The sequence below is a fragment of the Mesoplodon bidens genome (assembly GCF_964165515.1).
Source record: "Mesoplodon bidens genome assembly, chromosome: 1".
Classification (NCBI taxonomy): Eukaryota; Metazoa; Chordata; class Mammalia; order Artiodactyla; family Ziphiidae; genus Mesoplodon; species Mesoplodon bidens.
Window position 1 is genome coordinate 121,582,329 of NC_138176.1, and position 288,358 is coordinate 121,870,686.

A 288,358-nucleotide genomic window follows, 5' to 3' on the forward strand; every position below is an offset into this window, starting at 1 on the left:
AGAAATTCATGGAAATTCTAGAACTGAAAAATATAGTATTTGAAATAGCATTTCACTAGCTGGCTTAACATCATAATGTAAATGACAGAGAAAGAGGTGATTGGTAAATAGAAATTATTCTATCTGAAAATGAGAAAAAATTAGGGAAAAAAGGAACAGAGCTGTAAGGACCAGCAGGACAAATGCTGCTGGTCTAATGGTCTAATAGATGTGTATTTGTAGTTCCAGAAGGAGAAGAAAGAGAGAGTGGATTAGAGAATGAGTTGATATGTAATGCTGGAACACATCCTTGTATGTTAAACTAAACCCCCAGAACACAAACCATATGTGGAAATTGCATACAAACACTGCATTGAGGGCATCACATACAGAAGCATTCAAGGTAAATACAATCAGTGAAATGGATGCAACTAGAGATTACTGAATCAAATGTGTCAACATCACAAATGGTCAAATGAGCATTACAAATAAATGGGGGAAAATACAGTTTATCTAGTAGGTGTTGTGGGGGAAACTATCTCACTCTAATTCTCAATCTCTTTATTTGCTGTTCTTTTTTATTTATACATAAATTTTAGGCAAAATCAATCACTGATTCATTACAGAGTTGCTTCCCTGAATTCCTTTACATATATATCACCCCTTTCCACTATCACCCTTGGCAAATGAGAGTAACTTTTCAAAACTTTCATCCAACTCATGTGGTAAATTAAGGAAAAAATTTGAGGATCCAGCAGAGATTGGGGCAAATTTAAGACAGAAGGCATGCCTGCCTCTCTGCTTCTGAAGCATCCTCAGAATAGAGAGCTAGGTCTAGAAAGGATTCAGACACCAGTTATCTAATTGCACTCCAAAATATTCCCAAGTGGACCTCCAAACCAAAGGTGCCCTGAAAGCCAAGATCTACACTGGGAAGTTTGAGCTCATTTTTCTTCCTTTCTGATGCACTCTCTTGGTCTCCCAGGCCATTGCCTGGGTAAAATAAGCTCTTAGAGAGTCTTCCATTTTAATGAGGCCTCTTACCAAATGGAGCAAAAGCTGTACTAGGTTGGCAAGCTTAGGAAATGCCTAAAAGTAAAGGCAGGTACCAGTCTTATTTCATAACCTTCCTCTCTTTCCATGATACTTCCCTCCCTTTGGCCTACATATGTTTTCCTATAACAAGTGTACTAAGATTGTTTCTCAACTGCTCAAGGTCCTCTTACTGTGTTAGCCTTTTCACGTTCTCTCTGACACAGCTTAATATGTTTTACTTTTCTCCTCAATCTCTCTCCAAATTACAGCTCATTTCTCCTCTTGCAGCCACTCTGGGCCCTGCTAGTTACTGGCTAACGAAAGAGAATAAAGGCAGGAATGGCTGATTAGTAATGGCAGAATGTGAAAGCCCTCCCAGATGTTTACATTGTAGCTAAGGCCTTCAGAGTCTAATCCAAATGAATGAATAATGAGCATATTCCCCAACCTCTGCAAGAGTTCAGAGAGGAACGGATTTGCCTTGGATAGGAGAGAGCTTCAAGGGCCGAAGTTCAAGGCTCTTACCACCATTTCAAAAGCAGCTTATCTGCTTTCGTGTTGGGGTTATGAATAAGATTTAAGAGAGCAAACAGCATTCTACTGTTTAAATTTTAAAAAGAACAAACATAAAGAAAACCATTGGGCTTCCCTGGTGGCACAGTGGTTGAGAGTCCACCTGCCGATGCAGGGGACACGGGTTCGTGCCCCAGTCTGGGAAGATCCCACATGCCGCGGAGCGGCTGGGCCCGTGAGCCATGGCCACTGAGCCTGCACGTCTGGAGCCTGTGCTCCGCAACGGGAGAGGCCACAACAGTGAGAAGCCCATGTACCGCAAAAAAAAAAGAAAAGAAAAAAAAAGAAAACCATTGAGGTAGAGGCTATGGATAGGAACTTCCTGACTATCCCTATAGAATCTCTGTAGATGTGAGCCCCACCAGCACCTCATTCTATGTTAGAAGGTCTGCATTCCCAGGCTGCCCCAGAATCAGCAATGGGGGGAGAAGCACTACTTTACACACTGGTCTCAATATTTCTATTTTTGCAGGTCACTACTGCACAGCTTTTAAATGCCCTTGTAAATGTAAAGCATACACACACACACACACACACACACAGACCAAATAATCATCTCTATAGCCAGTGTTGATCATTAACATTGTTCCTCAGAAGTATTATAGAATTGTCATTATGACAGAATGGGTTTTTCTTCTTTATCATTTAAAAACATCTCCATCTGCTTACCTGTTTCAAACCCCTATGGTGAACCAAGAAAACCTTGCAAAGTTTTATAGACACAGGTTGGACTCCCTAAGCAAAGAACACTGCTGGATGCTTTTATATGTAATGAGAACTCCCAAAATCCACAGTCTTAGAGCAATCTAGGTATCTAAATTACTGATGCATTAAATTCATTCAGGTAATAGAGTAGTAAATAATGCAAACTTTAACACAAACATCATTGGCCAGTTTATGGTTTTTATAAATTGAAATATATCTTCATAATCAAATTCCTTTGATTTTCCTTTGTACTGTTTCAACTTTATACATATAAATTAAGACCTAAAGCGTATAGGTAATAAACACTTAATGCAGAATGCTTGTCCTTAGAAGAAATGTTTGTCATTATATACCCAGCTCCTGTGTTAAGAACAGTAGCCAGAAATATTGTTTTCACTTCCTCAAATGTTGAAGTCAGAGCAGTCTGTGCATATAAGTAATGCTTAGTCTAGTTCAGCCGAAATATAGAAAAAACAAAGTAGAAAAGGAAGGAAGCAAGGAAGGGAGGATGGAAAGGAGAGAAGAAAAAGATTACCCACATTGAATTCCAGTTCTAATCAGCATTTTGGTTTACATTATTTTAAAATCCCCCACTGAGGGGTTTAGCTGAGGATAATTGCAATATTTGAGTCACTAAATCAATTTAAGTCACATTAATGACCTGTAAACTTTATAACTGTTAGTTTTAGCATTTGTGTAGCATTCCTGATTTCAGTGAACACATTTGTAATCATGAGAACCACTGCCTTGATGCAGAGGCAAAGGGAGCTAGAGATCAGCAGTGGTCACACTACATTATTATCCAATTGTGCTTAATGGAGAGTACATAGTGAATGGGAATGATAAGAATTCTTGTTTCAGCCTAAATCAATGTTTTGCTTTGCTTAAAAAGTTACTGTAGGGCTTCCCTGGTGGCGCAGTGGTTAAGAGTCTGCCTGCCGATGCAGGGGACACGGGTTCGTGCCCCATTCTGGGAAGATCCCACATGCCACGGAGCGGCTGGGCCCGTGAGCCACGGCTGCTGAGCCTGCACATCCGGAGCCTGTGCTCCGCAATGGGAGAGGCCACATCAGTGAGAGGCCTGCGTATTGCAAAAAAAAAAAAAAAGTTACTGTAATATTGAGTAAGTGTTCTCCTTTAGAAGGAATTATGGAATATAATTATAATCTACTAAGTCAGTGAAGAGAAATCAGCTTGAAACAATTACATAACAATGTTCTTAACTTTTGTTTAATGCTTAGAGATTTTTTCAGTAATAAAAAGTATGTTTAACTTTAATAGTTAATAAACTGTCATGATTTCTTCTGCCCCTCAAATTCTTCTTTCCCTTTTTTCCTTTTCTCAATTAGCGGCATGACCCCCTATCAATACATAAATAGTCTCTGGAGGCATTGACTATAATTAGTTCATAAATGTATGAATGAAAAAATATAAAAATTATGAGTAACAATAACTATATACATCCATAGGCCATGCTCTGCATTAAGTACCATGCTCTGCATTAAGTACCAAGGATTCCTCCATGAATAAGATGTGGCAACTCCCTGGTGGAGCTGAGAGTTTAGAACCCCACTAAAGACATTCCTATTTCTACCAGTGTTCTCATTAGAGCAAGAGGATGGCAGCTCTTAATTCCTCATATAGCTATTCTGAAAGGATATTTCCCAGGTCCAGCAAACAACTAAATCAGTCTGTGGTCTCTAGTCTCCAGTAAACTGGCCACTGAATTCTGTAGCTTGGAAAGGATGGCTGCCATGTTAATAGTGGCCAGGTCACTTTCCAGGTGTCTTGCTCTTTATCAACGTCTTAAATCTTAGCCATCCAAAGTGATACTTAGAAAGAACAAGGGATATTCCTTTAATTTTCCCAATTTTATGACCATTGGAAAAAAGTCAAAGATGGGGTTTGGCTGCAGTCAACTTTTGAAAATACATTTTGGTTTGAAGTATAGAAATATGCCGTACTTCCAGACATAGCTGAGGAAGAGGTAGAGTTTATGATAAGATGCTTTAGAATTATGGCCAGGTCAAGGACCCAAGAAGTCTCCACACAAAAACTATTAGAACTAATAAATGAATTCAGCAAGGTAGCAGGATACAATTTTAATATAGAGAAATCTGCTAGATTTCTATATGCTTATAATGAAATATAGAAAGAGAAAAGTAAAAAAAAAAAAAACACAAAAAAAACCTGGGAGTAACTTAACCAAAGAGGTGAAAGATCTATATGCTGAAAACTCTAAAACATTAATAAAGGAAATTGAAGATGGATCCCCCAAAATGGAAAGTTATCCCATGCTCTTGGATTGGAATAAATAATACTGTTAAAATGGCCATACTACCCAAAGCAATCTACAGATTTAATGCAATCCCTATCAAAATACCCATGACATTTTTCACAGAACTAGAACAAATAAATCCCCAAAATTATATGGAACTAAACATGTTTAAAAAAACTTTTTTAAATAAAATTTTCATACACCCCCCCAAAAAAAATTATATGGAACCACAAAGACCCAGAATTGCCAAAGCAATCCTGAGTAAAAAGAACAATGCTGGAGGTACAACCCTCCCAGACTTCAGACTATACTAGAAAGCAACAGTAATCAAAACAGCATGGTACTGGTACAAAAAGAGACACAGAGATCTATGGAACAGAATAGAGATCCCAGAAATAAACCCATGCACCTACAGCCAATTAATCTTCAAAATGAGGCAAGATTACACAATGGAGAAGAGATAGTCTCTTCAACAAATGGTGCTGGGAAAGCTGGACAGCTACATGTAAACCAATGAAATTAGAACATCTGCTCACTGTATACAAAAATAAACTCAAAATGGTTTAAAGATCTAGATGTGAGACATGACACCATAAAACTCCTAGAACATAGGCAAAACGTTCTGACATAAATTATGGAAGTATTTTCTTAGATCAGTATCCCAAGGCAAAAGAAATAAATGCAAAAATAAACAAATGGAACCTAATCAAACTTAAAAGCTTTTGCACAGCAAAAGAAGTAATCAATAAAATGAAAAGACAACCTATGGAATGGGAGAAAATATTCGCAAAAGATAGGACCAACAAGGGGTTAATATCCAAATTATGTAAATAGCTCATACAGCTCAAAATCAAAAAACAAACAACCCAGTCAAAACATGAGCAGAAGACCTGAATATACATTTTTCCAAAGAAGACATGTAGTAGCTAACAGGCGCATGAAAAGATGCTCATTATTGCTAATAATTAGAGAAATGCAAATCAAAACCACAATGAGGTATCACCTCACACCAGTCAGAATGGCCATTATCAAAAATCTACAAATAATAAATGCTAGAGAGGATGGGGAGAAAAGGGAAGCCTCATACACTGTTGATGGGAATGTAAATTGGTGCAACCACTATGGAAAATAGTATGGAGTTTCCTTAGAAAACTAAAAATAGAACTACGATCTGATCCAGCAATCCTACTCCTGGTATATATATCCAGAAAATGAAAGCTCTAATTCAAAAAGATACTTGCACCCCAATGTTCACAGCAGCACTATTTACAACAGCTAAGACATGGAAGAAACCCAAGTGCCCATCAACAGATGATTGCCTTAAGAAGCTGTTTTTCCTAGAGGGGTGGGATAGGGAGGGAGATGCAAGAGGGAAGAGATATGGGGACATATGTATATGTATAACTGATTCACTTTGTTATAAAGCAGAAACTGACACACCATTGTAAAGCAATTACACTCTAATAAAGATGTTAAGAAATTAAAAATTAATTAATTAATTTTAAAAACTTAATCTCAAAAAAAAGAAAAAAAAGCTGTGTTTTATATATACACTGGAATATTACTAAGCCATAAAACAGAATGAAATATTGCCATTTGCAGCAACATGGATAGACCTAGAGAATACTATACTATATGGTATCATCTAGATGTGCAATCTAAAAAATAATACAAATAAATCTATATATAAAACAGGAACAGACTCACAGACATAGAAAACAAACTTATGGTTACCAAAGGAGGAGAGGACAAATTAGGAATATTGTACTAACAGATACAAACTACCATACATAAAATAGATAAGCAACAAGATTTACCGTATAACACAGGGAATTATACTCAATACCCTGTAATAACCTATAATGGAATATAATCTGTAAAACAAACAAACAAATCACCATTCTGTACACCTGAAACAAACACAATATTGTAAATCAACTATAGTTCAATTTACAAAAAAGAGTGATGGCCACATAGAATAAGCAATGGCCCCAAGTATGACACAAACCCGATTGGACCCAGATATAGAGGCAGGTTCAGTTCCTGCTCTCTTCTGTAATTCCCCATCTTTTCTCTCCTACTCCAGTAAAAGTACTGCATGCAAGTGAAGGTAATGGCATTTATAGAGATGCCACAGGATCTCTTTAGTTTATAGCTAAAAGAAAATCCTGTCCGTTTCAGTACAATAAATTCTTCTCATTAGCAGATTGTTTGTGATATATTTCACAGGACACATCAGAGTGTGGTGGCACCAAGGTTTAAAACTCTTTGAGTCATACTGCCCAGTGGACATCTGGGTCATCAGTGGCTTTAGGCTGTGTTCAACTTGTAGTAAGCAGCCTGGGTGCCTCATGCAGAAAGCTCTCATTAGAAATGCACCCTAAAGCATATAGCTCTGGTGACCAGAGGGGAGTGTGCTGCTGGGTCAGATAGGACGTCTCCTACAAAAGGCCAATTCCCCAAGTTGGGAAATGTAACCAACCTACCAAATGAATAGAAATAAATATAGCAAATAAGGCAAAATGAGGAGACAGAGGAATATGTTCCAAAGAAAGGAACAAGATAAATCCCCAGAAGAAGAACTAAGTAAAAAAGAGGCAAGCAATCTACCTGATAAAGAGTTCAAGGTAATGATCCTAAAGACGTTCAAAGAACTTGGGAGAAGATTGGATGAACAGAGTGAGAAGTTAGAAGTATCTAACAGAGAGTTACAGAATACAAAGAAGAGCCAGACAGAGATGCAGAATACAATAACTGAAATTAAAAAAAAATATGTTAGAAGGGATGAACAGTAGATTACATGATACAGAGGAGCTAGGGAGTATAGTCAGTATTGATTGTGTAGAGGTTTTCCCATATGGTTTTACATTCAACAGATAATTCTTTGACCCTCCCATTTGACTTTATCTAAATAAACAATTTCCTTTATGAGAAAAAAAAAATGTCTGGAAGGCGATGGGGGCAAGCACCCTGTTAGGAACATGTTACTCTTTTACAGCATGAGTGCTAATAAACTCTTCTCTTCCCTCTTCATGGTTTGAAGCTGTGTTTTCCCTAAGTGATCTCCTCTACTAAATTTACAATTTTTGCTCTTTGTATGCACCAACACACAAATACCCCGGTTCACAATATGTACATCCTCAGCAATAATATCCGTGAATCAAGGTTTGATATGCCTGCTGTATACTTTCTACTACATGCTAACATGTATTCTTATTAAAATCTAAAATGCCCATTGGTGCACCTCCCTAAAACATTTCATCCATCTTACCCCAGAAACGTAAGGATCATTCCTAGAAAAGCAGCTTTAGTGCAATATGGTATCTGTTCCAGTCGAGAAAATGGCATTATAAAAATTTTTGTGATATTTTTTAAATGCAGGTATAATTGATTTTTTTTAACACATGGAAAAACAATCTGTAAAGTGCTAATATGACTCAGTTTGAGTGTCCCAAGAGACTATGGAAAAGCAGCATTTGTCAGATACTTTGCTCAAACTATGATGTCAGGAACATTTTGTCTGAAAAAACTGGCCTTAAGAATTCTCACAATGTATTCACAATAAGTAAACAATCATTAACTTGTGACAACTTTCTTATGAATTTATTATAAGAGAAGCCTGTCATTTCTTATAATCTATTAACACTATGCTAAGTAATATTTTCAAGTAAATTCTTTGGGGGGCGGGGCTCTCTCTCAAGAAGGAGGATCTTCTCCTACTTCCTCAATCCCAACAAACCCACATGTGGAGATGTAGCACATAGTGCACTATCACATGTCCAGCATCATGCTTGCTTTTAGGAAGAGGGCTTCATGGGAGATGCGGTCTTTGGTCTCTCAAGCAACCTTTTAGTCTAGCTGATGAGATGAAGGCTAACATATGTCAGACAAGAGAGAGACAGAAATAGAAGATAGTCTATAACCACGGGCTAAATCATGAGTCAGTGTCAATCAGCACTAAAGGAAAGGGAGATAAAAGGGACCAGAATCCTTCAGAAAGACTTCATGGAACAAATGGAACTCAGGCTGACCCTACGATTGGTCAGAGTCAGAGAAACAAAAAGAAGGAAAGGCACGCCAGAAAAGATAAAACATGAACAAGGATACAGATGCCAGTGGGAGTGAGCTGGTGTTTCCCATCCCCACAAGGGGCAACGCAGAGACTGGACTAATTGTTGCTGGGACTGCCACCAGCCCTGTGTTTGTTAAAATTCATCATTGCCTAGATAAAAGCAAAAGAGAGTTAGCTTTCACCAAATAAAAACTTCCAGAAAAACTGAATGCATTCCCTTAGGGTAAAACAAAGCGTGGAGAATTTCAACTCCAAATGCAGAATTTTTCCGAGTTGGAGATAATAGGGGAAACAGAATTGGGAGCCAGTCTGTAGCCCTAGGAAGGGGCTTGCCACTAAGTGCAGCAGCTACACATTTTTCCTTTTCTTTGTATTAAGCTACATCTGCACTCACATTTATTTCCTTGGGGATGAGGATCTGTTTCTCATTAGAACCCCCTACTTTATCTTCCTTTTTGGTACCGTTTCTCAATTATTAAATTTTATGCCAATTAATCTTATTAATAAAAGACCTCAGATTCAAATAACATCTTTTTCTTGGGTTTGGGATAGTTCAAGCCGACTAAGACTAGAGTGAAATCAATTGCTCCCATGGGTATTACTGAAGAAATCAGGAAAGGGTGTTGTTGCCTGGGAACCCAGTTCATGTTACAGAGACCCTGAGACTGTGATTTTCCAAAGACTTTTTTCAGATGGGCCTTTGTCCTTCAATCTCTGTTGCTGATGAATTGGCTTGCTACAGAATTTTTAACCTCACAGCCAGATGCCCTGTTCACAAGATACCAAACATCTGGTTGAGAGGAGAAAATATCAACCCCAAATGGACATTTCCAAACAGTCAGGTAAAGTTTAGATACGTGTAGAGAAAACATGTGGGATTTTGGGACCATGTTTATTCAAATGACAATCTTCACTGGTAAATTTGAATGGCCCTAGGAAAATGTGTATTCCTATTATTTGTCTATAATTTATCATTACTTTAGAATTACTACCTGAAGAATGGGAGTTTAGTCTTCAAATTAATGTTAACATTGTACCACAATCCAAATTTTAAAAAGCTTTTCTCGAGCAGGTTACCTAATTAGACTTCTCCCCGCTGAGTGCAAGAGCTACTCTGATATCATTCATACATAAATAGTTCCTCATCCTGGGGGCATAGCCTATGAACAGGCTTCACTGCCCAAGCATATACATAGGGGATACTATATTAACGCTTTCAATTCTGCTAACGTTGGCAGACATCTTGATATCGACCTGAGACACACCCTCTCTCTCCATTAAAAACAGATGCACCCCGACCACTTCAACTTCAAAATAAAAGTGCAGAATCCCTCAGTGAGCTTGTGCAAGTAATATAGTTCAAGGGGAAAAGCTATATTTATGAAGACTTTGGACTAAATTGAGCATAGGCTTCTGGACTCAAACCAAGAAGTAAGGCAAAGGAAATAAGGAAAACAGGCCCATTTATTATCACTACGTTTTAGAAAATACCCAACACTCTTTGCTTCAAGATATAAGAACACATTCGATGATTGATCTTGTTTCACGATGCTGGCAAGCAGCGGGTCCAGTATCCCGATAGGGATCTCAGCAATAGTCTAGGGAACTGTTTTCCTCTTTGGGAAGCCATAAATCTTGCGACTGTTTATCATGACCTAACAGGACCTCCGTCTGAAGGAATGACAGGAGCATGGTGACTCGAATCTCTGACAGCAGCCTGGGCTGGCTGGTAACGTGTGTTTACACAGAGCTGTCCCAGAGCTGTGGCATGCAACGAGTGTCATGGCCCTGCCGTCCTTGGGCAGCCTAATTGCCTCTGGCTACCTGATACAGTAGGGAAGGGGCCCCTTGCCAGGCCGGGGAAACCCAGAAGGAGGAAGGGAAGAGCTTCTAAGACGAAGTCTGAAACCAAAGGAATGCAAACAAGAATTCAACCGATTTCCAATGCTTATCACCCATAAACTAGACAAAATCACAATGCTTGTAGATTCTATTCCGGGAAGATCTTAAAGAAATAAGATGACAACAGGAGGTAGCTATGCTGACAATGACTAACAGATTAAAATAAAAACTGCACACGGCCTGGGATGCGGGCTGCGCGAGAAACTGTGAGGAATCAGACCAGAAGAGCTTTCTCCTCGGATGAAGAGCACCTAGCAGACAGGAAGAGAGAAGGGGCTGGGAGGTGGATGAAAGCTTCCGGAACAAACCATAAAAGTGTGTAACTGGGCCTGCCAACGGCGGCATTAAGAAAAGTAGCTGGAAAATCAATATGGAAAGGAAAAAAATTTTTTAAAGAAGTCTTGAGAAAAATGAAAAACAGCCTCATTAAAACATTTGGAAGTGATTATAAAAACCACCTTGAAATAATCAGTGTTAAACACAGCTTCAGAAAAATGTACTGAGATTTAACTCAATTAACTCTTCCTGTCCTACACCTATGTCAGTTTTCACAGACACAACATTATGCTAAGTATAACCTCCTTCCCACTGTACCAGTTTTAAATAGGAACCATTAATGCAAAGGGGAAGTGACTCAAAACTGGGAGAGATATGAATTAAAGAATCCATGCAAATGAACTCTGATTTTTTCTTTAAATCTTGGTTTAGAAACCAAAAGAGAACCCCAAACAACTCCATCATGTTTTTACATAAAGGGAGCTGCTTAAAATAAATGTTTGTAATGAGCTGATGAAGAAAGCATTATTGGATCAGTCTCCTCTGATTTATTTGTTAAATGACCCCATTTCCTTGGCCAGAAAACAGATCACAATGGCAGTGAGGCTTGAGAAAACCAGCAACAGGACATGTGGACTTTCTGGCCCTTCCTCTAGCTCCACAGTCCCCTGACCAGGGGTCACTAATGCCCCAGGTCAGACTTCAGGGAGCCCTTGAACCTCAGGAATCCTGGACTAAATTCTGTATGTGTTTACTTATACACCTTTTTTCCTGGGCAAAAGGTCTGTTAACCTTTCATCAGCATCTCAAAAGGAGTTTGTGACTCAAAGGTTAAGATAAAGTTCTACAATGAATAAGTGACTGCTTTCACAATGTGACACAGGAGGGCAGTTAGCCCAAGGACCACAACCTAAAAATTCTGCTACCTCTTCCATTAATGCTAAAGAGTACAAAATTAGAATTTTATTCCTGTTAGCTTACTACTGTCTTATTAAAATAAAAATCATATACATACACACATACATATACATATATGCATACTCATGTATGTATACAATGTGTGTGGGTAACATTATATATATGTAATATGTACATAATATAGTATTATGTATTATATATATATATATATATATATATATATATATATATATATATGATTTCAAGCATGCCTAGCACCAGGATCTTGGTTCTTAATACCATTCTCCAATAAAAGGAATCAGGGCTCTTTGTAGAAATAGCTGATTCTAGGACTGGTGCATGATAAGCCTAGAGCATTTCGTAGTACCAGGAAATAAAGAAGTGCTTAAATAAATACACAAATGTTGGAAGTATGTCAAACTGAAAAGAGCCAGCTGAAAGAGCTCCCAATGACCAAAGCTGGAACAATCTGAGCAAAAAAATAAAATAGTATTGGGCTATAACTCAAAGTATAAAATAAATATCCATGAATCCATACTGACATAAATCAGTGATTGAATAATTAATTAATTAATTAATTAGGGAGAAGAGACAAATCTCCCATGCAGAACTCCCATCGTCAAAAGGGGGAGCATAATTCCCCACTCCTTAAGTGTGAGCTGTGCATTAGTGACTTTTTTTCCCTAAAAAGTACAGTATGAAAAGAGGAATAAAAAGAGGAACTTTCCAGTAGAGTTCCAGTAGAGAAATCTGACAAACACTTCCTCAGCCAGGTGATTAAGGTCAGTTTCAAAACAGTGATAAATCTTGTATATATTACATACCCTTGATATGATGTAAAGAAAATGGCATTTTGCCTCTGTGGTCTTCCTCCCCAAAACCTATAACCCCAGTCTAATCATGAGACAATAACAGACAAATTCCGATAGAGGGGTAGTCTACAAAATGCTTTACCCAATACTTATAACTGTCAAGGGCATCAATAACAAGGAAAGTATGATGATGTCACAGCCAAGAGGAGCCTAAGGAGACATAACTACTAAATGTAATGTGGTAGCCTGGATGGGGTCCTGGGACAGAAAAAAGTATATTAGGTAAAAACAAAAGAAGTAAAGTGTGGATTTGTTTTCAGGTGAACTAGAAGGATAAACACCAATATTATGAAACAGGTTGGGGAGGAGAGAGTTGGACACAGAAATGGAGAAAGAGGAGAATGAGCCTGTGTGGTATTTTAAAGGAATTCTAGCTAAATCTGAAATGCTTTATTTCTTTAAAATAATACTAGGCCCACATGTGATGTGTGATGTGAGGTAGGTATACTACTATTGCCATACTATTCTTTCCATTTTTCTGTAAGTTTGAAATTTATCAGGAAAAATAAGTAAACTTTTTTTGTCAAAAGCAGGAAGCAGGTAACCGTTTGAGTTGTGAGCTGTCATCTTTGTAGTATGGTTTTCAAACTGAGATCTGCAGTCCTATATTTTTCAGCATTGCCTCAAGAACCACAGCAAAGGTATAGAAAGCTGAGTGTACAGAACTCTAGAAAACCACCTATGCTTCAAACAGAGCTATGTGCTCCTATCTGTTTTATAAAATGAGGTGACTCTGTAATAAGTTAGGGTGTTTCCCTTAGAATGGGCACTACTGGTTTTGACAGCATCCCTCAATTTTAGCAGGACGTGTGACCACCTGGAATACAAGTCACATTTCCCATGTTCCCTTGCAGATAGGTGAGGTCTTTGGGCCATCTAAGTTCTAGACAGGGGGATGTAAAGAAAGTAACCTTAAAAGGAGAGTCATTATCTTTCTTTCCTTTTGCCTTCCCTCTTGGCTGGAACATGAATTTGATGATTACAGCTTCCAGGTTTCGTGAACACCTCGGTCTACAAGTTGTCTTTGGGAAAGTAGGAACCACGTGATAGAGCAACAAGCTAGAACATGAGAAAGAAAGAAATTTGTGTCTGGTTCATGCCATTATTTGGTGTTATTTTTTTTGTTCCTTGCAACCTAATCTAATTCTAACACCTCTAAAGAAATATCACTTATTTGGATGCACCAAATGAGATAGACTTTGGGACCAAGAGAGGACTTTCTCCAGTATCATGGGCTAGGATGCTGATGTTATAAGAGAAGCTGGTTCAGGACGTGAGCTGTTTCTAGGATAGGAAAACCTTCATCCACCAGCTCCCCAGACACTGGGGGAGGGTCAGCCTTGGGAAAATGGCAATTTCTTGGTAAAGCTGTAAGAACAGGAGCATGGGTGAGCATAGCTCTGCCTAACACTGCGTGAGAGGGGTTTCCGTTTACTCCTCACATCCAGAGCCCACCACCAGCCAAAGATGTTGGTGTGTGTATGTAGGTGTCTGCCCTGCTTCCTGCAGTGGACACACACTGCTCCCATCTCCAGCAGTGACATCTCGCGGCAACGACAGCAATAACAGCAGCGGAGATCTTAGCGCCTGGTAAACACGTTACACTATTTTGGATTTTTTCCCATTTTCCATGTTATGTCATGGACTGAATACACACTTCTACTGTTCTTGGGCTTGTAATGGGAAGGAGGGTCCAAGCAGGAAAGAAAGACATTTCTATGAGAGCAAGACAGAGCTAGGAATAACTTAATTTGAATATTAAAAGGGAGATGACCTTGTTTTGAACTCCTGGATGGTGAAATGGGACATATCGGTTACATGGGCAAGATTTCATTTAACATAAGGTTTTGCTGCTAAAGTGAGTTTGAAGAGTCACTGCCTTATTGTGAATGAAAGCTGAGGATTTTATAGTACACTGCTGAAAACCCGACTTCAAGTTAGACACACAGGGTTTGAATCCCAGCTCTCCACTTTTATGTTCGTGGACAACTCATTTGATTTTTCTAAATCTCTACTTTCTTCTCCAGACAAAGAGGATAACTGCATCTAGCTGTCCTAGTTATGTGTCAGGATGACATGTGCACAATGGGTACCTGTGTGTAAAAGAGTGAAGACGAATTAGCGATCAAATGACTAAAAGTGATTGGCTATGAGTCATGGGTAGAATACAGATTCCTCAGAGGGACTTCCCTGGTGGTCCAGTGGCTAGGACTCTGTAATTCCAATGCAGGGGGCCCGGGTTCAGTCTTTGGTCAGGGAACTGGATCCCATATGCCAGAACTAAGAGTTCACATGCTGCAACTAAAAGATCCCGCATGCCACAGCTGGGACCCGACGCAGCTAAATAAATATTAAAAAAAAAAAAAAAGATTTCCCCAGAGTTATCCACATCTTAATCCCAGGAACCTGTGAATATTTCACCTTATGTGGCGAACGGGACTTTATAGATGTATTAAATTAACCTTGAGAAGGAAAGATTATCTTGGATTATCTAGGTGGGCTCACTCTAATCACAAGGATCTTTATAGGAGTGCCAGAGTCAGAAATTTGAAGACATCCCATTGCTGGCTTTGAAGATGGAAGAAGGGGTCACAAGCCAAGGAATACAGGTGACCTCAGGTAGCAAGAAAAGGCAAGGAAATGGATTCTCCCCTGGAGCCTCCAGAAGGAAATCAGCCCTGACAATACTTTGATTTTAGGATTTCTGACCTCCAGAACTCTAAGAAAATGCATTCTTTTTGTTTTAACCCACTATGTGTGTGGTCGTTTGTTATGGCAGCAACAAGAAACTATTATAGTAGTTACATATGAGGTAGCATTTTATGGGAATATTTTGTCAGTTTTCTCCTAATTTTAAAGGAAACACATTCCTATTTTATGAGACAGGAAACTCGAATGAGATTACCAGCTCACTACTAGTACTGAGGAGACTGCATGGATTATGGATCCAGGCAGGTTCAAGACCATAACTAGACACGAATTATTTTGTGAAGCCATCTCCCAGAAGAACATTCCTCATGCCCTTGAAAGAGAAACTCAGACTTCCTGAAGACAAAGGTGTATCTCTGGATACACAAAGCTTTAGCCCAGTCTGTGTCCAAGGAATAGTGTACCAAGCTTCACACCTATTCAATTGTTGGCAAATGACTTTCATCTTGAGTCTCAATTCAAATATTTTTGCTGCCACCCTTGGAGAATTATGTTGAAGAAGATCTTGAGGGAGCCTAATTTCAGTGGGAAAGTGCCCTGAGTCCCAGGGATGAACAACACGGGTACCTGTGTGGAAAGGGAGTCAGGAGGTCCAGTACCTGCCATGTATTTAGCATTCTTGTTCCAGACGCAGACAATCATTTGCATGGAAATGCAAGTATCTTGTAAAGTCAGATGAATACAAGAAAGAAACCAGAAAATTGGCCACGTAGAGCAGACATTTCCCAAAGAGGAAATTCAGGTAAAAATGAAGATTCTGGCAACAGAAGCTCAAACATGGATTTTAACCACTCATTTACACAGATTCTAAAAGGAAGTATGTAAATATATATTTGTGTGTATGTTATCGAAATGAACATGGCTGATAGCTAAATGAATATACATAGTTGAATGCCACCTATAAATATGCAAATCCATAAACCATGTTGATTAACTTCATATCAACTCTCACCCACCTCTATCTTAGAAATTCCTTGATGGTCACCATTTTGGGGCACATAAGAGGGGAAGGACTAGGAAACCTCGAAAAGAGGATACAGTTTATCACAATTTTTCTCAAGTTCATTTTAACTATCAAGCTCACATGCGACTTCCCATGGGATTAAAAGTTAAGGCGTGGAACAAGACAAATTACCAAGAACAAAAATGGGGTTCGGTTCTCTTCTTCCGATATTGCTCCTCTGTGGCTGTCCCTGCAGAGTGTAATACATGAACGCAATTATGAGGTAGAGCAAGAAACAAGGTGATTCGGGAATCTCGTGAAAACTGCAAGTTTAATTGCACTTCTAGTTCAAACCCACTTTGTGATCTGCACCAGAACGAACTAAGACAGTTTAGAAACATTCTATACTGCTTTATATATCTTTGATGAGCTGGTGAGACCAAACTACAGAATCTCTGCAGTTATCATTCAAGTTGTTCCTCTGCCCCAGGTGTCTCCAGTTTCCATTTGCCTGCAATGTCATACCCACCCTTACGAAGAAAAACAGAAAGCCTAAGGAACCCTCAGATATCATCAGTCAGATTCATCTCTTCTTCCATATTCATGGAGTTCTTTAGAATCACACCTATCACTAGAGATTAAATATATATACTATATATTATTTACATATACATTATATATACACATATGTGTGTGTGTCTATATCTATATCTATATCTATATCTATATCTCCCTCAGGAGACTTAGAAACTCTTAGAAGTCTTTCTATACACCCAGTAAGATTTAGCGCTTAGCACATAGTATACACTCATATCCCTGAAGATGTGTTCAGCCACAGTAATAGAAGCAATCCCCCCAAAATAGCTTAGACAAATTAGGAGCTCTATGTTCTTTACTGAATGAGAAGCCTGGAGGCAAGGAATCCACGGCTGGTGTGACGTCTCACAATGTCACTTGGAACCGAGGCTCGATCCAGCTCTCCACGCTGCCATACTTAGGACGTAATATTCACAGAACTACCTTGTGAATTCAACATGGATGTCCTACATCCAGCACTGCATCCACATCTCAGAAAAGGAGACGGATGAAAGCAAAGAGCATGTGCCATTTGGGTCAGCCTCTTCCTTAACTTTAGTGAGCTTTATGGGAGCCCAGTCCTGTGGTTTATCTTTCTATCTCATTGGATAGGATTATGTCACATGGCTGGCTACCTCTGGTACAAGAGAAACTGGTAAATGTAATTTCTCAAAGCCATGTACATTGCCAATCCAAGTGAAACTGGAGATCATTTAGTTATTTAAAAAAGTGGTGGGGGGAGTGGGCAAATAGATGACCTACGTGACTAGCAGTGTTGCCGTTTCTAGAATGTTATTCAGTAGTTATATATGAACTTAGCCAATCATTCTACCTGCTCTGTTTTAATTAGTATGTGGTTTGAGGACAGTGTTAGCATAGTCCAAAAAAAAAAAAAAAGCTATATATAACACATATTTCCTTACACATAATCATTGAATTATTTCTTTCCCACAGCCTTCATCACTAGAGTCAAATGCCAAGAATTCTTTTTTTTTAATCTGAGAATTATCTCAAAGAAAACAAGAGAGAATTATTCACTGCTGTATGAGTCAACTCTTAATAGATTTGTTTAAACCATGATAAAGAGTTTAAAGATCAGAAATCCTCAATATAGGAGAATTAAGTGGTTAAATAAAAACAGGCTACAAACTGTAATTATTCTCCAAATCACTCTTTTGTCATTTAATTAAATGTGCCCTCAATCACAATTCTCTTCTCTTCAACAGCACTATAAGCTCTCCTGAGGACCCCAACCAAACTCTGTGGTTTGAGTACCAAGAGTACCTTGCACTCAGTTGGTGTTTAAGGATTGCTCGTTGAGGATTCTGGAAAGTATTTCCCAAAATTACTGTTCTAAGCACTGAAAAAATAGGCTGTTAACACACATTAAACTGAAAAGCATTCAGATTTTTGTAAGGGACTAAAGCCCAATGGGAAACCATATAAATGAGGTTAATCTTAGCTGAGAGAAGTACTGCTATCAGGATCCAAAAAAAATGATCAGTCTATATCATTTTATCAATTCTTCCCATGCTTCAAAGATGCTAACAGTGCTGTCTATGGGTGTTTTTTTTGTTTTTTGTTTGTTTGTTTGTTTTTTGCGGTACGCGGGCCTCTCACTGTTGTGGCCTCTCCCATTGCAGAGCACAGGCTCCGGACGCGCAGGCTCAGCGGCCATGGCTCACGGGCCCAGCCGCTCCGCGGCATGTGGGATCTTCCCAGACCGGGGCATGAACCCGTGTCCCCTGCACTCGCAGGCGGACTCTCAACCACTGCGCCACCAGGGAAGCCCCGCTGTCTATGTTTTAAAGGAGCTTGCTAGAACACAAAGGGACTTAAGCAATAACCTAATCCAAACCATTTGTTTACAGATGAAGAAACTAAGACTTGGAGAAATCAAGGGGCTTGAAGCCATTTAGCTCTTCAGTAGAACAGGTCTCCTGGCTTCTGGGGCTCTTGGTAAAATCAGTGCAGTGAACTGAATATTCCATCTCCACTCAAATGTTTGCTTTGTTCCACATGGCCTAATTGTTTTACGTCAACATGTTTCATCCACAAGTGAGAAATGCCTTTCATAAATGCAGCAGTGAGGTATGTAGAACCATCTGCCTTTGCTAACCCTTGTCAGTGCCACTCCCCCAGCTTTGAGGAAGCACACTTCTGGGCTCAGTTACCATAATAAAGGAGCCAGATCTACCTACAGAGGGTGATGCCACTAATAATGATGCCACTATAATGTGTGGCAATGGCTAAGATCACTCAAAAGGGCAGAGGCACGTGCTGTAAACACCAAAATTAAATTCAAAGAAAGAGACTCAAGGGCAGTGACAACTACTTGACACATAAGTGCTCCTAAGAGGAAACTAGGAGACATAATGGCATGAAAAGAAAGGAAATACCTTTTCTAACTCAGCCAGTACCACTGTGACCCTTGGCATGACAAACTCTGTGTCTGAGCTGTAGTCTCAACATCTTTGAAATGGAGTTGAACAATGCATGTGGCTCTAAGGTCCCAACCAGGTCTAACTTTAAAGACCATAAGAGGTAAGAGCTCCCTTTTACTGCCAAAGGGCTCACTCTATTAACATTTCTTTCTTTATGGGTAAACATGTAAAAAGGCTTATAATCAAGTCACTTTCCTCTTGATGGGCTTTTTAATGTGTTTTCTTACTTTCCAAGAAAAGTGCTGTATTTTACCAAATCTTACAGTTGTAATTCCAAACATGAGCCATGACTGTCTAGGTCCATTTGGCCTATTGGACTACTCCCTAAGGTATCGTAAAAAAAAATCCTTGGTTCTTATTCTCATCTGTTCTTTCATCCAACATTTTTTTCTCCTCCAGCATTTTGTTTGCTACAGCCAAGCCAGTTGGGCAGAAACTGATTCACAAACCCTCTCATCTGTGAGGCATTGAGGTTTCTGACCCACATACCAAAAACATGGGATTCTGGGTTGTGTTGGAATGAAAACAAGGTAATTCCCCAAGCCTGTTTAAACTGCTGAAATGATACCGCCATTGCAAAAACCAAATATTTAAATTCTAAAATATTGAGAGATAATAGAGTCATTATTATTAAAGTGAAAATTTTAAGCCTCCTCTTCTTTTGTTTGTTGATTCATTCTTTCTAGTCCATCACTCAGCCTGTGAATCAGACCTCCCAGAATAACCTGATTGGGGCAAATTCAACATATTTTAGTTTCATTTTCTCCAATTCAAACACAACTTGCACAATGAGGTGAGTGACTAACAATTCAAAGGAGCAAACCATTAAATTAAAATTCCTAACTTGATTGTTTGAATCACACTGAGCTAAATTTACATCCTCCATAACACTGTGGGAATTCACTCTGTGGGAGATTTTTCTAGCTACACTTTTCTAAGCAAACCTTTTGTTTTCTTTTTTAAGGGTGAATTACTTGTCTCTGTACCTTTAACGATAAGAAGAAAGAAATAAAACTGGGCTCTAGGAGAAAACAATGAGGCAATAATTTTGAAATTAAAATACAGCACATGATATATCAATATAATTGTCTTGCGTATGTGAAGATAACTCTGCTTTGATGGTGTTATTTCCCGAGCGCGCAAAACCTAATAAAATCCAGAGGGCTGAAGTGATGAGAAATTCAGCATTAGAGATTATGAAAAACACACGTTAAAATAGCCAAACAAAATTACTGAAAAACAATTTTAGTGGCAAGTTATTTATCTAGGTAATGTAGGAAGATTTATAGAGATCTCCCAACATTAAAATAAATTAGTTACTTAAAACACTGAACTTCTTTGACAAAGGAAAATGTGTTTATATAACTATCTGTTTGACCTTGAGCAAGTCAGTCAACATATCTGTGCCTCAGGTTTCTTCATTCTTTATTATTCATCCAAAAGGAAACTTTTTCTAAAATTTCTATAATTATATTTTTGTGTGACAAGTTTTTTTCCTTCTCCTTTATTTATCTAATTTCTTCAAAATGAAGTCATTAACTATAAAATAGAAAAGAAAGGTTTGGTAGTGACCAGCTCACTAGCTGATGTTAGAAATACCGAATTGCAACAGAATCAACCATGGAAGCATCTAGAAGGATGCTTCAAAGCCTCCCAGCAAGCAAGCATCTAAGGAACAAAACCCTTATGATGCTAGCCTTCACTACACAAATAACAGTTTGACCACATATAGGCTTGATTTGACCTTAAGCATGTCATGTAACTGTTCTGTGTCTGTTTCCTTTTCTTCAGCTCTAAAAATGGAGATATGTAATAACAGACTCTGTTGCAGAATTGCTGAGAGACTTATATGAGATAATGCTTACATAAAGCCAACTGCCTGCCATACAATAAAAGCTCAAGAAATATTTCCCATTGTTACCATCATCATCATAATTATTACAGATAAGCTATCACCTATGATCACCATTTGGGGAATAAATTTGAATGAACAGAATATTCACTTCAACATAAACATTATAATTTAACATTAGTAAGAGACATTTGATAGGAGAAGTTCTTCAGTTCTTTCCTTATAAACAGTAAAATGGTCACCCAAATCAGAACTAATTGTCTTATAAGAAAGCAATGCACCTTGATTGCATAGTCATAAAAAGGGAATTTGCAAGCTATGGCTCTGTTATGAAGAAAAAGATGAAGGAGAAGGAGGAAGAATTTTCTTTCCACCTCTTGGCATCTGTCCCTAGGTTTTGAATTATTTTCCCAGCAAGTTAGTTCCTTCTATGCATAAACCCCAAAATCACACTTTATAAAAACTCCAAAGGTTTTTTTAAAAGATTTTTTTTACAATTTTTATAACTTCTCTTTCCACTCACCCTCATACACACATACTAGGTTTTACCAGCTCACCTTGGAGTCAGGAAGGTATGGTTCTTCTTGCTGCTTCTGTCAGATGTTGATGTGTTAGACCAAAGAATTCCCCTAGCCTCAATATGCACTGCTAATGCCTAACCCCAAATTATTTTAGTAGATCAGATTTGTTTACCTGACATTAATAAGAGAGATAGTTCAGAGGTGGTTCTAAGTATTAAATAAAATAACAAATTTTTGGCAGACAGTTCAGGCAAGGAAAGTGCTCAGGGTGGAGGGGAGAGAAGAAACCTAGCAAGATGGAGGTTTGTAGGCCATGGCAGCAGAAGGAAGAACGGCCAACAAGAACAGCTGAGAGACTTTTAATGGACCACAGATGCCGTATGTCCATATAAAGACATTTATCATGCAAAAATGCAAATGTAAAATGCTCCCTGCTCATGTACTGGCTCCATTCTGCACCCACACCCAATTTTTGTCCAAATCTTTTACATACTGCATTTTGTGTCATTAGTCCTCTGATGAGAAACCAAAGTGGAATCTAGTGTAGGGGGTGACAAATCAGTAAGAAAAAACTCAGATTTTTTTTAATCAATGGAAGAAAATGATCAGAGTCAGAGAAACCTAGGCCCCCAACACCAAGAACTTTTGGAGAAGTTAAGAAGGGTTCTTGAGTTTCACCCCCATACATGGAATGAGAAGTGCATTTTAGGTGGCAAGTACTTACTCAGAATGCTTAAGTGCTCAATATCAGCTAATATCAATATTAGTGATGGTTTTCTTTGCTTTGATTTCAGGTGATTTTAGTAATAATGACAACCATGAAGTCAGTCATAGACTAAGCATGTCACATGCCACTTCCTAAAAGTTGCTGACCTTTTTCATATTCCAAGCGTGAAAGAATGAGACAATGCTCTGGTTATTTGCTCTAATATCTGCACTCTATCTTTTCCCCTCATACCACTTACTAAAATTTGTAACCATATATTTAATTTCATAGCCTAATTGATTGTTTTCCTTTAATATGGTTAGATTTTGTAGAATAAATATGCCAAACATCACATATTGCCACATACACAGTAACAAACCTGTTTGTACTACTCAATTTTCCTCTTTGCCAGATACAGAAAGACACCATTTACCCACAATTGAATTAATCTACAGCTTTCTTTACCTTGTCATTTCTCCTGACTATACTCTGGTCACCTCAGGTAGATTCCAAAAATGGTCTAGTCCTAGAAAAGACAATCACAGGCTTGTACCCAAAAGGGAAACTTCAGCAAATGCTGATAGAGTGGCATGAGACAACTATATTTGATGAAGGGATAAAGGAAAGATTTCATAGTCATAAATCTGCATCAACCTCTAAGTAACTGAGTTGGTTTCTGAGTTTTAGGCTTCTTTACTTGCAAGCAACAGAAACCAACTCTGGCTAACTCAGTCACACGCTAAAAAGAAAATGGGACAGGGAAATTGTAATTTGCTGGAAGTTACATAAACTTTATGTAACTTTATGAAGTTACATATACTACTAACTTTCATAAATAAAATTGAAAGTTCAGAGCAATGTCTTTGTACTGTTTGATCTAGAGGCTTACATGTTATCATTAGTGTCTGGTTTCTCTCCACCTTCTTGTTCTGCTCTGTTCCATGGTGGTTTCGATATCTGCTCCAAATAGTGACAAGAAGATTACCAGGAACCTTATCTATAGGGCTACATCAACTCAGGTTCAGTTCTAATAGAAAAGAGAACATGAATCTCAAAAGCCCTAGAAAGGACTTTGATTGAACTTGATTGACTTGCTTTTGTCCTAACTTGACGAATCACCATGACTAAGAACAATGAACTATGCTATTATATTAAGCTTAAGGCACAGTGCACATGAAGGCCAAAACTTAGCCTGAGAATGGAGAGGAGGTTGTTCCCTAAAGAGTTAAGAATCTGATACCTGGAAAATAGTGCCTAATAATAACAACAATAATAATAAAGTTAACATTTTAATGGTCTATCTTATTGGTCCAAAGTAATTCCTATGTGCCAAGAATTATTCTATATACTTTATGTATATTAACCCATTTAATCTTCACATTACAGTGTATACGACTATGTCTTATATCACAGATGAAGACGTTTGGCTCATAGCAGTTAAAAGTAACTTGCCCAGAAATAACCAGATAGTACATGACAGATTTGAGATTTAAATGAAGGCAACGTGAAGCCAGAGTGTCTTCATAACGATTCTAATACACCAACTGTGCTATGTCTAGGTGGAAAAAAAAGTCAGTTATAATTGTAAATTTTCATAGATTCTAGCTATGTACTTCTGCTCATTGATTTACCCCCAGTCACTAAGGATAATATTTGGCATTAAGAAGCATTTGTTAAATAAACATGTTAATAAGTGAGCAAAAGAATGAATGAATGGTATATGAATCCTGTTGCAATATATCTGAGCAGACTCTAAACTTCAACTAAATAATAAACTCTTGAGGACAGTCATGTCTTATGAGCTTTCTGTGTCCTATCCAAAGGTAAGCACAAGTGTTAAAGACATAAGAAGTTCTTAAAAATAATAATTTCTAATTATTGAAAGCCTACTTTGCATAGTATATTCTACAGATTAATTAAGTCTTTACAATAGGTGTCCCATTTTACAGATGATAAAAACTGATGCTAAAAAAGTGTTAAGCCATTCTCAAGGTCATATAGCTAGTAATGAAAGAGCTGGTATTAAAACTCTTGTCTGTCCTACCATCATTGATGTTTTTCACAAAGTCATTCTCCAGTATACTTCTTCCTGAAGAGCTCCAACTTACAAGAGGTCATCTAGACAACCAAGCATTTCTGTATTTACAAGCTCTCATGTAGGTGGAGCTGTCTGTGCATGTATGAAAGTCCAAAAAATTCATATTCAATATTTAAATTTAAAAAGAAAATTTCTGGAACCATACGCTGGTGGGAGGAAGGTGTGTTTTCTTTCATTATAGTGATAGAAAAAGAAAAGAGGAATTTTTAAACAGAGAAGAAATAGTCAAACTAATGTGATACTGTGTTGGGAAGGTGAACAAAAGGCTTTGTCAAGTGAGGAGATTCAAAGACAAGCACCCTTTATTGAGAGTGATTTTGACCTGCCTTAAGTCTCCTAAATTCAAATCTGGAATCTGCCAAGGGTACTCAAATGTATTCAGCCAGTCAACTGCAATAAAGACAATGAATGGGTTCCAGAACTTTCTGTTACTTAACTCATTGTGAAACATTTTAGGGTTTTGTTTCTGTATTAGATTACTTGTCAGCTGAATCAAAAGTTCAGAACTAACAGTAAGGAATAAATCAGTAGAGAATGAATGCCTTTCTCCTCAGAAACTCCAATAATATAAAATTACTAGAGCTAGCTAAGTTGGAATATACTGAATATACTGTATATATTTATACATTACAGATGGTGTGGAATGCTGCCAGTGATACCTTGGGGATAACTTAAACTCTGGCTTTCCTAGGGGCAGAGAGATAAAATAGCCAAAATAGAATCCCTTCAAACTTGAATCAAAGAGACGGAATGAAAATGTAAACTCATTAAAAAACTCGAAGGACTTATCTACCCTAATACAAACCAAGGGAATAACTCAATACCTTTGGAAAAAAAATATTGTTTCTTATCAAATAATCAGAGTAAAAGGTCTTTGGAAAAATAAATAGGCCCACAATGCCACCATACAGATGAAAAATCTGAAACTGTGTGTTCAAAGGCAAAGTGGAAAGGAGAAGAGATGAATCAATTTTTTGTATAATTCACATAAACTATTCTCCATTTTAAAGGGGCTGGAGGCCCAGAATTAACCAGATTGGCAATGTTGATTTAACTCACAGAGCAATTTAGAATTTTATTTTTATTAGAACCAAAAGGAGACTTTAAAAATCTAGTCCAACCAATTCATTGTATAGCTCACACGAACCAGGTTCAAAGGGATTAAACTGCCTGCCCAAGGTCACACCACTAGTCTAACTGTAGAAGAAGAAGAAATATCTAGGATGATTAACTCCTAGTCAACTGTTTTTTTCCAACACACTATACTTGACTTGATTTCTGTGTCTTGATTTCTGTGTCTATTATATTTTCTCTGGGCAGCTATATTTATAAAGATATATCTAAATATAAGCAGAAAACAGAATTTTAGGAAGTTGAATTTAGTTGCAAAAGAAAATGCTAAATCTGAATTTCCCTAAAATGTATTAAGGCAATATTTTATCATCATTTTCATCAAGATATCTATTGGACATCTGTGACGCTCATGGCATACTTAAATATTTTACCTTGTTTTCATTCAGGAGTAACTTGGAACTAATGTTTCCTTAATATTAATCTTACTTATCTATATAATAATATAACAAATTAATTAATTTAATAGGGCAAAAAATTCCCGAAGTGTATGAATATATATATATATGTGTGTGTATATATATATATGTGTGTGTGTGTATATATATATATCCTCTTTGCTGAGATCATGTTTTTCCTGACTTTTCCATTTATGACCTCATTGTTATTACAGGGTTTCTTGACATGTTTGGAGTGTAATCATTATACATGTTTAATTTCACAAAGATTATGCTCCGGTAAGAAATGTATTTTATTCTTCCTTTCATTGGTATAAAGCTTAAATATTCTTTTCATAAGTCTGACTCCTTGTCATCAGATAATCTATTTTAAATGAATTTTCCTTCTCTTGGTTCCAAAATGCAAATTGAGGCAGGCACTCATGAAAGATTATTCCCTTGTTTTTAGACTGCCTTTTTCAAAGAAGATGTAGATTTGTCTTGCCACCCATAAGGGCCTTTGAGAACACTAGGTCACTTGTCCCATTAATATTCTGACTAAATGCTGATACTCTAGTTAAGGGAAAGTATCCTATGGTTTGAAATAGAAAGGATAGTCTTCATTTCCTGCTCTAATTTGTAGTTACATGTTCTCTCTGGACAGTGTTGTGTATCACAGAACCCCTGTGACTGGGTCAACAGCTTCATCCAGAAGCTGGACACCCTGGGCACAACTGTTACTAGTGAAAGGTAAAGGGATTAAAGTTCAGATGCATCTTCAGTGTCAATGTGAAAAGTCCAGTTGATCCCCTAAGATGGCCAGGGTTAATCTTTTAATATTATCTTGATATATTCTACTGCCTTTAATGGTATCACATTTTGTTTTTTAGGGCTAAAAATTCCTTTCCTCCTAATGAGTCAAGAGACCAGAATTAATAAAACTTGGAGTTACACAAATAACAACAATCTCCAAGGAACTGCCATCCCCAGAATCTGACTCTATTCTGGGTTTCTCCAAATAACAGCTCATTAGATCACAAAATACTTTTCACTTGTAAGGGTTCATCTCTCTAAGAAGGTTAATGGAAAGTGGATAGATGGATCCAAGCTGTTTCCAGCATGCCAAATGCATCTTTTTGTGTGAATTTAAATGATCTCCAGCATTTCCTCAGATACAGAGCCACACAACTGCATCCTTAAAAGTAACTCTAAAAGCTATCATTTAAATGTTCTAATTTAGGCACTTCCACATTCGTGACGGCCTACAAGGATATGGGACTTCTGGACATGCTGAGTCTCATATGGGACATACAGTCTTCTCCCTACATTTATGCCTTTACTGAACAGTTAGGGTGCTAGTGGGGTCTTCAGTGGAGCAATCAATGGAATAATCACTGTTTGGCCAAAAACTTGAGTAAAATAAGAGAAGCAGGTATTTGTTAACTTCATTCATTCATTCAAATATTGATCTGTGCCTGGCCTTTTAAAGTTTCTGATCAGATAAGAACACATGAGGGGAAAAAACCATTATATTCAAAGAACTTCACTGGCTCTTCTTGTCAAACTCTCAAATCACTGGTTTGTAACCTCTTAGAGGGGAAGGGTCGCAGACTTCTCAGTGAAATTGTTGAAGCTATGAACCTTCAAAAAAATAAAAACCTAAGTTCAGGCAAACACAAATTCTTTACATGCTACTTCAAAGGTTTCAGGTGTTCCTAAAATTTCCCTAAGGACACATGCCTAAGAACCACTGCTCTAGACCAAAATCCTCCTAATTAATTAGCTTCTGACACTTCATGCCCAGTCAGTGCCATACTTCTCCCATCCTCAGCATTCACTTTAACACCGTACACACCAGTGATGTAAAATTGTGGGATGAAAACTCTAATTTGAGTAACACAGATACACACCAGAATATTTGCTAAATTCGCTACAAGTTCATTGCTCTATTCCTGGACAAAATACACACTCTCAAAAACCATAACCAGGGTATATGCCCAGTAGTGGGATTGCTGGGTCATATGGTAGTTCTATTTGTAGTTTTTTAAGGAACCTCCATACTGTTCTCCATAGTGGCTGTACCAATTCACATTCCCACCAGCAGTGCAAGAGCATTCCCTTTTCTCCACACCCTCTCCAGCATTTATTGTTTCTAGATTTTTTGATGATGGCCATTCTGACTGGTGTGAGAAAACCATAATTCAAAAAGAGTCATGTACCAAAATGTTCATTGCAGCTCTATTTACAATAGCCCGGAGATGGAAACAACCTAAGTGTCCATCATCAGATGAATGGATAAAGAAGATGTGGCACATATATACAATGGAATATTACTCAGCCATAAAAAGAAACGAAACTGAGCTATTTGTAATGAGGTGGATAGACCTAGAGTCTGTCATACAGAATAAAGTAAGTCAGAAAGAGAAAGACAAATACCGTATGCTAACACATATATATGGAATTTAAGAAAAAAACAAACGTCATGAAGAACTTAGGGGTAAAACAGGAATAAAGACACAGACCTACTTGAGAATGGACTTGAGGATATGGGGAGGGGGAAGGGTAAGCTGGGACAAAGCGAGAGAGAGGCATGGACATATATACACTACCAAACGTAAGGTAGATAGCTAGTGGGAAGCAGCCGCATAGCACAGGGAGATCAGCTCGGTGCTTTGTGACCGCCTGGAGGGGTGGGATAGGGAGGGTGGGAGGGAGGGAGACGCAAGAGGGAAGGGATATGGGAACAGATGTATACGTATAACTGATTCACTTTGTTATAAAGCAGAAACTAATACACCATTGTGAAGCAATTATACTCCAATAAAGTTGTTAAAAAAAAAAAAACCCCACAACCATTCAATAGAAAGAGTAGATGAGCAGTTTCTCTCTTCATACAGGTTAAACACAAATGTCTAGGTGCCCAAGTAATTTTAAAGGTCTTTAAGAGTCATTTTAAAGACAAAGTTACAATTTCAATGACAAATAGTACAATTTTTCTCCAAGAAAGTAAGAAAGGAAAAACATCAACATAAGGATAAGTTGATAAAATCAGTGAGTTCTAGATATTTTGCCTAAGACAGCAGATTGTATCCTATTTGAAACCTTTGTTTTCACTCATTTCCCCGATCCAAGCCAGTGGTACAGCTTCTACCCTCATGGCTATGGCCTCAGCCCAGACTACACTCTATGACCCGGAAGTATGGAAAGGATCCGTGGCTGGCAGGTCACTGTTTCTACAGCAGATCAACATCACCTTGCCCCAATCTATGGAGTCGTGGCACAACTTTTCTCTGTCAGATCTCAGCATACTGATCTCGCTGAGCTCTACGCTCATGACCTCTAAATCTGGGGAAGGGCATTTGGGGGATCCAGGAATAACAGATGGAGGCAGATTCTGCACGTGAATGATAGCTCTCACCATGCAACGTCTTCATGTCGAACGATTTCAAAGAAAGAGAAGCATTTTCCTCTAACATTAAATGTTCCTATATAAAAATCAATTGGCTTTGACATTTCAATATCCACTAAGTAAATCAAATCTAATATAGGAAGATAAACATCTTGGTGAACATTAAGGCATCAGTGAATCATATATCTGATGGAATTAAGGAATTGTGGTTTTTTTATTGTTTATTTTTTAGGTGTGGTAATGATGATTTTTTTTTTTAAAGGAGTACTTACCATTTACAAACATATACTGAAATACTCATGGATGAAATGATGTCTTGGATTTGTTTCAAGTAACCTAGAAAGCAAGGGAATGCTGAACTATGGATGAAACTAGATGGGTCAAAAGTTGATAAACTATGAGATTCTACTTGGGGGTTTATTGTACTATTCTCTAGATTTTTTTTACAAAAAAGAAACCACCCAAATGAATAATATGTGGTATATCCATACAGTGGAATGTTATTTGGCCGTAAAAACAGTTACGTACCAATACATGTACAACATGGATGAAGCATGAAAATATTAGGCTAAGTGGAAGAAGCCAGGACAAAGGACTACATGTTGCATGATTCCGTTTGTACAAAATGTCCAAAATAGGCAAATCTCCAGAAACAGAAAGTGGATTAGTGGTTGCCTAAAGCTGCGGAGGATGTGGAGATTTGGGAGTGATGGCTAAGGAGAGCAGGATTTCTTTAGGGGGTAATAAAAATATTCTAAAATTGATTGCGGTGATGGATGCACAACTCTACGGATAGACGAAAAGCTATTAAATTGTACACTTAATAAAGGAGACGTGGGGAACAATTTAGAAAATCTGAATATCAATTATGTGTAAAGAAGTAGCATTAATTTTGTTAGAGGGGATAATGGCATGATAGATATGTAAAAAAAGTCTTATTTGTTTATAATAGCATACTGAAATATATAAGGATAAAACATTATGTTGTCTTGGATTTGCTTTAAATCACCCCTCCCCCCAAATAAGTGAAGTAATATGGCAAAACCTACATAGTTGTTATATCAAAGCAATAGGTATATTGGATTCATTATTTTGCAGAAAAAAAGTAGAGAAAAAAGAAATTAATGGGATATGGGGAAAGTAGATATTTTGTACCAGAATGATTATTCCCATATGAACCTTGCTGTTTTCCACAGAATACTAGTTCCGTGTTAATGGTTACTGAAAATGGTATTATATGGTCAAATAAGCTTGAGAAACACTGTTAAGAAAGACTGTAAAACTTTTTAGCATCCTTACTATGTAAAGGTACAAGGTGAGTCTCCAAAACTGAGGATATACTATGTATCCCAAAAGTATTTTTCCGTGTACATGCTATTTACTAGATAATAAAAATGGCGAGGGGGCAAGATCATTCTGTAAAATATAGCCTATCACTGTTGATAACTGACCTGTCTTTTTGCAAGCATCCTGATCTCACACTACTACTAGTCCTTCAATCCAGAGGCAGGAAACTAATAACAGACTAGCTCAATTTTTTCAAATTTCTCAAACTTCCATTTATTTGAAAATTTGTTTGTATGGCCCGGAACAAGCTATAGTTCAGACCAGCGGTGCCCGGTCTGAATCATATATTGCATATTGCAGAACTTTAACCCCACCCAATTCCTAAAGTTCTCACTCCATGTGTTCAGTAGGAGGACTTGTGATGTTGGAGTACGTGGTTTTGGTTGACCAAGCCAGGGATCCAGGCTTCACAACTCCTGTGCTCCAAGCCACTCCAGTCCTTCAGAGTATAAAGCACATCCATGGCACAAACAGGTGGACAAATTCAACATCCATAACCCCCCAGAAATGATATCACGCTAGAAACTATGCTGTCAATCATGGGGTGAGGACCTTGAAGTACTATTCTATGAACCACACTTTTGCCTTCAGCTTCCCTGATCTTTTGGTGACCCCCTTAGCATTCAAGGCTTTTTTGAAGCAGCACAGAACTTGAATTGGAAATGAGTTGTCACAGTTCTAGATGCTGCAGTTCACTCAGCTGTAATAAAATACACCTAAAAGATACTGAATCTTAGGTACATTAAAATTTGCTTCAAGGTGATTCCAAGAACGGATATAAATAATTCAACTTTCACATTAAAACCGAGAATCAACTAAACTGATCCTTCATGGGAAATAACTGTTGAGGCCCTCTAGACACACCATTGTGTTACAGGGTTAAAAGTGCCAGGTCTAAAATCAGATGGCATTCAAAGCTCAACTTCACCATATGTTACCTACAGGACCTGGAACACCTTAATTAACCTTCTGAATCCTCAATGACCCTCCTGAAAAAGGGACTCTAATAGTACCTACTTCTAAAGCTTTTGTGAGGAGTAAATGAAATGATAGGGAATGGATAATAGTATGAAGTGTTTAGTACATTGTTTGCACATGGTATATCTCCATGTTAGCTGTCACTGTTGGGTTTTATATAGATTCCCACATTTATATTATTCAAAAATTAGTGTTCTACTAAACACACTTGAGGATAACATTTATTTAAATAAAATCAACTTCTGTCCTCAGGGTCAAGCACAGTACCCCTTATATGGTAGGTGCTCAAAAGTTTATTACTGAAGATGATAATGAATGAATAAAACAGTCTTCTAAGCCTATAGAAAAGTCTTGTAGGAGTTTTTGAGCTGGTGGCAGACAGGAAGTCTCTTCTCATCCCACTGAGGATTCGAAGTGCATCCCTCTAAACAGAATTTGAACACATTTATCTAAATAAAGGTTAGTATGGGGAATTCCCTGGCAGTGCAGTGGTTAGGACTTGGCACTTTCACTACCCTGGGCCTGGGGTCGATCCCTGGTCAGGGAACTAAGATCCTGCAAGCCTCGCGGTGCCACGGCCAGAAAAAAAAGGGGGGGGGGGTAGTATGTTACTGAAAAGAACATCATGACCAAATTCCATACTATACTGGCATCAGAATTTCTTTGAATCTGATTATTTTATTAAGCCACATTCCAATGAGCCCAGAGTGTCTTAAGGGGAAAATAATTACTCAATTACTAGTAGTTGGCAGATATCCCATTAAAAAAAAAAAGACTTTAAACTTGCCTTTGCATTCCTCATTTCAATACCAGTTAAATCAAAAGTGGATTGTGATTAAAACGGAGGCATTTTATGCACTAGCATTTACAGTATCCATTTTCTAAATTACATTCTGTTTGGTCCTGTTTAACAGAAGGTTTAGTTGTTCTTGGTTTTTCCTTTCCACATGAATTACATTTTAAACCTTTCTTTTTCCAGTGAGAAAAGTATTAAAGTTCTACACATGCCCCTAAATGACATATGATCTATGGATGACTTCACTTCTCCTCATTTACAGACTTTACATTCGGAAACTACTTAAATAAATGGAAAAGACTGCTTAAAAACTGACCTCTTTGCTTAAAATGTTCAAAGAACACAGAAGTTGAAGAAGTACAAGTTTGTTTCAAATTCAGAAGCACACAAATAATGATTTGATTTAAAAGTTATGTATTTCAAGAAAAGTCACAATAAAACAGCTTTAATTTGAAGTCATTCTTAGGATTTTGTAACATCTTTCTGGGTTGGACTTAGACTATAGTGTATAAATAAGAGAAATGGTTTTTTTAATAAGTTCAAAAATATTTTAGTGGTCAACCATGTAGTATTCAAGCTTGCAGTGGCCTGGGGGAATGAGATCCATGGTTTCTTCCTAGATTTGCCAAATACTGGCTGTATTACTAGCATTGGTCACAAAGTCTCCCAAGGGTTCAGTTTCCTCGTCTCTAACACAGGGGATTAGACTAAATGACCTCTGAAGTCCCCTTCAGTGCTATAAACCTGTGTTGGAACCAAATAGATTATGGGAAAATTAAATCACTGTGATCTGAAAGGAATGTGAAAGAAGTTTTGATAGTAAAATACTCTGAAATACCCAAACCTTATTGGATGAGAATTAGGCTATAATGCAAACAACATCTGGATGTGATTGTTAAAAATCAAATGCAAAAGGGGAATCCAAATTATGTTAGATGTTACACTGGCTAACATCAGAACCTTGGGAAAAGAAACAAAAGAAAAAACAAGACAGAAACAGCCCATAAGAAGAGTGGTTACCATAAACTAGGGTATATTCAAAATAGGGGAAATGACATTGAAGTCAAGGAAACTGACAAAGCCAGGAAGGTACAATACTCCAGCAATATAACCCTTCATGTTGGGCCTAATTGACTTCATAATGTTTTATCCTGAATATAATACAAATTTATATCTCCATGAAAGTCTAAATGATAGGCATCACCCAGACAAGAGTTCTGTCTTAAAAATGTTAAATTAGATTTACTGCAATTGTCAGCCTGTTAAGCATTTTTATCTACCCTTTCCAGTAAAAACAGTTTTAGGGGTTATGGCTACTAAATGTTCCCAAATTAGATGGGAACATATTCAGTGATGGGGTTTAAATATTTGCTAAAATTTTCTTTGTTCTAAATTGACAAAAATTGAAAACCTCCCTGGGGATTTTTTTTTTTATCCATGCATCACTCAAAGTTCCCCAACAGCAGAATCTTTTGAGGCATACAGCAAGTCAGAACCTCAGGGCTGTGGAAAACAAAGGTAATGATAAAAATAGTGAAAACAACTACTACTCCTACCATTTACTGGGAACCTAATATATAAGCCCACCATATACCAAGATCTATTAGGCAGGTGTTATCTCTGTATAGAGCCGAAGAAACTTAACTGAAGTTCAAAGATGTTAAGTAACTTACCTAAACTCATGGCCCTGGTAAGTAGCAGGGCTAGAACTTTAACCCAAGTTGACCAGTCCATGCTCACTCCACTATGCTGTGTGGGCACTGACAGAGGCAGACAGGACATGAAGTCATATACGCATGTAAAATGTATGTGTTTGTGTGTGTGTGTGTGTGTGTGTGTGCGCACGCCCATGGGCACAGGCCTGTTTCTCTGCAATGAGAGGCCACTGCTTGAATCAACTTCTTGTAAAGTCCCATGACCCCCAAAGAATTAATTACTCCAGTAGTGAATCCAGCAGCAGATCCTGGCTGGATACTTCACTTGGGGAAAAAAACAAAAAAGAACTACATTAGAAGTTCCCGTCTAAATTACTTCATATATGTTACCATCTGCAAACTTCATATGTGCACAGTACTTGAAAATGTACACAGCTCTTTCCTCATCCTCAGAGCCTTTCTAGAATCTCCGTTTTTTCACAGGAGGAAACAGGCTCAGAGCAAATACGTATCTCATGTAAGAGCTCTGCACAAGTGAAGGCTGAACTCCCTCCCAGTCCACACTTCAGATCTGGTCCTCTTCTTCTGAGCGTGACATCCCGGTGGTGTGCCATCGGGCAAGGCATGCAGGCTCTCAAAGCCTCTGCTCTCTCCCTTGATGGGGTCTCCCAAGTTCCCTTTAACTCTAACTTTCTGAATTACTGAGGTCCCTGCCAAATGCTCTAGAAAATATTACAGAATCCAAGCAAGAATTTCCCAACCCTTTCTGCTGCCCACCAAGGAAAGAAAGAACTTGAGTTTCCATTGAAATAATATTTTAATGTGTGGGTTTTAAAAAAATACAAGTAAACTCAATCCCTTTCTCCCTGATTAGAAACAGAGTGATTCTAAAGTAATTGCAAACTACTGTCCCCACCCCAAAAAATACGATTTCCCTTTCCAGGCCACTAAAGGATCCAACTATTCAAGAAAACACTCTTGTTCCAACAATTGTCCACCAAAACGGAATTGCAATATTGGCAGATGCCTAATTTATGAATCTGCTTAGTCTCACATTTCTCTGACCCTTTCCAAAGTATTTGTTATATATCTATGTATCCTTCAGGCCCTGTTCAATTTCCAAAAATAGTCAAATATTTCACTACAAAGCTTAAACATGCCAAATATACACAAATCTTATCACAGTTGCTAGCCCAAAAAGAGGGGGAGGGAGGCAATGGGGAGGAATGGAGGGAAGCATACAGAATATATACTGTAAGATTACGGTGTCTTCCTAAGTCTTCTGGAGGGAGAGAATGAGAAAAAGAAAGAGAAAGGAAGAGACAGAGGGAAAATTATTTTGGATAACCTGGAATAGCTGGAGATCACAGCTAACAAGGAAGTAAAGCAGGCAAATGATTCCGTTGGAAAGATCTCCTTGGAGTTATTCTATTGCCTTTCCTCCACCTATCCTATGGTGCAGCGTGGTGGTACATGCCTTGGGGAATATGTTCAGGTTTGTGGCCCTACAAAAGCTATGACCATCTGCCTACTTTCCTATTTGTTCTATAGCCAAATTAAACAATTAAATCTCTACACCCTACTTGTCCCTTGCACATTCCAATAAATCAAACTCCTCCAAAAGCCATTCCAGATTTCCATCTTGGGAAGACAGAGATCAGCTCTTAAGTTGCCTGTGTCAGGGCTCCCTTGCTTCTCAGCATGTGAGAAACATGAGGCATAACGTCTACCAATGACCACTGAACATTTTCAATGGGAGGATTTTGACTCTCAGATTCATGCCTTTTACAGGCTCTTAATTGACTCTCTTTAAGTGAAAAGCAAAGCAGACTAATTTAAATCTTAAACAAATTCTAATTATTATCTCTTAACAGCAGGATTCTCCCTTTAGGCTCTCCCTTGAGGTGATACCTCTAATCTAAGTCATGGTCCCTGCTTCAGCCCCTCACTCAAATACGTCATTCATTTTCCTATATAAACTTCCCTAGATGCTGTCTCATGTTTCTGGGCTGTTTATAAAAACAGATAAAGGAAATGACTCCTCACTTTGTTCTTTTACCCATATGGCATAGATGTATCTAAGAATGGAAGTCACAGGTCCCATGGGCAGAGAACAGAGGAAGGGAGAGAGAGTGATTTATGATGGTCAAAGTGTGGGATTGTGCGGGAAGATAAGAGAATAAAGCAATCTCTTGCATGAGCCTTGTTCTCAAGGATGATTAAAAATAAACAGCTAATCTTTTCTTCTGCTTGAGTGAAAGACTTGTACTGACACGTGGGTGGAGGGGGCGGCCATTTCTTCCCATAAGCACCCCTGAAATCAAATTAGTCAAAATAAATGTTCATTGAATATTTACTGTGTACAAGACTATTATTAATTTCACCTTCTGGACTTGAACTAGTTCAGATTTACCTAATGTTTACCTAATTTGTATCTCTCTTCTTATCACTCCTGGATCTTCTAACCTAGAATCTTGCTCAGCTCCTATTTTTCCACTTAATTCTGTGATAATGTAAGATTAAACATTTGCCATAAGTCATCAAAGCTGTTTCCCCCCATATGTTCATTGGGTAGTTACCGCAGCACATATTTACCAAGCTACACACCATGGTTCCCTGCACACCCCTTTTAACTAGCAAGCTGACCTACTGTGTGAGTCCAGAGTTCTGTGCAAGCCTCAAGGGACATGGGACTCATCTGCTCAAAAGTTTTCTCTCAATGCCCAGGCCTCCACAACTTTAATAACTGTCAACTTCTTAATGGTGAGCCTGGGTCTTGAATTTCACTTCTGTTCTTCACAAGCACAAGGATATTAATAAACCAGCAACCCAGTAGATGTATATTAAATAGACTTGATTCATTCCTCTTCTAGATGTTTTTCTTTCTCAGAAGCTGAGTTCATTTTCTCCCTTTTTTAGCTGGTATATAAAATTGACTTTCGTCTAGCTTCATGGCTGGTATTATCTGAGATTTGTCCAACAAGAATAGCCCAGCTTCACAAGAGAAAGGATAAATCCCTCGGGTTGCGTGTGTGAGTGATATTATTATTAGATAAAACTAAACATATATAATAAACAAGCAAACAATCAAGAATAAACAACAGTTCTGTGGTGGACTTGGCAAAGAAAACACATTTAAATGGCAGGCAGTGGAGCTGCAGGATGGAGAATGAAAAGAGCCAGCCACCTCCCTCTGAGCCTAATGTGAGCAGAGAGTCACGGTGAGGGTTAAATGAGATAATAAGTGTAAAGTGTTTGCAAGGATGCCTAATCCACAGCAAGTGCTCAGTCAAGGTTAGTATTACTATTGGATTTTGTGTGCTCACTGTGTGTCTGGCACTATGGGAGATGCTGGGGTGGACTGGGAATCAGGCCTCATGGAGTTCACAGTGTAATGAGCAAAATAAACATGGAACAAAATGTATGTAAATGAAAAATTTCAAAATCGGACAGGTCACGTGACAGGATCAACAGAATGTGGAGAGAAAAAAGAATGTGCAGGTGCTCCTTTCCATAGAGCGGCAAAAGAAGGTCTGAGGAGGAGGCATTTACACTGGTTTGCGGACCTTAGCTAGGAAAGTGCCTTCCCCACGACCTCTTGTGTTCCTTCTCCAAGAAAAGAAAAATGCTGTCTTCCCCTCTCCTTTAATTATACCATCCAAGTTACACATGAGCTCTATTTCCTTAGTTACAATTCCATATAAACCAAGCACAGTCCTCAGTTATCCCTGTATTTTTTTCTAACTAGTGATTAAGTACTATGGTTTTTGGCATCAGACAGATCTGGGTTAATATCCCACTTAGGAGCTGTGTGCCTTTGGCCATTTTCTTCATCTGTAAAAATGTGGAAAATAAAATCGCCTACTTCACAAAGATGGAGTTAGATAAGTGAAATAATTTACGTAATGCCATTATCACAGTTACTGATATAGAGCAAGTGCTCAATAGGGAGTATTTATAATAAAAATTAGACATTTTTGATTATTCAGAAACTTTAAGTGAGTTTATTATTGAACAACCTTGGTGATACCGCCTTTTGTGTTATTCCTGATTATACTTATTTCACCTTCATCAATCCAAGCTCCTTCAAAAAAAAAAGAAAGAAAGAAAGCTCGAAACTCATATGCATATATATTCCTCAAGTTGCTTAACTAGGAACCTAATTTGTGGACACCTTGAGGAGCTACATAGGTCTCAATTGTTTGTTTTCTTTATGTGGCTGTCAATCTCCCCAGTATCACCAAGTAGTTGCTGATCACTAGAAAAATCCATGCCATTGTCCACATAAATGCTAACCGTTTCCAAAAACAAAGATTGAAAAAAGCAAGGAAAAGGGATCATTCTCTCTGCCAACTCTTTTCATGGGAGGACAGCTCAACTTCTTCCAGTCTCGTTAGGATGACAACATACTACTTCTTCTACATCTTTTCTTAAAAAACATGGATAACTATTTGCATAAGAAAGTGGCAGTTCTCACTGTGAGGCATTTGGATTCAAAGCCAACATCCACTCTTGCCATATTTCCTCACAGTGTGCCTGAGGGTCTTCACTCCGCTTTTACAGTGCATATAGATTCACCCTCCAACAGTTCCAGACTGTTCTACAATGACTATAATGAACAATATGAACTGTTGACAATACTGTCCTGTGCTATTTTAATACTTAGAATCCTACTTTGCTGCATCCACTCACCAAGCCCATGTATACACGTAGGGAGTGTGTATCATTACCTGACCCCAAACAATTTAAACAGTACCCTTAACAACAAGAGTTGTTTAGCCCTCTGAACTTACCAAGGCTTTTGGGTGTCTACTTGTTTATTTAGCTTCTCAGTTCTGTGGAATATGGTAGCTGTCACAGTCCCACTTCACAGTTGGAGAGAGACCAAATTCTAGAGAGTTTACAGAATTTCTGAAAGCCACTATCGATAATATTTATTATTTGCACCTCGCTCATTAACAAGCCATCTGAAAGAATTTAGACTAGAAAGGTCTCCTCATTTTGATGAAATATAAAGCAAGTATTTTCAAGAAATGTTCAGTTGGAATATGTGCATGCAAACCAAAAAATAAAAGCTTATAGCACAACAGTTTAGTCTGCAGAACCACTGATTTTTGTCTGGTGTGGACACCCCTTTAGATTAAAATAGGGAGGAAAAGAAGCTTCGATCACAGGTGTGACCTTCTCCCAGGTGAGTTATATTCTCCAAGGACCAAATCTGTTTCCCTTCTGAAAATTCCCACCCCTGGAGCCCAGTGGGCTGTCCACGTTTCTGATCACAGGAACAACTAGGTGAGACAGTGTGAACACTTCAAAGCAAACTCATAACTTCTGGAAGTCTCTTCTAAGTATGTGCCCTTTTCCCTCTTGGCAGTAAGAAGGGGCAGAACTTTTTAAATACACCAGAAGAGAGAAAATAAAGTTTTTGTTCACAGAAGTCTTCCCTTAAAAATAGTAACTTGTAGTTCTTTTACATCTCCATGAAGGAGAGGATATTTAAAAAAATACAATAGAACAGCAAACCACAGCCTGCCATCTGTTTTTTGTAAATAAAGTTTTGTTGGAACCCAACCATGCCCACTGATTTATGGTTCATCTATGACTTTCATGCTGTAATGGCAGAGACTGTATGGCCCACAAAGCCTAAAATATTTACTATCTGGCCTTTTACAGAAAAGGTTTGCTGACCTCTGGTATATAATGTGGTCCCAAAGTTTGAGGCAGAACAACATCCTGGTTTAAAGCACAGGCTCTGAAGTCAATATTCTGTGTTTAAAGCCTGGTTCTGCTGTTGAGTAACTGAAACCTTGTGCAAAATAATTTAACTTCTCTGGGCCTCAATGTCCTCATCTGTAAAACAGGAAGATTAATAGCATCGACCTCAGAGAAGTGTGGAAAAGATTAATTGAGATAATACATCTAAAAGGTTTTGAATATTGTCTGGCATAAAACATCATTATTAGTATCACATTAGGAACAGCTGTATAAACTGAACTCAAACAGAAAAGCTTCAGCTGAGTTTCAAATGGCACTTAAACATGCTTGTAATAATTTCTAAGATTCATTGCTCTGTTATACAAAGGGGATCCTCAGCTTATTTCCAGTGACAAGCAATAGGCTGACATAAATGACAGCTTAAGAACACAGCCATTTTATATCCTTCCCTCACTCTATCCCCAAACCATTGCTTTTGATTTCAATAGCTTGTGTCTACATATGTCATATGTTAGTCAGTACCCAGACGTTCAGACTTTAAATTATTTGATCTTCAGACTTGTTATTCTTCATGTTTTTCTTCCTCATCTCATCGCCCTTATGTTTTTTTTCCTCATCTCATCTCCCTTGGATGTCTTCTACTCCCAGCACTCACTCCTTAATACTGATTTCACAGCACCCACAAATTCTAGAGGCTATGGAGGATGCTGGAGAAGGGAACCCTCACACTTCCACTTAAGCCAACAATACTCGAAAGATAATATGCTAAAATCCTAGTGAGATTATTTAAAATGCAGGACCAACCCCTACAGAGTCTTCTTTCACAGGACTGGGATGATTCTAGAAAACTGCTTTCATAGGAAACAAAACAGCTGATTCTTACATAGGATCATATTTTGAAATACACTGGCCTGCTCCTCCTCTTTCCTCTTCTTCATCGAGAGAGCAGCTTTTTGAAGTCAGTATATGCATCACCATGTCCTCTTTCTCTCTGAAAAACTGGCTTATGTGTTTGAGGGGTTGGAAAGGGTGGAAGTGGGGTTAATATTTTATGGGCCTACATTGGTCCCAAATGGATAGCATGAATGGACTTACCCAAAGAAAACAGATTTTTATGTCTGCGTGTAGGAACAGTATAGATTTTCTGAGATGCATAATGATGTGTGCCCTGTTCCAGAGGGTAAAATTAAGCTCATAAGGCTTTTCAGCTGTATTTGATACTTTGGAACATGAGGGTCCTTATAGATCAATTTAAACTATCTGGTTGAACTATCTGCTTTAGAAATTAGAGGACTTTTTTCTGACTTAGCCAGTTTCGATTTGTAACTCCAAGTTTGGGAAAACCATCTCAAGTTAAAGGCTGGTTTTTAAAATCATTCTGTTTACCAGTACCCCTCCCCTCTCCCCCTTCTCAGCAATGGAATGAATTACTAGTAATATGCTGAGGGCATACAGCTCTGCCAAGATTTACTTCCTGTTTCTACTTGGGCTGGTTTAGTATTATTTTCCAATGTTCTGAAATTGCATGTCAGAATTTATTTGAAAACATGATGATTTGGAAATGGATATCTTGCTAATTGGAGCATCTGCCTCTAGCTACAGCTCTTTTCTTCTCTTTGTAACATCCAGATTTATAATGATCATCTCACCTTTGCAGGTATTGCAGTATTTAGAAACAATGCTCAACCCCGTTCTGTCTCTGGAATAACAAAGTCATCTTGGGTTATGCTATTATTCTACTACCTAAGAATTATCTCTATGCTTCCTTCCCTATCGGGTTGGTTTGTTGCCAAAATGATGATTTATGTTTCCTTGCTTCTAGACTGTATTATGCAATGCTTTCATATACAGACTGATTAGACTCTGCACAGAAAGAAAGGAACACAGTTGAGTTAATCAAGTACGTTACACATCATTCCCTGTTTCCTTAGGCTTCCTCGTGGCTTCCCTTCCTGAGGTGGGATATGGAATCCACACCACCAATGTCAAAACCCTGACAACTCCATTGATGTCTTTTAAACTTACAGAGCTTCTGTTTCTAGAATTAAAATACACCTTCTATCTGGCATAGCAAAAGAGCCGCTGATATTTTGATAATTGGAAATTTTAACCAAACAGCTGTACAAACCACAAATGATTTTGTTTCTACTCTTAGCTTTTATTCAGATGTCATTTAAGTTTCTGCATGATGTGTGCATACAACATTATCCATATAGAGTTGGGCTCTTTGGATTGCGTGAAATAAAGGAAATATGGTCCTGCAGAAGGAAGGGGCTTCTCACATAGTCTAACGTTTCTCCCCATGCAGCCAACCCTTCTCTAGCATCCCTGAACAACAGCCATTCAGTGTCCCCTTGGTCACCTTCAATGATGAGGGGTTCAGTACTGGAAACATAACTGATCCTACTGTTGAATATTTCTAGTTGCTGATTCCTTCTTCCTTTTCAATAGGCTTCCAAGCTTCCTGTGTGGTACTCTCCACCCTGTAACCTAGTTTTCTTTTTCGGGGGAATTCACATGTTGAAACTTTAATCCCCAATGTGATGCTATGTGGAGGTGGGGTCTTTGGGAGGTAATTAGGTCATGAGGGTGGAGCCTTCATGATGAAATTAGTGCCCTTATAAGAAGAGACAGGGACAATCTTGCTTCCTTTCTCTCTACCAGATGAGGATACAAGGAGGTGGTCTTCCGTGAACCAGGAAGAGGGCCTTCACCAAGAACCCCACCATGCTTGCACTCTGGTCTCTGAATCCCAGATTCCAGAATTGTGAGAAATAAATGGCTGTTGTTTAAGCCACACAGTCTCTGGTATTTGTTACAGCAGCCCAAACCAAGACAGCACTCATGAAGCATTTGATATGGCAACCATTCAAATAAAAAGACAGATATCAAATTTCTCTTAAGCTCTTTCTCCAACTAAGTTTCTTTTGCTATCCTTCACATCCATAGTTTTCAAATATTTCACCTTTGTGTTGAAATTTTTAGCAATTACTTCTCTTTGTCAGTTTCTCTTTCTGCCACTAAGCAGCCCATGTAATTCTAGTAATATTACTTAATCATTTCCTAACTTGTGTTGTAACAAACATGCATACCTTCCTACTCAAAAATGCTAGATTCTAATAAATCCACAGAAGAAACCCACTGCAGAAAAATACTTATCAAACAAAGCACTCTGTACAACTCTATGGGAGAAAAAATTAAACATATATATTTACTTCCTAAAAGAATGAACGTACTATAATTTTTTAAAGTTTGAAAAGATAGAATCCAAATGATAATAATTATTCTGGCATGAAAATATTATAGATACGTTTTGTTGCTTTTGCTTATTTGAAACTTCTGATTTTTTTCTACAATGAGCCAGCATTATTTAGGCAACTCTTTTTAAGACAGTCATAAGAAAGACCCTATATTCTTAAAACAATTTATCAGTTAATAATTATGGCATAGACAACTTCCAAGTGTTTAAACTCTGGGCATTTAAAACCTGGAAATTACATTTCAAAACTATTTAGTGTAAAACAATTACAGTTTTATAATTGATGCAGAATCGTGAGAAATTATCCATGATCCGAAAGTAAAGCCATGGATTCTGAACAAAGAATTCATTGGAAACATTTGAGCAAAAGCACTGCCTCTGGGTACATTGTTTTAAATCCATTTCTTTGAGAACCTTAATGTGGAAGATACACATACAGTGATGTTAGCCTACGGTAACACACAACAGAAAATGTATTGTTAAACTTGGAATACTTATAAGCATCTTTAGACAAAACTGCCCAAAGTAGCTGCCTAAATTGAGACATCTGGAAAAATGAAGGCATTATGTGTTGACCTACGATAATTTGCTATGATGCTGGTGATTTTCTATTCATTTTCTTCAGTACTTTTCAAAAGACTATTGTATTTAAAAACCAAATTGCTGGCACCATGCAATTTGAAAAAAAAAAAAAAACCATCAAGTACACAAATTACTGAAGAAAAATGCTGCCTGTAGTTGCAAGCCAAGTTAGATCCACAGAAAATGTCATATCAAAATCCTGCAAGGTCATCCTTTAAACATTTGTGGATGAATTTACTACCTTATTACCCAGACCATCCCCACATTACAAAGCAAAGCTGCCTGTGTAATGAAAGCTTATGCAAACATTGATTTCTTGTGGTTAACTTCCAAACGTCTTCAGATTATTCTTGTGCACTTTGAGAGTTTATCTCTTCCCCCAGCAGCAGACAAGCAAGTTAATATAGAATGCTTGTGTGTCCATTTCTGTTGATACAATGCCGAGACTATCAGTCACTATTAATTCCAAGAGAGTAGGGGCAGGGCAGAGGCCAGGCAAAGCGGAATCCCAATGAAACGGGAAAAAGGATAAGCACTGTTGGATCTCTTTTTGACGAATAGTTCAGTGGGACACCACTGATCCTTTAAAATCTGTGTTTGCACTACCTTCAATTACTTGCTAAAAGGAGCACAGATTGGCTCGTACGTGTCATTGTTTGTATAGCACAGAAACATGAATTAAATCTGTCAGTCTTTTGATCTGCATGCCAAGTCAACAGTGTAGTCATTGTAAGTACTTATCAAACAAAACCCAAAAAACTCCTATATTCTGCCATGAAGAAGAGAGGAAACAATTTTTGCCCTTTTGCCTAATTTTATCACTCTTCCTGTTACATTCCTTTTAAAAGTGACATTTATTTGTCAGTTAAAAAAAAAAACCCTCTTGTCAGATACAGTCTTAATTATAGATTTTGAGGTCTGTGAAGGGTTGTGTTACCTCTTTCCATTCTGTACATAACCACACGAGTAATAGAGAGAGAAAGGTAAATAGGAACACAAGGAAAATACTGTTTTGCACTGGCCTTGGTAGGATGCTGTGCAATTTCTTCCCTTAGAATTTTTTATAACATCAAATACTGTGGTAGCAGGCAGAATATAAAACAATCTTTTAGGAGGAAAATGGAGGGGATACTAAGTTCCATGCAAGCTGAAGTTCAACATTAAAAAAAAAATCATCTACTGGAAAAAATTAAGCTGGTATTCTCCATTTTGTTTAATCACCATATATATATATATATATATTCTTATTATGTAAAATGCTTCAAGAAAAAGGAAGTTTCTCTCCAAATCATGTCTTTGAAAACTCAAAATTTGAAGACAAAGATTAGAAGCTCCCTAATTTTTTACTTAGCTTGTATTATGGTAATATTAATAGAAAGGAAAATGAGCAAAAAATTTATATTTCAGTAGCCACAAATAATTAGGAGATGGATATCAACAGTTGAACAATCTCTAAACCTCATTAACTGTTCCTTAGACAACTAATAAATAGAGGATTCATGTCATCCAGCCATTTGTTGTAGAAAGGGATGAGGAAAGCTACAAGGAAGACAAGAAAGGGTAGACCAAAGGATCTCAATAATAATTTATATAATCAAACACTGAATACAAAATAGGTACTTTATGATTGAAAATCATTTTGAATTCCTAACTAATCCTTATCCCCACAAAACAACTTGGAGGTAAACCAATCAGTGTTCAGTGTAGAACGTTTAGTCATTTATCTCTGGAGCTTTGGGGTTACCAACTTTAATGAAAGCTACATTTATTTTATTGGATGAGCTTGAAAGAACTCCTCTATCTGACCAACAATTAATATTCAAACCAATGATGTGTTGAAAAATCACTATGACCATAATTGGAAGTCGCTGAAAGTTACCTCTTTTAGACTGAGCTGAGAACAAAGATGCTACTGAATGTGTTGTCTTGGGTCTTTTTGTCTGGCTGACCTTACTGTAGATGAAAAATCGGTGACAGCTGTAGCTGTGCATGACACAGAGATCGCTCTCAGTATTCTGTGTAACACACACACTTCAGCTCTCTTTGCTTTGTTTCCAGAGGCGTTTTATTCTCAAGTTTCAAAGCTGAGAGGCAAAAAAAGCGCCAATTGGAAGTCAAAAACAAAAGAGCGAGGAGATATACTTTAATAGATTCATCTGCATTGCTTTATTAGCAATCTGTGATTCAGATTTTTTTCTCCATTACTTGAATGAAGTACATCTGAGTCACACAGAGATGTAGTCTCTGAATAGCAAATTGTCATAGAAGGGTGAATAATTTGGGGGCCCCTCATTTCCAACAAAGTTTCCAAGTAGCCACGGAAGAATTGCAGATTTTGTTTGGACTGGTTCTACTGCCAGCTTCCAGGGTTTAATTATCTATTTAAACCAAATATTTCATCCCTCAAAAGTAGGGCAGAAATGTGTGTGCGTGTGTGTGTGTAGTTGTTTCCTTTCACAAATAGTTCTGGCCAGAACTTAAAGCAATGTGAATCTGAAAAATAGTCTTTTGTGCTTTTGTCAATCAGCAATGCCTCAGTTTGAACTTACTTGCTAAACATCATGTATCTGATTTCCCTCATATAAAAACAGTAAGTATTAAAAACATTCAATCTGACAGATTTGGGCAATGTAAAATTTCAGGGTTCATAATGTATGGACAGTTTTTTTACTGAATTAATACCAATGCGTTAAAGGTGTACTTTTACAAAATGTACTAGTCAGCAGAAAATCAGGGAACTTTGAGTTTGAAAATAAAGGTGATCCTATATTCTCTGCCTCGATGGAAGGCCTACCATGTAACAGAACCTTCTATATAAGTAACACAGAAAACCTGGCCATTAATTAAGATAGCAGCTGCCATATTTGTGAGACTGTTCTCTAAGCTTCTCCGTCAGCATTACAGTGGTTGATTTAGTAACCAGTCAAGATTCTGGGGAATCTTGCTGCAACATCCCATACTCAAATTTTAGATAGATGGAGGCCCTATAGCTAAGTAGTTATAAATTTAGAATCTGGAGCCAGACCTACCTGAGTTAAAGTTCCAATTCTGTCACTTACTAGCTGTGTGGCCTTAGGCAAATGACTTTATTCTCTGAACCTGTGTACTCAACCATTAGAAGTGGAAAATAAAAGAGCTTTCCAAGTTTGTACAAGAGAGCTTTTGAGCTTGCTGGAAGGATTAAGAGAGAGAATTCTTATAAAGCACTGGCAGGTAGTGTGTACTCAGCAGAGGGCAATATTGCATTAAAGGTTGTCAGGTGACACCATGGGGAATGTGGTTCATTGACTGATCACAGATTAGTCCTTCACACACACTGAGTGAAACTTCCAGGAGTTCCTAGAAGAAGAAACACAAGCAAGAGGAGGGAGGCAGAGAGAAGAGCCAGGAAGGAAGGAAGTGAAGGTGGAAGAGAACACTCCACTAATCAACTAATGTGATGTTGACTCTGAACCTTTCCACCAAAGTGATAAATTGAAGCTTCGGCTTTTGAATTCTAAACTGTGAAAAGAAGCTATAAAAGTCTCCAGGACATTTTCCCACTTGCCACTCCAGAGATCCTGAGGAAGACTACCAGAATTCTCGTTGTTTTAGAAACACAAAACAGTAATGAGGGAACCACAGCTGGGCAAAGCCTTGGCTCCACAAGGACTATACACAGTGTAGGATGGTGCAAGAGGCAACTTGGAGACCGGCTCTGTCCTTGAATGTCACTCATGCCAGCAGGACTTGGCAGCCTCAAGAACACATTACACATGCACACACACACATTCACACATACAGGCACAAATGCCATTCTGATTTCAGAAATGATTCCAGCACAACCATTTAATTACCTAATAGACCGTTAAGACGTAAAGCCAAGAATTTGACCCCAAACTAGCACTTAGTACACAAACACTTTAATTATCAGTAGTCACCCCAGAAACCCTTTACGCTATAACACCTAACATCTCACCAAATGGCTTCTCAGAAAAAATATTATAATTGTAACTAAATATCAGTAAATGTCAAACCAGTAAGTAACACCTAGTTGTTGAAGCCAAAAAATGATTTCTCTGTCCCTTGCCACAACCAAACTGTTGGCAGTTCTGTTTTCTCTGCTGCAAAATAGATCCCACATCTGGCCCTGTTTCATCATCTCTAATTCCTACCATCCTAGTCCAAGCACCACTATGTCTCACCTTGTGTCCCCGTAGCTTCTCTTGTCCCTGGAGAATCCTGACTTTACACAGAAGTCAAAGAAATTGTTTTAAATGTGAATCAGAACGCTTCATCCCACACTTAATTTCCTCCAGGCTCTTCCCATAGGGAAGACACGTTGCCCTGCTGTTGAGCTTTCCAAGGTCACATCTTAATCATCTCTCCCAGCCTTTGGTTCCTCCAACGGAACTCCTCTTCCACTTTGGGTCCTTTGCACATGCTGTCCTCTGTGCCTGGAACACTTGACTCCAAACCTTCCCAGGGCTATTTCCTTGCCATTATCTAGGTGCCATTTAATTTTTTTATTATTTTTTTAAGTACTTATTAATTTATCTATTTGGTTGTGCTGGGTCTTAGTTGCAGTAGGTGGGCTCCTTAGTTGTGGCCCACCAGCTCCTTAGTTGTGGCACGTGGGCTTAGTTGTGGCAGGCGGGCTCCTTAGTTGTGGCATGCTAAATCTTAGTTGTGGCATGCATGTGGGATCTAGTTCCCTGACCAGGGATCGAACCCGGGCCCCCTGCATTGGGAGCATGGAATCTTAACCACTGCACCACAGGGAAGTCCCTAGGTGTCATTTTAAATGACACTTCCTCACAGCATTCTTTGTTGACCACTCAGGGAAAGGGTCACCCTTCTCAAGTCAATATCACCTAGAAGAACACTGTTTGGCACATATTTTTTTGAATAAGCGTGTGTTGAGTGCTTACTCTGGACAAGTACAATGGTAAGCTCTTTGTATAGATTATCTTATTGGAGGTGGGTACAACTAGTATCTCCACTTTCACAGAAGGAGCATGAGACTGAGATCAGTTAAGTAACTTGCCCAATCAGACAGCAGGTAGATGATGGTACCTGTATTTTAAAAAGTCAAATCTATTGAGACATACTTTATTTATAGTAAAATGTCCCCCTTTTAAGTGTAGAGAGTGAGTTTTGACAAATGCATGTACCTTGTAACCAGCCCCACAATTAAGACAGAGCATTGCCATCACCTCCAAGGTTCCCCTGTGCCTTTTCCAAGCTAACCCCCAACTAAGCCTGGCCCCCAGCAATCAATGATCTGCTTTCTGTCGTGATAGATTAGATACAACCTGCACTCCCTGTGACATCTATATTTAAACCCTCATTAAAAGCCATACTTGGCTCCTTTTTTGGCCCTAAAGCCATTTCTGAAATTAACATCTTCTTTGATGCATGACCAGGTGACATTCAGTAATTTAGATCAAATTACTATGTATTCCAAAAATTTTATAACAAAAGCTAATTGTGCAAACATGAATATAGATGAGGAACAATGACTATAAATAAATGAATAGCCATCATTTTATAAGGTAAAAAAATACTCAAAGACTCACAAACTAGGTTTTGTCTATTACTTTGGTGACTATAAATTAGTTTCTCACATACCAAGTCTTAGTTTCCTGAGGTACATGTAAAAATAGAGATAATTATACCCACATTGCATTCACAGTGAAAAGATTATGAGAGCATGGAATTAACACAAAGCACAAGTTGCCTGCACCTAGTAGGGCACTGACGACCACAGCGCTCATTACTATTTCTATTCCAGAAGCTAGGCCACACTGTCTTAAATTCTTAGTAGTGTTTGTCTTTTCAAAGTGTCACAGTTGCCTTTTGAGACCCAGGCATCTCTGTGAAATAGGTAGAGGAAGAAAAGTATTACTCAGATTGTTCAGATGGAGAAACCAAAGCAAAGAACAGTCAAAGTGACTTGCACAGGCTGCAAATAGTGCTGTTGGCAGAGTCAGGTCAAGAACCCAGGTTTTTCCAAAGACTCTCAGAGTAATTCACGTGCATTATTCATTGCCATTATAGTTTTGCTAAGCTGGTAGGAGGAAGCTGCCTTCGTTGCATTCGGTAAGTGAGGAATGAAAGCATGAGTGTGCTAAGTGACTTACACAAATTGTAAACGTTAAATAATGACAGAGCAGGGACAAAAACTTCAGCCTGCGGATTTGCCATTTTCTTAGTTCTGAGCTTGCCTATCCCACCAACTTTAAAAGTGGAGCTTTACAAAAACGAATTACCACTAGTCAGCACATGCAAGAAAAATGGAGAATAAAGAGACAGAAGGGAAATGGAAAAAAAAAAACTCTGAAGAAATTTGATGGAATAAAGATAAACACTGAAAATGGTTAGAAGTTGTGAATATGGTCCATATGTTCCTTTGGAGCCAGAAATTACCCAGACAAATAGGTGGGAATATATGCCTGCTAGACAGACAATGTACCAGAAATACCCATTTAGGGATATAGTAATCACTGTGTTATCAAGAAATGTGTCTTTGGGATCATGGAGAATATGCTATTTCCAGTCATGCCTCTGAAATTTCATAATTCTTGGTCTGTGGCTGCATAAAATGATTTATTGGCTTGAACCAGAGCAGAAGAGACAGACTTGCAATGAAGAAAAAACTTTACTCCCTTTTAGCCAGCTTCTTGCAAAAGAATGTTGTGATAGTTAGTGAAGAAGCACTTTCTAAAATGCGATTATCTGTTTTGGGTATGGAACAATTCTTAATACTTCAATGTTTTAAAGCCGTAGTTTCCAGCAGTGTTTAAAAATTAATAGGGTAAGATATTCCAGAATTCTTGTGCCCCTTTTCCGAACACACAGAGTGGGGAGGAGGGATTTGCTGATGTAAGTCATGAGCAATGTAAGCCTTACCTCTTGAATACTTGCTGGCACGGAATAAACTTCACTCCTTACATGCTAACCTACTTTTCTTACCCTTTCAGATAGAGCAGAGTGAAGGCTATACCTTCACCTTTTTGACAGAGATACAGAACTCCGTTCTTTTAGAGATACTTTCTGAGTATTTTAAAGGCGATCTTATTTCCAGGAGAGCTTAATGAATACCACAGGTGTTCATATGTCAAGAACACTTTAAGAACAGTCCTGCCTAGAGGTAGAATGACAAATCTTAGTGGGAGGTGTTTGAATTATGCTGGAATTCAGAACATGCATTGACACACTGTAATATTTTACTTCAGTTCAATCCCATGCCCAACTCTAAGTAATAAAAAGAGCAAAACAGTACTCCATGTTTCAGATGTGTGGAATGTATGTGTGTATGTGGTTAGGATTGGAGAGAGAATGTCTTCACCACTTATTGGAGCAACCTCTCAGTGTTGGAGCTCCACAGTTCAATTTTAACAATTGATCTAAGAGAGAATAAATAGCTGGGAAAAGATAGACACTCAGCAAAACTTAGAAATCAGCAAGAGTTATCATCAATGGCTTTTTAGGGGACCACAGCCACCCTTCTTCTCCAATGTGTGACTGTGATTCTCTGGATGCTCAGTTTCCCCATCCTAAGCATCACACCCTGCCACCGCACCCGCCACCACACCCGGCACCACACCCACACAGTGTTGTGTTCCACCCAAGAGCCATATGCCTGAACTTTCCTGAGCTCTTGTCAAAATACTGAACTAGACCCTTTCCCCTTCAAGGCAAAATGACATGTGACTGCAAATGCATCTATTGTGACTTGCATAGTGTCTTTTCAGATGTGATTTCGTGCCAATCATTAAAAATAGTGTTCACATACAAACCTGAATTTTGCGGTTTTCTAGAAGAACTGAAAGATCTAAAAATACTGGGCTCACCATCCTGCAACACAACAGTCTCCAAAGCAGCTGCCCCCCTTTTAAGAGGGTGGGCACACTGCCTTTCCCCAAGCTCCCGGGGGTACCCTCCACTTTTTTTTTAACTATTTACTGTGTATGGGGGTTCAGGGAAACAGAGTGGGTTGTTTCCCATCCAGAAGCACAGAGGGATCTGAGAGGCCTTGCGGAGGGACCTCTGTGACCAGAAGATGTGTCATTATTGGCTGTACACATATAGGTACAGCTAAATCCATGCAGATTCAGGGAAATCCTTTTTTCATTATTTTACCTTAGAGCAAAAACTAAACGAGCAAAAGGAAGGAATTCGAGACCAAAACTACCCACAGCCCCATCAACTAAACAAATCGGTGTTGTCTTTGAATGTGTGACCTGATGACCTTGTCCATGGGCACATTCACTGATTCCGTATTTTCGGTAATGTTATAGAATGAACTGTGTTACTACCCATGTTCCCTTCACGTTACTCTAGGAATGACTTTATGTTCTGCCCTTTTTTTTTTTTCCTCTCCCTCCAGTACCCAAGATACCTATACAAACACATAACATCTTTAAACGTAGATATAAGAGCATTTTGTTAGGGAAAATTGGGATTATGCTATGAACATTTCTCTGCAATGTGCTTCTCTCATTTAGCAATATACCATAGATATAGGGAAGATTTATGCCGCTTAAAAACCTGTGACAGTTTCAGAGCGTCCTAGGTAGCCTTTTGCCTCTACATAGAAATTCTGTCTCCACCTAAAGGGCCTCTCCTAGTGATACACAGGTTCCCTCTCAGAGAACACACCCCCAGGACTAGGATGCACCTCAAGCATGTCTCACTGGGAAAGCCATATTATCAAAAGCCTGAGCACTGGCATCAGACACACCTAAATTTGAATCTGTTCTCTGCCACTTACTGGCTCTGTCACCTTGGGCACAGTGCTGACCATATATTGCTAGTTAAGGCACAGCAGAACAAGAGCCACTCAAATGTGATACAAGTCCACCTCCAAGTAACTTACCCAAGATTTAGCCATAAGAAAATCTGAAGATAATCTATTTTAACCCTAGCATATATGTGAATATTGTGTGATGTTTTATTTTACTTTGAATTATATCTAAGAAGGGATGCCATAATCTTTTTGTTTAGTTGTTCTTCAGATCTTAATGTCTCATGTATGAGTGTGTGTGTTATTATCTTTCTGAAATAAAGCTGTTCGCATTTGGGCTCACAGAGGTAACATGAAGCTTGCAGGAGACAAATTTATGGAAAGTTTTCAGTTCCATTCAGGCACACGATAGGTGTTGGAACAGTTTTCCCTCATGCAGCCTCTATTCCTTTCCATTCTTCCCATTTTCCCTATCCCAGCCCTCAGGGTCTGCCCCCTGACAGCCTCGCTGCATTAACTTTCCTAATCTCCCTCTTTCCTTCCTCCTCATCTCCCTTTTGTTCTCAGTCATTTTCTGCCTTTTTCGTTACCTTATATTCACTGCCAGTTGGAAAGCTCCGTGAAGGCAGGAACTGAGTCACTCCATCCCCAACACCTAACTTCTACTCACTAACTGAAATACAGCAAAGCGGACGGTGAGCAAAGAGAGAGACCTTCCAAGTGTAAATGCTGAAGGTGGCTGCCATCTTCAGCTGTCGCTGCTCTGGTTCCCACTCCCCTCTTTTTTCACCTTGGCTACCTCTGGCTATTTTCTCTTTTAGTCTATTTTTTTTTAGCTCAGGGGTTGGAGTCCAAGTGTTAAATGCCCCATGAGCACATTTCTTCTAGTGATTTGGAAGAGTAGATGTCCTCAAGTGTCTCTTAAGGTGACCGAGGGGCCTGGCTGTGGCAATGGGGCAGGAACCCGCCCGCTGGGCTCTGAAGTGTGTGGAGAAAACAAAGGGTGTTGCAACTTTTGTTTCTGTCCTAGCTCTTCCAAGAGCTATCATCTGGGGCTTTTCCCAGTTACCAGTTGTACCATCTGGCATTTTGGTTTTTGGTTTTTTTTTAAGGGGCCAATGTATATTCTCTACGCAGTGTTTAAAAGAATATATGGCCTTAAACACTCCATAGGGCATCTCTATAACTTTGTGGTTGCTCAAAATAAAATTAGGTAGCTATGCAACGATAAAAGGGATTTTAATATATAAAAAGACTCATTTTATAATTTTCCTCCTAAATAGTAACAACCGGTGAGCTCTAGCCTCTTTTATCTGAAGTTCTGGCTGTCTTCGTTTATTCCATGACACAGGGCCCAAGACCTACATTATTGCATTAAGTTCGCAAAGCTCTCAAGATGCCCTTGAGTAAGATTCATCATCTTGTCCTACATTCTCCACACGCTCCACTAAAAGCCTAGTGGCAGACTGAAGGGATTGTCAGAAAGCATAAAAGGCAAAATAAAAATTTTATGCTCTTTTAGGCAAGTGAAGATTTGCCCTCTAGCAATTTCTGATATTAATTCATTAATCCTCACAACCTATCTAGAGGATAGATTTCGGGAATGAACAGCCTTGTCACCTCAATCGCCTTCAAAACTTGCACCAAACAGAGCGCTGGCTATTTTCCTGGGGGTCTGAGCTTCACCTCAGAACCCAGGAAGAACTGGGACTCGGACAGACAGGATTCAGAAGAATCTCTACAACTCCCTTCTTGTCCCATCACCAGGGCTAGCAGCTGCACAGGACACCGTGCTTGGTTTAATGCACTGCTGTTGCCATCTTGATTGGTTTTTTTTTTTCAAATGAATATTGATCAAGAAGCCCTGCATTTTCATTCTGCACTGGGTCCCACCAACTATATAGCCAGTCTAGCCTGTCACACATGCTAGGAGAAAAGACATCAGTAGTATAACATTTAGGCCAGGACATGTTTCCTTCATCTCCATACTGATGCCCATAATGAAGGAGTAAAGTCCACATTCTCTGTTTCCCCATCAGTACTCTAGTTTTGCTGTGCTTGGTCAAAATTAAATTGGACTATGTGCTTAGAATTTTATCTAAAACTTAAGACTAGATATTTTCCTTCTCAATTGTATTTATGCCACATTTACTTTAGGCTTTCTCGATTTGAAATCCTGTTTAATTTACTTTATAGTGTTTTAAATTATTGCCATATAATACCATACCTTCTTTGCATGTGGCATCTCAACAATGTGTAATTTCTAATAGTCAGCATGAAATCATAACTTAGAGAAACATTGCTGAGCTAATTACAGGGACTATCAAAATACATCCACATCTTTTCTGGGCCACAGTCCATATCTGAATCATAATAAGTGTGAAAATATATATGAATCATTACAAGTTTTCCACATAGTTTTGCTCAGTGTTAGGACCAATCGTGTTTTTTCAGTGATTTGAGTCGACATGCTGGATCATCTCCAGTGAGAATGCTGATTTTAGAAAACAGCTTATTAGAGATTATAAAAATCAAAAGACAGAATTAAACAGCCCTGAAAATGCAAAATGTAAGGAACATTCTTCATGGAACGATTGGAATACACCCATCAACACAATATTATTTTGAAAAACATTTCACTGAAGTTAGAAAGGCAAGAAATGGAAGGAAAGTAGCCAGGCACTTTATTTTGTGTATCTTAATGAATACACAAGTTTTAAAAAATCCTACTTAGAAGCCTAAAAATTAGATAGTAAGGAAGTAATTTATGACAAAATAAAGGAGAATTATTTTAATAAGTATTCACCTAATATTACCTTTATGACATTGGAATTGAGCTGCTACATCAGCAGAATTCTAAGACTGATTTTTCATTACTTTACACAAGATTCATTGTACCTACTATGTGCAGGGCATTGGAAGAATCCATTCATGCTCCAAATTTCTTACTCCTTCACATGTTCTTAGGCCTTAATGACTGAGCTCCTAGAAATATATTTTGAAGAATAATGAACCCAGTTCTTTCAAATCTTTAAAGCTATGCCTCTATGAAATTAGATATTAAATTTTGAAATTCAAGGAAGTAGGGTTTAGTTTTTGTATTCTTATAAAAATGGTGTATATATATGCTTGAATCTAAAAATGAGCTCTAGATATAACTGATTCACTTTGCTGTATACCTGAAAATAACACAATATTACAAATCAACTATATGTCAATTAAAAATTTTTTTAATAAAAAAATAAGAATGAGCTTTAGGGAGTCCATGAACCCCCAAAATTATACATGAAATTTTGGATGGAGGACCATTTTTCTGGTGTGAGCATTTGTAGTTTTCATCTGATTCTCAAGGAATTCATGATTCCAAGCCCTAACAGACTTCACACAGTACTGTCGTCTTCTAAGCTACTCAGTCACTATCCTGAGACCTTGGTGCACTTAAAAACCATGAAGTTCAAAATAAGTCAAATGCCTTATTCTGAAAGTTCTCTGAGATTATCTGGTTGTAGCATTTTGTTGTACTTGGCATCGTTTGGTTCTATGATTATTTTTCCTATGAGTGAGCTGTACATTCTCCATGAGGATGCAAATGACTTTGGAGCCATAATTATTTTTAGTCTACTGCAGCTTAGATACATGTTGTATCCTCAGACATTCCTGCAGTGTGATCCACAGTGTTTAGAGGATGTCAGAATTGAGAGCATAAAATTCCTTGATACAGAAAAGAACTTAAAGCGAATTTTTTCTATAGAAGAAATTCAGTTACATTTCAATACAAAATAATGCAAATTATTTGCCTTTGGCTTCAAAGTTTCAAACACTACCCTCCAGAGATTCTGCAATGTGCTATATTTAATATAATTAACATAGACCTCCTGTCCAACCAGCGATAGTAAACTCTTCCATAGGTCACTGCTTTGGGATGAGATTGAGAAAATTTGAATAGAAATAAGTGTAATTCTTTAAATATCTCCATGCTGACGTGCTTATATCCGTAACTATTATTTATCTGTACAAAAGCAAAGAATTTTATGAAATCTAAAGAACTGTGGTTACATCTAACAGTCTATCTCAAACTTGGGACATACCACTAGCTTGGGGAGATGTAGTAAACATGTTGGCCTTCTTCCCATTATCCATTGTCTTTTACTCTTAGTAACTGGACTCTAATTTCCTTTCGAATATCCTCCTCTCCTCAGCCCAGCAACGTTTTCTGATGAGAAGCTGACTCATCCCCAACACCAGACATGCTGCTGGCTGGCTAAAACCACTCAGCATGTCCAATCTCTGACATAATAACCAGAGCCCAGCAAGTGTCAATGAAACACAAGATCTTTGCTGAGAATTTCTGAAGAATTAAGTTTCCACCCTCTTCTTTGAGAACTACCAGGGATATCTCTCTTTTATTGCTTAAGGTGAATTAGGAAGCTTTCGGTTCCCCAAAGAGGAGCCTTTCTTGGTTGAAGCAGACACTTTCGCAGGCAGAGAGGATAGTCAGAAAGAAAACGGAATCTTTGATACCACTGTTTAATTTCTGAATCAAACGTCACTTGAACTCTAACCTACTTTTGACTCACTAGCAAGTCAGTAAGATACCTTTTGAGTTGTTTTTTCCTCCATGATACAGATGAGGTCATGAAGTCTATAAATCTAGAAAGCTACAAACAAGCAACATAGTTGAACAGGTTCACAAATTTTGTCTCTAAATACTATTGGTATCACTTTTTCAATAATATAGAGTAAGAAATATTTTTAGAGGTAGTAATATAGCCTCAGATATCTTTCCTAGATTCAACTGACCAATAAGCATTTATTGAATGATAAATAATGGGATCAATATTTATTGACACCTCAATATGTTCAATAAATAAACAAAAGCTGTTTTTCTTATGAGGAAACAGGCTTAGGTTAAGGTACTTGTCAAATGTCACCAAGTCAGTGGCAGAGTCAGGACTTGAACACATGTCTGCCAGACAGCAAAGCTCATGCTCTGAATCCATCATGTATCCAAACTTCAGTAGCCTTCAGTAATTAACAGAATTACTGCTTACAAGTATTGGGTGGGCCAAAAAGTGCCTTAGGTTTAAGTAAAAATAAAAGACACATTTTTCATTTTCACCAAGAACTTTATTGAACAATATATTCACCCTTTTGTTCCACTACCTTCTGCCATTTTTCAGGCAACTTCATAATTCCATCTTCCCAAAACTTTTTATCTTTTTGAGCAAAAAACTGTTCCAAGTGCCTTTTACAGTCTTCCAGGGAACTGAAATTTTTTCCACTAAGAGAATTTTGTAAAGACTGAAATAAATAGAAATCCGAAGGTGCAATGTCTGGTGAATACGGAAGATAAATCAGAACTTCCCAGCTAAGCTGTAACAGTTTTTGCCTCATCATCAAAGAAAAATGCGGTCTTACGTTATCCTGATGGAAGATTATACATTTTCTGTTGACTAATTCTGGACACTTCATCGAGTGCTGCTCTCAGTTGGTCTAATTGGGAGAAGTACTTTTTGGAATTACTTGTTTGGTTTTCTGGAAGGAGCTCATAATAGAGAACTCCCTTCCAATCCCACCATATACACACCACCACCTTCTTTGGACGAAGACTGGCCTTTGGTGTGGTTGGTGGTGGTTCATTTCGCTTGCCCCATGATCTCTTCCATTCCACATTATTGTACAGTATCCACTTTTCATCACCTGTCACAATTTGTTTTAAAAACGGAACGTTTTTCATTACATTTCAGTAGAGAATCGCATGCGGAGATACGGTCAAGAAGATTTTTTTCGCTTAACTTACACGGAACCCAAACATCAAAGCATTTAACATAACCAAGCTGGTGCAAATGATTTTCAGCGCTTGATTTGGATATTGTAAGTATGTCAGCTACCTCCTTTGTGGTATAACGTTGATTGTTCTCAATTATTGTTTCGATTTGATCGCTATCAACTTCAACTGGTTTACCCAACCGTGGAGCATCGTCCAGTGAGAAATCTCCAGCACGAAACTACACAAACCACTTTTGACACATTCAGTCACAGCACCTTCTCCGTACACTGCACAAATCTTTTATTGTGTTTCAGTTGCGTTTTTACCTTTCTTGAAATAAACCATAATATGCCGAAACGTTGCTTTCTTTCTTTCATCTCCAATATTAAAATGGCTACACAAAAATTCACCAATTTTGATGTTTTTTTTTGTTTTTTGGTTTTTTTGCGGTATGTGGGCCTCTCACTGTTGTGGCCTCTCCCGTTGCGGAGCACAGGCTCTGGACACGCAGGCTCAGCAGCCATGGCTCACGGGCCCAGCCGCTCCACGGCATGTGGGATCTTCCCGGACCGGGGCACAAACCCGTGTCCCCTGCATTGGCAGGCGGACTCTCAACCACTGCACCACCAGGGAAGCCCTTGATGTCTTTTTTTAAATGCACACTGATATGACAGCTGTCACGTACAATCTATTAAAATTGTTTCGAATGAAGTTAAAGACACCTAAGTGCTACTAGAGCCATCTTACAGAAAAAAACAAATGAAACTTTTGACCCACCCAATAGTTTGCATCCCTATTAGAAATATATGCCTCACTCACAAGAAAAAAAAAAATCAAAGAATCAAATGATACCATAGCACAATAATGGACCTGTAGAATCTCAGAGAATTTTCAGAATCCCATACCCTGAAACAAGTGGCGACGTGGTTCCAAGAAGAGATGTGGCCTAGTTGTAAGAAGCTGAGTAATTCAATTACCTCTGGGTTTGTTTCCTCAACTTGCAAATAGCCTGGTAAACTGAAAAATTCTTAAATTCCCTTCCAGCTCGTAAAATCTGGTAAGCCTCATCAGAGGAAGATTTCAGAGAAACTGCATTTTTAGTCTTTAAGTATGGAAGTAAACTCATCTATTCTGAGTTATAATTAAGTAGATATTCCTCATATAACTTCATTATAAGGATTTTGAACCATGGTTAAACAATTTCAATCCCCAGAAAATTAGTCCATGTTATAATAGAATCAAGAAAAATAAGATGGGCTTCCATGTATATAACACTGTTTGGTCTAGCTCTGATTTTTCTTATCCACTGCTGGCTCATTCTGTTAGATTACATTATGTAGATCTTTAAAATATGTTACTTATAACACTGGGCATTTTCCTGCCAATAACTTCATGATTTTGAGTTTCCAATAGGAAAATCAGGAAGAAGATGAGTATTCTATGTTAAGTCTCATTATTTTTGTCTTAATACACTGTTTTCCAAATTGGCTCAAGAGCTCTAGGTCAAATTCAGATGTTAAATGGAAATTCTACCCTGATTGACTGCTTTCAAAGGATCAGAGTTGGATAAATATGTCACAGTGTCCCTTTGATGATGATGTTTTGGATGAAACGCTAATATCAAGTCACTAAATTAAGACCTGGTCTAAGGTTTTCAATAAAAATACTCCATCTTCCTCAGACACCTACCAGTGTGCATGAAACCAGCAAACCTGTCTACATCTTCCACCCCCAGAGCTGTAGCCCCCTCCTCCATCAACTCTCAAAATTACTAATGGATGGGTATTACACAGAAGCTCTTTAGAGGAACACAGGCTTTCAGAAGGTAAAAAAAAAAAAATCAGGAATATTTTGCAGCATTACACAGAATGACCCAAACTGACAAATTGACATATAGTATATCAATAAAATATTGCCATAGAGCAATAAATAAGCACAGGAAGTCAGTGGATGACTAGAAGCCACATGAACAATTTCCAGTCTCTTGGGTCCTATCTAGTGCACAGAAGAAGTCATTTATTAAATGAACCTCCAGCCATGTAAAACCTGATATGTAGCTTTGAAGAGTAAGTTACATCCTGGGAAAGTTAGGCTAATTGAACCCATTTATGGCTCTATTTTGATCCATTTAATGAACTTTGTAGAATTTTAAAATGATGCAAGACCTGTGAGACCTCTCTAGTAATTTATAAATTTGGTGTAATTCCTCACTAACTTTGCCCCACAGAGTACCACATAACACAGATATTTATTGAAATAGTCCATGGTAAAAATTGGGTTGACATGAAGAGCATTCAAATATTAAAATAACATTCAAGAGACCCAGAATTCTGCACTGAATGTAGCACTGCATAGTCACTATTAGTTCATTAAATAGCAAGTGCCAGTTAATTATTTACATAGCCACTGATAGATCACCTAAAGGCCCGAAAGAATTAAGGCAATTGCCTCATTTACACTAAGGTCAGACTGGAACTATGAGAACGTGGTCCTCCAGCATTCATTCATTGAGAGAGCCACTTGTCACTACTTCTAAAAGAACCAGCTACGTTAGTCCTTATTTCCTCCCACTTTCCAGGAACATATTTACTGAAGAAAGCGCATATTAACATTTTTGCATTGGCTTGCGCCACTCTCCCACAAGAATTTTCTTTCCTAGACAGATTGTTCATCTCTGTCTACCAAACATATTTCACCTTTTCCCATCACTAACCATATTTATGTAGTATTTCCTCACCTGGAGCTGTATCTCCTCAACCTTCCCACATTCGACCCACCCTTTACACCCAGCTCTGGTCTTGTCATCACCTCCCCTCCTAACCAAGGGCCCTCCCTTTCATTCTGTTACCTTTCTATGTGTGTGGTCCTCTCCACAACTAGTTCGTAAGCAGCTTGGGGAAAGAAACCACTCGTTGCCTCTCTTGGCATCCCCACAGTATGTAAGACTATTTCTTACAACCTGTGCTCACAATATAGATCCTGGGAGGCTGACTTTGAGGGACAGCATCTTCTTTTTCTGATTAACACTCGATGTGCAATTGGTCCCAGATTTGCTGGACACGCCGCTCTGTATTCTGCCACACCACTTGCTGCTTTTCAAATTATATAGGGAGTTGGGAGATGACATCAAGTAGATGCCTTTTAAAAGAAGTTTGGCTATGAAGGAAAGAATCAAACTAAGTCAACTGCTTAAAGAGGTGCTTAGATCAAGGAAAGTATTATGTTTTATGGACAGGATTTGGAGGGGACTTTAGAGTGTTTCCAGATTGCAGAAAAGAGGATGGTGGGGCAAGAGAGACCGAAGTGACACCTAATGGAGCAAAGTCTAGGAAACAGTGAGAGACGATGAGATCAAGGGCAAGAGTTTTATGTCCTTTCTTAAGGATACACATTTGTGTGCTGGAAAAAAAAGAAAGGTGGGGCACAGCTAAGTTTTCAAAAACAGCCATTTAGGTGGATGCCCATTTGAAACTTCATGTGTGATGTGAACACGGTCAATAGCCAGCATCATAGCTGGATCCTTAGCATGTGCAGAGTTCTCATCATCTACCAGGCACTGTACCAAAGCACTCACGTAGATCATCCCGTTCAATTACCACCCTGGCACCTTAGCATGATAACACCATGAAGATATTAAATGCAGCATAAACAACTTCTACTAGGAAAGCTTATCCAAAGGGTCATCTTTTTTAACTGAATTGTAACAGGAATGTCTTGGTGCCACTTATAGGAATTGAAGGGAGGTGTTCAAAACACGTCTGCCTCCAGAATACTCCCTCTGACAAAGTTCCCACGAGGCAGTTACTGGAGTAACTGGCAGTACTTTTCTGGAGTTGTAATAAAGCAAATGATTCAGTCAGCTGATTCTTTCCACTGTGTGATTAACGGAGGCACAGAACATTACACAGATCACCAAATTGCGGCGTGATTAGAGCGAAGCCCGGAAGCCTTAGCTTGAGAGCCTAGAGGACCGTATATATACCACTGTCCCGAGAAAAACCAGCCTCGCCAGTAAAAATACTTCATTAGAACAGAGTCTAGAAACAGGGTTGTTTTTTTTATTGTTGCTGTTTTGTTTTATTTACTATTTTTCCTTTATTGCACAGGTAAACCAAGCATCATTTTAAGTCTTTTTTTTTTAAAACAAGGTATACATTACTCAGGTAACCCTTTTATATTTTTAAACAATATTATTGAGAAATACTTGTCACAAAGATATCAGGTACCTGGATATCTGTCACTGATGAGTCTCAGTCATATTAAGTATTTATGTTCTGAGATCATAAATTAAAAAAAAATCCTAATCATTGGGTTAATATACAGACATGCAGCAAAGCAGAAAGGGTTAACAATAATAATAATCGTAGCACCAACAATAATAAAAGCTATGGAATATTTCATAATATACAGAAAGAAGTAGAAACAAATTAAATGAAATTTTAAAAGACAGCCTAAAACCAAGAAAGTGTGTCTAAGAAGCAAGGCATCTCATCAAGATCACCTTACTCAGAACATCACTATCCATTCAAACTGCCCTATATTATCCCAAAATGCCAGAGTTTCAAAAAACAAACCCTAAACTCAAGAGGTTAGTCTCACCTCACACCTCAGACACAACTTCACTTATCAGTGCACAGGGAGTCTTAAAACAAAATCTAAAGAGAGAGGGACTTCCCTGGTGGCTCACTGGTTAAGAATCCGCCTGCCAATGCAGGGGACACGGGTTCGAGCCCTGGTCTGGGAAGATCCCACATGCATCGGAGCAACTAAGCCCGTGCACCACAACTACTGAGCCCGCACTCCTGGAGCCCGCGCACCACAACGAGAAGCCACCGCAGTGAGAAGCCGGTGCACTGCAACAAAGAGTGGCCCCTGCTCGCTGCAACTACAGAAAGCCTGCACCCAGCAGCAAAGATCCAACGCAGCCAAAAAAAAAAAAAAAAACAAAAAAAAAACTAATGTAAACAGAGACTGAGACATTAAAACACAGAGAATGAAATGAGTCCTGACAATAACTATAGCATTCCAAAATCCAAAAGAAACAAAGCGAAATTGTGATGAAACTGACTATATATATATATATATATATATATATTTGCTTTAACTCGTACAGTAGAAAGATTATATTACAGCCAGATTTTATTATTCTATTGAATTCGCATAGATTGAGGTATTCTATCTACCTTGTATCAATAAATAACATTAAATGAAGTAGGACTGATTCACAGTTGGCATAATTTTTTTCTGTATTACTATCAATACTTTCCATGGACATTGCTGTCTGATACCAACACACACACCACAATCATAACGGTAAACTAAATGACTGCATACTCGGAATAGGTGGCTGTTAGAAAATACTCAGACTAATTGATAATGACATCATGCTGGTATGCTCATTACAATGTAAATGAGGCTTCCAGACTCATTTATGGCTCTTTTATTCAAAGTTTAGTACTTATTACTTTTTTTCATGCTTTAGAAGTTTCTTCTTATGGCTGTGGGATTACTTATTCCTGCTGATTTTGCCCCTTGGAATTGGACCAAGAGTACCAATTTTTAACTGTATTTTAAAACAGATGCTTACCAGCAATGAAACAGAATTGAAATGTCTAATGGAAACCACATTACTAAAAGAAAACAAGCAAAGAGAAAAACTGATTAACAGATTTACCCAGGCAGCCATTTGGCTTTTTTAAAAATTTGAATTACTCTTTGCATCAAAATAGAAGAATAGTTTCCATGCTTTTGTCTGAGTATGTGTGAAGAGAAACCACCCAAATGAACACTTTTCTTTAATGATGTATGTTGAAAGGTGGCTTAAAATCCATCTCAAACAAGTCTGTAAACTTAAGTGACTTCTCGGGGTCATATGAAAGATCTAGGAATAAGATGCAGAACTCTGAACTTCCCCTGAAGTGTTTGTAAAACTTAGCCAGATTTAGCAAAACCTGGAAAGAAAACAATGCTTGATATAATGCCCAACTTTTCTTTGGCTCCTATTAGAGATAATTCACAGCAAGACCACATGGTTTCCTAATGTCTCAACTCCTTTTTCTAAAAGCTCATGTTTCTAGAGCCTCCATTATTCTCCATTCTTTCTCACTAGAAAGTATAGAGGAAAATTAAAGAAATAGAGTTGGGGCCCTGATGAAGATGTAGAAAAAATTTTTTTTCTTTAAATTACAGAAAGCTGATCAATCACAATATATGGTAGTAAATTTTTAAGTGCAAGAAGGCTTACTTTTGCTGAGTTTTACCCATAAGAACATTCCTCTATGTTTAAAGTAATTGCACGTTACACATATAAATCATAGCATGTAATTCACTGCCTAGATATTGTTTACCGATTACACTGTTCCTGATGAAGGTGGGAGAAGACTTCATGTGTTTTCAATTTCAAAGAGCTGAATAGGTTTTTTTTTTTTTAATTAATAGACCATCTACCAACAACTAATATAATGAAGGAGGAGAAACCACTTTACTACCACAAGTAATTTACTGAGATGTAAAATCGGGATCAGGAATGCTGGAAACATTAAGAGAAGCAGGCTGTGATGATCTCACCAACTGATATCACTGTAGGCATTTTTCAGTGTACTAGTAATTTGGCAGAGGGATGGTCTGACAGTAGCTCTACATGTTGCTTAGCTGAGAGCGTCCCGTGTAGCATAATACATCACGGAACTGAAAGCATTCAGCTTTGTTTTACAATTCACAATTCAGCCCAGGTGGGCCACTATTACACAATAACTGTGCAGCTGTTAGTATCATTGCCTAAATTGCCCTTCCTTTTAAAAATTTACAGTATAATCTGCTCACCCAATAGATACGAACGTCCAAAAACTCAGCTCTTATTTACCATTTACTCCCTATAAAGGTCCAAAATAACTAACAAATCATTCTCAAAGGAATTCCAATTATGCTGCTTGTTCCCTTAAAGAGTATAAAGGAGTAAAATGTCAGCATTGTAAGAAATACAGTACTCACAACACCTGCTAACAATACATACTGTATAAAGCACTTAGGCTGTAATGTGTTTCTGGAAATCATTTCAGAAATGTACAAACATAATTTTTGGCCTATCTTCCCACCATTGTAAAGACTCTGCCATATGCTACAATTTTTATCTGAATTGCACGATTCTCTGTTCCTGACGTTAACAGGGAGGGAGGGTCCTACAGACACATAGGTTATGTCAGATACATAGATTTTTGTCAGTTAATGCTCATAAAAATTAATAGCTTCTGCTGAAACTTTCTGATCCCAATGAAACTGTTCATTTATTTAACTGATCATGTTTGTCTCCATCCAGGAGCTGTTGAGCACATCCAAAGAACTTTCTTCAGTCTGACAAAATGATAAGTAGAACATGTGTTTACTCATTTGTTTTTAAGGCTTTTAAAACATTTTTTTGGATGTTCTAAGTGCCTTCAGAGAGGACAATAAATTAAACAAATTAGTGAGTGAGAACTGAAAGGTCAGACTCAAGTGCAGCCTATGACTTGTTAATAGATAGTAGCTAAAATAACACAGACTACTATTCTGTATATTATACAGGTGAGACTGACTACAAGCTAAAGAAGCTGTTACAGAACCAAAACCTGGGTCCGCTCACCTGCGTGCAGTAAAGTCAATCTACTGACCCCAGGTTGTGGTGAAGGAAAGTGCAGCGTTTATTGCAGGGCCCCAGACTAGGAGTCCAGGACAGCTAATGCTCAAAAAACCCGAACTCCTGATGGGGTTTCAGCAAAGCATTTTTAAAGGCAAGTTGAGGGAGGAGAGTCCGAGAGTATGTGATCAGCTCATGCACAATTCTCTGATTGGTTGATAGTGAGGTAACAGGGTGTTGTCACAAGGGTTAACAATATCAATCCTTAGATTCTAGTAGGTCTGGGGGTTATGGTCATCAAGTAGTTAATTCCTTCCATTTGGTGGGGGTTTTAGCATCTGTAAAACAACTCAGGAAAGGTACAGCAGGTACAACAAGTCTACAAACAATAAATGCTGGAGGAGGTGTGGAGATAAGGGAACCCTCCTACACTGTTGGTGGGAACGTAAATTGGTGCAATCACTGTGGAGAACAGTATGGAGATTTCTCAAAAAACTAAAAATAGAACTACCAGATGACCCAGCAGTATGCATCCAAAAAAAACAAAATCATTAATTTGAAAAGATACATGCACCTATATTCACAGCAGCATTATTTACAATAGCCAAGATATGGAAGCAATCTAAGTGTCCATTAAAAGATGAATGGATAAAGATGTGGTGTGTATATATATCTATATCTATATCTATATATATAGATATATATACATACAATGGAATATTAGCCATAAAAAAGAATGAAATTTTGCCATTTGCAGTAACATAGATGGACTTGGAGGGCATTATGCTAGGTGAAATGTCAGACAGAGAAAGACAAATACTATATGATATCACTTATATGTAGAATCTAAAAAATACAACAAACTAGTGAATATAACAAAAAAGAAGCAGACTCACAGATAGAGAACAAACTAGTGGTTACGAGTGCGGGAGAGGGGGGGAGGTACAACCAACGCTCCGGCAGTCAGAGATGCAGCCGTGTGACCATGCTTTATCTAAAAGGGAGAACCCCAACTAATGCCCATCGGAGATGAAGCCAAAATGACTGTCCAAAAGGGAAAATCCCAACCAATGCTCTGCCGTAGGCGAGGGCAATGCAATAAGGAAGGATACCGTGGTGTCATCGCACGCGAGACCCCATTACTCACCAAAGATGTCTCAAGCGGCCGATGTGAGTGCCTTGTTTTCTTCACCACAGAAGCTCTGTGGGCCAAGGATGCCAGTGTGGCAGCAAGAGCTGGGGACCATCCCTGAGGAAAAGATGCTTAGGTAGCTGCTGGACAGGTCCTGGGAGCCACCACGAGTCAGGGTCAATGTGCCAAGGGGAGACATCCACTCGGGACCGTCCGTAGCCCACTTTGGGCACCAAAATTATTACCAAACCAAACTTGGGTCCGCTCGCCTGTGAGCAGTAAAACCAATCTACTGGCCCCGGGTTGTAGTGAAGCAAAGTGCAGCGTTCCTTGCAGGACTAAGAGTCCGGCACAGCTAATGCTCGAAAAGCCGGAACTCGTCCGGCAAGTCACTTTTAAAGGCAAGGTGGGGGAGGAACGTCCCAGGGTATGTGATCAGCTCGTGCACAACTCTCTGATTGGTTGATGGAGAGGTAACAGGGCGGAGTCACAGGTGTTAACATTACCAGTCCTCGGATCCCAGTAGGTCTGGGGCTGTGGTGCTCGTGAACATTAAGTAGTTAATTCCCTCCATTTGGTAGGGGTTTTAGTACCTGTAATACAACTCAGGAGATGTGCATCAGATACTATTATCTAGGTACTTCAGAAAGGAGCTAAAGCAGAGGATATGGGGGAGGGGTCTACCCCAGGGAAGTCCCATAAGGTCCTGCTCAGTTACAAAGACTTCAGCCAATATATTCTCTCTTAACTAGTCTTTTTGGCAATTTTTGTGGGATTTATCAGAAGGGGAACATGTTTCTCATGAAATTTCTGCAATATCATGTTTAAAATCAGTTCAGAAACAGATTTACTCAGGCTTGCGCCTTATATGCATCTTCCTTTATTGCTCACACTGGCCAGGTGGGCTCAATATCTGTTTTCTTACTGAAGTAATGTTTCCCTCTGATATAAGTATTTCTACTCTGAAGTATTTTACTAAAAAGCCTATGAACATACCTGACACAGTTTGTGGCTATAATCTCAATGAGTGGTTTCTCAGTTTGTGTTATTAAAAAGTTATCTGATCCTGATTCTGTTGTTTTCTGCTTCTCCAAAACAACTTTTCTTCATTAATTATTTATTTTATATATATGAAATGTGCTCACTGCCCAAGGACTTCTGGGCTTGTGCATAAAACTTAAACTAATTCAGCAGCTAAAATCCCTCAAACTAAAATGAAATTACCAAGTTAATGGAGCAGTGTAATCAACCCAGAGTTAATAAATATGGTGTGGCCTTAATAGATGCCGTAAGAAGAAATGTCAATACATATTGACAATTTGCCATGTGAAAGCATGACATTTATTATGTTTATATTCACGTTGTCACACATTTATTATTTTTATGGTCCAGCTCTACTGAGTGCATTGGAAGCATAGTATTGGGCCTTATGGAAATAAAAGAAATAAACAATTTTCCACTTTCCAAAAGTATGTTATCTAGGATTTAAAAAAATAGCACACATTTAAAGTTCACCAGAGGGGTTAGTCCATCAAAATACACACACTCCCACTAACATACAGTGTGAAAATGTGCCTTTAAAGCTGATACAAAAACAGGAGTCTGGAAGAGAGGTTTTTAGTTATAAACATACTAGATGGTGGTTTTTTGCACCTCTTTGGGTCGTTCATTCTTCAGTGGGGAAAATATTTAAACTGGTGGGAATCTGTTTTTTGCATGGAAGCACATAATCCTTTGGAGCAGACATGGCTGGCTCTTAACTTCTCCTAAAATCTGCTTATCAACATCTGCTTGCACAGCACGTTCTGTATTTCAGATTCTGAGTTCAAGAATGAAAGTGCTCCCCAAACTGATTGCAGAGTATATGGACCCTTTAACTTAAATATGCTTTACCAAATTCTGCCTAATCCCTAAACTAAATGAAGAAAGAGATGCAAGGACCTCACACAACCAGCCACGTCGTCTTTTGGATCTCATTTTTCATAAGCTTCTTGTTTATATATTCAGAGAAACAGTGATAAACTGCCAGAAACAGAGACGTGGCTTTTACTTGGGTAAAAAAATTAAAAATCACATTATTGATTATTTTCATTAACAACACTGAAATGCTTTGAGCTTTCTGTAACAAAAATTTTTGGTGACTAAGCCAATGTTTTAGAAACAGGATTTGGGCAGTGGAAACAAAATATTTTTCGAGGGAAGATATGAGAAATCCTCCATGAAGAATCACAGTAAGTAGCTCCAGGAGCTTTGGGTACAATGGTTTGTGGGTAATTGAACTTCAAAAAAAAAATTTTTTTTTAAACTTTTGTTGATAGTTGTTGAAATGGAGTGATAGATACATGGAGGTTCATTATACTGTTCTCTGTACTGTTGTGTAAGGTTGAAATTTTCCATTAAAATGTAAAAAATCATGCTGCCTGTTTATTATGGAGAATTTGCAAAGTACAAATAAGCAAAAAAAAGACAAATCACACAAAGACACCACATATTTTAGTGAACATTCCTCCAGTTCTTTTACTAAATATGTATGTAATACATACTATATATATTATACCTATATATTAGTATATGTATACAGACAGATACATAAATGAGTATCATGCTGTGTATATCTTTGTGCTGTGCTTTCTTTTTATTAATCATGAGCAATTTCTCAAACATGATACTTCATAACCATATAGAGTTTCATTTTACGGATCTAACAATTTATCTTTGCCCCATTATTTGACATTATTTTATTTCTCTCCCCAACCCCACGATTATAAACAATGTTATACCCAAAATTACAGATGAGTTTTTCAGATATTTATGATTACGTCCATAGGACACATTTCTAAAAATGTAATTTCCAGGTCAAGGAGTATGCGAATCTTTAGATTTTGATGCATATTGTCATATGAACTTCCAGAAAGTCTATTAATTCACAGGTCCACAAGAAGTACCTGAGAATTTGTGAATTTTGATTGGCAAGAGATACTATGATTGTTTTAACTTGCATTTCTTTTATCTTTATTGAGGTTGAACCTTTTTCATGTGTTTCTTTTTTTTTTTTTTTTTTTTTTTTTTTCTTTTTGCGGTATGCGGGCCTCTCACTGTTGTGGCCTCTCCCGTTGCGGAGCACAGGCTCCGGATGCGCAGGCCCAGCGGCCATGGCTCACGGGCCCAGCCGCTCCGCGGCATATGGGATCCTCCCAGACCGGGGCACGAACCCGTATCCCCTGCATCGGCAGGCGGACTCTCAACCACTGCGCCACCAGGGAGGCCCCTCATGTGTTTCTTTTCATTAATGTTTCTTCTTTTAAGATGTGCCAGTACACACCCTTGTTTATTTTTCTAGCTGGGGCATTTTTGTTTTTCTTATTACCTCAATCCATTTCAATAATTCCACTAACTCAATACAAATTTTGGGTTAGTATTTTTTCTCAATCTTTCCACATGAAGACATGGCTTCCATATAAATGAAGCTATTTTCAACATATTAATCAACCACTGAAGATAATTTTCTCTAGTGGCTAAAGTAATACTCATGGAAATAAATATTATGAATGCCCACCTCTCATATTCCTCGCAGAAAACAACTTACATTCTGTCTACATAAGAAGGTGAACTTCAGGTGTAAGTCACCAAGTGAGTTGAGGGGTAAGGGGTAAAATTTGGAGACCTGTAGTCACAGCAGTGGCAATGTCAAACTCAAGTGAATTGTCCCTTTACCACCAACACCTCAGCAATCACCTCCTTCCAAGTTCAGTCACCTCAAGTCAACGAGTGAGTAATGAAACCATGAAGGTTTTTATGCTACTCTGTTTCCTTGATGTCACGATTATATAGATTAAAATAAATGAGAAAACACATTATTTTGTTTATTGGACTATTCATATTTAAAAGTGGAGCAGTATTTCCTACTTTCATTTAGGGCAACTATGGGCACAGTCTAACGTTATTTCCTAATTCCCTAGGTAATTTTCATTATAGAAACTACTTCCATGTTTATATCAATAGATTTCAACCTATACCCCCTCCTATTGAATTTTTAAAAATTAAGCTTCAATAGGTAAATAGATGAAAGTATTATATTATTTATATAAATGTATGGTATATAGTCTATTTTAACATGCATTTATTATAACTATAAACATATTTACTTAGTATAACATATTTGTTTCTAACTATAAAAACTAACATAATGAGACTATTCCAGCCATGTCAGTCTCAATATTGAATTTATTCCAATATTCTGACTTGGCTTCATAATATTAATTTAAAAACTTGACCTACATTAAGTAATTGCAGATGGTAGATTAAAATAAAGAAAAAGCTTCCCTGTAGTCTCCCCTGTAGTAATTCAGAGCTCAAAATAAAAGTAATTATATATATATCTCAATTATAAGTCAGGCAACAAAGCATCTGAACCTAACCAATGGTGCTAGGATTACCATTCATATAACATTATATAAACATGTTATTGGTTCTTTTTTTCAATGAGTTGTCAATGATTCCACTATGATAAGAACACACAATCAGCAGACATTCCCGATCCTACCTTGTGCTACACGAGCTGTTTTACAATTTTATGTTGAACAGGGCTGCTAACACCTGAATTTTCTTAATCATACAAAATTTAAACATTCCTAGACAATGAAACATTTGTACAATGTTCAAATATATGCACAGAAGTGGAAAAATTTTGCACATGTGCCAAAAGTACCTAACCCATAGTTTAATAGGTTGAGACCCTCCAATATGTCAACATGTGAATTATTATATATTTGAGTACATGGTTTTAAACTGAGTTTTAAAGATATGGCTAATAATAGATGCTTTGAAAAACTAATGTCAAATCAAATGTCACTGCAACCTCCAAATACAGTTAGGAAACCACTGCTTTGAGACACAGTACAGGATGCACAACGTGGCCCTTGATCAGATAGTCCTGAATTTAAATTCCATAGCCTCCAATAAATAGCTATGTTACACGGGGTAAATAATTAACTTCTTTAAGCTTCGGTGACTATATCTGTTAGGAAATTTAAATAAGAAATGCACAGAAAGCAGTTAGCCAGAATGCTAGTTATGATAATGGTGATGATAAGCTTGCTCAATTGTCATCTCTTTCCAAGGCCTAGCCTGACCATTCTACTTGAAATTTCAATATGTACAGATTCTCCCAACCCCACACTTCTGATCCCCCTTCAAGCTGCTCTGTTTTTCCCCATAGTACTTATCACTTTTTAATAAACTATTAACCATCAACCAGTAGGATATGATTTCCAGTTAAAGAAACATCACATATAATATCAGGCTCTTTGCAGATCTTAAGTTCTCAAATTTGCAAGACAAAAAGCCTTCCAATATACTAATTAGTGGGTTCTTATGTCTTGAAATGGAATCTAGGTTTAGTACCTCATTAAAATGGAGTTTTTGAGCAGACAGAGAGTTTTTGTCTTTTTGTTTTTTCTGTTTAGTCTTCTTGATATCCTGTAACTTGAAAACTGTGATATAAAATTAATAATACATAAATACTGTGATATAAAGTCAATACACCTTATATTACATAAGGGAATAAGAGAGGAAAGAAAACACACACACACAAACACACACAAACACATTCATAACAAAGTAAGTAGAAAAAACTCATGACAATTATAATCTTTGTTTCTGTAACTCATCAGTGGTGGTAGTATTTATAACTACCTTCTTCCACTACCTGTTACATATTCTTTTTGCCTTCAGCAAGCACTTCAGCTGGTCATGGTTTCTTTTCTGGTGGGGTGACCTAAACCTTCATTCCAGAAGGGTCTGGGCCATTAGTAGTCCTGCCTGGATTGGGTTTTGGTGGTTTTCTATTGACCTTAATCACAGGGCCTGGTAATACTAACAGAGGCCCTAAGGGGTCTCCTATATACAAGATATACTCTTCTTTACCTCTGTTGTGGAGTAGTAGCCTAATTTCCCCTTGGTAGTCAGGGCCAATCACCCCAGCCAACACTGTAAGTCCCATCTTCGCCTGTTGATTCAGAAGTATGGGGTTCAAAGTGGCTCGGTGGCTGTCTTAACATCCAGTTCAATGGAATCATTGTTGTGTCTCCTCGTAGAAGCATTCCTCCCTCTGGAACTAAGACCTCTAGGCTAACAGAGCATAAGGACATGGGAACAGGAAGCAAAATTTTGCCAGTGGGTCATTAAGGTAGTCATAGTTTTGCCACTCCCATTTCCACTCCTTGGTTCCTGGACCCATGAATCCTGACTGTGGGAGAAACAATACCATATACTGGATGCTGATTCAGAGCATGTACAACCATCTGGATAACCTTGCCCCAGGCCTGCAAAGTAACTGAGTCTTCAAAAGGCCATTCCACTGTTCCATCAAGCCAGCTACTTCAGGATGATAGGGGGAATATGGTAAGGCCAGTGAATTCCATGAGCGTGGGCCCAGTGCTGCACTTCTTTTGCTGTGTAGTAAGTCCCTCCATCAAAAGCAATGCTATGTGGAATACCATGACAGTGGATTCTGATGATTAAATGAGATAATGAATGTTATTTTCCTTCCCTAGAATCATAAACACGCATATACATCAGAAATGTTTAGTAACAGTAATACTGTGTGTTTGCCAAAGTGATCATTTCAGCCTATGAATGCTTTGGGAAATTATATTGTACTAGAATTTTCAGAGATGAAGTTTCCTTAGAGATTACCTAATGGCTTTCAAACTTTTTAAAGCTCAAAATCCTAAATTCACAAGAAAGCTATTATGTAAAACAGGTAAAATTAGACTTGCTATATTTAAAAGTAGAGTGGGGCGGGATGCAGCACAGAGAAGGGGGCAATACTTGCTCAGCCAAGGCCCTTCCCAGAACCCCCAGGATAAATTTTCTCAAAAATATATTCAAAGTGCAATGGAGCCCCCTGCCATTAATTAAATGGCACCCAGTCACTTTTAGGCAGTCTTAGGAGGAAAAAAAAATCAGTGAAACTGTTTTGATCATACATATTTCACAAATGTAAAACATAGGATAAATTTTGAGTTTCACAAAAATTGTTTATGACTAACTCAAATCATGTGTTTAAAGATTCTGCTTGCACTTCAGGAATTTGCATCCGTTTGCCTGGATGAACGTTCTGGAAACGGTGCAGTTTTTTTCAGTGGAAGCATTTTCACTTAAGGTGTGTATCGTTGCTTAGGTTTGTTAACTTGTTTTTTGCATTAAACTACTAGTCCACAAATATGGATCAAGGACTCAAAAGTAGTTCCCTGAGGTGTAAAAGGAGTGGTAAAAATACTAACGTAAATGCTACAATAAAGAACAATTTTTAAATGAAAACAATTAATGTGCAAATTATAAATCTACACACCCAGGGAGAAGTGAATCTGTGAATGACATGCGTTCTCACAAGCATGCTCCCCTGCCAGGTGTGTCCCTCCCGGTTTCCAGGTGAATTCCCCAACACCACAGGGCACAGGGGAGGTTTTACTGGGAAAGGTCAAACCTTGAAGGCCAGGATCAACAAGAAGAGAAGAGGAAGGCACTGCTCCTCCCCCACACTCCCTCATCATCCATGGAGAGGGATGGCCGGGCCCAGGTTATCTGTCATTTTGTCTTTTTTAGAGGGCAAGTTTTAAAGAAGTCTTGTCAAGACTGGGACAGACAGCTGCCCAGGACATGGATAGCACAGGACCCATGGGGAGTTCTAATCCCCGCTGTTGGCTGCGAGTCCTGAGGCAAACCATCAGTTCCTCCACATGCAGAATGGATGGCAGTGAGATACAGTCTTACCTGGGTAATTGTTCAAGGTCACTTACAGACAGTACTGCTCATTGCACAACTAAGTAGAGGACAGCAATGGTGTTGATCAAGCCAGGCTTAGTCTTCCACACTAAATGTTTTGGAGTTAATTTTTGCTGATGTCAGCCAAGGTACCAACAGGAAACAGATGGCACAAAGGTGGGAACTGAGGGAATTTTGGTAATGGAGCTATGTATAAACACGTGGGCAGACAACAGGGAAACCAACAAGGGATGGGGAAGCAGCCTGGGGCTCCGCAGCAGGGGGCAGCCATTACTACCCTTAGGCCTGAAGAGGAGATGGCGGGGCTGAGGGACCAGAAGCAGCCATCAAGTCCTTTGGTGTAGGAACCCGGCCACTCCCAACTTGTAATCCTGCAGGAAGGAAACAGGGAGAATAAATGACCCTGACCTCACTTTCCTACCATTAAGCTGATGGTGTTCCCACTGGCCAAACCCAATCACAAGTCTGAGGGTGAGGAACTTGGCAAATCCAGCTGATGGGTCAGCCTTCCAGGGTACAAGGTCAAGTGGAGAAGGCAGGAAGTGGACATTAGGGACAAACAGAGAATGTCCACACACCAAGGAAGACAGGACCCAGGGGCAGCCCTTGAGAGGAGAGCTTTAGGAGAGCAAAGGAGGTAAGAGACCAATTGCAGGGCATGGAGTGGTTAAGGAGAGGTGATGAGTAAGAGACCCTTTCTCTTTTTTTTAAAGATTATCAGGAAGAAAAGGAACAAGTTACAAAACTGACTTAAAGAGGGCTCTGGGTTAGGAAAAGAGAGTATTTTCTGATTTGGGAAAAAGACAGAATTTTCATCTGAAGGGCCTAAGGATCCACTGTAAAGGGAATAACTGGAGAAAGAAAGAATAACAGATATGCCCACCATGGGAGAGTACAGAGTTTTGAAGACAGGACACAGTATTACATGAACAAGGTCAAAATCATACCAACTGTTAATAGAAAATCATTACACTCCCCTCCCCCCCACCAATAATAGTCAGTCATAGAATGCATTCTACTGCAGTAGGTTTACTATGCCGTCTCCTAAAAGTGCTTTATTAAGGTGAGACTTTTAAATGTTCTCAAATATGACTTGAACAGATTAAGGCACTTGATTGAAATGAGAAGACCAGATGTGAGAATTATGTAAAGGTTAAGAAAATGAAATATATTTCAAATTTGATTAGCAATTGCAATACTTTCTTGGCTAAAAATTAAATATGTAACCAAGAGTGAAGGCGATTATTCACAAATTAAAATGCTTCTTATAGTTTTTCTTTCTACATCTAACAAATGTATCTGAAGGCTTGAATACAGAGTGTTATCTAAATTCCACCTCCACAATTTTTTTTTTTTTTTTCTTTTTTTGCGGTATGCGGGCCTCTCACTGCTGTGGCCTCTCCCGCTGCGGAGCACAGGCTCCGGATGCGCAGGCCCAGCGGCCATGGCTCACGGGCCCAGCCGCTCCGCGGCATATGGGATCCTCCCAGACCGGGGCACGAACCCGTATCCCCTGCATCGGCAGGCGGACCCTCAACCACTGCGCCACCAGGGAGGCCCCACCTCCACAATTTTATGGTCTCTCAGTACTATTTCAAATTGGAATTTTTCCAGCCTGATCCTCTTAGACTATCACGGGTGTCACCTAATAGATTGAAGACCTCAGGAATCACAGTGTTAGAACTACTACTATGTCATTAATCTCATTAGTGACATTATTTCATTTATTGTTAAAGAACTTCACTTATACTTAAAATGAGCCAGTAACACATAAATCATGAGTGGAGTAGAAACGTTTCCCTACCCTAAGAAGACAGCTGAAATCTCACCATCGGTTTTCATTGTCTTATGTTTCCACACCAGACCATCAGTACCCATTATAAAATTATCTAGCCCTTTCCTGAATGTTTCTCTGGTATGGTTTATTTTAAACATCCAATACCTCAATTGGTAAAATTATGAAAATATCCCTCTTCAAGAAAATCTGATTCCATTTGTAAAATCTGCTACTTATAGGTTTATAGGTGTGTAGATTGAAGTACTTTCATTAGAACAAGGGCCAATCCAATTGAGCAAATAATAGTATCAAGCTACCCCATATTTCACTGTGATGTGCTAAAAGTCAGAGGTCTTTTAAAAGAAAATAATTGTAAACTACCAGACCCATATGTTTCCTTTTCTCTGCTAGCCTTAAAACAATAAACTAAGATAACGAATGGAATTTTCAGGCTTCAGTGAGAAGCCTTTATCTTCAAAAGAGACTTGAGAAGGAAGACTTAACTGACCTTTCCATGTAAGAAAGCATATCACCTACTGAGAAGTATCTTTCTTGTTGGCACCTCCGTACAAAAGAAGTGAGAAGCTAAAATCAGCTTCAACTTGTGCAAATTAAAAGTAACCTTCAGGCTAATGGGTTTTCAACACCACTCCTTACTGGGCAAAAAAATTGTGCCCCGTAAAATTAAATTACCTCCTCAAAACTGACTTCTCCAATAAATTATGATATTAAATACAGTAAAATTGAAATTCCTACAAAACAATTCCCCCCTCCCTGGGGTAACCCTCCTGTCACTGTTAGAACTGATTCCATCTTTAATGGAGTCCTCCATCTAGCTCCGGGGTCCAAAACCAAAAAGGGGTGAAGAAAACATAAAAACTGTCAAAGAAATGGCAGAACTATTAAAAGCCAGGAAAATAAATCAGACATTTGAGAAAACGAGAATTACAGTTTAGAGAAATAAATGCTTTAGCAATGTACCAAAGGCTAAATTTAAAGAATGTGAAGGGTTCTTACTTAGCAGAAGATGACCCGTTGTTTTCCATTTCTTTGAAGTAGCGATCAGAAGGAAAAAATCAAATAATTAAGCATTGTAATGAGTTTGTAAGGTGGTAGCACTTAAGTATTAACTCTGGCAATCACTAAAAATTGACTATATTTTCACTAACTGAGGAAGTCTAACATAGTCCTTTTTAAACAGTGTTAGAAATCATAAACTCATTGTTGAGTGAATATTCTGTACTAAGAGCTAAACCAGTTTCTTTAGGCATGAAAATATCAAGGAAAGGAGGACTCCACAGTCCACTTAAAAGACTAATCAGGGCTTCCCTGGTGGTGCAGCGGTTGAGAGTCCGCCTGCCGATGCAGGGGACACGGGTTCGGGCCCCGGTCCGGGAGGATCCCACATGTCATGGAGCAGCTGGGCCCGTGAGCCATGGCCGCTGGGCCTGCGCGTCCGGAGCCTGTGCTCCGCAACGGGAGAGGCCACAACAGTGAGAGGCCTGCGTACCGCAAAAAAAAAAAAAAAAAAAAAAAAAAAAAAGACTAATCAAACATATACAAAAGTAGAGACAATTCATAAACACCAGTTAGTACAAATTGTGTGCAAAATCTTAACAGTAAGACAAGATAAGGCACAATTATCATGAGGTTATATAAAGCTAAAGTGTTCAATTCGGTTTGAAAGGCAGTGGGCAAATGTAAGAAGAAGTCTATAATGGAAATATTATTTTGGCAGGTGTTGTACAGGATGGACTAAAGTCAAGAGAAACGTACACATTAATACTAATCCTAATAATATCTGACTACAGGTACCAGATACTATTCTAAACATTCCCATATATTAACATGTTAAATCCTCACAGTAATGCAATGAGCCCGACACTGTCATTATCTCATTTTACAGATGGCGAAAGTGAAGCATTTAAATAATGTCTGATTTTTTGCAGTAAGCTTCCTGCATAGCAACTCCCACACAGGTTAATATAAGCAAAGCACATTTCATTATCAAAGCAGGTACTATCATCCAGAGAAGACTACTGATACTATTACTAAATATATTGTTTTTCAATGTTTTTATTATGGAAAAATTCAAATATATATAAAGTAGAAATAATAGTATAATGACCACACCCCCTCCATGTACCCAATCTTGATTCTTCCACTATACCTCCACTCATTATCCATCTACCCCTCATGATTTTGCAGTAAATCGCTGGCATTTTACCATTTCATCATCACTAAATCTTTCAGCATGTTGTCTCTAGAAGATAAAGACGGTTTTTCCTTGTAAACATGACAATAACCTCCTAACCTCCTAACACTTAAAAATGACAATTCCTTAATATCAAATATCAATCAAGGGTCAATTCCAATCATATATCTCACTTTAATACTTATTGAGAACTTGCTATGTGTTCGCAGTGGTCACTTCCACGTACACTAGTTCGTTTAAATTGCTTTTTTTTTTTTTCTTTTTTTTCGCTCTTACTAACAGGAACGTCTGTCTCTACTCGGTGATTCAAGGCACCGCCGCGGGCCTTCCCGGCAGAGCGCCCCGCAGCGGCCGGGCCCGGATCTCCCGCTCCCACCGCCACCGGGTCCCAGCCCTCTCCCAGCTGGGGACGCGGCTCCGGACCGGAAGCCGCTGTGCGTGGTGCTCACTTCCCCAGCCCAGCGACCCCGGCCCCGCCCCGGTTGCCCCGGCGACGAGGGGCCGCCGTGCGGCGGCTGGATCATGGCGGCGTCTGTGGGGACGACTCCCGGGGGGACGACCCCCGCGGGGATGACTCCGGCGGGAACCACGCCCGAGTCGGAGGTACGCCGTCCCTGCCCGGTACCCGCGACCCCCGAGCGCCCGCCCCCTGCCCGCGGCCGAGGCTGGTGCTGGGGAGGCGCCTCCCGCTGGGGGTTGGGTGCGCGGACCCGAGTGGCGGAGGGTTTTGGAGCGGGTCCCGGGCGGCGCGGGCTCCGGGGGAGTGAGAGGGGGTCCCGGAGCCACCGCCCCGCGCTCCCCGAGCCCTGCCGCTCGACGCGCCTCGTGCTCTCGAGTGTAAACTAGAAATCCTTCCGTTGGACGGTTCCTTCGTTGCCCCAAAGGCCTCACAAGGACGCGCTTTCCCCCGGATTCTCAGCACTTGAAAGGGAATTCTGGCAATCTTAAATGGGCCCGACTCTTTTGGAAATTACTACTAATTCACTTCAGATGATCACAGTTCCTGTTGCTCAAAAGCTGTCGTGGAATAATTACTCTTCATTGGTAGTGGATAGATTAATATTTGAAGACAAGTGTTTCCCTTATTATTTTGCTGTTTCTCTAAATAATAAATACATAATAGGAGATGGGACAAAGGAGGAACGCCTGGAAAAATCGACCTTCCAGTTATGGCTTAGTTGCTCATCAGCCCCTTGTTTTTAGGAAAAGTATTTAACGTCCTAGGGCCTCCAGTGGTTTCCTGTGTAAAATAAAGATTTTTCCTCAGGCCCCTCCGAACACCAGTTCTCAGTAATAAATGGGTTCTAGGTAACTTGAGTTACTCACAAGCTTTGTATCCTGAGATTTTAATTAAGAATATATGCCAGATATTACTAAAAATGTTTAAATCTTCACATACTTGAGTCAATCATGTTGTCCTAAGAAGTTTTTTCTTGTTTTTTTAAGACTCTGAAGGTGAATAATGTTATAATTAACATTGCTAGGCTCAACTTACTTATTTGTGTAAATAACATTTTTTTTTTGTACAGAAGATAAGTATAGCTGCAGTTGTTTTGTTTGTTTGTTTTGTTTTTTTAGCTGCAGTTTTATAAATGAGGAAACGCAGAGCCAGTGAATTCAGTGCCTTGCCCAGAGATGTGCAGGTCATTCCCAAGCCATTCTTCCCAATACTGTGTGCAGACCACTAAAGTTTGCGGATTCTCCTATGAGCCTTTTGAAATTAGCATACATTAAAAATACATTTTAATGTGATAAACTGGTTACTAACCCAGTTACTCCCTTGTGATCTCTAATGTAAGTAATATAGTTTCAAAAGTGGCATAGGAAATTCCCCAATTAAATCGTGTTATTTAAATATATACAAAAACTTATGAGAATGTACAGTTGTCAGTGTACACCCACATATATAGTTTCCCATGTAGATAATGTCCTTTGTAAGAAAGACTGATAATTTGAGGTTAATGAGCCTGTACTTCAAAAAAAAAATACCCCATAATTTTTTTTTTTAAAGATGCGATGAAGTGCCATGTTCCAGGAAAAAAATAATCACTTTTTATAATGGACGAGTCAAACGGATACATATAGACGTTAGGTGATTATCTGCCATCTTAGCCCTGTCAGTGGGCACTTTTGTAAACTTCTTGGAGAAGCAGGTATTCCCCATGACAATCAATAGTCTTTTAGTTAGTAACAAACCGAACAAATCAAGTTGGAATTTGGACTCACTTAACTGTGCTCATTTACTAAGATTAACACACTGCATGGTCAAAACTCCATTTTCCATTCTAATGAAAGCAGAGTTCCTATAATTCATGGAGTAGACAGTTGATCCTTAGTGTTACATCATTCATTAGAATAAGTCCTTCATGCCACTCATTTGTACCCACTGTGGGTTTCAGGGGTTAGATAGAAAAGACAGCAAAAATCTCTCTCGGTGTGTCTGTTCCCAAGGCTACATCTTTTCAGTTAGGTACTGAAAGGTTCTTCTCAGGTCAGATTCTTTCCTGAGTTGATCCCCCAAGACCTAGTCCCTTATAGTATTATTTCTTAATAATTCTTTATCCAAATTGACTTAGTCAGTGCACCATCCAGTCATCTGAGCCAAGCAGTAGTGAAATATTTCTTTTCTTGCCAAGTCTGTTGGAAATAAAGCATAAGCTTCCAATAGTCTGAGGTTTCCCATTTGTTGTTTGTTCTCAGTACCTAAAATAAAAACAGCAAATTATCCCAGTCGTATAGTAGGCACTCAGTAAAAATATAGCTTAACTAATTGAAATTATAGAGGGTCTGAGGTATGCCAGGAATGTAGTTATAGCTCAAAATCTGCTCTATAAGATACCTTGAACAAGCAGACATGAGGTGCAGGTCCAGGAAAATATTTCTTATGTAATATTGCTTAAACTTTTTTTTGCCAACTTTCTGAATTCAACAATCCAGTTTCTTTAGTAACATGGGAGTAAATGCCTCCTTCTAAAAGGTAAGACTAAGCATTTGGGAGATATCTATTTAAATGCACAAGACCAGAGAAATGACGACAGTCTGAAAATAAGTATTTCCTACATATAGATCTGTAACTGAAAGGAGTTTATAAATGCTCCTAAGTTAATTTATAAGTGAGTTTGTAAATGAATACTTAGAATTCAATCATCAGTCTTTTATCAATAGTTTGCTCATAAGCTGACTTTCTTAATATCTTCAAAAATACTATTTGGGACATGTAATCATTTAAGTATTATATGTAAAAGGACTATACTTCAACTCATATCAGAGACCTAAAAGAAAATGTAAATGATTATTTCCCAGTTGCTTCTTTTGAATAATTTCCCTTAGTGTTAACAAATCCCCTAACAGATGACATTTATTCAATGCCTTTGGGACTTTCTCAGGACAAGGGGACACTTACATAATCCTGAGTGAAAAGATGATATCACTTGTGGTAAAAGCCTCAGTGTGTTTGGGGGAGGCCATAGACAATTCTCTCGACGTTAGGCGGTCCCTATGGACCATGAAAATAGCCCCTGCCCCGTCATTGGCAGGTTAGAGAGAAACACTTGGGGCTCAGCTTGGGCACCAAGATGACCAGTTTCCTGCAGTTGCAATGTCATTCATGAGGTATTTATTGAAGCCATTTACAGCACATGGTGTAGATCAACCTGTGCAGGGCTATGAGGAGGATGCCAAAAAGTTGCTCAAAATATTGTTGAAAAAACAGTGCTAATATTCCTTAAAATGTGAATATACAGTAGCATTATTTATCAGACACTTAGAACCTCTGGAAATATTGGCCTTGGGCGTGGAGGTATTGACAAACATTTGGGCTTGTCTTTCATCTTACCATTAGTCTTTGGGTTTCCTATCTTATTCTTATTTCCTGCTTCTCCCCACTCCATCCTCCCTTTCAGGTTGCACAAATCATCTTCAATTTTTTTCTAATATTTAAAGTTTTATTTTACTAAAGTTAGGTCTTTAACACAGCTAAAATTAATTTTTGATGGATGTACTGTATATTTGAAACGAGGATCTAATTTTGTTTTCTTCTAGACATGAACCATCAATTATGCCAGTTTCATTTACTATAAATAAGCCATACTCTCTTCCCATGGAGAATGGACTGACTGCCGCTCTCACATTACATATGTACATGAATGGGCACAAGAATGGCTGAAGAGTCAGTGGAATAGAATAGAGAATCCAACATTTATATATGTATATGTATAAATTTATACATGTAGGTATATTTTTGAATTTCCATTCTCTATTTTTTTACACTGACTAGTTTGTCCATTCTTGTGTTACTGCCAAACTATTTTATATTTAACTTTAATGTCTGATTTGGAAAGGTCCCTCTCACTATTTTTCTTTTTCAAAATGTATGTATTCTTCCATAAGAATTTGAAAAAATGATTTTGATAGTTACAAAATGATACAGAATGATACAGTTGAGATTTGAGATTGTCATTGCATTATACTTGTAAGTGGGAAGGATTTAATTTTTAAAATTTTATTTATTTTATTTTTGGCTGCATTGGGTCTTTGTTGCGGTGCGCGGGCTTCTTATTGCGGTGGCTTCTCTTGTTGCGGAGCACCGGCTCTAGGCGCACGGGCTTCAGTAGTTGTGGCTCGCGGGCTCTAGAGCGCAGGCTCAGTAGTTGTGGCGCACAGGCTTAGTTGCTTCGTGGCATGTGGGATCTTCCCGGACCAGGGCTCGAACTCGTGTCCCTTGCATTGGCAGGTGGATTCCTAACCACTGCACCACCAGGGAAGCATAATATTTTTTAATTTGAAGGTTTCTAATCTCTTATCAAATCTTGTTATTAAACTTTGATAAAGTTTATAATTTCTTTAGGTACTATACCTTATTATATTTTTAATCAAGTTTTAATCAAGTTTAATCAATTTTAATGCCATTTACATTTATAATTAGTTTCTAATACAGAGGAGAGCAGTTAGCCTTTGTATGTTTATGTTATATGTAACCATCTTACAAGTTTCTTATTAGCTCAAACCATGTTAGTACAATGTCATGTTTGTTAGGTGCTCAGCCATGTAATCTTCAAGTAAAGATTTTTTAATTTCCTCATTTCTAATATTTAAGCTACATATTTCATTTTCTTATTATATTATTAGACCCTCTATAGTGAGTTTAATTACAATAATGTTACTAGCCAGGATCCCTTTTTAGTTCCTGGTTTTCATAAGAATACATCAGTGTTCCTTCATTCAATATGATGTTTTGGCATATAATCTTTTTTATGTTTAGCTATTCTTTTTTTTAAATATTATTTTTATTTTTTGGCTGCGTCGGGTCTTAGTTGTGGACACGGATCTTTTGTTGTGGCACGTGGGCTTCTCTCTGGCTGTGGCATGCAGGCTTAGTTGCCCTGTGGCATGTGGGATCTTAGTTCCCCAACTAGAGATTGAACCAGCATCCCCTGCATTGTAAAGAGGATTCTTTTTTTTTTTTTTTGGTGGTACGCGGGCCTCTCACTGTTGTGGCCTCTCCTGTTGCGGAGCACAGGCTCCAGACTCGCAGGCTCAGCGACCATGGCTCACAGGCCCAGCGGCATATGGGATCTTCCCAGACCAGGGCACGAACCCATGTCCCCTGCATCGGCAGGCGGACTCTCAACCACTGTGCCACCAGGGAAGCCCTAAAGAGGATTCTTAACCACTGGACCACCAGAAAGTCCCTAGCTTTTCTTTTTTTAATTCATATTTTACTGAGAGTTTTGCTGCTGAATTCTTACAAATGCCTGTTTATTATTTATTTTTATAATCATATTATTTTATCATTTAATTTGACTTAAGTATATGAGACTTGTTAATGATAATCTGTCCTTGCATTTCTGAAATTAACCTTATTTGGTCATAATGATAGCTTATTATTCTTTTAGTACAATGCTGGATTCAGTGTTCTAAGATATTATTTTAACTAGAATTTTTGCCTCTGAATTCATTAATGATTTTGACTTATAATTTCCTTTCTGTGCTAATTCAGGTTTTTGTGTATAGCCTGTGCTGGCTTCTAAAAAATGAATTATCTACGGTCTATAATTACTAGACTAACAGAATTTATGTGTTCTTGATTGTTCAGTAGAACTTTAAGTGTAAACTATCTGGACATGGTGACCTTTTAAAAAGTAGACTTCCAGTTTAGCTCATGTTTGGTCAGGTCCGTTTCTTCCCTTACCCTTGGTCAAATTTGAGAACGTATATATTCCTAGGAAATCACCCATTTCCTTGTAATTTTCGAATGTATTTCTATTTAATGTGGCATGTATTTATTTTTTCTTTAATTGCATTTGCCCAAGATTTGCCTATTTTATTCATTATTTTAAAGAACTAGCTCTTGCTTTTATTTATCCTTCTTTCATCTACTTTTTGTCTTAAATTGGCTCCTTATGTTGTCCAGGACTGTAGTGAGGTGAGTGAGGGGTGCCAAAAAATTCAGTAGTCAAGAGAAACTATATTTTAATGCAATATTTTAAAAACCAAAATTAATGCAAAAAACCCATAATGGATCTAAATTTTAAATAAAGACAGCATCACTATTACTGATTTTTCCTTTTTGCCTCAGGCTCCAACATGGCTCGACACAGCGCTGCTTCTTAGTTCAGGCTTTATTTTCAGGCTTGAAGAAAGCCTTTCAAAGTGTGGAAATTATAGACCATTCTCTGTTCTCTAAGACTGTGAAACACCTCTTAGGCATCTTTGGTGAACTGTGCTATCTTTCTTTAGTGGACATTTATTAAGAGTCTTGTAAGACATACCACTGATGGATACAAAGGTGACCCCAAAAGCTTAAATTCTAGAGGAAAGACATGTACAAATGTGGAGAGTTTAGGTGACATTAGAGAAAAAAATTCAGAGAAAAAGTTATCTGACAATATCAGGCTTACAATTTTAATGCTTCTGGAATAACAGCTAAAATCCAGCAGGTGGTGGAATAAAATGAGTTACAGTGCAGTTTAGCTTACGTACTTTCCTAGTCAGAGATGTAATTTTACAGAGAAAGTGATAATTACATATTTACATTTTTATTAACCTATTCATGAATTTTCCATTGTATCTTTAATTTTCACAAATCAGAACATATGTATCAAAAGATTAAAGATTTTTAACCACCTTATATCCTTTCTAGGTACATGGCAGTATATAAACAAACAAAAGAAAAGCTCTCGTTTAAAATAGGTCCAGGAATTCAATTTAAGACAAAAGAAAACAAAAAACCAGAGGCAAACCCTCCTACAAGATGATTATCTTAAGCTATCAAGTTTTAATAAAAAATGAGGCACTAATATTAGGCACCTTAGCTAGAATTATTATTGTACAAAAGATTAAGATTATTGTATTCTCTTTCAGTGCTTGTGTGACCTATTTTCTCCTGTTCAGAAAATTTTCAAATCTAATACAATTGATCTGAATGTCTATATAATGTACCTTTCATATATATCTTTATTCATTATGAATAATGATAGCAATCTTGTATGTAGTAAAGCATATCAGAATGATTTTTTAACATGAATCCAAATTTAGGTTCAAATGCCTTGCTGTAAGTCACAGAATTCATCAATATTCAAACCATCATGAGATCTCCAAATCCAGGTCCTGCTTTTTATCATGCTCCATCATCTAACAGTGTCATCACAGGATGGAGATAAATTCAAACAGTTGATAAACAACCTATGTTGACCTAACTAGGACCTGCAGAATTCTAAAAAGAAGTAAAAGATTGAATGACTGTCCCTGAGGAATTTACAATCTAATGGGATTAACAGTAGTAATAATTATACTTTACTGCTAATAATAAAAAAAAATACATGTAACTAACAAATATTTAAACAAATATATAGCCATACATTATGGACTAAAATACTATTCTGTCTAAAAACTGAGTGCATTTAATTCGATTTACAAGTGTCTGAGTGCCTACTAGGTGCGAGGTATTATATTAGATACTAAAATATTTTTTCTCACTAAATTTATAATCTAATAGTGTGACCTACTTTAGGTTAATTTGCTAACTCTAAGATTATGAAAAGATAGCTAATAAAATAGCATATTTTATTTCTAAGTTGGATTTTTAAAAATAAAAATATAATATACTAATATTAAATTACAAACGTTAAACTGATTTTCATTACCAATGAGTATTAGCTTTGGGATTTTTCTGTTCTTGAAATAAGGCAGGTTTGGGATGTGATCTTGTTTACTATAGCAAAATGTTTCCTACTCTTACTTATTGGAGCTTATTCACATGGAAAATTAAATAACTGTTGAATTAAAAACATTTGTGCCATCTCTCCCCCAAATCTCACAATCCTTTTTAAAATTTATTTTTTTAAAAATTTTGTTGAAGTATAGTTGATTTACAATGTTGTGTTAATTTCTTCTGTACAGCAAAGTGACTCAGTTATACATATATATATTCTTTTTCATATTCTTTTCCATTATGGTTTGTCACAAGATATTGAATATAGTTCCCTGTGCTATACAATAGGACCTTGCTGTTTATCCATCCTGTGTATAATAGTTTGCCTCTACTAATCCCAAACTCCCAGTTCTTTTCTCCCTACCCCTCTTCCCCCTTGGCAACCACAAGTCTGTTCTATATATCTGTGAGTCTCTTTTTGTTTCATAGATATGTTGATTTGTGTCATTTTAGATTCCACATATAAGTGTTATCATATGGTATTTGTCTTTCTCTTTCTGACTTCACTTAGTATGATAATCCTTAGGTCTATCCATGTTGCTACAAATGGTATTATTTCATTCTTTTTTATGGCTGAGTAATAGTCCATCAGACACACACACACACACACACACACACACACACACACACACACCCCACACATCTTCTTTATCCATTCATCTGTCAATGAACATTAGGTTGTTTCCATGTCTTGGCTATTGTGAATAGTGCTGCTGTGAACATAGGGGGGCATGTATCTTTTTGAATTATATTTCTTTCTGAGTATATGCCCAGGAGTGGGGTTGCTGGGTCATATGGCAACTCTGTTTTTAGTTTTTTGAGGACCCTCCATACTGTTTTCCATAGTGGCTGCACCAATTTACATTCCCACCAATAGTAGAGGAGGGTTCCCTTTTCTCCACACCCTCTCCAGCATTTGTTATTTGTAGACTTTTAATGATGGCCATTCTGGCTGGCATAAATCTCACAATCCTTTATTTTCATGGAGCTACTGGTGTCTTATCTCTTTTTCAGTCTTCTTTTCCATCCCCCATTCACAGCTCTTCTCTTTATGCTCTAGCTTTGGGCAGTTTCATCCATTCTTATACTTGTAGTGACTCCTAAACCAACATCTGTAAACTTGACCTTTCTTGACTCTAGCGTTTCTAATTAACCTCTAAACATTTCTTCTATGTATATTCCACCTAAAATTCAACCACTGAAACCAAATTCATCATCTTGCCTTCTTAAAACTAGCATCATCTTCCAAAACTCTTATTTCTGTTGGTGTGATAAGAGTGTCACATATGCTTTTACAGATTGTACTGTGAACAAAAGGACTCAGCTGAGGGTTGAGCAGGAGCTGAAACTATACTCTGTTCACAAGTGGTGCACTTGGGTGCAGGACTGCATCAGCCTTAAGCCTTTTAGTACTTCCTCCACCCAGAGAGGTTGCCTTTGTCTAGTTCACACAAAGGTGGCATATGTGCTGTTGGAGGCCCTATCAACACCTTTTTCTTCTAGTCACCTATTTCAGAAACTCAGACTCTCCATTCATTCTTCCCTCTTTTAGTCCCCCAAATGTAATATGTTGTATTTATCCCTTTCTGTTCTGCACACTGCTGGGAGCCCAGTGCAGCCCAATGCCTCATTCCTGAACTATTCTAACAACCTTTTCATTTAACTCTTCCTTTTTGTCCTTCACCCTGCTACAGAGTACCCTTCATTAAAGCATAGTTTTGTCATTTCATTGCTCAAAAACTTAATGGTCCCTTATTGCCTGTAAAGAACAAACTCTTCAGCCTGTCATTCTTCAACCAGCCATGGTCTAAAATATGTATTGTGCCTTGTGCAGTATCTTGTGTATTGTGATCACTCAGTAAATCTTTATTAAATTATTTAAGATCTCCTGTGATATTTTTCCAATGCCCACCTTCCACTTAGGTCCAGCTAGTCCCCTGTGTGTGCCCTAGGCACCACTGTGAACTACTTTATATTTACAGAACCGGTACCCAACTGTCCTGTCTTTATCAGCTTGGTGTTGCTGAGTCGTTCACCTGGGACATTATCCATGCTCAGTCTCGCAAAGGCTATTTCTCTCTGTAGACTTTCCTTGTCGTGTTGCTGTCCTTGTCCCTTCCTTCCTTTAGACTGAACGACATCTTTATTATGGCTCACTTATTCTGTTTTCTTGTTTTAAAGTCACTTTTAGTTTGTTCCTTCCACAAGATGTTAAGCTTCTTGAGGGTAACAAGTCTTTCTTACTTGTCTTTGCCTCCTCTTGTGCCCGAAGTTCAATGAGGAATATATAGATATTCAAAAATGTTTGTTAATTGAAAACCATCACCTCACCCAGTTTTAAATAGGTTGACTAACCATTCAGCTTTTCAGAAGAGAGGTACCATTACTTAAAGACGGAAAGGAAAAGAGATTATCTAGGAGACTGTTGTTTTTAAATTTTTTCCTGATAGCAGTGAGACAAAAGTAAGAAAAGATTTTGATATCATTTGGATTAATATGTGAAACGTGATTGAAATAACTTATTCCACTTTTTTTTTTTGGTAGAAAGATACTGAATTCCAGGAGCATGAAAAGATTCTGTGTCCAGATTTTCTTTCAGTTGCCCAGATCACCGAAATGCTAGCAGAGGATGTAGATGGAGTTCAACAGTAAGTACTTCAATATTACAACCAAATATGGAACAGTTCTAGTTCTGCATCTATACATGGTCATGATATGTTATTACACATTTTAAACTTTTTTCCAAGATATTTGTTATTATATTTTGCACAGATATATATATCCAGACTGGAACACAAAAATTCTCAAACAACTGACTTTTTCCACTGCTCAGCAGTCTTCTTTGTGGGAGAAATGGATTTCAACCAACTTGCTAATCTTAACAGAGAATAGGGATTTATTGTTAAAAGCAGCCATTAGTATATGCCATCTTCTTTTCTCTTTCATTTGTAAAACTGTCAGTATGCACAAGAACCTTTAGGTCTTCTTTCTTATCATGACAAGAGTAAGATGTATTTTCTGTAATATTAATAGTGAATACATTTTATAATTTTGGAAATCCTGAATATTAGCCATCCACCTGTGATTTTTATTGGATATGAAGCTATGCTAAGTATTCTAATCCCATACATTTTGCTTAAATATGTGAATATAACTGAATTTATAGGCATCAGTTCTAATATACGTACATCCTGTTCTTAAGGCCATTGATTTCTACAGTAGATCATTTTCTTAGAACTCTAATATATACTCAGATACATCCACCACACAAATTCTGAAAAGGTGTTTTTAGTAATCATTCATTTTAAAAATTATCTCACTCTAATAATGGAAGCCTGATCGGTTATAATGTGTGGAGTGTGGGGACGATGTGATGATGTTCTGGACTGTAATGTTCCAGGGTAAGATTTCTGTAGGCCAGTCGTCTGGATGTTAGCAGGGCATTGTCGACCATAATGGGCAAATGGAAAATAACTTTGTCAGTGGTTATCATTTGCAAATCTTACAAATATTTTGGAATAGAGGTGATTTACTGCTGAGAAGGAAATATGACAGATGTACTTGCTGGAAGAGAGATTTGAGAAGGGAAGGCATATTAAGAGCAGGCAAATGGCACTGACAGGCCTTTTCCTGAAATGCTCTTCACCTCCACTGCATTCAAATCCTGCTAGAAATCCTGGTGATCTGTGATTTGGTCATACTACTTACTATCTGCATTTTTAGAAGTATTACTCAATTAAAAATTTCACAGGTTTAAGAATTTCATGGTGATGTTACCATATTTATAGAAATGAATGGTCATTGGGAATTCTTATTTTTTAGTGTCAGAATTGATTAGAAAAATGCATTTATTGTATTAATATCACTGATTAAGCTTCAAGTAACTATTATCTTCAATTTCTAGGTAACCCCAAATGTTGTTGGTCATTGAAATGCAAAAAATAGGTATTTAAAACTAGGCAGGGAGCTTCCCTGGTGGCGCAGTGTTTGAGAGTCTGCCTGCAATGCAGGGGACACGGGTTCGTGCCCCGGTCTGGGAAGATCCCACATGCTGTGGAGCAGCTGGGCCCGTGAGCCATGGCCGCTGAGCCTGCGTGTCCGGAGCCTGTGCTCCGCAACAGGAGAGGCCACAACAGTGAGAGGCCTGCATACGGCAAAACAAAAACAAAAACAAAAAAAACTAGGCAGATGGTAGATTAATACGATGTAAATGACATATATTTAATATAGTTTATAATTTATTTGTATTGAATAATAAATACAAGATGTTATATTAAATGCAGTTAATATTAAATAAAATTTATTGCAAACAAGTGCTTTTTAGACTTGTGTATTTCTCATCACATCTTAAGTTGTACTGTGTATGACCATCTTTTGTGACAATCTTTTTCTCTTTTTCAATTACTGGCTCTCTTTTTTGTTAAATATCTAAATTCTGAAAGTATTTTTAATCTCTAAGAGGTGAGGTCTAGAAGAATGTAAATGATACAGAGGGTGATACAGAAGTTAGCTGTATAGAAACAACCAGGTTTAACAGCAGGTTGACTTAAAAGGTCATTCTTTTAGGATGTGCCTATGACCATCTCATTAATAGAATTCACCTGAAGTAATCTCAAATTTTAGGGCATCAATTTTGGATAAATGATACCAGTTTTATGTCAGGAGCCATTTCTTTGAAAAGTAATTTTCTTGAGGTTTTTTACATGATTTTTGTAACAGTAATCCTGAATTATTTGTAGCCAGTCATTAATTTTCCATTTAAAATAGCATTATTATAAATGGGGATTATACACCTTTCAAAATGACAGAAATATAATTGAGGTATCCCGTCACCAAGTGGCAAAAGTATGCCAAAATCATACAGTCTACGAAGTTATAAACCTAGTAAAATAAATTATGGGACATTAGCACATTTCCCTACCTTTAAAAATTTTGTTGCATAAAAGCAACCAACCAAATGAAACATTAAAGTATCATTAAAATATATTTCTGGAATACACTTCAAGGAAAGTTAAATGTCTGGGTACATTTCTCATCACTTCCTAACTACTATCTATGATTTATGTTTTAATGTAACCCTGATTTTATTTACAGATCCACCCAAATCCCTTTTGAAAAAAGGATAGGGACTAAATTGAAAATAACTATTTAAACACAGAAGTAAGGTGGAGAGATCTTTTAATAACCTTTCTATAATTGGTTTCCATGAGCTGTTCAGCTCTTGCCTTAAGGCTTATTTCTGCATGTCATCGTATTTAAAAAATAAAAGGCACTCCAATTTCAAGAGCAGGCAAGAATAATGTAATATTTTTACTGAAATTCTTGGTGAGACAAAGTAGGTAGTTACATCACCTATCACTATAGCAAAACTTCCTAAATCACTATTGAGCATCTTTTTCTCGTTCCTTACATTCTCTCATGCTACATCTGTGGCCATCTCTCCCCTCTCCCCTGTTCCATCTCCCTTTATTCCCAGAGGAAAAGCTTACAAATTTACCAGTAAAATGCATGGAAACTTTGCATTCAAACCACAGCAGTGTCTTGCTCCTAACGCCTCCCTGCTTAGTTTCCTTTGGAGTGAAATAACTGAATGAAGGATAGAAATGTTAAATATTTAGCCTGCAGTTCAAGTTGAAGGTTAAGATTCAAATGGTACTATGGAAAGTGATGGAGGGGACATTAGGGAAAGAGAGCGAAGGTGGAGGAAACTTAAAGAGACTTCACCATATTATTCTTAGGCAATTGTCTATTAATGTATAGTTAAAACATTGAAAAAATAAAAATGTAAAGTAAAGAATACATTCCACTATTCAGGTCAGATATTTAATTAAAACAATAACATGCAGATGAAGAATACACTTAGAAGGAAGACTAACTTCTGGAAACAGAAGAAAATGTTCGGCAAAAGCTGATGATTAAAGAGGGTGTTGATTTCATAAAACAGATAAAAGAGATTATAAAATACATAAATTAAGAAGCTTTTAGCACTAAGGCAAGAAACTAAGGTAAAGAGTAAATCCAATATAGGACTTATCTTGCTGAAAATCAAGGCAGTAATGGAAAACAAATTTAAGAAAACATTCAAAATGCATATTAAAGCGATTGGAAGATGCTAGAATATACATCTAACTTAGTGTATCAGAAAAAAATACTTTAAACTTCATAAAAGTTTGATAGAAGATAAAATAAGAAAAGTTGCTGTTCAAAACTATGTATCAAATATACTTTTATTGTAAACTGCCCCCAAAAAGCTTTGATTTAAATATTTTAATAGAATAAAACTTCATGTATAACCTCATCTCTGGGATAAAGAAAGTCATCTAGAGAGGAAAATTATCAGGCAGGCCTCAGACTTTTCCTTAGCAACATTAGGTAGCAGAAATCAGTAGAGTGAAAAATAGGTAAATTTAGGGAGTCAAAAGAATATAATTCAGAATAAAATACTAATGGGGTTGTTTTAGTTAATCCATGTATTAGGTGAGGTAGTATTTTATTTTCTATGTGGATAGTCAATGCTGCCAGCATCATTTTTGAAGAATTCATACTTCCCTCACTGATTTGAAATACTACCTCTGTCATATACCAATTCCCATATATATTGTGTCTGTTTCTGGGCTTTCTGTTCCATTGGCCTATTTGTTGATTCCATTAAAATACCACAAGTTTTTATTACTATAGACATTTTCTTACTGACTTTTACTTAAGACTAAATGGTATTATACATTAAACATTGGAGAATAAATCTTGCTGACTGATATCCAGTGCAAATGGAAGATGCCTGGCTAGTGAGGTAACCTTCTTCCCCAGATTGCCTTCCCATTCATTTCTGCATCTACCATTTGATTTGTGTGCTTGACAAAATGTATCAGTTGGGATGCTTTTAATTGCATGTAACATAAAAAACTGATCATACTGACCTAAAAATAAAGTATACACACATTTACACACACACACACGTATATGTAAAATATCACATAACGGGACATTCAGAGATAAATTGACTCCAGGGTTGGTTGACTCAAGTCCTCAATAGTATCAAGAAGTAAGGCTTAGTCTTAGGACTGATTTTTCTTATGGTTATAAAATAACTGCCAGTAGCAGCCAAAGCTACTTACTTAACTCTTCTGATTTTTGTTCCACAGAAGAAAATGAACCTTACCATTAGTTATGAATTAACTAGAACAATTTAAGAGAGTGTTCACTGTAGATCAATAATTATTATGGAGAATACCATATACTGAAAGGCATTATACGGCATTATGAGAAGGGAGATGAGAATCATGACTGGCTGAAAAGACTCAGATTTCACTTTGGGTGTTGGGGTCTATGCAGATACTACTGTAAATGAAATGTATGTTAGAGAGTGAGTTAAACGCAACATCAGCTTTATTTGTTTCCAGACTTGTTTAATCTTGCTGTATTCATTATTCTGATTGTGTAATGTATTTCAGTATTGTAAATAATGACTCTTTTTTTGTAAATGGCAGTATAAAGTTGTCACACACACAAACACACACAGGCATTCCCCCAGAAATCACATATAAGCATCTAGGAAATACCAATTCCATTTCTACTAACAAGGAGATGCTGAAAGCACAGACCACAAAATGTGAGGATGCCCACCAGAAACACTGTAGATCAAGCAGAAGTGCAGGAGAAATTACAAAGAGGATGTACATAGTGGAAGATCTGAGAATAAGCTTAAAAATATACTTATTCTCCCAGGTGAGGAGAAAACCCTGAAGTGCCATTTCAAGAACCCTTGTTTGCAATAGCAAGACCAGAATACACAGGCTTAGAGCAGATACTTTCCATGTTTACAAGAAAAAGATTGTTTATGTGATAGTGAAGAGAACCTATTCTACTTTTTCCCTTTTTCCCACTAACTGAAAAAAGAATAAAAACTAGAGTAATTGACATAAAATTATATCATATAGAAAACATCTTGTAATATGGCCAGGTTTGAGCGTTAAGCAAGGAGTTTACATACAAAGACACTGCAAGAAAAAAATTGAAGAATAGAAAAAAGAAATGGCAGGCAAAGAAAATACACCAGAAGAATATGGCCATGAACAAACAAACGAAAAATGATCAAATATTTACCATGAGTTAAGAACACTTATGAAGCAATCACAAGAGCATAAGACAGATACAGAAATTCAAGGTAGAGATAAGAAAAGGTGATGAAACATTTTTTAAAGAAGTAGAAAAGGAGAGATCTCACAGAGGTGAAATTTAAAAGCAGCCCAAGGGAGAATTAACACTGCTGAAAACACAAGGGGCATAGAAGACAGTAACAAGAAAAGCATATAAAATGAAAAGGAAATTGACTTAAAATTTTTTTGAAGTTCAAAGAGAAAATTACAGTTATAGAAAAAAATGAGTAAAATATACATAATTGGAATTCTTTAAAAAAGAAAGAATGAATACTTAACAATCTAGTTCCAGAACATTGTCAGAAATAAAAGAAACTTGATTGTATACATGGAAGAAGACATTGAATTTGAGGGAAAAGGAAAACATGAAAAGTTACTATACTTCAAAGATAAAATGAAGAAAGAGGGGAGGAGAAAGAGATTTAGAAGAAGTAGAGAAAGAAGACCAATAAGAGTTTGCACGCATGCTCGCTCTCTCGCTCTCTCTCTTTCTCTTTTGAATGCCATTTTTGTCTTAGGCTTTTGATATAACCATGGATATTTTCAGATTATGAGCATTATAGAATTTTCATTCAAGAAAAATACCTGTTTTCAAAACTTAGAAAAGGGACTGTTCATTATTTAATCAATTTTAATATCTGGATTTTTCTTTTTGTTACAGGAAACTGGAAAAGTTTTTGAATTTCAGAAATCTTCAAACCTGTTTAAAGGAAGCCAGTCTACTAGATTATTATGTATCTGGATTTTTATGGGCAAGAGGAATGGACTTTTCTATTATTCAATATTCAAAATTTATGACTTTACTGGATATGTTACTTCATAATCTTAGAAGTAAGTACATTATTTTTTTCTTTTTTTAAGAAAAGAAAATTTAGTCCACTGTCTAAATTAATCTTCTTTTGTCTAAATGAATGTTCTGCAAAAGTTCCTAATTTTATTGTTTTTTAGCAAAAATATAGTTCATATCTTCATTAAGTTATAAAGCTTCAAATAATACTTTACAAGGCTAAAGTTCTCATAGTAATTAATTTGCCAGATATATTACTTTCATTTTGAAATCTTATTAGTGCCATCCATCCCCAAAATGTCAAGTAGCTCAGATTTATCTAGATATTTTTTCATTTTTTGAGCTGTTTTCATCTCATCTTACCTGTAATTATTATTGGGATATCTCAGGATTACTGTTAAGAGGAGGTACTTTGGTCAATATCAAAACCCCATGAAATAGACATTATTCACATACACTTATATTTTGTGACTTTTTTCTTACATAAAATTGAAATGAGTTACTACAGGAAATTTGGAAATTCTTCCTTGGAGCAATTTTAAATGTGATGACTTCTGTTTGAGAATAAACAGAATTGCTACTTGGAAGGAGGAAAAGAAAGAAATCTATTGTTTATTTATTGCCAAGTCTGCGCTAGGCAGTATGTTTGGTTCTAATCTTTAACATACATTATGGAATGCAGAGCAACTCCTGCAGGGGAGGTATCATAATCAATATTTCAGAGTTGAGCAAGCAGTCCAGAGAACAAAGTTGCATAGCTGGGAAGTGGAAGAACTAGAACTTCAATCTTAGAGTATATAATCAAAAGACCTTGAGCACAATAAACGTAAAGGTGTTTCTGACTCAGTTGAAAGACATGCTTGTGTCTATGAGAGGGAGCTTCCTTCCTTCCTCCCTCCCTCCTTCCTTCCCTCCCTTCCTCCTTTCCTCCCTTCCTCCCTTCCTCCCTTCCTTCCTTCCTTTCTTCCTTCCTCCTTCCTTCCTTTCTGTCTCTTCTTTTCTTTTTTGGTTGTTTGCTTGTTTTTAGTTTCTTTTTTTTTAATTTGGACAGGTAGAAGACCTTGTCATCCCTAGAGAATTGTCACCATAATCCTAGTAAAATTTATGCATGGCTTTTGGTCACAAAAAGCTTATTCTGTTCTATATATCAATTTCTAACTATACGGATGCAGGGAAAATATTAAGTGAGTTAGCAAAATTAGTAGAGAAGCCACTTCTGCCCCACATGTTCTTCCTGCTCCTCATCACCCTTAACAAGGGAAGAATTGGTAGTTCTTGTATGTGAGGAGAAGAAATCATTATTTTCCTTCTCTACAAATAGGAGAATTTCATCTTTGCTTTTACTTAGGTATGGGTGCCATGTTAAACATAAATAACTGTACCAACAGAAGAAAAATATAATTATAATTGATAATGAAAAAAATGTATGATATTAACTGACTGATTTCAAATTATCCTGCACATAATAACATAGTATAAAACTAACACAAAAACTGAAGTCTCAGGTAGTTAGTCCTGAGAATTCAGTCTTTTCCAGTATTACAATTAAAAATACATATTTTATTAAGACACCTGATAAATAATATAACATTGTTTCAGTTTCAGTTGTTGAACTACAACCTTGCAAAAAAGAATTCTTAGTAAATCATCAAAAAGACAGACTTTGGCTGTTTTTTTCCTCATACACAAATATTTGTAGAATCTTTGAGTACTACATGTCTTGAAACATATTCTTTTAACACTGTTGCCGAAATTACTGGGCAAAGAACAATGTCAATATCAACCTGCATGGAAAATAATAATATTATTATTACCAACAATAAGATGAAGTAGATATGGAGATTATATGGCTTCAAAATAGCTATTATAAAAGAACTTAAATGAAAAGTTATGCACATTGTTGAAACATGTTAAAATATGAAGAATCATGAAAGAAATGGAAGGTATAAAGAAGAAACATTAAAATTTTAGAACCAAATTATACAGTGACCAGAATTAAAATCTCGCTGGATGGAATCAATAGCGGAATGGAGAAATCAGTGAACTTGAAGATAGAACAATAGAAATTATCCAATCTGCACAATACAGAGAAAAAAAGACTGGCAAGCTAATGAACAAAACCTCAGGGACCTGTGGGACAATGGAAGTTCTAATATACATACCATCAGAGTCCCAAAAGGAGAAAGACTACAGTGCTAAACAAACATTTGAAGAAACAATGGATGAAAACTTCCCAAATTTAGCAAAAGACATAAGCCTATAAATTCACGATGCTGACTAGGCCACAAACAGGGTAAACCAAAAGAAAAACAACATCAACTAACTGGATCTAATTGACATTCAGAGAACAGTACACCCCAAAACAACAGAATAGTCATTCTTTTCAAGGGTGTATGGAACATTCACCAAGGTAGACTGTATCCTGGGTCATAAAACAACCTTAAATGTAAAGTAACTGACGTACTTCACTCTGTATGACAGACTCTACGTCCCTCCACCTAACTACAAATAACTCAATTTCGGTTCTTTTTATGGCTGAGTAATACTCCATTGTATATATGTGCCACATCTTCTTTATCCATTCATCTGTTGATGGACACTTAAGTTGCTTCCATGTCCTGGCTATTGTAAATAGAGCTGCAATGAACGTTTTGGCACATGACTCTTTTTCAATTATGGTTTTCTCAGGGTATATGACCAGTAGTGGGATTGCTGGGTCATATGGAGGTTCTATTTTTAGTTTTTTAAGGAATCTCCATACTGTTCTCCATAGTGGCTGTATCAGTTTACATTCCCACCAACAGTGCAAGAGGGTTCCCTTTTCTCCACACCCTCTCCAGCATTTATTGTTTGTAGATTTTTTGATGAGGGCCATTCTGACTGGCACGAGGTGATACATCATTGTAGTTTTGATTTGCATTTCTCTAATGATTAATGATGTTGAGCATTCGTTCATGTGTTTGTTGACAATCTGTATATCTTCTTTGGAGAAATGTCTGTTTAGGTCTTCAGCCCATTTTTGTATTGGGTTGTTTGTTTTTTTGATATTGAGCTGCATGAGCTGCTTCTAAATTTTGGAGATTAATCCTTTGTCAGTTGCTTCATTTGCAAATATTTTCTCCCATTCTGAGGGTTGTCTTTTGGTCTTGTTTATGGTTTCCTTTGCTGTGCAAAAGCTTTGAAGTTTCATTAGGTCCCATTTGTTTATTTTTGGTTTTATTTCCATTTCTCTAGGAGGTGGGTCAAAAAGGATCTTGCTGTGATTAAAGTGTTCTGTCTATGTTTTCCTCTAAGAGTTTTATAGTTTCTGGCCTTACATTTAGGTCTTTAATCCATTTTGAGTTTACTTTTGTGTATGGTGTTAGGGAGTGTTCTGATTTCATTCTTTTACATGTAGCTGTCCAGTTTTCCCAGCACCACTTATTGAAGAGGCTGTCTTTTCTCCACTGTATATTCTTGCCTCCTTTATCAAAGATAATGTGACCATATGTGCGGTTTATCTCTGGGCTTTCTATCCTGTTTCACTGATCTGTATTTCTGTTTTTGTTCCAGTACCATACTGTCTTGATTACTGTAGTTCTGTAGTATAGTCTGAAGTCAGGGAGCCTGATTCCTCCAGCTCCGTTTTTCTTTCTCAAGATTGCTTTGGCTATTTGGGGTCTTTTGTGTTTCCATACAAACTGTGAAATTTTTTGTTCTAGTTCTGTGAAAAAATGCTAGTGGTAGTTTGATAGGGATTGCATTGAATCTGTAGATTGCTTTGGGTAGTATAGTCATTTTCACAATGTTGATTCTTCCAATCCAAGAACATGGTATATCTCTCCATCTATTTGTATCATCTTTAATTTCTTTCATCAGTGTCTTATAATTTTCTGCATACAGGTCTTTTGTCTCCTTAGGTAGGAGTGAAGTAAGTCAGAAAGAGAAAAACAAATACCGTATGCTAACACATATATATATGGAATCTTATTTAAAAACAATGGTCATGAAGAACCTAGGGGCAAGACGGGAATAATGACACAGACCTACTAGAGAATGAACTTGAGGATACGGGAAGAGGGAAGGGTAAGCTGGGACAAAGTGAGAGAGTGGCATGGACATATATACACTACCAAACGTAAGGTAGATAGCTAGTGGGAAGCAGCCGCATAGCACAGAGATCAGCTCAGTGCTTTGTGACCACCTAGAGGGGTGGGATAGGGAGGGTGGGAGGGAGGGAGATGCAAGATGAAAGAGATATGGGAACATATGTATATGTATAACTGATTCACTTTGTTATAAAGCAGAAACTAACACACCATTGTAAAGCAATTATACTCCAATAAAGATGTTTAAAAATAAATAAGTAAATAAAATAAAGTAATTGAAATTATACAGATATATTTTCTGACTGTAATGGAATGAAACAAGAAATTAATGATAGAAATATGTCAGGAAAATCTCTGAACACTTGGATATTAAACAGCACAGTTCTTAACAGTCCGTGAGTCAAAGAGAAAGTCTCAACAGATATTAGAAAAGATGTTTAAGTAAATGATAATAAAACATGAAAATTTGTGTGATGCAATTGAGCCGATGATAAGAGGGAAGTTTCTATCAGTAAATGCTTATATTAGAAAAGAATACAGTCTAAAATGAATAAGCTTAAACTTTAGGAAGCCAGAAAAAAAGAACATGGATCAAGCAGAAAAGAAAGAAATAACAAACAGAAATCAATGAAATTGAAAATGGAAAACCAATGGAGAAAAATCAATGAAACAAAAATCAGGATCTGTGAAAAGATCAATAAAATTGATAAACATGAAGCAAAACTAAGAAAAAAGAAGGAACAGGTTATCATTATCAGATATAAAAAAGGGATATCATTAAAGATCCTGCAGACATTAACAGAATATTAAGAGAATGCTAATTATATACATACATTAGAAAACAAAAAGGAACTGACTAATTCTCAAAAACCACAAACTAACAAAACTCACCCAAGATGAAATAGGCAACCTGATATTCCCATAATGATTTAAGAAATTGAGTTCGTTACTAAAAACTTTTGGAAAAACTTCTTCAGTCCCAGATGTTTTCACTGGAAAATTCTATTAAACATTTAATGAAGAAATACCACCAATTATATATAACCTCTTCCAGAAATAGTGGAGGAAAGAACTCTTCCTAACTCATTTTATGAGGCTAAAATTATCTTCATACCAAAACCTGACAAAGAGAAAGAGAGAAGGAGAGGTGAGGGGAGAGGGAGAAGAAAGAGAAGGAGAAGAAAAAGTAGAGGAAAGGTGGGGGAGTAGGGATAGGAGAAGGAGAAGAAATTACAGAGCAGTATCCCTAATGAACATAAAAAACATTCCCAACAAAATGTCATCAAAATGAATCAGGCAATTTATAAAAAGAATAATATGCATGACCATTTGGGCTTTATCCCAGAAATTCAATGCTGGTTCAGTATTGAAAACCTGATCAATGTAAATAGTTGAAAGAAGAAAAAAACACATGATCATGTAAATACATGCAGAGAAAGCATTTGACTAAATACAACATCCATTCATTATGTTTTTAAAGTCAGAAAATTAAGAAAAGAAGTGATATTTGTCAACCTCATAAAAGACATCTACAAAAAAGCCACCAACATGCTTAGTGGTAGAAAGACCAGATTCTTTCCCCATAAGATTAGGGTCAAGGTAAGAATGTCTTCTCTCACCACTCCTATTCAACATAAGAATAAGAGTCTTAGCAATAAGTGCAGTATGGTGAGAAAAAGAAATAAAACACATGCAGATTGGAAAGGAAGTAATCAAGCAGTCCCTGTTCCTATATATATATATATATATATATATACACAAAATTATACAGAATCAAAACAATTCCTAGAACTAATGAGTTTAGCAAGGTTGCAGGAATAAGGTCAAAACAGACAACTCAGTTGTATTTCACTATGCTAGCAATGTACATTGGTTACCAAAATTTTAACAGATAATATCATTTACAATAACTCAAAAAATAATAGAAGTACTTGAGTATAAATCTAACAAAGTGTATGCAATCTATATGCTAAAATGATGATAAAAGAAATAAAACCTAAACAAATGAAAAAACATACTGTGTCCTTGGATTAGAAGTCTCCACATGGTAAAGATGTCTTCTAGGGCTTCCCTGGTGGCGCAGTGGTTGAGAGTCCGCCTGCCGATGCAGGGGACACGGGTTCGTGCCCCGGTCCTGGAAGATCCCACATGCCACAGAGCGGCTGGGCCCGTGAGCCATGTCTGTTGAGCCTGCGCGTCCAGAGCCTGTGCTCCGCAACGGGAGAGGCCACAACAGTGAGAGGCCCGCATACCGCAAAAAAAAAAAAAAAAAAAAGTATCTTCTAAATTGATCTGTAGATTTAATGCAGTATCAATCCAAATCCCAGCAGGAGTTTTTCTAGACATACTTGTTGATTTTTTAAAATTTATATGGAAAGGCTAAGGACCTAAAACAGCTAAAATTATTTTGAAAAATAAGAGTAAAGCTGCATCCGTCTTACCACTCAATTTAAGAATTACTATAAAGTTACAGTAATGAAGTCCGTGTGGAATTAGTGAAGAGATGAACACATAAATTGATGGAACAGAAGACAGAATTCAGAAATAGACTCACAAAAATGGTCATCTGATTTTTTTTTTATAAATATGCAAAAGCAATTCAGTGGAACCAGGTAGCCTTTTCAATAAATGTTGTTGGAACAACTGCTCATCTATTTTGAAAAAAATACACTTCAACCTGAACTTTCACTTGATACAATTAAATCTAAATGGCTCAGATATAAATTTAAAATATAAAACAATAAATCTTTTAGAAGAAAACATAGGAGAAAATCTTCATGACCTTGGGTTATCAAGAAGTTGTTAGACATGAACCCCAAAACATGACCCATAAAAAAAATTGGATTTCATCAAATTTTAAAACTTTTGTTTTATGAACGTCATTGTTAAAAGAATGAAAAGACAAACTACAGACAGGGAAAAATATATTTGCAAATCACATATCTGAAAAAGGAGTTGTAGTTGTAATATATAAAGAACTCTCAAAACTCAACAATGAGAAAACAAGCAACCCTATTAATAATGAGCAAAGCCATGAAAACCCATAACTTATGTTTAACCATCAGACAAACCCAAATTGAGGAACATTGTACAAAATATTTGGCCAGTCCTTTTCAAACTGATAAGGTTATCAAAAATAAGAAAAGTCAGAGAAACTATCAATCTAGGGGAACCTCAGGAGACATGACTACCAAGTGTAATGTGGTATCCTGGATGTGATCCTGGAACAGAAAAAGGACACTAAGTAAAAATTAAGGAAATCTAATAAAATATGGGCTTTAGTTAATTGTAATGTATAAAATTGGTTTATTAGTAGTAAATAAAGGTACCATGATAATGTTTGATGTTAAAAATAAGAGAAACTGTGTGGAGTATGCAGGAATTCTCAATACTATTTTTGTAATTTTTCTATAAATATAAATCTTTTCCAAAATAAGGTTTATCTTATTTTAAAAATGGGCAAAGAATTTGAATAAACCCTTCACCAAAGAAGATATAAGGATAGCAAATAAACTCCTGAAAAGTTGTTCAACATCATTTGTCATTAGGGAAATATAAAATAAAACCACTATGACTAATCTGTATAAAATAGATAACTAATAAGAAGCTGTTGTATAAAAAATAAATAAAATAAAGATGTTCAAAGAAAAGAAAAACACCACTACACAACTATTAGAATGGCTAAACTAAAAAATACTGGCAATCCCAAATGCTGACAAAGACACAGAGCACCTAGAACTCTTATGCTTTGCTTTTGGAAATGCAAAATGGCACAGCCACTCTGGACAATAGTTGGCAGCGTCTTATAATATTATATCCCATCCATCCTACTCCTAGGCATTACTCTAAAGAAAGAAAAACATATGTTCACCCAAAAACCTGTGCATGAATGTTGTCTAGCAGCTCTATTCATAAGAGCTCAAAACTGAAAACTGAATGTCTATCAATAGATGAACAGGTAAACAAACTATGGTATATCCATACAATGGAACACTACTCAGCAATAAAAGTGATTGAACCATGATTCAACAATTTGGATCCGTCTCAGTAGCATCACACTGAGTTGAAGTCAGTCTCAAAAGATTGTATACTGTATCATTACCTTTATGGGAAATTCTCAACAGGACACAACTATAGCAGTGGAGAACAAATCAGTGTTTGCCAGAGGTTAGGGTGAGGAGAGGACATAAAAGGATAGCATGAGGGAGTTTTTTGAGGTGATGTAACTGTTCTGTATCACAATTGTAGTAGTGGTTACATGATCTTTACAAGTGTTTAAGTTCATAGAACTGTACACCAAAAGGAAAAGTCAATTTCACTGGATAATTTTTAATAATATTTATGTATGAAAACAAAGATAAAAGATTTAGTGAAAGAAAATATATATGCTCTAACAAGAAATAGAAACTATGCAGAATAAACTTTAAAAAAAGTAATGTGCAAGCTCTATATGAAGAAAACTTCAAAGAATTTTAAAGCCACAAAGGAAGTTTTTAACATTTGGAAAAAACTTACAATGTTCTTTGAAAGACCTAACATCATAAAAATGCTAAATCTCACCAAGTTAATTTATAATATAAATATGCCAATAAAAATGCCAACAGTTTTTTGTTAATGTTTTTGCCTAGGGGTGGGTTACTAGGCAAGTGATTCTAACAAAAAAATGTGGAAAATAAAAAAATAGAAATAGCCAGAAAAACTGTCTTTTAAAAGTGTAACAGGGCCTCCCTCGTGGCGCAGTGGTTGAGAGTCCGCCTGCCGATGCAGGGGATACGGGTTCGTGCCCCGGTCTGGGAGGATCCCATATGCCGCGGAGCGGCTGGGCCCGTGAGCCATGGCCTCTGGGCCTGCGCGTCCGGAGCCTGTGCTCCGCAACGGGAGAGGCCACAACAGTGAGAGGCCCGCATACCGCAAAAAGAAAAAAAAAAAAAAAAAAGTGTAACAAGCTTTAGCATATCTTAGTAGTAGTAGTACTAGTAGTAGTGTTATAAAATCTCAAGTATTTTAACACAGTGGTGAATCACTAAATAGACCAAAGGAACACAACAGAAAGTTAAGCAGTTGACCCAATCACTGGAATTCAGTATTTGGTAAAATGTCATTTCAAATCTGTGGTGAAAAGATAATTATTCAATAAATAATACTGGGACGACTGGGTATCCATCAAGAAAAAAATAAAATGAAGTTGGATTCAAACCTGTCTTTGTTTATAAACCAGAATACATCCAAATGGATCAAACCCTTAAATGTAAAATAAGTGGAGCCATAAAAATGTTAAGAGAAAAACATGGGTTAATTTATTTATAGCCTTGGATGGGGAAGACCTTTATAATTATGCTTCAAAATTCTGAAGCCGTACAGACAAAGATAGTTAAATTTGATATATGAAAGCCAGAAGTCTGCAATGAATAAATACCAGAATCAAAATAAAATAATAATTAGAAACTGGGAAAAGCATTGCATCTCAGACATCAACAAACAATTAAGTTCTGTAATGTAAAAAGAGCATGCAGAAGCAAGAAGAAAAAGACCAATAGTGCAATAGAAGAGTATGCCAAGGATATGACTAAAGAAATACAAATGATTCTTAAACAAATGAAAAGTTCAGCCTTAAAGATAATAAGAAAATATTAATTAAAACTATACAGAAATGTCATTTGTCATATATCAAATTGACAAAACTGTAAAATTTTGGTAGCATTCTCAGCTGTTAAAGCTGTAAGAAAACAAGTACTCTCTATATGTCTAATGGAAGTTAAAAACCCCTTGTGGAATGTAGGTTAGCAGCTGTCTATCAAATTTACAAGTGTATTGTCTCTTTGACAAATGTATTGTCTCTTCCTAGCAATCCAACTTTTGGGAATTTATCCTACATATCCACTGGCACACGTATAACCTGACATGTATGTAAAGTCATTACTTGCAGTAATGTTTGAAAAAAGCAAAAGATTAGACACATCAACTGAAAACATCAGTGTGAATTCTTGTTTAACTTAATAGATATACAGATGAATAGTTGTATAGTTAAGTGTAAACACATATATACACATACTTCTTAGCTCTGTTCACAAAGAGAGCCAAAAAGCAATGACATCCAGTGGCAGTGAGCATACCATCCAGGACCCAGTTCTTGGATTATAATTTCATTCTCCAAGAAAAGGAACCAGGACTCCTTAGAAAAATGGCTGATTGTAGACCTAGAGCAGGGAACATAAAAGGTGAGCCTGGGGGTATCTTGTAGTGGCCGAAAGAAAGGGCTAAAAAAACAGAATGATGGGGGTATGTCAAAGAAATAGAGAAGCCAACTGAAAAAGCACCCAGTGCCCAAAGTTAGAATAATTTGAACGAAATAGCATAGTATTGAATTATAATCCAAAGTATAAAATTAACATCCATGAATCCATACTGATGGAAATTAATGATTGAATAAATAATTAACTGGGGTAAAAGAGACAAATCTCCCATGTAAAATTCCCAATAATTTATGTAGATACTTCACCCTCAACAAGTTGAACACGATTCACCACCCCTTAAGTGAGGGCTGCAAACCTCCTTCCAAAGAGGACAGTATGGAAAGGGGGAAAAATAGTAACTTTATAGTAGAGAAGCCTGACAGATACAACCTCAGCCAGGTGACTAAGGCTAACACCACTAGTGATGAGCCAGGTTAAATAGCAATACCCTAGATATAATGTGATGAGAATGGCACCGTAGTCTTCCTCTCCAAAACATTTAACCCCTGTCTAATCATGACAGAAGTATCAGATAAACCCAAATCTAAGGACATACTACAAAATATCTGACCAGTACTTTTCAAAACTGTCAAAGCCTTTAAAAACAAGGAAAATATGAGAAACCGTGCTAAGGAGACGTGACGACTAAACGTAATGTGTCCTGGAGGGGATCCTGGGACAGAAAAAAGGCTTTAATAAAAACTGAAGAAATCCAAAGGATGAACTTAAATAATAATATATCACTATTTGCTCATTAGGTGTGTCAAATGTACCATAGCTATGTTAACAATGGGGGAAACTGTGTATGAGATATATGGGGACTCTCTGTGATATTCTTGCAACTTTTCTGTAAGTCTAAAACTACTCCAAAATTAAAACTTTACCTGTAGGGATTAGCCTATCCCTAAATTGGAATACTGTGCAGCGGTAAAAAAGGAAAGAATGAGGAAGGTTTTCTAGGTATCATATGTTGTTACTGAGTAGAGTAAGGTGCAGAATTGTATTCTTTTGTTTATGAAACAGACAGAATTAGTATTTATCTATGTCTTTATTTGTTATATATACAAAGAAATGCTGGAAGAATACAGAAAAAACTAATAAAATTTTCTGTGCGAAGGATGTAGGAACTGGGCACATGGACAACAGGATTGGAGGAAGTCTTCTCACAATACACCTTCACATATATTTTTTGAACCATATGAATATGTCATCTATGACTTAAATTGTAAAAAGAAATGCATGACATGAACAGTCTTAAGCTTTGCAACCTCTGAGCTGAGAATTCACAAACTAGAAACAGAATAAAGGAAAGTAGAAAAATTTCATGGATCTCACATTACAAATTTGACAAGAGATTTCCATTTTAAATGTTTTCCATAACATAACTTATGAATATTTCTTTTATGTGAAACTTTATATTGTTGATATCAGTTCAAAAATGAATTTTTAAAACTTGAGCACAGTCAATCCAAGTACTCATAAACTATGACAGAGTGAAAGTACGTATGTAAAACCTAACCAGAAAAAAGCAAGGGATCTCGTTTTCCTTCTGGCAGAAAAAAAAAAAAATCCTCTCAAGCCTTTCGACCTAACAAGGTTATAGTTACCATCAGGAAAGAATGCAATCTTAGCTAAGTGTGCCAGGGAAGGAGGTGAAGTATGTTTATACTTAAACTAAGAGGTAGTGGAGGCCTGAGCACATAGTGAGCACTCCCATCCCATCCGGCAACATCTTCATAGAAAAAGTACCGAAGAGCACAGTTTGTGCTGTGAGCTGTAGTGTGGCCGACGGTTACTCATAAAATTCTAGTGTGGGGACTGTTACTTTATACTGACTCAGTTTCCGATCTATCCCTTGTCTCAGATTGTGCTACATTATCCACAAGATATTCTGCAGACAACCCACCTGGAATCAAAGTAGATCAAACTAAAAGATTATGGAACGTAGAATTTATAGAGTTATCTTAACAGTATATATGTATTTTTTTAAGATTTTTTTTTGATGTGGACCATTTTTAAAGTCTTTATTGAGTTTGTTACAATATTGCTTTCTGTTTTATGTTTTGATTTTTTGGCCTCCAGGTGTGTGGGATCTTAGCTCCCTGATCAGGGATCGAACCTGCACCCCCTGCATTGGTAGGCAAACTCTTAACCACTGGACCGACCACCAGGGAAGTCCCTTAACAATATACATTTTGAGTTTCAGTTTTTCCAGGGCCTGACGAAGGACAGGATGTAGAGTATTAGACTGGGTATTTGGCCTCTATCTAGGTCGATGGGCCAAGGTTGATTCTCCTCTATATAACATGAATGTGGTAAATAACCATAGAATGCTTTTTAGTTCTATGAAGTTGAATTGTTTTTCCTCCAAACAGGAATGATTATGATGATAATGATAATAATAATAATAATTAACATTTATATAGAATTAACTTGTGTCACTCACAGTGCCATTTGCTTTCCAAATACTTTTGCACTTAATTCATGCACAGTCTTATAAGATAGTTCCATTATTCTCCTCATTTTAAAAATGAGAAGAATATATGAGATTCAGAGAGGTTAAATCTGAACCCCAGAGAGCAAGAGCCCATCCTCCTGACTACATGAGATGTGCCTGGCTTTGGGCTAAATTCTAGAAAGCACTATATACATGTAATGTATATGTATCTTTTCAGTTTACCAAGAGTTTCCCATGCATTCCTTATTTGATCTTCACAACAGCACTATTATTTTGAGAATTGGTATTATTCTCATTCACAGATAAAGAAACTGAAACTCAGATTACTTAGGTAGTAAATGGCAGTTATGAGGTACCAATCTAAATCTTCCAGCTAATTATAAGTATAGTATGTCCTTTCATTACCCTAAATTTTCAAGGATAAATTTTATTTCTAACAGCGCTTAGTATTTAATTGGTTTAGTCTTTCATATTTTAATCACATCACTAAATGTGATTTTTAAAAGGGCAAACATTTCAGTTAGATAAGTGAAATGATAACTTTCCTAATTTTTAAAGCCATTATGTGTAGAAAGACATTAGACATAGAAAAACAGCTTTAAAGAGTCAGTTATATTTTAATATAAGGAAATAGTAATATAAATTTATTTTTGTGCTTGATAAGTATAATCACATCTAGAATTAGAATCATCTAAATTTTTTCTGTGCATTTCTAATTAATACCATTTTATTAATAAAATGATTCAGATTTTAATCCATTCATTTCTTAATTGCTTTTATCCAACAGATTTTTCATTTCTGAAATTACTCTTACTATTTTCAAAACAAGTTTATCATAGAAAAAGAAATAGGGACTTCCCTGGTGGCACAGTGGTTAAGAATCCACCTGCCAGTTCAGGGGACACAGGTTCAGTCCCTGGTCCAGGAAGATCCCTCATGCTGCAGAGCAACTAAGTCCGTGCACCACAACTACTGAGCCTGAGCTCTAGAGCCTGAGCGCCACAACCCCTGAAGCTGATGCACTTAGAGCCTGTGCTCCGCAACAAGAGAAGCCACCACAATGAGAAGCACATGCACCGCAGCCAAGTAGCCCCCACTCACCACAACTAGAGAAAGCCCGCGCGCAGCAACGAAGACCCCAATGCAGCAAAAAATAAATAAATTTAAAAATAAATTTAAAAAAAAGAAAAAGAAATGTTCAGTAATAATTGAACTCCACTTAGAATGATACAGGAAAGCGTAGTTATCCAGTAATAATTCTATGTATCTGACAGACATAAAACAGGATCTGGAAGGAAGCCATGAGAATTGGACTAGTTGTCATTCATTAAACCAGATTTTAATTGTTATATAGTTTTATGCTTTTCTAATTCCTACACATAGAAAAGAATCTAGACTAAACAAGTTACAAGTTGGTGTTTATAGTGTCTTCCAAAATTTTAAATTACTTTACTGTCATTTTATTAGTAATTTGGGGACCTAGCACTTATAGCCCAGAAAGAGAAGCTATGTAACCCAGAAATAATTGGATCTGACAATCAGCCTGTGTTCTCATAACTCCTCTGCACTCTCCCCTTCTGCCTCCCTGAAAAAGCCACCCCATTAACAAGACGTGGAAAGTTTACTAATGGTCTCCTAAGAGAGACAGAAGTTTGGTTGGGATTGGGAAGGTGGGATTCACATTGTTCAGCACAGTTCTCCCCCAGGCCCTCATCCTGGCCACCAGCTGACAATCACCTCCTCCAAGCAACCAATCCAACCTTGTTTTTGCTAGAGCCTTTCAACTCTCCACCTCCATGCTGTTCAGTCTCGTGTCCATACACCCCTCACTTGTCAGCAAAGGACAGTTGGGACACTCCAGTTACCTGAATTCTCCTCAGGATGCAGGGAGCTGTGTGTGTGTTATAAATAATATTTGTCTGCCACAAGTAAAAATATGAAAAGAAGATGGAGGTTAATATTTGTATTATACACGTTATAAAATTTAAGTCCAAGGCTTTTGACACTTATCTACTTCTTTTTCAACTAGACAGATGCCTTAGAAGATAGTTTTGCCTTGTTGTTTGTTTGCTTTTAATTGCGAGAGAATAGACCACAATCATTGACTTGTTTATTTTTGGTAATGGTGGCAAAGCGGTGTCAGTGTCACTCTTTTTGCACTGTCATCTGGCTCTCACCACCACCACCAGGCATACATTTGAGAAACAGCTTACATAAGTTATGTCTGTAGCTTGGAAAAGAAAAAAATAAAATCTTGATTTTTATATAAAAATCCATATTTCTGGCATCCACTGAAAATCTTCAGGTCCAAATTCCCACATGGTAACAATCAACTAAAGCCGAGTGTTAGTTGACTCTGTTCGTTTACATTTTCAGCTCTGGGTTTGGTTCTGCTGTCTACAGTGGCTGAGTCTACCTTGTAGGCCTTCCTTACCAGCTAATCCAACCAACCTTGTGTCGTTTCTATCTATACTCTTAATCTAAGATCATAAAAAATTTTTCTTTTCCATTCTAAAGTAATCTTTAGATAGATTGAGGGTGCTTTTTTTTTTGCATCTTAAAATGCAAACAAACTCTTTAGACAATTGTATAGCATTAAGGTAATTTACAATTGTTGGGTGTGTAAGCTCCTGTTCTTTTACATAAAATGTAATTATTAACATAAACAAACAGCAATAGTTTTACCATTTGTCCTCACAAATACTGAAAAATGGAATTTTTACACATTAAGGACATCTTGGGTTATTTTGTTGCCAAAACATCTATGAAAATAATGCTTTAGACTTCTTTGGATTTTATTTCAGCACTGCATATGTCCTTAGAAGACAGCATAAAATGGCTCAGAGAAGTTATGGCTGAAATAGGACCATCCCATTTACAAAAAAATGAGGAATGGAATATCTTTGATGTAAAACAAGCCAATGCTATTGTTGATTACTTGAAAATCAGGTATGGACTTTTTTCAGTAGCATTTAGTTTTCACTTTATGTTTTCTAGAAAATGTCTATTAAATAGAAGCTCATTCAATTTTTAATGAAGTTAGATATTTACAAAATTTTTGCAGTAATTAACCAACCGATAATTAGATAATATTCAAATCATCCATCCAATAAATAAAAACCAGGACATTGAACATTTTGGCTTTCTTTTCATTCTTAAAAAGAAGTTTGTGTTTGATAAGCATAATTTCATTTAGATCTATAATTCTTATCTAAGAATTTTTTCTCTGAATCTCTAAATAATACTGTTCTTATTAATCAAATGATTCTTTCAGATTATTCAGATTTGATTACAATAGACTATACTATAGGTAGTTGACCTTGACCTTAAAATTTTACGTTTTAAAGAGTAACATTTCCATTTAAACGTTTATTTTAAATGCTTTGTATTAAAAATTGAAGAGATTTATGTACATACTTCCTCAAATTTATTATATACCCTGAAATATTTGTAGTATTGACCAATTAAACTCATTAATTCTTTCTTTGTGCTTCGAAACTGATGGTGGATGGAGGGAAAGTATTTAGTGATTCTTCATTGTTGAACTAAGAAATCTGTCTTTTTATATGATCTGTCACAAGGTCTGCATTAGAGTTTTGCATCTCTCCTAAGGGACATTTTTAAAGTTAGCAAATATTTAAACAAGATTTGGTAAAAATCTTTCTTTTGCCTAACTAAAAGTTTCTGCAGAATTTCTTTGTTCCTCTATTACTATATACTGCAGTACTTTCCAACTTTAAGTTTTACAATTCTAAAATAAATGGTGCTGTATGATGGTCTAGACATGCTCATGATTTGCTTGGCAAGGATCCTGGTTGTAGCCTGGAAGTTTTTAAAAAACTAATGTGTTTAATATGATAAGGTTTATATACTGGTTTCTGGCATGAATTAATAATGGTGTATGATATATTCTTATGTAATAGCATTTGATATAATATGACTTCTTAATGTTACAGTATACCTCCTAATGTGTGTCTCTCACTAAAAGCCACAGTAGTCTTCATATCAATTAAAGGGCGATCCTTGTATGGGGGGGAGGGAAGGGAGTGGAAATCCAGAGCTGGAGGAGAACTTGTTCCCCAAGTTATTTCTGCCCATCCGAATTTGGAAATCACTGGGCAGGGGGAATTCTCTGCACATTTGTAGAGCATCCTTCTTTCCCTTCTCTCTCCATTTGAGCCTTCCAGGTCTCTCTTGCAGAATACATTTTTCAGCTGAGCTCTCAGCGCAAGAGTTTTATAATGGGCACCAGGACTGATAGTTAACCACAGCAGCAAAACCCATGCACTTTCTAGATGGTGAAAGATGGCAGCTCTTTTCTCTTTCATATCATCTTTCTGGACAAATGTTCATCAGCGTATTTCTTGACATTTTATTGACTTTCAGAAAATGGTTAAGTGAAGAGGGGATGTCAGTGTTAGTCACCTTTTGACCCTAACCAGGGTAACTTCACACACCAAAAATACCTAGTCTTACTTCTCCAAAAAAAAAAAAAGTAATATTTGAAAGTTTAGTCAAATAAAGTAAATCAGAACTAGCTTTTATGCTGTTTAATCTTTATATTGTGATTTCAAAGAAATTACATGTTTTAAGTGTCTCTGTCACAGAAATTAAAGTATCAGTTGGTAAGTAGGATATCTGGAATTGATTCTTAAGTTGTGTAAAGACAAATGTGCTTTTCCGCAACACCTGTTCAGAATGTCTCATGTGTCCACAAATGCAAGTTTAATGTCAATTAAATCATATAATACTTTTCATTTTAATGACTGCAAAGAAGTTTTCTAAATATGAAGCTAGCTCAATTATCAAAAAAAGTATAACCATTTTTCAGTTTAACCTGATAATTAAGTTTAATCAACCAGTGAAAGCCCTAGTCAGTTTTGGGAGTGCGTGTTTTGGAACATGACCTATAGCACGTGAAACTTAACTGACAATAAAATTGAAATTTTGGGGACTTCCCTGGCAGTCCAGTGGTTAAGACTCCATGCTTCCAGTGCAGGGGGCATGGGTTAGATCCCTGGTCAGGGAACTAAGATCCCAAATGCTGCGTGGCCAGAAATTTTTTAAATAAATAAATAAAGCTTAAAAAAATTGAAATTTCATTTGATGCTCTTAATAGAGTCTACACTGTATATTCCATGATGTGTCTGTGAATTGAAAAAACGAATACCAAAATTCCTCCCCAGCATTTCTATGAGTAATTCCTCCCCAGCATTGCTACTGAGTAATCTACTTATGCAACATATACATAACTTTTTAATGTAGGACGTCATTTAGACATGTATCTGGTTCAAGGACATTATATCATTGTATATTCTATGTATTCCCTGAAAATCAGGTGAAGGTAAAGTGCACAGGCATACACTCAATATAAGAAAACACTTATAGGGCTTTCCTGGTGGCGCAGTGGTTGAGAATCTGCCTGCTAATGCAGGGGACATGGGTTCGAGCCCTGGTCTGGGAGGATTCCACATGCCGCAGAGCAACTAGGCCCATGAGCCACAACTACTGAGCCTGCGCGTCTGGAGCCTGTGCTCCGCAACAAGAGAGGCCGCGATAGTGAGAGGCCCGTGCACCACGATGAAGGGTGGCCCCCGCTTGCCACAACTAGAGAAAGCCCTCGCACAGAAATGAAGACCCAACACAGCAAAAATAAATAAATTAATTAAAAAAGAAAAAAAGAAAGAAAACACTTATAAAACACCTCTTCAGGGGCTTCCCTGGTGGCGCAGTGGTTGAGAGTCTGCCTGCCGATGCAGGGGACATGGGTTCGTGCCCTGGTCTGGGAAGATCCCACATGCCACAGAGCGGCTGGGCCCGTGAGCCATGGCCGCTGAGCCTGCGTGTCTGGAGCCTGTGCTCCGCAACGGGAGAGGCCACAACTGTGAGAGGCCTGCATACCGCAAAAAAACAAAAAAACACCTCTTCACACAAATGTACTTCCTGGCGTGGAACCAGATGTCTTGACTATTTTCATTCTGAGTAGTCTCCCTTTGATTTAGGACCAAGACAAGATGTTTAACAAAAATAGTTTAGGGGCTTGACTCAGCTGGGAGTCCAAAGGAAGAGGAAAAAAATACACTCCCATAACAGAAGTGTCACTTTGTTCCCATGTGAGGCCAGTTAATATCTCCCTGGTAATGTGAGAGAACCTCAGCTGTTGGTGGGGACCAGAGCAAGGCAATGGTGGTATGACTTGACCTGCCCCTGAGTAAGTGCCTCCCTTTGGTGGCCCCCCTCCCCCTACCCCCTGGCCTTGCCCAACCCTGTATCTTTGGCCACTGCATCCAAGTCATGCATTTTATTTTCATTGTAAGAAGTGAATTTCTTTTTTGGTATGAGATAATCTAATAACTGTATGCAATAAGGAGAATAACATGGAGAGATTATGAAATTGCAGGAAGGAAGATTTATGAATTGACTTCGTCGTGTGACACAAGATGGGAAAAGGAAAGTTTTAGACTAGTTAACTGAGAAGAAGCCAAGCTATTTCCAAAATATTCTACAGTCTTTAATTTTTCTACTCAAAGTCAGTTATTGATAATGTAATAGTTTTAACCTTGAAGCTTTCTCTAGGTAACCAATGTAAGGGAAGGAGAATTTGAATTTATTTTGCTTCATTGAATCATCAAACTTCACTAATCTTTTTGTATTTTCTAGCCAACAAATCAAAGTAATGTCAAAAGCTAAGCTAGTTTTCTGTATGTTGATGACTAATTTGAATGTAGTCAAAAACAAAACAAAACAAAACAAACCATGACTGAGTCTGTACACCCATCACTTTTTAATGGATTGTGTTAGTAGTGAGATGAACTGCTAATATAACTCAGAGAGACCCAGCTGCCTGAGGATTTCTTCGTTGATTTCAAATGAATTGAAACTTTGATCCATTACAGCATTCAGGAGAAGCCATTATTATACATGCTCTGTAGCTACATTTTGCAAATGTTAATTTCTCAGTTATATTAAAATCAATTTTCTTAAATAGCAAAAGGCACCAGAGTGAAAGAGAAACCACTAAGACAATTTTTTGTTCTTTGGCATTTTGCTGTATTATGAGTCTATTAATTTTCCCAACCAGCAGGAAGAGAATTAGAAAAATTCAAATATTATCACAAACAGGATATTAGAAGTCAACCCTTCAGTAAATTTTTAACTCTCAGTAACACATTGCTGAGATCTTTAATCTTACTTGAGCTATATATTTTTAAGCTCTTTTAGCTCTTTATAGTTTTTATACACTGACCAGTTAGTCTTCCGGGTAGGAACTAAAGAAATTATCTTTCTCAAATTAATTCTTCTCTTTGATGTGTAATGGAATATTCTTCAAGAAAATCATTCATCTAAAAAGTATTTCAGTTAATGTTGCATCATTCTTCAGGTGTTATCAGAAATTACTTTAATCTTGAAACAGTTTGAGAACGTGAGAAGTAATTTATATGGAAGTAGCCTATAGAATTCAGTGCTATTCATATGAGAGGAAATTGACTCCAGTTTGGAGCAAAACATGAAAAAGAATGTGGAGTTTGGTGTTATTTAGAGGCAGTGCAATATTTGGTTGTGAGCCAGGAAAAGTCAAGATGAAATCTATCCCAAACCTATCCACTCATCACAGATTAGTTTACTGATATTAATTTAGGTACTGTGTTATATTGTCAGTGTCTCAAAAAAAATAAACCTGTAATTTCTTATCATTTCTGGGCAACTTATTTTGGAGTAAAGGAGGTGGCTAACTTCATATTAGTGTTTAATATCTTTAGCTTGGTCAATTCAAACATCTTTCCTGTAATAGATATTCTTACATATTTGCTCTTTTTTCCTGAAATAAATTTATCAGCTTTCCACATTTATTTTGTATTTCAGCTTATTTCAACACTACAAGCTATATGAGTTTCTGTTCTTTTCTGCCAGGGAAGAAATTGTGATAGGAACTGAGGTAAGTAGTTTATCTAGATGGAACCAATTAAGCTGAATCACTTAATGCATGCTGATCAGCATCTGGATCTTTAACAGCTTAAAGCAACTTCTTGTCAAGATTACTCAAGTGTTAATATAACCAACTAGTAGTTTGCAAAAAGAATAATTACATAGAGTGAGCTTTGGATTAAGAAAGTAAGCTGTCTTTTGGCATTAAAAGCATTGTTAATCATGTATACTTTATGTACTTACGGATTATTTGACAAAGCTCAGTTGGATAGAGTATGTACGTCTTCATACAAATAAAATCAGGAAAAGTGAGATAAATTAATTCTGTTAAATCTCTTCTAATTTCACATTTATTTTCAGTATACTCATTGTTTAAGGCCTAATTCAAATCCCACTTCCTCAATGAAGCAGACCTTCCTTAATTGCATCACATCTCAAAGGAAGGGCTTAGATAAACTCTTTAATCATGGTCTATTATTTTATTCCAATAGATCTCTTTCTGCTGAATACTGGCTACTCTTAGCACACCAATAAGCATGTAAATCTGTACCATGTTATATGGTTTTCTAATTGTTTCCTGTGGATTGATATAGTTAACATAATCCAACTGTAATTTCCTTGAAGGCAAGGATCATGTGCTATTTTTCTACACAGCATATAGTATAATGCAAGACATAGTAACCCCTCTTAATACAACATAAGTGATTCAGTGACAGTGCATATAATAGCAGTTCTACAAGAAATGGCCTACTTAAAGATACTTTTGAACAGCCTTACATATAATCACATATATGTATTTACTAGAAATGAATCCTGGGTAAGGAGGCTAAAGATGCCATCAGAAGTGCTCCTTAGATTCTCAACAGCTTGAGGAGGCTGTATTGCCTAGAAATATAGGAGATGGGAATGGCCATGGTCAGACATAAAGTGAATAAGGGATGGGACTTCCATGGTGGCGCAGTGGTTAAGAATCTGCCTGCCAGTGCAGGGGACACAGGTTCAAGCCCTGATCTGGGAAGATCCCTCATGCTGCAGAGCAACTAAGCCCATGCGCCACAACTACTGAGCCTGCACTCTAGAGCCCGCAAGCCACAACTACTGAAGCAGTGGGCCACAACTACTGAAATCCACATGCCTAGAGCCCATGCTCCACAACAAGAGAAGCCACCACAATGAGAAGCCCGCACACCGCAATGAAGAGTAGCCCCCGCTCGCCGCAATGGGAGAAAGCCCGTGTGCAGCAACAAAGACCCAACACAGCCAAAAATAAATAAATAAAAAATAAAATAAATTTATTAAAAAATAAATAAAGTGAATAAGGGGATATTTACATTATCTTTATAATTTCCCTGATATTAAGAACCACATGGAATGTGCCAAATGTTCTGTCTTCCCTAGTATTGTTATTCTGCAGTTTATAAATTGCTTACTTCATTAAACACCTCAGTCACTGTGTGTCAGTCGCCACTTGGGTACTTGTTCTAATGCTGGCCTTTTAAATGAGCTGAAGGAAAACAAGGAACCCTTTTTGCTTTTGACTTTCCTTAAAATTTCTTCTTTGCAGTCTGCTCATACTGTAGCTTAAATTAGGTGTCACATGACAAAGTTTCACTGACAACGTTTCCATGTCAGAATTACATCATACAGTGTGACAGCATTGCAGTAATTATCTGTTAGGAATACAATCCTATTTCATCTATTCAGCAAAACTTAGGGAAAATGATAGTGGCTTCAATAGCAGCATATGCAGACATTTAGAATCATCAAGGAAAAAGTTTCATAAAGAACTCCCTTATCCCTTTGTTAATTACACAATTGTGCCTTTCTTCTCCATTGTAAGGTTATATTTAGGTGACATTTATGCTTATGGAAAGATAAAATGGAGAAAGCAGACAAGGATTGGCTCATTTATTTTCTATTGTCTTTTGTATTTTCCCCAAGCTGACCAGAGCTATAAAAAAAAAAGTCCTTAAGGAAGGAATATTGGGTCTTAAAGAATTAGACCGTTCATAGAATTTTGAAGGATTAACCAAAGCAAGTGTTACACTACAATATTTTATGGCATTTTAGAAGTGTCTGATAACCTTTGGTGCAAATACCGTTTTTTAAATTAACAACCTTTCATTGAGGAAGCGGAGGCCTGCCCCACTAATGTAATTATTCATACTGACCTCAGGGCTCTGGAACCAAACAAGGGCCATACTACAGCCATATAAATGTTCCAAATTTAAATCTCAGGCAAGCATTCAAGGTAGATAACACTGACGAAATTTAGCTTCTTTCTTAGTTGTGGATAGATGATTATAAGAAAACATGTAAATTGCCTCTAAGAATAATGGCTAAATTTTAATTCTGATTACTAATAGAGAATAAATAAATCATATTCATACTTTTCTTGGGTTTTAGTTTATAGAAAATTGAATTTGTATTTTTGAATTTAACAATTGTTTCTAGCAATTTCTACTCACCTTTTTCAAGATATTTCATGTTATACCTTAGAGGCATATTTTCGGTAAGTCATTATTCTTGACCTGAGATTTTTCGTAATCTAGAAATCTAATAGGTATAGTTCTATATGCAGAATGTGTTGTAGTTCATTCAGTGGTTTGCATATAATAGTGTTGTTCACAATATACATTGAAAAAGGCAGTAAACAACTAGAATGAGCTAGAATAATGACCAAATGGAGCAGAAAATGAAGGCAGCAGATACTTGTAGTTCTAGCCATCTCAGTGGATGAAGTACTGTGTGACACTTATTTTATTTATAGAGATGAGGATTCCCTTTTAAGCACCCAAGCCAGGAGCTCTCCAAATCTATTGTTTTGACAATGCAATTAGACCACAGATCCAGAGACTTAAGAACTGTAAGGGAACCAGAATCTCCTTAAGGAATATATTTTTTCTTTGGCCTTAAGGACCCACCCAGAAACCTGGAAACTGCTATGTCCTTTGCTTTTGTTACCTGAAAACCAGAAGAAACAGTGAATACTTGCACACAAAGAACGCTATTAGATATTAACAATGATGATGGTCAAAAAACTCATAGCAGATACCCTAAGTCGTGGTTCTAACCAGGTATCTACTGCCAGGCATCTACTAAAATGAGATGATGCAGCTATAACAATTATATATTCATTATTCCACATATGTTATCCAGTTCCTATTGTGCTCTAGGCCTATGCTAAGTTCTCGGGGTACACAGTGATGAGCAATGATTCTTGTCCTCAAGGAGTTTATTGTCGAATGAGAGGAGAGAGATGATTACATAAGTAATTACAAAATAGGGTGGTTTCCAGTAACAAGTGAAATCTAAGAGGAAATCTAAAGATTGTGAATGAGTTAGCCAGAAGTGCATTTTATATTTTTGGTGCAAGTGAAAGGAATTCCACTCAAAATAATTAATTAAAAAGTGGGGGGGGATATTATTAGATCACTAATTGGTAAATGCAGGGGATGAAAGCTGGACTAAAGCCAACTGGATCTAAGTAGTTAACAGTGTTATTGAGTGTGTATGTAAATACATGTGGGTGTGTGTATGCATGCACGTGGTTCAGTCTCTCATCTCTCCTAGACTTTTTTCATTTCTTTTTTCTGAAGGGCCTTGTTCCCTTATACTGCAGACAGGCTTCCAGCTGGTGGTAGACATGAAAGAGGCAGCTCCTGTTTAGCAACTCCAAAAGAAAGAGACATTCTTCCTCCCAGTATTATTGTCTGTGCTTGTGTCATGCATCCACTCTCAATTAATCACCATGACCAGAGGAGTAATGTTATTAGAAGACCCAAGTTGACTGTATTGAATGGGTGACAGAAGATGCATAGGTCCCCCAAAGCAGCAGGAAGAACTTTTGCAAAAGGGAATAGTGATTTTATCAAAAGAGTGAACTAAGCACACATGTACAACTCCTCTTCCATCTAAAATCCCATAAAAGACCAAAATTTTCAAAATTCATAATGCTGTAGATAAGAGCTTTTATGACATCTAAAATTATAGATTACTGATTAGATGAAACTACAGCCCCATATGTACTGAGAAGATGCTACAGAGTTAATGCTGCATTTATTTAGGCATCCTCGATACAGAAATGGGAGAAAGCTTTAGAGGGAAAATAATGAAAGCAAGCAGAGCAACTGCACCATTTAGTCCGTTTACCTTCTGCTGTTTATATAGAGCACTGGGACTCCATGACATTTGCTCCAAAGCTAAAGAAACTATTGTGGACATTGATGCCAAAGAGAAGGGCAGTTCTAGAGTGACCACTGATGTTCAGAAGGGACAGTGAATACACCCTGAATATAAGCTACTGGCACACCTACCTACCATCATTCTTTACCCCTCCCCTACAGTCTCTAGAGGCAAGCTATGGCAAACAAACATCCACAGACAAATGAACCAGGATCATCTACTGTAAAGATAAATCAACAAGCAGTTGAGGAAAATAAAATCATAAGAGAGGGATTCCCTGGTGGCACAGTGGTTGAAAATCCACCTGCCAATGCAGGGGACACGGGTTTGCTCCCTGGTCTGGGAAGATCCCACATGCCACAGAGCAACTAAGCCCATGCGCCACAACTACTGAGCCTGTGCTCTAGAGCTTGCGTGCCACAACTACTGAGCCCATGTTCTGCAACTACTGAGCCCATGTTCTGCAACTACTGAAGCCGCATGCCTAGAGCCTTTGCTCCACAACAAGAGAAGCCACCACAATGAGAAGCCTGTGCACTGCAACGAAGAGTAGCCCCTGCTCACCGCAGCTAGAGGAAAGCCCATGAGCAGCAATGAAGAGCCAACACAGCCAAAAATAAATAAAATAAATAAATTTATTAAAAAATAAATAATTTTTAGGGGGATTGGAACCAAGATGGCAGAGTAGAAGGACATGCTCTCACTCCCTCTTGCGAGAGCACCAGGATCACAACTAGCTGCTGGACAATCATCAACAGGAGGACACTGGAACTCACCAAAAAAATACCCCACGTCCAAGGACAAAGGAGAAGCCACAGTGAGACGGTAGAAGGGGTGCAATCACAGGAAAATCAAGTCCCATAACTGCTGGGTGGGTGACTCACAGACTGGGGAACACTTATACCACAGAAGGTCACCCACTGGAGTGAAGCTTCTGAGCCCCACATCAGGCTTCCCAACCTGGGGGTCCAGCAATGGGAGGAGGAATTCCTAGAGAATCAGATTTTGAAGGCTACTGGGATTTGATTACAGGACTTCAGCAGAACTGGAGGAAACAGAGACTCCACTCTTGGAGGGCACACACAAAGTGATGTGCACATTGGGACCCAGGGGAAGGAGCAGTGACCCCAGGGGAGACTGAAGCAGGCCTACCTGCTAGTGTTGGAGGGTCTCCTGCGGAGGCGGGGTGGCTGCGGAGGCGGAGGCTGTGGCTCACCATGGGGACAGGGACACTGGCAGTGGAAGTTCTGGGAAGTACTCCTTGGCGTGAGCCCTCCCAGAGTCCGCCATTAGCCCCACCAAAGAGCCCAGGTAGGCTCCAGTGTTGGGTTGCCTCAGACCAAACAACCAACAGGGAGGGAACCCAACCACCCATCAGCAGTCAAGCAGATTAAAGTTTTACTGAGCTCCACCCACCAGAGCAACAGTCATCTCTACACACCACCAGTCGCTCCCATCAGGAAACTTGCATAAGCCTCTTACATAACCTCATCCACCAGAGGTCAGACAGCAGAAGCAAGAAGAACTACAGTCCTGCAGTTTGTGGAACAAAAACCACATTCAAAGAAAGACAGACAAGATGAAAAGGCAGAGGGCTATGTACCAGATGAAGGAACAAGATAAAACCCCAGATAAACAGCCAAATGAAGTGGAGATAGGCAACCTTCCAGAAAACGCATTCAGAATAGTAATAGTGAAGATGATCCAGAACCTTGGGAAAAGAATGGAGGCAAAGATCGAGAACATGCAAGAAATGTTTAACAAAGACCTAGAAGAATTAAAGAACAAACAAACAGAGATGAACAATACAATAACTGAAATGAAAACTACACTAGAAGGAATCAATAGCAGAATAACTGAGGCAGAAGAACGGATAAGTGACCTGGAAGACAGAATGGTGGAATTCACTGCTGTGGAACAGAATAAAGAAAACAGAATGAAAAGAAATAAAGACAGCCTAAGAGACCTCTGGGACAACATTAAATGCAACAACATTCACATTATAGGGGTCCCAGAAGGAGAAGAGAGAGAGAAAGGACCTGAGAAAATATTTGAAGAGATTATAGTTGAAAACTTCCCTGACATGGGAAAGGAAAAAGCCACCCAACTCCAGGAAGTGCAGAGAGTCCCATACAGGATAAACCCAAGGAGAAACATGCCAAGACACATAGTAATCAATTTGGCAAAAATTAAAGACAAAAATTATTAAAAGCAGCAAGGGAAAAATGACAAATAACATACAAGGGAACTCCCATAAGGTTAACAGCTGATTTCTCAGCAGGAACTCTACAAGCCAGAAGGGAGTGGCATGATATACTTAAAGTGATGAAAGGGAAGAACCAAGATTACTCTACCCAGCAAGGACCTCATTCAGATTCAATGGAGATATCAAAAGCTTTACCGACAAGCAAAAGCTAACAGAATTCAGCACCACCAAACCAGCTCTACAACAAATGCTAAAGGAACTTCTCTAAGTGGGAAACACAAGGGAAGAAAAGGACCTAGAAAAACAAACCCAAAACAATTAAGAAAATGGTAATAGGAACATACATATCAATAATTACCTTAAACGTGAATGGATTAAATGCTCCAACCAAAAGACACAGACTTGCTGAATGGATACAAAAACAAGACCCATATATATGCTGTCTACAAGAGACCCACTTCAGACCTAGGGACACATTCAGACTGAAAGTGAGGGGATTGAAAAAGATATTCCATGCAAATGGAAATCAAATGAAAGCTGGAGTAGCAATACTCATATCAGATAAAATAGACTTTAAAATAAAGAATGTTACAAGAGACAAGGAAGGACACTACATAATGATCAAGGGATCAATCCAAGAAGAAGGTATAACAATTATAAATATATATGCACCCAACGAAGGAGCACCTCAATACATAAGGCAAGTGCTAACAGCTATAAAAAGGGAAATCGACAGTAACACAATAATAGTGGGCGACATTAACACCTAACTTACACCAATGGACAGATCATCCAAAATGAAAACAAATAAGGAAACAGAAGCTTTAAATGACACAATACACCAGATAGATTTAATTGATATTTATAGGACATTCCACCAAAAACAGGCGATTACACTTTCTTCTCAAGTGCGCACAGAACATTCTCCAGGATAGATCACATCTTGGGTCACAAGCCAAGCCTCAGTAAATTTAAGAAAATTGAAATCATATCAAGCATCTTTTCTGACCACAACGCTATGAGATTAGAAATGAATTACAGGGAAAAAATGTAAAAAACACAAACACATGGAGGCTAAACAATACATTACTAAATAACCAAGAGATCACTGAAGAAATGAACGAGGAAATCAAAAACTACCTAGAGACAAATGACAAAACACAATGATCCAAAATCTATGGGATGCAGCAAAAGCAGTTCTAAGAGGAAAGTTTATAGCTATACAAGCCTACCTCAAGAGACAAGAAAAATCTCAAATAAGGAATCTAACCTTACACCTAAAGGAACTAGAGAAAGAAGAACAAACAAAACCCAAAGTTAACAGAAAGAAAGAAATCATAATGATCAGAGTAGAAATAAATGAAATAGAAGCTAAGAAAACAATAGCAAAGATCAGTAAAACTAAAAGCTGGTTCTTTGAGAAGATAAACAAAATTGATAAACCATTAACCAGACTCATCAAGAAAAAGAGGGAGAGGACTCAAATCAATAAAATTAGAAATGAAAAAGGAGAAGTTACAACAGACACCACAGAAATACAAAGCATCCTAAGAGACTACTAGAAGCAACTGTATGCCAATAAAATGGACAACCTGGAAGAAATGGACAAATTCTTAGAAAGGTATAACCTCCCAAGACTGAACCAGGAAGAAATAGAAAATATGAACTGACCCATCACAAGCAATGAAATTGAAACTGTGATTAAAAATCTTCCAACAGAAGAGTGGCCTCCGCTTGCCACAACTAGAGAAAGCCCTAGCACAGAAACGAAGACCCAACACAGCAAAAATAAAAAAAAAAAAAAAAAAAATCTTCCAACAAACAAAAGTCCAGGACTAGATGGCTTCACAGGTGAATTCTATCAAACATTTAGAGAAGAGCTAACACCCCTCCTTCTCAAACTCTTGCAAAAAATTCCGGAGGAAGGAACACTCCCAAACTCATTCTATGAGGCCACCATCACCCTGATACCAAAACCAGACAAAGATACTACAAAAAAAGAAAATTACAGACCAATATCAGTGATGAATATAGATGCAAAAATCCTCAACAAAATACTAGCAAACAGAGTCCAACAACACATTAAAAGGATCATACACCATGACCAAGTGGGATTTATCCCAGGGATGCAAGGATTCTTAATATATGCAAATCAATCAATGTGATATACCATATTAACAATTGAAGAATAAAAACCATATGATCATCTCAATAGATGCAGAAAAAGCTTTTGACAAAATTCAAAACCCATGTATGATAAAAACTCTCCAGAAAGTGGGCATAGAGGGAAACTACCTCAACATAATAAAGGCCATATATGACAAACCCACAGCAAACATCATTCTCAATGGTGAAAAATTGAAAGCATTTCCTCTAAGATTGGGAACAAGACAAGGATGTCCACTCTCACCACTATTATTCAACATAGTTTTGGAAGTCCTAGCCACAGCAATCAGAGAAGAAAAAAGAAATAAAAGGAGCACAAATTGGAAAAGAAGTTAAACTGTCACTGTTTTCAGAGGACATGATACTATACATAGAGAATCCTAAAGGTGCCACCAGAAAACTACTAGAGCTCATCAATGAATTTGGTAAAGTAGCAGGATACAAAATTAATGCACGGAAATCTCTTGCATTCCTATACACTAATGTTGAAAAATGTGAAAGAGAAATTAAGGAAACACTCCCATTTACCACTGCAACATAAAGAATAAAATACCTAGGAATAAACCTACCTAGGGTGACAAAAGACCTGTATGCAGAAAACTATAAGACACTGATGAATGAAATTAAAGATGATACCAACAGATGGAGAGATATACCATGTTCTTGGACTGGAAGAATCAATATTGTGAAAATGACTATACTACCCAAAGCAATCTACAGATTCAATGCAATCCCTATCAAATTACCAATGGCCTTTTTTATGGAACTAGAACAAAAAATCTTAAAATTTGTATGGAGACACAAAAGAGCCAGAATAGCCAAAGCAGTCTTGAGGGAAAAACAAGGAGCTGGAGGAATCAGACTCCCTGACTTCAGACTATACTATAAAACTACAGTAATCAAGACAATATGGTACTGGCACAAAAACAGAAACATAGATCAATGGAACAAAATAGAAAGCCTAGAATTAAACCCACGCACCTATGGTCAACTAATCTATGAAAAAGGAGGCAAGGATATACAATGGAGAAAAGACAGTCTGTTCAATAAGTGGTGCTGGGAAAACTGGACAGCTACATGTAAAAGAATGAAATTACAACACTCCCTAACACCATACACAAAAATAAAATGGATGAGAGAGCTAAATGCAAGACCGGACACTATAAAACTCTTAGAGGGAAACATAGGAAGAACACTTTTTGACATAAATCACAGCAAGGTCTTTTTTGATCCACCTCCTAGAGTAATGGAAATAAAAACAAAAATAAACAAATGGGACCTAATGAAACTTCAAAGCTTTTGCACAGAAAAGGAAACCATAAAGAAGACGAAAAGACAACCCTCAGAATGGGAGAAAATATTTGCAAATGGATCAACGGACAAAGGATTAATCTCCAAAATATATAAACAGCTCATGCAGCTCAATATTAAAAAGACAAACAACCCAATCCAGAAATTGGCAGAACACCTAAATAGACATTTCTCCAAAGAAGACATACAGGTGGCCAGAAAGGAATGAAAAGCTGCTCAACATCACTAATTTTTAGAGAAATGCAAATGAACACTACAATGAGGTATCACCTCACACCAGTCAGAATGGGCATCATCAGAAAATCTACAAACAAGAAATGCTGGAGAGGGTGTGGAGAAAAGGGAACCCTCTTGCACTGTTGGTGGGAATGTAAATTGATACAGCCACTATGGAGAACAGTATGGAGGTTCCTTAAAAAACTAAAAATAGAATTACCATATGATCCAGCAATCCCACTACTGGGCATATACCCAGAGAAAACCATAATTCAAAAAAACACATGCACCCCAATGTTCATTGCAGCACTATTTACAATAGCCAAGTCATGGAAGCAATCTAAATGCCCATCGACAGACGAATGGATAAAGAAGAGGTGGTACATATATACAATGGATTATTACTCAGCCATAAAAGGGAATGTAATTGGGTCATTTGTAGAGACATGGATGGATCTAGAGACTGTCATACAGAGTGAAGTAAGTCAGAGAGAGAAAAACAAATATTGTATATTAACGCACATATGTGGAACCTAGAAAAATGGTACAGATGAACTGGTTTGCAGGGCAGAAATTGAGACACAGATGTAGAGAACAAATGTATGGACACCAAGGAGGGAAAGCGGCAGGGTGGTGGGGGTGGTGGTGTGATGAATTGGGCGATTGGGATTAACATGTATACACTGATATGTATAAAATTAATGACTAATAAGAACCTGCTGTATAAAAAAAATAAATATTATTCAAGTCATCCAATGAAAAATAAATAAATAAATAAATAAATAAATAAAATTTAAAACTTTGAAAAACAATCATAAGGAAGGTGTGTGGCTTCCCTGGTAGTGCAGTGGTTGAGAGTCCGCCTGCCGATGCAGGGGACATGGGTTCGTGCCCCGGTCCGGGAAGATCCCCCATGCCATGGAGCGGCTGGCCCCGTGAGCCATGGCCGCTCAGCCTGCGCATCCGGAGCCTGTGCTCTGCAACGGGAGAGGCCACAACAGTGAGAGGCCCGTGTACCGCAAAAAAAAATAATAATAATAAAAAGAAAGGTATGAAACTCTATGAACAGATCAAACAATGGCTAAGGAACAGAGTTGACAGAGCAAATGGTAGAAGACCTAAACTCTGATTAATTTTCTCAGAAAAGTTTGAAAGTTTGTTTTCTTGATAAATGAACTGATAGAGATCTTGTTTATTAAAAATAAGATTTGAAAACTTTTACTAAAATATCAATTTTATGTTGATAAGCTTGAAAATCTAGGAAAAACTATTCAGGGAAGTGTAAATTTTACTTGAGAAACTATAAATTTACTTGAGAGAGTGTAGAAAACCTTAATAAAAAGATAACCATATAAGATATTGAAAAATCTACATGTAAAAATGGCATCAGATGTGGAAGGTTTTACAGGCTATTTCTACCAAAATTTCGAAGAGTAGATAATTCCCTTTTATATAAATTATTATAAAGCGTAGAGATGGAAAGCTTTCAACTCCTCCTCTGAAGTTAGTATAATCCTGAGAAAGTTTTAAATGTACTCTGTGAATTGATAATGAATTATAAGCAAAAATGGAAAAGAATAATACAAAGTCATAGGCAACCTCAGTTATGAAAATAGATGCAGTAATCTTAAATAAGATATTAGGAAGTGAAATATAGCAAAGGATCAGATGTTCAAATAGTGTTTATTCCAGATATGGAAGGATGATTTAACACTGGGATATCTATTAATATAATTCAGTACATTATCAGATTAGGGGAAGAAAAAACCAAGTGATTATCTCAATAAATATGGTCAAGCATTTGATAAACATCCATTTCTCATTTTAGAAAGACTCTAGTTAGTCAGTAATATAGAATTACACTCTTAACTCATAGAATATACCAAAAATTAAGATCTCACTAAAATATCTTAATGAAAACATTAAAATACCCAAAGGAACAAGACAAGCCTGATTACTTTTACCCAACATGGGATTTTTAGTTCCTAGCTAATGTGATAAAACAAAAAAGAAGTCAAAAGTAGAAGAAAAAGAAAGGTATTGAAAAACAAGATACAAAGCTGCCATTGTTTGCAGGTGGTATGATAAGAAACCAACATGAAGAAAATATTGCCCTGTATTTTAGTAATAACCTGGTAGAAAAGGATTACATTGGTAATAATGAAAATCATAAAATGTCTTGGAATGAATCTAACAAAATGTGCAAGAATAATGCAAAGAAAATTAAGCAGTTTTAGTAAAAATAAAAAATTTTAAATCATGAATAAATGGAGAGCAAATTTGTTCCCAGTTGAGGAGACTCGATTTTATGAAGATGTCATGTTACTCTAATCTGTAAACTCAGTATAATCACAATCAACATGCCATGATTTTTGTAGCATTTTACCAAGTAATTCTTTAAAACAATTTTTTTTATTGCAGAACATTTCAATCATATACAAAGTAGAAGGAATAATATTAACTCTCATATATCCATTACCTAGCTTCAACAGTTATGAACTTATGTCCATAATTGTTAAGTATTTTAATGTATGACTCTAAAATGTATTGAATTAAAGTAACTCTATAAGATCATCAAATACACAGTTAGTGTTCAAAAGCCCCTGATTATAACTGGTTTGTGTCTGTGTTTTGGTTTATTTATATATTTGTTTGTTTGTTTGTATGTTTTAGTAGCATCCAAGTAAGATACCTACATTGCAATTAGATTGTTATTTTTAAGTTATAGGTTCATTATTTGTATTTTTTTCTATTTCCTTGCACTTTATTTGTTGAAGACTCCAGATCTTCTATGCTATAGAATTTCCCACAGTCTTGTTTGCTAATTGCATTTCTGTGGTATCCTTAAGATGTCCCTTTATCTTCCATATTTCCAGTACATGGGTAGTTAATGTTGGAAGACTGACTAGATTTCAGTTCAAATGTTTAGCAAGAATGATTTGTAGGTGGTTTTGTACAATTTTATTAGGAGGTAATGTCTCGTTTTCTCTCTTTTTCTCTCTTTATATTTTGTCATTCTTTTTTCATTCATGAGCTGGATATTTCTATAAGCAGAAACTTACACTGTTCAATTACTTGATTAAAGTGAGATACGTGTTATATAGAAAAGACAGGATAAGTTCTTGATTTTCCTCCTTTCTCTAAGTTTTCAGAATAATAAGTTGGGTTTTTAGTATCCTCCAAAAGTGATCGTGGTAGACTGAATAATTTTCCTTCTAAGAGGAGAAGGGAGGAAGGAGAGTCAGAGTCAGTTAAAAGGAGAGAAATTTGAAGATGGAGGAAGAGGCAAGGAGCCAAGGAATTCAGGTGCCCTCTAAGAGCTGGATAAGGCAAGGAAACAGATTCTCTACAGATTCTTTGGTAGAGACTCTAGAATGAATGCAGCCCTGTCAACACATTAAGTTGAGGACTTCTGACTCCCAGAACTATAAAATAAATTTGTACTGATTTAAGCCACTGTTTGTGGTAATTTGCTATAGCAGGAATAGGAAACTAAAATAGATTTTATTGTGTTTTGTTGTGTTTTGATCCATTTTAATTACTATTCTTAATGCTCAATTTGACTCATTTTGACCAGTGATCCCATTGGTTTATTTGCCAATTCCTGTCAGAATATCACCCTGCTTTAATTACCATACCGTTATAGAATTTCTTGATATCTGCTATGGCAATGCCTTCTTACTGATCTCCTTCTTCAATGCTTGGCTGATTATATAGCTCATACTAAAATGCTGTAAAAGAAATGAAGAATATCTTTGATGGGCTTATTAGTAGACTGGAAACAGCTGAGGAAAGAATCTCTGAGCTAGAGAATATTATCAAAAGAATACTCAAACCAAAAACCAAAGAGAACAAACACTGAAAAAGAAAAACACAAAACAGACTATCCAAGGTCTGTGGGACAACTACAAGAGGTATAACTTACATACAGTGGGAAAACCAGAGTAGAAGGAGAGAAAGGAACAGAGGAAATATTTGAAATAATAGTGAATGAAAAATTTCCCAAATTAATTTTCTTATATCCTGGGAGCCCAGAGAACACCAAAGATGATAAATGCCAAAAAAAATTACAACTATGCATATCATTTTTAAATTATATAAAATCAAAGATAAAGAAATATCCTGAAAGAAGTTAGGAGGGTAAAACTAACTCAACCCAAAGAGGAAACAATATAAGAATTATTTCCAACTTCTTCTGTAAAACCATACAAGCAAGAAATGTGTGGAGTGAAATGAGTGTTGAGAGAAAAAAAACTACCAACCTAGAATTCCGTACCCTGTGAAATTATCCTTCAAAGGTGAAAGAGAAATAAAAACTTTCTCAAACAAACAAAACTTGAGGGAATTTATTGCCAGTAGACCTCCCTTGCAAGAAATGTTAAAAGAAGTTATTTAGAGGGAGGTAAAATAATACAGGTCAGAAACTTGGGTCTGCATAAAGTAAGGAAGTGCATCAAAGAGGGAATAAGTGAAGGTAAAATAAAAACTTTTGTTTTTCTTATTATTGATTTATCTAACAGAGAAGTTGGTTTAAATAATAATAATAATGTATTTGATTATATATATATATATATATATATATGCTTATCTACAAGTGACATAAATTTCATCACTGATACAAGGGACAACAGGGAGAAAATAGGTTTATTTTGTTATTATAAGGTCCTCACACTACCCATGAAGCAGTATAGTGCTATCTGAAATTGGACTTGGATTAGATATAAATGGATATTGCTCTAGAGAAGGCACTGAAAGAGTAACTATATATGTGATATGGTAAGAAATGGAAAGAAAAATTACAACCAGAAAGGCAGAGAAAGAGTGGAAGACAAAAATAGGAACAAAGAACAAAGGCAACAAATGGAAAACATACATACATACATACATACATGGTACATATTAATCCAACTATATCAATAATCACTTTTAATGTCAGTGGTCTAAATGCATCAATAAAAGATATTGTCTTAAAAACCAAATGATCATCTCAATAGATGCAGAAAAACCTTTTGACAAAATTCAGCACCTATTTATGATAAAAAACTGTCCAGAAAGTAGGCATAGAGAGAACCTACCTCAACATAATAAAGGCCATATACGACAAACCCACAGCAAACATCATTCTCAATGGTGAAAAATTGAAAGCATTTCCTCTAGGATCAGGAAAAAGACAAGGATGTCCACTCTCGCCACTATTATTCAACATAGTTTTGGAAGTCCTAGCCACAGCAATCAGAGAAGAAAAAAGAAATAAAAGGAGCACAAATTGGAAAAGAAGAAGTAAAACTGTCACTGTTTTCAGATGACATGATACTATACATAGAGAATCCTAATGATGCCACCAGAAAACTACTAGAGCTCATCAATGAATTCAGTAAAGTTGCAGGATACAAAATTAATACACAGAAATCTGTTGTATTTCTATACATTAACAACGAAATAGCAGAAAGAGAAATTAAAGAAACAATCCCATTTACCTTCACATCAAAAAGAATAAAATACCTAGGAATAAACCTGTGTAAGGAGACAAAAGACCTGTACTCTGAAAACTATAAGACGCTGATGAAAGAAATCGAAGATAACACAAACAGACGGAAAGGTATACCATGTTCTTGGATTGGAAGAATCAATATTGTCAAGATGACTATACTACCCAAGGCAATCTACAGATTCAGTCCAATCCCTATCAAGTTACCTATGGCATTTTTCACAGAACTAGAACAAAAAATACTAAAATTTATATAGAAACACAAACGATCACAAGTAGCCAAAGCAATCCTGATAAAGAAAAATGGAGGTGGAGGAATCAGACTCCCTGACTTCAGACTATACTACAAAGCTACAGAAATCAAAACACTATGGTACTGGCACAAAGACAGAAATATAGATCAATGGAACAGGATAGAAAGTGCAGAAATAAACTCATGTACCTATGGTCAATTAGTCTATGACAAAGGAGGCAAGATTATACAATGGAGAAAAGACAGTCTCTTCAATAAATGGTGCTGGGAAAACTGGACAGCTACATGTAAAGACGGAAATTAGAACATTCTTTAACACCATACACAAAAATAAACTCAAAATGGATTAAATATCAAAATGTTAGACCAGATACAATAAAACTCTTAGAGGAAAACATAGGCAGAACATCTTTGACATAAATCACAGCAATATCTTTTTCAGTCCATCTCCTAGAGTAATGGAAATGAAAAGAAAAATAAACAAATGGGACCTAATTAAGCTCAAAAGCTTTTGCACAGCAAAGGAAACCATAAACAAAACGAAAAGACAACCTGCAGAATGGGGGAAAATATTTGCAAACAGCACAACTGACAAGGAATTAGTCTCCAAAATTTACAAACAGCTCATGTGGCTCAATATCAGAAAAACCAACAATGCAATCAAAAAATGGGCAGAAGACCTAAAAAGACATTTCTCCAAAGAAGACTTACAGATGGCCAAGAGGCAAATGAAAAGATGCTCAACATTGCTATTATTAGAGAAATGCAAATCTAAACTACAGTGAGATATCATCCCACACCAGTCAGAATGGTCATCATCAAAAATCTACAAACAGTAAGTGCTGGATAGGTTGTGGAAAAAAGGGAATCCGCATACACTGTTGTTGGGAATGTAAATTGGTATAGCCACCAAGGAGAACAGTATGGAGGTTCCTTAAGAAACTAAAAAATAGAGCTACCATATGATCCAGCAATCCCACTCCTGGGCATATATCCAGAGAAAAACATGGTTCAAAAGGATAGATGCACCTCAGTGTTCATTGCAGCCCTATTTACTATAGCCAAGACAGGGAAGCATCCTACGTGTACATTGACAGGTGAATGGATAAAGATGTGGTACACATATACAATGGCCTATTACTCAGCCATTAAAACGAATGAAATAATGCCATTTGCAGCAACATGGATGGACCTGGAGATTATCATACTAGGAGAAGTAAGTCAGAAAGAGAAAGACAAATAACATATGATACCACTTACATGTGGTATCTAAAATATGACACAAATGAACTTATCTACAGAACAGAAACACACAGACATAAAGAATAGACTTGTGGTTGCCAAGGTGGAATGGGATGTGGGAGGGAAGGATTGGGAGTTTGGGATTAGCAGATCCAAACTATTGGGTTGGCCAAAAAGTTCACTCAGGTTTTTCTGTAAAAGGTTACGGAAGAACCCAAACGAACTTTTTGGCCAACCCAATATTATAGAGAAAATGGATAAATGACAGGGTCCTACTGTATATCACAGGGAACTATATTCAATATCCTGTGATAAGCCATAATGGAAAAGGATATGAAAAGAATGTATATATTTATAACTAAATCACTTCACTGTACAGTAGAAATTAGCACATTGTAAATCATCTGTACTTCAGTTAAATGAATTAAAAAATTTTTATGTGGTTTAAAATGCAGAGAGAATTAAAATAAACAATGATAATACCTTATAAATTGAAAGGAAGGTAAGGTAAATGGGTTAATGTATTTTGTTTCTGTCATTTTATTGAGAAAAGTAAAAGTACTGATTTATAAACATTTAACAAGTTAAGGATGTATATTGTAATCTCTAGGGCAAGCATTGCATAAATAATAAATGCTAAGCTAGTAGAGGAGGAAAATGGAATAATAAAATCCATTGGTTTAAAGTGCTAAATTTAAAATTTCTCATGTAAAAACATGAGAAAAATATGGAGGAAAATTTTTTTAATTTTGAGATTAAATTTAGTCGTATGATTGGCTGCCTAAATTTTTCTAACGGCTTAATAAAGATACTATGAAGAAAAATGTTTTTAAAAAGGAACTTGGAGGGACTTCTCTGGTGGTCCAGTGGTTAACAATCTGCTTCCCAATTCAGGGGACTCAGGTTCGATCCCTGGTTGGGGAATTAAGGTCCCACATGCTGTGGGGAAACTGAGCCCACACGCCACAACTAGAGAGAAACCCACGCGCCACAATGAAGAGCCCGTGCATTGCAATGAAAGATCCCACATGCCGCAGCTAAGACCCAACACAGCCAAATAAATAAATATTTTTTTAAAAATAAAAAGGATCTTGGGAGACACCCCTGGTGGTGCAGTGGTTAAGAATCCGCCTGCCAATGCTGGGGACATGGGTTCAAGCCCTGGTCTGGGAAGATCCCACATGCTGCAGAGCAACTAAGCCCATGGACCACGACTACTGAGCCTGTACTCTAGAGCCCATGAGCCACAACTACTGAGCCTGTGTGCCACAACTACTGAAGCCTGTGAGCCTAGAGCCCATGCTCCGCAACAAGGGAAGGACCTGCAATGAGAAGCCGATGCACCACAGCGAAGAGTAGCCCATACTCTCCGCAACTAGAGAAAGCCCACACACAGCAACGAAGACCCAATGCAGCTGTAAATAAATAAATACATTTATTTAAAAAAAACAGAACTTGGAGAAAATTTTTGCAAACTACTGTATAAAGGTCAAAATTATTTTATGTTCAAATAGTTCTTAGAGAATAAGTAAGAGACCAACAAGACAACAGAAACATGACAAAGAATTTGAACAGACCATAAATATTACAGATGAACAGATATAAAGATAATTAACCTTACTATTTATCAAGGAGCTACAGAAAAGAAAAGCTACTTTTCAACTATAATATTGGCTCATAACAACAAGATTGATTAACTGCCGGTATTAATGAAGGTGCAAGAAAACACAACTCTATGGCGAGAGGTTGATGAGAAGTTAAATTTATAAAGCCATTCTGGAGAGCAGATTAGCAAAATCAAATGGGAATATCCTTTGTCTCCCCAAGTCTACTTATATGAATCATCTGTTTGTACATACTCATATTATATAAAGCTTTTTATTCATGGATATTCATTAAAGCATGGTTTATAGCAGCTAATAATTTCAGAAGGTGAATAAGAAGGGGAATGGTTAAATAAAATGAAGTATAATCACACTATAGAAAACTATCCAGTCTTTAGAAAGAATCCAACAGATCCTGATGTATGGTTATCTTAAGATCTCAAACATATGTTTAGTGAAAAAACTATAGAAGTAGAAAAATATGAATAGTGTTTCCATTTATTTTTAAATACAGATAAACATGAAAATATATAGACATGCATATGCATTTAAAGGATAGGAAAGGGCTTCCCTCGTGGAGCAGTGGTTGAGAATCTGCCTGCCAATGCAGGGGACATGGGTTTGAGCCCTGGTCTGGGAAGATCCCACATGCTGCGGAGCAACTAGGCCCGTGAGCCACAACTACTGAGCCTGCGCGTCTGGAGCTGTGCTCTGCAACAAGAGAGGCCGCTATAGTAAGAGGCCCGTGCACCGCGATGAAGAGTCGCCCCCACTCGCCGCAACTAGAGAAAGCTGTCGCACAGAAACGAAGACCCAACACAGCCTAAAATACATAAATAAATAAATAATTATAAAAAGAAAGAGTAAAGCTAAAGAAGCATTTCCTTCTAAAAAAAAGAAAGAATCCGCCTGCCAATGTAGGGGACACGGGTTCGAGCTCTGGTCTGGGAAGATCCCACACGCCGCAGAGCAACTAAGCTCGTGTGCCACAACTACTGAGCCTGCACTGTAGAGCCCGCGAGCCACAAGTACTGAACCCGCATGCTACAACTACTGAAGCCTGCGTGTCTAGACCCTGTGCTCCACAACAAGAGAAGCCACCACAATGAGAAGCCCACACACTGCACCGAAGAGTAGCCCCTGCTAACCACAACTAGAGAAAGCCCGTGTGCAGCAACAAAAGACCCAATGCAGCCAAAAATAAATAAATTAAATAAATAAATTTTTTTTAAAAAAGTAAATGATAGTAAAGACTCAAAGGGCTAGAAGGATTTGAACAATCTTTAACATGACATACCTTTGGGCAAGTGAGTGAAAAAGGGAGTTGGTTAGGATATGAAGATGGACATTTTATTCTGTATATTTCAGACTTATGTTAATCTTCTACAATTTGGATGTCTTCATCCATGTTGTATTACTTGTACAATAATAAAATTGTTCCCTAGTTCATTCCTGAGAAGTAGTGAGGCACATATTGTAAATTAAATGCAGGCATATAAACATGCTTCCATACTAATATATTGACAGATAGAGAGTTATCATCTGGGTGTTTACAAAATTAAAGACTGAATAGAAAAAAAGTAGGTGAACTCTAGATCCATAAAATTACTTTACGAATGTGTTGCTGCCATATTTTAATTTTAAGTATAAACTTGGTTTAGCTGAAAAGTCATTTATAGATTAAAAATCTGGTATTGTGCTATAACATCCCAAAATTTCCCTAAGAAAATAAAATTGATATCATGAATTATGTATAAACAGCACATTTAAAAAATATTTATTCAGTTTAATTTCACCGAAGTGACAACACATCAAATCTTGGATCATTTGTACTTTCAAAGGTTATATTATATATATACGTATTTAAACAGACACACACACACATATACATATTTGTGTTTGAATATAAAAAACTTCATAAGATTAAGTCTGCTCTAATAGTTTTCCTAATTTACAAATGTAATAGATGTAATTTTATCTCTAACTGTTTAGGCCAAAATACTTAATGTTTCAGACTTTTACCTTATAACATGGACATTTTCACACAATCCCCCTTTGCACAACTCCAGGGGGCACCTTTCACATTGTGGTCTGTGTGATTAATGGAGTTGTGCATTACACAGCTGGCACAGCCGCTGGTGGAGTCCCTGTTTTCACAAGTGGTACTGTAGCAGAATCTGATTATTATAAATATGGCATACTTAGATATTTAAAGAGAATGATAAATATACCTAAGTGGTTACCTTGCCTAGAGTCATATTTTGGCAGCCTTTCATAACCCAAAATAATACCACTTAACATCAGCAAATATAGAAAATTCAAACGTCTCTAAAAATCAGTGCATGTCAATTGTATATAATTTTATGTTCTGAGCACTTATTCCTAAAGCAAAAACAAAATAAAGAAAACACTTTTTCTTCATTATTTCAAACCCCACACAGATTATGGGTGTTAATGACACTGTACTTTAAAAATGTTAGCTTTTGGGGGGGAAAGATAACCAGATAGAAGTATAAATTTTATTTTCTTTCTTTAAACTATAAAGTTATGGTGTCCTGAATAAACAATATGAGGCTTATGTAAACACTCACCCTTTGAAGGAAAAAAAAAGCAAAAACAACATTTGTGTGTCTGTTCATATTTTGGAACGGAGTAAGTCAACTGAAGCATAGCTATAAAGATATCTTTTTTCTCTTTAGTTTACCCTTGAGATGTACCTATCAAAACAATCTAAACTTATCCAGATGATGTTTTTAATCTTGAAAAAGGCCTTTTTTGTTGTTGTTGGATGATCCTATTAGCAAACTGCTAGAAGGGAAAATCATATAGGACGTAATTTGTAGTTTGACCTGCTCACATTGGGTGTTGCTAAAGAAAATCAATCAGAAATTGTTGTGTTAAAATAACTATCTGCTCTGCCTGGCATGTGTGCCTGACTTTAGAATCTATCATTTAAAGCAAATGGTTGTTGCTTGAGTATACAATTTATCAGACTTCTAGTCCTCTTTCTCCAAAGCACAGAAAAATAATTATCCCTCCCTAAATATAAATCTTTTAAGAGAAATTCAGGGAATCTGTCTCTAGTAAAATAATTGGTAAATGGCAGGGGCATAATTTAAAGATGGTTTCCATCACAGATCACATGGCACCTAAACTCTTAAACCTATCACTCAAGTCTTTCCATCTGTTGGCCCACTAACATTAATCTCAGTTCCTCTGTGACCAGTTCTCTGATTGAGCTAGGTTGGTCTTTTCATACAGGTTTTCTACTTACTTTTGCCTTGAAGTAAGCTTTTCCTGCTGCCTAAAATGCTCTTCAACATTTTTTCTGCCAACCCAAATCTATTATTCCCTCATAGCTGTTTGAGGGACACGTCTTTAAAGAATGAAGAAAAAAGAAGGAAGGAAGGGGAACACCATAGACAAAAATCAAACACACTCTAAAAATAAAATTTACAGCATGGGTGGAAGAAAGGCATAAGAGTGTTAATATTGTATGTAATGATTTCTTACAAAGCAATGAGAAAAAGGTAACCATACTAATGGAAAAAATAACAAAGCATATTTAGAAGAGAAAATGTAGATATAGACAATAAACTTATACAGGTTTCACCCTTTGTAGAACTCAAAGAAATGCAAATTAAACAAAAATTATCGGATTCTCAAAAATTAAAATGGTAACACCTTGTCTTAAGAGTGTGGTGGGCTTCCCTGGTGGCACAGTGGTTGAGAGTCCGCCTGCCGATGCAGGAAACACGGGTTCATTCCCCGGTCCGAGAAGATCCCACATTCCGCGGAGCAGCTAGGCCCATGAGCCATGGCCGCTGAGCCTGCGCGTCCGGAGCCTGTGCTCCGCAACGGGAGAGGCCACAACAGTGAGAGGCCCGCGTACCGCAAAAAAAAAAAAAAACCCAAAAACAAACCAAAAAAAAAAAAAGAGTGTGGTAAACTGGCACTCACATATGCTGATGGTAGGAGTGTAAATTTGTAAACTTTCCAGAGAGCACTTTGGCAAGGTATATCAAATTTTAAAATATGTTTACCTTTTGAGCCAACAGTTATACTTCTTTGAGTTTATTCCAAGAAGATAATCAGACGATAGGCAGCGCTATCAGTGCAGGGGTTTTTTTTATGATAGGAAAAAAAAAAAACCCTCTAACTGTGAAATACCTAAAGGTCTATTAGAAGGAAGTGTTCAAAATTTGTGGTGTCTCTATGTAATATAACTCTGTAATCATTAAAAGTACTCATACAGTATTATACTCATGATGGAAAGTTATTCACACTATGTTAAGGAAGTGAAAAAAACAGGCAACTAAATGTGTCTATTGTGATTGCAATTTATAATTCTATATCCATATCTATGTTGGTATATATAGACCATAGATCCTGAAGGACATACATCAAATTGTTAGCAGTAGTCATTTGATGTTGATAGTATACCAGATAATCTTTGTTTGCCCTTTACACTTGTCTATATGTCCTGAATTTATTTTTTACAATCAGCATGTATTATAACATGCAGCTGTTTTCTAACAGTAAAGACTTAAATTAGCAAAGTTTTATTCCATTTCCCTTTATTTTCCTTATTCAGCATTATTTCTTTTTTCTTGCTTATTTAACTTTAAAAGATTGCATAACATTATGAAAATGTCTGTTCTGTTTTGAAGAGATGCATTTCATGTTTATGTAATTAGGCAGTGTTCTTTTTCCCTAAAGCAAAAGGTTCTACTGCAAATGAAGATTTAATTGTTACATAGGATGAACATCTTATTATTCGTGAGTTATATAAATCACCAAAATGTCCAAGGTGATCACAATAAGACCTAGAAAACAAAGACTCTAGCTATAGGGATTTACTCTATAATTTAAGATACTTACCTAGCCAATAGATGGCAAGAAATGAGGGGATGAATGGAGTCTAAGAAAAATCAATATGTCTCTATTCTGTGATTACATACTTAGCAGAACCCATTAAAAATCCAAGCTTCTGGTTTAAAGAAAAAGTCATCTTTTCAATCTTCTCTAAGATGTGCAGACATGTCTAAAATAGACTATATAAGGTTCAGTAATGCACATTTGAAAAGGGACATATTCAAATCAAAATACGTTCAGAGGAAAATAACCTGGATTTTCTAGGACCAGAGGTCTCTGAAGAAGAAAAAAGTCAGAGAAGATATAATAGCTGTCTTCAAATCTAGCAGTCTGACAGGATAAAAAAAAGAGATATGTCTTGTCTGCATAACTTCCAGATGCAGACAAAAGACCATTGGCTAGCTCTTCTGGGGAAAGGTCTTGTGTAGGTATATGCAGTCACTTTCTTAATAATGAATGGCATACCCAGAAATGGAAGGGATAAGATGTGGGAGCGCAGGGCCCATGTCTTCCTCACTTTTATACTACCAACTTTAGCGCAGATCCGGGCAAACAAAAGGCACTTAATAAATTTTATTGAATGAATTGAGAGGTAATAAATTATATCTTCATTAAATATATTCTAAATTTAACTATATGATTTTTGAAAGATATTTTGTAAAGTTGTTTAAAGTAATAAATGTGAGATTGAGCCAGATCATCTATGGGTATGTGACCATCTATCCTAGATTTTTCTAGAATTTTCTAGGACCATTCGAATTTAAGCTATTTTGTCCTATTCTTCCCTTAAGTATACTTCTAAATATTCTTCTTGGTGGTAAAGTCCCAAATTTATGATAAGCCTGTCTTATTCTGGGTAGCATATCTAATAGAATGACAAAATAGATTCCATTCTACAGACTGAAAATCATGTTGGACTGCTACAGTTGGTGTGGATAGAAAACTGCAGTTGTTTATAACTAGGAAGTCATTTATTATAAATATAGAGCTAGCTCTATCTTGGTGAATGCAGACTTAACTGTTAATAAATTTATGTAATCAAATGTAAGTCAACCAAGACTGTAGGATGATATATTTTTATTGATTATTTTCTTAAAAAGATTTTGGTCACAGTTCTATAATATTGGGCCACATGGCAACGTTTCCTGAGTGTTCAAGTTTGATTACAAGGCCAGCCTTAAGGCTTGGTGAGTGTTTGACAGATGGCTGAGAATATGCAAGTAAGTATGCATTGTGCAGAAAAGCATGCAAGTGAAGAGTCAATCAAGAGAGAATAAACATGCTTAGAAAGAGGCCACCTTATTGGTATTCTGACTACAGAATCGAGCAACTTTCTATGCAAATTATGCAGCTGCATCAGCACCATTGACACTATAGGAGTGAAGAGGGAAAAAAACCCAAAGTTTTCTGTGGCAAACTAGCTCTGTGCTTGATCAGGGAAATAATATAAGGGTAGATGAGGTAGAGTGGGCTTTTTGTTTTCTGTGTTTTTTTAGTTGCTTATTTCTTCTCTTTGCTTGAAGCACTAATGACCACAGCAAACATGGCAAGTTTAAGTGATGAATATGGAGTTTCATACCTCCCAGAGCTTGGCTTTTGGACTAATAAGAATTTAGATGGGGGCAGCAACCTACTTTCCTTTACTTCAGGATTTGCATGCCCAGTACACACAGGATCATATAAATGTGCCAGTGCTTGTGGGAAGATACACACACACACACACACACACACACACACTTTAAAAAGAAGAAGAACCAACAGTAGACTCTCCATTATTCAGAGAATGTTTTTCTGCCCTTATTCAATACACAGTAGCTTAAATAATTAGGCTTTCAGCTAAAGAGATCAAGTATTTTAAATGGGAAAAAAATGACACATGCAGCTAGCAAGTGAATACAGATAATTTTGCTCCACGTAAACAATGGAAATCTGACTTAAATTATCTTTTCCTTAACAAAAAGCAAAATATATTAAATAAATGTCACATATTAATATTTATAATCTGGAACAACTCACGTTTATTTTGTGAAGCCATCCCTGACTTCCATAGGCCATGCTGAATTCTCCCTATTGTAAACCACTGTTGGGATTTGACACTGAGGCGTTGTGCCTTGAAATGTTAGTAGATATGTCATCTGACTATAGCTGGGTTGCCTTGAGGCCTGCCCGTGCCTTTTGACACACACTCATACCCACGCATACATACACATAAACTCGCAGTTGATTCCTAGGAGCTTGAGGGAAATGGTGACTCTTTATATCTTTAGCTTTCTTTAAAAGGTCAGCCCCGACATTATCCATAAGGCGTCACAAAGAGATCATCATATTCCTGTATCCCTCCAAGTTTCTGCTGTTGCTTTTAAAAATACGTGCACAGGGAATTCACTGGCGGTCCAGTGGTTAGGACTCTGCGCTTCCAGTGCAGGGGGCACGGGTTCGATCCCTGGTCGGGGAACTAAGAGCCCGCATGCCACACGGTGAGGGCACAAATTCTTTTAATCTTTTCCTCTCAAGAGGTGGAGCTTAATTCCCCTCCCCCTGAATGTTGGCTGGGCTTAGTGACTCACTTACAGAGAATGGAATATGGCAGAAGTGATGGGATGTCACTTCCAAGATTAGGCTGTTAGAAAACTGTGTCTTCTGTCTTGTCTCCACGAGGCTTGTTTGGGGGAAGCCAGCTTCTGTGTCATGAGGACACTCGAGTGGCTCATGGGCAAAGACCCAGGGCCTGCCACCAGCGACAGAATGAGCCAGGAAGAGGATCCTCCCCCAGGTGGCCTTGATATGACTGCAGCCGGACTGCAGCGTGGCGAGCAACCCTGAGCCAGAACTGCTCAGCCAAGCTACTCCATGGCTCCTGACTCACAGAATGATGTTATTCTGTTTGTTTTCTTGAGCCTCCAAATTTGGGGTAATTTGTTACCTAGCACCAGATAACTTATACATTTCCCACTCACCACAGTAGCTGAACACTCTCTCTTTTGCCCCTTATTTCAGTCACCCTCCAAGTGCTCACTTCTTCATCTTTCATTTTTCCTCCCCTGTGCCAGGCTGCTCCTGTTCATAATAGGTGCTTAATCAATATCTGTTCATAGTGTAACCAAATTTTAATTTGTTTTGATGTGTGCAAACAAAAATTATTTAAAAAACAGTATTTTTTAACAGTTCAGACTAGCATTATAGAGAGACATGTTTAAGTGTGTGAAGCTAAGACTTTTATAAGCAAAGCTTACTACTGATAACTATATAACTTCACCAGGAGACTTGGACTCAATGTGCTCTTTGGCTTCAGGAACAGGACTAGTTATGCATTTCAGCTCCAGTGGGCAAAGCTGCTGTGCAGTTTAAGCTTATCAAGTACTTTGCCCTAAGGAACAAATTATAGGCTCAAGATCACTGCCTTCTAAATGCATTTCCAGTTGTAGATGTTGCCTGTAATCTTCAGGTTGTTGTCTATTGTCGCCTTTAATAATCAAGATATTTATTAAACAAGTGCAGTGCACCTACCACATTAAGTACTCTGGGAACTTACTGTTTGTTTGTTTGTTTACAAATATTACTTTTACTACCAATATGTGGCATTGGTTAGCAAAATAAACACAAGTGCTCATAATGCTAAACAGTCTAGCAAGAAAAATGGACATTAATTTAATAAACTCACAGGCATATAATTACAAGCCAAGTACTATAAAGGTAAAATACAGATTATTGTAAAAAAGGAGATTAGAGAGTGCTCTCTAATCTGAGGATTAGTGGATCACAGAAGGCTCCTCTAAGCTAGTTATCTTTTTGGGTGGAGACCTGGAGATAGCAGGAGTTAACTAGGCAAAAGGGTAGAGGGAAGGGAAGTTAAGTTAGTCGAGCATTTACTATATGCCAGGAACTGTCTGAGAACTTTAAGTCAACAATCTTCACAACAACTATAGGACGGAGGCAACATTTTAACCATGTCTTAGAGATATGAAACCTGAGGACTAAGGTCCACATGCTTAAAGAGTGTCCCAAACTTCTGCAAAGGCTTTGATTTAATCCCTAGGGGCACCAAAGAAAGCCTTGAATGAAAGAGACAGTTTAGACCACTTTTAAGTTAAGCAGCATGTCATAATATTGATTACCCACAAAAGTTCAAGCAAGTAAAACACAAACAAAATAGGACACAGTTTAACTTTATTACCTTCCAAACACACACACACACACAAGATAATAGAAATAATATTACAACAAAGTTATTTTAAATTAGTCATTACTTTTATAATCCTTTCAAATTCTTTATGCTTTCTATGCAGGAACCCCATGATGTTCTTTTTTTACGTGATAAATACTGTTAACCAAATATGTATCTTTGGCTTATATAGTTTATGAAAATGGATGCTGTACTGTATATTAAGTTACAACCAATACTGAGAAAAGAGAAGTGAAAATACTTCATTATTCTTTGTTAAATAATGAATGTTTTGAAGTAATGTGATCATTAAATGAATATAACCCGGATATAAATGTAAATTTTTCAAAACTTGAAATGTTCCTTAAGGTAAACTCTGGCTGAAGCTCTGAATATTTAATTGTTCTGTTTTCACAAAATGAGTGCAGTCACCTATTCAACATAATCAGTTATCTAGTTACCTAAAAAATCCTGCATTAAATATTTGGCCTAGTGCTTAGATGTTTTCTGTTTGCCCCCCCAGATCCACTTTCTGCCCTTTTCTACCCAACTCTGTGCCTCAGAAAACCAACATTTTTGGAAATCATCAATAGGCTCCTTACCCTCTGACTTCTAGCTGGGCCAGTACAGGGACATGGGTGGGAGGAGAGAGGCTGAGGTGGTCTGACTCCCAGCTCCCTCCCTGTTGGGTCACTGCATGTTGGGTGTGGTCTTTACTGAAGGTTAGAGTTCCTGTCCTGTCTATACAGCTCTTGCCTCTGTACTCAGAACTGCTTCCTGCCTTCCCCACTTGGCCCCAGGATAAGAACAGTTAGAGTGCCAAACCATCCTTGTCACTTTCCCCCAAGCCAGCCTGCTCTTTTGTAAATAGCCCCCTTTTTAAGCCCTCCTCAATTACCAAGCATGCCATTTTCTCATAGAACCCTGACTGTATAGTAATCGATAACAAGAGTGGCCTCAGGAAACAGACCCTCAAAATGGGATTCTGAACTGACTGTTCACATATGTGTGTGATAACTTACTGTCCAGATAACTTATTGGGCAGGAGTTGGGGGAAATAGGGATGCAACATGGAGGAACATGGTTGAGTTGACTTTAAGAGAATGGAACAAATGATGAAACGAGGCTGAGCAGGATGAATGTATTGATATATTCACTCAGGATTCAGGACTCGAAAGTATGACTTGAATGCCGAGGAATGGCTTTATTAGTCTGCTGGGCTGGCTAACCGATGGATGAATTCAGTGGTGGCCTACAGTCAGTTAGAATGATGTGCTAGAACTTCCATGCTATAATGTAGGGCAAGAATTCAGATAGTTCAGGGTGATGAAATAATGTACAACCTATTTAGCCACTTGCTATCCATTACCCCTGGGAGTGTCCAGAGGACATACACTCTTCATCAAGGCATTAAGAAATGCATTGGTGAGGGGTCACTACCATCACTGATCACCCGATGGTGGTGGTTCTCTGTAGGCTGACTTCTGAGCAGGGGAGTAAGAGGCTGGGGACCATGTTTGGTATGTAGATCACACTTGCTGTTCCTATGACACGTTTATACTTTCTTAACCACTAAATGACTTTCTAATAATATTAGGGAGAAAAGAATGCTGCAACAGAACCCCCTTTTTAAAGAAATCTCTAGTAAAATCTATACTGGTTACTAACACTTTAATGAATGTTCTCTGTTTAATTGATACAAAAAAGTACTGGGTCTTATTTCAAGTTTGGCACAAGGTAGAAACAGAAGCTGATACATAAGCTTGGTTCAAAGGTAAGCACTCCCCACTTACAGGTTGGGTTATCATTGACAATTCTCTTAATCTCTATGCAGCTCAATTTCTTCATCTACAAAATGAGGGAAATAATATCTGCCTCCTTTAGTTATGAGGATTAGCAAAATAGAGGACAGTGCCTCAACTAGCAGGCTAACTAAGTTTATCTTCTCCTGGGTTCAAGCACTTTGGGCTTTCCTCTCTCATAGCTCTTATAACTTCATATCTCATACTGTATTGCAGACGACTTGAGTTTAGGATGCATGTCTACTTGTCTCATTATATAAATCCCCAGTGCTCAACATGTAGACAGACACCAGCCATGTGAGCAATTGAATGAATAAGTGTGTTCTTTTGAAAATGAAATGGAAGTGGTCAGTTTATTATTTACCTTCCTTTTCATTCCTCTACCTATGTTTAAACTCAGTCTCCATCTGCTGCCTTTAGAACCATGGACAAACTACTTAGCTCTACTGAGCTGTGCGTTCCTCATCTGTAAAATTAGATAACACCTCTTATTCTCATAGGAGTGCTGTAAGAAAAAAATTAGATAACAATTAAAATATCTGGAAAATAGGAGGTACTACATACATTTTATTTCCCTCTTTGTATCTCAAGTGTCTGGCACATTATAAGCACTGAAATAATGTTTTTTATGGTGGATCACACATGAAGTTCTAATTTTGAAAGCTTATACCCCATTCATTCCTTAAAAAAACCTGAATATCAGATTACTGCCCATGAGTTTGCAAAATATTTTTAAGCCTTTTATGGTTAAAATGCTCTAAGAATTTGGAAGAGGCTGCACTTCTGAACCTTATTTTAATAAATCCAAAATGGATAGATGTGGAAAATATTTAACGTTCAACAGTTAATTTTGAATAGAAGAGATAGTTAATTTTATCCCTTTTATTTCTACAAATCATAAGGAGAGACAGTTTAGATAGGTTATTCAAAAGAGACTCCCCAAATCATTTCTAATGGGATACATCAACTCAAGTGTGGCCCAAAGATTATTCTTAACAAATGCACATATTGTTTGACTTTACTTGGAATAAACAAAAAGCTTAAAATTAGATTATTGCTTAGACATAGAGCCATTAAGTTAAAATAAGGCCAGACATTTGGAATTAATTCAGTTTAAGATAGTCACCTTTAATTAAAACATGGCTAAAATATATGGATTGCTCTATTAGCTTTATGCCATAACCATAAAAACTTACTTAAATTTTCACAGTAAATGCATAGTGTCTTTACACACATTCACAAATACACTAATCAATGCCTTTCAACAAATTCATTCTACATACCTAGAGGGACTCTGACAACCAATAAACCACTAAAAACAAAAGACAAAAAAAGGAAAAATTTGTTTTAAACTCATTTAAATCACTATTGGCCTGACTTCCTTTCTTCCCTTCAAAAAGAGAAAAAATATATATATAATTAACAAAACTCAATGCTATTTCTCTCATTTTTCTTAGGGCTCCAGCACTGTATCACTATCTAAAATATAGCTAATGTAAACTGATTTAGAAAAAGAAGCTTTACTTAGAGCCTTATTTGCGTCGAGTGGCTTTTCAAAAAACACATTTTTCAGATTAGAGGAAATGTTTGTGGTAACATAAGCTCCACTTGCCATTTCAAAATGATAAAATGAATTAAAGGGTGAAGGACATGAATTAAAGCATGAGTGACTTCATAAAATAAGCATTTTACATAATTTGTACATTTAAATTTTTGTTACCTCAAAATGAAGACAGAATGATTTAAGAATGTAATGCATTTATTCACCAAAAACAAGAAGAAACTCACTTAATTACTATTTTAAATAAATTTTCCAGTGAGTTTTTTGTGTATATAGTCATGGAAACCTTTTGTTCTGTGCCACAGATTTCCAATTCCTAATACAGCATTGTGCCTGGAGGCTTGAGATGCTGAATTTGTGTGTGTGTGTCAGTGTGTGTGTGTGTGTGTGTGTGTGTGTGTGTAGAGATATAGATATAGAGAAAGAGATGATAGAGACTTTATTACAATAGCTTCTTTAAGGAGCTCTTATAGTTAACTAGAGAAACCCTAAGTTTCTGTTGAACACAGTTTGGATCCTAAAAGCAGTTGTGATGCTTTTGATATTCCCTGAATATAAAGTAAACTCAAAAATATTCTCACTTTTCAAAACAGTGAATATATGTTCTTTGGGGGCATTAAACAATAAAGCATAAATTTTACAAATAATTATGTATCTTTCTAATGTAAAAAATACTTCATCAAAAAATAATCATTTTGGCACATCTGCTTATAGCTCTGATGGAGTATCTTGTAACAGATCATGCTGTAATCAGGAACAAATAAAAAAGTGGATAAATTTTTTAAAATCCATTTGAAGGATTTGGAGATCTTCCAAGGCAGTCAAGACTTAAGAGGCCATGATCCCAGAGAGAAGTGAGCCCAGTATTTTTGAAGTAAGCCCAAGTATGTGTGCTGCTTGTGTCCTGGGGCATTTGTTTTAGGAAGTACAAGGCAAGAAGTTGAGAAGCAGGCAGAGAGCAGTCCCTAAGAAGCAAAGAAGCCAATAGAACTTTTGGCAAGTTCATAAGACTAAGAAAACAAAAATTAGAGTATGGGCATGCCACGGGTGCCAGGATTAGGAGATAAAGATCAAAGGAAGAAGGTAGGTGTATAGAAATGAGCCTAACATTCTATGACAGCCATCCACTCCAGGTATATGCTAATTCTTGAGCTGTGGCAGGAAAAATGACTCAAGTGCTGTGCACAGAGCATCCATAGAGCATAGCAGAGCTTTTAGAGTCTTATGTTGCTGAGAGCATAACAAATTAAAGTTCAGAAACCAAGAGAGGGAAGGGTCCTGGTCAGTTGGGATTCTGGAGTGGAGTGTGAATTAAAGGTACACCTAGCCTTATATCCTAGGAGTGAAGATGAATTAAAGGTACACTTAGCCTTACAATGTTTGAAAACCAGACCCATGATTTTCTAGACCATAATTGGATTGAGGTGTTCTGCTCCTACTCTATGCTTGTCTGGAGGAAGATAAAACAAGTCAGTGATCTGTGGGATAACTTCAGGAGGCCCAGTATATGTGTAATTGGATTCCCAGAAAGAGAAAGGGAGGAGTAGGAAAAGTATTTGAAGAAATAGTTGCAAATTTTTATCCAAATTTCCTGAAAACTAGAAACTCACAGATCCAAGAAACTCAGCAAACTTCAAACACAAGACACAAAAAGAAAACTAATCTATGATACATCAAATTGCTAAAAACTAGTGATAAAGAGAAATCTTTTTAAAAGCAGCCAGAGAATAAAAACATATTATCTTTGTTTCTCACAGAGGAACAAAGGTAAGAATGAGAACAGAGTTCTCCTTGGAAACATTGCAAACCAGAAGGCAGTGGAGCACTAAAAGAAAATAAACTATCAACCTAAACTTCTATATCCAGTGAAGATATCTTTCAAAACTGCTGGTGAAATAAATATTTTCCAGATATACAAAAGCTTAAAAATCCATCATGAGCAGACCTTCATTACAAGAAATGTTAAGGGGAGTCTTTCAGGCAGAGGAAAATGATACAAAATGGAAATATGGATTTATGCAAAGGAATGAAAGCACTGGAAGGGTAAATATGTGAGGCAATATACAATAATTTTTAAAAATTTTAAACATTTGACTGTTTTGAGAAAAAATAAAAACAATGTATTGTTGGATTTATAGCATATAAAGAAACTAGAATATATGACAACAATAGCACAAAGGCCAAGAAGGGAGAGATGGAAGTATGTATTGCTATAAGTTTCTGTACATGAAGTGGTACGGTATCACTTAGGGTAGACTGGATTAAGGGTGTGTACTGTTAAACACTAAATCAACTGCCAAAAACGCACCAAAAAATTATAGCTAATAAGCAAGCAGAGGAGATGAAATGAAATAAAAGTATACTCAATCCAAAAGAAGATAGAAAAAGGAGAAAAAGAGAACAAAGGACTTATGGGACAAATAGAAACAAATAGCAAGATGGTAGATCTAAACTATATCAGTTTTCACATTAAATGGAAATGTAAACCTAACTATTTGAATTATCACACTAAATGTAACCACCCAAATAAAAGGCAAAGATCATAAAATTGCCAACTATATGATGCCTACAAGAAACACACCTTGAATATAAAGACACATATAGGTTAAAAGTAAAAAGATGGAAAATATATATACCATGCTAAAAATAATGAAAAGCAAGGAGGAATGGCTTTGTAAATATCAGATAAAACAGAGGTCAGAGCAAGGAATTGACCAGTGAGAAAGAAGATCATTTCATAATGATACAGAGGTCAATTCAAGCGGACAGACAATCCTAAATATTTATGTGCCTAATAGGGATTCGAAATACATGAAACAGGGACTTCCCTGGTGGCGCAGTTGGTTAAGAATCCACCTGCCAATGCAGGGGACTCGGGTTCGATCCCTGGTCTAGGAAGATCCCAGAAGATCCCACATGCCACGGAGCAACTAAGCCCATGTGCCACAACTACTGAGCCTGGAGCCACAACTACTAAAGCCTGCACACCTAGAGCCCGTGCTCCACAACAAGAGAAGCCACCACAATGAGAAGCGCGCTCACTGTGTGTAGCCCTCATTCTCCTCAACTAGAGAAAGCCTACGCACAGCAACAAAGACCCAATACAGCCAAAAATAAATAAATTAAAAAAATTTTAATTTAAAAGTTATTAATAAAAGATACATGAAACAAAAACGAGTAGACCTATAAGGAGAAATAGATAAATTCACAATTATAGTGGGAGATTTCAACACCAAGAAAACTAAGTTGGTAAAAATATAGAAGACTTGAACAATATTATGAAATAGCTTGACATAATTGAACAACAGAAAACATTTCTTTTAAAAGTACACAAAGAATATTTACAAGGTAGTCCATTTCTGGACTATAAACAAGTTTAACTAATTTCAAAGGATTCAAATTATACAAAATATGTCTTCTGATTATAATTGAATTAAATTAGAAATCAGTAAGAGAAATACCCAAATATGTATAAACTCAGTAACACAGTTCTCAATATAACCCATGGATCAAGGAAAAATCAAAAAGGAATTTTAAAAGTATCTTGAATGAAATGAAAATGAAAACAAAATCAAAATTTGTAGGATAGAGCTAAAGCAGTATTTACAGGGAGATTTACAGCATTAAACAAAAAGTCCTACATCTCTGACCTCAACTTCCACCTTAAGAAACTAGCAAGAGAAGATTAAGCATAAAAGAAACAGAAGAAAACCAGTTATCAGGAACAGAAACCAATAAAACAAAACAAAACAAAAAAGGCTGAGCTGTTATTGAAAAGGTCAATAAAAATTGATAAATCTGTATCAGACTGAGTAGAGAAAAAAGACAAAATTACCAATATCAGCAATAATAGAGGTTACATCACTAAAATTTCTACATATATTGAAAGCATAATAAGGGAATAGTATTGTCAAGATCTGTTAAAGGACTGAAATTTTACATACTTTACAAGTTAGCTGTCATGGTTTTATGGATGCTTGCAGAAGGCTCCCAGACAGCTGAGCCAGAGACCAAGTTAAAGAAATAAAAATTTTAAATACCAAATTACACTCAAAGGAAGGATAAGCAAGGAAATAAAAAAACTAAGAGCAGAAATTAATGAAATAGAAAATATACAACCAGTAGAGAAAATTAAGAAATCTATGAGGTAATTCTTTAGAAAAACTAATAAAATTGATAATCTCCTAGCAATACTAAGAAAAATAAAAGAGAGAGTGATGGCACAAAATACAATGTCAGTAATAAATTGGGCATCTCTGAAGATCATTTAGACATTAAAAAATAATAAGAAGACAATATAAGCAACATTGAACCTAAATTTTCATACTAGATAAAATGACAAAATTTGGAAAATTCTAATAGCTCTATATCAAAGAAATTGAATTTAATTAAAATATTTTTTTAATTAAAATATTTTCCACAAGGACATTTCCAAGGCCAGGTATCTTCATGTTTAAGAAAGAATTAAAACTCATCTTATATGAACTTTCAGAGTTCAGAAAAAGATCAACATACTTAAACCTAACAAGGACATTACAAGAAAGGAAAATTCTTGACGTATCTCCCTTTAACATACATGCAAAAATTCTAAATAAGTTGTTAACAAATCAAATCCAATGATATATGAAAAGATAGTACACAATGAACAAGTTGTTTATTTCAAGAATGCAAGGTTTGTTTAATATTTGAGAATCAGTGAAATTTACCACATTAAACTAGAGGAGGGCAATCATATGATCTTCTCATTAGAAGCAGAAAAATCATTTCATAAATCTGACACCCAGTCATTATAAAATCTGTTAGCAAATCTGGAATAGAAGAATTAATGGTCATAATCATCATAATTAATGGTCAAATATTGAAACCTTTCCTCCTGAGAATGGGAATAAGGATGTCTCCTCTCATTACTTCTGTTCAGGATATGCTGCCCATCCTAGCCAGTGCAATAAGGCAGGGAAAAATTGAGAGTATAGAAATAGGAAAGTAAGATTTAAAACTCTTATTTTTCACATTTGATGACCCAGTTGTATATGTAGAATCTACAGAAGAATTATTGCAACTTATAAAAGAATTTTGTAAATCAATGGACATGTGACCAATATACAAAATATGTTTTTTCTGTATATCATCAAGAAATAATTAGGAAATAAAACTTAGTAGAATGACAACGTTTATAATAGCATCAAAAAGCATGAGATATCAAACTGGAAGTTTGTAAAGCATATATACATAGAAGACTGCAAAACAGTATTGAATGAAATTAAAAGAATATATAAACAAATGGAGGAATATACAATGGCCATGGACTGGAGGCCTCAATATAATAAAGATATCAGTTCTCTCCAAATTTATCTACATATTCAAGGTGATCTCATTAAGGGTTCCAGCAGGTTTTGTACATATAATTGATAATCTGATTCTAAAATATATAAAGAATCTCAAAAGGAAAAAAGAACTGAAACAAGCTTGAAGAACAAAATTGAAGGGTTTATACTATCATGTTTCAATGTTTCAAGATTTATAAATCTACAGGAATTAAAACAACTTGTGTTTGACTTAATGATGGACAAATAGACCACTAGAAGAGAATTAAAAAGTACAAGAAGGGAACCATACTTACAAGGTCATTTGCTTTTTTGACAAAGATGGCAATACAGTGCAGAGGGGGAAACATGGTCTTTTCAATAAGTGATGCTGGGTGAAGTGTATATTCCATAAGAAAAATAGGACTTCCCTGGTGGCGCAGTGGTTAAGAATCTGCCTGCCAATGCAGGAGACATGGGTTTGAGCCCTGGTCCGGGAAGATCCCACATGCCACAGAGAAACTACTGAGCACAAGCTCACAACTTAGCTCAACAACTGAATAGTTGCTCACAACTACTGAGTGTGCCACAACTACTGAGCCTGTGCTCTAGAGCCTGCACACCACAACTACTGAGCCCCCACGCCGCAATTACTGAAGCCCACATGCCTAGATCCCATGCTCTGCAACAAGAGAAGCCACCGCAATGAAAAACATGCACACCACAACAAAGAGTAGCCCCCGCTCACCACAACTAGAGAAAGCCTGCACGCAGCAACGAAGACCCAATGCAGCCAAAAATAATTTAAAAAAAAAAAAGACAAATAATGAATCTGGACCCTTAGCTCACAATATAAACAACGGTCAGTTCCAAGTGAATTGTAGATCTGAACATGAAGGTAAAATATTTAAGCTTATAGAAGATAACAAAAATATATCATCATGGCCTTAAACAGGTCACAAAAAATAATAACAAAAGAAAATGTTGATAAACTGTACTACATTAATATTAAGGAATTTTTTTCAACAAAAGACACAATTTAAAGGATAAAACTTTAGATTGGGAGAGAATATTTGCCATAAAATGTATGTGATAAAAGACATATTCACAAATAGATAAAGAACTACAAATCAGTAAGATATGAGACAGATAAACCAATAGGAACAAATGGGCAAAAATTTGAACATACACTTCACAAAAAAAGATATCCAAATGAAAAGGTATGTCCATCTTTATTAGTCATCAGGAAAATGCAGACTGCTGGAAGCTGACCTCTCCACATGGTCTCTACACATAGTCTCTCATGTAGCTAGCTGGGCTCACTGAAGGGTCCTTGGATTCCAAAAGTGAGGGTTGCAAGAAGAAGGAAGCGGAAGCGCTCAGTCCTCTCGGAGGTTAGGCTCAGAACTGGCAGTGTCACTTCGACCATGTCGCATTAGGGAAAGCAGCCACAGGACCAGCTAGGATTCCAAAGGGAGGGGAAGTAAACTCCACCTCTCAATGCAGGGAGTGACAGAGGATTTGCAGCCATCCATTACCCATCACATCTTCCCACCTCCCTCAAATGTATGCTTGTCCAAAACTAGCTCTGTCATCAAAGTTCATTTCAAATCCTCTCTCTTTTATGAATTATTAACCCCCTAAACTGAAAATAGTTCTTCCATTTCCCCCAGATAAAACAGATGAACTCTCATTTTATCTGTACCTTTCTTGGGGCACTTTTAACTTTAAACCTTGAATTATTTATGTAAGTCTTATCTCCTCTACATTTTAAATAACGTTATTTCTAGTTGCTTAAAGAAGAAATTCATACTGTAGAAAATAACCAGCATCTATTTCTGAATAACATATGCCTCCCCCACATTGCTTTACACATGTGACATAATTAGTATCATTTATTGAGGAAGATTAGAATAAAATTTAAACTTTCTAATAGGCCGATATTAGGTACTTCTGAGGGCATTTGGCTTGCCTCTTTCTTCCTTATCCTTAATTATATTTTTAAAATACAAATAAGCAAAATGACAGTGATGTTTGTATATATTTTACCAGGCTCATGTTGGTGACGGGCTGGGGGGCAGGGGATGTCATAATAAAAGAAACAGAAGAAAATAACACATAACGCAATAGCTAAAGCTTACACAGCTCTTAACTATATGCCAGGCACATCTCTGAGAACTTTATCCTCCTAACTGCCCTACAAGGTTTTGAAGAAAAGGAAGAAATAACCAAGGAATGAAGAACAAAGGAAACCAAAGAGGCAGAAAAAGAAAATGTAACCTGTATAACCCCAAACAGTTCCAAGACTTCTGAAATTCTAACATAAGTTGGCTACATGATGAGGAAAGCCAGACTCTAAGAACATACTCAAGAAATGACTTTAGAAAAAAAAAAAGGGCATCTTTCCTCCCAGATTAGAATCTACATTTCCCATTTTTATATGGAGTATGGTCTATCTCATTAATTCTAATTTTTGAAAGCAAAATCATCCATTTTCTGACTTATTGGAACTTCCAGGGTTTCAAATTACCTTAGAATAGTTTTTAATATAATGTTAAACCCTTTAACCACCCATACAGGAGAAGCAAAGCCTGACAATAATTTAGTTTTTTTAAAAAATTTATTTATTTATTTATTTATTTTTGGCTGCGTTGGGTCTTTGTTGCTGCGCACGGGCTTTCTCTAGTTGCAGCGAGTGGGAGCTACTCTTTGTTGTAGTGTGTGGGCTTCTCATTGTGGTGGCTTCTCTTGTTGCAGAGCACGGGCTCTAGGTACACAGGCTTCAGTAGTTGTGGCATGTGGACCCAGTAATTGTGGCTCACAGGCTCTAGAGCACAGGCTAAGTAGTTGTGGCACACGGGCTTAGTTGCTCCATGGCATGTGGGATCTTCCCAGACCAGGGCTCAAACCCATGTCCCCTGCATTGGCAGGCAGATTCTTACCCACTGCGCCACCAGGGAAGTCCCAATAATTTAGTTTTAAAAAATTGTGTTCTACCTAGAGGTAATAGTCTACTACTATAATTAGAAAAAAGTAAACACATTACTGATACCTTTGTTTGAAAGCCAAAAAGTATTATGTGTTCAGTGCTATGCTCTTTATGACTATTGAAAAATAAAAAAGTGTAATATGGTACCTGACATCAGAGAATATACAGTCTATTTGAAAAGATAAAACTAAATATTTAGGGAATTAAAAGGAAGGCTTTAGTTTAAAAAATAAAATAAAAGGTCAGGAAAGAGAGGAATCACTGTGAAATATAACAGCAAAATAAAATTTTGTTTGAGGAGTTGGGAATTGAGGTGAACCTACAAGAAGGGCAGAATTTAGAAAGGTTAGCAAAGAACATTCCAGATTTGAGAAAGTGGAAATTAGTATGAGCAAGGTCATGGAAGCAAGATCATTGTTACATTTTTAACCAGATAACAGGGAAGAGACTATTCATCTTGAGCAAGGCTACATATTGGAGAGTGTTGGAAAATACAATTTAATGGGTAAGGTAGACTAGATTATGACAATCTCTAAATGGATGCTAGTCTGTGTGGTTCAAGCTTGGTGCAATAAGCAACTTGAAGCCATTTTCAAACTTGACTGTGAGAGTATTTAATGAACTGAAAGGAACTTTACTGAGTTTTAACATAGGAAAATTCTTCCCAAAGCACAGTTGGAATGAAATCTTCTTACTTGTTTGCCATAAATTCAGCATGATTTTTCCATAAAGAGATTATTATTTTTGACATAAAGCAAACGTCAGTGTTTGGGTGTATATTTGTGTCCATGAACACGATGATGTGTGTAGGTGTTTTAGTTTCCAAAGTCAGGGTCATGAGGCAGGTTAGGGCTACACAGTGCCACAGCAACTAAGCCTGCTGTTCATTTCAGTCCAAAAAGTAGTCAATTCACTGGAAAACAATCAACAAATTTTAAATTAAAACAGTTACAAGTTATTTGTGAAAGTAACCTCGGTTTGTTTAAAGAATTATTAAAATAGCATGGTTTTCCATAAAGAGATTATTATTTAAACATGAAGCAAAGGTCAGAATTTGCATGTGTATGTGTGTACATATGTGTGTATGTGTGTGCATGTGTTTTAATTTCCGAAATGGGGAATCAATTTGGTCATGTCAGTTCATGAAGTAGACAGTTTACTGGAAAAAGTTCAAAAAACTAAGTTTAAAACAAAATATTTACCAGTTCATTGTGAAAAGCTCCTGTAAGTTTATCTAATGAAAAGTATTAAATACAGGTGTTATTTCATGAGACCTAACAGCTTGTCACTCTGTTATGGAAATAAATTTGATTACTCTGATGGGATACATTTCTCACAAAAAATGTTAATTTCTACCCAATGCCTATATCTTCTGGGTGCTGGGAAATTGATTTCCAATTCATAATAAGAAGTCCAGCAAAACTGCCAATGAAAAACTTTCATCAGTTACTTTTCATTTCATAAATATGCTTTGAAAACACTTTGTTAATTTTACAGAAAGTCATTAGGTTAAATAAATTACCTTTTGGATACACTTACTAATGGAGCAAAATAATTCCAATATATAATTTACTTCTAAGTGCCTCAGAGTTTCAGGAAGTATTAATAAAGCCCTGACTTCCTGTATCTTAAACCAAACATTAAGTCTGATCTTTGCTTTCCTGGGTCTTAATAAAACAAATTACAAAAGTTATAATGGACTTCTTGGAAAGGTAATGACATATAGGCATGTTTACGGAATTCCTTTCTTTGATTTCCAACTTAAATTTTAAAAGGTTAGACCTAAACAGAAAACTATAATGCCACCAAACAACTATTAGATACAATTCTATTTAGACCACATTGAGAAAGGATACTGAGAGCCAAGCCTAAAATCTCTAGTTTATGAACACAGAACAGAGTTGTAGGTGACATATGACAGAAAATCTAAAGATTCCCACTTTTTTGTCGTTGTTAGCTTTGAAAAGCCAGAAAATACTCAGCATAGGTTCTAGTCTTCTACTGCTGATAAGCAAGATTGGCAGTAGCTGGGAAATGGCTTCTCCAAGCAGCAGGCTGTTATCTCTGACTTGTCCTTTTAATCAAAAACATTGCTATCTTGGGGCAAACATTAAGCTGTAGGGTATGAGACCCTTCCTCCCGTGTTTTTCTCTAGCTCTTTCTTAAACTCCTGAAGTGGAGGATGCTTCTCTGTGTTAGGAGTTTATCCTGTTTTGTGATTTGCTCCTTAGTTTCCAGTTACTGATTTGAGGGGACATTAATGGGCATCAGAGAGAAATTCCCTCAATCAAAAATAAGTAAGCAATTTTTAAAAAATGGATCTATAATTAACAATAACAACCAAAAAAATCAGAATAAAGGAAGAGAAGGAGGAGGTGGAGGGAAGGAAGAGAGGTAGATAAGAAAGAAAGAAGACAGGGAAGAGAGGGAGGGGAAAAAGGAATGAAAAAAAATAGACCCACTAAAGATAGATGAAGAAGATATACCCTAAAGAAAAAAGTTTAAACTTAATGCTTTGTTCTCCCCTCCCCCCAAATTAAGGAAACACATGTCATTTAAAGATATAAAACAGAATGAAAAGGAAACAGATATTCTAAAGAGGGAGAAAAATGATGACACTGAAAAACTGGAAAATATTTAGAAATAGTGAAGAGTAGAAATGACACTGTAGAAGAACCAATCCATGACATCAAAAACCAACTTTAGAAAATCATGCTAGAACTGTGAGGGAAAAGACACAGAGACAAGAATTACAAGAGATGCAATGGAGATCTGATGCACATAGGACTGCTACATCTGAAGAAAATAGCAGAATGAATGGAATAAAAAAAATTATTTAAGAAAAGTTGAAATAACATTTCTGGAGTGAAGGAAGACAGGAAATTAGTCCAGATCATATGACGTGGACCAAATATGCTCATGGATGTTTGGATAAGATCAAATTTCAAGGACCTTTTGGCATGGACCAAATGTCTTATGGATGGATGTTTTAGACAGGACCAAATGTCCTGCAAGGTGAAGAACAAAAGGTGTCAATGTCCTAGAAGGAAAAGGTAAAGAATGACAAACCCCAAGACATCTCCATGTGAAGTTATTGAACTTCAAGGTTAAAGCATTCAAGCAGTAAAACTAAGTCACCAATAAAGGAAGAGGTAGAAACCAACAAACACAGACTTAATAATTCTCCTTAGCAGTTTCAGATGCCAAGGAATGTAGAAAAATGTCAATGGAGTTTTGGGAGAAAAGAGATTTGACTCTAGAATTGCACACTCAGTCAAACTGGTATTCAAACATCCAGACAATACGAAATCAGCTCAAACATACAAAGTTTGAGGAAGCATATATCCCAGGTATCCAGGTAATGTTTTTGAAAAACCATTTGTCAACACAATCCAGCTGATATAGATGATCATCCAAATAAAAACTACAGAAATGGCAAAGTCACATGATGAAAGATGGTTGGTGAGTACTGAATTCAGTTGAGCATAAAATTACGGCCAAATTACTAATTAATGAAGTATAAAACAATGTAATTTTTATTATTCCTGAAAGAAAAACTACCTTATGTTGAAGTTTCAGAAATAGTGGTAAAAGACTCAGTGAACACCACAGTATTTATCAGAATTCTGGGCATGAAACAGACAACATCTTCAAAAAACTTAAAGGTCTATTTACATAGGGATGAGAATCTCCACAGCCTGGTGAGCACCTATTAACAATCAACAGCAGGGAAGGCATTATTAATACCTTTGGCAGATTGTAATACTGTTCACCCATTTCTGTTTCTACCTGGGGAGGCTTATACTTCCCTGTTTCATTGAAATTAGACTTGGCCATTACCTGTCTGAGCCAATAAAATATGAGCTGAAATGTCATGAAACAGATGGGAAGAAGCTCTTAAAACCAGTTTGTGCTTCTCCATCACCTGAATCCCAGAGTGAATATCAGGAAGCAGCACCACAACCAATAATTAACAATAATTAACCATTGTAGTTGTAAGTCGCTGAGGTTTGGGAGTAAGTTTTTGACAGCAGCAAATTCATCCTTTCTCACTAGTATACTAGCCCTAAGGCTGACAAGGAAAGGTAAGGGCAAGGTATCACTAGAAGTGAGAAGTGAAATCATGGAAGGGCAGCCACAAAGTTGGAGCTGAAGTCTTAAAGAAGCACAGTGCAGTCCAGAACCATAACAAAGCAATAGGGAATGGGGCAGTAAATACCCTGACTTTTCTTTCCTCCTTGCCCTCTCTCTTACATCCTGCTTGTAGCTCCATTTGCCCAAATCCAACTAGAAGCAGAAAACGAAGGAATTAAGAATTCATGGTCACAATATGGGTATCCCATAATTGTTCTGAGATAGAGTTTGGGTGCAAAATCTTTACTAGGGAATCAACACCTGTGAAGGGAAAGAGGATGAAGCAGGATTGGACCAAGAAAGGCACTGAACAACAAGGCAGACAGTGAGCTCCAAAACTTCAGCCAACCCATCAGAGAGCTCTAGAGTGAGAATTATCCATCAGATCCTGTCACATAAGGTCAAAATGGCCAGCCATGTGCCCATCATGCCAGCACTGAGAAGATCGATGTCAACTGGCTGGGTCATTTTGTCTACTTGGTTGTTTAGTTCTTAAATGACGGAGAGCCTCTGGTGGCATTAACATGTGATATATACACACAGACACAAATTATATTTATATTTAATCTTCATTTCTTTATATTTCTTGTCTACAGAAAAGACATTAATTTAAAAAATCACCAAAAATTTTAAAGATAATATTTTAGTCCCAAAGAAAACCTCAACAAATTTCTATATTAGAAATAGTACATAATACACTGTCTGACAATAATGCATTAAAATTAGGAACGAAAAACAAATGTACAAAGAAACAATACAGTAGCTGTTTGCAAATGTTAAAATTCTCTGGAATGATTCTAGCCAAAGATTAAATCTAAACCAAATTGCTAAAAAAATAACAATCCAAATACTAATTGCCAAACCTGGGGGACACAACCAAAGCTCTACACAGGATCTTAAAGTTGTTTTAATATGAAACAATTAAAAAATCAAAAGAGGTTAATAAAGCATTCTACTCAAGGGTTTAGGAAACAAACAACAGTAACAGCAAAACAATCAGAAGAAAATCATTAATTAAGATAAAAGCAGGGCTTCCCTGTTGGAGCAGTGGTTAAGAATCCGCCTGCTAATGCATGGGACAAGTGTTCAAGCCCAGGTCCAGGAAGATCCCACATGCCACAGAGCAGCAAAGCCCGTGAACCACAACTATTTAGCCCACGTGCCACAGCTAGTGAAGCCCACGCGCCTAGAGACCATGCTCCACAAGAAGAGAAGCACTGCAATGAGAAGCCTGTGCACCACAACAAGAGTTGCCCCCGCTCGCCGCAACTTAGAGAAAGCCCATGTGCAGCAATGAAGACCCAACACAGCCAAAAATAAATAAAATAAATAAATTTATTTATTTAAAAAATAATAAAAACAAATTAATCTTCAAAAGAAAAGCAGTAGAATTAATAATTGCTCTTTACTAGGTAAAATACTAGGTAGCCTAAATTTTAAAAACATAAAGGACTAAAGCACCAATACAAAAATAAATATGAATTCGAAAGCAGGAATAACCATAGATCACTACAGAGAAATGTGGTTGAAAGGGAAGAAAAAATTATCAAATTAGACAAAAGATGATATTGAAATCCTAAACCAGCTAATAACTATAAGGTGAAAACTAAAAACATAGACGTCTTCAGAGATGAAATTTTTTTAACCTTCAAGGGATAGAGGTTGACATGTATTTAAACTCTTCTAGGGGTAGAGAAAGAAGAAAGTCTGCTCATATTTTTTATGAAGGCAAATAATGATTCCAAATCTTGTCAAAAGTAATCTAAGAGAGAAAACTACAAATCAATTCACTCATGAATATTGGTGCAAGTTACCTAAGTAAAATTTGATCAAGTAGAATTCAGTGATACTTTAAAAGAATAACACACTGTGATCAAATAGAGTTATTACAGGAATGCAAGGATGGTCCTTTGACATGCATCCCTTAATAGACAAGAAGAAAAAATATGTTATCTTCTTGATAAATATTAAAAAGCATTTGATAAAATTTAATATTCACACATATTATTGATAGGACCTGTTATTAAAATAGGAGTAGAAGGATACCTAATATTTTTAAAACACGCATTTCCCAAACCAAAAGCTAAGATACAAAATACTACAAGCATTCCCATTAAAAATAGTCACAAGATGAGGGTTCCTGGGTGGGGGGGGGGATAAATTAGGAGTATGAAATTAAAATATACATACTACTATATATAAAATAGATAACCAACAAGGACTTACTATATAGCACAGGGAACTATACTCAATATCTTATAATAACCTATAATGTAAAAGAATCTCAAAAAGAATGTATATATGAATCACTTTGCTGTACACTGGAAACTAACACAACACTGTAAATCAACTATATTTCAATTAAAAAAATTTTTTAAATGAGGGCTCCTGCTATTATTTACCATTTTTATGGCTTATAGCCAATCTAATAAGGGAATGAAATAAGAAGTATATTATTCTGCTTGGGCTGCCATAACAAAACTCCACATGGCTTAAACAATAGAAATTTATTTTCTCTCACTTCTGGAGGCTAGAAGTCCAAGATCAGAGTGCCAGGATGCTCACTTTCTGTTAAGAGCTCTCTTCCTGGCCTGCAGACTGCCACCTTCTCTCTGTGTCCTCACATGGCAGAGAAGGAGAGGGAGTGCTCTGGTGTCTCTTCTGATATGGACACTAATGGTATTAGTGCTTATTACCTCATTTAACCTTAATTTCTTACTCCAACCTCAGTCACATTGGGGTTTAGACCTTCAACATATGAATTTGGCAGGGGGAGGCATAATTCAGTCCAAGAAGTATTAATATTGGAAATCAGAAGGCAAAAGTATGATTGGCTTCAAATTGTATAACTATTTATCTGAAAAATCCAAGAGAATCAATTGAAAATGAGAAAAAAGTAGCATTCTGTATGGTGACAAGTAAAAATTAAAATATAAAAGTCAATAGCATTTTTATGTTTAAACAATATAATTAGAAAATGTATTGGAATAAAAACTCCATCACAAAAATAAGACATATTTTAGATAGCCATGAAAAAAGTCAAAAGAATATGATAAACCCAAATGTATAAACTATAAATTATTGAAGAACGTAAAGGAAGGCTTGAACAAAAGAAGAAACATACTTTCTTCTTTCCTGGAAATACTCAATAGTGTGAAAATTCAAGCTCTTAATGTTTAAATGCAATGCAATGCCACTCAAAACCCATTAAAATTTGTGGCTGGGTGCCCTTATGGTGAGCTATGTAGACTGACAAGAGAGAATATAACAAAATTATCCTTCCAGTTGGAAGAATAAAAATATGATGTTAATGAGGAGAAACGTATCCTACCAGAACAATGATGGAGGATCTGAAAAAGGCCAACAGATCAGTGTAACACAACCAAGAGTTTAGAAAGAGCTGTGAGCATATATAGGATTTTAATATATGATAAAGATGGCATTCAAATGAATGATTGAAATATAGAAAATGGAAAAATACTCATCACCAGCTTACTCCTTCCATCAAAGAAAATGCCAGATAAATAAAATATATAAAGTTAAAAAATTAAACCGTACTAGAACTAGATGCAAATATGAGCAAACTCATTTCTAATTTTGTTTATAATTTTGGATGGGAAGTCCCTTCTGAGCATGTCATATAAATCATAAAGAAAAATATTGATAATTATAAAACATCAAAATTACATTTTAACAGAAAGGTAACACCGAAAACAAGTTTGAAATTTTTTTTCAAAAAGAAATGTTATTTTTAACAAATGTTAAACAAAGGATTAATATTTGTAGCATCCCATAAATCAATAAGAAAAACATCTCAACAGTAAAATAAATGACACAAACTGCATTTTATAAAAGAGGAAACAAAATGGCCACTAAATATATGAAAAATACATTGAGGTTCACTAATAATGAAAGAAATACAGACAAGATAATGTGATACCATCCTCTCTTTATTGGATTGGCAATGCTGAGAGTTAGCCTATCTATGTGTGAGAAACTGTTTGTGGAAATCTAAACTGCTACTCTGCGAGAGTGCAAAATTTGTTAAAATGTATCAGAATTTTAGAATGCATACCCTTTGACCTGGTAATTCTAATTTTATGGCTTTATTCCAAGAAGATAATTCAGTGTGGGCAGAGATATATCTATGAGGATTTTCCTCCTAGTGTTGCTTTCTATAATCATGAAAATTGGAAAATCGTGTCCCTGAATAAGAATTGATTAAGCACATACTGGTACATCCATCCAATTTTTTTTTTAAAATAAATTTATTTATTTATTTATTTTTGGCTGCATTTGGTCTTCATTGCTGCGTGCAGGCTTTCTCTAGTTGCGGCGAGCGGGGGCCACTCTTTGTTGTGGTGCGCAGGCTTCTCACTGCGGTGGCTTCTCTTGTTGTGGTGTGCAGGTTCTAGGCACGCGGGCTTCAGTAGTTGTGGCAGGCAAGCTCAGTAGTTGTGGCTCGCGGGCTGTAGAGTGCAGGCTCAGTAGTTGTGGCACATGGGCTTAGTTGCTCTGTGGCATGTGGGCTCTTCCCAGACCAGGGCTCGAACCCATGTTCCCTGCATTAGCAGGCAGATTCTCAACTACTGCACCACCAGGGAAGCTACATCCATCCAATTTAAGACTACATACCCATTAAAAAAGGTGAGCTCATGAATTTTCACATGAGATTGACAAGGAAAGATTACAAAATATCTATATCATATCATCCTATTTCTTAAAATAAATATAATACACGTATAATATTAAATGTAGCAATATAAAAGATATGGCTTTATTTTATGTACGTATTTGATTACATAGAAAAATATCTGGGAAAATGTTTATCTAAATGTTAATAGTTGATGGGATTTTGGTGATTTTAGTTTTTTAAAAATAGTTTTACTATTTCATATTGCTTGATCTCTTTTAAGATGATTCTGTTTATTTTTATGATCAAAAAGCAGTAAAATCATTTTCATTGGTGAGGAAATTACTATGATAGGGACCATGTTACTTACAATATTTAGAAAATACTATTATTCACGAAATCATATATGATTGCCCAGAATTGGATGACTTCCTTTAAACTCTCACATCACATTATGACACTTGTATAAATTAAAATTAGATTTTTAAGTTATTACCTTCTGTTAGATTATACACTCCATGAAGTTAGGACATTTACTTATTTAGCTGACTTTCCTACAGTTCTTAACATAGGGAAGTACTCAGCACACATTTATTCAGTTGAACCAGTTGGACTTATGCAACTGTTTTTTTAAAACCATAATATTTATACCAATACTAATAAAACTGGAATTTTCAAAGATCCTAAATTTTCAAATCATTCTGGTTTCAAAAACCAGACTCTGCATGCTGAATAAAACAAAGCAGAAAGATGAGTTTATTGCAGGGTTTTCACCCTGCAAGCCAGGAAACTCAAGGCCACAGGAACAAGGAGTTCTGAGTTGCTCACAGACTAAGGAATTTTTATGGGAAAAATACATAAGTTATCTGGCTTTTTCAGTGGATTTGTTGCCTAGTGGTTTTCTTTTTTGGATCAGGGTAGCTGAGTTAGGAAACTAGAAAATCCAGAGATGGCATGAACAGACTTGGCATTTGGGTATTGGCTAGTTGTCCTCTGCTAATTTCTGAGAAGAGCTGTGAGGTTAGGTTAAGATTCATTTTTGCGCTTGTGTTGACTGACTCCATTTTGTCCTTGACATAAGTGACTCCATTTTGGTTTGTTTCTACACTAGTTAAAAAGGGAAAGACGTATAAATTGGCCATTGCATAAATCTCAAGAATAATTTTTACAATAGTTATGATTTTCATTGGTGTTCTCAGAATATTGAAGAAAGAAATTTAAACTGTTTCAAGTTAATTAAAATGCACCTAAAAGAGCTCTAGAGTTCAAAGAATGTACAATCAAACCCCTTACACATAGCATTTCTCTCCAGCAAAAAAAAAAACAAAACTAGAAATGTCTGTTTTCATCCATAACTCTCTTCAAATAGCACAAGCTCAGTTTTTTAAAAAAATGATTTTTGAGTATATCTGAGATGAAAGAAAAGCAGAAATGTTTTCCTGATAATTGTGTGTCATTCTGTTCCTTTTCTGTATTTTCTCTAATATGCATCTATGATGATCAAGAACATTTTCTAATTTTGTAAATGATCAGCATGACTCAATAAAAAATAAACCAAAATAATTTTGAACACCTAACTGGTAATATTTTTAAATATTCCTTGAGCTGGAACAATTAGATGTTTGAATTACTTACTCTGAATGCTAATGTATGAATACTTTTCTCCTGTTCCACATTCATCTCTCTATATATAAACTATTTAAATCACAGTATAATTATGGAATATGTTAGTAGAAGGAAGGCAGAGTGTTTTATCAATGCCTGTAAGCATCATTTACATTAGCATCTGTTACAGAATTGGTCTTAAATTTTATTTCTAGAGCCTTAAAATCTGTGGGTCACACACATTCAATGTTTTTAGACTGTAATGTCATAGGACTAAAACCATTTTTCAACCTTCCTTTGTTTTTCAACATGCTTTTGAATGCATCTGAAGAAATGGATATTGTGTTTTTCTGGTTTCTTTAGATCCTTTCAGCTCTGGAAGTCTTGTAATGTGTTGTTGAAATTTTTCTTTCTATTTTTGTTGTTTTAAACGCACAAACTTAGCTCTTATTCATGTTTATATTACAAGACCTTTAACAATTGGCATATCAGTTCTCAAATGTTTGGTAATAAAAATATCTTTCTTGAAATATGGAAGTAGGAGATAGATCTGCCACTGTAGCAATTGGCCTGTCAGTATTTACAAAGCAGCACTTAATGTCACCAGGTGATTGCAGATTTCTGGGCAAAAACATATCAGTAGGGGGCTACCCTCATAAGTGAATTTATTAGATATCCCCTTGTCAATTAAAAAGAAAGAATAATCTATAATATTTTTATTCATTTTATAGAATATAAAGGGAATACAACAATATTAGTTTCTTCTATATGCTTATATAGCTAACCTGATCGTTTCAGTTAATATAGAATAGACTCCAAAAGATTACTTCAGAATTTAGATTTTCAAAAGTTTTTGACAAAGCTAACCTTCAGCCAGTGCACCCAGCAGGGGGCTGGAGAGATACAGTGTGTCTATCCAGGGTCTAGGTTTCAGTTCAGTATAGAGGACTGTAATGGCCAGAGCCAAGATTGTTAATTTCCTCCTTCCTTCTTCTTCATCTACTTCCCATTCCCCTTCTTAGGGCCTGGCTGGGAGCAAGAGGAGAGAGGGAGGGCAGCATATATCTGGGGTTGAATTTTTGACTGACACAGCTTTGAAAATTGGTTACATGTGGGGGAAGACATGGAGAATATAAGTAAATATATCAAGAACAATGGGCTTTGTCACTATAGGAGAGGAAGGTATATAAGTAGAAAGGGGGAAGACTACAATAAGCCACATGGTGTTGGAGTTATCAGTGTGAACTAATGGGTTTTAAGATAGGTGGTTGGATGGATAGCTAGCTAGCTAGATAGACAGATAGATAGACAGATATAGAATAATATAGTGTAATGTAATGTAATTTTTTTTTCTAATTTTGTCTGCTGAGAGGACCCAGAGCAATGATACCTTAGTAACAATGAGCACAATAAGCAATCAGCTCTTGGTTTCTAAATACCATTGCCCAACAAAAGAAAGTAAGGCTCCATAGAGAAACGTCTAACTTGGGTATGGGGAAGGAAAAAATTCGGTGGTTCTGGGATGTGTTATTGTGCTAGAAAGCAAAGAAGTATACAATGAGTGATGGGACCTTGTCCAAAGGACACAGGATCAAGCTTGAAGGGTCGCCTGCTAGCCAAATGGAACATAAAAATAAGTTATGATAGTAATGAATGGTCTGCTAGCTAATTTGAACATCAAAATAACCATGATAGTTATGGACTGTAACTATTTGAGTAAAATACATATCCATGAAGCATTACTGTCATAAATGCATGAATTTTTAAAATAGATATATGAGGGGAAATAGGACACATCAGTGGAATGACAACTCATAAATCAAAAAGAATAATGAAATTAGAATATTACTATTTGGTAGCTATCATCACAATAATAATAATTGATTTAGGTGTGAGTGAACAAAAAATGCTGAAACTGAAGGTGTAAGTTTGATAAGGAACTGAATCTTTATATAGTCTCAGTGTATCTTCCCACAAAAATTGTTACTAATTTTTTATTAAATGAGCACAACATGCTGAATAATTAACTTCAAAGCAGAGAAATTTAACTGATACTATCTCATCCAAATAATAAACATTAATGTTAAAAGAATGCAAATTAACATTGTTGCCTCCTGATATGTTCTAACGAGAAGGATATAACATCAATTCTGGTGCAGTCCTGTCAAAAATGCATAAATCATGAGGAACATCAGAAAAATATTCTTGGGGCTTCCCTGGTAGCGTAGTGGTTAAGAATCCGCCTGCCAATGCAGGAGACACAGGTTCGAGCCCTGGTCCAGGAAGATCCCACATGCCTCAGAGCAACTAAACCCATGTGCCACATCTACTGAGCCTGCGCTCTAGAGCCCACATGCTACAACTACTGAAGCCTGTGTGCCTAGAGCCCGTGCTCCCCAACAAGAGAAGCCACCACAATGAGAAGACCACACCCCACAATGAAAAGCAGCCCCCGCTCGCCTCAACTAGAGAAAGCCCACACGCAGCACCAAAGACCCAACGCAGCCAAAAATAAATAAATAAAATTTTTTTTAAAAAAGAAAAATATTCTTAAAAGTTACTGTTCTAGGCTCTTCAAAAATGTCAAGTTCAAGAAAAATAAGGAAAGACTGAGGAACTCTATTATAAACTGCAAGAGACTAAAGAAACACTTAAATACAAAACATTCTTCTGGATTGGATCCTGGGCCTACAAATGACATTATTAGGATAACTGGCAAAACTCTATTGCAGTCTTGGGATTATATGGCAATATTAGATCAAAGTTAGTTTTAATAGCTGTTCTTTGGCTATATAAGAAAGTGTCATTGTGCCTAAAAGCATATTGAAGTCTGATGAGAAATGCAGCATTGGTCTGCAGCTTAATCCGATGGTTTTATCGGTGGTTCTACAGGAACTCTATGGATTATTTTTATAACTTATGTGAAAATTAGAAGTTATTTCAAAAATAAAGTAAAACAAAAAGCAATTTTGATCAAAATTCTATGTAATATTTTAAAAATCTTAATGTCTGAATCATGGAAACACTGAGAATGTTGATGTGGGCCATTAGGAGAATCTGCTTCCACATGTTCTGGCTCCCTTTTCTTTGGATTTTGTTACATAATTCTGCCCAAGGAAGCACAGTGTGTCATTTCATTCACTTAAGGATGAAACCCATATAAAATCCAGGGTTATAAATTTCTCATTATCTTCCTCTTTTCCCTGTTGTATTGTGGAGGTTTCTAGTACTCACCTAATGTCTTATTTCCCCTTCTGATTATTCTTGCTTTAAAATAGAAACATCAGTCACCCTCAAAATACTGATTTTTTGTTGGAGTCAAAGTTGGAAATTAAATTGATTTTTGCAGGAAATTTTTGATTAGTACTTAAGAAATGAAGCATTCTGGTTAACCAAAATTTGCTTTTTTTGACAGATTTTGTGAAAAATCTTATTATTACCTCTTCCTGACTTTGGTAAAAATAAAAAATGAAAAAGAAAGTGAGGAAAAATGAAGAGGAGGGAGGGAGGAGAAAGAGAAAGAAGTGGAAAAGTCAATAGAAACTTGGCCCATCCCTAACATAGATCCCAGAACTTGCATTTTTTCAAGTTACTAACATAAAGTCATTTGACTACAACTGAAACAATCCCACACACTTATGGGCAACCGATCTTCAACAAGGGTGCCAAGAATACACAATTAAGAATGGATAGTCTCAACAAATGGTGTTGGGAAAACTGGATATTTACAAGCAAACGGGTGAAATTGGACCCCTATCTTATACCATACACAAAAATCAACTCAAAGTGGATTAAAGACTAAATGTAATACCTGAAACTGTAAAAGTCTTAGAAGAAAACGTAGGGGAAATGATATTGATCCTGGCAGTGACTTCATGGCTATGATGCCAAAAGCACAGACAAAAAAGCAAAAATAGACAAGTGGGACTACATCAAACTGAAAAGCTTCTGCACAGCAAAGGAAACAAAACAGAGTGAAAAGGCAACCTATGGAATGGGAGGAAATATTTACAAATCATATATCTGATAAGGGGTTAATTACAATATAAGAAACTCCTATAAATAGAAAAAAAAAAAGCAACCTGATTTAAAAGTGGGCAAGGAGCTTGAACAGATACTTCTCCAAAGAAGACATACAAATGGACAGCAGGTATATGAAAGATGCTCAACATCACTAATCATCAGAGAAATGCAAACCAAAACCACGTTGAGCTGTCACCTCACATCTGTTAGGAAGGTTATTATTAAAAATTTAATAACAAGATATATTTATGTGAAGAAGTTGAAACTTTTATATACTGCTGGTGGGAATGTTAAATGGCACAGCCACCTTAGCAGATAATAAGGACGTTCCTCCAAAAATTTTTTTTTTTTTTTTTTTTGTGCGGTACGCGGGCCTCTCACTGCTGTGGCCTCTCCCGTTGCGGAGCACAGGCTCCGGACGCGCAGGCTCAGCGGCCATGGCTCACGGGCCCAGCCGCTCCGCGGCATATGGGATCCTCCCGGACCGGGGCACGAACCCGCATCCCCTGCATCGACAGGCGGACTCTCAACCACTGCACCACCAGGGAGGCCCAATTTTTTTTTTTTTTTTTTGTGCGGTACGCGGGCCTCTCACTGTTGCGGCCTCTCCCGTTGCGGAGCACAGGTTCCGGATGCGCAGGCTCAGCGGCCATGGCTCACGGGCCCAGCCGCTCCGCAGCATGTGGGATCTTCCCGGACTGGGGCACGAACCCGTGTCCCCTGCATCGGCAGGCGGTCTCTCAACCACTGTGCCACCAGGGAAGCCCCCAAAAATTTTTAAATAGAACTACCATATGACCCAGGAATCCCACTTCTGATTATATAGCCAAAAAAAATTGAAATCAGGATTTCAAAGAGATATCTGCACTCCCATATTTATTGTAGCATTATTCACAATAGCCAATGTATGGAAACCACCCAAATGTACATCAACAAATGAATGGGTAAAGGGAATATGGTATAGACATATAATGGAATATTATTCAGCCTTTAAAAAGAAGGAAATCTTACCATTTGCAACAACATATGGACGGACCTGGAGGACATTGTGCTAAGTGAAATAAGCCAGTCACAGAAGGACAATTACTGAATGATTCCACTTATATAAGGTATATAAAATAGTCAGACTCATAGAACAGAGTGGTCGTTGCCAGGGATGAAGGGAGAGGTAGGTGGGGAGTTGTTCAATGGGTATGTTTCAGGTGTGCAAGATGAGTAAATTCTGGAGAGCTGCTGTGCAGCATAGTGCCTGTACTTAGCAGTATGGTATTATACACTTAAAACTTGTTAAGAGCATAGAGCTCACGCTAAATGTTGCTACCACAAAAATAAATAAATAAATAAAAGAAGCAAGGAAGACACAAGAAATCTTTTGGAGGTGATGGATATGTTTATTACCTCGATTGTAGTGATGGTATAACAAATGTTTGCCTATGTCCAAATTCATCAAAATGTATTCATTTAATATATGCAATTTTTGGTATTTAAAAAGTATACCTCAGTAAAGCTGGAAAAAAATTTTAAATGGAAGTTTCAAAAAAACAAAAAATCCAATAAGTTGTGTTCTGGTTAGCTAGATTCCAGATTTAAAAAGCAAAGGAAAACCTTGATCTTATATGATTCTATTATTTAAGTATCTGACTATATAATTTGCCAATTTTACTTGAGTAATATATAAAAGTAATTTTATTATGTGCAAACCGATTATCCAAGCCTTACTTTCTGATTTTTTTATTACTTTTAAATCTACTGTCTGAGTTCTTTATTGGCTAAAGAATCTGTAAGTATGAGCTAGAAGAAAAGATATTTAAATTAAAACAGTCTGCCTTGAGTCCCCAGGGGAGTGATGAACTAGCATTTTAATTACCAACAAACTTAATTATTCAACCCAGGTGTGAACCATAAAAAGTTTAGCGAACTCCTCTGTTTTAAGTAAGTGCTTTGCATTTGTATGAATATATGATGCCATCCATCCATTTCTAATATAGAATGCAGATTCAGAAAACTGTCAAGACTCATACTGTGGTTACAACACTTCAACAATTTATAAATTCCCAGAACATTGCAGCTATCAGTATTAGACTATAAAGAGGGACATGTACCACCCAAAAGTTAAGCCCATTGATACGGGGATTTTCATCACTGCAGCTTTCTACCAGTCTTTCCCTTCATTATTAGGATTTATCTAAATGCCATTTTTTGGCAGAACTATAATGAAACAAGTAATTTCTTTAATGGAAACAGATTTGTTATGTAAAGTTATAGAACTACATCTATAACCACTGCTCTTGTTGCTCTTTAAATTTAATGAAACTTACTATTCAGTAAAGCTTTCTTGGACTTGTACAGCATTCTGTTAGTCCTCAGAATAATAAGGCAAGGCCCACAAAGACACTTGGCAATTGTCAAGATTACAATTACTTTTATATTGATTTAACTCTAGTAAAATATCAGGGTATTGTTATCTCCTGGAGAACAACTTGAAAATACACTAGTGAAACTGAAATTTAGGACCAGAGGCATTTAAAAAATCTTAATTTGGACCAAATCTCCATCTTTATCATTACAGCGAACGTTTTCAGATCCTTACTGGGATGAGGTGAACCAGTTTGGAAATGCTTTGGTATTTATGTTTTGATTCTATTTCTATATTCGCTAAGATTGATTTACCTATCTACTGTCTAGTTAGCTAGACATACCATTATAAGCAATGTATACCATTTTTAAGTAACACCAATTTTATATACCATTTACATATACTATTTATAAATACATACCACTAATAAGTAGTAAATGCATTTATCTGTTGTAATGTCTTTTGGTTTTGATTGCTTAGCCTGATAGTTCTAAAATATTCCTGTTGTTACAGTATAATATAATTTTAACCTCTCTAGATTTAGGTTCATCCAGCCCATACATCTTACCAATTTTGCTGTATTTTATGATAAGATTTTATGTTGAATGTTTGCCACAAAAGAAAGATTAAATTACCTATACTCTTTTTTTCTTTAACCAAGAAAAAAATTTGCCACATGTGAAATCTACCTATCTTGAGTTTTGAAAACTAGAATTTTCTAATTCAGGAGAAGGACTCACTATTTTAGGTGCTTAATCAAGGGTCAGATAATGATAGAATGGGTTGCTGTAGTTACAATTTATACCAGAGTCACACTATAGTGCCCTCCTGTGGAGGTTTCATTAAAACTTTATTTTTGTGCTGATGAGAATGATTTTCAAAATAAGTGACAAAATCATTGCATTCAAATTACTGAAGTTTGATATAGTTTGGTCATTTTTTTCATTTGTAACTAGATGTTAAATTACTTTTAAAATATAAAAGCATTCACAGTTCAGAAGATTTGCAGTTCAAAATACAAACTGAGGAATGGCCGCTTTTTATCTATATTTCTTCATTATTTTATTGAAATGATTTCTTTCCTTGATTTTTCCTTAAATAATTAAATAATAAAGGGGAAAGAGAATAATCATATCCTTAACTAGAAAGATAAATTTTTCAGCTAAGACATTCTCAGATTTATGTCATGAAAAAGTTTCATTGTTAGAAGCATAAAGACTATAATATTTTAAAATTACAACAGAAAAATTAACAATAAAAGTTTAGAATGTACACTCGTTTATATATACAAAAAAACTGTGCAAGAGGTGACTTTTTTTTATCTCAAGCTTTTTTTTCCCAGTTTAAGATTTAAACTTTTTTCTGAGGGTAAATTAATGTCACATATTAAGGTATTTATTTCAAAATAATTTGGTTTGTTTATCCTCTCAGCTCTAAACTTTCTTTTTCTTAATTTCAGGAGTACAGTAACGTAATTTAATTACCATATGTGGCATGCACATGCATATATATGTGTGTGTGTAAAAAAATAAAAATAAAATTAAAAAATATATATATATCCCAAGACCTTTTTACTCTTGGTCCACATTTATAATCAAGTTCACGTACAAAAGTCTCAGATCAGTGGATTTAGGTGTCCCGTAGTCCCTGTTGTATTGATATTTAGTCTTTTCCTCTGGTGGCCTACTGCTTTACTACCCAACCTTTTTCATTTGCTAATGCCTGCTCACTACTCAAAACACACCTTACTTCTTTAATGGGAAATTAAACAGGTGTTAAGAACCACTAGAACCTAATTAAAACTTTTCTGAAGAAGTAGGAGAGAAAAAAAAAAAAACACTAAACAGAGTTGAGACAAAAGCCAGAAAGCTATCTGCAGCATTTTATGTCAACAACAAATACAATGGATTTTTGTCTCCTTACATAAATCTCTTTAAATCTGTTTCCTGCAAATGGAAAGGGAAAAACACTGGTTTTTCAAAGTTTAAACATCTGTAATTACAGACTATCAGGCAACTGGCAACATTCATAACTAGAGAAGTAAGGGGAGCTCTTTCTGAAGCAATAGCCATGATCAAAGAGATTATGAGTAAGCTCATCCAAACTACAAGTGTTGGACACAATCTTAAAATAAAAACAAAAATAAGATGAGATAACATGGATCAGAGTGGAGGATGGCATTTGTTTCCTTTAGTAAAAATAGTTTCATTAGTGAGACCAGGTGAGATTCGAACCATACTTAAGAAACTCAACCTAACCTAAAAGTAACCTTAAATTTTTAGTTGAAGCATGTTAGTACTGAGTGTCCTTCTGTGGTGAGCATTATTCTATGTCCTAAAGAGAATCCAGGAGAAGAATGTGATTTTCCAAGGTCAGAAATATAGGGAGTTCCACTAACAAGCAACAACATTTCTGGAGCTTCCATCATGGCATAGGCCCTGGAGGTCCTCCTGAAAAAGATGAAGGCCTTGCCTTCAGGTAATTCATTTCATAGCTGTGAATGTTGTCATTGTCTGTCACCTAAGTTCCTTGCAGGAAACTTTTTTTTTAAGTCATAAATTCCTATTCCCCTCTCTACCATGTGAACTGTGGCAAAACTGCTCTGAAGGCTTGGTGAAAGTCAAGGAAGACAAGAATAGGTAACGAAGTCAGATAAATGATGGATGAAAGGAATATGTGAGGAGATGCTAACAGTTCTGAGTCAATCTTTCCTATAGTCCCTTCTCTTAGTTCTGAAATAATGTGGTTCAGATATCCCACCAAGGGAACCCTATCCAAACCTGACCGTGTACCTGAATCACCTATAGTGCTTTTAAAAATTAACTTTCGATCCACCACCACCCCCCGCCATAATTCTAGTTCAAGTAAGTCTAGATAGGACTTGGCATCTCTAGTTCTTAAAAGTTCCATGGTGATTTTGATGTACAAGCATGGTTGAAAACCAGCATGTCTGCCCAACTGGGTGTAATTTGCTGGCATAGATTCTACCCTCTCCTCCCCCAAAGAGATAAGAATTTAGTATATATGGTAGAGTCTCTGAATTGTCTCCCAACATCCATTCTTCCCTTTTTCCCTTAACAGAAGATTTTTAGCTGGGCACATAGTTGACTAGGATAGACTTCATTTCCCAGCCTCCTTTCCAGTAAATGTGTAAGTAAACTTGGCCACAAGAGTTTTGGCTGATGAGATGTAAGCAGAAGTAAAGTGTGGATCTTAACGGAATTGTCCTTAAAAGGAAGGAGTGTACCCTTCTTTTTTGCCCTACTCCTATTTTTCTGGGTAGAATATGAAAGGGATGGCTTCACATGGAGCAACCATTTTGGACCATGAGGTAATCTCGGGAATGGAGGCCAGCATAGAGGAGCAACAAGCTAGAAAGAGCCCAGACCCCAAAAGACTTCATACAAAGCAGAGTCAAAGTAGCAGCTTTCTTTTGCTTACTTCTGGACTTTTATGAGAAGACAAGATAAAATACTACCTTGTTAAAGCTGCTGAATTTTGGGTTTTCTGACACGTTAACAGCCAAATGCTATCCCAGTACACCAATGTCACTACTTTACAGTGTTAACAAACAAATATTATCCATTTTTCATTTTGAAAATTAAATTAAATTAGATTTAAAACATTTTTAATGATAGCTCCAGAATCAAAATGTTTTTTATAGTTTCTCTTCTCAAAATATTTGTATTTTTCATATAATTCTAACGTGAAAATTTTTGGAGTATACATTATATTACCTAACAATTATATTGGACAGTATATGTTGTAGCAGTTTGAAACTTCTTGCAGATTATATTCAGTTAAAAGCCTCATTAATTCAAACCCAAATAATTTAGAATTTCAGACACATCAACCTGGTCTGCACTAATAGTAAAACTTTAGTCTATAAAAGAACAAAGACACATAATGTAGACAATATTACATGGAGGCTGTTTATAAACAGCCTCTGTTCTCTTAAGTAGGACAGGGTTTGAATTTGGCAGCATTTACTGTTTATATGCAAATGGACATTGCTAATTATAAATGAAGTGGTTTTTTTCCTAAGTCATTAAGGTAGATCCAGAATCTCTACTTGTAACATTTTATTAACAGTTTATTTCAGTTAATGTAGCAGTCTTTTTAACAGGGGTTCTGCAAGAGAACAAAGTCCTGCAGAAAATTATTTAAATGATTATTAATTTTCTCAAGGACGGTACATAGCTAGTAAGAGTCTAGATGCACAGGAGAGAAGTTAATTCATTATAAACAGTAGATGCCTTGGGCATGAGGGCTAAATTCTCTGGAAATCCTGGTTGAGAGGCTGAGAACTGCTATGGCTTGGAAGTAAAGTTCTATTTAGAAAATATGCTATAAATCAGACAGCTGTCAAATTCAGAATGGCTTTCCACTCAATTCATCCAAATTAATATTTGATAGATATAAAAGTAACTTTAATTTTTCAGAAATTTGAACTCTTTTTATTCCATCTTTGGTAAGAACTATGATCTAAATGTTATAAAAAGCAATTGATAAAAAGCAGTATTTTGAGCAAAGTAACTTGGCAATGTTATACACAACATCGCGAAATGAAAAGCGATTGGGGAACAGAAAGCTAAAGTAGGAAATTGAGAAATGTTAAAAAAAATAGGACTAGGATATAGCAATGGCAGTGGAAACGAATGGACATATGTAAGACTTACTATAAAGAAAATTTAACATAGTAGTTGATGAAAATTTGGATATGAAAAACTAAGAAGTTAAGACGAATCAAAACTTGTACAGATTTGAACAAAAGAATATAAAAGTAATTGTGCCGATATGGAGGGCCAACTGTAAATTATATGTGAATTTTTGACTGCATGAAGTGTCAGTGCCCATTACCCCTGTCTTGTTCAAAGGTCAACTGTACATTCCTACCAGCATTGCATGAGGGTTCCATTTTCTCCACATCCTAACCAACACTTGTTATTGTCTGTATTTTTTATTATAGCCATCCTAGTAGGTATGAAGTGTATCTCATTGTGGTTTTGATTTGCATTTGCTTGATGGCTAATGATGTTGAGCATCTTTTCTTCATGTGCTTATTAGCCAGTTGTATATTCTTTTTGGAAGAGAGCTTTTCTACTTTATTACAAAGAGAAGAAGCCTTTATGTGGTCAGAAAAATACAAGGTTGATCTTTTTTCCCTTCCTGTGAAACACTACTGTTCAAACAGCAAAGCGACTCATCTCAGTTCACCTCTTTATGTTCTATCACATTCACTTTGGAATGGCTGCCTTTGGCTGTTGAAAATCTAACCCTTTAGTGAAAAGGGTGACAAAGTCCCCTGACCAGCAGTTCTAGAATATCCATTTTTACTTGGTGCTTCGATGTATACCTCCAATATACATCTCTTCTTTGGAGAAATTGTTCACATCTTTTGCCCATTAGAAAAATTGGGCTATTTGTCTTTTTATTGTTGAATTGTAAAAGTTCTTTACATAGTCTAGATACAGGGTTTTTTAAAAAATATTTATTTATTTATTTATTTATTTGGCTGCACCGTATCTTAGTTGTGGCACGCAGGATTTTCGTTGCCCCATTCAGGATCTTTAGTTGTGGCGTGCAGGCTCTTACTGGCAGCATGTGGGATCTAGTTCCCTGACCAGGGATTGAACCCAGGCCCCCTGCATTGGGAGCGCGGAGTCTTAACCACTGGACCACCAAGGAGGTCCTTTGATACGGGATCTTTATCAGATATATGATTTGCAAATCATTTCTCCCATTCTGTGGGTTGGCTTTTCACTTCATTGATGGTGTCCTTTGAGGCACAAGAGTTTTTAATTTTGATGAAGTTCAGTTTATCTATTTTTTTTCTTTTGGTTGCTTGTCTTTTTGGTGTCATATCTAAGAAATCATTGCCTAAATCAAGATCATGAAGTTTTATACCTATGTTTTCTTCTAAGAATTCTGTAGTTTTATAAAATTCTTGCATTTGGGTCTTTGATCCATTTGGGTTAATTTTTGTGTATGGCGTGAGGTGCTAGAGGTCTGACTTAATTCTTTTGGATGTGGATGTCCATGTGTCCCAGCTCCATTTGTTGAGCAGCTTCCTTTTTGAAAGCAATGGACACTATATCCCAACCTTACCCACCTTGGTTCCACCAGGCTGCTATGAAAGAAAACGTAGTTCTTGAATCACCAAGAAATCCCAGCTCCATCTTTTTAAATCCCCTTTCACAAATCTACCAAGGTGACTTTTCAAAAGTTTTTCCTACTTTGAACTGAGATGCTAATTTCTCTATTTTATGCTTCACTCTGTCCAAATATGTTACTTTTTCCCAGTATATGGGAAAATACCATATATGTTCCTTTTTTATTGTAAAAATTATACAACTTTTTATGTTAGTGTTTCTTTTTTATGTCTTTGTTGGGTTTTTTTCCACAGATTACAAATTTCCTAGAAGTTAAGGAGGTGCCTGATAAAAGTTTGGTTATTTACACTATTGAGAGAATACTTAGATAGTTTTTGAAATTAAAAGATGTAGCTTTATTCTCAAAAGCCACAAATAAAAGTATTTTCTTCTGACATAATTGCCAAATCTAAACAAATGTAAATGTTTCATAACAAACCCTTTAATGATTGCTTTTAGATTTAAAACTAATATCTTTAATGATTGTGTATTACTTTCATATAAAAATAAATGTTCACTAATAATTATTCAGTTGTAAAAATGTTTCCTGCCTTCCAAATTTAAAAAATTGTCAGTGTGTATTAAAAGCATGATGAAATTAAAAAAAAAAAAACAGTAATTGTGCCATTGACATAATTAGAAAAGACAATTTTCATAATGATATTAAGGGTTGTGGTGACAAGTTTAGTGTTAAATATATTAAATTTAATGTGATACTAGAATGACAAAATATAAACTTCCTACAGACAGTTGGAGATTTATGGCTAAACAAGTACATTAGAAAGTAGATTGAACTGGGAGAGAGAACTCTTATATAATAGTCTTTATCTAGCCATCTTAGTGCAAGTGTGGCTTCTACCATCCACTGTGACATCATGATACAAGGTTGCATCATGATACAAGGTCATATTGTGATGTGAGTGTGTCCTTTAGGGCCAGGTCCTGGACATGTGTGAGTAGTGGTGGAGAAACCAGGTTTGTAATGTATGGAGGAAGAAGCTAGTCTATGGAAAATTCTAATAGTCATCAGCTATGTAAAAAGTTATTTAAGTCTTGTAATAGGAGTTAAATGACATTTTAAGAATGCAAATATATTTTTGAAGACCTGGAATAAAAACCCAAGTGCAAATGAAATGCAAACATTTTATTCAACAAATTTTGAATATATCATTTTAGCTGTAATTTGGGCAGACTTTTGGAATGTTTTAGTTCAACAATTGAGAAATTGCAACTTCTGATTCGGACTTATATTCAGAGAACCTTCTTTTGTCATTTTTAAATTGATTTATTAAAGAACTGAGAAAAATTCAAAATATAGTAGAATATGAAATAAGAGCAATGCAGAGGAGAAATTAAATCAATAGAAATTATTCTGACACCAGTGAGTAAATTGTAACCGCCCCCCAAATTCAGATCATAGCAAAAGTAGTAATTCAGTAAGAGGCACAAAAGTTTTTAATTTTGTTGAAGTTCAGTTTATCTACTTCTCTTTTAAATAGAAGCAATGAATAGGCTAGATTGCTTGATAGTCCAGTTAGTGAAGAGGAGTGAATCACATGAACACGTTGTAAAAAGAGTTTAATTTCTTGCCTTTTTACAAAAAATACTAATATCATTGAAGATAACATCAAATGTATAATATTACTCTACAGTGGAGACATTGACACAAATTGGTTAATGAGTGCCATCTTTATAAGGAGTAAGATTATTTTAAATTGTTCACTGCCTAAGAGAACCTGAAAAGAACCTTAAGTCTTACAGTTCATATATGGAGGAAACTTGCCACAGGTTTTTTGAAATTTGACATCAATCCTAAAATGTACATGATATTACCAATAATGAGTTGTGAAGCTGAAATTTTTCTAAACTATATCAATAATAATAACAATTTCTATTAACCAAGCTAGAGGAAAGCCTAAGTAATCTTTCTAGTCTTTCTGTGGAAAATAATATTACAAAATGTTTGTCATATGAAGAGCTGGTTGGAGTATGAAGCCCAAGAAATAAAGTGAAATGTATTATAGATATAGGTCATGCAGTTGACAATTTTTAACTTATTTTAAAATTTTGTGATACTTGTGGAATTTGTCAGCTTTTTAATATATCTAATTTGTTGTTAATTCCTTAATCATTCTATGTATTCACTTGTGTGATTTCTATACATTCACTTGTATACACGATTTTTTTCATAATTTAGCTTTAGGCTCCACAAAGCCTGCTCTGGCTTCTCCTTGTACCTGGTTCTGACTGGGTAGGCAGAGAACGGAGACGAATGAGAAGATGATGGCTCCAGTCTGGGTGGCTTGGAAAGGGTGGTGGCAGGAAAGGTAGGGAGAAGTAGATTCCAAATATATTTCAGAGCAGATCTGGCAGGAGTGGCTGAAGCATTGGATGTAAAGGGTGAGGGAAAGGGAGGAACCAAGGATGCTGTGCACCCGGCCTCCCATCCCCCCGATTCTGATTTGAACAGTTGGGTGGATATTAGCACCATTACCTGGAAGCCTGGAGAAGGAACAGGTTTAAGGGAAGAAATATAGAGCTCTTTCAGACATGTTGAGTTTGTCCTGATTTCCTCACTGTACTACACTGCCTTTCCATGCTGCTTATACCTTATACTGTAGTCATGCCCACATTAGACTATAAATTCAAAGAGGGCAACAACTGACTCTTCTTTGCACTCGTGAGCATAAAATTTTCACTCAACTGAATTTAACATGTGTTGCACCAACTATATGCAAGATGCTTTACCAGAGCTATTTTTAAATCTTTTAAATCAAACTCTACCTACAAAAAAAAATGCAAATCTCTAAGAACCCAGGTTTAGAATGGAATAGACCAGGGTTAGCACCTTAGTTCTGTCACCTGCTAATTGTGGGCTCTTTGAACCATAGCATAACCTCTCAGAGCCTCTTGTTCCTCATCTGAAAATAAGAATAGGATTATCACAAGTAAAAATAGAACAATGTATGCAAATGCTTATCGCAGTGCCTAGCATACATGAGCACTCAATAATGCTAGGATGCACTTGCATTTGGTTTTCTTGCCAATACAGATAATATCTACAGCACAGCCACCACAAAATCAGTGTACTAGAAGACGTTAATAGAGAGAAGTTACATTTTCAGCCTAAGAACATACCTTAAATAATTTCAGGAGGAGATAATAGGTTTCTGAACTCTTCCAGTCCCAAATAGGGGGAGGGGGACTAAAAGGCACTGTGAGCAAAAATAGAATGAATTTACCCAATTCTTTGGTGCACTGTTTAACCTCCGCTTTCTTAATCATATGCACAGCAGGGGAAAGGATGTGCTAAAACAATTCATGTGTCATGAACAAGCAGCCACAGATTTTAGCTCAAAAATCACACTAGGAAAACCACCAGTTGGAAGTAAAGCAATAAGGCCAAATTTATTTTTTTGAGTCTTGAGTTACAAGCGACCCTTTAATTACATTAATCAAGCAGCCTTCCCCTCAGCAAATGATGAGGGAAATACATCGTTCTAACTTTCGCTAAACTTGTTTTAAAAATTGCTGGATATTATTTGGACATATGGAAAATAAATCCCTTGATTTCTTTTTTATTTTTTTCTGCATCATTTCAGTGTAGCTATAGCAAAAAACAAATATACACTTGCTTCTAGACATGATTTACTCTAAAAGACTATAAATGACATTTTAAATTTAAAACCTTTACAACATTTAAATATTTAAAACATTAGCACCCCTCAAACAAAATTTCATTTTGTCATTGTTAGACTTTAACATGATAACTCTCATTTCCATTGTTCTCATTTTTGACTCTTTGATATATGTTCCCACAAAATCCCCAAGAAAATGGGCTCTACCAATTGGATGACTGTCGGTCAGAAGGTTACTTGCCCCATGTGACAGATGGAAAACCTAAGGCTTATAGGAAATTAAATGACTTAAGTGTGCGAGCCGGAACTAAACCTAGGCCTGCTTGACCCCAACTTTCACCAACACCACGTGCATCTCCTGTCCTGTAATGCTCTCCTACTCCCTATGCTTTTGAACATGCACTTTCCCTGTCTGTAATGTCTGTCTGTCTTTCTGTATGGGATTCTCTCTCTCTGTCAACCACATCTGCATGCTGACTTCTATTTATCCTTCAAAACTTAATACAGGTACCCTCTCCCCTTTACAGTTTCCCTGAATCTCTTCCTCTCTTGCCTCCCACCAGAATGAAGTAGCTGTCTTTCCTCTCTACTTCTAGAACACCCTACATATACTTCTAGCAATTATTTCACTCTGCAAATTATCTTGTATGTCACCCCTGCCAAGACCCCCATGCACACTCTAGATTGTGACCTCCTTGAAAGTAGAGGAATATTTCATGATCATCCCTGAATACCCAGGGCTTAGACAGTGATGGTTTATAGTGCATACTTAGTAAAGGCACACTAAAAATGATTGTATAATTGAGAGTTTTAAAAACATAGAGTGCCTTACTTGCTGAAAAAATTATGAAAGTTTTAAGGAGGACCTGGGAGTTTAGCTGAACTTTTGAAGATATATAGGATTTATAGAGGAGAAAGGAATGTTAAAATTTAAAGCAAGTGATTTGTAATAATCCCTGAATCGAAAATTTCCAAAACACAACATTGTTAAAGGAAACATCAAGAAATTTAAATTATATTCCTGTCATTGCCAGAATGCAATGAAATTGAGGATGCAATAAAATCATATTTTACAGTAAGAGCCCTAAGAGTGTACATTAAACGTTTTCTGGTCTTTAAAAATGATTATTGCTGTGTAATTTACATTTTGTTCAAGTAAGTAACAACAAACATGGCATCTTTTCAATCAGTGTCACCAAGCAGCCCAGCACCAGTTCATTTAATCTAATATTTCGTAAATGAAACTTGTTTGAGCCAGATAGTTCTTCTCAGATAACTAATAACAATCTTGGTTCGTGGTGAAACAAAACTAGCCCTTCCGTAGGAGGCACTCCTGTGTTGCACTGGCCTATCAGCCCTCCTCACGCTAGGAGGCACTGAAGAGTCAGAGCTGATGTCCTCAGAAAGGAGGCGCCATTAGCCCTGGTATTCACTGCCGTACAACAATCATAAACCAGCATCTAAGAATAAATACAGAACCTTAAGTGTCTTACTAAGAGAATGGAGCTTGAAAAGCCCAGTAATTCAATAAAGTTGAAATAAAATATGGTAAACATTTTGGAAGGGAGGTGCTGTGGTCTGAGTTTTTATTTCTAAATGCACACCTATATTCTGCAGACCTATATTTAAGTAGATCAGCCATTTGCTACTTTTGTCTTGGATTAGTATCTAGGCATTTGCAAGAGTAGCAGTATTTCAGTGCTATTCTTGTGTATATATATAGTCAGTAATGTTTGTCCAGGGCTTTGGGAAGAAAGGGCTACATAAATGTCAGTAGTTATTAATGTTTGGATTTTTTTATATTTAGCTATCAAATGTGTTTTTCATAATCTGTGACCAGAGGTCTATTTGTGTCCCTCCAACTGTAAACATTTTAAGCAAAAATAACCATCAACCAACAATAGTATTTGTTCTGTTCTTCTTTATTATTAAAGTAGTCTTTATCAGTAATTAGCAATTATGCTCAATTTCTTCAAGAGCCAAGTTTATTTTAACATGTTTTCATATGAAGGTGGTTTAATGCCACTTACTCCTCTGCCTTTGGGTGATTATTATGAAGAGTAGCTAGCTGACGTGGTGTCCACCTACATACTCCACCATGCCCTTCCCTTCTCTGCTCTTGTCTTTGGCTTATTCCCTAACCGGCACATCATTCAGTCATTCTGTCGTCAGCTAAATAAAGTGTGACTAACCCAATAGTCTTCTCTTCTAACCTAACTGTAGCCATTTTCACATATCATTATAATTGATTGTACAGGTGTTTGTATCCCCTGCCTTCCAACTCCACCTTCAGACTGACTCCTGTGAGAGCAGAAATCCTGCCTGTGATGGGGCTGCCTGGATGGAATGCGTCCAGATCAATTGAATTGAACTGAAATCTAAATCTTACACAAGAAGCAAAACTTCTTTTAAATGTGATCTGGTACAGCATGAAGCTTACTAGCGGAAAATCAGAGCAAAGCCAGCAAAATGCCTTTTTACTTTTCTCTTAAATGGTATTTCCACTCTATTTCTTTGGAAGATCCAATGTATTTTTTTTTAAAGGGGTAGGGAGTATGAAATAGTTGGGTTGACCTACAACTGGTTCTCGAGACTAGAGTTCAACTTCCAGTTTAGGTTAAAAAAAATAGATTTGGGGTCCTCTTACCACAGGCCTATCCGCTAATACATTTTTTTAAGAATCATACAAATTCCCATGTTTGGCATTGACTCATAAGAACAAGAATGGTCGAAATTTACTGGCAGGGCTACATAAAGCAGTCTACAAATACAGGCCTATACTCTTTCTGGCTCAAGCTAGCAACATTACCCCTTCACTTTTATGAGCACTAAATTCCACTCTAGTTTTAATAATAATAATAATAAATATAATAATAAAATCTTGCTTATATAAGAGGTTCATCTTGTTAAAAATACGTTGAGACTCATGGTACTTTATAGGACCCAATTTATACTCTGATGATTTAAAGGTGATAACTTCATGTGATTCATTGCCAACTAGTTCTGAATTTTAATAATATAATGACTCATCATGATTTTTTCATTTCTTAGAGAACCAGCTTGGTTAAAACCATTATAGTTGTTTTTACTGGGGTCATCTGAACTACGGTTCCCAGAATGCTCATTAAAGGGACATGCTTGTGCGTTCTGAACAGCCGTAATCTATCATGGCTGGTGCCAGGTCGACACATTATGAGTTTACAGTGTCAGCCCGGTGAATTAAAGCTTTGTTGTAGACCAGCTTGCTATGCAGTTATTTCCAGTTCATATCCTATAAATCATCACTCTTCACATGACAATCGGCAATTTCCATTTAGCATTCTAAGCATCCATGTTTTGTCTTAATTGTGCTGTCTGATTCTGCACCTAGAACAGTGTGACATGACTGGTACCGATAGCTTAGAAAATAAATTTCACTGTCACCAGAACCTATTTAAGGAATATTCTATGTTCTCACTTTTTTTGTTGTTGAGCTGTTTGGTATTTATGTTAAAATAATAGGAAATGAGTTTAAATAGAAACACTTCTCATGTCTTATCTCTGCAAACAAAAAAACATAATTTACAATAAATTAGCACAACAGTTGTTAGTGTAGTTCAGCTTTATTTTGCAATTCTCACACCTAAGCTCACAAGATGACACTTTTTCTGATAAGGTAATCTTTATATGGTAGTCCTGTAGTTGATTAAATCTGACAGATGCTAGTGAGATGGTGAAGTTCAGAGATATAACAGCAAACACTTTTTAAAAATTCTCATTAAAATAATAAAATGTCTTATGATATACCAGTAGAAAAATTGATCTGACAAAGGAATAAGTTAGTTACAATGCTATATTTCTGTATCCAATTATTTACCAATAAGCAAGTAAACAAACCAATAAATTGTAAGGAAAATGGTATTTTTTGGAATAAAGAATTACTGTAAAAGATTATCTTCCCAGTCATTTCTTAGTATTTACCATCACTGCTGAGCCGAACGAGAATAAAATTTTCAAATACAAACAGAGGCTACAGAGACTTCTCTGGTGGCATGGTGGTTAAGAATCTGCCTGCCAATGCACAGAACACAGGTTCAAGCCCTGGTCCGGGAAGATCCCACATACCGTGGAGCAACTAGGCCCGTGTGCCACAACTACTGAGCCTGCACTCTAGAGCCCGCAAGCCACAACTACTGAGCCCACGTGCCACAACTACTGAGCTCGTGTGCCACAACTTCTGAAGCCCGTGTGCCTAGAGCCTGTGCTCCACAACAAGAGAAGCCACCTAGATGAGAAGTCCACTCACCGCAACTAGAGAAAGCCCGTGTGCAGCAACAAAGACCCAAAGCAGCTAAAAAATAAATAAATAAAATTTAAAAGAAAAAACAAAACAGAAGCTACAGAAATAGAATATGTCTTTTCATAACACTTTGATACTCTATGTGTTCTTCCGGACATGCCTTGAACTCCAAATCCTTCAGAGGTAAAACCTTCATCTTCTCCTAGGGCAATGATGATAATCAATGGGCTGATGTTTCCACTGATACTCCAATCCTGAATCTGTTAAGGCCTAGTTGTAGACTGAATAATTAGACTAACCTAATTAATACTATGACTTAGTTTTGCAATGTACCTTTATTATTTGAAAGGGTTTAGTTCTGGTTTCTTATATCTAGCAGAATTTTGAAACAGTAGCTCATTGTCCTTGCTTGTTTTTGATTACTTAAATGATGTTAGCTTTGTTAAAATTGATTTATATTACAACCTATTGAAGCACTATATTATAGCACGTGCTGTTTTCTGATTTTCTCATCTAAATATCAGTTGCCTAATGTACAGAGTTCATGTATAAATACCAGGAAGTTCCCTGGATCGAGTAAATTAACATGCTGGGCCAGATTCTCTGGCTTCATTAGCAACCCCTCATACCAAGGCTGTGTTCATACAAGTGTGAAAACCAGAACGATCCTTCAAGGGTTTTCCTGGCCTGAATAATTTCCTCATCAGAAAACAGGCTACACTCATCCTAGTATTCTGGTCTTACTGCCACAATCTATTCATTTTGCATAATTCCATGGACACCCCCTGGAAGAATCTAACCATTAGCATTGCAGGAAAATGTAAAGTCAAGGAGCCAAGCTGGACACCCAGATGAGGAGCAGCCTGAGTTATAGGTCATAGTGGGAGGGCAGGGGAGAGATACAGAAAAAAATTTCATAAACTTTGGCACCCTCTATGTCAATAGACTATATAACAGGGGGAAATAGTAATAGAATGATTTACTGACCATATGAGACCACAGTGATCTCCTACATTCAATTATTCAATAAATATTTATTACTTTCCCACTGTTTATCAGTCACCTGCCAGGCATTCAAGTAGGGAACAAAACAACAAAACAGACCAAGTCCCTACCCTCAAAGAGCCTTGTTTAGGCTTTGTTTATTGTAGACTTAAATATGTGACATGAACATCTAAAAATAAAAACAAGCTTCACACTTTTTTTTTTTTTCTTTTTTTTTGGTACGCGGGCCTCTCACTGTTGTGGCCTCTCCCGTTGTGGAGCACAGGCTCCGGACGCGCAGGCTCAGCGGCCATGGCTCACGGGCCCGCTCCGCGGCATGTGGGATCCTCCCGGACCGGGGCACGAACCCGCGTCCCCTGCATTGGCAGGCGGACTCTCAACCACTGCGCCACCGGGGACAAGCTTCACACTTTTAAGCTCTTCCGACATGCCAGGCACTGTGTAAGTGCTCTACACACGTTGATTTAATCCTCACAAAGACGCATGCAGTGGGTAACTAGTGTTATCCCCATGTTTTAGATGAGGACAGCGACCCTTGCTGGGGGACGATGGATGAATAAGCATCCTCAGCTGCAGTTATGCCTTTTGCTTGTGACAATGACAGTGTTTTCAATGTAGCAGATGACATAGGTTTTTTTGCTGCAAAGAATTTTAAAATAATATTTGTGCATTCTCTGTTTCTCACTCAAAGAAATGAAAGATTCAAACTATGAAAATAGGGGCCTAAAATCTGCAGGACAGAAGCAGCACTATATAGTCCCTATAGGACAGCTGTTGAGATAAAGCCAAAGCACCATGGGTTTGTGCTAGAAAAGTAACTTGGCACAGCTGTCTAATTCTTTTTATGAAATGGTTGGAACTGATCAGAAACTAGAGCCGCAGGATGGACAGTGAAAGTCGTCCACAACAGACCTAATATCTTGTTCACCCAGGTTGACTTTAAAATTATATCAGTCATGAAAATTATTTCACTGTCTTCTGTCGTGAGTCACTGGGCTATATTTAATTTTAATCATTAAAATGTAAAAATAATAAAAGCCACCAAAATAGTCTATAGTCAATTTTCTGATAAAGCAAATTTGTTTTTTCCCCATTTGTGATGTAAATGGCCTCCAGAAAGTTTTTCGGAGCTAAGTGTTAATTAGAAATATGGAAATGGATTTAAAGTACATTACAGCACACGGTGGAAGAATAATCACAAGAGATTTATTCACACAGCCATACCCATTTCTCAATGTGTTTTTTAACTATCTAGGTTATTGGTTGTTTTTCTGCGTGCCTGTTCCTAGAAGAAAAAAGACAACTGTGATTCCAATGAAAACAGTAATTACAATTACAACAAATAGGACAAATTGCTATTTGATCAGGAACATGCAGTTTTAGTCACCAAAAGCAAACTGATGCTCCTAGACTTTCCTCTTTACTCAGATGAATTAAGCACGTTCTCAGATTTCTTTATAAACCAAATGCTTTTTATATCTTGCCATCTTAAAAAAAAAAAGTTCAATCCTCCATGCCTTACTTTTGTTAACTTATTTTGGAACAATGCACTGTGGTGCTGCGAGGAACCAGTGAACACATTCTCTTTCTGAAATGCCCTGAGAACTTATGCTTTCAGATGCTTATGCTTTCTAGTAAGCATATATCATTTTACTTTTCTGAACTTCTATTTCCTCACTTATAAACTGGAGAGAAACATTTTGGGGGAATCCATAAAGAACCAGTGGGGTTTCACTTGCCCCTAAGCATTGGTTACATGGACTTTGGAGTCAAATAGATCTGGGTTCAAGTTCTGAGGGAATTCCACATTCTCTAACTATGTGACCTTGACCAAGTTACTTAACCTCTTTGAACTTTAGGTTCTTCACCAAAAAATGTGGTCAATAAAACCTCTCCTCACAGCGTAGTGTGAATTGAAGGACCTAATATTTGTAATGTGCTTTCTAATTAGCCCAATGCCAAGCTCAGAGCAAGTTCCCTATGAATGAGAGCTGCTTTTTTTCTTCATCAGTGTGCATCTTCCTGGTGGTGGCCAGGACTGCCACAAGTCCAATGGGTACCATTCACATTGTTTTGGGGGTCGAGGGTGCCAGCAGACAACCCATGGAGAGCAATGTGAATCATGGCCCCTAGAGTCAGGCAACTCAGAAAGTCTAACAGTTGTCTGATGTTACTCCCATCAGGAACTACATGGGGGGAGCGGTATCTCTGAGGAATTCTTTAGAATTTTAAACTGCTCTTTGTCTATGAGGCAACTATTAGTCAGTTTAAGCAATACAGTCCAGTCTGTGAAAAGCCGTTTAGTTGTTTGGCATTGTGCTAATCAAACAAATACTCTAGAGCTCCATTCATCAACTGAGAAATACAAGCATTGCCCTGATGCAACAATAAACCATTAGGTTGGCTTCTCGAAGTGGTATCATTTTTCAGGACACACTTTTTAAACTGAATCGGAGCTGATCAGACTGGCAGCCCTGAAAAATTTTAGATTAATGGTTACCCTAACGGAAGACTCAACACCTAATGAATGCCTCCTGCCTACAAAGACCTGATCTGGGGTCTCATGATCAGTAAGACATGGTCCCTGCCCTCAGGAAGTTTCCACGAAGTGGTGGGAGATCACTCATCCACGGCTGTAATTCAGGGCACAATGTAACACGTACCATAAGAAGAACAAGCAAATACTCTGAAGCACAAGAAGAAGGTCACTGAGGTGAATGAGCTGGACTGGAAGCCCAGATGGAATATCAGCTGACAGGGATGAGGGAGAAATGCCCTCCCAGCAGAGGAGGTAACACAGGCAAGACCCTGGCTGGGAAAGCACCTCCATCTGTGCTTTTTTTTTTTCTTATAATAAATATTTATTGAGCACCCACTGTATGCCAGGCACTGTGCATATTGGGCACAAGCCAAGTAGTCCAGTATGGCTGGAGCTCAAGATCTCTAAGGCAAGAACTTGGACCCAAAGCCTACCCAATGGGCATTATCATGAAAAAGAAGGGAGCAGGTCTGGCAGACAGACATCACAGAGGTGCCCCCAACACGTTTTGTGACTGATTTAATGTTAGGGACAAGGGAGAGTTAACAACTGAAGACTACCTCAAGATTTTGAGTCTGGTAACCAAGAAGCTGGTGACGCCATTGAGAGATAAAACAAATGGAGGAGGAGCGGGTTTGGAGAAGATAATTAAGTAGAAATAAATGGACAAGCTTCAGCCTGTCTAAGATTCCAGTAAGTACTGAGTGTGTAATCCAAATATTCTTCTACATCATGACATAAAAATACTGAATCTGAAGTTCTGTATAGGCTGGCAACTGTGAGTCTTGTACAAATAGAGAAAAAAACACTTGAAATATAGTAACATAGGATAGAACATCTGTAACTAGACTAGAGATGACCTAGTCCAACCCCCTAATTTTACAAATAAAGAAACCACATCTCAGACATACTCTCTACTGAGTGGCAGAGCCAGTCTAGGACTCTGACTACACATTTAAGGGGAAAAAAAAATCCAGATTTCTAAAACATTCAAATCTGGAATACAGATACCACCTAAATTTTTCAGAGTTGCTGTTATTTCAGTTTGTTTGTTTTTAACTAAACTAGCATGATTTACAGCTTATAGGTGAAAGATCTTTTCTGATAAAATTCTATTGCCATATATGCCATTGTCCACAAAGTCAGTTTCGTAGTTAATTTCCAAGAATTCAGATTCCATGAAAAGCCTCAGAACTTTAGGGTACCTAGAGCTGTTCCTTGCAGGGGAAGACATGCCTCTTCTTAGGTCACTGAAACAATGACACCCCTGTGTACATAACAAGGGCTGCCCTGCATGGAAGGAAGGGCTTGGGTGCTTCCTGAAAAGAGCCCTGTTTGTAGAATGCTGAGCACATAAGTGTAATCAACAGCAGTTTCCTCTGAAGCAAGAAAATCCTGCCCTGCTGACCAGAGAGTGCCTAATACAGTTACAGAATCAGTTAGTGTAGATTTTAAAAAGGAGGGGCGAGGGAGGTGGCGGGAGCTAAGCAGAGAGGGAAATATTTATAGCTGTGACAACATGTTTCCTTGTAATAATTTATGAGCCCACTGGAGAAAAAGGAAACATACAAACTATGAATAAAATATCCAAAATATAAACATTATGCCTTCTGCAAATTTTCTTTAGTTAAAAATTAAGGTTGAGGTTGACTAAAGTAAATGAGTATATTTTCGTGGTCTCCTATTTCCTTGATGCTAAGGCTTACCAACTGATTTACAACTTCCTGTGTTGTTTTTTAATCTATATTTGTCAGCACATTTTTAATGTCAGATTACTTAAAATAGACATCTTGGGTCTAAGAGGTCAGGAATAATATTATGTTGGCTTCTCTAAATATTTAATAGCACTTACAAACATTCTAGTTTAAGCCAAAAAAGCTTTATATTTCTAAATGAAATAAATTTCAATATAGTTTTAAGATTTCTTTTTCTTTCAACTGATGTCTTCAGGGCTGAAGTGCAGTTCAATCCATATACTTTGAAGTTAAGTAAATTACATGTATAGATTTATCCAAATAGTTTCAACCTCCTTTTACTCAGATAACTTAAATTGGGAAAATAACAGGAAGTCCATGAAAAGAGAAAGACAAGAACCAAGGACTTAGGGTTCTTCCACTGTATTTTCTCTTCTAACTATTATGATTTGTAGTCTCTTATAATTTCTGCAAATTACAGGTACTTGTTCAAAAAGAGTATTATCAAGTATAAAAGCCATGAAATAGCTTAATCTTCATATAAGCTACCATAAGATGTAATTAAAATGCAACATTTATAAAATCAAAATTTTAAGTTTATATTTCATAATTCAAAATAGGCTCTCCACAAAGATAATTGCATAACTCATTATTCTAACTGATACCTAATTTCCTAATTCTTAAAACAAGAGATAATTTAGAGTATTTCCTCAATTTTAAATACTAAAAACCTCAAATTTAAATAGAACACCCTAGATGAAACCAAACAAAAATTCACCCATGATCAGAACTGTTTGAAATACTTTATTCTGAGTTCAAGGATATGCCTTTTAGAGTATAACTTAGTAAGCTAAACAAATATATCCTGAGTGGCTTCTAGAAGATATTTTTGAAAAGAATTAGTTACTTTCTAACTGTTTTTAATGGAACCAACCGTATTTTCAGTCTCTCACCCTGAGGAAGTTGCAAGATAAGGTCAATCCAAGAATCGAAACTAAGTACAGTGTTGAACTTAGTAGTTGTAAGAGCTCTGGTATTTCAATTTTCACAAGAAAGACATGTTGAAAGTTTGCCCTAACTTTGCTTTTGACGAAATTTGTTAAAGGAAATCTTTTTTGAATTGAACTCAATCTGGGAAACCACAGGCCACATAGGATGCTGAAAAACAAAAGATAAAAAGAGTGAGAAATTGTGGGGGAGGGGAGAAGCAGGTTTTCTCATTTTGGAAGTTGGGCATAAACACTCTCCTTTTCTAAATGAGGTGGTTTGCAGGAGTCCTGACCAGGCCACCTACCTACCTAATTATGTCATGCTAGTCCCAAAGGAGAAGTTGTTTGGATCCAAGGAATTCGTCAAATCAAAGGGCATTGGATATATGTTTGAGAGTTTAAAAATTGAGACTATATGGAAACAGGGTGATGACATGTCCTCATTGACAAATTCTTCTGAGTTAATTGGATTGCTTGGGCGATGTTAACAATTAAATATAGAAATAGCATGAACCAGTATCCCCAGCATGGCTACTCTAATCTGTCTTCCAGTGCTGCCATTAGAAAGATGATCCTTTCAATAATAACAGTAATTATAAATGATAATAATAATACACCTTTGGGTTTAATAATACTTTCCCTTTGAAGAACTCCCAACATTTTTACCCACATTATCTAATTTGTACCCTGAAACAATTCGATGAAGTAGCCAGGTAGCGATTATCATTACCTTCCTTTTACAGATAAATAAACTGAGGCCTAGGGATTTCTTAGCATCACACAATTAGGAATAGAGCCAAGTCTAAAGCCTATCATTCAGTGGTCTATCTTCCACATTATTGCCATCTTTAGAAACTCTGGGTATCTGAAGTACTGTTCTAGCTTTCACGAAGTGTTTGCACCAGAGCCAGATCAAAACATCTTTTCCTGTTAAATTGTATTTACATTACAAGAAGATATCCTTTTTCAAATTCATTAGAGAGGGTTTTGTTGTCTGAGGTCATTAAGTTAGGAGTACTCAATTTCTTTTCAAATTATAGTGTTTCTTTTCAAATTATAGTGTTTTCTTATGCAGAAGTACACTTAGAAATACTAAAGATGTCTTAAATGCTCTGGAATCAGTTTAACTATCTAACTTTTTTAGAAAAAATATCAAGCCCATGTTAAACAATATCAAATCAAGAGATACAAATAAAATGGGCACAAGGTGTTAACTGGAGTGCCCTAGCCAGATTGCAAATTGGTTTACTGGGGCCCGCCAACTTAAATTCCTCTTTGCAGCTTCAGCTGGACGGGGTAGTCTTCATTTCCTGTCCTCACTTGTACTGTGTTACCGTTCACTGTCTAGGTGATTAACTTGTGAATCTGATGGTCTCAGAGCTCTATTAAGTTATAAATGTTCAAACTACCAGTATGCTGTGGATAAAAATAGAAGTTGCTATTAGATGTCTATTCATACCCTGCAGAAGCCTGGCAACATTTTGAACCTTTCAAAACGTAAATACTGCATATTAAGCATAGGAAAGAAAATTAATGTGCTGCATTTGTGAATTTATTTCCAAGTCAAAAATGCAAAGCGGGAGGAGGACTCTTGTAGCAGAATTGATCTTCTACATTTATGTTAAGAAGTTTGAAATGGCCTGAACACAAAAGAAAAACACTTTAGAAATGGATTAATTTTAGCTTCTCTGATAATCTCAGCGTTTGAATTTCCTCTTTTGATTTTAAATTTATGGCTTTAGTATGACATTACTAGAGTTGATTGCATTTTGCAGGTGGCATTCATGTGTTGTTGCTTTATGTGTAGTATATTGTGGGCAATGGGTTACAATTTGTGTTAAAATTTTCCAAAATGACACAGTACTTCTTAATTAGACTTGCAAATGAGTAGTGCCTTTTTTTCAAGGAGAGAAAATAGTTAAAACATTACAGGAAGTTTTGTGCTTATTTTTCCTTAGTTAGTATTGGGAGAAGTTTGCCATAAAGTTTTCTTCCTGAAACTTTGACAGTTTGTAGTAAGTTTTGATTTACATATGAAGTCATCATCTGACAATTCCAAATAAGTGTCTTTTTGAAGCATACCAGTTTTTATGTGTCTATAGCTCAAAAAGAGTTTAACAGATTTATCTTGTTTTCTGTCATTCAAAACAGTAAAAAGTTGTCATCTCAATGACATTTTTAATATTTTGAATAACCTAATAACTAAATGTAATAAGTTAATAATTGCCATCTTAATCATAGGTTTCAGTGATACAAACAGTACCCACAAATCACCTACACTCTTTTCAAAGAAAAACAATCATAAATAACAATAAACAAAAAAATAAGAAAACAATAAACTACAGTTAATGCTACCAATGTTAACACATAAAGTAGAAAAAGAAAACATGCAGTAACACAATTTTCAGATAAAATCTTTATACTTCTTCTCAGACACAGTAAGATCTAGAAGCAGATTCTAATTCTTACAAGTATTTTTCAGACCTAAACTGACCCTGTCTTTAGTTCCAGGAGGTTCAAAATTCCTATCATTTATTCCCATGGTAAATGTCCATTTCATACTGAATATGTAAATTCTTAAAAGAGCTCTAGTGATTTCATTTGGCTTGTAAGTAAAGATCTTGGATGTTTTTAAAGCTACATAATGTTTGGTGATGAAATTTTGTACTTATGAGTATTAAATTATGCCAAAAAGCCATTTACTTGATATTCTTTAAATACCATGGCACAATGCAACTAAACTCAGATTATAAACCATCTTAAATAACACTAATGCAATGTGCACTTAATGAACACTATAACTAACTTAATTTTCATGTAACAGATAACATCTGGGGGAAATGTATATTGGTAAGTTATGCAAAACTAATTTCTAGTGACCACATCTGTAGATGTTATTTATTGTATGTTCACTTAACAGTTCATTATTCTGTTTAGAAATCTATTCTCTTCTTTATTAGAGCTTTTAATGTACTCACCTTAGTTCAAATGGTCTGCTCATTATCAGAAAAAATATAAATGGCATTCACATGGAACAACATGATTGTTTTTATTATATCCATTTGTGTGCAAGCACTCAAAAATGGCAAGAGAAACACATTTATTGCTTTACATTCAAAGTAATATTTAGGAGGTATTTGAAAGTCAAGCAAAACCAATCATTTGGCCAAATGATGTACGTGTATAATCAGAAACTCCTGATTTTTAATCTCAGCATTAGGCCTCAGGCAAGTCACTTAAAGTCTTTCTCTTTGTTTTCTGATCTGAAGATTATGGGTGCTATTCTCTTATAGACTAAAAGAGGGGGTTGCTAAATCAGAGTCCCAAATAGGAGTGTTTTTTTAATAAACATACTTGATCCTTTTTCTGTTTTTATTTTAAAGATTTAAGAGGTAACATATTATACTTATGAGGAAAAAATATGAGACAATTACAGTTCTACAGGAATGTATAAAATAGTTATAAAACGAGCTTTATTTAATTTGCTTCAACTATTCATAGACTTGAGGAAATTATAACGTTCTTTCAGAAAATCTAACTTAATAAAGCTGACCATGTCTTTCTGTTTTAAATAGATTTTATTACAGAACCAGTGATGTTGTAAAACATGAGGTTTTGTTAAAAAAAAAATACAAAGGCCTAATTGTATTTTTTAAAGAAAGTATTGCATCAGACGGTTTCATTTAAACATATTTGCTGGCTCTGTGCTCTCACCACAATTATTGATTCTAATTTTCCTTCAACTTGCTTTTTAAAAAGACTACTTAATGGGGGAAAAAATCACTATGATGCTTCTGGGCACTATGTTTATTTCAAACTATGTATTTGACAGTGTACCTTCTTACTACTAATGAAATGACTTTATATTTACCCTTATCTGAAATTGGGACATTCCTTTCCCTTACGGTATCTTACTAATGTAGCCAAATGTAACTCTTTGTGAAAGAGAAAAATGTAGCTGTGGTTTGGTTCATTGATAGTATGCAAAACACCCTGAAGTAAAGAAATTCTCACTGCCAGTTTTTGTGCATGAATTAAATCAAATGAATAGCTGTATGAGCTACACTCATAAAAATCAAGGAAAAGAAAAGCCCAACTCTCAGTCAGAGCTTCAGGTTCTTGGGATAAATAGGAGCTTCACTCCACCAAAGAAATGATGATGTGGAGCTGAGGAGTACACACACACACACACACACACACACATACACACAGAGACACACACACGGACACACACACACACACACCTTATTTATTTTACCTATAATATTTCAGAGGATTTAAAATATATTTAGCAGTTTCATTTTTCTAGCTTGGTAAAATAAAGAGCAATATAAGGTGCAGGAGGGTAAAAAAGAAGTGTGGTGAAAAAATGGTACAAATAATTTTGTGGGAAGATGAAAATGCTTGTATGTCCCATTTCGGAAAAAAAAAACAGTATCTTATGAAAGTGAAGAGAGAAAAGGATTGTTCTCATAAGTTTTTTTGATCTTCTATTTCGATTAACATTTAGTCAACTTAAGATAGACAATCTGTAATGATGTCATCTAATAGAATAAAGATTAAGTGCTTAATAATATGAGTTAGTATTGGGAAACTAACTAATGTTAGTTAGTTGCCACAAATGTGCCAACATGATGACATATTACAGTTTACTGAAAACTGCATCAGCCACAAAGTCAGAACACCAGGGTTTAACTTCCATCCCTGTCACCATGTAATTATTTGACCTTAAGACAATCATTAAATCTCTTGATTTCCAAATTGCCTTGACTGTAAAGTTACGACACTTCAGTCCTTCTATATATTTATACTACGCAGCAACTTCCTATAAAATCAAATTAAAATTAGTAATATGAATTCAAGGCAAAATACATTGCTATGACCAAGCAATAACCTAGCCTCCAGTTCATTCCAAAACCTATCTAAATCAAAAATATTAATATGTAAAAGATGAAGTATTATAACATGTAAGTTTATTTGAAATATTGTAGAGAAGTTAGAAATGAATATGATGATTTCAGGGTGTTTCCAGGCCCCATGGGATGGTAATTATTTGGTGAGTTTACACATTTCTAGATTTTTGTCTTAAAACTTGTAGGCTTAAAGACTGTCAGCATACAGTGGGTGGCTTCATCTCAGGGCCACAAAAACAAGCTCCCAAGACCTCACTAAATAAACTAGAACATGGATTTATTGATTTCCAATGAGGAATGTAACAGGCATGAAGATCAGAGCACTCAACTGGGTGTGTCTATAGATCATCTGAGATGGGAAGGCACAGATTACTATCAGAATGTTGCCTTTTAAACATGAAATCAGAGCAAGAGGAACCATTTAGATGCATCAGATGTTTAATGCCATCAATACCCTCATCTCCGCTCTCTCCCCCAAGTCATGGTGAGATGGACACCACATAACGTGACTTCTTTAACTCATTTCTTCATTTCCACTGTTGACCACCCGTCACTCTTCCTCTGGTTGGCACTCTTGCCACAGAATTATTAAAATGCTCACAGTGGCATCTTGCCTTGCCCTGGGTGTTTCTGCTTAACTTTTCAAATCTCCTCTCTGATTTACTGTATGCTGGCTATATACATTAACCGTTAGAGCCTTTATTGTCCTCCTCACCAGGTTCTCTTGGCCACTTCACCATTGTTTCCAAGAACAGCTATGCTCTACTAGTAATATCAATCACCATTAGGCTGTTAATGAGTGTTTTAAGCACGAAACCCTCTGCCAGAACTGGAGAAGATGCACAGAGGATCTAAAACATGGTCTCTATCTCCAGAGAGCTGGTAGACAGGAGGAAGGGGACACTGACCCATGAAACAAATCAAGATCAAGGCCGTACAAAATGAAGTTCTAAACTACATGGTACAGAAAACTTAGACAGTGGGTGAAAGTAAAACGCAAATTATCAGGTACAGAACACAAAAAGCACTAGAGAACTAAGAGGTCAGCGACGTCAAGAATTCAGAGGCGATGGCACTTAAAAAATAATAGACTTGGAACTTTATAAATATTGCCTGAAATTGTGATTACTCACCAAAGACTTTGCCATAATACAGCTCTTCTCTTCCCCACTAGCAAGTGATAGAGGTTGTGAAGCCTGCAGGTCACCCTTTCCCTGATCCTCTAGAAGAAGGAATCTCATTTGATATTTACTCAACATTCATAGAGCCGCCTCCAATACTGGATATGGAAATGAAGGTATATTTCCTTTTGTCTCTTAATTCACCCTATCTGAGCATTATATTCTCTAGAGGATAGGAGAAGAAGAACAAAATGCTCTTCTATCTTCTTTCCCTCTGATTTTTCCTAGCTAAATATAAATATTTCTTTTGGCGTTGATTCACAAGTGGGCCAGCTGAGGGTGGTTCAGCAATTTTAATTACTTCTACTCCATCTTCCCCAATCTCCACCTTCATTTTCCCCAGAGTAGGTAAAAGCAGAATTCTTGATATGTCATGATGCTCATGAATAATGAAAATGCAGGAAAATGTCAAATCAAAATCCTTCCAGATTGACATCATTTCTGATAGAAAACTATCCAAGAGAAGCCTTTACTATCAGTAAAGGCTCCAGAAATCACTTGAGTGTTTAATATTCTAGGGGTTGAATCAAGAACAAGGCCCTGAAGAGTCCCAGCCAGAAGCTGACACTTCAGAGACTGATCCATTAGTTGGTTTCACCATTGAAGATATAGAATTGGTGCTGGGTCAAGTCACAGATGACATTTTGATCAGCATTCAGGTACTCAGCCTTGATAGTGTGCTCACTTACTTTATTACTGGTTAATTAGCCAACCTCAACCTTAATGTCTATAAACACTACCCACGCTCTGCCAGCAGGAGTGATGCTGATGATGGAGGAGTTCAATATAACATCTCCACATAACTCTCAGTTGAGTCATCTAAGACTCAGTAAGATCACAAAATAAATTCACCAACAGCACATAGTGTGGTGCGTTATCAGTTTACAAATCATTCAGCATTGAGACCCAAAAAATAACATGATAAAGACTTCGTGCCCAGTCACACTGTAAGCAATTGCTCATGCAAGAGTAATGGGAGGACATTTCTAAATAGTAAACACTAAAGCTCAGACCATAATTCTTAGCTAAGACCTTTCACCGACTTCCTACAGAGAAGCTTTCATATCTTTGAACTCCTTCTCAGATGGTTTGCTCCTTTTCACATACCACTAATAGCTAATGGCTATGTATATTAATGGTGTTATCACTGAAACCAATGGCTGCATGAAAATGGTGATGGCAGCAGCCATCTCAGTAGCAACTGCCAATGATGAATCAGTTGGCTAAGTTTTATGCTTAATGTATTTTCCCCATCCAAAAACAAACAAACAAACAAACAAAAAACATTTCTACCTCAACACAAAGGCTTGCATCATTTCCTAGGCAAAATGATTAAATGAGTGATTTCCATATTTTGAGAGGATTTATAATTTCTTGTGGCAATAACAATGAATCAGTAGGACAATATACTGCATGTTTAAAATATGAATGCATCTCAGGGAAGGATTTAGTTGTTCTCTGGACGTGAGACTATATATAAAAAGCACACTGTATTAACAACTAATTTAGAAGGAGCAAAAGATTAGCTTGGCAATAGCATACCTTGTTAGTTGTTTAATCATCAAATGTTAATGTGCTATTTACATGAATATTTAATGATTCAATGCCAACAGAATCAGCCAAAGTCCTCGGCTTAATAAGGGGTGTTTAGTGTTTACCAGAAATAGTGAAAGGACACATTTTACACAAAGCTTTATTGTTAACAACCCTATGAATGTAATAACTGGTTACTGTGTAGAAGGGCAGAATGCAGTTGAACTAAGCTAAGTTCAGAATATATCTCCTTTTTAGATTTGATAACATTTCATCTAAATATAGTTTATGTATAATCATGGCCCTGGGCTCCTTTGTGATCCTGCGGCTCTGAAATTATCACCGAAGGACTACTAGACAGTAATAGAATTGTTTGCAGGCCCCCAAAATTGAAAACATCTTTACCAAGGCCATGTTCCATGTAGTGAGCAGTATGTTTTTAACTATTCATTGAAAAAAAAATTTTAAATTAAGGCCTGCAGCATTTATATCACTACTCTCTATAGCAGAAAGAATATGATTGCTATGTGTGTGTTATTGTCCCACTGGCCTGCAGCCATCTTTACTGAGCTTGGAAGTCCATTAGCTGGCTCATCTAAATGTAATTAGGCATAGAAAGAACTTGGACCAGAGGTGAGGGATACAGATCTTTCAGGTGCCTTGATCACTTCCATGTTAAGTAGATTCATGGACATTAGCCTGGGCCAAATTATTGCCAATTTTTCAATAAAATTGCATGGTGACGTGGATTGATACAGTGTTTCAAGATAGCAAACCCCTTTATATATTTTCTCTCAAAAATCCTAGTAAACTCCATGCAAATTAGGCAGGTACTTACCTGATAAATAAATTGAAAACTTAGAGATGCAGAAAGATTGTCGTTTGTCCAGGGTTTCCAGGGTCAGAAACTGATGAAAGGCCCTGATTGGGAGCTGTGAACTGGGTTCTAGTTCTAATTCCAGTGTTATCCACAGAAACCACATAACATCTAATATCATGACCAGACTACTTTGGTTTTTAATACTCCAGTGGTGTGGCACTTTTTCAGTGTTTACTCTTGTGTCTTGGTCAAATTCCAAGTCGGGTAATTGCTCTCTGCTTACCTAAATTTCTCCCCCTGTTTTAGATGGGTAAGTTATTTTCCACTTCTAAAAACTCCTTCCAGTGTTCTTGGCTCTTAAAACTGTCTCATCGCTGTTCAAAGGTAGTCACTTGTCAGTGGTCAGTGTATATAAACCTTCTGAAGACACTGACTTGCTGTAGGAACATTTAATGAATTATTATTTGTAAAATGTTTTACATTTTCCAATAGTTTTTTCTCCTTCTTTATTTAAAAATCATACTCTTATTATAATTTTTGTAGGGAAAGGCAGTAGAGAATTCATGTTTTAAGTAGTTTTTTCAGAGCTTCTCCTCCAGCATGGTTACAGGCATATTTCACTTTCTGTAATTCAGAAATTTCTGACAATAGTGTGAATCCTTAAATTTTTTATGTTAATCTACTTACTTTCCCATTGACTCACTTTATAATTTTAGAAATTTATTAAGAATGAAGTTATCTTGGCCCTGAGATGTTAATTAAAATTATACTGAATAGAGCAAACATTTTAAGCTTATATAGTTTAGGTATTTTAATTTTAAAGATACATTCAAAATGAAATTAGTTTGGCCCTGAGTTGTGTAATAAAAATTATACCCAATGGAGCAAACCTTAATATATTTAAAGAATTATATTTCAGAGAAATATGAATGCTAGCACTCAATTCTTACATTAAATGTTGGCTGTTGGCCCTGTCTAAGCAATAGGGCAAAATAATGTGAAAACCTTGAGGGAAGTTTGCCATCTTGGGACCACAGGTATTTTTAGGTCAGCTTGAATTTCCAGGTTAGAAAAGCTGAGTGGGAAATCACCTCAAGGAGTGATCACTGAAAGGGTATTGAACTCAGGTCATGGATTTTCCATTCTTTCCTAAAAGGAAGTAGAACCATACCCTATCCTGGGGGTTGTAGGATAGCATGTCTGGTCAGCAGTGTTCTGAGGATTAACACGGAGACACCATAGACCAATGACAACCTGTTGTTGCCCAGACGGGGAGTCTTGTCATCTAGTGCCCTATCATCATGGTCTAGAGATCTGAGACATGTCCCTCTGTCAGCTCTAGCAGGTGTGCACCTGACCTTCAGGAGCCTTTTCCCCAGAGCACATACTTGTGTCAGTGAATTCTGTCTCAGTGAAATACCAGAAAGACCTCCAGGTTAATGTGAAAGCCTTGATGAGACAGTGAAACAGAAGCTGGAAGATGATAATACATCTGTTCTTAGTTGAAAAGAAATGAGATTATTGGTGGATATAGAATACATTAATTGAAAGCGGGGAGAGTCAATTGTCTAGTTAGAGCAGTGCTTCCCGATCCTTTGGAATTGTAACAAGATCATTTCTTCAAACCATTTCATTCCCTGTATGGTCTAATATATAGCATGCCATAAAGAAGCAGAAGTAATCTATTTTTAAAACATATCACAACATCCTATTAATGAAATAGTATAACGTTGGTGAATATATCACAAAATTAGGAGTTGGAATTATGAATTTAAAAGCTAACATACGTGAAATTTAACATACTTAATTTTAAACTACTTAAATTTTCAGATAAGAACTAAAGGTGGTTGAGTGGCTAGCCCAAGGCCACAGAGCTAAACTAATCCCTAGGTCTCCACACTTCTAGACCCTGGTTCCTTTCAGCTCTTCCAAAATTATGCCTGCGGGGATTAGTGGCCCCTGAAATATGACAGTTCTTTCGTAACCCGGAGGACCATGTTCATCCCTCATTGCCTCCTTCACCCAGCCACCAAGAAAGGAAAAGATGAGAAGCTAGAGGCGAGACTTGACCCCAGGGCTTAATAATCAAACTTGAGCCAAAAAAGATCGATATTCACACGAGAACCCAGAATTATTGACACCAGTGTGATCTTTTCAGAAATAGCAACTCTGAACTGAAAATCTCATCAGATAAGGCAACTAGGTGAACCTTTGAAAACTACCTATTATAATTACATTTATAAATAAGGAAATAAGAATGAAGTTATATCTGGACCAAAAACAGTATTTGATTTTTAAAATTTCTTCTATATAAGCTAAAATAATACATTTCTCAAAATACAGTTACCCTGATGTCCTCAAATTAGGTTATAGACATTAATATTTTAAACTTCAAATTACTTATTAACATTTATATGTATGAACTACTCTTCATACACTTGTCAGCTATTTTAAATCACCTCAACAAAAACACCAGTCTTACCATGCCCCACCACTGCTTTCTCTATACATAGTTTTATAACCCATCAGGAAAAAAGGAAGACATTTCCAGGGCTACAAATGTTCAGATAATGTGAAAATATTTTTGGAATTATGCAGGTAGCAATGTTAGTCCACAGAATCTCTCTGCCAGAAGCTAAATGCTATCTCAGCCATTGCCAACACTAAAACCTGTCAACAACTGCTTACTTTTTTCTACCAAAACTGTACCACAAAGTGGCATAATTCCAAGAGTTATATGTGTGAAGAATACTCTTTAATTATGAGAATCATTCTAATTGTGAAATTATTTGTGTTGTTATTTCACAACAGAAGGTTTCCGGGATCTCATTTAGAATGTATTACACAGGAGACAAAAACATCCATTGCAAAGGGGTGGCAGTACCCACAACACTGCAATAACTGAGCCTAGAGCAGTTATTCTGATTCGGTGCTTATTGGTAAAGTCTGTCTGAAAATGCAGATAAATTGGCCTATCTTCTAACACAAGGCTATGTGAAAAATGGCCGTCCAAATACCACTTCCTGTTCACAGCAGACATGCTATACGTTGGGAATGTGCGGAGAAATATGATAAAGTGTTATCACATCACTCCAGGCTGAAACACGGCTACGTCTGCAGAACAGGAAGGTGTGTGAGGGATAATGTGTGTCTTTAGGCACTCTAGTATGTCAAAACCGCAAAGACAATGTGCACCAAAAGATAGCTCCATCATAACCACTTTTTTATGATTGTCTTCACAGACCAAGATAAACAAAAAGCTGCGAATACAGGAAGAGGCCTTTAATGCACGAATAGAAAAATTGAAACAGGCCTGAGGGCTCCAAACAAGGAGGGTGATGCTAAACTTCACAGAAACAAACAAAACCAGCCAGAATCATAGACTCTCTAGAGCACCAGGTCGCCTTCATTTAGCTGGGAGAGGAAAACCAAGCCCCAATTTTTATTATCCTAACTAATTAGAAAAGTATTGGGCCCGATTTTGCTACCTCCTGTCCCATAACAGCCTCTGAATTTATTACACTGTGTGTAATAAGAACATTTTGTATATAAGAGTTTGGAGAATTATATATAAAAATACAATTACTTTTACAATACTCCTTTGACATTTTGACTAGTAAATGTTAATCATCTTCAAGGAGAATGAAGTCAACTTTTTAAAATAAAGAAAAAAATAATAATTTTATCCACACTGACCCAAAGGAACTGCCACATTGCTGAAGCTTTGTGAACATAGACCACCACCGCACTGCTGAGGATAAAACTTGCTAAACAATAGCGATTCAAGTGCATCTACTAGGGGTTTTTTTCCTCCTTAAATCAGTTGGTTTTCTTATTTAAATGTTTCAGTGTGAAACCAAGTTTCTGAAATTATATAATGCAGTTTGAAGCACTTTAATTTATTCTGTACTGTATTTGTTATTTCTAATCTTGTTACTCTCCCAGGAGAATACATGACCTATATAAAAAGAAGCAATGTATAAATGGTTATTAAAGACCAACCTATATATAGATTGTAAAAATCTTAAATACAAATCAAACTCACAGAGCTCTTAAAATGAACCATTATATTGCAGTAGAATGACTGAAAATATCTCAAGCCTTTAAATATCTTTATTAAAATATAATTTCAAAAGAAAATATCCATTTGTTGACTGATTGTCCCTAGTTGGACAAACTAAATTAACTACTACCTCGGCCCTTTCCCAATTTCTGAGACTTCCAAGTATTCTAGAGTGTAGAGCCTTGCTAGGAGGGGGCCATTCCTCCAAGAAGTTTCCAGTTTATACTGGAACCAGATGTACTTGCATCTGGGTGGCACTTGGTCGAATATGTTCTGTCCGTGCTCTGCCCTTGTGCTATAACCTTACCTACTTACTCTATCTGTACCAAAGGGATTTGCCCAAAATGTATTCATCTGGGGCCGAGACAGATCTGGCAGCATTTGGTATTTTTTTAACTACATTGATCATCAAAATAAGAGAAGTCCTTAAGATGAAACCGTGTTTACTGTTCACGAAGTTCCGAGTCTGGAAGGCTGGGAGATGTGCCGAGATGTTTCTTCCTTGAGCTGTCAGGCCTAACTGAAAATGCTGATGGCCATAGAAGATCACTAGGAGGGCTCACAAGTCTTGATTTCGCCAAGCAGTCTTTTTCCAGAGAAAATAGAGGTGAAACTAGAGAAACCACAAATAGGGAATAAAGGAGCTTCTCAAATCACCAAACGCAGCTTCAAATGCAATCGTTGGCACAGAGTGGACCTCCATTTCCAATAAAGAGTTCTTATTTTGAGCAAGGGTACCAAGAGTTTAAAACTGAATAAAAAATAGCAGTAAGATCCCTAAAAGCTACACAAAGACAATATCCTATAAGCATGCCAAAAGCCTGCCTCTGGAGTAAGACTCCTAGGGTCTGATGGTAGGGTAGCTTCACCTGACTTGTGTGTGACTTTGGACAGGCTGTTCACCCTCTAATTGCTCATCTATTAAATGAGGATAATACTTATTTTTGAGGTAGTTATGAGAACTCAATAAATTCGTTTTAAATGATGTTTGTTCTAAGGTTTGGTTTCCGTTTACCTCCTAGGATAACCCCAAAACCACTGCCCATCCCTAATACCCACTGTCCAGTTATTGGATCAGCCTCTTTGCCAGAATTCCCAGCCATCTCTGTCTCTCCACTGGAACTTGTGGATCGATACATCCTCCCATGGTAACTACTTTGCCACCCTGTTTTCATACATCTTTCATGTTGGAGCACCCCGGGGATCCCTGAGGCAGCCTGGCTGTAACATCTAATAATGATAGGAGAAAGAACAATTGTAGTGGCAGTAGCTAATTCACAGTCTCTGCTCTTTAAATTAATTTTGTTGATAAAGGAATATATGCACTCCATTACCAAAAAAAGAAAAATGTGTAGACGATGAAAAATAAATTTCAGGGCTTCCCTGGTGGCACAGTGGTTAAGAATCCGCCTGACGATGCAGGGGGGACACGGGTTCAAGCCCTGGGCCGGGAAGATCCCACATGTCACAGAGCGACTAAGCCTGTGCGCCACAACTACTGAGCCTGTGCTCTAGAGCCCATGAGCCACAACTACTGAGTCCACGTGCCACGACTACTGAAGCCCACGCGCCTAGAGCCCGTGCTCCGCAACAGAAGAAGCCACCGCAGTGAGAAGCCCGTGCACCGCAAGGAGGAGTAGCCCCAGCTCACCGCAACTAGAGCAGCAACGAAGACCCAACGCAGCCAAAAAATAAAAAAATAAAAATAAATTTCACCCTAGCTAGGTACCTTCATTTCTCTTCCCATGAGGCAACCACAGCTTCCAGTAAGTCCGTAGGAAAGTGTTTGCCCATTTAAACAATTTTTTGTCCATTTAAACAATTGGATGCTTGTATAGAGGGGTCTTTTTTTTTTAACACAATTTGAATTGTTCTTTACATTGCTTTTTTTGTCAAACAACATATCTTAAGATAATTCTCTATCAGTACTTTTTACGACCATACAGTATTTTATTTTAGCAATTCCATAACTTTTTAACTAGTTCTATCTATGAACTTTTTATTGTTTTCAGTACTTTGCTATCACAATCTGTGTGAACATGTATGATTATACCTAAAGGATGATTTCCTAGAGAGGGAAATTTCTAGGTCAAATTTAGTTGCGTTTCCAGTTTTGATAGACTGTCAAAGTGCCTTCCAAGGATATTTTACCAACAGCATATGATAACTCTTTCTCTACCTCATTACTAACAGATGCATTGGCCAATTTTTTAGTATTCTGATAGATAGAAAATACTGTCAAACTATTGTTTTAATTTGCTTTTATTGTTTTACTCCACAAGGACTGAGCACCTTCCATATGTTTATAAGCAGATTTAAATATATACATATATATGTGTGTATGTGTATTAATCCCCCTAATAACCCTAAGAGATAAACAGATAGATATTATTGGCCTCATTTTATAGTTAAGGAGCCTGAAGCTTAGAGAGATTTTTTTTTTTTTTTAATTTTTGGCTGCTTTGGGTCTTCATTGCTGCACGTGGGCTTTTCTCTAGTTGCGGTGAGCGGGGGTTACTGTTCGTTGCAGTGCGCAGGCTTCTCATTGTGGTGGCTTCTCTTGTTGCGAAACATGGGCTCTCGGCACGCGGGCTTCAGTAACTGTGGCATGAGGGCTCAGTAGTTGTGGCTCGCGGGCTCTAGAGTGCAGGCTCAGTATTTGTGGCACACGGGCTTGGTTGCTCCGTGGCATGTGGGATCTTCCTGGACCAAGGGTCGAACCCATGCCCCCTGCATTGGCAGGCGGATTGTTAACCACTGCACCACCAGGGAAGTCACTTTTTTTAAAAATTTATTTATTGGGAGATTATTAACTTGAACCAAATTGCACAATTGAAAATTGATAGATGGATCAGGGCTTGAAATCCAGGTCTGACCTATTTTACAGATGAGGAAACTGGAACATAGAAAAAAATTAAGTAACTTTCCCATGATTACACAGCAAGTAAAGTGGTAGAACCAGGTTTTGAACTTAGGCCTGTGTGATGACAAAACCCATATACTTTACCTTTACCTTCATCTAACTATTTCGCAGTCGATATGAAACGAAGTGAAAACTGACCTTTCTTTTTGTTTTTAATTATAATAAGGTAACAAACTTGTTTGTATTGTAAGCATATTAAATATTTAGAAAATTTATGCAGGGATGGAATGTATAACCCAGATCCATTCATTCTTTCATTTGTGTGCTGTATATTCATTGAGTACCTACCACGTGCCAGGGCATTTAGTAGTGAGCCAAACAGACATGGTCTCTGCCCTAATAATTTAAGAGAGGGAGACAGCTAATACTAACTGTGATAAAGACAAGCTTCAGGGAATTATAAGAATATTGAACAAAGGTGCTTGATCTGGTCTGGGAAGTCAGGTAAGCTTCCTATGAGTTTTGCCACTTGTGCTGCGATCTCAGGGATAGGTAGAATTTAACTAGACAGAAGAAGGTGGAGGAAGATAGATTTCAGGCAGAGAAGGAAGCATGTGCCAAGTCCCTGGGACACAGGGTGAAGCTGAACGATTGGTCACAGCCAGAGCTCTCTCAGGGACCTGTAGCCCACATTACAGATTTTTACTTTTAACCTAAAAGCAGTGGGAACTTGTTGATAAGTTTTAAATAGCAAGTGACGTCAGATTAGTATTTTTAAAAAGGTCATCTCCCTGGTGCCAGGACTTCTATACATTGGAGACGTGGAAGAGAGAGTATTCTCATAAAAGCTATAGCTCCACTTTTTAGCAATTTCTAAGAGAGAGAGAAATAAAGAAAATTTTGGGCTTTTTTAAAGTCACAGGGTCCGCCTACCCTAAGCACTCTTTGGCATAAAGGCAGCCCTGTGAGGAGCCAGCTGAAAAACCATCCCCAACCTCTCACTTAGACAAGTAGCAACCTTTCTCTTATCATCCACAGTGAGATAGCTTCTTTCCATTTGCAGGAATAATTTGGGGTGATTTTTTACTCACCCCCATGAAAAGTTTCAAAGAGAAAATATATTCACTATGTTACAGACAAGCCACAGACTGCCACTAGTTCAGGTACTTGCAGGCACCGTTGTGCCTAAATATAGCTGCGGAGTCATTTTTCCAAAATCCAAATATAAAGCCCCTATTTCTCTCCTCCATTTGATTGGAACCATTCAACCATCCTGCTAGATAATAAGTTTGCATGTTCTTAGATTGCATTTCATTATGCTTCAGTTCCCCTAGAGAAGAAACGTGCTCCTTTTCCCAACAGTTGTAGAGGAGAAATACTTGTGACATCTCAAATTTCAGTCTCAGGAAGCCGGCCCTCTTCTGGACATCAAAGTCTTATTTTTTCCTGGACATTGATTTGTTAAATAAGAAAAGTCAGGACCTCTTTGCAGCAGCCAAAATACCTATTAATTTAGGTTTCCTAAGCAAAAAGGAATCTAAGTCAAAATAATACCATCTTGTTGGAATTCAAATTTCAAAACGAAGAGAGAATACTAAAAATTTATTTTGCTTTTAGGCTCCCTCTCTCGTTCATGGAAGTACCCTCAGTGGAGATCAGTTCATCACTTTTTTGTCAGAGCTGCCAGAGTTTTGTGTGATTTAATTTTTAGCTTCAGGGAGTGTTGAGTGCAGATGTCTCCAATGGTCATTTTGGTGTTTGTTACTTTTTTTTTTTTTTAATTTAACCTGTTATTTATTCAGGGCACCTTCTAGGTACTGGGATGAAATAAGACAGATAAGGTCCTTGACTTCATGGAATTCATGGAATTGAGGCTATCCAGCAACTTGAAATCAAGCTTGGTAATGGTCATCTGTCATCCTATCATCTAGAAAGGGTTAAATAGCCTAGATATTAATATTTTCATTGAATACCAATCTTAAAATCAAAAGGAGGAAAAAGCAGCCCTTGTTCTTATACCAGTGAACATTTATGTTCGGTCACTGTCAAAACATGACCTTCATAAAACCAAGGCCCAAATTCAAACAGAATAAAAGTAACATAGTACTCATCTTCCAGTCCCATAGGGAGTTAATCCCACAATGACTAACAAAATATTTAGGATTTTATTTCCTTATCTTTTTCTGTATAACCATTGATTCTCTTATTTTTTATTAATGTTATCCAATCCCTTTCAGCTGTGATTGGACTTCAAGGATTAGGATAAAGTTAAAGTTTGCACTGAATTTGTAATAATTAAAAATTCAGGACGAAAGAATAAAATATGTTTCTACTCTACTTGCCAGATCCAGAACTTGTAACATCTGCTTAGGAAACATAGCTGAGTGATTGAACAACCATAATGACCCACAGGATTCAATTTTAAAGTAGTTGGACCATAGGACCATGGTGACGAAAGTCTTAAACATCGTCTAGTTCAATCCTTTCCAGATGAAGAAACTAAGGCCCCAAATGGTAAAAACCTCTGTGATGACATGGCTAATTTGTGGCAGGGCCCAAACTATCAGTTCTTCATTCATTCATTCATTCAAATATGCTTATATTCAACAAATATTTACTGAGTATCTTTTGTGGGTAAGAAACAGACATAACCGCTGACCTCATGGAGTTTATAATCTAGTGGAAGAGGTGGATTTTAATCAATCACACAAACAATTTTAAAAGAATAACTATAGTGGGTGCTGTTGGGCAGGGAGTTATACTCCACAATGAGAGCTGATTTAGAGGAATTTGAACAAATCAAGGGAAGTTCCCCTGGGAGAGTCAGATTTAAAGGGTGAGTAGGCACTAATTAGGCAAAGAAGGGAGAAGAGAGTTTTTAGGCAAAGGGAATAGCAAGTGCAAAATCCCTATGAAAAGAGAATATGGGATGATATCTCATTGTAGTTTTGATTTGCATTTCTCTAATGATTAATGATGTTGAGCATTCTTTCATGTGTTTGTTGGCAGTCTGTATATCTTCTTTGGGGAAATGTCTGTTTAGGTCTTTTGCCCATTTTCACACTGGTCAGAATGGCCATCATCAAAAAATCTAGAAACAATAAATGCTGGTGAGGGTGTGGAGAAAAGGGAACACTCTTGCACTGTTGGTGGGAATGTAAATTGATACAGCCACTATGGAGAACAGTATGGAGGTTCCTTAAAAAACTAAAAATAGAACTACCATATGACTCAGCAATCCCACTACTGGGCATATACCCTGAGAAAACCATAATTCAGAAAGAGTCATGTAGGGCTTCCCTGGTGGCGCAATGGCTGAGAATCCGCCTGCCGATGCAGGGGCACAGGTTTGTGCCCCGGTCCGGGAAGATCCCACATGCCGCACAGTGGCTGGGCCCGTGAGCCATGGCCGCTGAGCCTGCGCGTCCGGAGCCTGTGCTCCGCAACAGGAGAGGCCACAACAGTGAGAGGCCCACGTACCGCAAAAAAAAAAAAAAAAAAAAAAAAAAAAAAAGAGTCATGTACCAAAATGTTCACTGCAGCTCTATTTACAATAGCCAGGACATGGAAGCAACCTAAGTGTCCATCATCGGATGAATGGATAAAGAAGATGTGGCACATATATACAATGGAATATTACTCAGCCATAAAAAGAAACAAAATTGAGATATTTGTAGTGAGGTGGATGGACCTAGAGTCTGTCATACAGAGTGAAGTAAGTCAGAAAGAGAAAGACAAATACCCTATGCTAACACATATATATGGAATCTAAGAGAAAAAAAAAAGTCATGAAGAACCTAGGGGTAAGACGGGAATAAAGACACAGACCTACTAGAGAATGGACTTGAGGATATGGGGAGGGGGGAGGGTAAGCTGGGACGAAGTGAGAGAGTGGCATGGACGTATATACACTACCAAACGTAAAATAGATAGCTAGTGGGAAGCAGCCACATAGCACAGGGAGATCAGCTCGGTGCTTTGTGACCACCTAGAGGGGTGGGATAGGGAGGGTGGGAGGGAGGGAGATGCAAGAGGGAAGAGATGTGGGAACATATGTATATGTATAGCTGATTGACTTTGTTATACAGCAGAAACTAACACACCATTGTAACACACTCACACCATTGCAATTATACTGCAATAAAGATGTTAAAAAAAAAAGACAACATGGGAAACAGAGGATGCGAAAGGGGGCCTGTGTGGCTAGAGCCTTGAAAGGGAGAAGGGGCATTTTCCAAAGTTGCAAACGAATAGGTTAAGGATATTAGATTATGCACAGCCTGTATGTCAGGATAAAGAGTTTTGTCTTTATCCTGAATACAGTAAGTTATTGAAGGGTTTTCAGCAGAGACTTGCGGGTGGCTGGTGACGGACAAGCACCTTTGAACTGTGCAAAGAGGACTCTAACTGCAGTAGGGAGAAGGGACCAGGGAGGATGAGGTCCCTGGTCCTCTTTCCGTGACACCACACATGTCAGAAGTGGTCCAGCAAACCCATTCTCCTATTATTGCTAAGCAAAAGGCTGATCTCCATTTTCCAGATCCCTTTGCAGTGAGGTGTGACTATGGGACCATGTTCCAGCCAGCGGAATGTGAGTACAAGTGAAATGTGCTGCTTGAAGGGTATGGCTCAGGACCAGACCATACCTCTTCCACATTCTCTCCCCTCCCTCTCTGCTGGCTGGATGGCAGCAAGGAGAGCGATGACTCAAAGGTGATAGAGCAGCTGTCTGCCTGGGTTCCTGAAGGGCCACATGACAGGTGACCCTTATCCACTCAGAACACATGCCCAGACTGTCATATGAGGGGGAAAGAAACTTCCATTTCTGAGAGTGACTTTGCTCTTGGGTCTGTCTGTTGCTGCAATTAAGCCTGCCCTAATTAACTCAATGAATATGTCTCTCTGTGTTTATGCGTATGTAGCATGTCTCATATGGGTCAATGTCTTTAAACTGGGAGAACAACCAGCAAATTCATTACCTAGGGACCTGCTTATAGTTTTATTGCATAAAGTAATTACTTCTTAGTTTATATAAGCCCACAGTCCCTCCTAAACTGACATTCTATGAAATAATTGACAGAGCCTCATAAGTATGATGAACTACACACTCAGGAAACTCCCACGAGAGGCCACACCTTCAATACTTCCTACTTTAAGTGAGGCTAGGAATTTTTTAAATGTCTATGGATGGCTTGGGATTTCTCTAATATAATAAGTATAAACAAGACTCTAGACTATTAGTTTGCTAATAGTTTTTCCCTTAGGCCAAGGTTATTTCCTCAGCTGAAATACTCCTTGATTCACTAAAAATTATTTACTAGATGCCTACTCTAGAACCTGGCTAAAACCCCTACTAGAGCAAATATTGATATGTTGGCTGATTGATGCTAACTATATATCCAGTTCTAAAGACTAATATTTATTTCAGAAGTATTATTTCTGATTTGGGTAGTTCGCAGTCCATAGGTTAAAATAAACAGCACAGTCAGATCACAGACAGAGCTGGAAATAGAAGGAGCTTATTTTTTCCCTCTTAAACATGTTCAGTCACCAGTTGTTTACTTGCTATTGGTGATCACCTGCGTCAGTTAGGATGCTTTTGGCTACAAGTCAATAAAATCCTGAACTCAAAATGGCTTAAAAAATTATAAAAATACACTACATAATCTTACAAAAAAGAAGTTCAGAGGCAGGGAGCCTCAGTGACATCATAGAAGACCCAGATCATTTCTGTCTGTGGTGTCCTCTTCAGCACCTTGGCTTTTGTCCTGAGTTGTCCCCTCCTAATCCCAAGATGACAATTACGTCCTCACAAATTTTTTCTTCTCTTATATTTCATTTTAACAGGAAGAAAAACTTTTCCCAAAGCCTGCCAGTAGAGTTTCTCCTGTGTCCGTTTGGCCAGAGTTGTATCACATGATCAATCCTAAACCAGATACTGGTAAGGGAAGTAGAATGATCAGGATTGACTTAGGTGAGTCAGGATGCACCAACTGGGGTGGGGGGAGTGGCCCTGAAACACATGGTCAGCCAACAGCTGAACAAAATTGGGATTCCCTTCAAGAGGAAAAAAGACATAGAATGGTTTTTGGGCAGGTCACTGCCATTTCTACTCCACCAAATGATCTTTCCTCCATAACATTTTTTTTTAATATTTTAAAAAACTTATTTATTTTATTTTTATTTATTTTGGGCTGTGTTGGGTCTTTGTTGCTGTGCGTGGACTTTCCCTAGTTGCAGCGACTGGGGGCTACTCTTCGCTGCAGTGCACAGGCTTCTCATTGCAGGGGCTTCTCCCGTTGCAGAGCATGGGCTCTAGGCGTGCGGGCCCAGTAGTTGTGTCACGCGGGCTCTCGAGTGCAGGCTCCACGGCATGTGGGATCTTCCCAGACCGGGGGCTCGAACCCATGTCCCCAGCATTGGCAGGTGGATTCTCAACCACTGTGCCACCAGGGAAGCCCCCATAACGTTTTATACCTTGGAATGTCCTAGCATTCTCAGCATTCTTCAATTCAAAATTTAGGTGGATAGATAGGTAGGTAAATAGACAACAGGTATTTTTTTCTTCTTTTTCAAAGATTGTGCTACTGGTGCTGATTATTATCTCTATGTGTGGGTGTGGTTTTTTAAATGTTTGCCACAGAAGGAGCTACTGCATTCCAACATGTCTATGAAAATTAGCTAGAAATTTTTGAAAACAAATCTATTCATCTCTTAAGGTGCTAGACTCATATTGAATTATTAGTACCATTTCCTTTCTGCTGAAATTTTGATGACAAGGTCATCATTCATTCAACCAAGTGTGACCATTTTAGATTCAGTTAAGTGTCTTTATTCAAGGTGTCCTCATAGGCTCCTTTATTTGTTAGAACCATTTCAAAATGAATAGACTGATGAATCACCAGAGTACTGCAAAGCAAACCTCAAGGACCAGGGCTAAACTGAGGAGACAAAACAAGCAAAAAGATGATGCAATTACAGACTTGGGAAATTGTTCATGATTTAGAGGGAAAATCTATCATTAAATATGATATGTGTTTTGTGGGAAAAAATGATATGCAAAGACAAAGCATTTGAATAAAATGGGAGTTATCTGTTGATGGTAAGGTTGCACATGATTTTTAAATTTTTTCTGTATTTTCCATAAATTCTCTATTAACTTTTTAACTAACAAGAAGTACACATCACTTCTGAGAGGTTGATGCTGCACCCTAGCCTTTCAGTGTCATTGCCCTTTTGCCAGCTTCTGGACCAACCCACTGGAAGCCTGGTTACCCATTTTCCCTGCCCTCTCTGGTAGGGAGTCTTTACAGCAGCAACCATTAGAAGGCATCGGGTACTGTTTAGACCCAGGGAAGCACAGAACGCTTCCCAGAAACAGCTCCTACTCTGAAAAAGCTCCCAATCTGAGTTGAATACACTGGTGCCTAGCTTTGGGTGAATAGACCCATCGCCCTGATGGCACTGAGATGACTTCTAGAAGGTGGATTCCACGGAAGATTCTGTCACAAAAACTGTAGGATGTTGGGCGTGCTGCATTACCCATCTGAGCCTTGGGTTTATTGCTTATAAAATGGATGGACTGACAATAGGTTAAAAAAAAAAGGCAACATTGAGAAGCCTTTTCTTAAAATTCCAGGGACATCCCTGACTTTAAAAAACTACAAACTAGCCTTAGAAGAACACAGCAGGTTAAAGAAGATCTCAAATTGGCTTAGATTGAAACGCCAGATGCATTTCCATTAGAGTCAAAAGTGAGATAAGGGTTGGAATTAATGAATTAGTCATATAATTTACCTGTTTAATGTTTGTCTCCCTGCCCAGGCTGTACCTCGAGGAGGGCAGGAGCTGTTTCTATCTTGTTCTGTGCTCTATCTGCAAGATCTAGCACAGTGCCTGGCACAGAGTAGGAACTTCATGAATGTTTTGTAGAAGCAAGAGGAGAAGGCAAGTAGACAACACAGGCTGGCTGTTTTCACCACTGCTATTTTGCTTTTCCTACCCCTGCAATAAGACAACATAAGGAAGTTAAAAGTATAATTAACACAAAGCTAAAATAATTATTATTTGTAGATTATAAGATTATATACATTGAAAACTCATGAGAAAATCTATTCTAAAAAAATAAGAAGTCAGATTAAAAAATAAAGACTAAAAATAGATTTTTTTACAAATTAATAATGGTTAGAAAATATAATAGGAAAAAATCTCTTACAGTAGTAACAAACATACAAAATATTTAAGGTGAAAATAGGAAATGTAAAGGACTCATGTGAAAAAAAATATAAAACTGTCCTAATGGGCATTTTGCTTGATACAAAATTTAAATACTGTAAAGATGTCATTTTAAGTGTAATTCCACTGAAAAATCTTAGGATTTGTATTTACTAATGCTAGTCTGAGGTCAACATGAATACTGAAACAGTAACAAGGGGACATGGCTTTCTGATTTTAAAACATTACAAAGCTAAAATACTATAAAGTATGATATTAGTGCAAAAATAGCAGCCAAATTAGTAAAACAGAATAAAGAAACCCAAAGAGCCATAATACTCAGAATCTGTCTTGTGAAATTTACTTGGGCGGCTGAGTCTATGAATTTGGAGTCACTTAAATCCTGAGATTCCCTTCTCAGATCTGCCTTTTGTAGACAAGCATTATTAGCTATCTAAGCCTCAGTTCACTCATCTGTAAAATGGGAATAAAAATAACTATACAAGAATTTTATTGTAAGGATCAAATGAAATCCACATTCATTAAAATTTAAAATTCATTAAAAATATTTAGCACAGTATCTCAGTGTACAATAAAGGGTACTTATGATATACTTGATAAACCAATGGGAAAGTGAAGGAATCTATAAGAAATGATGCTGGGACAATTAATTATTTAAGGAAAAATGTTTATATGTTATATGTTTGTGTTTTTTTTTTTTTTTTTTTTTTTTTGGCGATACGCGGGCTTCTCACTTTTGTGGCCTCTCCCGTTGCGGAGCCCAGGCTCCAGATGCGCAGGCTCAGCGGCCATGGCTCACGGGCCCAGCCGCTCCGCGGCATGTGGGATCTTCCCGGATCGGGGCACGAACCCGTGTCCCCTGCATCGGCAGGCGGACTCTCAACCACTGCGCCACCAGGGAAGCCCTGTTTGTGTTTTATATGTTACATTTCACAGAGTATACCAACGAGTTAAAGCATTAAATGCAAATATTAAAACTACAAAATAACTAGAAGAAAGTATGAGTGACTCTTTTCCTGATCTCGTGATACAGAGGGCTTAACAAATAAAAGAAACGAAATAACATTACAAAGACAAGAACAGGCAAGAAGAATAATTTTAACAACAGAAGAATTCTGAACTTCATGTAAAAGAAAATTTACCATAAATAAAAATAAAACAAAAAACTGAGAAAAATACTTTCAGCAAGATGTGTGACAGATATGAAGGTAATAACTTTAATATATAAACAGCTCTTAAAAATCAATACAAAAAATGCTAACAATGCAATAGGAAGTTAGAAGGAATCTGAAAAAATAATTCACAAATTTAAAAAATTAAAGAATAAGTACAAATGAAAAAGTTTTTAATTTCATCAATTCTGGAATTTCCAAATGCTATATATTTGTAGGGTATTTGAAGCCAAAGAAATCCATAAAGAGAAATGCAGAAATGAAAGTATTTTATACATGACTATGTCAGGAACTGCCTAAAATTGATTCAAATATATGAAGAAGCATTGCACAGCTCCCATTTAACACCTCAGGAGTACCTTAAATTTTTAGATATCAAAATTCATTTTTGGTAAATGGCAAGCAATATGCCACTCACTCATTCACTCACTCTCTCTCTGCCACTCCATATTTTTCTCTACTTTTTCTAACATGGTACATGTGGCTTTCAAACCTGACAATTTCCACGTCATAAATATCGATCTTGATGAGCGTGAACTAAGTAGCTGATAAAAGATCCCTGAAGGGGCTTCCCTGGTGGCGCAGTGGTTGAGAGTCCGCCTGCTGATTCAGGGGACACGGGTTCGTGCCCCAGTCTGGGAAGATCCCACGTGCTGCCGAGCGGCTGGGCCCGTGAGCCATGGCCGCTGAGCCTGTGCGTCTGGAGCCTGTGCTCCGCAACGGGAGAAGCCCCAACAGTGAGAGGCCCGCATACCGCAAAAAAAAAAAAAAAAAGATCCCTGAAGAAAATGTAAAGAGATCTAGTTCTGGGTCTTGCTCTCTTACCAATAGCTTCATTCCAGGCCATAGGTGAGCCACAGATGTAAGAGAATTAAGTCAGTTTCTCCCAAGGAGGTCCATAATTCCTGCACCCCACTCCAGCCCTTCAGAATCAGAAAGCAGGACTTGGAAATTGGGATTCTTAACAAGCACCCCAGTTAATGCTTAGGTACTTTAAAGTTTGAAAAACACCCTAATGGCAGACCACCAAGTCCCTTCTAATGTTAAAAATCGAGTATTCTGAAGGAAAAAATATGCATGCTGAATAGTGCTCCACTCTGCATATCTGAGAGTGAGTCTGAGAGTGAGTGTCCACCTCAACTCTCAAATTTTGGGTTGTTAGATCCTTGTTATATTTGAACTGATATCTTTTCAGGTTTTGTTCTCCTAATCCCATGCATCAGATTACACTCATTGAAGCTACCAATCTTGTAAAGTGCTTTCAGGCACATAAGTTCAACCCAGAGTCCGTATGATTCAGACATTTAATCACACCATAAAGTTAATGGAATCCAGTTTGAATGTAGACACCTCAACAGCTACATTGCATTGAATTCACAGCATTCATAAAATGTAGGTCTCAAAATGTATCACCAGTCTGACAGAAAGTTCAGAGGAGAACTCCACACTCTCATTGGTCACTGTCCTAATCTTCAGCTGCCAGGAAAAGGACGAAAGCTGTCAACACAACACTGTAGCCCAGGCAACCAGCCATGCCACTAGAAAATTTTCAGCACTTAAAAAAATAAAAGTTACCATAGAAACTCTCAGATACTCTTTAGATTGTTTGCACAGCCCATGGTTTGGACAGCCCAAGGTAATGATACCTTGGGGTCAGACACTGCCTGTCAACCTAGGACCTCCCATCATTCACAGCCCAGAAATGGGTTGCTTTTTGGATGCTCCAGACTTTTCCTCCATTAAAGTATGTTCCTCTGGTGGCAAGTGTACTCTGGGGTAAGAGAAAATAGATACTATGTTTCCAAGATCCCAATGATCCATTACTTAACAAAATAATAATGGCAGTAGCCCTCCAAACATCCAGATGTGGTGTCAATGATGTTTGACTTCCACTAGGTGAAGACATCTGGATGACTGATTCTGAGCTTTCCATTCAGTTGTTCAACCATAGTGGCAAGTCCATTTTGTACAGAAGCTGGGAGCATTTTCAGTCATTGCAGAGGTACCTGTATGAGTTCCTTTTATTGGGAATGTCGCTTCACGTTAGTATTTCCACCTTGGATAGGGTGGCTTTGCCTGAAGGAACCTCAGGAACTGCAGAACTGCTTACATCAACCTTCTCAATTATGCTTTATGTTCTTCAAGATTCTGTAGCCATTGCTAAGCTAAGTGGATGGAAGACCCAATCCTTTCTTAATTTTTTTTTCAAGACAGCTGCTGGAATCCACCCGTTCTTAAAAAGTTACTTACCTGAAGTAGGAACTTTGCACATAAGGAAAGAGGCAGGGCTCAGTAATGTCTTGTATACTTTCCGAGTCTACTGTGCTGAACTACAAATTTAATCCACTCAAGTGGTTTCATGCAAATGCTCCTCTCAAATTCCTTTTGTACAAAATCTTGATGCATAATGTATAGAGTCTGAAAATGGATTAAGCTACATTTGGAGGATGGTTTAAGTTGTTTTTTTTTTTAAGCTAGCAAAAACGAGCAGATTTTTTGTTGTTGCCTTTTTTAACCCTTCTTGCTCAAGCAACCACATGGATTGTGTCTTCTCAAAGCTGCCTTCTACACAATGTTTCTTGTCTTTTTTTTTTCTGTCAAAAAGCTTGAAATGTAACAAGTTTTAATTAGAAATGTAAAGAGTGAATTGGACTCATTTCCCTCAGATTTCCCAACTAAAGTAAGCAAATAGAATGGTAAAACCTGATTTACTCCTGGAAGATAATTCAGCAATCGAATAAGCAAATGAGTGAAATCTTACTGAATAAATGTTTCCTGGTACTCCACGATCGTAATTACCCATAGGACTGAGGCTGTAGATAGAATGCCAGTCTGTATGTTGAGGGGAGCAGACGTAGTGGATGCTCAGTGACACATTTCCTCCAGTGCCAATCAAGTCCAGAAAGATGAAAAAGGAGACGGCGGCCAGGGGGATTGCCAACGTCTCCAAAGGAATCTCAGAGACTTGGCTTAACAACTGCAGGTTTCCGGGGGTCAATCCGTTTATAATGCTGTGCTTTATTATTGCTTATTTTTACATAGCATTTGAATACTATGTAAATTGTACTGGAAAGAGAATTGCAGCTAAAATGAGGAGCTCTGGACTCAAGCTCTCAGTCTGACCCTACACAGTCATGTGACGTTAAACTCACTTGCTCTCGCTGGTTTGAGTTTCATCATCCGTCAAGTGAGAAGAACCATCCTCCCTCCAGCCACCCGTCTGCATCCGGGGCCGTCGGGAGGAACAGGTGAGATGGGTGGGAAAGTACTTTGTAAAATTTCAGCTTTAGGGATGCTGCTGAACTCCTTGTTTTGGGTTAACCACTGTTTTCCCCTGAGAAGACGGTGGCATCGTTGGCTCTTCTCCCACATCCTTCCTCATCCAGGTTTCCCCCAAGCCACGGGAGAAGTGAACAGGCTGTTCTGAGGCCAGCCTTCCTGCTGCTGCACAGCTCACCACGTCTGGTGAGCTCTGTGTGCGTGGCCCCAACAAGGGCTTTTAAGCTGACAAGGCCTTACCCGTGACACTTGACAACATGGCTTCACATAAATAGAAAAACAATATCCTGCAGCGCAACATGTCTCACAGCCTCCATTCCAAGCCCTCGCCTTGACCTACTTGTTCCTGACCTTGTGACTAGCACTTATTGCCGTTATTTGCCTCACCTTTCCAGATAGTTCCAGTTACCTAGTTCTTGCCTTTTGAGTCTCTTCTCCATCATGATTTAAATGATTCACTTAATCACAGTCCCTTTACCCACTCCCCCTCGGTCCCAGCACCTTGCACCCCAGCCCTGATAACAGGACGCAGAGAGAAGATTTTACATACACTGTAGTAGCAAAGATGTGTCTCCCCAAACAGGCAGTGCAAAGATTTCTGCCAGCACATTTTCTCTTTTGGAGCTACAGACTTAGAACAGTTGGACAATTTCAAATTCTACGGAACAGGTACGTTGGGAGAAGGTGACAAGAGGAAAAGTAGTAGTTTCCCCCCCCCACTCACCTCATCTTCCAAAGTTAAATGTTACCACACACCAACAGAACGCAGAGGAACCATAACCTGTTTGTGTCTCTCCATTTGACCTTGATTTTTATTGAATGGGAAAGGAAGACTAATTCAAATTCAAATTCATTCCTCCTGATTTCACAACAATATAGACTTTACCAAATTTTTTATTTAAATTTCTACACTGTAGCGAGAGCAAGACCTTGCCAGTCTTGTTCATTGGAGTATTTCTAGAACTTAGCACACAGAAGGTATTTAAAAAATACTTGTTGCCTGAATGAATGCGCAAGAAGAAAAAAAAGTGACATTTGAAAGATTTTTTATTATCTGAGGCTGATAGTGAGAACAAGTGTCCAGCAGCAGAGCCCACTAAGACCTTTTACAATGTGTTGATGCTCATAAATCCAAAATAAGCAACCTGTAAAATCACTTAAGAAGAAATAATACGCATTTAATCAGGCTTCCAGAGGAATGTCTGAGGGAAAAGCTGAGAATTTCAAGAAGAATTATTAAATCTCTTCAAATTCAATCACATGTGGCCGATCACAGACACGCCACATGTTCTTCTGCCCACAGGGCTGTCACTTTAGGAAGTCTCGCTCAGCCCTTCGTTATGAAACTCCTAAATTACAGCCACCTCCTGCAGCCAGAGGGAAAAGCTTTGGATCAGCTGAAAAGGGTAAGTCCTCTTACAGGTCTACCCAGCACGTTGTGCCACATTCCACAGAAAGATCTTAAGTACAGAGGGAGAATTGAACACATCACCCACATCCTAAAGCCAGCATCTTCAAAGTGTTATGCACGGCTTTAGCTTCAAGTCAAAGGGCTCTTCCTCTGGCCAATAAAATTCAAAACACTGTGAAATGCCAGTCTGTGCCTCTGCTTTATAATCCTGTTGAAGTTTTTGGGCTCTTACTGTGTTCTGGAACCTTCTATCCCATCCTGGATTTTAGCTCTTAGTCTGCTAATGAGAGTCACTTCACCTTTCCCGGAGTGTGATTAAGGTCCTGAGGGTGGTAGTAAAATGGATCCATCTTTTTTGTTACAAACTCAGTTAGCAGAAGTTGGAATTGCTCTCTTCAACAAAGTTACGTAAATTGTTCATGAGAAATTTACATTCACTTGATGCGCTAGTTGCCTTATTAGCTTGGAGTCAATGCTATTAAAAGAGAAGATGTTTATTAAAGCTTAAGGTGTTTGCTGGATTGAATGTTCAAAAGAAGATGGCAGGATAGCGCCACTGCCTGCCTGCTTCCAAAACCCAGAGGGGTTTCCATGATCCATCCAAAAGTGAACAACTTTGAGACCTCATTTGGAGTCTCCTCATCAGAGAAATAGCGATTTACCTGGAAGGTAGAAGTGCCACCTATTCCTGGGGTGCATCTAAAGCTTCTCTTTTCAACAACTGTAGTGAAAGTGTTTTCTCAGTCCACTGGACACCAGCCTGAAGAAAGGCCACCCAGTTGCAGATGAGTCTGAACACCTTTCCTCTTCTGGTAAGGAAGGAACGAAAACACCCCCCATAAATGTCAGGGGAATAGAAGAAGGAGGCTATTTATTTACTCAAGAAAATAAATAGGTCAACATGCAGACCTCGAAACCACCACCCAACGAAAACTCCAATGTCTCCCTGATGTGGCATTCCTAAAATGCCTCCTCTGAATAACCAGGACCAGCTCTAAGCAAAGTGGTGAGGTCAGTCGAGGTTGTTTTCGGCCCCTTCTCCCTTTCTCTCAGAAATGTTCTCCTGCACCCCCACCATGTAGCCTGTAGGCTGGCTCACCCTCATCCATTCCAACCCCTTACAAGCCACTGTTTGGCCCTGCAGAGGTTGACAAGCTAAATGGTCCCATATCCCGGGGTGCTCTGCAGCTTAGGTTTGACATGAAACCTGACTTCAGCCAAGCAGACACTCCCCCAGGACATTCTGAAGCTGAAAGTGAGTGTCGAGGTGGAGGCTGCACCTACCCTTTCTGCTAGCCAGCACACGGAGGAGACATGTGGGTCCACACCCTAGCACTGTGACTACTGAGAGGCAAGTCAAGGGGTGCTTTGTTGGTGCAGGTTGGGGTAGATGTGGTGAGGTGCAAGAGCCAGCAGTTGTCGAGGCGACTTACTTCTTCACCAGCTTGATCATGGCAGAGGCAGCAGCCACCTCAGTGGGTCAGTTCTGAGGTGTTGTTCTAGGGTGTGACTCCTGGAAATTCTGCTGAAAGCCTCCTCCTCCAGCCTTTCTAGGGATTTTTGTAAGCTCCTCATTTCTTGCATGAAATCCATTTTTGCCTTAAAAAGAATAGCTAGACTGAATTCTATTATCTACAACTAAACTCTGGCAGAGACACTTCCTGCCTACATAAGCAACCAAGTCCCTTAATGCTTGCTCCCCCACCACCATCTTCACAGACTAAATGAATTGATAAACTAATTTACAATAAGTAGTTAATAACTAATAAAATAACCTCTTATGAGTCTTTGCCTTAACCCAAGGAAAAAGATCCTAATGGTGAATTTCCAACCATAAGTGGCTTATAGTGTTGATGGGAATTTTTTTTTTTTTCCTGCAGAGGGAGGCAACGGTTTTTTTATACTATAGAGGAAGTTTTAGCTCTTAATGGTGATGGAGATGATAATGGTGGTGATGATGTTTAAAAGTTAAAAGCTTTTAAACATATATATAACTTGTAAGCCTCACTGGGCTGATTTCTCCAGCTCCTCCCAACCCCCACTCAACACTTTAACCAGTGCTGGACACACCAGGGTCATTGCCCAGTTTCTTGCCTCTCACTGCAGACCTCTCCTAGGGAGGTCTCTGTGAAATCAGAAGAATCATCCCAGGAAAGAGAAAACCTGCATCATAAGGGGATGAACAAGGGTTCCAATAATATGCTCTCAGAGAGAAGACAAAGAAACAGGCAGGTGAAGTACGCAGTTGGCTGGAGAGATGATCGATGATGTCTGTCTGCACATCCACAGACGTTCCCGGATCAGCTACTCTGTCAAGGCTCCACCTCAACACTGTGGAGAGGCAAGGCTCACCCTGGCCCCCAGGAGCTCACAGTACAGGGGAATAGTAGGAATTGCCATTTCTTGATCACGTTATCTCCATTAATTTCATTCACTCAACAAACGTTTTGTTTGTGTTTCTGTCTTAGTTGTAGGCATGGGTGAATAAGCTAGGTTCCCTACCCCTTATAGAGGGAGCCAGATATATGACACCAGTACTCACACAGAATGTTCTCCATTACAGTTAAGGCAACTGCAACAAAGGAAAACCATAGCACACTGTCTTATAGGAGAAAAGAAGTGGTATAACTTGGTCTGGGAGTTCATGGAATGCTTCCCAGAAGAAAAGCCATTCCTGCTGAATCCTGGAGGCTGAGCACAAGTTAGCTTGAAGAAATAGCATGAGCAAAGGCCCTGAGGTAGGAAGGAGCTTAAGTCAGTGAACTGCATATTATTATCCCCACTTAACACATGAAGCAATAGAGACGTGGGGAGATTAGACAACTTCCTAAGGTTTTGCAGAACTGAGGGTAGTGTGAACCCAAAGATAACCTCCTGATATATAATCCAATATAATCCAGCCTCTCTGAGAAACAAAGATACTCACAGGCTTTAAAAACAATTATCAAGAGACCCTCTCATGTCCTTCAAGGCTACCCCTCCTCCTGAAGGAACCGAGGACAGGTTTTCATTTTCTCTCTCTACTGGGCTCGAGACTACATTAAATGAAAAACCTGCTATTCCAGACACAAACGTCCTGGGTGCTTTTGGGGGATTGAAACCATCTCCCCTCCTCCCCAGGGCTTCTCATACCAATATGGTGCAGTCCCAAGCTATCAATGATAGTGAAAAAAAGGGGCTTTGCGGTGGAGGAAAGAGGCTATTCAAACCACTCCTGATTTCTATAAAAGAGAGATCTTTTGATCTTTGAAACAGCCAAAAGGGCATTTTGATCCTCCTCAAGCTCATTTATTTTAGATTCTTGCAAATTTCTTTTCTGTAGGTTTACTTCCTTAGGAAACTCAATTTCAATTGAACAGTGACTTTTATATATTGAAATGCAATATTGAATAACTGAAGCCTAATAAATGCCATCCCGGCTATATAGGATATTTTAAAAATCATAAAAGGGCCGATTGAGCCCAATCCAGGCAAATATGACAAAGCGAATTCAATGCTTCTTTTGAAAATGAGTCATGGTCAGAAATACTCTCTTTGACCAAAAGCCTTTCTTTGAATGCCAGAGGTAAATTTGCTCACTTTCATTTTCTGCCTGGGTTTCAAGTGAGAGCTGCCGAACTGAACAAAGTCAACTCCGAGAGGCCCTGGCAGCTGTTCCAGATGTATATGTGAGCAAGATAGTGAGGTTGGTCCTATTCCCTTCAGTGTGTTATTTTCAAATTATGCAGATGATATTCAGATAGGGATTGATCAGGTTTTGTATGTTTTTTCAGGCAGGAGTCAATCATTGCTCTTCTCTGCTGCCTTAACATTCCCCAGGACCACCCTTTCCTTTGCATAGAAAAAGGATGTTTTATTATCATAAGCCTCCAAATTACTGGCAAAGGGAGAATCTGACATATGTTCCCAGTCTTGGGGGGCTCGGGGGAGGACAGGCACAGCATACTCAATCGATTAGCCAAAAGGAACAGCCTTTGATGTCAGGGAACCTTTCCAAATTTCATTTAAGACTCAAACAATCTGTGGGAAATCAAAGTTCTCAATCAGAACCTCTGCCCCACTCCTCTAGGTGCAGTCGCGGCTGGAGGAACTTTTGTTTTAACTATTTGTAGATGATTACTCAGTTTGAGAATGTGTTCCTCTTGTGGCCTTTTCAATACGAGGCCCTTTAAGAAGATGGATAATTTTGTTCTGCATCTTCTTCTTGTCACATGCACTTTTTCCCTCTTGCATATATGTCTTAAGAAACTGCAGATTAGCACTGCCAAAGAGCCGGTTGTTTTGTCGCAACCTGAAGGAGGTCTGATGGTATAAACTAGTACAGGAATGCCCTATGTTTTGCACACTCCTAGTATTGGCTGGAAGGTGGATTGCACTTGGGAAAGGAACTGGGGCCAGGAAGAACAGGATGCGCTATGGGGAAGAAGTAACTATTTGGAGGAAGATGGTGGAGAAAAGGAAGGCAGAGATGCATGGAAGAGTTTGGCTTCCACTCAGAAACAGCAAAGTTAAGAGGAGGAGCCAAAGGTGGTATCAGTTTAGAAATCACGGTTTGGATTTTGAATAAATTTGACTTTACATGGTTCTTTGTATATCCCAGCAAATATCAAATCTTAGGTACTGCCTGTGAGCTGGGATTACTTTGGCATTTAGAGGCAGATGTTTCTCCTATAAACAAGAACATGAAAAGCTTCCAGAAGGGGATTCCTTAGCCCCAGCCCGCTCTGCACTGGTTAGACCACATCTAGGATACCATATCCCTGTCAGCGTGGATACGCAATTCTATCACCTGAACACCCTCAGTTCTTCACGTTGTTTTCTAATATAGACCCTGACTAGTTGGAGTTTCTACAGACAAGAGTGGTCAAGATGATACAATGTCTGGACAACAGTTAACACCATAGAGATGTTTAGCCCCCCAAAGAATGACTTAAAGAAGATGGGACAGCACTGAAGAACTGTAATGGGAAGAGAGGTTTGATGGGTCCCTTCTGCTCCGAAGAGAGGCTCCATGGGAGTTCCAGGGAGTGGGGAGATAACCTTCACAATTACAGAAACCCCAAAGAATGCTTTGCTTAGGGAGTGAGCTCTCTATCGTGGAAGACACTCAGGCAAAAGCTAGATGTCTTCCACCTGGAAGGGAGGTTGTAGAAAAAGGAACTCTCACATTCCTGGATAATATCAGAACTGGAAGTGACCCTCTGTGTCACATAGTTCAAGTGTCTTTGGTGTGTAAGGAAATCCGGACAATCTCCCATAAGGCTTGTTCCCCTACCAGCAAGTACACACTTTCCCTATGGGGTTAGCATTTCAAGAATATTCTCTGGGAGCCAGTTACAAAAGTGGCTTCAGTATCTCAGAGCCTTTTTGATTTGAGTAGTTTTCCATCCTGAGACCATCAAAAACAATTCCTAGGGGCTTCCCTGGTGGCGCAGTGGTTGAGAGTCCGCCTGCCGATGCAGGGGACACGGGTTCGTGCCCCGGTCCGGGAGGATCCCACATGCCGCGGAGCGGCTGGGCCTGTGAGCCATGGCCGCTGAGCCTGCGCCTCCGGAGCCTGTGCTCCGCAACGGCAGAGGCCGCAACAGTGAGAGGCCCGTGTACCGCAAAAAAAAAAAAAAAAAAAAAAAAAACAATTCCTAGAATAAAGTCTTTCTTAATCAAGCAATCCCATTCTGGGTATATATCAAAAAGAAATAAAATCAGTATCTCAGAGAGATATCTGCACTCCCATGTTCATTGCAACAATATTCACAATAGCTGAGATATGGAAACAGCCTGAGTGTCCATCAATGAACGAGTGGATAAAGAAAATGTGACATAGATCGATAGATAATGAAATATTATTCAACCATAAAAAGGAAGGAAATTCTGCCATTTGTGACAACATGAATGAAACTGGAGAACATTATGTTAAGTGAAATCATACACAAAGACAAATATGATCTCACTTATATGTGGAATCTAAAAAAGTTGAACTCATAGAATCAATAGAATGGTGGTTACCAGGGATCTGGGAAAGGGGGAAATGTTGGTCAGTTATGAGTAAGTTCTGGGGATCTAAGACACAGCATGGTGACTATAGTTAACAATACTGTATTGGATACTTGAAATTTGCTAAGAGAGTAGATCTTAAGTGTTCTCACCACACACACACACACACACACACACACACACACGGTAACTTATGTGTGATGATGGATGTGCTAATTAACTTGACTTTGGTAATCATTTCACAATGTATACACATTCAAACCATCACATTGTACATCTTAGATATTTACAATTTTATCTGTCAGTTATATCTCAATAAAGCTGAGGAAAAAAAAGTGTCTCTTAGGGTTGGGTAAACTATCTACAACTTAAAAAAAATGGTTGATAATTAATGTCCAAGAAAGAGCTCGAAATAGAGGATATCGAACAACTCAGACAAAATTCTGAGCTAAAATAACTGAATATCCATAGAGTACCCACACCGGTTTCTAGGGCTATTAGCTCTCCAACAGGCATTTGGGAAAATGGGCTATTTTCTTCTTCTTAGAAGCAAATGGAAGGTTCTATTCCTTTCTTTAAAGGACATTTTAAAACAAACAAAAAACAATACCTGGATTTCCAGACACTCGCAAGTAGGCTTCTTACACTCCAAGGCCTAGAACGTAGGTTAACATGTTCCAAGAGGAGCACAAGATATCCAACTGGTAATTGCATGCAAGGCATGGTAATAAAAATCAAAGACAAAACAGCACCAGGCACATCTCAGCACAGGCATGTGCTCTGCATCCAGGCTCACAGCGGTTAGGATAACACCACTGTGACAAGATTGCCTTTGTCACTAAGTTAGCACCTCTTCTCTCCTTTTATTCACTTTGCTGTTTTTCCACTTGTAGTTTTATCAGGAGATTGAATCAAGCTGTAGGCTTCTTATGGAATAGCACCCCCAGACACTCACCCAAGAGTAGTTTGGGGGCTGCCCTGGTGGCGCAGTGGTTGAGAGTCCGCCTGCCGATGCAGGGGACGCGGGTTTGTGCCCCGGTCTGGGAGGATCCTGCATGGCGCGGAGCGGCTGGGTCCGTGAGCCATGGCCACTGGGCCTGTGCTTCCGGAGCCTGTGCTCTGCGGCGGGAGAGGCCACAGCAGTGGGAGGCCCGCATACCACAAAAAAAAAAAAAAAAAAGAGTAGTTTGGGCAAAGTTTTCAGTGCCAAGAAATAAAAATGTTGGAATTGAAAGAGAAGTGGAACCAGGTGGAAAGATATACATGGCAAAGAGAGGCTGCCCACCTAATTTAGAGTGGAGAAAAAAATTAGGAAGCAAGACGCTAAATACGAGGAGAAAAACGGAGGAACCTGGCTTCAAATAAGTAGGACCCACTCTCCTAACAGCATTTTTCCCTTTCTGCTGCAATCCTCTACAAGACAGACCATCTGCCAGTTGCTCTGGCAGGAGTGTGTCACCAAGCAGAATGGGTTTATCGGCACAGCTGTTTGTTGTCCTCATTAATTCTGGGATAAAGTTATAGAAAATCCCTCCATTGTAGAAATCAACACTCATCTCAGTGGCTGCAACCCTTAAATATCCTACGTGCTTCTAGGTAAGCAAGAGAGAAAGCAGCGATGAAGTTCCAAAGCAAAAATATATTACGGTTTGTAAATAAAGCAACAAGGTAAGAATTGGGGAAAATAATGTTCACTGATAATAAACCAAAAATTAGGTATTTGTTTGCCCCCTTAAACCCTTCTCCCCAAACGTCTTATCAGTAAAATGGTATCAAAACAACCAAGTAAAAAATACATTCCTATTTCAGTTTCTATTTCAATGCAAAATACTCTTCTCCAAATGTCAGGTTCCTCTAGTTTGGCCTTTCCAAGAGCGTGCATAGTTAGACTTCAATGAACTGTACTGTTTGGAAGAGGCCGTTTAATTGAATTTTCAGGTTAACTGGGTGTATGGTCAGGCCACTCAAGATGACTCTTCTCTTGCTCTCTGTACATCCTCTGCTTCACCTACACCTGCTCCCATGACTGACCTTCCTATGTACTTGCCCCACCCCCAGCTAGAGACTGTTCTCATCTATAGAGCAAAACATCTCCACCTGTAACCTATCAAAGGGGTGACGAGGGGCGTGCACGCCCCCCCCGCCAGTTTCCCTGGTAACCAATGAGCCAATCTGATGTCAGTTCCCCCTGTAACCGGTGTTCCCCCCTCCCATCACGCACCAGGAGCAAAGATGGCGGCCACGTCCTGCCTGCTATCTACCTCACACGGGGTGGCGTCGCTCCAGGACCTTGCTTCAAACGGGTGAGCTCCCCCCTCCAACCATGAAACCACGGTTGTCTCTGTCGCTGACTCCGGGCTCTCTCTTCGGTCTCAAGGCTGGGCAAATACAGGGCTTGCAGGCCTGCGGGGTGCAGCCCAGCAATTGGCGGAGCCGCCCGGAGACGGAGACGGAGGAAACTCCCTCGAGCGCCGAGATGCCGGGAATTGAGGGCGGGAGTGGGAAGGTGCAGGGCCTCCGCTAACACGTGGGGCCTGAAAGTTGCAGGACAGATCCCGGGGTGGCCGCCCCTAGTATGTGGTGCCCCGTGGTGGCTGTCCTTGAGGAGTGGGGACCACCAGGAGAGTGCGGAGAACTCACGGACAGCCCTGAGGCTGTGGTGGAGATGTTGGCCGCCATTACAGTGGGAAAATGAGGTGAGACCTTGAGGCGGTGGCCGCAGCTGTGGGCCGGCCGTTGCTTTTAGTATTAAGAAAGGCCACAGACGCTGAGCTAACAGCTGAGATGGAGGTTAACTTGAATGCTGATTCTTGTTCCTCTGCAAGTGAGGCATGTGAATGTGAGTGAATGATTTGTATTATTACCTATTACTGTTATTCGTTTAAACTGAAAAAAAAAAAAAAAAAGCCTGAAAATGGCCAAGATGGGAATCTTTTAACATTCTAAAACTGGTTTTTGCACATGCAGTTAGAGGAAGCTAGCTTCCTAGAAGGAATTGGTATTTCTCTTCTTGTGCGTTTGAGATGTAAATGATATACCTGTACCTCAGGAGCTTTAATCATCTGATCCCTGAGAGTGAAGAAAAAAAAAAAGGCATTTAAAAACTCTATAGGAATAATAATGTTTGGGGACTGTCTATTTGTAATAGTCTCTCCAGATTTTGGTAACTTGAAACTAAACTAAATTAAATGAAGAGAATTCATTGACGATCTGGGTCATTTCAAATAGGGTAGAATATTGGAACATTAATTGCTGGGTGGGTCTAAGTTTACCGGCCTTTGCCTTCTTAGAAGAGGAAGAATAAAGCGTAAGTTTTCTAGTCAGGAAATGCTGATATGACAGTGCACAGTTACTTGCTTCTTGGTTTTTACCAGAGATTTAAGGTTTTTAAGGGTCAAGATTATAATCGGTCATAATTCTAGTTATTGTAACCAAGTTTCTGTATCGATTACATTGTAATTAGGTGTTTAACTGTGCCTTTTTAAGTCGTTTATCATTTACAGACAGTTGTACTCTGATGCTTTTGCAAAAGTGCTTCATCTTCAAGAAGATTCATAGGAAGGACCTTCTGACAAGTACAGATCTCTGATAAATTTCATATCATATCACTGAACTGGGTACAAAATTAAAGAATCTTAGGGGAAAACCTGATGGCTTCATAAAAAGTTAACAAAAGGATTGATTACTGAGTAAACTGATGAATATGGTTATAATTTTTATGGTTTTTGTCTAGAATATTACTGGTTTTGATCTGTGTTTTCCAGATATAGAAAAGCCCTTCCCCCCAAGTTAGTTATGACTTACAGCATTGAAACATTTTTCTTTTCTCTCTGCCTGATCCCTCCAGAAATTGGAGACTCTTGGGTTCTGAGCAGCCTTATCAGGTGAATGGGAAAGACGTGTTTCCTGCAAGTGCAGGAATCTCGATATTTGGGGTATCTCTAGAAGAGAGAAGTCCACCTAGGCAGAATCTGATGGCAAGCCTTTGGCATGGCTTTCCTGGCCTTGAGAGGCTTTTTGGGAATTCAGTCTGAGACTCCTTTTGAGGAATGCGACCACAGCCAGTTTGGAGGAGCCTATGTGGTCACTTGACCAGACTTATTTTGCAAACAAATTTAGTCTTGATTTGGCTATGTTTGATGGAGATGAGGGTAATTTAGAGGGAAAAAAATATTATGTTTCAACAGATATTAAATTCTAGTCCTATTAATTGAGAGGTCTACATTTATAAAAGTTAATGTGTTAGCCAGACTTTTGCCCTGAATGTTCAAGAGGAAGAGAAAATTTTCTAGTGAAGTTGTCACAGAGTATAACTACTCATGATGTGTAACACTGCTTGCTTTAAGTCTGCTGCCAAAAACACATGTACAATGCTTGTGTAACAATTCAGTATAATTGATAAAATGTATAGCCTCTAAAGTGTTTCCCCATCAACATACCTCTGAACTTGTTCACAATATCTGACAGTTTTCCCCAAAGATGGATAACTAGGCAAATATAAAGGAGGCCTAGCACCGAGGGACATGATCTGGATGAGGGCAGGCAGGCAGTATTCACCCTGGCTTTGAGGGACATATACTTTGGTCTGTTGAAAGATTTGCAATCAAAAGGGGAAATGATGGGAAAATCTTCACATATGGAGGTATGGGAAAGTCATTATGGCTTGTACAAGGTTTAACTTAAACTAAACTGACCAGAGTGGCCTGTTGTTGGACCTGTTGAACATGCATTGTACATCTGCTTTGGCCATTGTGGAGGGGAATGCATTTGAAAGTCAAAATGGAGTAGCTGTGGTTCAGACATTCAAGGTAAAACTAGGTGGCCATTGTAGATGTGATTTTGGATACATTTGTGTATTACTGAAAACTTGAGTTTTCTGAAATGTATTGTAGACCAGGACAAAAACCACAGGCAGGTGTGGTATTATCTCAGAATGCAGGTACTGGTTGCATTTTGATTAATTGTCATTACCTCCCCTGTGTTGTGCCTGTTAGATGTGTTACATTTCATCCCTAGTCTGAGTGGAGAAAATCTCGTCAAGGACTGGGAAGCAACGATGGCCTCATTGCAAAATGAGTCTAATTGCTGGGTCTACAGTGAGATGCCGTTGTCATCCTTCTGTGTACTTCCATGAAAAATAGACCCAGCTAATGTGACTATGTGGGGATGACTGAGAAAGCAGGGAAAAGGCTCTCACCATCTCTTTGTCCCACATGCCCATACGTCAGAAGGACTCCTGTCGGTAAATGTTACTGTACAACTGACTGCCCATGAGGCCCCCTGGGCTCTGTGGAATAGAATAGGCTGGTTTCTGGACATGCAAGTCTGACTAATGGGATTAACTGTTTTCTGTTTGAAAAGACCTAATGGGTCCACCCCTTATGTGACTCAACATAACGTGGGGACGCAGACCTGTACTCTGACTGCTGACTCCTGGCTAGGCCATCAGGATGTTTCTTTTAGAGCCAGGGCCTTCCCCTCCCCATAGGGGTGGCTCTGGGTTTGTGAAAACTAGGCGTGGCCTTACTTTCCTTGTAATTGGACAGGACGCTTCTGCCATTGACTCCCTCTCCATTGACCCCGTAAGTGCTTAGCTCCAAAATTTGCCCACATTCTGGCGAATGACTGTTCTTAGCATACTAGGTATCTTACTCTTGGTACGCTTTAGCTGCTGGTGTCTGTATTGTATTCGTGATATCTGGTTGCAGTGCCCCTTTACATACCTGACCCCAGGGATATTGAGGAAGATGGGGGGGAACAAGATTGTAAGGGTCGTGCAGGGTATGTAGGGGTGGAGTATATGATCAGGCCACCCATGATGGCTGTTCTCTTGCTCTCTGTACATCCCCTGCTAGACCAGTGCTTGCTTCACCTACACCTGCTCACATCACTGACCTTCGTACAACCTTACCCCTACCACAGCTAGTGCTTGTTCTAACCTTTAGGTCAGAACGTCTCCATCTGATAACTTAACAAAGGGGTGGTAAGGGGCGTGCCCCTCTGCTAGTTTCCCTGGTAACCCATGAGCCAACCTGATGTCAATTCCTCCTATAACTGGTATCCCCCCCTGGAAGTGAAGACTGCCACCATGTCCTGCCCACTCGCTGCTGCAAATAGTGGGAAGTCACTCCAGGACCTTGATTCAGATGGGCAAGATCCCCCATCCAGTAAACCACTGATGTCTCTGCTGCTGACTCCGGGCTTGCAGCTCGGCAAGTATAGGGCTTGCAGGCCTGCGGGGTGCGGCCCAACACTGGGGGCCAGGCAGGAGACTGTTTTTCTCTTTTAAAGAGTGAAGTGAAAGCATAGGGCCAAGCCACAAAGGAACAAAAAGCACTAATGTCAGTAATTCAAATACCGTGGTGTTTTGTGTTCCGTTGAATTAGAACTCTTTCAGTTGTTCATGACTGACCAAAATGTAACTCAAACTAGTTGCAGCCAAAAGGGAAATCTGTAGTTCATAAATTTGGAAATTCACAGGATCGGATACTGCTGAATCCAGGTATTCATTGATGTCTTCATCAGCCTTCACTCTATCACCATCTCTTGACTCTGGTGGTTCTGTGATGGCTTCTTGGATCTCTCCACAGGCTCCCAAAGAATCAGAAGTTCTGTGCTGTTTCTGTTGCTTGCAACCGTCAAAGGAAAACAAGACCCTCTCTTAATTAAGAGTTTCAGCAAAAGTCACAGTTACCAGGCTTCCCTGGTGGCGCAGTGGTTGAGAGTCCGCCTGCCGATGGAGGAGACATGGGTTCGTGCCCCGGTCCAGGAAGTTCCCACATGCCATGGAGCAGCTGGGCCCGTGAGCCGTGGCCGCTGAGCCTGCACGTCCAGAGCCTGTGCTCTGCAACGGGAGAGGCCACAACAGTGAGAGGCCCACGTACTGAAAAAAAAAAAAAAAAAAAAGTCACAGTTACCAACCTGGGTTAAGTCATTGGACCTTGGGGATAGACTGTGTTTATTAGGCCTACTCCTGATCCCAAGATGTGGGCAACCCCACCTGAATAACACTAATCAAAACTGGGAAAAAGGACAGTTCCCCAAAAGGAAAAGGCAAAGACAAAGTAAGGGACAAGGACGTTTTGTAGGACAAACATCAGATAGCCACATTAGCTATCAACATTCAGATGGTGTTACAAGGAATGAACTTGGAAATACCTCAAATTTCCTGGACCTTCTTGGAGCCCTTTCTGTTCTTGAACTCAAGGATCCAAAACTATACCAACCAGAAAACACAATAAGCATCATTCGTTTATTTAACCACTATAGAGCACCATCCCAGAGCTAGGTAGTGGGGATACAATGGCAAGCAGGAGAGGCACAGTACAGTAAGAGATAGGAAGGGGAATGACAGTAACAAGTGAATGCTAGTCAAGTAATCATTAGGTGGCAGACAGTATGATAAACTTATTTATGTGTATTTATGTATTTTTAAGTATGATAAACTTATTTATGTATTTTTAAGGGTGTTATGGGCACACAAAGGAAGAAATCCTAGCCCAGACTTGGGGGACCAGGGAATGCTTCTAGAGGAAGTAAAACTTGAAGCTGACATTTGAAAAATGGGTAGGAGTTTAGCTGGTCAAAAGGAGAAGTTGCATAGTTCAAGCAAAAGAAACAGCACATGCAATGTCCCCAAATCAAGAAAAAATACAGTGTTTCACAGGAACAGAAAGACTTACATAAAACCAAATCATTTATTAATATAAATATCCTCGAAGGCAAAAACTGTGGTTTACTCAGATCCCTTTGTAATCTCAGGAAGGTCACTTCTGGGTCTTTCTCACAAAATTGTTACGAGGATCAAATGTAATAATGAATGTGAAATACTGTGTAAATTTTAGATCCTCTATGACTGTAAGCCACGTGTAGAGTACTGAGGGAAACACAGAATCACAAAATGCTAAGCAATTAAGGAAAGAGGACTGGCTGTATATAAGTGGGTTTCTCAAGAAAAATGTGCTGTAGCTTTATGGTGTCATGTTGACCACTGGGGCCTTCTTTTAGTAATTGAGGGGTTTAAATGAAAGTCTTTAGACAACAAAGATGGGGTTACGTGTTCTCTGTATCGGCAACCAGAAATTCAACAAGCAGAAGAGTGGTCTTTGGGGAAACAATGGGCGTGTTCAAGGAAGGTGGGTACAATGCCATGTTCTAAAAGCATCCTTGGCAGGACGGAGGGATCCGGGGACCATAAAAGGAGGGGAAGAAAAAGTTCACTGGCTCATGTTACAAGAGTATGCTCAACGAAACAGAAGCGCTTGGAAGATCCCCGAAAGGAAAAGAAAATACAGGGCGTGAAGTGAGTATGGAAGGTTACAAGTTCTGAATCTATGAGAAGTAGAGGAAATAGTTTGGGGGACTCAAGCTCTTAAAACTTCAACATAAGGTATGTTTAAATTGTAAAGCAGGCCAGAGGGTCATGAATAATCAGTTTGTCTTGGAGAATTCTGGAATTATAAACAAAAGGATACAAAGCATTGTCCAAGGTAAATATTGACATGACTGAAGAGGAACTAGAAAAACTTTTAATGAAGCCAAAAATACTGCATCTGGGGAAGATGTTTCACATTCTTATAACAAACCCTCGGTACAAGAAGCTGAAGGACGATGGGTAAGAATGATTGTCCACTAGGTTAGAAAATTGAGTTAGAACAAAGGCTTTCTCCAATTTAGAACAGTAATACTATAAAAACATAAATATTAATTTTTAAGACCATGTTATTTCTTAAAGACAGTTCTGTCTGCAAACAATGATTTGCCCACAAATATGAGGGGTTTAGTGCTCTTATCCCGAAGCATCCATCCAGTTTATATTGTAGCAGATGTACAGAGGTTTCTTTCCCCAACTCCCAGGTGCCCATGGCAGAGGGGTCAGGGAAGTCCCTCTCCGCCAGCTGGGTCTCTCCTAGGCCTTCCCACCCCTGCAATGACAAATCTCCTTGTCTGCTGAGATTCACCCCCATCAAGGAGAACGAGGGAAGGACTTCACTAATTCCTTCCAGTTCCTACCTTGCTTCCTTGGAGATGTTCAGGTGGGGTCACCTGAAACTTGGAATAAACAGAAGCCCATTACTGTTGCTTAGTGAGAGCAAGTGAAGGATCTTGTCAGCAGAACAGCACCATGGCAACCAGTTCTTCAAAGCATTTTTTTAAAAATACAAGTCGAATTTCATCTGGAAACATCCCAATTACACAATTAGCCTAAGCTGCAAAGTCTTTTTAGAATAATCTCAGATCATAAGTGAGCGAATAGCTCAAACCCCAACCAGTGCTTTCCGATACTCAGAAGATGCAAGTTTGTTGGTACTGTCTTCTGGTAGGCAGATAGTTTTTTATTAGCAGGAGGAGTGAAACAAGTCTGCGTTTCCACAGGATTCTCGATGGTAACATAACATATGATTGTATCCCATTGGGAGCCATGAGATTCTGGCTTTATTTTTCCCACTTAACAGATGGGAAAACTAAGGAGCTCTAAGTAGACTCATCCCTTGAGGACACAGAAAGAGGCCAGGATGGGTAAATCTGGATTTCTCTTGTGTGTAGCTCCAAGGAGTTGGTGAAATCAGGCTTGAAACCGTGTAGATGCCACCTCTGCTCTGTCTCTCTCCCTCACCTCCCCTGTCCACCCTTTCCTGTGCTCGGTCACCCGGACCATGGTACTGTTCTCCTCGTGTGGCTGCTGGGCACGTTTGTGAAAGCACAGGTCAGGTCACAGGTTCCCCGTGCTCAAAGGATCAAAGCTTCCCAGGGCCTCTTAAAAAAAAAAAGAAGCTCCCTGTGCTTAGGATGGCCATCAAGGTCTCCTCAATGTCACAAATTAACAGAATTAAAAGAACTGTCCACTACACTCTCACCCACCATCCGTCCAGCCATACCATGAGCTTTCAACACTGTTTAATTTCCTAAGAGATGCTCTGTCAACCTAAAATTAACGTATCTACCTTTGCTTCCTGCCACTCAGCCCTCAAGGCCCAGGCCCAGGGCGGCCAGTTCATGACACATTTTCCTAACCTCTGTGGGTGTATCGCTAAGACTTGAGAGATTTGTCAAGTGCCAGGCTCTGTGCAAAAGCATTTCCTGTACGCGGTTCTCAGGACTATCCTATGGCGGGGATGCCCCACCTGACCCCATTTCAGGGATGAGGAAACGGAAGCACAAGGAGCAGAGGCGGTGTGGCCGCCGTCACAGAGAGTAGGTGGCAGCGTCCCTCCAGAGTGAATCCCGTGGCTGCGTTCGCCTTGTTTGGCATAATGTTTGCTCTGCGTGCCCTCTGCACTTTGAACCTCAAAGGGAGCACATTTATTTCACTCTCCTTTTTTTCAGAGGTGAGAGGTGGTAAGCTGTGCCCCCAGCTTCCTCATCTGAAAAATAGGGATAATTGATTATACACTTTTGTAAGGACTACATCAGCTACTGCATTAAAAGAAAACACTTGTAAATATGCCTGGCACATAGCAAGTACATGATGAACATTAGGTATTAATTGATTAGACTGCTGTTTCTCTAACAAGAATTTGAACCCATCTGTGCAGCTTATCTTTGTATTGCCAAAACCTGGGAGGCTAATGTAGTGCTGGACACATGTTACTAGGTAACGTGGACTAGTAACTAGGTAACCAGATTTACTAGGTCAGTCAGTATTCAAATATTAATTGAAGTGGTCATTATGAATATATACAATGTACTGAACACTCCTCATCCTGTCACAGTTAAAATAAAACCCAAGGTGTTTACTGTACCCTACTAGGCACTCTCTACCCCAGCATCTGACTTCCTGTTCCAATCATTTCCTCCTTTTTCCCTCTCCCTCCATCCACTTCCACCACACAGTGACTGCCTTGCTTTTCCTCAGACACACCTGACATATTCGTGTCTCAGAAGTTTTGCTCTAACCTCTCCCTTATCGGCTGTATTTTTCTTAGCATTTGAGTTTCTTCTGTATAGATCTATGCATTTGGTGCCTGGGTCCACCCCCCAGTAGAATGGGAGCTCCATGAAGTCAGAGACTTTGGTTCACTGCTGTATTCCCTGTGCCCAGACAGTGAGTGGCACTTAACCAACACTTAATAGATATTTAATGACTGAATAAAGACATGAATGAACAAATGAATCTCTAAACCCCACAACAATGCTGAAAGGTGGTTTTACATGCCCATTTCACAGATTTAAAAAAACAGATGCAGAGATATTAAGTAATTTTCCAACTGGCACACGTTTACAAAAAGTCAGAGCTTGAATTTTATCCATGTCGCTCTGATCCCAAAATTCATTCCAGTGTCTCCTAATATTAAGGCATTCAGGCACCACCTTCAAGAGATTTGCCAACTTCCACATAACAGCTGAACCAATATTTACCTAACATTCTTATTTAAGTCACTTATATATTATGCCAATAATTTTATTTTAAAAGAAAGGCGATCATTTCCATGAAATAAATCACACTGAAATAGACGTATGTCCATTAAAATTCAAAATATTCATCAATGTATTTTGGAGCAGAAATATACCTCCTGCTTTTGGAAACACTGATTCTAAAAACCCTTGGGGCTGGTCCTAAATCCAGGAATCAGAAACCCCTACAACCATCCGTACATCTTCTCAGTTCTTCCTGTTCAGTCAGCTTTTTGCTCTTTCATGGGACATTCCTCATTGAGAGAAGGCTTCAGATGCCTTTAAAACACACACACAACTGCACGGGAAGTTCATGTGAGCCTATGAACACTACAGCTCCCCAGCTGAAAGCAAAAGCAAGATGCAGAAAGTGGGGAGAGAGAAATTAATTGAAAACTTGAGGCTGTCAAGCCATACTGAAGAAAATCTCTCCCTGAGTTAAAGATCGTGGACATAATCAAGGAAAGTGGCTTCTATAAAAGCTTGATTGGTTGATCGAAATCTCCAGTCGTCCCGAAAATAATTGCCTGGAAGAAAGTACTGAGTGACCTGTCTGCTTGGAAAGGAGCAGCCAATGCTGACACTGGAAGGAGCCCCCAACTGGCCCCCCCTTCTGCTGGGGCCCCAGCAGTGATGGGCTGAATCTGTTTAAGGACGTACACTGCCTCATTATTTTCTGCTCTGACATACGTGCATATTTCTTGCGGATGTTAACTCTCAACAACATAGAGGAAGTGTTTGTGCTCTTTGTTTCTGCAGCTTTTTCATTTCCATGTCAGTGTTTATATTCGCTCTGTCCTCCTGTTGGCAAGGCATGAAGAATGACAGATAGGGCCACGGTCCCCCCTGTGGGCAAAGCTACTGGAATCAAGACTGTGCTGGGGTCCCCAAACATCCTCCCAAGCGGGTCTTCCCCTGCCCTTACCCCCTTCCGTCCCACCTACTGCCTGGCACCACAGTGCTATCAAAAAGGAGAACGTGACCACATCTCTTTTTAAGCTCAAACTCTTCAACAATTCTGTTGCCTACATAAGAAAAGCAGTCTTCCTTAGTGTGATGTACGAGCCCCTTTCATGATCTAGGCCCTGCCCACCTCTTCTCAGCTCATCTCCCACATCTTTCCTGCATCAACTAAAAGCCCTTCATGTTCTCTCACATCTCTGGACCTGCTTATATTCTTCCCACTGCCTAAAAGACCCACTTAGTTCCTCTCCTCACAGCCCTTGTCTGCCTTGGACATTCCTTTCATCCTTTAAGACCCTGCTCTGTGAAACCTTCTCTCACCTTGACCCTGCCCAAGACTTACAGAAGGTCGATGCCCAGAGCCTTAGAGAAACTCTCCCCTCCTCAGGCTCCGGCCTCTCATTGTCCAAGGCTGGCTCGTACTCCACCCACCTCCTTAAGGAAGTCTTCCCTGATTGTTTTGTTTTTGTTTTTGTTTTTGCTCAGCCCACACAGATCTCTAACTTTCCTGAGTTTTTGTTATTTAAATATGTGCCACACATCTGAACACCTTTAATAACCACCATAGGTTTGAAGAAATGCCAAAAATTCTGACCAAGTCATTCTCTTTCAGGAATCTGTCCTGAGGAAATAATCAGAAAGTAGATCAAAGGTTTATGTATACAGACATTCACTGCGTCATTTTTTTATAATTACAAAAAAGATGGAAACAACTTAAGTGTGTAACAGTGGGAGGTGGTTATATAAAATATATCCATACGGCCGTTAAAAATATTTTGAAGAACATGTAAGGATGTGGAAAAATGCCCATGAAATAATGTTCACTTAAAAAGCAGAATCTAAAATTGTATGTAAAATGTGATCCCAGGTTTATAAAAGAATATATACATCTCTTTTTTTTTCATTTTTTTTATTAGTTTCTGCTTTATAACAAAGTGAATCAGTCATACATATACATCTGTTCCCACATCCCTTCCCTCATGCATCTCCCTCCCTCCCACCCTCCCCATCCCACCCCTCCAGGCGGTCACAAAGCACCGAGCTGATCTCCCTGTGCTCTGCGGCTGCTTCCCACTATCTATCTACCTTACATTTGGTAGTGTATATATGTCCATGCCTCTCTTTCGCTTTGTCACAGCTTACCCTTCCCCCTCCCCATATCCTCAAGTCCATTCTCAGGTAGGTCTGTGTCTTTATTCCCGTTTTGCCCGGAGCTGGAAACAACCTAAGTGTCCATCATCAGATGAATGGATAAAGAAGATGTGGCACATATATACAATGGAATATTACTCAGCCATAAAAAGAAACGAAACTGAGCTATTTGTAATGAGGTGGATAGACCTAGAGTCTGTCATTCAGAGTGAAGTTAGTCAGAAAGAGAAAGACAAATACTGTATGCTAACACATATATACGGAATTAAAAAAAAAATGTCATGAAGAACCTAGGGGCAAAACGGGAATAACATCTCTTTTTATAGCGAGAGGGAACAGCAGGATGATGGGTAGTGTGGTCTCCAGAACCAGGCTGCCTGGGTTGGTTTGATTTTGTGGTCTTAAGAATGTTACTTAACCATTTTTTTACTTCACTTTCCTTGTCTATAATATAGTGATAATAATAGTACCTTCCATGTAGGGTTACTGTGATGATTAAATCAGTTAATACAATGTAAGTTATGTGGAAATACACCTGGCACATCATAAGTGCTATGTAAGTGTCAGTTACCTTTGTTATTATATATTGAAAAAATACTGCACTTTCTGGGTGATAGAACTATAAGTGATTTTTATTCTCGTCTTTACATTTCTCTATCCTTTTTTTCCCCCAAATTGCCTATAATGAGCACAAATCACTTTTTAAATCTGAAAGACATGTGATATTTTTAAAGAAGTAAAACACCATTCAAAATCCCTGTTATTCTTGACTCCCAGGCTCCAGTCACGGATGTTTTATCCTTCTCCTCCTTTTTCAGAGATAGAGAAAGACAGAATGTCCCATCAGCCCATCCACATTACCTAAGCCTCTGTTCCCAAGGAGAGCACAACCCCTCAGGCTCTGAGAAGAAAGATCAGCTATAAAATCTAGCTGCTAGGGACATGCACATTGGGGGCTGAAGAGAAACTGTACTGTGTCACCTTGGGCAAGTCTCAAACTTCTCTTGTGTCTCGGGTTCCTCATCTGCAAAATGGGGGAAAAACGATTCCTACTTCATGAGGTAGCTAAAGAAACACATAAAATTGAATAGGGCCTGGCACATGGTAGGGACTCAGGAAATGTTAGCCATCATAGTCATGATGAAAACTCAGAAGGGAGTTGCCCAGCTGATATAAATGTAATGGAAGGAACAGCTTTGGGGCCAGACTAACTTGGGTTTGAATCAAGGCTCTGGTCCCTACTTGCATTGTGCCATCCAAGGTCAAGGAAGTTCCACCCACCCTGCACCACCAGTTCTTCTCTCTCTTAACCCCCTATTTATTGCCTTTGGAGCACTTACCACTATTTATTTTTCATTGATTTATTTCTTTGGTTATATTTTTTCTGTCCTCCTAATTATATGGCAAGCCCCATAAAGGCAGGGATCACCTGTTTCACATTCAGCATGCTATCCTAAGTGCCTGGCACAATGCCTACAAAAAAACAGTGCTCATTAAATAATTTTTTGGTAAAAGAATGCATGGTCAAATGAATGAATGAACTTGGGCAAATTACTTTAGTTGCCTTGTCTACTAAGAAAACTAAATGATACAAGGCACACATGGCGCCTGACACACAGTAGGTGCTCTTTCATTATTCTTTCTGGGTATTCATCAAATTGACTTTTATCAGAACCACACATTTTCTAAAATTACTTTGTCTGGACAAATGCTGTTAGTGATGCATCTTAAACTGTTATCCCTTGTGCCTGAGCAATTTCTTGTTAAAGGGAATTTTTTTCCACAGAATAGAGCAAAAGAAGCTTTGAAGCTAGAATTTTTATAGTTCACACTCCATGCATGCCAGACGCAAAAATCACTTTGAGGCGCTAATTGGTGACGTAAAAAAAAAAAAAAAAAAAAAAAGAGAAAGAAAAATGTAAAAATACAACAGTGGGTTTTGGCAGTAAGGAGAAGAGGTTCTTTTCAATCTAAAATTGGTTGTCATCTCAATTTTTCCTGCCTTAATTCATTTCTTAAGCAAAGGGCAAAAAAAATTGATGATTAAGATATGTAATGGAAAATTTTTAGAGCAGAGTGAGGAGGTGACTAGAGACCATATGTTGCCCAAGAACAGAGCCTTCAGCAAAAGCTGAAGAAGAACGAATGTGCTGATTTGCATACTACTGGCAATTATGTCCCGATGAAAGAATACATCCCATTAGTACTAATGGGCATTACGTACACATACGATTGAAACAACATATAACCTTTCCTGAAACCAAGAGCAAAGGAGAAGCTGATAATATATTGCCAGAGGAAAAAGGAAGAGCAAAATAAACTGCTGGATAAGAATATTTCACACACATCCACATTAGAAAAGGCCAAATTCCTAATATTAGCCAAGCAATGACTCTCCTAGCATCCTATGTGGGATCAGCCCCCTCCATCAGAAATGCAGAATGCATGTGGCTGGCTATAGCAGTGAACGAACCTACAAAAGAAGGCCTAATGGACCTTGTTATTTACTTTGATTCTTGGAGTTCAACCCAACCAGTAAAACTTAGTTAAATCATGCAGTAAATATAAGCCCGGCACTTGCTCAAGTATTCAGCAAACATGCTGGCACAAACTACCAGGTGAAGTGCAACACAATTCACCTAAGAGTAGTTTGGGTCAGGTTTTCAGTGTTGGGAATGAAAATGTGGCCATGTACTTCCATCAGCCAGTGGTATAAACTTGAGCAGCGCTGGCCTGTAAATTCCACCTGAGCCAGTGCTCAAGGTCCGCGGCAGGAGGAGTCCAGAAGTCAAGCCTTTTATAGTCAAGGTCCAGGGAAATGACCACTGGGTAGAACCACTGGACCCACTATTAACCAGACAGAAATAGGATTCCATTTATTACTTGCCTCCTAAACTCTCTCACTCTAATAAGGAGACCAAGATGATGTTTTGTGTCCCTGGCCATCAACATCAATTCCAACCCTTATGTCCAACATTCCTCAAAATGCCTGGGCCATCCCCTTACCTCAGTGTACCCCCAAAGATCTGAAAGAATTAATACTGCATAATCTTACCGTGATGTCATAGGCTTCTTCCTCAAGGAGACCAGACCTCTCCTTTAGTCAGTGGGCTTCAGGTCTAAGAACCAGATCAAGTCAAGAAAATAGGTAAAGAATCATGACCTTTTTTTCGCCTGTGGTGACTGCCTTCCGCTTCCTCTCCATCTATCCTTTATTTCTTTTATTGTATAAATTAAGTAATACCCTGTTGGTTCCCTGTCTATCTTGTCCCTAAAGAACACCATATTCTTTTTTTTAACTGAAGTGTAGTTGACTTACAAGAACACCATTTTCTTTTTTTTTAATTAACTTTTACTGGAGTATAGTTGCTTTACAATGTTGTATTAGTTTCTGCTGTACAACAAAGTGAATCAGTTATACGTATATATATATCCCCTCTTTTTAAAATTTTCTTCCCATTAGGTCACCACGGAGCATTGAGTAGAGTTCCCTGTGCTATACAGTTGGTTCTCATTAGTTATCTGTTTTATACATAGTAGTGTATATATGTCAATCCCAATCTCCCAATTCATCCCACCCCCCCTTCACCCCCCTCATATCCGTACGTCCGAAGAACACCATATTCTACTTAATGTCTCCAAAGCTCTCTGCAAGCCAGATCCCCCAGTGGCCGCTCTGATCTTTCTACTCTTTACAGTAACTGCACCTGCCTTGCTCCTGGCGTTAAGCATCACCACGTGGCCTCTGTTATTTGAGGGTCCTACCATCCTTGTTACTACTAGGGAGCCCAGTTCTGTAACAGCACCTCTTACTTCAGTCCTGGCCACAAAGGACTAACACCACAACTTCTCAGCGATACCTGTGCTTACCTCACGAGCACATTCCTTACTGCTTGGGTAAAAGAGTGTTCGCCTCACCCTTCCATGGAAAATCGTCAGCTAATTGGGTTTTCTGGCCTTATGTAGTATATCCATTCCAGCGGACTCATTTCTCTGAGCCCTCCCATCACTTCCTCTACCATCTGCCTGGGCAGTTCTGACATTTCTACTTCATTTGGTGTGGGCATTCTCCAAGGTTCCAAACGCCATCCTAGCACTGTCCCCAGGAGTCCTTGCCAGTGTGTTAAATCCTGTGTCCGGGGAAAGTGTTCTCATTTCAGTAAACTCTCCCTTATCCAGCTTTTTATTCCATCCCGTGGTTCAGCACCCTCAAAATCCAGTCTGTCTTGGGTGGTATTCCCTGTAACGTAAGCTCTGAGACAGAGATTTGCACCCAGGATGTTTATTGTGGTTTGCTCTCAGGAACAATGCCTCTACGAAGGTGGGGAATGTAGAATTGAGCTTAGGGAGATGTTCCACGGATTCAGTTGCAATAGAGGCCTCCACTGGTCCCATGGGAAGAACTAGAGCTGGTGTAGCCCTTCAGGCTTGCTCTTGAACCCCTGTACAGACAGTCCCTGAGTACACACTGTCCTTGGAGTGGGCAAGACAGCTCCCTTCCACCAAAGGCAATTCCTGAAGAGCAGCCTATACTGCCAGCATTGGTGGGGGGCGGTGGCAGGAACCAGGGATCCACAGCCCCTATAGAGTCCATTAGACACAAACCCTCATCATAAAATGAAAACCTTCAGTAAGGCTAGGTTAGCAACTTCACCTTTAGGAGGAAAACAGATACTGAGAATTCCAGAGGATAAAAGCCCCAAATCATAAGTTATGAGGGGAAATATTTGAAAGAAATATGAATACTTGATATGTCTCTGTAGAACAATGAACTTTCCTTTAAAAAGGTTCATAGCTCCAAGAAGAGTGTTTCCATGGCCTCTGTCGTAGTGCAGCTTTCACAGGCAAAGCAGATAGGTGTTATTTCCATTCCTGCTGAAACAAAAGCAAAAGAAAGTTTATGATGTGACTCAAAGTGGGGTGTTTGTGTGTCGTCACATGCCAGTCATTCCCAGCTTCAGGTTTCTCTACACACTTTGTGAATATCCTCTGGAACAGAGGCCCTTTGAAAGTAGCTCCCAACATGGCAAGGTGTCATTACTTTAGGAATCAGAGAAAGGAGACCTGGGTTTCTTCCCAGCTGCCTAGCAAGCTATGTGACATCGGGCAGGTCACTTCCTCTTGTAACCTCAACTTTCTCTCTAAAATCAGGCGAATACACAGCTTGCACACCCTGGACCCTTCTCACTCTATTGGAGACATTGCTAATCCGTGAAGGTACTCTCTTCTCCTGAGCCTAGATAAGAAACTTAGAATCCTTCTCAACAGAGTGTTCCAGGAAATCACTACTAATGAATCAATGTTGATAGTCAACATGAAACCTGCAGGCCCCCTCTGGACTAAGAGGTCCCTTCTTGCATCCCCAGGATATGATTGCATGCTCGGAGCCATGTACAGAGAATCACAAGACAATGTAGCCCCAATGACTCTTATGTACAGATGTCCTAGGAGCACATAGCATCAGCAGACCCTGAGGACACTCAGCTACTGAGGCAGAAGTTTCAGACTGTGTCCCTAGTTCTTCCAATGCCCTTCATCCTTTCTGCCTCTTACCAGGCTAGGGCCAGGGATCTCATCCATCCCTAACCTGGTCCTCTAAGGAACTCCTCTGTAGAGGTGGCCCTAGGGCATGACAAACAATCACACAGGGTGAGGCTATCACAGGGAAAGCCAATGTTAGAAAGTGTCATCACATTAGTGCAAATTAGCTCTCGTCCTTACTTGTTCTTAATAGGTCTTTTGTTTTACAGGAGTGAAATCTTTTATTTCTACAAGCAACATAGAGACCAACCACCCCCAACCTTTCCTACCCTCACAATTTCATCAACATCACTCTCCTCCCCTCCCAACAGACACACACGAATAAGTAATCAACTAATCTATTAAGAGCAAGAGTAACAGGCCCCCTGCCTCGCCCACCTGCGCCCTGTCCCTCCCACAGTCTCCCCTCCTAACCCTTTTCCCCTCATACCACCTCCCTCTCTGTCTTTAAGCAGCTCATGCTACATAATGAGAGTTTTGCAAGGCAAACCCTGTGGTTCTTAAAAGAAGCTACTGTCCTCATTAGGGTCAATCTTTTAAAGCCCTTCAACTATTTTGAAATTCTTAACTCTGTCCTTGTTCCCTGCTTCATCAGTAATGCTGCCAGATGCAATGTATCATTCAATAAATCCAACGGCTTGTCAAAAATAGTAACTGAATTCCCCATATTGCCAACTCAAAGCTTGATCTCCTGAAACCCAGATACAAAAATACATTAAGCTCCACTGGGTTCAGATTGCATTTGGAGATCTTTTGCTGATAGCTGCCAGTTCCCAGGACCTCAAGGCCTAAAACCAAGCCAGAGTTAGTATCTCATTAGGTGAAAAGAATGACAGAATATAGAATGTCAGAGCTAGAGGGGACATCAAAGATCATGTAGTCCAACCTCCCTTGTTTTACAAATAGGGAAAATATACCCAGGAAGGTTAAGTGATTTACCCAGAGTCACACAGCAACTTAGTGACAGGGCCTATGGGTACCCCACACATACATACGCACACACATGTCTTTCATCTTCTGTTATTCCAGATAGTAACAAGGCACCATCTTTGGGGCCACAGGAAATAAATGGAGCCAAATCTCTAATGCTGACTCTCCTCTGGCAGTGTTATAGGTTATATGTTAATGGCCTACCCAATAGCCGCTTGCACTCCACCTCATGTTCCTTCATCCTGAAAGAACAAAAAAAATTCATAGCAAAAAAAAAAAAAAACCCACATTAAAAAAATTTTTAAGGGGAATTCGCTGGAGGTCCAGTGGTTAGGACTCTGTGCTCTCACTGCTGAGGGCCCGGGTTCAATCCCTGGTCAGGGAACTACAGTCCCACAAGCTGCACAGCGCAACCAAAAAAGAAAAGTTTAAAAAAAAACAGATCTGAGACCTAAAATTTAAAAACCAAATTTTTTTTAAGTAGCAAGTCTGTCAAGGCCATAGGCAGTGTAGACCTTATCAGGAGGTATAGACTGCTGAATTCATGTGGCTTGGGGTACCTACTGAAAGGTCTCCCTCCCCCAGTACTTCCGTTTGCTGGCTGTGGTGTGTAAGGGAGAGGTGCGAGGGAGGGCTCTGAGCTAATGGTGCTCAGGGAGGACCTCACTGACAAGGTGGCAATTGAACAGAGACCCGGAGCAGGTGAGGGAAAAAGCCAGGTGGGTATCTGAAGGAAACACGCTCTAGGCAGAGGGAACAGTAACTACAAAGGCTGTGTGGCCAAAATGAGCAGAAAGAGAAAAAGGCAAAGAGGCAGGTAAAAGAGTTGGGCTGGGAAGGGCGGGGAGCAAATCAGGGCCTTATACTAGGACCTTAAAAGCCATTGTAAGGACTTTGGATTTCATTGATACTATGAGTGATGTGCCATCAGGGCACTTAGAAAAGGAGAGTGACACAGTTTTACTTACATTTTGAAAGGAACAGTTTATATAATGAGAAATCACTTCACACTCACTAGGATGGCTATAAACAAAATGTCAGATAATAACAAGTGTTGGCAAAGATGTGGAAAAATTGGAACCTCATACATTGCTGGTAGGAATGTAAGATGATGCAGTCTCTTTGGAAAACACTCTGGCAGTTCCTCAAAAGGTTCAACCTAGAGTTGCCATATGACTCAGCAGTTCTGCTCCTCCTTATATACCCAGGAGAAATGAAAATGTTACGTCCAATATGAGCATTGTACACAAATGTTCATAGCAGCATTACTCACAATCAAAAGTGGAAACAACACAAGTGCCCATTAACTGATGAATAAATGAACAAAATGTAATAGATCTACATAACAGAACATTATTTGGTAATTAAAAAAAGCAATGAAATACTGATACATGCTGTAACATGGATGAACCCTGAGCACATTAAGTGAAAGAGCCCAGTTACAAAGGGTCACGTATCATATGATTCTGTTTATATGAAATGTCCAAAATAGGCAAATCTATAGAAACAGAAACTAGATTAGCGTTTGCTTAAGGATGGGGGGTTGGCAGGGGAAGTTAGGATGAAATCAGAAGTGATTATTAATGGGCATGGGGTTTCTTTGGGGGGCAATGAAAATGTTCCAAAGTTTATTGTGCTGACAGCTGCACAACTCTGTAAATATACTAAAAAACATTAGATTATACACTTTAAATACAGTATGTGAATAATATCTCAAGTAGACTCTTATAAAAGTAAGTTCAGTCTATCATCAGGGCTGCTTGGGTAGGACTGTATAGTGACAAGGGCAGAAACATTGAAATCAATTTGAAGGCTATTGCAAAAACCAGGTATGAAATGATGGTGGCTTGAACCAAAGAGTGAATGGTAAACGTGGGAGAAGTCATTGAGTATTATATATCTCCTAAAGGAAGAGGCAATATCCTTTATTAATTTTTTTTTTTTGTGGTATGCGGGCCTCTCACTGTTGTGGCCTCTCCTGTTGCGGAGCACAGGCTCCAGACACGCAGTCTCAGCGGCCATGGCTCACGGGCCCAGCTGCTCCGCGGCATGTGGGATCTTCCCAGACCGGGGCACGAACCTGTGTCCCCTGCATCGGCAGGCGGACTCTCAACCACTGCGCCACCAGGGAAGCCCTATCCTTTATTTCTGATAGATGAAATATGAAATATGAGTTTGGTTGAATGTCAGTTTTGGGGAATGAGCAACTGATAGGGGGAGTTGCCATGTACTGTGAAGGGGGAGTTGCTGGAAGAAGAAATTACAAGTTAGTTTTGGTTATGTTAAACTTGAGACCCTATTAGACATCTAGGTGGAAGTGTTGAGTGGGCATCTCAGTCTGGCATTCAGGGGAGAAAGAGAAACTGAAAATTAAGTCAGGATGATCAACATTTAGATTTTTTTTTTTTTTTTTTTTTTTTGCGGTACGCGGGCCTCTCACTGCTGTGGCCTCTCCCATTGCGGAGCACAGGCTCCAGACGCGCAGGCTCAGCGGCCATGGCTCACGGGCCCAGCCGCTCCGCGGCATGTGGGATCCTCCCGGGCCGGGGCATGAACCCGTGTCCCCTGCATCGGCAGGCGGACTCTCAACCACTGCGCCACCAGGGAAGCCCCAGCATTTAGATATTTGAACCATGAGATGGAATGGTATCACCTAGAGAATGAGAGCAGATGTAGAAGATAAGAATTCCAAGGACTGAGTCCTGGGATGTGCCAATATTTAGACGTTTGGGAAATGAGGAGAAAGCATCAGAGGACATGGAGAAGGAATGGCTATGGAGATAGGGGGAAAAGCAGGTGATTAAGGAGTCTGGGAGCCAAAGAAAGATAATATTTCAATGAGAAGGAAGTAATCACTGTAACAGGTACTTCTGATAACTCACGTATGATGAGGACTGAGAATTGACCGATGGACTTACCAGCTTGGAGGTCTTTGGACCTTCACAGGATTAGTCTTGGTGGAGTGATGGGGCAAAAAGACTGATTGGAGTGACTTCAAGAGAGAATGAAAGGAGAGAAATTGGAGAAAAACCTGAAGACAATTTGTTCAACTGGCTTTCCTGTAAACAAGATCTTAGAAACGGAGAGGCAGCTGGAAGAAGCATGTGTCAGGAGAGGTTCTTTTTTTAAAAATGTGAAAACTCACAGTATGTTTGTATGCTGATGGGAAATATCTGGTAGATGAGTAAACAGGGAACACGGAGGATGCAGGGAGAGAAGAAGGCAATGGCAGGGACAAGAGCTGAGTCCTGGCGCCCAGGAGGAGGCGCCGGCCTTAGACAGGTGTGTGGACGGCCCAACCACAGTTCAAGGAGGCTAGTCAGGGCACTAGCACAGGTTCAGGTAGACATGGAAATTGGAGTGTTTAGACGTCTTCTTTTCATTGCTTCACTGTGAAACAAGCAGCAAGATCATTTGCTGAGAGTGAAGAGTGGAAGAGGAGAGGACGGGATACCAGAATTTTGAGGAGGGAGAAGAAGTTAAATAATCCTTTGTAGAGGGAGGGAAGGACTGGACCAGGTAGTTCAGGTTAGTGGCTGTTAATTAAAGTGTTATTGTTCGGGCTTCCCTGGTGGCACAGTAGTTAAGAATCTGCCTGTCAGTGCAGGGGACACGGGTTCAACCCCTGGTCTGGGAAGATCCCACATGCTGTGGAGCAACTAAGCCTGTGCGTCACAACTACTGAGCCTGCACTCTAGAGCCTGCGAGCCACAACTACTGAAGCCCGCACGCTTAGAGCCCATGCTCCGCAACAAGAGAAGCCACTCCAATGAGAAGCCGGTGCACCGCAATGAAGAGTAGCCCCCGCTTGCCGCAACTAGAGAAAGCCCACACACAGCAGTGAAGACCCAACACAGCCAAAGCTAAATAAAATAAAATAAAATAAATTAATTTTTTTAAAAAGCTTTTAAAAAAAAGTGTTATTGTTCAACATGTGTGTTTTTCCTAACCACATTTAATTGTATGGGTAGAGGCAGAGTGGGATTTAATCAAGGTTGAGGTTTTCCAGAAGAATAATGAGGGGAGAGAGGGTGAGGTAGCTGATGGAATGCAAGAAAATGCTTCTAATGATGGCCATGGTAGAGTGAACTGAGGACATGGAGGGGATTTAGGGACAGTGAGAGGATGGGAGAATAAATGGAGTGTAGGTCCCAGAGGGGAAGAGGAGACTTGGAGAGCTTGAGGAGGGAGAAACACATTAAGCCATTATCAGATATCACCACCTCTGCCTGAATTAATTTACAAGCACTTGTTAAATTGAATTAAATTTTAATGAATTAATACCACTGCCAAAGTTACATGGCGTATTAGTTTCCTGGGGCTGCTGTAACTGGGTGGCTTAACCAACAGAAATGTATTGTCTCACAGTTCTGGAGGCTAAAAGTTCCAAATCAAGGTACTGTCAGGGTCAATTCCTTCCTAGGGGTATAAAGGAGAATCTGCTCCTTGCCTGTCCCCTGGCGTCCGGTGGCCTCAGGCATTCCTTGACTTGTAGATGGCGCCCTCCCTGTGTCTTCAGTAGTCTTCCCTCTGTGCATGTCTGTCTCCAGGTGCAAACTTCCTCCTTGTATACGTACATCAGTCGTATTGGACTAGAACCTATCCTAGTGACCTCATTTAATGTGATCATCTCTGTAAAGACCCTGTCTCCAAATAAGATCACAACCTGAGGTCCTGGGGAGTTAGGACTTCAATATATTTGTTCCGGGGGACATGATCCAACACAGAGTATCCTAAGTAGTAATATATATGATGAGAAAATACACAGGCAGCTGTACCAGCAGGATTCAAACTGAGAATGATCAAACTAGAACCTTAGAAAATGAGATCTTCAGTTGTTTAGTGTTCATTGGAACAAGAAACAGGTCACCCATTACCCTTCACCTCTACTTGGGGTCAAGGGGGTGCAAGACTGGGGGTGAGGGAATAGAGAGGGAGGCCAGCAAAATTACCTGGATAGTGGTCCAGACAGGAGCCCTGGGGAAAAGTCACACAAAGGCTTTTAGCCAGGCTGTCCCAGCTAAGGATCCAAAAAGCATTTCTCCACCAGGTTCTGAAGCACCCTTTCCTCTCTTGGCCCTGTATCTATGAAGCAGTTTGGTCGTGCTGTTCTATTGGTCCACGAATGGGCTGGCATTGTCCCAGCCTTAGGAAACGTGATGCTAACCACTGGGTCAGGGTGAACCATGCAAGCCCTCGATACAGGGCACTTCTCTCTCTGTACTAAGGCACCTGGCAAAACAGATGCCTTCTCAGAGGTGAGCAGTAGGTCCCCAAAGACCTTTTTGAAAATGTGTAGGAAGCAGATGCCTAGTGCCTGGGATCTCAAGTACAGAGGTATTTGCCAGAAGATCTGTCCAAAGAGAGGGTCTCAGTAGGAAAAGTTGGGCAGTCTGTTTCACCAGGCATTTTAGAACAGTGATTATCAAACTATGACCAGTGAGACCCATTGATTGGCTGCCATTTCAGTGGATGAAAACTGATCCTGACTTAATTCACAGGGGTCACTAAATTTTAGTCTTCATAAATTCACGTTAGCACATTATAAGTTTATTGAGGCTGCTAATTCATTGCTCTGCTAACAGTTCTGGCTCTCACACAGTGCTTGCCAACATTGCAAGCTCCAGCACAAGCTCACGTTCACTCAGCTGGAATTCCCACAAGTGTCGGGAAGGATCCTTTGTTGTCAGTGTATTATGCATGTTGTCTTGGGTGGGTTGGTTGTGGTTTTGAAATTGCTGCTATTCTTGTTTTTTAATTACAAATGACTGTGTTTTTGTTGTATCATTATTAATTTAGTTTGTTGTCAGTTCTTTGTTGAACCCTACTGTGTGTAATGGTGCATACTTGTACCAAGAGTATTTTTGGCCTATAATTATCTAATAACAAGGCTTTAAGGCATATGCATGTTGTGGTTCAAATATGAATCATCCAGACCATTATTTCTAAAGGAGATTAGATATAGATACAGATATATACACATATATGTGTATTTATAAATATATATTATATATAAATATATAATTAAAAATGTTTGTAAACATGCATATGTAATATGTTTATGTATTAAATATTCTCCCCACATTTGCTTATACAGTGGCATTTTTTTTGGGTGATAAATATTTGTGCTCTTTATATAACTTCCAACATACTATCAAGTTAGTGTAATACAATTATTGGGTTATTTCTATAGGTGTAGGTCATTGTTTTATAATGAGAAATCATTGTATATATGACTCTTGTCTTCTCTTATATTATAAATAATGTTTTTATAAATTATAAGCAATAGATCAGCTACATTTTCATATTTTGTCCCCCAGATTATGGGAGACCATGCCTTGCTTTTGTAAGTTTGTTGCCTACAGGGACCCATATCCAAGGGGTCTGAGAATCTGAAACCTTGGCCCTTACATGGGACAACAGCTTAACAACAGTTACTGGGATCTGGATGTACAATAAAGTGAAGCAGCTAAGAGCAAGGGTCAGTTCACATCCTGATCACACACTCGTGGTGCACCCATAAGAAACCTTTTCAACCTGCTTGAATTTGAACTTCCTCATCTGTAAATTGAGGAAATATATCTCCCTTACAAGGTTGTTACCAAATTAAAAGAGATAGAGTATGTAAAATGCTTAGCACAGGGTTTGACGCTTAGTATGTTCTTAAATAGGGCAATTTTCTTATTGCTGAGGTTATCGTTACTAATTCATCAGCCAGGATGGGCTAGAATGTACTGCCATTAACAAACAACGCCAAAAAATCTCAGCGATTTACAGTAACAAAGATATATTTCTTGAATTCACTATCTATTGAAGGTCTGCTGTGCCTTTTCTCCAAGTCATTTTTTCTCTGGGACCCAAGCTGGAACATTGCTGGCTACTGGGGCAGAGGAAAAAGAGAGAAGAAACACTGCTGGCTCTTTTAAGCTTTTGCCTAGGAGTTATATATCATTTTGGCCCATGTTTCATTGGCTAAAGCATCATACGGCCCCTCGCATATTTAACAAGTAGAAGTGTATGACTGCCCTGCAGAAAAGGTACCACAAGGAAAATGGAATATTTGCTTAGCAATAATACCATCAACCATACAATTATTACTAACTTACTAAGGGTATAATCTTTAGCCCCACTTTCTTTAATCTAAGAGTTGACCCAGCTTAACTAGTAGGGTCCAGAGCCAGTGCAATCCAAATGTAGTATCTAAATAGATCCTACATTTAAGGCAGCTATCCAGATTTCTCTCTCATATGCAGATACAAGTATGAGAAAACTTCAGCTACCATATTTCACTAATGCCGGCACAGTGAGTCTAGGCCATCCTCACTGCTAGGACTTCGTTTCCAGCCAGTCTCCCCACTTGAAGCTACTCCAGCGTTTTAACCAATGCCAAGCACTCTGCAGTACCCATCCACACTGTGCTTCCTGTCTACATTTCTTTCTTCCCTTGCTTCCTGTAGTAGCACGTCTTACTGAAACATAAAAATCCCGAAGAATATATTACTAAATGATTTGTAGGAGGAGACATATAAAACAGTAATGCAATTTCCTGAGAGCTGAACTTCCATAAGCAGACTTATGTCCACTCTCAGGGTCTTTGTTTCTACCTCCACCATGGACCTATGGTGAGCTAGACTGGCAGCTGAACTCGGCCTGTGCACAAGTCAGTCAGCCCACAGTCTGAGCATGAGTGGCCAGGAACTCAAGGGAAGGATTTATGGATGGGAAAGCTGGAGGCTGCCACACTGAGCAAGGGAGCAGACCCATAGCTAGAGCAAATCAAACTTTGAGTTTAAATCATTTATCAAATGCAAAAACACACCCACCCATGAAGATCCCTTCCCCAAAGGCCACTCAGATGCAGATCCACATTTAAAGATGGATAACTTGGGGGTCCGACATTTCCCAGACGTGGCTGACTAATGAAGATGAATAGATTAGATTCTCCAAAATTCACAAGCCGTCTTGGCAAGCTTGGCAAACCAATTGAAGACACCACAAGTAGTCTCATCTTGGCCCTGGTTTCAGGGGTTTTCATACCCCTTTAAAGTATGAGGTTGAGGCCCATGGAGTTAAAGACAGGTAGGCATTGAGTGAAGCCCTGTTCTCCTCCCTCTGTGTAGGAGCTTTCCCAGACTCCAGCAGTTCCTCTGCTACCTTCAGAAACCACGCCACAGCTCTAGGCCACTTACTGTATTCTTTCCTAATGCTTTTAATGTTGAAGTGTTCCTTTCAAACTGAACCTAACTTAACCATTTTTTCTAAACAATAACAGCTGTGAACTCACAGCTTTGATGTGCTAATTATTTTGTCTGATATACATTGCAATAAATAATTATTTTAAAAATGTTAAGGCCATTCATAAACCCTTAAAATCACTTGTGTCCTACCAGTGATGCACCCACAGAGCTCGGAAGGTCAACTCTGCAATCTGCTGCCCCCATCAGTTCTGCTCACCTGGGTCTTTGTGAGGATGGTCATTCTTCTGTCCTTTCTCCCATTCTTTCTTTATCCATAACTCATACCCAAACCAGGGTTGATTTTTTTAAATTCAAAGGTGCTTCAGGGAATGATTTAACAACTTTGCCTTCTCTGGTAGACTTCTTTGCCTTCGCTGGTAGATTTCTTTTTGAATGTTTAGCTCATCTGAACACCACATGTATGTTGGGAGATTCTCCACCTTCTTGGTCCATCTCACCACAAAACTGATGCCAGAAACTTACTTTACCAGCCTCCCTTGCAGCTAGGACACAGCCATTTATTTTAGACTCTACTCATCTGATGATGAATTCAAAATTTTGTTACACAAAGAAGTGCCACCTGGAGCTTGTCTATACGAGGTGGCAGATATTGATACATCTAGGCCCTCTCCTCATCAAGTTCATGATCTACTGTGTGTTAATTAGATGTCATTGGACAGTTGCCATACAGTGAGATAACTACTCTAATTCGGGTATCTACAGAGGACTCAGTGCAGAGGTTTGCAGGTAAAATTATCAGGGAAGTGATGCTTGGCCTGACTTATGAAAGATGGGGTTTCCCAAAAGGGTAAGGAAGAAGATAGCTCATTAAATGTTACCTATTATGATTATCATTTACCAGATTTAAGTCAGAAAGACATTCAGGTCACAGCTCTACTGAGAACATGAGTTTCCTCAGCTTTAATCTTATCCTATTTGGTTCTGCAAAGAATAAATAAGATGATTTAAGTAAAGCACATATTAAATACTTGACACACAGTTTGATTCTTTATAAATGCTATCTCTCTTCTCAGCTCTAATTTTTACTTTTTTGGAATGCCCTTCTCTCCATTTCCATTCTAGAAAAAAATCCCACCCATTATTCAAGTTCTACTTGAAACATTGCCTGTTCTGTGAAGCTATTATTTACCTAAAAGACATAATCTTCCTTCCTTTGAAACACTGTTGAAGTTCATCTTGACCTCCATAATACGTGGCTCACGGTTGGCACATATTTGAATTCAGTTGCCCCCCATTCTGATCCCTGTTCCTAGTCTTAATGTCTGCTTGTTTTCTTTTATTCTTGATTCTTGCTCTCTGCCTAGCCAACATTATGACCATGCCAAAGCAAGGCTCTGACTTTTTAAAAGGGCTTGTCTGGTGGTCTGGACAACTGAATTACTACATGTCTTTGATCCCAAGGTTCTGCATATGCCTCCACTCTGGGCCAGTCCCATTACAAACTTGCCTTCCTCTCTATCTGGGACACATATCTACTGAGCCCCTTCTAATTGTCATACAGGGTCAAAGGCACTAAAGATGTGTCAATGAATAAAACAGACCTCGTTCCTGGCCCCTGCTTTCAAGGAGCTTACACTCCAGTTGGGGGAGACAGTCAGCAAATAATAACACGATGACAGCTATAATGATGCTACAGTAGAAAGGTACAGACAGGCTTGTCCTAGGCCCAGTCTGTCCCTTATCTTGCCTCACCTAACCTCTCCCCACTACCTTTTCGTTCTCTCCACTCTCATCCCAATGTGCATATGTTCAGATTATTCTCCTTTAAGGCCTAGATCCAATGCCATCTTTGTGAATGTAAGACAAGATAGAGAAAGAAGTGTGTACCGTCTAAGCATACAAAGAGATTTTTATGCACATCTTCTCACCCATGCCTCGAGCTCCTGAGGGCAAGGCTTAACATACTTTATCTTAATAGTGCCAAGGGCTAAGCCAGAAAAGGAAGTACTTAGTAACTCCTTATGAAATGGACAAAGGGTCCTCTCCCTTGTCCTAATAGACTGTACTAAGAGAACCATCATCCACGCTCCTTACAGGAAATCCTGTTCTGTTTCTGCCTCCATTCAGGAACATAACCTCACACAAAAGGTAAATAAACACTCTCAATCCAGAGGTGACAGGAACTTAGAATCTACATCACGATTCCCATAGTAACTAAGGTTGTGCACCAAGAACTCTGCCATGATAGTATCTTAATCTGGAAAAGCTGAGCATTTTCTCATACTGTTAATTCGGTTATTCTGTTCATAATAAATCGTTACCTGGATTGCAAGCTGCTGAATGATATTCTGCATTTCTAAACCCACCACTCCCCTGCATAGTTACCATGAATATAAAGTGCTCTTTACCAGCAGAAGTTCTGAGATGGATGGGAGCCCTGGATCAGGTCAGCACTTGGTGCTGTCAGTAATAAGCAGAAACTTCCAGCATATTGGGCTGGGGTGCATACACATTTATTCCTCCGTTCGTACAGCTTGCTACTTTCCAGCATACACTTGGTTTTTATCTTAGGTGCCATGTGCAGTGCTATGAGGGTTGCTGAATGTGCACGCCTGTGTTTATTTGGCGAATGTAAGAGCTGTGGGGTTTTAATTACCCTGAGCTGGTAGAGATCAATTTGAAAAACAAACATATTAGTAAAAAAAAAACAAGTACTCTTTTGCTGCCAGAGGATTACAGCTTGAAATCATAGCATCCTCGAGCTTTAGAGCTAGAAGAAACAGCAGAGATTAGGGAGGCCAAGCCCCTCATTTTGCACATTGGAAAACTGAACCCCAAAAGGCAAAGTAGCATGAAGAGCGGATAAGAGCTTGGGTTCTGCTATAAGACAGACCTTGCTCAAATCCCAGGTCCACAACTTACCAAATGACCTTGACAAGCCACTTGACCTTTCTGGGTCTCAGTGTCCTCATCTGGAAAATGGTGACAGCGACAGAGAGGTGGGGATTAAATGGGATAAAGGATGTTAGGTGCTCAGCACAATACCTGACGTAGTGAATAATCAGTCATGCTAACTTTCATCATTGTCATCATCACCACCACCACTGTGTGAGGTCACACGGGTTGTTAGTAACATTGCTCTTGTCTAAACTAATTCTCCCTTACACATACCTGGGTTTGTTATCATGCATAGTAAGAAATAAATATTTTTATAAGTCTTGTCCCAATAATCACATGGTCCAAATTAGCTTCCAAGTTAAGTTTTACAGTAGTTCAGTGTTCTCCAGTGCTCACTGAATCTTCCAGTAATTGTACATTCTACATAGTCGCAGTTCTGGAAATGTAGTTCACTCAGCAGGAATATATTCTTGTCCTAAATGTGTAGTCACTCAAGAACTATTAATGATTTACCAAGATGTTTTACTTTGAAGAGTACAGCATGTCTTAAGATATTTGACTAGAATTCTTTTACCCTTCCCTAAGGCCCCAAATGAACAAAACATGGTGCTTTTTGTGGCTTGATCTAAATAGGTAATCTGTGACTCAGAAAAAGGTGATTTCAGAGCGTGACATGCAAATGCTGAATTCATGGATGTTTGTTTAAAATCTGGGCCCTTTTCCTTGACTACATTTACTATAATTAGAAGACTGGCCCTTGTTCTCACAAGGAGTTACACACACACCATTGGCAATGTCATGTGAGATGCTAGAGAAAAGATTAATATTTTTTATTGAGTGGCTGGAAGCTGTCGGCACCCAACACAACTTGATTTCTAAAAAAATGAGATTTCAGAAAAAGAAAACACTGGGAATTGGATGATGAATAATACCCAGAAGAAGATAAGGCTTTACTAGATTTTCTGTGGGCTGGTGGGAGATAAGAATGGAAGGATGATGTGATGATCTAGTCTAGAATGACATGGTGCTTTCCATGCAGATTCAGGTTTTGTGGGGCCCAAAGCTTATGTATTTGAGGGCAGCCTCTTTAAGTAAGTGAATATAAAATTATGAATTAAGAACTCCTGGGGCCTTTCCCAGGGTCTTAGAAAGGATCCCTGAAGCTTAAGTTTCATTAGCTTCATAGTAAATTTGGGTTTTGGTGCTTGATGGTTTAAACCATTTTCACATAGGTCAGATGTACTAAATTAAGAGCCTTAGGGGTTAAGAAACCATGGTTTGACTCCTGGGTTGACCATTTATAGCTGTGTCATCTTAGGCAAGTGTCTTAACTTCTCTGATCCTCACTTTCCCCCACTATAAAAGAGAAAAAAATAATATCAACCTTATAGGTTATGCAAATTTTTTAACCCATGAAAAGCACTTAAAGTATCTACCACATAGTAAGAGCTCAATAAATAGTATTACTGTTTTATTTCCTATTCTTCTCATTCAGTCTGCACCTTAGTTCTGTGAATATTTGCTCAGAAAATGAGCTTTTTCCCTTAAGAGTCAACTCCTGATTTGGGGGGAATTATGATACTCTAAGTCCATGTCTCTTGCTTCTCTTTTCTAGTGCCTACCTTGTCCTCTTGTCTGTTTTACCAGAAAAATGAGTACGGGGCAGGATGAGAAATGGAATTCAAATGAGCTAATTAACTTCCCTGGAAAAAGAAAAAGATATTAGTGTTCCAAGTACTTAATCCCTTTCCTCCAGGCCAACTCTTCTATATCAGCTGTTGCCTCCCTGTCATGGTCACAGACATTGGAGGTTGGGTTGGGGGGTGGATGCAGGTACAGACACCTGGGCCGCCACATCTTGTTTCTTCCTCTGTCTGATTAAGAAGATGGAACGTGAGCTTGAGGGGTCATCTAGATCTATCCGTTCTCCTGGAAATACAGATGATGTCTTCAGGTTTAGATATAAGAGAGTGAAGTTTCCATTGAGAAGAACAGCCCTACTTCCTGGGAGTGACAGTCTCCCGTTTCTGACCCTGCAGGCAGGGATAAAGTTCAGCTTTGGGATCAGACACATGGTGTGGATTTGAATTCAGTTTCCACTACTTACTACTGGTGGGACCTCAGGCAAGTTAGATTCAGGAGACAGTAATAGCACCTACCTGACTGGATTACTGTGAGGATTAAATAAAATATGTATGTAAGCACATAGTATAGTGTGTGGGTGAGAGAGAGAGAGAGAGAGAGAGAGAGAGAGAGAGACAGCAAAAGAAAGTCAAGGTATTCAGTTGTTTCTCATAGTGTGAAGGGTTGGGGCAGATCCCAAGGGCCCAGGGCATTCAGAGGGCAAAAAACCTTCATCTTTATGTGCCAAGACCACCCCTGATCACCTGGCATAGCAGGAAAAAGTGCTGTGATCTATTAGTAATGTCTGCCTTGGACATGGGACAGAAGGTTTGGCAACATACTCTATATACCTGCTATCTCTAGATTCTCTTCTCCTGGAGATTCAGATCATTCATCAAGGCTCTGCCAATAGATAAGGTGTGAGATCACTATTTCAGGTAGCCAACAATCTCAGTCTTCAAAACTAAGAAAACCTTATCCTTTATGTAAAATTGAATAGTTATTCGTAATAAGTATACCAAGAAATAGCCCAAGAAAGAAAACAAATCTCTAAGTTCTGGCCTGTTTCTCTTCCTATTGCTTTATCACATATCTACTTGGACCCTGTCTAATTCCATTTAATCTCTGGTTCTCTGTGGTCTTTGTGTTAATCCTCTGTTGAGACAAAACAACAACAACAACAAAACCTTCTGATTTACAGATTTCTAATTTAACATTTCAAAACAGATTGTGTTCATTTTAGTTCATTGCACTGTATACCTCACCTGGCACTAGACTTGGAACATAATAAGTGCTCAATAAATACCTTTAATGCATTAATAAGATTTCTTTTATGCCAGCTCCCCCATTAGGACGTATGCTTCTGAAAGACAGATATGATGAATTACTCATTATTTCCTCCCTTGCCCCCATTCCCTCAAGTGATTGGCATAGTATCTAGTACATGGTAATGACTCTATAAATATTTGTTAAATGAATGAAGTATTAATGGCAGGACTGCCAACCTTCATAGTTTCAAATTTCTTCTGCTATCTGTTCTGGCTTCTCGCTATATAAATCTTTCATATCAGTGCATTACAGTATTTGAGAGTTTTCCATTTGAAGAGCTCGCCAGAGAATATTTCTCATAAAGAGGAATGGGTTCTCTGTTGTCTTATTACACACTAATTTCATAAGAAGTGCTGTTTGCTGAATTCCCTCAACCTACTTCATTCTTTTTTTTTTTTAACATCTTTACTGGAGTATAATTGCTTTACAATGTTGTGTTAGTTTCTGCTGTATAACAAAGCAAATCAGCTGTATGTGTACATATATCCCCATATCTCTTCCCTCTTGCATCTCCCTCCCAATCTCCCTTTCCCACCCCTCTAGGTGGCCACAAAGCACCGAGCTGATCTCCCTGTGCTATGCAGCTGCTTCCCACTAGCTATCTATTTTAGGTTTGGTAGTGTATATATGTCAGTGCTACTCTCTCACTTCGTCCCAGCTTACCCTTACCCCCTCCGCATGTCCTCAAGTCCATTCTCTACATCTGTGTCTTTATTCCTGTCCTGCCCCTAGGTTCTTCAGGACCTTTTTTTTTTTGTTTTTTTTAGATTCCATATATATGTGTTAGCATATGGTATTTGTTTTTCTCTTTCTGACTTACTTCACTCTGTATGACAGACTCTAGGTCCATCCACCTCACTACAGATATCTCAATTTTGTTTCTTTTTATGGCTGAGTAATATTCCATTGTATATATGTGCCACATCTTCTTTATCCATTCATCTGTTGATGGACACTTAGGTTGTTTCCATGACCTAGCTATTGTTAAGTAGAGCTGCAATGAACATTGTGGTACATGACTCTTTTTGATTATGGTTTTCTCAGGGTATATGCCCAGTAGTGGGATTGCTGCATCGTATGGTAGTTCTATTTTTAGTTTTTTAAGGAATCTCCGTACTGTTCTCCCTAGTGGCTGTATCAATTTACATTCCCACCAACAGTGTCAACCTGCTTCATTCTTGTTTTTTACTTTTCCTGCTCCTCTCTGCTTTGCTGTCTGAGAGGCTCCCCATTCTGTGGGAGCCACAGTCAGCCATCAGGAGCCAAAACTTCTTCCCAGTGAAACACGATCCTTCTGAAAGGAAATCTCTCTTCTTCTTGTTCCACTGTGGCAAATCTACTGAAGTTCCATACTGCCCTTTTGGACTGGAGGAATTTCCATTTACTACATCCAGTAAGCACCTTTATAGATCAATGACTCAGCAACTGACTTTTAACACCCAGTCAGTACATGCTTTGTTTCCATTATGCATGGGTTAAATTTAAGACAAAGAGATTTCTTCACACTTTTATTCCATTTGCTTCAGTTTCCAAGGCAATTTGTGTTTGTGCAAAAACCAAATGTGCTCCCTGCAGGCAGATGGATGCTAGGGTTTTATTAAACAGGTACCTACCTTCTACCTACCTACCAACCTATCTGTGTACCGTCTCATGTTTCTAGTCTTAATTACTTTTTCCCCTCTGTGTACAACTGTTTTTTATTTAGTCTAAATTTATTTCATCTTTTTCTTGTATTCATCTTTGTAAACTACCTTAAATACATTTGAAATAATGTAGTTTGAATAACTCAATGAATATATCTATGCATAGATATTGATACGCTTGGCACAGACACAGGACCAAGCCTGCATATAGCTCCTGACACCCAGATGCTTAGAGTCTTGCTAGAAGAGTGAGACTTATTGAGGAGCAGTAAGTCACTTAGCAGACGTGCAGTCACTGGTCATCACAGAGCAAACACATGTATCCTCTAAGAGTTACCAAAGCAAATATTTGTCCTTAATCATAAAGTTTGTTTCAACATTTTTTCCTGAGTCTAATGGAACTTAGGTTATTATTTTGAGTGGCTGAAAGACTCTACTTTGATTCTGAATCAATTCAATTTAAAAATTTTTTCTAACACTTATCTCGCTCCAAGAAGTATTTGAAACAGCTTATGGGAGGAAAAATAAAATTAATAAAATAGTAGCAAAAGGAGATACAGCCTTGAAAACGTTTGGTAGTAAGTGACAATAGTTGTCTTTGCATTTTAAACACACTCTGAGCTTCCTGGAAACCCAATCATAAAGGGAAACACAGTTAGTTGCAGGGTTCTCTTTAGCTGAGGAGCAGAATCATATTTTCTCAGAAGACAATTTTTCTTATGTCAGATTCTGAGGTAATTTTCTCGTGGGAAGCAATATATGGAGGAATGTAATAAACAGTATTTTCAGTAACAACTCTCAGCTAAGGAGCAAAATTTACACAATTTTTTTGTAGCACATCTAGCAAAGAGGTCCAGATGATGTCTGAAATTATACGAGGTAGATTCTGTGAGTGACTCAGCAGTCAACTTGATCAAAGGAAAAAAAGTAGGTAATCTAGAGAAAAAGGCAAATTACACGAGCCTTAAATTATCTTCCCTCAGTTTTTTTCTCTTCCAGGATCTTGACAGGTTGTAGATAACACTCAATTTCTAGACCTTCCTCTGTAGCAAAAACACAGAGTCCAAGTATCCCTGAAGACTGTTAATTGAAAGTAAATTTTAAACTTTGACAACATGTAAGCAAATGTTAAATTTGTCACTGTCTCATTCAAACTCGCAGGCCTAGGCAATATTCTTGCCTTGAGTAGAAGGCCTCCACCCAGAGATTGATTAAACTTCCTCGTCAGAAAGAAAGTTTAACAACTCCAAATTGCCCTATGAGGGGTTCCTCAGTTTCCTCATTTGTAAAATGGGAATAAGAGTTGCCCAACTCACAAAGTTGCCAGTGGAGAGTGATTGTCATAATAATATGCGAACATACTTTGCACCTAGCTGGTTCTCGATAAAATGTTGCATGCATGAATAAATAAATAGGTTTCAGTTGATAGCATAAATTTCCACTGAATATTGAACATTCATCGTTCCTAAAGACAAAACAAAATCAGCCTTTAAAGGACATATATGCTCTCTCTCCTTTTAACAAATGGTTGTATCATATTTCCAATTATCTAGAGCAGAAGTTGGCAAACTACAGCTCTTAAACCAAATCCAGCTTGCTGCTCGTTTTTTTTGTAAAGGTTTATTGGAGTAAAGCCACACCCATTCATTTACATATTGCCTACAGCTGCTCTCCTGATATAACAGCAGAGTTGAGTAGTTACAACAGAGCAGTTGGCCCACAAAGACTAAAATATTTACTTCTGGCCCTTTACAGGAAAAGTTTGCTGACCTCTGAATAGAGCACATGTCCTCTCAGATACTAAACATCATTTCAAATGCAAGACGTCCCAAGCTAAGATTTTCATCTGAGCATTTGCTTTCATGCAGGGGTCCCCAGCCCCTGGTCCAGAGACCAGTACCTGTCCATGGCCTGTTAGGAACCGAGCCGCACAGCCAGAGGTGTGAAGCGAAGCTTCATCTTTGGCTCCCCATCGCTCACATTACTGCCTGAACCATCCCCCAACCCTGGCTGTGGAAAAATCGTCTTCTGCGAAACCGGTCCCTGGTGCCAGAAAGGTTGGGGACCGCTGCTTTCATGCACACCTGTGTGCACACCTTTCCCTTCTCAACTTCACCATCAATTCAGGTCCCTATCATCAACGCTCCCACCTTCTGAACCCAGTTAATTAATCAAAGCCTACCATCTTCTTTTCCTTTAAAAACCCTCACAGCCTTTCCACTCCCCTCCCACTGTTACCCTAGATGCCAGTTAGTCCCCCTGCCACTGACAGTACTCTGCAGTCCATCCTCTACACCACTGCCTGAGCCATTGTCCTAAAATGCCATTTTAACAGTATTACAGCCCAGCTCAAAGAGTCTATGGTGACTCCCACTTGCCATCTACACCGAGTCTCAATTTACTCTGCCTGGCTTTTAAAACAGCCCACAGTCTGGCTCCACAGTACCTGTGAAACTTCAAGCCCCACCTTTTCCCCTTGTCCACTGAGCACTCTGGTCTGGTCCATCTCTGCTAGCATCACCTTGCTAATTCCCACCTCTGTTCTACACTCCCACCAAGCCTCTGCTCTGGATTGAATTGAGTCCCCCAAAATTCATACATTGAAGTCTGGGCCCCCCAATACCTTATATGACCTTATTTAGAAACAGGGTCGTTGCAGATGTAATTAATTAGGAGGAGATCACACTGGAGAAGGGTGGGCCTTATAAGTATTTTTATAAAAAGGGGCAAATTTGGAACCAGAGACACAGGGAAAACACCATGTGAAGATGAAGGCATAGATGCATCTACAAGCCAAGGAACACCAGAAGTGGCCAGAAAACTACTAGAAGCAAAGAGAGAAGGAACACCAAAAGTGGCCAGAAAACTACTAGAAGCAAAGAGAGAGGCGTGGAACAGATTCTCCCTCAAAGCCCTCAGCAGGAATCAAATCCGCCAACACCCTGATCTTGGACTTCTGGACTCCAGGACTGTGGAACAATAAATTTCTATTGCTTAAGCCACCCAGTCTCTGCCACTTGGTTAGGGCAGGCCTAGAAAACTAATACAGCCTCCTCCCTGCCTGAGGCTCAGAAGGTTTTCTGGAAGAAAATGATTCTGAAGGTCCTGTGATGTGTGGCCGCACAGCGGAGAGAAGCGAAGACAGCTGAGGACGGCAGCTCGCGATCAGTGAGCCCGGCTCACCTGGCTGGGTCCGCCCCTCCAGGAGGAAGCCCAGCCAGCTTCCTCACAAGCCTGCAAGGAGGCTCTCCGGACTTCATCTCACTCCTGCCGGGTCAGTGGGAGAGCAGGGGTGAGGAAAGCCCAGATGAAGTTTTGCAGCCCAGGGATCTGCCTTCGCTGAGTTGCTTTGGAAGGTCTACTCTCCCTGTCCCTTTCTTTCCTCACTGAAGACTTAAGCCACAGCTTTTGTAAAGAGCAACCTCGGAGCCAAGCAAATCCACTTCGGGAGTTCAGCGGCCACCCTCCCTCTGCTTCTGTCCTGGAAGTCTGGACATCTGACTGGAGAGTCCGCAGTCCTTGAACGGAGGCCGCCTGAGAGAGGCTGCCAAGACCCAAGCAATGTCCAGGAACCTCAAGGAGGCTAAACTGGGACTTATCAACTCATTAAGGAGACTTCTTGCAGGGAATGTGGCCCAGGAGATGGGTGAGAGGCCAGGTGGAGCCCTGTAGCTCTGTTATGCTCTGACATGCAAGCCCACGTGGCTCTGTCTGGTTGTCGGTGAGAAAATGAAATCCCCTCCAAGTCCCTCGACTCCAGGGGGCCAAAGCCCAAGCCAGCCCTTCAGCCATCAAGTCATCACAGACTGTGTGTCTCAGAGACTATTACCCTCTTCCCTGCAGACATTTGGTAAGCGCAAATGGCTTGGTAAACTTATCTCAAGTGATGTAGGGTGAACAGTGATCAGATTTTTTTTGTCCCAGAGTAAAAAGAAACACACATGGAAGTGAGGATTAGGTGGAGGGAGAAGGAGGGCCAGCTTCACGGGTGTACAGTGTGTGCTCAGACCCCTGCAGTTGGTTTATGCTCTGTTCCTGCCGCTTTCAGTTCTTCATAATGATTGAACAAGAGACCTTGCATTTTCCTTTTGCTCTGAATTCTAAAAATGATGTAAGCAGCTCTGGGGAGAAGCGTGTGTGTGTGTGTGTGTGTGTGCGCGCGCGCGCACGTGTGCGTGCACACATGTGAGTGTGTTGCTGTGTGTGTGCACATGCCTGCCTACGTGCACACCTGTGTATGTGTGTGTGTTTAGCCAAGGGGAGGCAGTTGATGATGAGTGATGAGTAGAGGAGGAATGGTCCAATTTGAAACCTGGGAATAGACAATAATAAGCACCATCAGTTCTCGTTTTTTGCAGTCTTGTGTTCAATGAAGTTGCCGCCAACACTGAATTAGTGAATACTGAGCCACTGCTCTTAGGGGTTAGGTTCCTGTGAGCCTCTGATCACAACATTTTCTTCTACTTACCAATATACAACCTACTTTTTTTAAAAAGTTTTTTTTTATGGACCATTTTTAAAGTCTTTATTGAATTTGTTACAATATTGCTTCTGTTTTATGTTTTGGGTTTTGGCCCCGAGGCATGTGGGATCTTAGCTCCCCGACCAGGGATCGAACCCACACCCCCTGCATTGGAAGGCGAAGTCTTAACCATTGGACCGCCAGGGAAGTCCCTACAACCTACTTTTATAGGTTTGTTTGAAGACACCTTATTTAATATATGTTGTTGATTCATTAACATCAAACTCACTACCAACAGCACTGTAACTCAAGGCTGAACAAAGCTTATCTAACACAAGGCACATAAGGCACATCACAGCCTTTTTGCACTTAGGAACACTTGTCTAGTCAGCACCTCAGCACTATGCTTGGGGACATTTTTACACAGTGAAATCACCCACCAAAAAGCACCAACATGTGAAAACATGGCACTTAACACACTGTGAAAAGGACACTTGTTTACAGCATGAGAGGAAACAGGAAGGCGGAGCATCACCTTGTTTGACCTCAGCTGGGCACATGCCTGTCCAGTGACGCAAATTTTTCACCACCCTGCACAGGTCCACGAAAGCCTGCGAAAATGCCCCAACTGTTGGTCTGGAGTTACAAATAAATTTTAATGAGTAGGCAAATTTGCACATTCACAATCCACAAATAAGGAAGACCGAATGTACAGTATATTCAACTAGGGTGAGGAGCCTGTGATTCAATTTTTGCTCCATCACTGCTGTGTGACATCCAACAAGTTACTTATCCTCTCCGTTGGCTTCCTCCTCTTCATCTACTGAATTGCTGTTCAACCTTTAAGACACATGAACCACTACTTCCTCCATGAGGATTTTCCAGTGACCTCAGTTGAAAATGAATTGTTTCTTTTTTTCCCTCCCCATGTCACCTCTCTTTCATGGACACCTGCCACTTGTGAGTCACTGTGCCTCAGAAGATGGCCGTGTTGCTGGAGCACAGGGAAGCTTTATCCTACTCTCACTGTGTTGCTTGGTTCTTGCTCTTCACCTTCTTTGGTTCCATTGCCTGCAACTTCTTGGCCGTCGTGGCCTATGACAGCTGTGTGGCTGTGTGCCAGCCACCGTTTTATGTCACCATTGTGACACAGAAGGTTCTTTTGGTTTTGTGACTGGGGCTCACGTTGATGGTGTCTTCAGTGCCTTGGTGATGAATTGTTTCTTTCTCCCAAGTATTCGTCATCATTTTGCCTGTTCTGCCACTGTGATGCTGATGTAATTGTGCTTCATTATAATGCATTGTTGATCTTCTATCATTCCAATAAGTAGGTCCTAAAATCTGTCAGGACATGGACTACATCTTATTCACCTTTACATCCGCAGCGGTGCTGAGCCCATTTTTTCTTAGCGCAGGTGATGAATAGGAATTTATTAACTTGAAATGGGAACAGTAAGTCTGGCCTTATCTATCATCACTATTTTTTTATTGCGGTAAAATTCACATAGCATAAAATTTACCATTAGTGACATTTATTACATTTACACTGCTGTGCAACCATCACAGAATATTTCATCACTCCAAAAAGTAACTCTGTCCCCATCAAGTAGTCAATCCCCATTCTCCCCTTCCCTTAGGTCCTGGCAAGCACTTAATCTGTTTTCTCTCTCTATGGGTTTGCCTCTTCTGGGCATTTTGTATAAATGGAATCATATAATATGTGGCCTTGGTATCTGGCTTCTTTCACTTAACATGATGTTTTGGGGTTCATCCATGTTGTACCATATATCAGTTTTTCATTTCCTTTTATGGCTGCATATTATTCCGTTGTGTGAATATACCACATTTTGTTTATTTCATTCATCAGTTGATGGGCATTTGGGTTGCTTCTACCTTTTGGCTTTTTTGAACAGTCTGCGATAATATTTTAATAATAAGACTCAATATAGAAGTGTTAGTGATAATTAATATTTTTGTTACATAGATGGACTGCCTATTTACTTGTGCCCACCCCCATCCCCACTAGACTGTAAGGTCCTGAGGGCGGGGACTTTGCCTTGTTCCCTGTGGGTTCCCCAGGCCCTTGGCTAATTCTGACACAGAGTATATACTCAATAAATCCGTTGACAGATGAATGATTTTCACTTAGAGGATTGACTGCCCAATCACAATAGATACAAGACAAAGCAAAAATTACTCTTGTAAAATCAGAATATTAGATCTTGAAGAAGGGACCATCTGTTCCGAGACTGTCATTTTAATATTCTTGGCACCATCACCTTCTAGCTGCGTGACCTTGGGCGAGTTTCTTAAAGTATCTGTTAATCAGATTCCTTACCTATAAAATGGAGGCAGTAACATGGCCTACCTCATAAAGCTGTTTTGATGTTTAAATGACTTAATACAGCTTCAGTGCTGATTATTAGGAATGAGAAATTAAGGTCAAAAAGGGTGGGCAAAGTACTCAAGATTACACAGCAGCTTAGAGGCAGAGCTGGGACCAGAACCCACAGCTTAGCTTCCCCTTCTTCCCATGTCATTTGAAGGCTACTCAGAACCAGATGGGGAACAGACCTTTCCTCTGTAATGAGATCAGTACTTCTTCTACAGCCACATTCTCTGGGGCAGACCTCTCCTTCCTCAGACAGGTGGCCTTCAAGTTCTGGGTTTTGTGCCTCCTTCCACATTCCAATCTAACCTCATGTCTACCTCAGGAAGGAGAAAGATTCTGAATGTCCACCACTCAAAACAGTTTTCCCCGAAGTATGTTCCTCAGAATATTCACTTCTATCTAGGGTAATATCTAGGTTGGAAAGAAAAAAAGATTCCTTAGCCAAATACATTTGAGAAATAGGACATCTCTTGGAAAGAAACAATGCAGGGCTTCCCTGGTGGCACAGTGGTTAAGAATCCGCCTGCCAGTGCAGGGCACACGGGTTCAATCCCTGGCCTGGGAAGATCCCACATGCTGTGGAGCAACTAAGCCCATGCGCCACAACCACTAAAGCCCGTGTGCCTAGAGCCCGTGCCCCACAACAAGAGAAGCCACCACAATGAGAAGCCCACGCACCGCAAAGAAGAGTAGGCCCCGCTTGCTGCAACTAGAGAAAGCCTGCACGCAGCAACAGATGCAACACAGCCAAAAATAAAAATAAAAATAAATTCTAAAGAGACGATGCAAATTAGTATATAAAGGCTACTAAGAAGTTTTCATCTAGATACCTGTTTGCCCAGCAGTTCCAGAGCATAATGAGATATGAAATCTTTTCTCAGCACAATAACCATATTTGGAATGTCATGAAACACATTTTGGAAAACACTGGCCTCAATTGTTACCCTTGGCATCAAATGGAAGGGTCATATTTTCATTCAAGCTCTATGAGAGAGCAGGTTTTGTCTAGTTTTTTCACTGCTTGGGCAGTACCTGGCACACACTAGAGATTAAACGGTTATTTGTTAAAGAAATGAATACATGTTTATGGAAATAACAACTTGGAAGTTGTGATCGAAGTATCATCCATTGGTAGAAGAAGCCAACACATCAGCTGCTGGGTCTTCAGTCTAGTTGTCTCCAAAGAAAAAGTCCCCATGGAGCAGGCCCTGCCACAAGAAGAAGGCTCCCATCCACCTAGTACTGATCTCTTGCCTTCCAAGGTGGTGAGTCCCTATCAAAGTAGACCAAGAATGTGACCTGGGCCACCGCCACCTGGTTCACTAGACTCCCTGCCCCGCATACCAGGGGTGCTGGTCTTCGTGACTTCCACACAAAATTCAGGCTCCCTTACACACGTGACCTGAGTAAACAGGCTCTACCTGCACACTCAGCCAAAAACGAACTCCCCCCACCCCCTAATCCCCAGCCAGCCCTTCTGGGCTCATCAGGCAGCAGCTGAGAGCACTAGGGAACGGAAGGCTGCTTCAACTTTTCCTGGCAAAGCGGCCTTCCTTTGCAGAACATTTAGCTCAGCTAAGTGGAGACACCTGGTGTTTGTTGTTGCAACTTCAAGAACAATACATCAAAGATTCCAGGCAGAAAGTCAGGCTCCTCATAAAAATTGTATAGTCACAAAGACACTTTGAGGAGAGGAAATGCAGATGGTAGCCCATCTCACCCCAGCAAGACCTTCTTCCCTCTCAAATTTTCTACCGTGTGGGTAGTTTTTCTCCACATTCTTGCCTTTAAAACTTGGAGCAAAACACAATGGCAAGGCACCCACAATTTGTGAGGAGCCAGGAAGGAGGAGAAGTACTCTTTCCCGATTGCTTCATTTTGTCAGGTTTTAAATCGGAGTGCTAACTTTTGTGCAATAACTGTTTGGTAATACTTAATAAGTAGCTGGTGAAGCACAGTTCCAAAAAGAGATTTTTTTAAGCCTATAACAAGGCCAAAGGAATATTAAAGTTCCGCTACGGAAGAAATATGGCCGCTGCCAAGAACTGATTAGTCATAAAATCCACAGCATTATCATCATCCATCATTGACTTTCTTTTAATGACTGAACTAAAAAGAGAGACATCAAAGTTTTCAAAATAAGGTTATAAAAATGCTGTACGCAGATGAGGCCTCCAAATATTTTGATAGAACCTGAACAAAATATATATATATATATATATATAAATCATTGAAACAAATCACAAAACATATGTTATGTTTTGCTCTAAAAACCATGAAGTTTATCCAGAACCCTATTATGGTAACTGCTTAGCTTTTCATGCATTCCTAAATTACCATGTAATCTAAAACCTTGTTTTCAGCTGCCCTATATTGGAAAGTCCCCTAAAATAATCAGGATGATTACAGGCTGGTATTCAGAAAGAGACTTGCTTGTATTGTAGTAAATGCAAGTGTTATTTATCAGGCAGTCTCCTTTAAAAAAAAAAAATCTACCTCAGAAACACAATGTATTCAGGAAATACCTAAACCAAGGATTGCATTTTGGGCTCTCTACATTTTCAAACACATGGATAGTTGGTGTAAAAATATGTTCTTTTCCTGCAGGGACTTGACTGTAATTAGTGTATGCCAAAACTCTCTCACAGAGATTTCATTGTCTTATCTACTTACATCATCTTAATGCGATTTTATTTTACTTTGTCAAAGTCATATTAATGTAAATGTGTTCTTGATAGCAAACAGAGTTCTTCTTTATGCAAAACAGGATTCAGCTGACTCTAATAAAACAGCTTGCAGTCTATTAGACTATAACAGTAATGTGCTTATTTTGTTTCTCAAATCAAGACTGTGTCAGAAAGCTATAGACAGAGATTTGTCTTGTTTTTCACAATAATTGCTAGGGTGGGGTTACATTATGATCTTTAAATGAATAGTATCGCTTAGAACAAACACTTCATATATCTTTTATCTTCCCTTGCATACAGTTCTGAGTTTTCTTTGAAAATGCTGTGCTACTTTTCCACATAAGTCATCAGAATGTTTCCAAAGAATTTTAACTGCCAGATTAATTATATCTTGCAAACAAAGATAGATTGCTTACATTCTTTATTCAGAATTCCTGCCAGTATGGAGCAACTGGCAACAAATTAATTTCTTTTGCAACCATGCAAAATGTTTTGCTATGAAAAGCTCTGGAAGGTAAATGGATCCTTCAAAAAAAAAAAATCAGATTGCTCCTTCTGAAAAGCTAATCTGTAAGCAAGAACAGAGGATTAAATGAACTTGACTGCTCCCCACACACCCTTTTTTTTTTAGCATCTTTGTTATAGCCTTCCCTTAATGTCTTCAGTTAATTAAGTATTGCTGTGACCTGGTGGCAATTTTTGAAATCCAGGGAATTTTTCCCCCTTTAAATTCCGCCTCCCCCCCAGAGCAGAATATAATCTGTTTCCAGTCAGTCTGTTTATGTCAGCTGTGTCTCTACTACAAGCCTCTAAAATGTTTTAATAAATTTATCAACCAAAAAATATTACAAACATTTCATTTCCTTTGATTCAGACACACATACACACCAAAAAAAAAAAAAAAAGTCTCTGCCTTCATTGCAAATTCTTGCTGGTATGAATCATTCTAAGTAATATTTGCTTTAACTTTCGTGTGGTTCTACAAACAACCTTTATATGGCTGGACTTCAAAGCTAGGAGAAATAAAGGTTAGAAATGTGATAGGAGTAATCTATTATTAGGCATGAAACATTAAACCGCTTTTAGCTATAAGTCTTAAAACCTGAATAATCTAGGTTTTTAATGTAGTGCATATTTATTGCGCTTTCACTTACACAGGCATTTATCACAGAGGAGTGTTTGGAAGAGAAATATTTTCCATTGCACTTTGTACCACAATTTGGTTTAATTTTTCCTAATATTTAATTTAGAAAAACGGTAATATTATAACAGCATTCTCATGTTTCCTGGCCAAAATGCTTGGTGCCCCTCACAGAGTAAAATTAATCTGTTACCAGCCTGCTGACCTGCAAGTCAGGTTTCAGTAAAGTAGGCACTGAGCAGGGAGGGCAGAGGAAGGGGGTGAGTTAGGGTGCGTAGGGAGATAAGATCTCTTTCTTTGACTTGGAGGAAAAAAAAAAAAAAAGCTTAGAGGAATGTCTCAACCCACCCATGCCATCAAATGACAGAAAATAAGCTGAACGTGTATTTGAGCCGAGGAGTGTTTGAAAACATTTATTAGCTCCATCCATAACGACATCCACTGCAGGAATGTTAATTGTTAAAATCTGTACTGCAGTGATTTCTTTAAGCAGGGGGGCTGCATGAGTGGAAATTCAGCTCCTTGTTTCTCTTTTTTCTCCACATATATTTGCACTTAAAAAAAAACAACTAATGTTATGAAATAAGTCAGATGTCAGATGGAGAGCTTTGTAGCACAAGGGAATGCAAAACAGTGTTAAGGATATATGCAAAAGCAGGAACAAAAAACCAACATTGGTAACATTTTGTTCTTGATTAAATTTATGCTCCTAATACAGTAGATTAAAAATAAGTCCCACTGTTAAACACATTAGTGTTCATTCACTGCTGACGTGCCAGGAGAGCAGCTATCACTCTGGACATGGCCTGACTCTCTCTGTAGCCTTGAGGGGACAGAGGAAATCTGACCCCCTGGGAAACCTGAGCCCCCAAGTCCATCAATGACCCTGCAGTTTGGAGATTCCTCATTTTCATCTACTGATTATATCCCAGAACTGTCTTAACATCTTCTCACACTGTGTCAAAACTGGCATCTCTCAGCAAAGCTGAAAGACAATATTGGCTTAACAAGATGGAGAAAAAAATTGCTAATAACCAGCCACCATCAAGGCACTCTTTGAAGAAAATTAAAGTTGTTGTCTATTGGACAGTTATTTGTGAAACTTGTGTCCTTTAAGAAGATTGGTGTAAGCCCCTGGTCCCACTCCCCAGGCATTTTATGAGCCAAAATGGGACTAAAGATGGGATCATATCCCAAAATACCTGAGCTGGAAGACACTCCAGCAATCATAACCAACTCTGTTCTGGTGTGGACGATGCCAGGAAGGTTAAAGACAACATCACAGCAGGAGACCTGAGCTAGCTGGATGCAGAACCCAAGCTTTGGTTTCCCCAACCCTGTCCATTGTGTGATACCACACTGCTCGTTCAATTTGTTCAAAAAAGAGACTGAAATTAAACCCATGGGTAAGAGAAATAATAACATTTCTTCAGGTGATTGTAGTAATGGCTCTTCACCTAATCTGTGTGTTATTACTCTTGTATGATTTCTTTGAATACATGTGTTTTTGTTTTAACAAAAATACCAACTCTTCAATTCTAACTCCCTCCACCCCCTCCCTGCCCCCACCATGAATCCTCCCCTCCCAGCTTGCCCTGCTCCTTCTCAAGTGCACGTTTTTATGGTCTTTGGTCAATCTGGTTTAATAGGTTACCTGTTGCTGACACTCTCACTTCACATGGAAGTGCAGCTCTCTGCTGTGACTTGCTTTCTGGAAGTAGAAGGGTATGAGGCTGTGACATTTGTAAATCTAGGAAGTAATAGTTCCCCCAAAGCAATGCAGAGAACTGCAGATATTGCCAGGAAAGGAGAACGGGTAATTGAAACTATTTGGGGCATGCAGTATTGAACAAGGGGGGATGGCTTTTGAGCAACACATACCTCAGTGTGGCTTGCCAACGACCCGCACACTTTTAATTTGCTGTACAAATTTAGTTTACAATAAAGTGTAAACATCAAACACTGGTCGTGGAGCGCATTAAACATTAACTAACTGAGACCTTAAAGACTTGAGTAGAACATTAAAATTAAAGGAGAAAGATAGGCCAGGCAACTCTGGGAAATTAGGTTAAGACTCTAAAAGAGAATGTTTGTTGGCTGGGTAAAAATAAAGTAAAAACTATTTTAAGATTGGTAACCATTTGTCTCCGTAGACAGGCTATTTCCCCCCCTGAGATTATATTTTTTAAATCAAGCAAATTTACCAAGGCAATTTGATTTTCTGATTGTTCTCCGGGATGCAATGTATTACCACCCAAATGAGCCCTGAAGGGCGGGGGTGGGGCATTTCCATTGCTGTTCCCAGACCTATGATCCTTAGATGGAACTGTGCCTTTTATCCATTTTGTGTGTTTGTGTATATTCCATGTTGCTTAGCCTGAGGCTCAACCCCATAAAGGTTCAATAAACTTTTGTTGGGCCGCAAAATGAAAATGCCCTCTAAGGAGATAAGGATGGCTCCCAGGTTTACCCATTCAGATTTGTCGGGTAAAGCTTACCAAAACCCAGCATGAGTGTGGACGTACTCCCTTCTCAACAAGAGCAATAAGCCCTTCCTTTGAAACAGTAAGATTCAGGAAAAGGAGAATAATACCGTATTCAAGTACTTGTTCTCTAAGTATCCTTTGCCCCAGGGGGGTTCACAAAGTAAATTCCTGCAAGGTAAGAATGTTTTCTCTCAGGAGAAAGTTTGGTACATTGCTTTTCTTTTTAATATCTACTAAGTGTCTAGGATATCGTAGGTGACAGCTCTCAATAATCCCATGTAAGTAATGGGGAGGCTGAGTGGTAAAAATGAGTTAAACCACTACTAGACCAAGAATTAACTCCGAAGACAATTTAAATGTGGCTGCCTATCTTTAAAACATCCAGTCATGATAGAACACAAGAACCCATAGAAGCCCTGTCTTAATTTGGGTTGCCTCAAAAGTAGACCCTGAGACAAGGATTTGAATGCAAGAAGCTGATTTGGGAGGCAAAAGAAACACCAAATAGGGAGAAGGAAAACAAGACAGGATGGGGAGGGCAGCTGATACGAGATGTATTACCAAGCCAGCTACAAGTTGGCACCTGGAGCTTAATCTCCATGGAAAAAACTCTGGGAGTTCTGCCAGTGTAGAACACCCATCTCAGAATTATCCCACCAGAGAGACGGAGCTGGGGTATTTATACACCAGCTGCCATCAGTCTTTGGATGAGGTTGTTCCTGAGAGGCATTAATTCCAGGGCACTTGCAGCTGACTACGTAGGCAGGCAAAGCAGGTTTTGGTGGCCAAAGGAAGCTCTCAAGCAAAAAAAAATGCAGAAGCTGGGAATTGGAAAGCAGGCCGACATGCTCTAGTATCATCAGAGTGAGGGACTATGGACAGGACCCTAAGAGGCCCCTTTGGTGGAGTGTCTAAATATTCAGCAATAACTTCTGAGAAGTTTAACTGCAGCTCTTTGTTGTGTCCAGTATAGTGGCTAACGTCATAGGGGCTTAATCAGTATTTGTTGAATGAAGAAAGGAAGGACAGAGTAAGACATCAGTTAGTGAATTTTTTTTAAAGGTCCACATATATGGTTTTTGCACTATTTACCACTGAAGAGTTTAAACTTTTCTTTGGAAGCTATACAATATGGGCTCAGGCTTGGTATCAGACAGACAAAAGTTTAAATATCACTTTCTAATTGTAAAAGCTTGAGCAAATTACTTCTCTGAGTCTCCATTGCTCCATTTATAGAATGCCTATTTCATAGTATTAAATGATATAAAACTGGAGAAGTAAGTGATAGAAGGCTGGGTATAGTAATTGACACACAGTAAGTACTCAATGCTACTATAATGAGTCAGTTCTCTGGCTTCAAATCCCACTTGTGCCACCAACTATTCATAGACCTTCAAGCAAGTCACTTAGCCTCTCTGGTGCAGCACCTCCCCATCTTGAAAGTGGAGACAAAAATTTCCTGCTGCTCATTCCCCAGAGAGTGAGGCCCTAAGAGATTATCATAAGAGGACTGTCATACTTACTGAGCCCTTTACTGTTTACACAGCCTTTTTATGTATGTCATCTCATTTCTGAGCAGGAAAGGATTTTGAAATTACAAATCATCCTTCCAGTGCAGGGGAGTGCCTCTCCATTTCTCCAAATGCCCCCAAATCTGATTTGTGTTTGGATTAGGTTGTAGATCGTGAAATGGTCTGGAGACCTATAGGAGCTACACGTAGAGGAAATTGGTTTTGACTCATTAGTGCTTGGTTGAGCAGTCAGGGTAGGTATGAGAGTGCCCAGCAGGGACATGCCCAAGTGGATCTTGTAGACTCATGTTCAGGGTGGCATGTTTATAAAGATTCTAGGTGAACCAAGAGTAGAATTTATACTGGAACCATTGAACCAATGAAGTCATGTAGCCAGGGATCAGAGTGGGCCTGTCTAGAAAGAGCAGACAAGGTGAGTCTCATGCACACCACACCAGGAGATAGGTGCCTAAAACTTAGCCTGGGGATGATTCTGTCAGCATGTCTGAGCACTAATTATGTGCCAGGGTTGATGGCAGATACAGAGATGAGTGCCCTTTTGTTATCCCTCCTTCACAGTTGATGAAACCGAGACTTTGCTATTTGCCCATGTTATGGAAAACTAGCCGAGGTCTCCTGATGCCAAAGAGAGGGTTTTAAACCACTGTATAAAACTGACGTTCTGTGACATCATAATATTTTGATACCATTCAAAATATAACTATAATAGAGAAAAGCAAAATAAAATCCCATTGGTAATATGTATTTTTTAACTTTTAGTATCCTGAGGAAAAATATTTTACAACAAAGCATTGACAGTCACTGGACTGAGCATTTGAATCATGAACATACTTGACAAGAGAAGACAAAGTCATGACTACCACTCTCCACTGCTCTCTTATCTTACGGTATTGCTAAGCCTTCCACGAGAATTCGGCCAAATCAACAAGAATAAATTTAAGTAGTTAGTCCTATTTGTGATTAGTTCCCTTCATTGCATCTCAGTGAGCTCACTTGAAGAGAATCTAAGAATAACATAGTAATTGCTAGCATACTGTTCATTTACCGAGCACTTACCCTGTGCCAGGCACTGGGCTAAATGCCTCATCTAGGTTATATCCTCAATTCCTCAACATCCTTCTAGGTTATGCGCCATTAGCTTCCCCTTTTACAGATGTGAAAACTGAAGCTCAGAGAGGTTGAAGAGCTTTTCCAAGGTCAAGTTAAACCTAGTAAGTGGAAGAACGATTCAAATCCTGACTGCCTGATTCTAGGACTGATGCATTCATCCCCAGTGCTGTGCTATCTCTGGAGTCTTGCATCCTAGTGATGAAAAAGTATCCATTTTCATTTAGACATTCTCTATTACATAGGACAAATATGGGCTTTTAAGTATTGTAAACAACTTTTTTTTCTAAATGTACTTGAGCAAACTTAGTTCCTGGGAATTCTTGAGAACAGAGTTTAAGTTCCAAAACAAGACATATCTTCCCCAAATGAGCCTGTCATGATGTAATTGTATTTAAAAAGTAGGATATACAATTGCATACAATATATGATCCCAATTTCATAAATATTTTTTAAAACTTTTAGTAAATACATGTTTATAATACTTTCAAAAAACATTGTATTTTATATACAAGGTTATAATCCTGAACTGTTACTTAACCTTAACTTTATGAGTATACAATCTCTATGATATTCAACATGGAAAAAAATTCTAAGAAGGAATACATTAAAAGCCAAAATGTGGTCTCTATTTTTTCTTATCTAAAAACAAATGTTACATGTATTATCAGGAAAAAATGAACATTAATATTTGCTCATTTTACCATGTATCAGGGACAAGACTGGGTTTTTTTACATCTATTACGTCTCAACTAATACCTACCACAAGCTTGTGTGTAGCTTTCGTTTTGTCCATTTTGTTAATAAGGAAGCAAGTTTCAGAGAAATTACGTGGCTATTCCACAGTTATTCAACTGAAAAGTGGCAGAAGGATGATTTCAACACTTTCTTACTCCGGGCTGAGAGCTCTTTGTGACACAACGCAACCCATCGTACAAATTATTTATTTGGCATCCATTCATGTCTCTGTGACACAATCGTTTCCCGAGATATTAATTTATGGTATGTTCCTGATTTTCCAGGGGACTAGAAGAAGAAAGGTATTTTCCCCTCCCTAAATCAAAACTGTGGAGCCTTCCCACAATGGGCGACATTCCTAGGGCAGAGGTATCTACAAGTGGGGAAGACCTGGGCTTGCAGGAGGAGGGAAGAGGTGCTGGGATCCAGAGAGGCTGTCCACCAGGTCCCCAACCCAGATGTTATGCCCAAAGGTCTTGCTGCCTCAGCTTAGCACATGGTGAGTGAGGTTGCCCATCTTTGAAATAAGGAATCCCAGGATGATCAGTATAACTTGAAAACCTCCAACCTAAAGAATTAAATTATTGAACTTTCTCCTTATTTGTGAGGTCAGGGCTCAGACTTAGCAGTAAGCAGTTTACTCAAACATGGCACAAATCCCGCTTCACCAAGGTCTCTGAGGCATTAAACTCATTGACACCATGCCAGGGAATTCACCCTGTTGTCAGGGACAGGACGAGATGCAAAATGCCGTAAGTGTTCCAACAGTCCACTCCTTGCATTTCTTTCAAAAGCTTCTCCTGGGGCAATAGGACTGCCAGGGGAATGGCAGGAGTTGACTACCGACCAGAAAGGTTCCATTTCATGGAACCTGTGGGCATGTAGGGCCCCTACCCTGTTCTAACAGAAGCCGTCTTTCAGTTCTCTCAGCTACCCTTCTCGCTGTGTCCTTTAGCACAGGTTCCACTTCAATCACCAGCAGTAAATAGAAAAGGCATGAAAGCCCCCCACCCACCCAAAAGTCTTCTTTTCATTTTAAGCGTCGAGATTTCATTGCTTTGTGCTGTGGCTAATATCAGACCACAAAGTGGCAGGGCAGTTCCCCAAGCCCATTCTGCTTCCAAGCTCATTAAACTTTGGAATGGGGTTTGTCCTTTGTGTGTGCATGTGTTTTAAAGCTGTTTTATGACACATTGTCAGGAACTCAGGTACCGGGCCTCTTTAACTCCAGCTTTCAGCAGCTGCCTTTGCACTTCCCTTTCACATAATTAAACACCCTATGGTACTTAACAGAGTAATAAGTAGCACATCAATAAAGCAATAAATAATTGTATTCAGAAAAACTTCAGAGCCATCATCCATTAAGCAGCAGCTGTGAGCAATAGTTTTGATTAATCAATAAGGTTATAGAATAGGAAAGCAAAAGTCGGTGGAGGCCGGGAAAGAATCAGCCAGACTTCGCAGCCAAGGAGGACTCTTTATCTCTGCGGCAACTTGCAGGGAGAATATCAGTTGGAAGCACTAGCCCAGAGAGGACCTGCAGCCGCAGGGAGCCCCACTTCCAGAAACTAGTTAAAAATGCTAGTTAAAAACAAAGAAGCGGGACAATTCGGCTCTAGGACCGGAGGGCTGCCTACTGAGAATATGGAGTGACGGCCCCATAAAAGCAAAATGTTTCAACTTCAGAAAACAAATACTGAGCTGAGCTGAGAAGCCAGGAGGAGGATGGTGATGGGCCTGCGACGCCATCCGGGTGTCCACAGTAAACTTCTCAGTGTCCAGGGAACAAGGCCACTCAGCCTCCCACCAAGAGGGAGACCCTGTCGGAGTGTTGTTACTGGACCACGGCTCCGAGGGCCGTGGCCGAGACAGGGCTGAGGAGATTATTTGGATGACAGTGCTTATAGTCCTCAGAATCACCTGTGGAGTTTTGTTTTGTAATCGCCTGCCTGGGTCCCATGCCTGCACAGAGGAATCTGAATTTCTGAAGGTGAGGCTCAGGAACCTGTATTTTTAACGTACCCCCCAGGTGGCTGCCGATGTGGAGACCTCTGTGGACCTGGTGGGCTAGGCCAGCCTTGCCACATGGGCCACGAGGCTATTGAGGCCCTGAGCTCACCATGCGAAACAGCTCTCTGGCATTCTAGTTTTGTAGCTAAGCCATGAGCTTATTTCTTTGCAACCGTAGTCTCTAGACGGCAAATGGGCCCAAGGTGCACAAAGTCTTGGAGGCTTGTGTCCAGGCCTCTGGGATGTAACATGTGCCCCCAGAGAGTCTGATGAAACTAGCCTAGTATCCGTCACATTAGAAGTGTTCTTCCATGCCACAAAATGCAGAGGACCTACTGTGTGCCAGGCACTGTCATAAACACTGAGGATTCTTCAGGGATGAAAAGGAATAAAAATCCCTGCTCTCGGGGAGCTTTGTCGTAGTGGCGCCTCAGAGATTTTCCAGGTGTCTCAGTGCGTGCGAGGGTGAGGACTGAGCCAGGGGAACCTTGCACACCCCAACTCTGTTTTAACTGCACAGCCATGCTATCATTATAGAAAATTTAAGGCACATGTGAAAGTGGAGAGAGTAGTATAATGAACCCCCATATACCTCTCACCTTGCTTCAACAATTGTCAATTCATGGCCAGTTTTCTTTCATACTCACTTTCACCCTCATCGCCCAGATAATTTTGAAGCAAATCCCAGACAACATATCATTTCATGGGTAAATATTGTCAGCAGGTATCTCTAAGATGCAGATAGTCTTTTTAAAAAATAACAACGCAATAAAACAAAAAAACAAAAACAAAAAAACAACGTACCATGATCCTACCTAAAAAGCTACCATTAATTTTGTAATATCATTAAATTTACAGTCAGTGTTGGCATTCCCCCAACTGTCTCATATTTTTAAGTGTTTTCATTCAAATCAGGATCAAAATAAGGTCCATATATTGAAATTAGTTGATATGTCGCTTCAGTGTCTTTTGCTCTAAAGCATCATTTCCTTTCTCTCTTCTTCTCCCTCTCCTTCTTTTGGTCTTGAAATTTGCTGCAGTAACCATGGCTTTTATTCTATACAGTCTGTATTTGGCTGATTGCATTCCCCATGGTATCATTTTACATGTTCCTCCTCTGTCCCCTGTGTTTCCTGTAATGTGGTCATTCTAAGTGAGAGTTTTCTTCAGAGTTAGTTTTGATTTTTTTAGCAAGAGTATTTCAGAGGTTTATCAGGAGGTGTTTAAAATCTGGTTGATATTGAGCTCTTTGTGATGTTAGGGGCCATGCATGGTCATTGCCTAGGTCACTATTTCATTAGGGGTTCATGAAAGATTTGTGAACCATTAAGAGAGTTCATCAGAATCATTGCGTTAGATTCCTTATTCAATTGGTGATATTCTAATCTTAATAACTTTGTCAGCTGAACCCTTCTCATCAGCTTTCTGGTTACCCTGAGGAACAGGAGAGGCAGGATGAATGATTGATTTCTTTATCAGTTTTCAAAATTAGTTGGTTTCTTTGCACCAATCAAAACTTTTTAAAGTATATTTATAAACCCGTGGATTCGAACAATTTGATGTGTTTTAATTCATTGCAGTTAATGTCCTTCTTGATTCTCACATTTTCACATCTTTGTCCAGTGGGAGCTGACTCAGATTGGCTCCTGGACATTTGTAGTCTTCGATAAATTTTCTCTAGTATGTCAAGATGTCCTAGGTGCTTCTTGTACCTTTTCTGCCCCAGATCTGGAACTAACCAGTTTTCCAGAGAACTCTCATTTATTTTTGGTGAGCAATAGTATTCAAAGACCACATTCTGCAGCCCCACTTTATTGCTTTTATTGAGCTTTGGCATGAGAGTTCCTTTGAATAAAAGGTTTTGCTACTTAAACATTTCTTTGAAAGTCACTTGTCTTTGGAAGAAAAAATTAATAAAGGGTTAATATGGAACATAGAATGAGTTCCTAAAAAGTAATTCAAAATACAAATAATAGAAATGTGAGCAAATTATTTGAATAGGCGATTAGAAGAAAAGAAAATACAGATGTACAATAAACACAGAAAAATGTTCAACCTTCTAGCTGTCAGAGAATTACAAACTAAATCACTAATGAGGTACTGGTTTTCAGCCTTCAATTCAGCAAAAATGTAAAAATTTGAGAGTTACTGTTTAAGTGGTGCCAGAGGTAACAAAAATAGATACTCTCAAATACTGATATTGGGAATGTTCATTGATCCAACTTCTTTTGGAAAGTATAAATTTTTAATGTGCATAGCCTTTGACTTCACATAATTCCTTTTTTAGGAATCAGCCTACAGAAATGAAAGCATACATATCATACACATGGATTTTTGTTGCAGCAATGTTTACAACAGAATTTTTAAAAATAAACACATGTCCACTAGTAAGGCACTGGTTGAAATTATGATATACACTATAGAATGTTATACAGCTATTTTAAAAATATTGTAAATTTATATCTACCCATATATAAACATATTCTACAATATCCCTAGTTTCAGACTAATAATATATGTAGAAAGATCCCACCTATGTATGCATATACACATGTACACGTAATAGAGACACAGAGAGAGAGAGAAGAGAGACAACTCAGAAAAGGTGCACTGCAAAATGTTGAGGCGTTATTTTTGGCAAGTGGAATGGAAACATTTTTAATTTCATATTATTGTTAATAGAAAGTGGTGACAATAGAAAATGGTGACAATATGAGTAGTTTTAACTCTTTGTTGGTTTTCAATATAACACCCCCCCAAAAAAAAACCCTACATTATTAGCACCAGTTGAGACAATATCATTTATCAAAGAGCTTGACATGAATTAATCAAATTCCTTCTTCATAAACTCATTACAGGTACTTACGGGAAAGTGTCATGCTCGAGGGTAATTGTTACTCACTTCCACCTTGGTATTTGCACCCTTATTTAACTTCTATGCCCTCAGAGCCTCTGTGATGATAGTAAGATGAGCAGTTCCTCAGGCACCCCTTTCCTTGCACTGAGGTGCCTTTTTGTACCACGGCTTTTTTCTGCTCAGGTCTCTGGGAACCCATTCCTGACAAAATTGTTGCCTCTCAAAACTGCGGGAGCTTCTGAGGATGGGGTGCTGCGTGGTGTTGCGAAACTGTAAATCCGTAAATCGTTGCTGGTTTCCTGGGACTCTCCCCATGACACACTGTCGCCCATCCCCATGGACCAGTCAAATGAGGTTCTTACCAAGGTGTTGCGGAAATTGTTAAGAAGAATGTAAAACATAATCAGAAGCGTAGGAAGGGCTAGTGGCTGGCGTTAAGTTTAATGCTCTCCATTAGGCGCATAATAGCCTGCCCCCGCTTCCCCTCTAAGTCCCATACATTTTCTGCAGGACAAGGTGGATATGTGGTTCCTCATCCTCCTTGAATGTGTACAGAGCCCTTGATCGTCCCATATGAGGCCAATCTAGCCCGACCCCCCAAGGACATGGATGAGGATCACAGTCTCAGTACAGAGAATTAAACACTGTACTGCAGGTTAAGCCGCTTCCTTAAGTCCCCTTAAGTTCCCAAATGTTGACATTCCTACCAATATTTGATCTCTTCCTTCTTGCCATTCCTAGGTCAATAAATCCTCAGATATTTCCCTTTTGCCTTATCATTAGTGTCATCATCTCATTGCCAGTCACCTCTGAGTTCCAAACCCCAGTCCATTTATAGAATACCAGCCACTCGCAAAATCAGACATTTGTCTAATGCCATTCCAATTCTTTTCACAAGACTGCACAAGTTGCCTCCAGCTCTTAAAGGAAAGGCCGTGTAAGTCATTCCTTTGAATTTACTGGAGCACCTACTGTGTTCCAGGTGCTGTCTCTGTCCAAGCTCTCGAGTCTTGTAGGGCATTGGGGCATTTGGGATGTGGAAGGAAACTCAATTGCAAGCTGGTTCAGCCCCTTATTAAAAGCCTGAAGAAGCAGTTAGGTGGCCCTGACTTGCAGCATGTTGTAAAGCTCATATCCAAGATCAGAGCATAGTGGTCAGGGCTAGAACCACACTGAAACGTGGTTCTCCTGACTTGGTCTATACACACACTTTACTCCACCATGTAAATTCAGCTTCCTCTCTAGGCTTTTCTTGTATTTAAACATTTTTAGGTTTTCTCTGTCCTTTTGGTTCAGACTCACTTCCAATATTTCCTTCCTTCCTATAAGCATTCCCCAATACCATTTTTTTCCCAGCAAAACTCTTTAGGGTCTTTATTCCTTTTGTGATGATATGGTTGAGGGTGATGCTAAACAACAGAAAAAGCTGTGACTTCTGGGGATGCCTTCCCCTTTGCATATCTGGAAAATAGCAAATTCCTACGTATCCTTCAATACCCTACTCAAGTACTATGTCTCCTTTTAGCTTTCCCTGCCGTACCTGTCATCCTTTGCTGGGCAGAGTTATTTTCCTTCATTTGTGCTACAGTTATTTTTAACATGTTGGTCTCTCCTGCTAGACTAAGAACTCTCTGAGCAAGTGACCACGTCTCATTCCATTAGCACCCCTGGGACCCAGTACAGCGTTTGGCTTATGAAAAGCACTTGGTAAATGCTTGTAGAAAGAAAATAAAATCAATATCTACTATCTCTCCTAATGAACTTTTTATTTCCCCCAATATTTATTTCCTATCTAATTTATAATATCTCTACAGCACTGAATAGTTTCTGCTTTTAAATGCTACATGCCAGCTAAATGTGGTTGGTGTTAAAACACGTATAATTATGCAGTATCTTCAAAGAATGGGGTGTTTCACTAATAAAATTTTCAGAAGCTTCTTTTCAGCAATAGTATTTCCTTATTTTAATTAATTGTTGATAACCTTTGTAAAGAGCATTGTAGACTTCCCTGCTTCCTTAAACAGAGTACAATGATTATAATGTATTGTTTTCCTGATGACTTAGGCAACCTTATGCGTGCCAGTTATTGTTCTCTGATATCATATAATGAAGCCCTTGAGGGCCATTGAAGCAAGTAGAGCTGTTGGCCTCCACACCAGAAGACCTGCAGGTTTCTGTGTTTTCAGTGCTTGAGTCTTGTTCTAGAGCTTTATGTTCCCTTATTCAAAGTTTAATTGTCACTCTGTTACATCAAAAAGTGAGACCAGTCTCTCCTTATTCATATTGTGCTTTCAGTAAGTCATCATTGACTTTGATGAACTGGTTAAAAAGCAAGGGCTTTTTGACACCTTCTTGGCACTTGTTTCTGCTCTCTAAGTAAGAAGGGCATTACTTATGTGAGAATAGCCAGTCAGCAGCAGAACAGGAAAAATGTAAGTATTGGGTGCAGGGCTCATGGGATGAGAAGAGTTGGGACATGAGAGAACAAACATTCTGTAGGATTCCAAGGGGGAAAAAAGACAGACCTGTCCCATGAACTGCCCAAATGTTTTCACTCACAAAATTTCTACCTCTCCCCCTCCAACATTTCCCAGTTCTTGCACCATGGCTGGCATCACTAAGTCATCTTGTCTTTCTTTCCTATTGGAGAAAGCCTTACAGTATTTCAAGCATTGGTCTCCAGAAAGCCACTATCAGTCAGTTAAAGATGGCATTAGACTGTACACCTATTTGACCTTCCAGAAGAAGGAAGACAAACTTCACCTATAGAAGGGAAATTTTTCGTATAGTCAATCTAATAAATAGTTCTGC

At 38.2% G+C, this 288,358-nt stretch overlaps 1 protein-coding gene across 4 annotated transcripts; it reads left to right on the forward strand.

The window, feature by feature from the left end:
• Positions 1-79,040: 79,040 nt before the first annotated feature.
• Positions 79,041-206,609, forward strand: CABCOCO1 (ciliary associated calcium binding coiled-coil 1). Of its 4 annotated transcripts, none has more exons than XM_081234706.1 (8): positions 79,041-79,333; positions 89,487-89,590; positions 95,760-95,929; positions 111,469-111,613; positions 116,528-116,600; positions 199,088-199,210; positions 199,613-199,753; positions 206,533-206,609. In XM_081234706.1, the coding sequence occupies exons 1-8, from the start codon at positions 79,253-79,255 to the stop codon at positions 206,560-206,562; spliced, it is 867 nt and encodes a 288-aa protein (XP_081090832.1). In that variant the 5' UTR covers positions 79,041-79,252; the 3' UTR covers positions 206,563-206,609. The 4 variants fall into 4 exon arrangements, with proteins under 4 accessions (XP_081090832.1, XP_081090831.1, XP_081090833.1 ...); XM_081234705.1 differs by lacking the exon at positions 206,533-206,609 and adding an exon at positions 204,690-206,495; XM_081234707.1 differs by lacking the exons at positions 199,088-199,210; positions 199,613-199,753; positions 206,533-206,609 and adding an exon at positions 184,752-184,956.
• The last annotated feature ends 81,749 nt before the right edge of the window (positions 206,610-288,358 follow it).

Bases quoted from the DNA above. Each gene is read 5' to 3' on its own strand.
- CABCOCO1 (XM_081234705.1), top strand. From the start codon at position 79,253: ATGGCGGCGTCTGTGGGGACGACTCCCGGGGGGACGACCCCCGCGGGG. The intron at 116,601-199,087 runs GTAAGTAGTTTA...CTTCCCCACTAG, and splicing joins AAATTGTGATAGGAACTGAG to CAAGTGATAGAGGTTGTGAA. The intron at 199,211-199,612 runs GTATATTTCCTT...TTAATATTCTAG, and splicing joins TACTGGATATGGAAATGAAG to GGGTTGAATCAAGAACAAGG.